This window comes from Apteryx mantelli, chromosome 16 (assembly GCF_036417845.1).
Source record: "Apteryx mantelli isolate bAptMan1 chromosome 16, bAptMan1.hap1, whole genome shotgun sequence".
In the NCBI taxonomy this organism is placed as follows: Eukaryota; Metazoa; Chordata; class Aves; order Apterygiformes; family Apterygidae; genus Apteryx; species Apteryx mantelli.
The window spans coordinates 2,785,843-3,058,077 of NC_089993.1; the positions used below are offsets into that span (position 1 = coordinate 2,785,843).

Here is a 272,235-nt window from a genome sequence, read left to right on the forward strand (position 1 = left end):
AGGCAGCTATTCAAGCCACAAAATATGCAGAGAACATTCGTATGAATGTTTATTACTAACATTATTTATTAATATTAGTACTAATTATTATGCATTTGTTTTGTGGCAGTGGCAAGCAGCAGGGGACAAGGTCTCTCCATTTGGAAGAGCCAGCGTTGCAACAGGCTCATGGCCTGTTAATAGCAGGAACAGGACAGGGGAAGTGTCATGCTGAGTCAGATCAATCACAAAAATGACAATGCCCCTTTGATTATTCGGGGTCTGCTTTTGTCAAAGACGGCACAGCACTTCAGAAGAGAGAGCGTCCTCTGCATTGCTCGACAAACTCACCACCTGCATTACTCCAGCAGAGGCAATGTGAGCAGAGCGTCATATTTAAACTCTTCACACAGAGGCTGTCCTGCACCAGCAGGACACTGGGACGTGTAATCAGAAGCTAGTTCTTACTGCTTATTTCAACTGGCATTTTGTTTCTTGGAGGCCTTGCCAGCTGGCCTCACTTAGAAATGCTCCAAGGCTATTCTAACTTGAACCAAACAGTGTATAAACAATATTCACTGATCCTCAGATACCATTTTCTTTTTTTGTCCTTCCATAAGGACATAACAGAGCATCTGGTCCTTACTAAAAGACAAGGATTTTTAGGGAGTGCCACTGTAGAGCAAAATACTACAACCTTTCAATAGGAGAAAAAAAGAAAAGTGCTAAGAAATGATATAAGACAGCAAGTACTCACCATATGAGTCATTTTAGAAGAGAGAAGATTACAGGATTGAGAACAGCACAGGAGCAGTGGTCAGGCCAGAGCGCAGGGAGCACTAAGGGCCTTATGCCAAGCCAGGACCAGGATGGGATCTCAGGTTCCTCTGCTAGTGAGAACTGGCTACGTCTAGAGAAAGCCCACAATGTGCTATCAAGAGTCTTGGCGCTGAAACTTATCTTAGTGGTCTGGCTTGAAGGGCCTGGTTAACTCCAAAAAAAGCAGGCTGTAGTCTGGACCCTCACGTCCTTCTTGTCCCATACAAGATATAAACAGTACCTGCATGCTGTAAAATGCTGGAGAGGAGCCACAATGCGAAGAAGTCTATGATGAAATGCATTCAAGTTTCAGTATCACTAAGGTAATTAGATAAAATGAATCATACATTAAACAATATCTTTTCTAAACCTCTACAAAATTTCCTTTAAAACTTGACCATGTTTTTGGTGAAATGTATCAGTGACTTCTATGGATAATTTCTGCCAGAAAAATCAATATGATTAAGCTATCAGTTTCAAAAAAGTGGCCTCAAAATGTAAATCTCATCAGAAACTGATTCCAGAGGAGTCTTGATCAGGGTAATGCAATAGTCAGTCTTGATAATTCTACACTAAACCCTGTGATGCTCATCTCTAAAATGTAATACTCCTTTAACAGGGTTTAAACATGTCTGGGCTGGGAGCATCAAAGACCTCTAGATATAAACTGTCATTCTCTGTTCCCCAGAACTGGCTTCCATGTGTTGCTTCCTATTCAAACATATAGAGCTGGTCCTTACACACCAATATTCCCAGTCATGTTTCATTCATGCCAAACTTACCTTATCACAAATCTCTAAACATTCTTAATAGCCTATTTTCTGTCTTTTTTGACCTTGCAGGTCTTGACTTTCTCTTTCAGATGTGCAGGGCTGGGAGATCTCAGTGCACCGGTATTCTGGTTATGCAGAGCTGTTGTTCAGACATGATAGAAGGAGTAGTTTCACATTAGGATTTTGTTGTTATGCATTTGTTTGTTACCAAGAAACACTCGCTGCTATTGGACTCCAGACAGCAATTGTACCTGATTTCAGACATCTGTATGTCCATGCTACTTCCACCCTCTCCTCCAATCCTCTCCCACCACTTGGCATTAATATTGATCTAAGCAGCAGGCACATCATGTGCTTGGGACCTGCAGGGCAGATGAGAGAGGTACAGATGATGGTTATAGAACAAGGGGAAAGGGAGAAGCAGGAGAAACGTGACATGGGAGGGAAGGGTATGGTGAAAAAGCTAAAGAAGAGAAAGGGATAGCTCAAAAGGGGCAAGAGTAGAGCAGGAAACAGCGTATTGAACATCATTCTGCATGCTTTCTGTGGCTAAAAGCATTGCCTGTTATTTGAGGCAGATCAATCCAGGGTCCAGGACATTAACTTTTCTCTTAGAAAACTGAAGGAACATTGAAAATGAATTCACTTTTAAGAAAATAGGAGAGTCACTGTTTTGACAGTGTGGGCACTTTTGGAGGGTCATCTGACAGGGAGTAGGCCTTGAAAAAATCCTTTTCTCCTCATTATCACCCCGCAGGAATTTCTCTTGCATCCATCCCACAGCTTCTCTACCATCCTCCCACCCCTGCCTGTCTACAGTAAGATTTATGCAACAAGCCCCCTGTGCTTCACTGTAAGGCAAGTTGTTCTTTTTTCTGCTTGAACAAGATAATCAGAAGATCTGTAGATTTTAAACATGGTAGAAATGATTCAGAAGAAAGAAAATCCACTGTGTTTTCTTGATTGCAAGAGCCACAGAAAGAAGGTGGTGCTGGGTTTGCAGGCAACTTTTGTATATCTCCAAAATCACTGCTACAAAAAGTCTGCAAAAGCTCAGCAGGAGAGGGCGAGGCACAGACGGCAGACAAGGTCACTCTGACAACGGGGAACATGCTTTATATGCTGAGCAGCACAGGGCTGGAAGAAGGCAGACAACAAGGACTTGATGCATTTGAAGTGTCGCTCAAAGTTGAGTCAAGGATTCTCCTTGTGGAGGTACATGACAGCTGCAATCACCTTTCTATTTCATGTCAGCATTGATTTCAACTCCAGGTTTTGCAATTCTTCCTGTAATTTATTCAGTTCATAGTGATTCGTTACGTAAAACCAGGGGAAAAAAATCCCCTCTGATGAAGCAGTAAGGTTACAGATCTAAAATCCAGCCTTGCTTTATTGAAACCAATGGGAATTTTGTCTTCAAGTAAGCCCTTGCTCACTATGAAACTCCAGATTTAAAGGTCTCAGTTCTGCCCTCCTTTTCCTCTGTTTAAATCTGAACTGACATTTTGCTTCAACAAACTTCAGATTTCCTCTTAATCAACCAGTTCCTGCATTTGAGGCAGACATGATGACAAATGTAAATTGAATCCCATGTATAACACTGGGGCCAGTGAAAAATAAAAAGTGTAAAAGCAAAGCAAAAAAAAAAAAGTTTAGATTACTTTTTCTTTCCTCTGGCGGGCAGGTGAATTGGTGAAGTATCTTGTAGACATTTTAATAAGATCAGTTATGTAAATGATTTTTTCCTCAATCTTTTAAACAACATCTTTCCATAAAGGTGCTATCTCCTACAGCTCATTCTGGAGTTATGTTATAAAAAGCCCTGTCCAACACTGCTAAAGATGCAAAGTGAAGCATTTCAGATTGTATATGCACTCAAATAGCCTTTCAGTTACTGGCTATATTGTATGTCTTCCAGAATATAGAAAAGGACTGTTGCTCACAAGTTTAGATCATTTTATGCTACAGGATATTTGAGGACAAATATGTGTACTTAGTTGTCCTCAAAGCAGTATTCCTCCTGTCAGAATAAACTTCCTCCACCTTTCCACAGCAAAAAGCACTTACTGAATGCGGGGTTTTGTAGGGAGAATCAAGGAATGCCTGAGATTCAGCTCTGTCTTACATAAACCAGTCATTTTGATGTGTGTTCCCCGTACCAGACAATCATCCTGTTGCAATCTTCCTCTTGGTCCCAGAGCAGCCCATGAGCCCACAGACAACTCACTCTCCATCTGCCGAATCTCTGGGGAGAGGGGATGCAGTCCTTCAGCCAGGAGCTCTTGCTCTAGATCCCTAACAAGTTTACCAGGTTTCTGAGTCACTCTGGAGAGAGATGAAGAACAATCACCTTCAACCACATTCACCTGTTGTGAACACAGGCATGGCCTGACCAAACACACACCAATACAGCATTCCTCACTTTCAAGAGAGACTGAGAAAGAGTAACTCACATTCCAGAGGAGAAGCAGCAGCCAAAAATGCCCAGCCCCAGGTTATCTTTGCTCCCACAGCCCACTTTTTCAAAGGCCTGAGCTATTGACTGACTTCTGTGAAGAAGGGGGAGCAATCAGTCTAGGCCAGAGGGCTGCAAGTAACAATCCCCTCCCTTTGAGAAGCTTTTTTTTTTGAAAGCGTCTCTTGCAACAGGCATTGTAATGTCAGTAAGGAAAGGCTGGTGGAATGGAAGAGAAGGATGGTGAGATGGGAGTCACAGGAGAGAAAAGGGAAGGGATAAAGGGAAATTGTGGGAGAAAAAACGGTGTATTTTCATGGGGGACACTAGTGCCTTGCTCCTGGGTGAGTCAGGTAGAATCACTGAATTGCAGAACAATGTAAGGGTGGAAGGGACCTCTAGAGGTCTCCAGTCCAACCCACTGCTCAAAGCATGTCCATTAAATCAAGCGTCTCAGTTCCTTGTCCAGTTGAGTTTTGAGTATCTCCAAGGATAGATATCCCAAAACCTCTCTATGCCCCTGTTCCAGTGTTTGACCAGCCTCGTGGTGAAAAAGCATTTCCTTAGTTGGAAATTTGTGTGTCCCACCTTGGATCTGTTGCCTCTTATCCTGTCCCTGTGCATCTCTGAGAAGAGTCTGGCTCCATCCTCTCTGCGCTCTCCCATTAGCTGTAGAGAGCAAGATCTCCCCTTTGCCTTCTCTTCTCCTAGGATGAACCACAGCCACTGTCTCAGCCTTTCCTTGTATGTCATGTGCTCCAGTCCCCAATGATTCCGGTGTTCCTCCCCTGGACTCGCTCCAGTAAGTCAATGTCTTTCTTGACCTGGAGAGCCCCAAACTAGACACAGTACCCCAAATGCAGCCTCACAATTTCCAAATAGAGACAATGCCTTCCCTCACCTAGATGGCTGCACTCTTGCTTATACAGCACAGCATGTGGTTGGTCTTCTCTGCTGCAAGGGCACGTTGCTGACTCCTGTTTTTTCTGCAAAGCTGCTTTCTAGCCAGCCAGCCTCAAGTCTACATTGAAACAAGAGAGTTGGGTCAGAGGAAAACAAAAGTGAGGAGCAGTAACAAGAGAAGAGAAAGGTCACCACAACAGCAATGAAGAAGTGAGCACCATTATTATGAAAGCTGACATGACTGGAGTCTGAGTAAGGCAGCAATAGGAGAAGTCTGTGAGAGTGGCAGCCAAGGTGCTGATGTAGTTCCTGCCATGAGGATGGGAATGATATTTCCAGCAATATCCTGGGAACTAAGTATTCCCCTTTCTGTCATTTTTATCAGGGATCTCAGCACCTAACTCCCTTAGACATCTTTAAGAATCCCAGCTTAAGTTTTCAAGAGCACTTACTGGGGTGATGAGACCAGAGCATGGTCCAGTGTTTCTACCAAGTTCCTACTGTCTGACATTAAAGCAAGTCATGACTAGCCTGCTTTTGCCCACAGCAAACACATTTTGCCCACATTGTCTGGGTAACAACTACATGCTAAATGGGTATTGGATTCTGCTCTGCAGTTAACCAGGTGCACTATGGATCAGTCCTTCCTTCCTCTCTTACAGGAACAGCAAGTCCTGTGCTATGAACCCTCCTCCTTGCCAGAGGCTGCTGCAAAGTCTGCACATGATGCTTTGATGAGGGCCATAGTGTGCAGTGTGTGACCAATGGCACAGAAAACTAGAGGTCCTTGAAGCACTCTCAGCATCATCCAAGACACCTCAGGCTTGATCTGCTAAAGGCCTTCTTCACAAAGTTACTGGGAACTGTGGGTTCATTTTCCTTCTGCACATGTTACACAGAGATTTAAATATTTAGGACTGGATTTTTCTGGAGCACTAGAGTAAAGCATCTTCAGTGACCTAAAATAGAGACATGATTCAACACATTTGAAAAATCTGGCCTGGAGTTTATTCTGCAAAATGACTGGAATTATCCTTTGAAACATTTCCTTGTCAGAGGTGCCATGTATCATATAGCATTTCAGCAATATATATGTTTTCAGTCAAATAAAGAATGAAAATATTAATTCCAGAGCTAGAAGATCATAAGAGGTGGCTTTCTAAGCCCCCCTACAAAATGAACAGTGGACTAATTGTATAGAAAAAGTCAATCTTCTTTGAAAACATCAGGTTATGGTTTTGGTTTGTTTTTTTGAGCTTCTGTATAAAAGCTTTTTTAAGACTTTTCAGATCCCTGGATAGCTGTTTAAGAACTGAGCCTTAAATTCTGTCAGAGTACCTTAATACTGAAGGCCAAAATTAAAATATTCTCTGTAACACTACCCTTAAGAGAAACTGTTCAATTAAGTATGCTTTTCTACTAGCAATGTCTTAGTTTAACTGGAAAATAAGTCCCAACTTAGCAATCGGTAAAAGATGGCAAACTTTAGGAATTATATTCATTTGCTACAGCAGTTCTATAAACCTGTTTACATATTAGGAAGGAATGTATAGTGATACACTGGGCTGTTTCAGAAAATGGATGCTTATGACAAGTAGAAAAGAGGATGAAGTGCTGAAACCCGCCTCTGTAGCTGGAAAGTTTTCCATTTCATTTCAAATTTTGTTTGGAGAAGACTGCATTTTGAAGCTGTTTCAAGTTTCCAGTCATTTACAACAGGCTATATTATTCACAAGAAGGTAGTAAAAGAGGGAAGGAATATGATTTCTCCATTTTACTAAAGGAATAATTTTAACAATATCTTTGTTGATGATGCCTAAGTGATGGCAAGATCCCAGGGCTCATCACAATCCTAGGCCACGGGTCCAAGATATCTCCACTTATTTCTGATATGTGTTCTAGCCCATTTAAGCTACACACAAACAGGCAGGAGTTAACCCCAGGAAAAAAAAAGCTGCGCTAAACAACCAAAGAACATTTTTCATGAGCAAACAGAAGCCTTTTGTCAAAGAAGGAGGAAGAGGAAAAAAAGCAGGGAACCTGCAAAAGCATCTGTATTCCCCCAAATTTGTCTTTTTTTCCAGCTACAACAATGCTTTACCTTTCCTGACAAACTGTGACTCAGTTAGTTAAGAGCTTTCCAAAGTCCCGACAAGTACATACAGCTCCATCCCTAGTGCCTTGGCCCTGAACATGTCACATTCTGCATTTGGCAGCTGAGTTGACAGTGAAGAGCAGCAGGAGTTCAGACTGCTCTCTCCTGAATTCTGCTGCATTGGCTGATATCTGTCCCCCTTGCAGGTAGGGAGCCTGCTGCTCTACCAAGCTGTTCTCTCCCTTTTGCATCCTAGATCCTGCTCTATAGCATCTCTAATTAGTACGACGGGAATGTCTTCCCAATTCCTGTTCACTCAGTTTATGAAAGCAAGGCATTTCTGGGGAAGGACTGCATTCTTGCTTTCTTTCCTGCCTTTTATATAACCCATTCCATGTCTCTCTTTTAAAGAGCTCTGTTTTTTATTCAGTAGAATTGTGACTTTTTTTGTTCTTCCAATTATAAGAACCCTACATTTGATTTAAACTTGATAATTAAACTGTGATATAGCAAAGGCCTTAACTGTGTGACCCCTCTCCCCCCTTCCCCCAACTGAAGGCAATAAGTATGAGGCATGCTGTTTTGGGCCTTAAAAATTTGTGCCTTACTTGTGTCCAACACTGAGAAACGTACAGGGAGGTGGAGAAGTCGATAAGTAGCTAATTCATCCTTTGGTACTAACAGAACAGGATTGTGCTTTCCCTCATGCACCAGATTGCCTATAACACATCCAGGTCTGGCTTCTCTGCTGTCTTCAACCATAAGAGGAACATGAACATACCAGATGCCCAAGAAGACTGAACTGGTCACTGATGCTGCTATGAAAGTGTATTGTATCCTTTGGCTGTTAGAAATTCTGGATCATGAATGTTCATGTATGCTCATGTTCCTTTTCAAGGTCAAGATATTTTTCACTGTTCTTACTATCCTTGAGAACAGTTCCAGGTTACACGGGTCCGTTTTCCTCTCTTGCCATCAGTGTCTTTTCAAACTAAGTATAATTTAACCATAGAACAAAAACTGGTGGGATCTCTCCTGCCTGGCAGCAGCCAGGAGACAAATACAGGGAACAATATTCAGGGGAGGCAGTTTGGATCCATCCAATTCACATTTCCAACCACCTGGAAGATCTGGTCAGCCTCGTACAAGTCTACAGCTTTGGCAGGGGGGAAAAGACGACCTTAACTCACTTCCTTTGAGCTGTATAAAAGAAGTGACCTATAATATCACCACAGGACTGACGATGTGATTCTGTGTTGCCCCTTCTACTTTTACCTTGTCTGTTTATTTCTCCCCTGATTCATTGGGCAACAAAAATACTGTGCAGAGCTAAAGCAGTGGGTCCAAGGTGAATGCAGGTCTTCACACTTGGCAGGGATGATCAAGGGCCAGTGCTGTGGGAAAGCCCAAGCTGACTTGCAAGCCAGTCTCATCCTTTTTCATTCATGTTGGAATTTGTCGCTCTCAACGTGCCAGTAACTTTCTGCCCTTTCTGTCCCCACCCCCAGCATCAAGTGCTTGGTTCTGACAGAGCCTCTGTGACTTCGAGAAGGAAAACACTGATGTGCCAGCAATTACACTGATGATATAGATAAGTTGACACCATGGAGGACCTGGTCTTGAATTCATGTGCCTTATTCTCTAACACTTTGTTCTTGGCTGCCAGGAACAGAGGGTGTTATAGAGATATGAGTAGCAAGTCAAACAATGGGAGAACCTGGTGATGGGGAAAAGGCTCAAAAGTGGCCTAAAAGTGCTTTATAAGCCATTAATCCAGTCCAGGGGAAAAAGTATTTGTTTATCTTTCCTCAGGGCTTCACAACACCCAGCTCTAAATGTCACTAACACGCAGAGGAACAGGAGAGACCATAACGCTCAGAAAATATCCCCATTCACTACGTCAAGCTCTTCCAGCAACACATCAAAAAGCTCTTCACTTTCATCAAAACCAGCCAGCCAGATCTCCACGGTTCAGGATCAAGCCCTGCTGGACTTTGTCTCCATCACTAGATTGGCCCCAGGAGAGTCATCAAGTCCTCAACCATTGGAGCAAAGAAATAAAAATTTAGCAACATCAGGTTCCAGCCCACTCAGTGCAAGAACAACTCCAGCATCTTGCCCAGCCAGCCCCAGGCTCAGTCTAACACCCAGCTCAGCCAATCCACAGCAATACTCTAACTCCTCTCCAGTCAGTCCAGGGATCAATGCAACTTCCTTCTATTCCTTTTGTCCTCACACAGCACAAAACTTACAAGCTTCAACATCAGACCACACACTGACCCCAACCAGGAAAAGCACAAGGCCTCCAACAACAATGACTCCTGAAGATAGTTCCCAGTCTCCTGACTGTTCTAATACTGAATTAAAGACTACAGGAAAGGGTTTTGAATCAGACCTGGAAGATACTGATCATGAAAGGTATGTATTGAGATCATACCCATGTTTAAATCACCACATAACTCAACGTGGTACAGGGTCATCTAACAACCTCTCATCAAATGTTTTAAATACATTTAGTGATTTAAAAGTTCCCAGTGTTTGTTTTCTAGTAATGATTGTATGTTCCCAATAAAACCTGTTCTCTGAGAAGCAAAATATCATATTTTCCATACATTCCTTTGGCTATCCAGACCTGATTATAGACCATATCTAGAGCAGATTGTCAGTCTCAGCTCCTTAAACAGGGCACAGTTTTAAGGTGGTCTCATATCCTTTCAAATGAGAAAATGCACCCCTCATTACACTAGTCACAGCCATGTGGGAAGCAGAATTGTCATAGTACAGCTCACCCCCCAACATCATTCCTCCTTTATCCTCTAATGGGCTGATATTGTTGTCATTCAGTGTTGGGCTTCCAGGTGAGTCTTAGGGAACAATGCTCCCCATTCAAGTGACACCAGTACCCCAAATCCAAATGTCACAACAAAACTGCTGTGTTTGGCTGTAGTCAGAATAGAAAGGTGTAGCCTCCCTCTATGGAGGGAAAGGAGTTTAAACTAAATGCCAATATTGACATAAAGGCAAAAAAGCCCATAAACGCAGTCTGGCCATTGGAAAAAGCCTCTCGATTAACAGCATGATCAGGCTCTGGAAGAACCTCCTAATCACAGTAGTAGCAGAGAAAACCTGCTGTTACTGTAAAGTCTGACAAAGAAGATGCGGAGATGGTATTCAGTGACATGGCAGGTTCTAAACCTCAGATTCTGGGATCTGGCCCCAGCAAGCTGGACTGATTTCACCCCAGTGAGCCTGTGAATTCCACACTACATCTGCCACTTCTTTTCTTGGCAGGAGGTTTGTAACTGCAAAGGAATTCCAAGCCATGGAGAAAGAACTAGAAGATGTAAGAGAAGAACTGAAATGCTTGAAGTGGAAAGTGACACATTGGTGAGACTGTGCAGCCCCTGGCAGAAGATAGCAAGCGTTACAACGGCTATACCCTGACTGAGCTCAAGGCAATGGTGCAGTTTGAAGATGATCCTTACAAAGCTGCACACAAAATCCTAACTGTGCTCTTCAGTGATGTATACTTGCTACAGCACTCAGTCTCTGAACAGGCCTGCAAATCAAGATCTCTGCCCAAGCCCAAAATAGACCCCGAGTTGTACACAGTGTACCGTGACATTCTGAAAAGCATATTCCCTGGAATTAGCAGTCAGACCTTGAAGGAAGAGACACAACACGTGCAGAAAAGGACCCAGAAAGAAGTGCAATAACAGCAGAGTCCACAAAATCTTCTGCAAAAAGAGAAGTCTCTGATGATTTCTGAGCACTGAACTGTGGCATGTAAAGTTAGCTGGGTCTATCCCTTCTAGGTAGGAATTTTCTGTAAACACATTGGTGAGCTCCGAGCCCTTCATGTCACTCTTACCTGATGAGACAGGGTGGGCAGATGTTTTGCATACTTTCTACATTTTTGAAAAAATTTGCCCCCTTAGTGTCTCTTTCAATATATGGATGCACCCTTGTTTCCAGTAACTACAGTTGCTGCCAAAAGAAGCCAAAGGCATTGTGTATGCAGGCAAGGGCCTTCCCCCACCCCAAACAGACCTACCAACCAGCATCTGGCTAGTTTCTATTTTCTAGAGTGTATCATTCATTAAAAGACATTACTTGTTAGAAAATTTTGCCTGTCTTTTTTTTTTTTTTCTGTCTAAAAATACCTTGCACATCAAATCAAACAACAATTGTAACTTGGACACACAATAGGATGAGACCTGGCCATGCAGCAAACCACCCTCCCCTGCCCTCCTGCATCATGGACTGCATGGGAAGAAAAGCAGGGCACACAGGCTGGTCAAGAGCTGCAGTGCACTCATACAGGTCTCCATTCTAAGTAACTGAGGGGCCAAGGGTACAAGGGTGTACAATATGCCCCTAAGTCAGTTCAGATATGATGGACATAACAATGCACCACTAGAACAGGTAAAGGTAGGAGTCTGTGACTTCCATCTTTCCCAGCCTCTGGTAACTGAGCAGACAGAACAGCTCACATAGGCTGACAACCATGCTCTGTCTTCGTGTGACAATGGTGCTCCTCTGGTGCGTGTCTTCCCTGCTCAGTGCTGGTTATCCATGCCACCTGTTTCACATAACAATCCAGCATCTGGGATATGTATGACAGAGGCCCAGGTTCTTGTGTTTTATGTATGTTAGTGCATATCTGTGTGAGATCATGCACTTTTAGTGGGCAGTGACATTCACGGACAAATACTGCTCGATTGCAGTCAAGCTCCTCTACCTTCATAATGCCAAACGTGCAGTATAACAACACTGTCACTCATTGCTGTGCTTGAACAGCAATTTATGTATTGAAAAAGCTGTCTCAGACCTGAGTTGCACAGCCTTAATTGAGGGAGAGCACACATGCATGTTCTTTATCCAGAAATCCTTGATACAGCAAACAAGGAATGACGAGGTTTGGTCTTTCCACTTACTATTAGTATTTCTGTGTTCTTCCCTACCGTCCAGGGTGTGGCTTCACAGGCCTCCGTTAGAGTCCTGTCTCACAAATAAATAACTCCACACTCTCTTGACAGAACAGATAATACAGCTGCTGCTATCAGACTGCCTCTCTACATGATCATGCCATGGCTATGGGGTACGCTTTCCATGCTCAGCACTGCAGCCATTTAGAAACAGTCTTCCATAGTAAGAGGAATCTCAGTCCCTGGTTCTGTGCTGCTACCTTGCAATCAGCAGCCCAAAGCATGGCAAGCACCTCCTGCGACCAGGCCTCTGCCTCACAGTAGAACAGTTGGAGTGCTAGAGTATTTACTAGCCTGGCTGTTGATTCATGGGCAAAAGCACAGTGTGCGTCCATGAAATGCAAATATTCCTCCTAATGGATACAGACTGGATGGACATGATTCTGGCATTCCTTTACTGAGACGTTCCTCTATTGTCACACCACCCTTCATTCCTTTTGCTTAGCCTGTACTCTTCACGTCCCTCCGTTCAGGACCTCATACACTCCAGAAACTCATGATGAACCTGCTCCTAACACTGGCCTTATTGACTAAGTACCGCTTGGCTGGGGGAAAGCCCTAACCATCCCTATGCCATTTTTCCTGCCTTTGACTGTCCCTTAAACCAGATCAAGTTTTGCTGGGCACCATCCACCAACTGCTGCGTGAGCACTCGCTCTCTCCTTCTGCTCACCTTCGTTAGCCCTGGCCCTACACACATCTGCTTTGCTGTATTTGACTATGAGAACCCCACCAATCCCCCAGACCATAAACTAAGTTGGAAGTTGTTACCTACCCAGAAGCAAATCCTATTTCCACATGTTAGCATGGTCACTTGTAAGAGGTGTCACAAAAGGCACTGCTTGGATATTGGAATGCTCACCCTCCAACAAGCACTTGGGAAGTTCATGGGAATGAGGACTTGTTAAAAGATGGTTGAGTGTGGTAGCAGAAAGCTTCTTCCCTAAAATAAAATTGACAAGCTTGTGTAGCAGCCATATTCTACCTGTTAACGCCTGAAATAGGTCTGACCACAAACTAGAGAACAAGCAAGCAGCTTTTAACTCTGTGGCGATGTAATGCCTACGCACAACTGCTGCCAGTGGCTCAGGGCTCCCTGCTGCTGTGGACACCATTTGGAAGCCAGGGGCTGAGCCACAGGAACAGAGAGAGAATTGATTTTAGGGCAGGATTATACCAAAATTGGCTCTTTGACTCCCTGAGTCAAGGAATCCATTTTCAAGGGGGAAAGGTTTCTCTGCAGGATCACCTACATTAGACTCATTCCCTGACTGAGCTGCAAAGAGCTAACAGTCCCCACTCACTGCGAAGCCGCTGCCGAGGGGGAGGACACAGCTGGGAAATTTCAGACAGGCCTGGACACTAACAGGGCCTGGATCATGAAAAGCACAGACAGTCAGTGTCAGTGTCTAGGACCCACCAGCAGACATACATGTGCATCAGGGGCTCATGTTCCTTGGTGATCATGCTACAGAGCTGAAAGATTGGCTCCTTGCAAAGGCCCCTCAAGGCGATCATTGCTGTAGAGTCTTCCCTGAGGAAAGAAGGCCACTAGTTATGGAGGGAACAGAGGAAAATGGCTCTGGAGGTCCTCTGTCCCCAGCTGGGATGCAGCAAAGAGCAACAGATGAACAACAGTTTGTCCATCAGGTTCTGCTCATGGAGCAGGAGATGTATGCACGGCTCCAGGCTACCTCTGACTGCACTTGACAGGACTGGAGTTGTAGGCAGTTTTGTAAAGAACTGGTGAGGTGGAGGGATGTCCTTGTGTTATTTTGCTCAGTACCGATGGAAGATACTGCTTCCCTGCCCTCCTGGTTCAGTCCTCCCCTTTCACAGTGTCATTGACACTTCCTAGAAGCAGTCACTCCCCTGATCCCAACTGGCAAATACTTCAAAAACCACAGCACATCTCTCCTGCACATTGCTGCTGTTTTCCTTGCCAGGCTACTGAGTATGGCAGGACAGGCAAAAAGCCACCTTTGGGTTCAGCCTGCCCTTCCCTGCACTGGATCACAGGATATGATCTCCTTCTTAATAATAATGGGGAGAAGGAGAAAACACTTGACTTAAAAAAAATAAATAAAAACAGATCATTCCCAGTGTCGCCATGGCTCAAGAACTCACAGGAGGATGGGAAGGGGCAGTACACTCCAAGGACTTGCTCTGCATTTCTGGGCTCTCCTACCCCAAGGGATTCTCGGATTGTTCTGACATTTGTATAAGAGATGCTATTTGTCTTTCAGCCTGCTGTCTCTGTATTGGTCTCTGCTGGGCTCATGGAACAGATTAAGCTCCTTCTTTCTAGCAATTCATTTTCCTTATGAGCTGATCTATGGAGCCTGGCGCAACACTTGGCTCATTCAGGTTCTCTGTACCCCACTACAGCTAGAATCTACACTGCCACGTGGCAAATTACCAGGTAGCTACAAGAATACACAAGGGTTGTACACAGTGCAATCCCTGGGGGCAGTCACAACACTGAGGCAAGGGCCCGGTGAAATAATGCGATGAAATAGCCTCCACAGGTCAGCACAGAGGTGAGCGTAGGATGGATGCAGCCTCTGGAAATGCAGGGCCCTGTCGGAGCAAATCACACACCCCAGTGAGCCCTACAGGGGATTATGACAAATTTTCTGGAAGGCTGTGTGCACAGTGGAGAGGATGTTGGTGTCTCACACAAACACACACTTCTACAAGCATTTACGTCTGTTTTCATGGCCTTTTAGGGTAATAAAATGCAGCACTCTTGTTCAGATAGGATAGAAATGGGCTGGCCCTCCTCTGACAGCGCTCACATACACACTGCTCCAGACACATTTTTCTATGACAGACCAGACCCTGTCTCTTTCAGAGGTTTCTTTTCAGAGCTTTCCACACTTTTAAGTGGACGTGGAACTGGACAAAATATAAACAATGTATGTATTAGCAATATCAATCTTCATAAGCTGTAGTTGCCTACCCTCTCTGCCCATAAAATCTTAATACAGCTGATCCTATAAGAACAGCCTCTGTTCATGAGACCAGACAATATGGTCAGACCCTCTTATTGCCTTGTATTCCTCATGTCTTCTAGTAGTAAGTTCTAGCACAGGTCTATGAATTACTTATATTAGCTTTGTGTCATCATGGACAATCCTATCAGACATTGGCCATTCTGGGGCCCTTTCAGGTTTCAGTGTCATCCTTCTTCTGGATATGGTTTGGTATGAATCACTCCCACTTATTTTAGAGATCTGCAGTATGTCTTTTACCTTGACATTGATAGTTTTTAGCAATTCCAGTGGAGCTTCCAGATTAACCAGATTCAACTAGAGCTGGCCAGTCTCGCCAGATGATCTTCCGTATGTTATTTTCCTACCGGTTTTTCCTGTCACCACCTTCCAACTAGAATTTATCAAATTTCATATTTCCTTGAGCAACTTACATTGAAGAGCCATGAAGATGATTAAGAGACTGGAGCATCTGTCATATGAGAAGAGGCTGAGAGAGCTAGGACTCTTTAGCATGCAGAAGAAAAGGGGATAGAGGGGATCTTATCAATGTGTATAAATATCTGATAGGATAGCGTAAAGAAGATGGAACCAGACTCTTCACAGTGGTATCCAGTGAACAAACAAGAAGCAGTTGGCACAGACTGAAATACACACTTTTTTTTTTGTGCATTTCAAATACACAAAAAACTTTTTTACAGTGAAGGTGGTTGAACACTGGAACAGATTGCCCAGAGAGATCAGAGAGTTTCCATCCTTGGAGAAATTCAAAATCCAAATGGACAAGGTCCTGAGCAACCTGCTCTAGTTGACCCTGCTGTAAGCAGGGGGTTGGACTAGGTGATCACCAGAGGTCCTTTCCAACCTCAATTATTCTGTGATTCTGTGATCTCCACATTCCCCTATGATAGTGGTAGGTGCTCCATTTTCTCAATGAAATAGAGCCAGAAGCTCTCATTTCCCCAAACTCACATTCTCCTGCTGTGCAAAATTGTTGTCTGCTCCATTATTTGCTCTTTTGCTGATGATGAAAGTCTCCTGGCATCTGCAACTTCTGAGCCCTAGCATCCGTCCCCTGTGGCTTACCTGCAGTAGCAGCCCAAACGACCAACTTTAGGGAACATTTGAAAAGGGCAACAGGACACACCACCTACATTTGTGCTTTACAGACTCCTTGCTTGATTCTTTTTCCTCCACTGCATTTGTACCTTTAAGACAGCTCTGCCTCTGTAAGGATGGTCTCTTCTTGCACTGCAGCACTTGAGCTACCTCACCTGCTTTTTCTCAGGTGGCTCATTGTCAGGGAGCTCATTTTGCTGGTTACTTCCTGTGGTTTGTATCCCTGTGCTTTACGATGTTCTCTCATCCTTTCCTAAGCCTTTACCTAGGTTTGCTTGGAGAGAGAACCACAGCCCTCTTCCCACACATCCGAAAGACACTTCCTGTGTCCAGTTTATTTTCTCTCTAGCTGGCCATTCCTAACACAATAACAGGGTGAGGGCTTGAATGCTTACATCCGTAGAAAGATCCATTCTGTTTGGAGAGTAACAAAATTGAGTCAGCATACCTATTAATAAAGTCGCAGCATCTTAAATATGTGGCTGTGAAAGCAATTGTTTGGCTTTCAAGTTTAGCATCCTGCTCTTGCCAGAAATATGTCCTGTTACAAGCACACCCTGTCTTAAGACTTTAGGTCTTTCTGCCTGGTATTCAGACAGAAAGGCAGTTACTCAGTCCTATTACTCTGACAAGCAAAAAGATTCAGCCATCATTCTTCTTGGACAATTCATACCGATTTGCTCTGTGCCTACACTGCTCCTTAGTCTAAATAATCCTTCTCCCAAAATGTTGCCACCTTCACCTATATAGAGGCAGACAGAGAAAGCAATCAGACACAGTGAAAAACACCAAAATAGTCCATAAATCCATGTTGCATTTTATCCTATTCTACATTTAACTATATCACATTTTTTTTCTTGAACATGTACTTTCAAGTCTGAAGAGCCAATACTAGACCAAATCATTTTTCTTTCAACTATAGATATTACATTCATTATTCTCCAGTCATACCCAGTTGTAGAGATTCATTAGTATAACACTCATTCAAGTAACATGCACTGTTCTGTATTCATCCCTAAATATAACTTGAGGACCTAAGAGCCACTGCACAGGTTAGACCAAAAGTCTATCTTCCCCAGTGTCATCTTCTAGGAGCAGATGCCTAGTCAGAAGTGTAAGGACAAGAACACTTTTCCCAGCTTCAGGCAATCTGTAGCTTGTACTGATTGATTGAGTTATTTAAGCAGCCTATTAATATTCACCATGCTGTGGCTTAGTAGGGTTCAGCCGGCTGAATAGATTCTACAGCAGATAAGTTATGTTAAACAGAGGGTCCTGATCCATGTTGTTCATAGAAACACAGAATAATTTATGTTGGAAAGGGCCTCTGGAGGTCATCTGGTCAAATCCCTTTTATCAGACAGTCTTCTAGTAAGACAAACTAATTAATAAAATTTGTGTTGCAGAAACTAAACCATGTAATACTATAAAAATCTGACCAAAAAAAAAAAAAAGAGAGAGAGAGAGAAGTCATGCAAATAACCTGCACTGGAGTTACTTGCAGATCCACTCTAGAAAACCTGAGGAGTTTTCTTCTCCCAGAAGTGCTATGTGGGGGATCATCTATGAATAGGCTAAATATGCTGTAGGAGGTTGATTTAAATCTGCATCATTGGATAAAGAAGATAAATGGCATAGTTTCTATAATGCTATTATGGAGGGTCCTTTACTGTGTATGCTTAGATCTACATACATTGCCAATTCATTTTTCAGACTTTTCATGAATATTTATCATGTGTAATTACAGTCAAAAATGGTCATTTAATCATACATTTTATGACCTTATGGTTACCCCTTCATAGTGTCAATAATAATACTCTTTCATTAGGCGAAAACTTTATGCAAAACAAGTCCACTGGCCCTTCTGGTTTATGACTTAAAACATAACAGAACTATAGTTTTAGGCAACTGTCAACATTGGTTTTATCTTTATATTCATTACTAGCATCATCTTTACTGAAATCTCAGTCACAACAGTTTGGGCCATATCCTAGATTACAATTAATCCCTTCCCTGTTCTTCCTACATGAACGTCTGCTTCCCCGCACTTGTTCTCTATTCATTTATATACCTAATTCCCTTTGCACAGTTCAATTCAACTTGACTTTGGTAATTTTCACACTAAATTTACAATCTTTGACTCCCAAGGAGAAATTGCCCTTGGAGCCCCTTTTCCTTTTCTTATATTTATATGCTTCTACAGGTGATTACTTATTCACCATGATTTGGAACCCTCCTGGGCATCTCCTCCCCCATGGAGTTTTGACAGGCAAACAAGTGTCCAGCAAGTAGAAAGGCTATAGAAAAGAAGTGGACAATTTGGAAAGCAAGTGAACTTAAGACAGAATACTGGAGAGAACTGCTGGATTTTGCATTTGAATTTGCAGCTCAATGAGACAAGCAGGTTTCTCTCTGTGATCCAAACCTCAAACTCCTAGGAAGAGACAACTTGAACACCTACTGCAAGCTTCATGTAGCAAGAGCCCTGATACCGAGGCACCAGTCCGTGCCACAATTAGGCCAGAAGAGGAACTGAAGCTTGTGCTCCCACTCTTACCTTGCAGCAAGTGGAAAACACAGTCTTGCCAAGCTGGAACTCCATTTTATGTCCCGTTTGAATAACCATTGCTGAGCTTAGACTGAGCATAGCATGTGAGTAGACAAAAAAGACCCCTTTTATTCCCATACCATTAGCAGATCACCAAGCTGCAGATCTCCCTAGGGCCCTACTGCTCCTCCCACAGGAGAAGACTGACACTGGGAGATCCTGAAGGACTCCAGATCTGGATATACGAGGACAGAATGTGCATTGATGCAAACTAGATCTTAGCTTCTTGCAGATTTACTGTGAAGAGTACATTTTCTCAACGTCCCAAAGAGTGTGATTAAAATACATATCAAAGCCTTGCTGGGTCAGTGGGTTTTGATCAGATCCCAGTGTTTTGTGTTAATATTCAGAGATACATTACCATCCCAGGGAGATGAATAATAGGAGCTATTTTATTTCTCTGACAATATTAAACATAATGAATAGTCTTGCTATCATCCCACATTCTTCTCCATGAATTCTGACCACAGACAGATCTCCTGTTGGTAATGGAAATGTCAGTTTGATTCATCTGCTCACCAACAAACCTTACCAAATAATTTCCAGCATAAAGCAAGCCATCCAAAAACATTCACTTGGAAACAAGCCAGAATCAACATTCATTGCAGAAAAGTTGTTTTCATTGTTTAGGTTTATACTATTTCAGTGAGCTTTTCTACTTACTTCCTTTTTAGTAATGCCTCCAGCAGACCAGGAGAGTAAATCAGATCATAAGACTTCTGCTAATCTGCAAATATGAAATTATAATTGGCAGACTCAATTTTTTATTATACAACTAGATGACAACAGCAAAGGTACCCTTTCTGCAGTGCCAGATCCATGCTGATCTAGGCCTTTAATCAGTGAGAGAGAATACAGATTATAATGTAGCAAAGGAAAAACTTTCACTATTAGGACAGTCAAGTACTGGAACAGGTTGCCCAGAGACATTGTGCAGTTTCCATCTTTGGAGGTTTTCAAGACCAATCTAGATGAAGCCCTGAGCAACCTCATGTGGTCTCCTAGCTGCTCCTGCTTTGAGCAGTAGATTGGACTAGAGACCTCCTGAGGTCACCTCCAACCTCAGTAACTCTTATTTTGTGATTCTATCATATGCTGTGCTGACTTGAGCTTGGTTAGCTTTTCCAAAAGGTCATTTTTATGCCAGTTCTAGCATCGTGTATAGCTTCTTATGAGTTTAAGTGCTGAATGTATTAATGTTGATATATTTTGCATTATTTCTTCGTCTGAATTCTTTATACCATCAAAAAAAAATTGTCAGTCTGAAATATTCTGGATAACAAAGATACTCTGTTGCTCCTATGCAACAAGCTAAAAGGACTGATATTCAACCTGACATACATTAAATGAATCAAAACTGAATACCTGGTAAATTTTAAAAGTATATGTATTTGTGGTTCACACACAGATAAGATTTTGCCTACACTACTTAACAGTGTGATAAAAAATATACAAAATAATCAAAGAAGTTTATGCAGATCTTGGGGGACAGGTAAATAAATAACAGAAAATAAAAAGCAATCTGGATTGCACAGAAAGTTTTGCACCAACAAACAGGGAATCTCAAGACTAGTACATATAAAGTAAGATTTCTAAGAGCCAAAAATGCAGGATGGGAAAAATGGACTTTATCTTGGAAAGGAGTGGCTCTGAGAAAGTTTTAATGATGCAGCAGTAGACTGCTGGCTGAACATGAGCTCCCTGTTCAGCATTGTCTCATTTCAGACATTCACCAAATGACATTTTCCTTTTAAAGAACTATAGGGAGATCCATGGAGATCTATAAACAAGATAACTCTGCTAAGAGGACAGAGATATACTGTTTCGGCAGGCAGCAGTGTCCACAACTAGACCATGTTCAGTTCTGACATCCACAAATCAGGAATAGAAGATTCAGAGAAGAGTCGTGCAAATCACCAAAGGATTGGCAAGAGCACACCGCAACTGAGCCTACACTATCGGACAGGGATGCCTCACAGTGTTCCCTGGTGCTGGTCTCTGAGCACTGTGGCCACACCTGGAGAAGCACCACAAGCTCAACTTTTCTAAGAGCGCACAAAGTCAGGGAAGTCCAGGCACTATCAGGTGATGTGTTTTCCTCCTGTCAAGTAGTAATGCTCATAAACCAAAGGAATGAGACAACATAGCAATAACATTAGAAATTATTTCAGCATCCTTCCCTCCCTGCATTGACTTAATGTTTGCTAACACTTAGCATGAAAATCCTCTTTGGCATCCTAAGTGTACCAAGCACAACTATACGCGTGTTCATGGAGCGCCTTCTGTCCAAGACACCAGATATACACACACAGGGGAACTCCTACCCAGTAGCTTAACAATAAGAACATAACAATAGTTGCACTGGGTCAGATAAGGTCCACCTAGCCCAGTATCCTGCCTCTAGGTGGTTATTCCTCCCTAGGTGCAGGACTCTGCACTTGTCTTTGTTGAACTTCAGGAGATTCCTCTCCGCCCACCTCTCCAGCCTGTCCACGTCTCTCTGAATGGCAGCACAGCCCTCTGGTGTATCAGCCACTCCTCCCAGTTTGGTATCATTAGCAAACTTGCTGAGGGTGCAGTCTGTCCCTTCATCCAGGTCATTGGTGAAGTTGAACAGGGCTGGACCCAGTACTGACCCCTGGGGGACACTGCTAGCTACAGGCCTCCAACTAGACTGCACCGCTGATCACAATCCTCCGAGCTCTGCCATTCAGCCAGTTCTCAAGCCACCTCACTGCCCACTCATCTAACCCACACTTCCTGAGCTTACCTATGAGGATGTTATGGGAGACAGTGTCAAAAGCCTTGCTGAAGTCAAGGGAGACAACATCCACTGCTCTCCCCTCATCTACCCAGCCAGTCATTCCATCAGAGAAGGCTATCAGATTGGTTAAGCATGATTTCCCCTTGGGGAAGCCATGCTGACTACTCCTGATCACCTTCTTGTCCTCCACATGCTTGGAGATGGCCTCCAGCATGAGCTGCTCCATCACCTTTGCAGGGATGGAGGTGAGGCTGACTGGCCTGTAGTTCCCTGGGTCCTCCTTCTTGCCCTTTGTGAAGACTGGGGTGACATTGGCTTTCTTCCAGTCTTCAGGCACCTCTCCTGTTCTCCATGACCTTTCAAAGATGATGGAGAGTGGCCTAGCATTAACATCCACCAGCTCCCTCAGCACTCGTGGGTGCATCCCATCAGGGCCCATGGATTTGTGGGTGTCAGGTTTGCTTAAATGGTCTCTAACCCCATCCTCCTCGACCAAGGGAAAGTCTTCCTTTCTCCAGACTTTCTCGCTTGTCTCCAGGGTCTGGGATTCCTGAGGGCTGGCCTGAGCAGTAAAGACTGAAGCAAAGAAGGCATTCAAAAACTCTGCCTTCTCTGCATCCTTTGTCACCAGGGCACCCACCCCATTCAGCAATGGGCCCACATTTTCCCTAGTCTTCCTTTTGCTACTGCTGTATTTGAAGAAGCCCTCCTTGTTGTCCTTGACATCCCTGGCCAGATTTAATTCCAAGTGGGCCTTAGCCTTCCTCATCGCATCCCTGCATACTCTGACAGCGTTCCTATATTCCTCCCAAGAGGCCTGTTCCTTCTTCCACATTCTGTATGCTTCCTTCTTCTGTCTGAGTTTTGCCAGGAGCTCCTGGCTCATCCATGCAGGTCTCCTGCCCCCTTGGCTTGACTCCTTACTCATAGGGATGCTCCGATCTTGAGCTTGGAGGAAGTGATGCTTGAATATTAAGCAGCTCTCTTGAACGTCCCTTCCTTCTAGGGCCCTAACCCATGCGATTCCTCCAAATAGGTCCCTGAAGAGGCCAAAGTTTGCTCTCCTAAACTCCAGGGTTGCGATCCTACTTAGTGCCCTGCCTCCTCCTTGCAGGATCCTGAACTCCACCATCTCATGGTTGCTGTAGCCAAGGCTGCTCCCGATCTTCACATCTCCAACCAGTCCTTCTTTGTTTGTTTAGTACGAGGTCCAGCAGCACACCTCTCCTCGTTGGCTCCTCCACCACCTGTGTCAAGAATTTATCACCAATGTTCTGCAGGAACCTCCGGGACTGTTTGTGCCTAGCTGTGTTGTCTCTCTCCAGCAGATATCAGTGTGGTTGAAGTCCCCCATGAGAACCAGGGCCTGGGATCGTGAGGCTACTTCCAGTTGTCTGTAGAAGGCCTCATCAACTTCCTCTTCCTGATCAGCTGGCCTGTAGTAAACACCCACCACAGTGTCACCCATGCTAGCCTGCCCTTTAATCCTTACCCATAAACTCTCAACTCGCTCTTCATCCACCCCTAGGCAGAGCTCGATACATTCCAGGTGCTCTCTCACATAAAGAACAACTCCACCACCTCACTTTCCTGGCCTGTCTTTCCTAAAAAAGCATGTAGCCATCCATGACAGCACTCCAGTCATACAAGCTATCCCACCATGTCTTTGTAATTGCATTGAGATCATGGCCCTGCGACCACACACAGATCTCTAGTTCTTCCTGTTTATTCCCCATGCTGCGTGCATTGGTGTACAGGCATTTCAGGGAGGTGATCGAGCATGCAGGTTTCCCAGGAGGGATACAAGAGGATCCTCCATAGCCACATCCCATGCGCACTTCTCCGGCTGCATTCACCCGCTGGAGGCATCCTGAGTTGAGCCACATTTTGCCGACTACCCTGTCTCTATAACTCTCTCCTTCCCCCATCTTCCCTGGTTTAAAGCCCTCCTTACCAGGTTGGCCAACCTGTTGGCAAAGACATGCATGCCCCTCTTAGTGAGGTGCATCCCATCTCTCCCCAGCAGTTGTCAATCTTCAAACAGGGTCCCATGGTTGTAGAAACCAAAACCCTGTTGCCAACACCAGTGGCGCAGCCAGCTGTTGACTTGGAAAATCCATCTCTTCCTCCTCCCATCCTTCCCCCTCACTGGCAGGATTGAGGAGAAAATGACCTGGGCTCCCAGACCCTTGATCACCATCCCCAGAGCTCTGAAATCCTGTTTGATGGTTTCCAATTTGCCCTTAGTATCATTAGTACCCACACGAAAGAGCAAAAAAGATAAAAATAAACAAGCTTCCCTGAATTTGGGGAAATCGCAGGGGTCAGCACACCCAGAGTGCAAAGGATGAGCCTCACCCTGGGAAAACCACCTGCCTGATCATAGTGTCTCCCCTGCCAGGTAAGTAAGTATTCTGGCTGCTGTTTAATGAACATCTCTGCTATCAGGCAGAAAAGGAGAAGTCTTAGTGACAAGAATAAAAGGGCCCAAATGCTCCCACTCCATTGTCTTTACTGCAGTGGTCAGCTCTTCTCCCAGGTACAGCGCATGCCTTGGACAGAATATCAGTATCCTGAGAAACTTTCAGCAGTCAGAGCAGCTCTTGTCTTCCTCTACCCCTTATTTCTACCACACTTGCTTTCCATAGGAGCCTGTAACCAACTCCTGTTTCAGCTCCACCTATACTGACTGGGATACACTTTGGAGATAAATCCAAGCCATAGGGCTCAGCTGGCCTCACATGCTCAGGAGGCAGCAGCTGAGCACTGGGCTCCTCCTGGCCCTTACAACGGCTCTGAAATGCAGTCTCAAAATCTAAAACTTGAAACCAAGAAGTCCTGTTTAGCACTGTATCTGCCTGCCTCCTCCAGGACCAGGAGACTTTAAAATAGCAACTGGCTTCTTTGCTGAGCAGAGACCTCACTATTTCTGAGTTTCTTTAACATTTTCTGACATTCAACTCCTAAACATGCTTACTTCAGCATGCTGGACTTTCAAAAAACCACCAAGAAACTCCTTTTCCAGTAAGATAAAAATCAGCTAAGGAATACAGGCAACCAAGCTCTGAAACAACAGATCAGATCTGAGTATGAGGAAACAATTGAATACAAGTCAATTTTATCTATTTAAGGTCTTGCCTTAGGTTTATGGTTCCCCAGAATGCCCTTCCTCTTGGCAAAACTGCACAGAATCTATGCACACTGACGTTTTTGGAAGTCCAAAGAGCAATAGAGCAGCAACACACTAAGAATTTATGAGACAAGTTGATTTTAGTCACACAATGCAAAAACAGACCTTGAGGGAGTGAGAAGCTAAAGGCAGGACCTTACTGTGGTCTTGTTATGTAATCGGGATCTTCCCCCCCCCCAAAAAAGGAAACAGCATAGTTGGGGAAAGCTGCCAGCAGATCACAAGGTGGTGATTTTCCTCTCTTAATAAGAGCCAAAGCAGTGAGCTGTGGGTGGACAACTGTGCAGTGTTGGAAATTATAGCCCAGGATGGGAAGCTCCTATCTCATGGATCATTGGGATGGACAGTCCTTTCCTTAAACATGAAGCTAAGAAAGGGAATAGCTAGATCAAACAAAGGGTCTGTATCCTTGGTTTCCCCTTTTCCAGTAACTTCTAGGTCAATAAGAAAGAAGTTGCAATTTTCAAATTATTCCTTCTATTCCTAGATCTCAACACTCCAGCACTTCATAGGATCCTGAACCAGGGTGACTGGAGCTGATGCTGTTAGACAAAGAAGGAAAATTGATCTCTTCCCAGCAAGATTTAGAGGCCAGTGAGACAGGAAATTACTCCAGCTGGGCACTCAGTCCCCATCTCTCAGCTCTTCCTGCAGCTAGGAGATTCACTGTATAATTGCTTTCTTAGTCCACATTTTATCCTCAGCTGACAGAATTCCATTAGGGTGATACAAGCTGTGTGATAAAGGGATGTTTGTGTCTCACATGGGCTGTAAGTCATTTCTCGGTGAACAAGAATCCAGCAGATAGTCACAAAAATGGGCAAAGACACCCCCAAGCCATGAGCCCTCCTTCTCTTTCTCTGAACGGAATTAACCTCCATTTCTGCAGCATTTTTGAATGCATGTTAATCAAATGGACAGATGTGCAGCACCAGCATCCCTAGAAATGAGGGCCCAGTGCAAAAAGGAGCCACTGTGTTGTGATCACAGCTGAGGAGCTGGTGAACAGTGACAGCACAGGTCAAACAGCAAGTAGAGTAGGTATGGGTAACATGATGAAATGAATCTTGTGTTTTAATACATCTAAACACATATACCTAAAGAGCAAAACAGGTTGGTCACACCTGAAAGACAAAGGATGATGAGTCTGAACAGGACTCAGGACCATTTTGGAAGACAAGAGAAGCAGCCTTCTAAGCAGAATGATGCAGCTAAAAGAGACATGATGAAAAAGCTAAAAGAGTTTAAAAGAAAGGCACATCAAACACAGTAGTGTGCATATTAACAGTATGTATAGCACTAGTGAAGCCATTTCTAGGCAGTGTGTTAAGCTCTCGAGTCCATATTTTTTAAAGAATATTGGAAAGGATTCAGTCACTTCAGTATCTCTTATCAAGAGAGTGGCTCCTGCTAGAACTCAGCCTCCTGTATCAGCAGCCAAGAACATGGAGGCCAGCCCAAGGCACCCATATACAGTGTGTCTGCTCACACCAGAGCTGGTTTGGATTCGAACCACCCGCTGTATTCCCCAGGCCAGCACAGAGCCGCACCCAACAGTGATGTTAACTCTCTAGGCAAAAAACAGTTGGCAGGTTAAGAGCAATGAAAAGCTACTTCCTCACCTCATCAGTCAGGTGTCATCTCCAGGTGGAGTGGCCCCCCGGTTTCAAGCCATGCTTTGGGATCAGTTTGGGCCAGAAAAAGCAGACTAGCAACATATTTAGAAGTAGCAGTGGGAAGGAATTTTGGACAGGGACTTCTCCATTCCTGGGCTGCTCAGACTGATGGGCTACACCTGTCTCACAATAACCTCTAAAGTTGCAGATGCTCTTGCCACAGCTTAAGTTTCTCCTTGTTCCCAGGTTCAAAATGCAAGAGCAGAGAAATTAACAACATAAATGGAGCAGATGTGTTCCCACCACCCATTCCTACAGAGAGAAGATCAAAGAACGAAAAGTTGGAAGCTGAACAAAACACAGACTGTTACTGATGGTAAATCCACCTCATTTCACCACAAAATTTTTCACGGAGTATAACCACTCGTCTTCTTTCTCAGTTGGTCTACACCCCAGAGCAGGAAGACAAATGTTTCTGGATTCCCTAAGATGCTTCTCTCTTGCAGAGGTAGAAGCAACTGTCTGAATCAAAAGGAAAGTAGATTTCCTCCCCTGCATGAGCCAGAACTGAGATGTCAATACAGCACTTTGTATTTGCTCCTACCTGACTTAGCAGTGAGCTTTTCCTGGCACTGTAAGAGAGTTTAAAGACTCAGCATTCAATCTCCCTCACCCATTACTCTCATCCTCATAGCATCGCTGGCAGTGACCACCATCTCCGGTCATTCCGGTGTGGACACAGCAGGTGGTGTTCAGAACGCACTGTTACCTGGTACTCCAAGACTGTGTCTGATCTCACAAGGCCCAAGCATCCATTCGCACTGCCAGGCTCCTGCAGGTGTTACAAATTTGGCACGCATCCCTGAACTGACAGGATTGAACACCACCGTGGGGAATGACTAACACCCCAGGATCCTGGCAAAAGCCCAGTAGGACTAGGAAATTTTATAGAAAATAGCATCAGCTAAGCAGCATGCTGAGGTGCAATTTAATGTCCAAGTCCTGACAGCCTGAGAACAGGTGAAAACTGAGTCAGTTTGACTTAGCTACCTTATGCAGCTCCTCAGCAAAACAGCTCGTACAGGCTCATCCTCAAAGAGCAGCAGGGTACAGCCTTCGGATCTTCCCTAAGGAGAAAGCAGCACAGATGAAGGACAGAAGCATGCGACACACGATCTAATTGACATCACAGACCTTAGAGCTCTGCAAATCCTCTCTGGGCTCATTAATAGAGGAATTTCCATGCTTTCTATGCTGCGCTGTTACACTGTCTTCATCACTTTCTTCGTCCACAAAGCGGTGCTTCTCACCAGGAACTGCTATTTAAATCCTACTGGATTAAGCCACAGAAAGGCAGAAATTGAAAACTGAAGTTTTAGGCTGTCCCACACACCCTGGCTCTCCGATTCCACTGTGAAGATTATGAAAGTATTTTTATTTAAAATCTTTTTAAAATCAAAAGTATGCAGCATGAGATGTGATCCTTCGCAGATTATTTCTTTATCCTCTGCCCTTCTCACTATCATAGTGGAATAAACAAACTCACTTCTGTTATCTTGATGTAACCCCTTTAAAGCAAGGCACTAGAGGTAAAGGTGAGCAACTACAATGAATGTTGTTGAGTGGCCCAGAAATTGAACTGGGCTAAACCTAACACTTAATCATTTACTTTAATGGCTTAAGCAAGAAGTCATATTAATCCTTCTTTTTTCTCTGTCATGCTTTTGGCAATGTCAAATGACATGTGACTGCTGCCTGAGGATTATTCTTACTGAAACAGTGCCCGACATCGACTGGACTGCTCTGTGGGAATTCTTCTTGATTGCATGTTTACTTTTTCTCTATTTCCTCCTGTAAGTACTAGTCTGACATGAATTTACTTGTGACTAAGTATTGATAAGTAGGATAAAGTGAAAAATGGAACAGAACTTGATTTTTCCCCTGAATCACTAGGGAAATAAGTCTAGTATCCAGAGTAGTATGTCTGAGTGTATAGGGATGAGTAGGACACTTAATTATCTGTAGTTAAAGAGTCATTACATTTCAGATCTGATTAGGAAGGCAGAAGCTGACATCTCCTACCCTACAGAGATTAACGAAGCATTATCTAAACATCATGCTACTCTCAGTGTATGACTGACTAGAGTCAAGAACTTCATTAGGCCTTGCCTTAGTGACATGTCATCCCAGAGCATACTGAAGGCTGGCAAACCCTTCTTTCAGACAGAGACACTGCAGGGGAGAATGTTCCACAACTTAACCATTTTTGACAGTATTTTAAAAAGACTTACATGGTCCCTTCACAGTATGGCAATTGTGGGGAGTTTCTTAAATGGGTAGAAGGAGCTGCTGTTCCTCTGAGCCCCCAGAGGTTATGAGAAGGCACAAGCCAGCACACTTCATGCCAGGCCAGCTGCACTACCTGTGGATTGCTGGAGGCAGAAGGCATGAAGCTGGCTGCAGTTACCAACTGACAAGAGAAGAAACATCAGTGGTAGAGAAGCAGACATGAAGAGTTGTGCCTTGCGCGCTGGATGGTGCAGTGCACAGAAGGAATGAAGTGACCAGCCACCTCCCTCCGACCGTCAGTTCAGAGCTCCTGAGTGAATTAGCCCTGGGCAGTAAAAGCTGCCCCAGTCTCTACTCCTGCCAGGTCTTCCAGCCACAGGTTATGAGGGCTGGACCATGAACATACCTTGACAAGGCCACTTGTTAATTCAGTTCCTGAAGACCATCCTCTTTATCCGCTATTGGAGACAGGGCTTGATGGTGATGCAGCATGGTGAGGTGGCATGCAGCCTTAAAATTCTTTTCATTTGAAGGTTACAGCCTTGTTCAGGACCCATTCGAGAACAACCATGTATTTTGCATCAGTTTACAAAACCTGGAGATATCTTACAGCACTAGGGCTGGAAAAACATTAGGAGTCTATCCCATAGGATGTGAGATGGTCTGGAATCAATCGGACGCAGAGAGCAGGGAAAGTCCTCTCTTCTCCTCATACCTTTTCTGGATCCATAAGAAGGGTGCTGTTCTGTACTGGGATGGACACGATGAGTTTCCCCAGATCCATTTCTCTCCAGGTTCAATGCAATTTTCTCAGAAAAAGAGACAATACAACCAGCCTCCTCTCATCTACAGACAGTGTATAGGGCAAATTTGTGATCGTGCCTTAAGTCTTAAAAGCCTTTCTATAGCCCCTCTTCTTCCAAGCACACACTTTTATATCTGTTGTTAGCCCTCTCAATAGCTTTTCATTCAGCTCCTCCTCCTTTCCTGTTTGGAGCTGCATCTAACAGCTATCTGGTTCAGAGCAAAAATTAAAGCTTGGTTCTTGGTAGAGTTATGCTGGTAACTGCACAGAGGGAGACAGTCCTTAGAACAGCAGAAGGGGTCTTTTTGTCAGTGCTGTTTGGGAAGAAGCTTTAAACAGAGTAAGATATACTCACATACACTTGAGGTTTCTTGCTGGTTGTTGGGTAAACCTCAGAAGAAGATTTACTTTTTTGCCTACCTGGAATATGACAATCCTTGTTTTGATTCATCCAAACTCTGCCAATGTTCTTCAGAGAAGTCTTGCACGTGCATTATTCAAATTCCACCTTATCATGATGGGTTGCACTTCCTATTCTAGAAAGCCTGGCAATGAAAGGAAGTACTAGCAGTTGAAGAGGTTCCACGTATTTAATAATTAGTATAAATGCCCCCTATGGCCAAGAGGCACTTTCATTCAGCTAGCAATTTATAGAAAATCAAGCTCTTAACCAAGCTTTGTAAAAGTGTACTTTATTTATATCTTTCAGTTTAACAGGAGAGCGTTTGTCATGCTAATAACTAGAATACTCAATAATTCAATTCCATAACTTTTATTGATTTTATAAAGAAATGTACATCTACTTAACATTTAGAAGTAAAAAGTGTTCTGTATTTAGTAAAAATATATATTTTGCTGCTTCATCAATGCACAGGAATCTGGGAAATGCATTGCTATTTTGGGTCTTTACAGCTTAAAAAGCAATAGCTACAAAGCACACTTTTTTATAAGCAAATATACAAAATATGCACTCCTGGTGTAGTACAGAAAGGCAACCAATAGTTTTGACTGCTCTGTCAGGAGTTGCAATAGTGTATCTCTTTCACATCTAAAAGCATTCACTGATTTCAGTGTTTTCACTTCTGTCTGAAAACAGGGAGCTCCAAATGAGAAAGGAAGAATTTTTTCTATGGAAGAGATTTATAGGTTGTTATCACCAACAAGTTTTCAGTGAAAAGGACATTTGCATAGCTACAAATCCTGCAACATGATTATTTGGTAAGAGTTTTCAGTTATCTGACTACACATTCAGGTTATTTTGCGTTTTTAAAATGCAGTTAACCCTTTACCACCTACTAGTTAAAATACATTTAATGTTTCTCAAAGGGGATGATCTGTTGCTGGCAATAGATCTTGGTGGTGCAGCACAGTGGTATGCCCTTCTTGTTCACATAACTAAGTGCAGGTAAAATAGGAAAGGAGAGCATTGCTCTATAGCAGGATGACTCTGAAGGATGTGTAGAGTGCCAGTGGATAGGACTTCAGACAGAGCACATTTCTGTTTTTTTCAGGATAGTGAAATAATGAAAGAAATCATTATTTCACTGTAAAAAGTAAAAAAAAAAAAAAAAAAAAAGCGACAGACAAAACTTCCTTATCAAACCTTGATAAACCCACTTTCTGTTCTCCATTTTCTAAAGGCAATCACCATACTTCTGCTTGCCCAGCAAAAACTCTTCAAATGTCAGATATAATGTCAGTTCCTGGAGGAGCCAGGGCGTGAAAAGGTAGAGTGGCAGCCCAGACAGAGACATAAAGAATATTTCTCCTATAAGTGCATTTTCCAAATAACTGTTTATAGTCTACTTGAACAGAAACACAGCAGACGCATCCTTCTGGTGGGGAGCTTTGTGATCAACCAGCTAGCACTTAGGAATTAAAACTTGAGAAATACTCTGAAAGACATCTTGCTACGACCATCCTGCTTCACCCAAATTCTTGGTGCTTGGCAGGAACAGGCGCCAGCTAGCAATAAGGTTTGTATTCATTTGCATTCCTTCCTCCCTGGATTTTCAATTGAGAGAGGGGAAAAAAATTCAGGCAGTGGAGATGATGACAATAAAAAACAAAACAAAAACAAAACCAGAAAAGTTCATGCTTTAAAATTCATTACTGAAGAAGATTTCCTGTAGTGAATAAAACTTCCTCCCATAAGACAGGAGGAGGCTCTGCAGTAGCAAGCAGGAAATATCTTCCATTCAGATGATACATATCTTGGAGAACTAGATGGCAAGTATCTAGGGCTGGATATATTCAGGACTATCCGATCACAATCCCTTGTTATCTTTTCCTCTTCAGTAGTCCTTTATCACAATCCCTTGTTATCTTTTCCTCCTCAGCAGTCCTTTATCGCATATGCAGGTTTTTGGACGTAATGCTGTTAAGGAAAATTAAGTTCCATTTTAAGACTGTATCTGTATTAAATAGTGAAGTCGCAGACTAAAAAGAGGAAGAAACATGCCCATTTCTCTTTCCACCCCAGAGAGAAAGCTAAGCTACTCTTCTCAGTAATGTGTCTCAGTGAAAGTGAGTGGTACCAAATTCTCCCTTATAGATGGAGGAATCAGAGAGCCAGGATATGAAACAGCATCCGGTTGAATCAGGATAATGATGTAATTGCATAATCTGTTATTCCATTTCTAATTAGAGACTGAAAAGTATTTGTGGACATTACATACCAGTTTCTGTCCCTGCCACAGACAGCACATAGGCTCAGAAAGGCAGCAGAAGCCAAATCAGACAGGTCACATGGAAAGCAACTGTGGCAGAATGACACCGTGGTTCCCTTTTAAATCAGAGTGCACTATCACTCGCTGTTTCTTGTGGACCACCTTCTTAGCAACATTTTGATGAAATATTTTACATTAGTGATTTCAAAGACCAGATCTGGCTAGTTTATCATGGGTTCGGGATTATTTTTTAGGGAATAGGATGGATATGGAAAAAAATAATAAAGGAAGATAAAGGATGTGACAACAGGGTGAGGAGAAAACCAATATTTGAACTCAATGCTGGCAAAATACTGCCCTTTTTCAAAAAAGAGGATGACCAGGCTGAGAAGAAAAATAAAGAAAATCTTTTTCCCTATGAGAACAGTCCCATGGAATCTTTCCTATGGAGCCTGGTCTGAATTCCATGTTGACCCTGCTCTGAGCAGGAGGTTGGACCAGAAACCTCCTGAGGTTCCCTTCAATCCAAATCATTCTATGATTCTATATCAGCCACTCTAGCAGTGGTATCAGTAAGTGCTACAGAGGAGACGTTGGACAGATGAAAACAGATAATCCTCATCTGCTTACTTCAAAGTGACAAATGAGGCCTGACCCACTTTTAAGTGAGGAAAAAGGTATCCTGTCTCCTTAACGCTTGGACAAGAGATGCGACAGCAATGACAGCTGTTCTTTGCTGGATGTCTGCAGGGTATGTCTACGCTGCAACTCAAGATGTTATTACAGCATGCACAGAGCTGCTTTTAGGAGAGTTTTAACAGAGCTAGTGCTAATGTACTAATAACTTTGAAGCTATATTTGCACAGGCAATGGCATTTCAAATCCTTCTCCTACAGCACTTTTATTAAAAGCCATCGAATAATTTCTCTAACACTTCCTAGAGAAACTAATTGGAGAAAGTGTCACACTCAAGGGAGAAAACCAATCATGAATGTACTGGCTTGGCTGAGAATTCATAATGTAAATTACTCAGAATAGCTCCCTAAATACAATGAATGACTGGGATTCTTCAAACATATAAATAAAACCTAGTATTTCCCCCCCTGGGGTGTGTGTGGGGGAAGCACTTTCTTCTAAATTATCCCGTTGCAAGAGAAAAGATCAATGAGAAAAATAGTTGTAGAGATAATGTCAATGTTTTGTTTTCCCCAGTTTCACTTATTGTGATTTTGGGTTTGCTTGAGGAGGAGCAACCATCTAATTAGTGACGCACTGAGTTTATTAACTGGAAAGCTATCTTTGGGCCCGTACAATTATACCAGTTTTCAGTTTCCTTTAAGTCAGTTTTATCCCAAGGACAACTTTGTATGTGCCAATATAAGCTACAGTTACATCCCATAGGGGTCCTTGATTTGTATCATCCACTTTCAGATTTAGATATGGGGGAGGAAAAAAAAAATCCAAGTATGATATTCCAGGTTTGCCCTCCTATGACAGAAAAAGTATAGCTGAAAATATAAGAGAGGTACCAGTCTCCCCACTTTTCACAGTTCAGGTCCATAACAATGCCCGTTATCCACACTGACTCTGGAGAAAATGAGCAAAAGAAAATTGTAAAAAGCAGAACTAACCTGGATCAGCTGTAACCTGCTTCTTTTTGGTGTTTGTGACAATTTGATTTTCATTCATCATTCGTACATCCTGATCCTCCACACGATTGCTGAAAAGATCAGAATCAGTTCAATGGCCAAAACTCAGTATCATGAAAAATCATGAGAGTCATGGAAAAGGATACCAAATATGTTATTTAGGTCCATGAGGCTAAACAAATTTACAAAGCACAACCACATTACATGAGACTTTCTAAAAAGCTGGGGCATTCTATCCACACCTACTTGAAGTATTTCTTCAGTCTTAGTGTCACAGGCACACATTCAAATATAAATATTGCATTCACTCCACAATCTTCTGGCCTGCACACACAGCTTGAGCCACATTAACCTAAGTGAGATTTTAAATCAATGCTGTACAATGAGAGAGCAAATCCCTGTGTGGAACTTAATGCTGCTTTGTAATGTTGATATAGCATTATTTCAGAATTTTCTGAATGAAACAAAATTAATTTACCATGACTAGTTTTGTTTGCAAGCTGCTGCAGAATCTTAATTTCTTTATGGAAAGGAAGCACTAACTTCAAAATTCAATTAAAAAAATTACAGAAAAAAATGAGAGCTGAATTGAAAGCTAAAGAAATCACTAATAACATCTACCTTTTACACAGACAAAAACAAAACAGACATGCCTTTGGAAAATAAAAAGTATATTTTTCTTTTCTCTATAAATACTGCACGCCCTAGCTTTCTTTTCTTAGAGAAAAATGTAACATGTCTCAAAATGTCAAACTGAAGCAGGAGAATTGATAATGAAGTAAATCAGAATTTATTCCACTGATAATATCAGACTCAAGTTCAGGGTTCATTAAATATTGCATAGCGACATGCTAAAGAGAATATGCCAAAATCAGAAGTAATAATGTATAAAAAAAGCAAGAACATCCCTTAAAAAGCAAGAACATCCCTTAAAAAGCAAGAACATCCCTTAAAAAGCAAGAACATCCCTTAAAAAGCAAGAACATCCCTTAAAAAGCAAGAACATCCCTTAAAAAGCAAGAACATCCCTTAAAAAGCAAGAACATCCCTTAAAAAGCAAGAACATCCCTTAAAAAGCAAGAACATCCCTTAAAAAGCAAGAACATCCCTTAAAAAGCAAGAACATCCCTTAAAAAGCAAGAACATCCCTTAAAAAGCAAGAACATCCCTTAAAAAGCAAGAACATCCCTTAAAAAGCAAGAACATCCCTTAAAAAGCAAGAACATCCCTTAAAAAGCAAGAACATCCCTTAAAAAGCAAGAACATCCTCCAGCAAGTAGCAAGAGATTTGCCTTCTACTGCCAAACTACTCTATACCTTAGTTGGGTACCATATGAAGAAAAGGAATAGAAGACTAAAAAGCAGGCTAAGAAGACAGACCAAGAAAACTCCTGCACAGGAGGTCTAGAAGGGAAGAGACTCAGCATATTCTTGACTGGAAAACAGATCGTGCAACATGGGTGATACAGAAAGGATACACTTCTTAAAACTAAATGCAAGGATAATTGTCTTATGAATATGTCCAAAGTTGTGACTGCTTTGCATTTATACAAAAGAGGAAGATCTACAATTACAGCTGGAGCTTCTCTCCTTCCAACAGAACAGCTTCAACTCATACAAAGGTGTTAAGCTGAAGAAATAAACATTTATTTCCCCTCATCACTGTTGTCTCCCAATGAAAAATTTCCTAAAAAACTGATTTCCTCAAGACATTTTCATTTCAGTAACTTTTTCATTTGAAAATTTGTTTACTTGCAAAATTTACCAGGACAACACAGCCATTTGTACAAAAACATGAGTCTAACACAATACGTCCAAGCAATAATCATTTATTCCAACTTCTGACAGTACCAGTGGCAAAAAGCCAATACTTTTGAAAAAACAAAGGAAACACTAGAGTAGGCAGATGCAAATTTCTGTTCTGAATCAGCTTACATTCCCTCCAGGATTCTTAACTTATTTCTAAATATCCTAATATGCCTGTGAATGAAACATATGCTGCTTTCGAATGCAAAGCTGTAACTTCTTTTCAAATGATGTATGTGCACAATGTTCTTGTTAACTGTTCTCTATATGAGAAAGTGTTTATTTTTATAAGCCTTCAATTTTTCAATTTTCAATCTCATTCAAAATAAATTCTTCTCTCAATTTTTATTTTCCTTCCTAACAGTCCTGACTTTCTAGATGTTTTGTAAGTGCATTTTTCACTGTATTTCATTGTATTTTCTATGAATGTATGAGATTGCCAACTTAGTTGTTTGAAAGGGTCCTTCCACAGAACTGAACTCATTTCTCAATCAAAATGTTCATTATTTTAGAATGTTTCTAAACTACCAGAATTTTGACTCCTTAAGTAGCACCTATTACAAATCAGAGGACTACTTTTGATGTTTCGTTCCTTTTCATTAGCTTCCTAATTTTTTATAATGTAGAATCATTGGGGTTTATTCTTTCTTCTCTAAGACAGCTTAACCTCTTTATTTTGTATTTATTATCATAGGCTGCCAGGAAAGCATATGTAAATGTGAATCAAGAATCCTACTAAACACTAAAAAATACCTACAAATAAAGCTGTTTATTTGGTCCCAGCAATTCAAAATGACTGACCATTTGCCATTAAGTGAGGTGGAGTATAGTTCAGAAGAGAATTTTCTATAGCAACACACATATTGCTGATTTTAGTCACAGGAAAACATTTTTTTGAAAACAAGAATGTTTATTCCAATAAAGATCCACTCACATACCTAATAACGGTCCTCTTCTCCTGATGGCAAATCTTCTCATCATCTGTAAAGAGAATGGTATGATACGGGACCACTGGATCACAGGTGGGTAGGATGCCTGATACTACATGGTTCACCATATCCAGGATTCCATTGTACACAAGCAAGTCATCCACAAGAAGCTAAAGATAATAAACAGATTAAAAAAAAAAATCTAGGAATCAACTTGCTCAAGGAAATAAAACAAACAAAAAACCCCAAACAGTATCTAAATGAGCAAGCATTGCTTTCAGCAGTCTTCCCAATCACTTAACTAGAAATCATTTTGCCCAACTTGTTTTACAAGTTCAGTCATTAGTTTAGCCTTTTTCCTCTAAAATTGACATCTCTCTCCATTAGCCAGTGGTGCTTTTTCTCTTTTTCTCCAGTTTTTGTCTCCTTACTGACTGTTTCAAATGAAGTATCCAAGTAGGGAATTAAAATATATTTCATTTTTTTACATAAATGACATTTTATTGACTGAAATGAAATCACTTAAACCTTGGAATGAATGAATCTCACCTTACTTCAGCTGTCTAAAAGCTGGGTATGTAGTTTAAACTAGTCTTCTAGGCCTGTTCTATAGCCAATGGAGAAAGGAAAGCGTCATCCCAGGACAATTATCTAAGGAAGATCAGATAAACTGTTCTTTCCTTGGACACAAAAGGCAGCACAGAAGATCAGCACAGAGTAGTCATTTTAGTATTAAAACGCAGAGTTGGGTGAGATGAAACCCATCCTTAGAGATTATATAGAATCACATTTTAGTAATCTGTGAAAATAAATACAGAACTCACAGCAAGCTCAGTCACCAAAACCACACACAAAAGCCACTTACACCAAATTCCTTCACACCTCTCTGAGGTGTTTTGGCATAATTCCACAACTTGATCATTGACACAGTAGTAGGCACATCAAAAATAACATACACCCTATTCACCTGTAAAAGAGAAGAATTCATTTATATTTAAGATCACAAATCCCCCAAAGAAATGAAATTCTAACATATGATCCATCAAAACTGGATTGTATTTAAATAGATATAGCTAGAGAACAGCTGATGCTAAGGATTTAAGTTCAGTTATTATATCTGTTGATAATTCTCAGATGTTGTTTCTAACCCAGACCTGTCCTCTCAAAAGTACATATAGCCCATCAAAGGTAGACATCTACATCTGAGCTTGTCATCCTGGACTCCTACTCAGCTGGGGAAACAGTTGCTTTTAATGAGCATTTCATCAACCAAATACAGAGCTGTGCATCAGGATGAGAAACTGGTATGTGCATGTGTGTATATATCTATATACATATATACACACACAGACACACAGAATCCATCTTTGTATATCCCCTGAGTTTTAAAGCTCTTAAGAGAACTTCTGCAACTTTGGTCTGAGGTGCACAAACAGCAATATAGAGACAATTCTCAGGATGCTTGCCAAACAATTATGGCTTGAGATACTGTTTGTTTCACTTTCAGGGAAATTATTGAGGACAAAGATTAAGATATAGGAAACCAATCTCAGATGTTACTGTTAATTCTATGATTTAATCCCTTGGTTCTCCAAAGACGACACTGTATTTGTATTAAATCATGATGCATTTTCTGCACTGAAGAAAGAGAACTAGATGGGATCAATAGAACTGTTTGTATCTGTGACTCTCCAAAAGAAAATATGGGTTCAGGTCTCAGTAGCAATTGTTTTTAGTCTCATGGAAAATGCTGATGGAAAATACATTCAAACAAATAAATAAAAAGACAATCAGAAACAGGGTAACAAAGTATTCAAAACATATAACAAACATACATTTGCAAAAGACAAAAACACGGAAGATTGGAAAGGAATAGAAAGGCTATTATATAAAATTTTCTTAAAGCTTTTTTTAGCTTTCCAAAATAGAGAATGCTAACCTTGTTTTCTAGGCCACTGGAATGTTTCAAAGCAGCCTAGTAATGAGGACTTAAGTACGCACAAGATTTTGCCCAGCATCCTAACTACAGAGGATAATGGTTAATACGCTGCTTGCTTCAGCCATTTGTACTTCCTGGCTTTACAATCGAGCCTTGAAAGATGGTATAGAGAAAACCATTATGTGGATCTACAAAAGGTATCACTTGCTAGAGTTTAAAGACAGAAAGGACCATTTCATTGTTTACTCTTCCCTCCTGCATATCACATTTTAATCCATTTACCCTTTTAACACTAATGTTTTGTGTTCATCTCTCTGTTAGACATAATACCACCTTCTACAAAACGGTATGTGCCTGTGCTAGAACTCCAGTTACTGTTATTTTCCTTTTGCCAAAATGAAATAGCCTCTGCAAGCATGTATTTTATACAGAGATTAGCACACAGCAGATGTACAAACTCAGATGGTTGTCAAGTCAATCATTCACAATGTTATAATAGACACCTGAGCATCCTATCAAGTTGTTTACCAGCATTCAAGATGCAGGATTCAGACACTAGGAGCCTCAAGCATTACAAAGACTATTACCTTCTACTTCCCTAAGAAATGTATGTGGTCAGTAGTCTCAAGTATGCATAAAAGGTTTCTCTTATCTATATCTACTGTATTGCAGCATCTAATGGTATTTGAATTAATTTTCAAATTTGAATTAATTAATTATCAAAAGCAAAGAATTAAGAACTGTAACTTCTGAAGTAGAGATATTCCCACCACAGTAAGTTATAATATATCACACCTTAGATTTGTATTTTGTTACCTTTGAAATCCATCTTCTTCTAGGAAATAAATACTTGTTAATAATGTCGAACAAAGGTCAGCACAGGAGTGTCCTCTCCCAAAACTTAAAGTCAGAACTTATCCAAGTTTATCTACTTTTCTTTATTCGATGTTTGGTGCCCTGTATTTTAAACATGCTGCTTCTAAAAGGGCTGAATTGCTTGGGGCCTTAGGATATGAAATACTGTCATCTCTCATTTATGAATTAGAATTCAAGCCAGATAATGAGATAAAAAAAAATCTCACTGTTGGAACATTTGTTGCTTTTTTTAAAAGCAATTGAAGATCTCAGCCCACTCCCATTTAAACAGGCATCTATTGCACAACACACCCATATTAAACTCCTTTGCCAGTAACTATGAAAGCAACTGAAAAAACACTGACTATCGCTAGAAATTCTTCCGCTGTGGCAATATGGAGACTCAAGGAGGGTATAAAGCTCAGAGTCCAAACAGCTGCTCTCTGTGCCATGGAGAGAAACTGGAACAGAGAATTTCTGAAAGGCATTCAGCATTGTTTACTAATATCAAATTTAATTAAAAATTATAAAGGCCTTCCTTTACCTTTATATTTCTAGCTACCTCTATGCACATCACTAAAATGAAATGAAAAAGGAAAAAGTAGGTAGACATGCATACCACACCAGGAAGAACTGGTGCAAGCCACATATGTCTGCCATCAGTTGTGTCATTTACTCCATCAATGAGTTTGTCTGGAGTACGGATGTCTCCAGACACATCCTCTAAAATGTTGACACTATCTGGAAAAGCAGCAATATCTGAAACAAAACTTTAAGCTTAAATAACTGCAAAGAACATTTCAGAAATATCATATTTAAAAGTTCGTGTTTGCTCTTCTACATTCCATGAGCAAGTATTCTCCACTACAGTAGTGCAAATTGTAAAAGACTCTAAACTACTTTACTTTGGCAGTCAAGGAATTTGGGGATCCATTTCTATAAGCAGGACAATTCTTACAGATTCTGGCACTCAATGTTATTTTTAAAATGCTAAGAAATTAAGCAGATTCATTTCATTTATTTTAAAGTAGGTATCTATGACTTCATTAATAAAGTTCCCTTATCAAGAATGAGAACTTCCTACTTTTTTTTCCTGTGACAAAGGCCCTTTTTTAGCACGAACTAGCAAAAACTCCTCCTATGAAATACATCTCAAGGAGAATATCCCTGTAGGAAATAGGCAGTCTGACTAGGTTTTGCTGAGTTCCTTGAGATTTGTGATATATATTTAAAAAAAAAAGTCACAATAACTGTCTATCTAGTAAGTCCTTCAATCAGTTCTTTGAGAGGGAAAGAATAAACCTTCTACTGAACAGGCTTTCTAGATAACTAGACTTTCTCCTGACGAGACACATCTGTGTTAAAAACATATCTGTGTTAAAGATGCACAGGGGAATGTGGATGGATGGCAATGTCTTCAGAATTATAAACCACTAGCAATCCCGTTTGAGGGACATTAATTTCCTCTTGTCCTGCTTTCTAAAAGGCCTGAGCCTGGAAGCATTTCTAAAGTATTTAAGGAATAATGCAGCAATGCCTCAACTGCTTACGAAAAGCATGCTCCAAACTCAGTAGCTGAACCATCACGTTTAGCGCTGCATTAATACAGATGTGCTCTTTCTGGGACCCTAAAACATCCAAGCACTGTTACTGTAGATACAGAAACAAGATCATTCAAAACCAGCTGAGATAGCTTTACTTGGTAATTGCATTATACTGTAAAGATGCACCATTTAAGTTAAAGATCTCCTGCTCCTAAAGACAATCTATTGCCACTTTTCAATTTCAAAATACTTCTTCTCCATCACAGCTCTATTTTTTTCCAAGTTCATAATGCATCAAGGAACATATAAATAAAAACACTGCTCAGAAAAGAGTCTACCTTTTTCATTTTTCATTGCAACTTCTATATATTAGGCAATGAAGATCTTTAGAGATACACAGTTTATGCAGCACCCACACTTTTTAATCCTTTCTAGCTGGCTAAGAAACTGTTTCTTCCATGTGATTGAACTACCTAATTATATACTTGGATATGAAGCTTTCAGCGCTTAAGAGACTTTAGCTGGTACAGAGCACTGAAGTATAACTCTTTAGTAACCCTGATTATTATGAGTCTTTCAGATACGTCCTTCATTCCCTCTATTGGTTTCCCAGGGAACCTTGAATCAAATTCAAAGTCTCAGCCCTTATCTTCATGACTTGAGCCGGGTTCCTAGAATAGCCTAAAGCTCCAGAAAAAGAGTTATGAAAAATCTGTTTCCTGTGGTACAATGGAAGATTCCAAGAGAGAGAGAAATCTTATTTCTGTTGAAAATAATGTTTTCTCAGGTGACTGTGAGACTCCCATAGGGAGTCAAGGACCACAGACCCATCATCGCCTGCTCTAAATATAAGGCAAAAATTTTCTTTTTGCCTGGCACAAGACAAATACATAGGAATACATATTAGCACATATGAATTCCAAAATAAAAATACCTTCCTATATACACTTTCCTTTCTGGAATGAAGGAAAAGACATGCAACAATTATTAGTGCTGTTTAACAATCAACTGGAAGACATCATGTAATGCCTGTATAAAAATCTAAAAAGAAGAGATGGTGGAAATTCAGCAGTTTTTCTTGATTCAAATGTATAGAGAGATGTGTCTCAGCTGGTTTCTTATAGTGGATTCTCTATTACAAACTGGTAGTAGAAGGTGCAATGTGCCATGAGGCAGAGGGATGCACCTTCCTTAAGGGTACTAATCTGGTAAAGTTGCTTTGGTGAAAGACTAACTTTTTGCTAGTCAGTGCCAAACGGTCATCTTGAGCCAAGCACATAGGCCAGTCTACTTGGTTGAAAGCATGAGGCTCATCAGCTTATAGGTTCAGCAGAAAAGACCAGAACTAGAGATGACTGAACCCCCTTGAAGCAGTTGGCATCAACACTCATTTCTTCGTACTCATGGATCTTTTGCGGTCAGAAGCAGAGGCCTTAGCAACAGCAGCAAAGTCTGAGCTTTGGCTCAGGGGTGAAGCTGCTGCAATGTAAGCACTGGAATAGTAAGGGCCTTTTCACAAGCAGAACAGGCAATACAGCTAGACAAATGAGGCAGTAAACACTGAAAGTAAAAGACATCTCTCAGATGCTCATTTCTCTCCATTTGGTGCTGCCACTTTGAATTTTGGATCAATGCCAAGGCATGGGATCAAATAAAAACGAAAACCACAATCAACTGAAATTCTCCACAGCCAAAAAAACAAACAAAAAAAACACCAAAAAAACCCAAACACACAAACAACAAAGCCCCCAGATCCAAAGAAGTGAGCTCAACCTTTTCTTATGAATCTGGAGCTCATCAAAATTTCTGGTCCTTTTACATCGTGGAAGAAAAGGATGGTGATAGCAGAGGAGATCATACCCTTCTTTAGCCTTTCCTTCTCTAACCTTGCCCTCAGAACAACCCATAGCTGGAAAAGAAATAGCAGATCAAAAGGGTCTAGAAAAACTGCTTTGTTGATGCATCCCATTCCAATAAGAAATGTTATGGACTATATAGAATACATTGAAATGCATGAAAATAAATATCACCCCTGAAATATAGAGAATCCAAGCAAAGTAATCACATAGGGTTTCACTGGCAATTTTGAGTATGTAGCAAGTGATATCATGACAGTCTGCCAGAGAGCAAACTGCGTATCTGAAAGGGATTGAGGCTCTTGGTCTGTAGAAGGATACTGTTTTCAGTTAGCAAGATTTGGTCTCCGTGTTCATTAAACAACTCTAGTCCATTCAAACCAATGTAGTATGGATCACCCCAACTCGTCAGAAGCTGAAACTGGAAAATAACTAACAACAAGCAGCTATTAAGGAAAATTTTGATTCTGATATTTTGTCCTAACAGAATATTTAATTTGCAGTTTCCAAAATTATTCTGCAGCCCATTTTATGTATACACTGTGATTAATGGATTTAGCTGGCTGCAAGCTCACATACTAGAACATCATACATATTTCTAAACTCTGGATTAATGGATAGAGTCTTGTCGTATTCTTTTAATAATCCCACCTCTCAATATCTGGTTATCTTCTCAATGACTTAGCGACCTAAGTACATACCTTGGAGAAAAAAAGAATTTACCAGATAAACTCTCTCCAATCACATAGTCTACAATTTCATTTCCTCAATCAGTGAGACATTCTTTTGCTGCAGATCACACAAGGCAGTTAGCTATGTCACTAAATTCATTATTCAGAAACGCACAGCACAGACATTTGCATTTGCAGTTTAGGAGAGGATTCTGACACTAGAAGGACTAGTTAGCTAAACGCCTAGGTAGGCTACATATATTTGTAACAGAGATTCACAGTTTAAGAGGCCAGAGGAGTTTGAATGTGGTCACTCCGTTTTGCAGAATAAAGGAGTTCAGCTGAATGGGTCCAAGCTGTGCCATGCATTTTGGCCTCGAGGTTAGAGGATGGCTGCTTGCCCATTTTCTTTACGACTGCAGATACAGCCTGAGAGATTAGTCAGATCTCCTTGACAGCCACAGAATTTCATCCAGTATTTCCTATTCGAATCCAAAAATTTGTGATTGAACTGGAAAAAAAAAAACATTTAGGAAAAAAATCCAATTAGTCTTCATTTCCAGCAGTAGCCACTACCTAATGTTTTCTTAAAAATATATAAAAGAAACATTAGTATGGGTAGATATGGTAGAGTATGTACCCATCAGGAGTATTTTTAGCCCTAAAAAAAGCAACTTAATCCCTGAAGGGGGGAAGTTTCCTTCCAACACTCACAGTATTTAGTATTACCATTCTGAATGTTCTTAATGTCCAATCAGTCTCAATCCTTCCTTGTTTGAAGTGACATCTTGTGGCAAAAAGCTCCATTATCTAATTATGCTGTGCTTGGAAAAAATAAAATGTTGTTCACTTCTGACCTCGCTGTTTCTTAAACTTCATTGAATAAATTTTCTTTTAAGATGAGAAGTCTGCCATTTCTATCACTGAAAATACACACACAAACACACCCTTGCAGTTGATACAGCTAGATAAGAACATACATATGTTCTTCTGTCAGATGAAGAACAAATTAATTTTATAGTTTTGTATCCTACCTCCTTATATACTACACTTACTAACGCCACAGTCCCTACACTGCCTTCCTATGTTTCCTGAATATGCATTTGCCTGATATTGAGTTATCTAACTGGCCAGCTAATATGCCTAACTGAATGGCAGAAAACATAATGATGCAATTTGTACTGCAGACTTCTCTCTAATGGGAGCATTCATTTATACGTCCTCTACCCAGCCACCAATTTTCATGAAACTGGCAGAAACCTAGTATTGCCGAGACCTCGCTGTCTCCATCAAACTAATGGATTTAAAAGGGCTGTCAAATAGACAGATGGCATGACAGTAAGTGTGATCAAAAAAGGCTGTGATTATTTAGGAAAATGTAAGTTTAAAAAGCCACAAGCAAAATGGCAAAGATATTGCACAGTTCCACTCCACCCAACCTTAAAGATATTAAATGAGACAGATTTCAAAGAAGGGCAACGCAGAATTTTTAAAGGCATGCAAAAATGCAGAGACCACTTCTGGCTTAGACAGTCTCTGAACAGCACACTGCTGGGGACTAGCAAGGTATTCTGAGTGTTAAAACATGTTTTTCATATTCTTATGTTCTTCCATATGCATTAATTGCTAGGCACTGCTAGATACTGTGCTAATGTGCTAGCTCCACCCTGGATGGACTATAAAAGACAAAAAAAAGCTACTAGAGTATCTAAAGACATGTCATACATTTATATTATATAATTCATTTATTTCTTCTTAATTTGTATTTAATGATATCATTCTCATACTCTTGATGTCTTGTTCACTTTCCTGAAACACCAGAAACTGTTGGATTCAAAAGGCTCAGAATTCATAACTGCAGTACCTAATTCCAAGGTATTATATATATAATAAAACAAAGAAGAAAATATCAGAGAAGGATACAACCACATGGCATTAAAGGTGCTTCATAGTCCATACTAGCTCGTTCCATTCTCTTTGAACCAGTCCTGCAAAAATAACCAAGACAAATTCCAGTTTCTTCACGCACTCTTGGCTCGTTCAGAAAAGAACAGAATAAAATCAGAGAAAAAACAAAACCAATCCACAATAATCCCCAGATTAGGGAACAGACTGTCCTCTGATCTCAGGAAACCTTGGAAACAGTATGCAATTTAAAAAATGCAATGAAACATTTTGCTTTGGGTACTTCGTATTTTCATCCAGGTGCTTCATATGGATTTGCTTCAATGGAGAATACAAAAGAATATTAAACAGTTAAGAGAAATTGTGTGGTTTTGATAGTAAAACATCCTTCTTTACCTCCTGTGTGCTCTAGTAATCAGCTGGGGCTGCAGGTAGTCAACAAAGAGAATTTCTTGAGCAAAATCAAAGTGGCAGTTGCCCGGTCCCTTACGGATAAGAAAGCCCTCCGGAGGGGAGATGCTGCGACCATCCAGCGAAACATGGACTACCTTAGCCTTATTAAAAAGAAAAAAATGCAGCAAAATAAAATAGATCCAATGCAAGCACATTCACTTCATAAGTTGAAAGAATTGTTTCAGTAATTTTGTTGTATTTATTTCATTCTTCTGTTACACAGCATCATTTGCAAAAGAAAGCATAAACCAACAGATACTGGTTGCAGCCCACAGGGTGCAATTCGGAGCATCATAACTGACACTGACTGAACTGCTAAGATTAATGAGGATAGGAGAGGTTGGGATTGGGGGAGGGAAGTGAGGGAAGGATTTGGAGAGCTCCTTCAATTATTGGATCTTTCCTAGGTCCCAACAAACTGAAGCTCCCTGAGCCTGTAGCAGCATGCACATCAACAGAATGGAGGGATTCGGCTTTAAATTCAGCACGTGTCCCCAGGGTGTATTTGAGGAGATTGTTAGAGCTACTTTATCATGTACCTGAATGCATTGCTAGATCGGGTCATGTTGCTCAGCACTTTAAGAAATCACATAACCTGCTGGTCTCTTTTGTGAGAGACTCTTTTGTGTCTCCATTGCCTTTGTAGAAAGTCTGCTCTCAGTCAGTTCCACTTGTCTTTGTGGCAGGTGGCACCTGGACTTCTGCAGGATCTCGCAATCTCATCTACCAAGCAGCAGTGGTATGTTACATAAGGGCATATAACTAAAGGAGAGGTACCCACTCCAGGCAAAAAGGTTGAGCCTTGTCCATACCATAGATGCATGCGTGTCTGAAGAATAAACTAAATAGTTCAGGCACACTTACTCAGAAGGTGGTGTCTTGGTGCCCCTCCACCCTCCCCCATTAGCACCAGCTGGTGCTAGATGCATGATTCCAGTCACAGAACAGTTGCAATCATGCAGCAACAGTTATCATTGCATCTTGCCCTGGAATATGTTAAATGGGACTTAGTTGATCACAAGCAGCATGTATTGCACTGAGTCCTTCAGTAACTACTGGTTAAGGGAAGAATATTACCTGTAAAATAAAAAAGATGCTATCATAATTATGATTAAAGCTTGCTGATTAATGGACTGAATCAGAATGGATTCACTTAGTTAACAAAAGACTTGGTCTAAAAGTAATTGAGTCAGTTTTCTAATCTTTTGATTACTGGTTCTAATCTTTTTGATATTGGTATGTATATATGATAATTTGAGGCCCATTTAGTTTTGTATGCAAATATTTTACTTTCATCATCAATTTTTAGGATTTCTATTAACAAAATATAAGCAATATATACAGTTGAGTTAAAATTTCCATTTCAAGATGTCAGTCTGAGAAGAACTTAAACTTCAGGGTTTTCTGTAAAGCCCACATATTATCAGTTACCTGATAGTCACAACAGTTTTCATATTTTTGCCATTTTTAAACCATTTTTTTGTTCAATTATAATTAAGTTACATAAGCAATATCCTAAAATCAAATCTTTTTAAGAAAGGGTTGTTGTTGTTTTTTTCCCCCCCTCCTTTTAAACAGACATTTCTTGATTTGAAAAAAAGCAGGTACTGGGCTAGAAGCAGCATCCATTCCAGTTCCATAAGGGAAAATAACTATTTCTGGTTTCATCTTTAATAAGCTTGGAAGCAAAGAAAGGAAACATTTTTACATTAGAAACTGTTCTGCATGCTGCTTTCCAGTTGAATCAGGCTGCCAAGTTGGGACAGGAAGTGCAAATCCACTGAAATATGCTTTAGTTTAGGGAACAGGCATTAAATGGGAGGTCTAGAGACTTAAAGATGAAATCTTACCTATTATACCACAGCTGCTTACATTTATGTCTGCCTTACAGCCCTCATTTCTAAGTAATTTTCATCAGCTGAGAAGGCGCTCAACCATCAAACACAGCATTTTACTCATCACATGAGAAAGCTTTCACAAGGTAATTTTTCATACAGCTGGAAATAGCATATAAGCCTTCATTCTGAGAGTTCCTTGCCATTACCCTCTCACACTAAACCTATAAAGAGAATCCACCAGTCTACAGCGGCCTAGCAAATCAGTATACTCTTACATCCGGGGACTGCAGCTTAGAAGGAACAACTCTTCAAGAAACAGCTGTCCTGACACCCGACGGTTTAGTCTCAGGCATCTTCACTGTGACCCAGCAGAAATCTTGCCTCTTCCCTTTTGCAGAAAATGTTTTTCATTCATGCTTTTACCGGGTTGCAGGTAAGAAGTCTTCATTTAGGCTGTACCCGCTAACTGCTATGTGACTTACAGGTGTGCCACCTGCATACATACTTTAAACAACTCACCTTTTTATTTAGCAAAGTAAAACTGTGAAAATATACCTTTTTTCTTCTTGGTTTGGCCTCCAAAAGCCAAATTCTGCTTTAGATATTAGGGACCTGGTTATTTCTTTTCCTTCTCTAATAATAGTTGAGCCATGTACAGGGAATTGATTTGATTTGAATCATGCCATCCTTTAAAATTCATTTTCAAGCTTTTCTCCCCTGCCCTGCCTCAGAGAAGCTTTGGCTCATAATGGTAGTGAAAACATTCTACATTGCCACTCAAAAATGGTGCTTTATATGGCATTTTTTTCACAGAATCACAGAGAGATTTAGGTTGGAAGGAACTTCTGCAGGTCTCTGGTCTCACCACCTGCTCAGCATAGGGCAGACTGCAAAGCCAAATCAGGTTGCTCTGGGCCTTGTGCGGTTGAGTTTTGAAAGTCTGCAAGGATAGAGATGTGACCACCTCTCTGGGCACCATCCCAGGGTTGCACCACTCTCACAGGGAAGAGTCCTTTCTTTATGTCCAACCATATTAATTATGTAACAGATTTAGGTAAAAAAAAAAACCCAACCCTTGTTGTCATACTGAGGCTATGTTCAAAAGGTGAATCAACATGCTCCTGAACCCTCTCGTATGTCAAAAACATTGGGTTAATGCAATGTATTATGAAATCTGGAAATCTATCCTAGCCTTCTGGGAGTCTTTGGCCAGTACTGTCACTCTACAACACACCACGGTGATATTAAAAGATGCCAGGGCTCAGTTTTGAAGAGGGAATACTTCCCATCAGCATTCATATGAAAGCAATTTTGGAAGGGAAACTCGCACAGAGAAGCAGTTCTACAGCCTCTGCCATTATCTGGCCCAATCCTATGAGGGATCCAAGGCTCCAGCTTCAGTTCTAGAGATTTTTTTCAGAGTTCTACTGATTCTTTTTGTCTTGTGTTTCTCTATCTTCATATGTATTAACATTTTTCTTGTTAACTACTGACTCAGTTTGAAAGTCAAGAATGCACAGGTTATGTTTCCAAATCTTTCCCTTCATATATGGATTTATAAGCTTTCTGTGCAGTGAACAGCAACTATTTTATCATTTTCATTACAACCGCACGTATATATTCTGAGAACAAAACCAGGGAAACGGGTAAGGGTCAAACTCAGGGCACTAGCTGGATGTAGCACATGCTCACAAACAGGTGTCAGCTGGCAGTTAACTCCAAGAATTCAGTTAAAATAAAAATAAAAAAATATATATATATATATAAAATAAAAAATTTGACGCAAGCAGTAAGAAAGAAGAAGGGAGGAAGCATGTTACACTATTTTAGCCAAACAATTTTAGCCAACTTGTTTGACGTCAACTTTTCCAAACAAGTATTAGAGTTCTAGACACTCTTCCTGCTTCTTGAAGGAGGCAGTATTGATTGACTGGGCCCAATACAATCCACATACATCAGCCAAGTATAATATTGCTAGCAGGAGCTATTTTCTGTTGAACTGGCTAGCAAGTACATCAGTTCAACATACCATAAACTCCATGCTGGAGTGTACTTAAAAACAGAGACTAAGTCTAAAAATTGCATGGCATGGCCATATAAATAGAGCCTTAGATTTCATGATGCAAGTTTAGAGAAATTGCATTATACTCCTTGTTTTAAAAAGACAGACCAAATCTCTGTTTAACATCTTACAGTTAACTGAACAGCTTTACAACATTTATAGTCAGTGTCCTAAATAGGACACTATAGTCCTAAACGTTCTAAATAGGACCTAAATAGGACAGTGTCCAAAATAAATTAAAGACATTATTCGTCCTTGCGCAATAGATGAGAGTTGTAAGACTCGTTTGGTCTACTTTAGGCTGAACGTCTATATGAAGCAATGACCCAACATACTTGAGGCTTTCTTGAAAGGTAATGCTCATTGTCATTTTGTAAAATGACAGAGTTAAGAAAAGCAAGGTGCCCAGAAACGATTAAAAACTCCCAGGTCAGAAAAAAGTTTGCACACAGATTCTGCTTTCTGTAACTTTCCTCCCGCAGAAGTCTGTTTAGATGTGTCCCCTGTTCTATCATGCCTTGTGCTGCAGGAAATAAAGAATCCACACTGTAGGCCTAAATACTAGATACTGAATGGATACCACTTTAGCACCATATATCTTGAAAATAGTATGTGCTACTGTATGCGTCTCTTGGAAAAATCAGCTGTGAAAATGTCTTTAAACTATCTCCGGCTTTTTTTTTTCCCTATATTTGCTGTTTGTGGAGACAGAAATGCATTACACCTGCCACAAAACTCAGAGTCAGACAATCTAGAAAGATTTATGGTGTTCCATTAAGATAGCTATATTCATTTATCACAGCACCAATTTTCCAATGCACTGCTGTATATTTTTGCTGGCTCCTTTTCTTTTACTTACCCCTCTATAGGTATCCTCTGGAGATTTATTATAGTTCCAAAAGCGAAGCCCTGCAATACTTTCAATTTTATCAAAACGGATTGTGAACAGATGATCTTCTCCAAAAGAGAAGGGAATAAGCCACATATGGTCATCCTCGACTGTGATATTAGTCCCATCTATTAACCTGCAAAGAGAAAAATCCATTAGCTGCAAAAAGGAAAAGCTTGTTTTTCTTCATGAAAAACAGGTGCTTCACTAGGTGCTAAAATTTTTCTAATTTTCACTTGTAGCAACAGAGCTGTATCATGTCTCTGTGCATGCAATTAAAAAGCACAGTAAACATCAAAAATAATGTGTGATCATCTAATTAAAGATGAGGAGGGAGGAAAGACACAACATTTCCTTGAGTTGGATATGCTTGAGCTAAAAAACAGAAAAATGCTCAAGTTTTGCTTACATGAAGAAGAGCAGGCAGAGGAAAGCCCTGCCACATTCTCATGACAGCTGAAGGTAAAAGGCTCAGAAGCCATACAACTTATCACTACAGTTCCTCACCTAAGCTAATGCACCTGCCACTCCGCAGCATATTACTACACTAACACAACAAACCTGATTCCAACAAGGAGCTGGATGGTAGCTGGATAGCTCAGAGAAGAAGCAGAGTTTGTTCACATCCTTTTGCATGTGCATAGTTAGGCATATTTCCCCCCCCTTTTTTTTCTCTTTTAACAATAGTATCACAATAATGTAAAGGACACAGATTTTGGGCTGACTAGAGAAATTTAATTACATTATTCCCTCATTTTGGAATTCTGACCTTGTATCTCCTACCACAAACTATGGACACACAAACACAAGGTAAAGGAGAATATGAACTCATTGCCTCACCATACTTAATTTTGTACACTGCCCTGTGTATGCAGAAGCAAGAGTGCCAGGCTTAGCAGTTCCTTAAAAAAGTAGATTTGATTAATGACCCTTTCACAGAGGAATTGATTAGGGAGCCCATGAGAGAAGACATAATCCTTGATTTGGTCCTGAAGAGCATCCAGGATTTATTCAAAATGCTACAGTTAAAGAGCACTGTAGAGTACTCAAACTCAACATGCTTGCAGGAACAGCAAAAGCCAGAAAAGCCCCCACTGCTTCTGTTCAAAAAAGGGTCCTAAGCAAAAATAATGAAGCATGTTAAAAAAAAAAAAGTTACAGGAGCAACAAAATAAACTTATTACACACAGCAAATAGAATATTAAGGGACATCATATTGCAAGCACAGAACAAATGTATACCACTTACTAAGACAGACTTTGGAAAGAGGGAGGACTTGAAAAACAAAGAAGCCAGCCTAGCTTAGTGCCAGGATGAAGAAAATTCTTGGAAGTCATCTTTCAACAGAAGTCATGACCAAACAAAGAAAATAAAAAGGATCATAAAATCTGGGAGGCTAAACGCATACATAAATGCAAACCTTAAAACTGACTTCATAACAGAGGATGGGGAAGGTGGCAAGTGTGATGATAATTTTTAGTGAGAGTTCTTCAGAGGAACTGGGGAACTCCAGACAAGTAAGCTTGACATCTGCATTGGTCAAATTAGCAGAAATTGTAATAAGGAACAGAGTTAGTGTATATGTGGATAAATACAGTATTTTAAGGAAGACACAAAGACTGAAAAGACAAGGCTTACGTCACAAGCCTATTAGCAGACCATAAACATGCTGGAAGGCAGGATTAGAATTGAAAATGCACTTGCAAATGGAGATATGACCTGGAAACAACAGGATGCAGCTTCAATAGCAATAAATGCCAAGTCCTCCCCAAAGCTATATCCTATGTTTTCTATACTGTTACCATTTAGTAACTACAAGATAGTTTGAGGAAACATATGTCAATGAATAAAGCTTCAATGAAAATAGGAAAAAAAAACAAAAGCTGCAGAATTGTCAAAAGTGAGAATGGCACCATGTAATTCCCTAAGAAGTTGTTGCTTTTTTCTAACTTGAAATTTTTCCTTGAAATTTTCCAAAAATCCTGGATAAGTTTCACTGCATATGCATAGATAGATGCTACAGGGGAGACACATTTCTGCTTGGAAAGTCCTGAGTAGGGATACCAATCAGGCATGTTATCATCTCCTAATACAAATATCATCTTTTGGAAACATCTCCTTCATGTTTCTACAACAAGCTGCTCCTGGGTAGCTTCTGAAGTCTAAGAGTGAGCAGCAATGGTGTTAAAATCATGTTTGCCTTAACATGTGTTGACCATAATATAAAGCTTATATAATCTTATCCTTATAAAATTTGATGTAAAACAAAATCTAAAAATTGATAAAGTCTAAAACTGTTGGTTGATAAGAATATCTAGCAGACTGTCACTGAAACAGCAGGCACAAGGCAAAAAATAGCAGGAAATGCTTAGACATTTCAACTCTTGCTACTTACTTTTCTAATGTTCTGGAATCTCCCATATACTCTGGAAGATCATTTAAGTCTTGGGGTGAAGCAGAAATCTGTTCTGTAGTTAATTTTAAAGCTTGACCATTCTTTCCTATCACTTCAAGTCCAGTCAGTCCAAGGTAATGAGTGTCTCCCCAGGTCATGGTAAAATTCAGCTGTAGGCCTACATAAAAGAATATACATACATACTTATCAGCTTGAAGTAAGGGGCCAAGACTCCAAACCTGAACAAGTGTGAAGCAGAAGACATTTCCATAGTTACAGAGCAGTCAAAAAACTCAAAGCCTGAACATGAAAGGTCTGAAGTTTGTTAAAAATAATCTAAGATGGCAGGAAATCTGGACTCCTCAAAGACTTGAGTGCAAACGTTTTGCAAAACAGAATAGCAATATGAAATTGCTACTTACAAGTCCATGTCCCCATCAAAACCACTTGGAACGCTGCTCCGCACATCATAGGTCAAGAGTTCCATACTCTCATGAATTGTTCTAAGTAGCTATTTTACTATTTTAGTGATTACAGAGACTTTTTTTTTTTTGAAAAACTAATCGCTTTGTTTGCCTTCTCCCAAGACACAGCAGTTTCCAGAAGTCTCCCTATTCATAGATGCTACAAACTCTTCCTCTAAAAGGAGCAGATATCTGGTTTAGACTCCCCCTTCATTCTCTTCCCTCACTGACACAGCCAGCTGATCACCTTGCTCCTGGCTGACTGAGCGCTTCCTTCCATCTAATCCTTTCCCAGTGCCTCCAGACTTCCCTACTCACAGATGGCTCTGCTAAGCACCTGCTGCTTCGCTTATCCACTTCCATTGCCACAGGTCTGATTTTCTTCATCTCTAGTGAATTCTTGCCCCCTTCCCTCCTCTTTCATACCTACTGCCCTTGCAGCCTTTGCCACTTTTCTGTGAGTCACCTGATACTCACACTCCTCTACCCTCATACCTAGCTTCCTGCTGCTTCCTCATCTCCTCTGCTTTTGTCAAGGATTGTGCAGAAGTACAACTCTAACCCAAACTATCCCTTACAGGCCAAGTTGATTCTGTCCCCTCCTTCATTATGTGCATCATTTTAGGAGATTATTAAATGGTTTAATCATGCCTTTATGCTGCAACATCCTTGGCGTGACTGCTTAGTTTGCATCTCCATCCTCTTTCTGTAGGGAGCTACTGTATCCCCACTCAATGAAGTTGCTATTGTCACTGCAGGATGCTCCCTTTCTCATCCCCAGAGCTAGCCAGAGCAAAGTAAGTGGGGTGAGCTGCAGCCATCCGACACTGGCTTTAAAGGGAGATAGTTACCAATTTCCTGCAATAGTGTTTTGAGGAAAAGTTACAAGCTGAGAAAGGAAAGAGAATTTTTCAGTGACAAGAACAAGCCCCAACTCCAGCACAAGAAATGAAATTCTTTCCACTTATTTGGGCATGAGAACACCTGACATTAAAGTTTTTCCCTCTTTCCCTAGTATACCTTGTATTAAAGGCAAAGGATCTAGCATTCAGTTTATTTTCTTGGTGCACAGAAATTCACTACAGGGCACTTCTTTCTATCCAGAAGTAGATTTGTGGAAAAGCACCTCAAGCCCTTCCATCTTCTTTACACATCTACAACAGAGGAGACTGGTACAGCGAAGTTTTGTAAAAAACATCTTTGCAATGCATGCATTCTACTCCCCTGCAGTCAGCAAGTGCTTAGAGCTATCTGTGGCAGGTCTTGCAGCACTCATTCTCCATCCTCTCTATGGAGTTTCTCTTCCTGTCAGGGAGAGGACCATCATTTATGGTAAATAGGATATGGGGCAAGAGTGAAGGAGCACATGAAAGACAGATGCTTGCTGGCTTTGTTTCCCCTCAAGGGTCCACATCTCTCATCCATCACATTGTGACAGAAAACAAGCCAGAGAAGATCACATAATGATTCCAATGATCTAACAGCAGTCAACAATGACTTGAAGGGCAGCTACAAACATGATGGTACCCAACTTTCTTGGTAGAGTCAAGCGGTAAACAAGGGCAACAGCCACAAATTGCAGGGTGGGATGTTCAGGGTAGTTGTTAGGAAAAAAAAAAAAAATCCTTTTTTTCCCCCTCAGGAAGTTAGTGCAACTCTACAGCAGCTCACCAAAGAGATGGGGGATCTCAATCATTGAGGATTTTCAAGGCATGGCTATACAAAGCCACAGCCTCCCTGATCTTGTGCTGGCAACAGCCCTGCTCTGAGCCCACGGCTAGACTAGAGACCTGCAGTGTCCCTTCCACCAGCGTCTCCATGATTCCGTGACAATATGACAAGAAAGAACTGAACAGACTCTAGCAGTTAGGGGATCAGGTAGCAAGAAACCATGAGTGTCATAGAACAGAGCCTAATTCACAAGTCTTCTAAATTGCACAATGGGAAGTGTCTTGTCACAATAAATATACAAAATCTAGCTAGAATCTGTTTCCCAAGCACAAGGGTACGACAAGTCCAGCAGTCAAGAGACTGAAAGCTACATTTTACTTTTTTTTTTTCTTTCTAATTTCTCATTTGATAGGTCCATCTTGACTTTGGAAGCACATCTCATCATGTTTTATTCTTAGGGTTGATGCTACCCTCACACAGTCTTTCCCATTTCCTTCCCTTCAGATACCAAATGCATTAATTTGCATATTTGTAACTAATTTGCACTAGAAGTCACATTACAGCTACAGCTCTGACTTCAAAAAGAATCGCCAGAGCACAGTGAAATACTGTAGTATTTACCTGGCCTGTCACAGGAGGATGATTCCTCTCTTCTCACTCCAAACTTGTGAGGAACCTAAGGTTGTTGCTGTTGGGGGGGTTTCTACTGCCACTAGCAGCACTTTTGGAACTGCTCACCCTACGGCCACTCCCCAGGCTTTGACCTACTAGTGCACATATTGTCCAACTGATTACCTTTTTCTATCATGCATTTTTTAACCAGCTAAATAATTTTTCTACATATAAGCATGTATGCAAGCCCCAACAATTAGCAATATATGTATTTTGTTTAAACTAAACTTAAACTAAAATATAAACTTAAACTAAAATATATGTATTTTGTTTAAACTTTATATTTTGTACTTGAATACTTCCTGGTCCACATGTCTTCCTCCATATAATACCACAGTATCTTCTGTAAATCTCTGTTAGACCTTTAGTGGGCTACCAACATCCTATTCATTTGTCACTATACAACTCTGGATCAAGCATATTATCAAATGTCTCATTACTTAGTTTGTGCAATAACAGTAATTAAACAATATATTTGAGCAGTTACATGACAGATTTTAGGATTATGCAGAAACAGAGAAGACCTGTTATATCTTAATTATTATCTTTTGTGAGCTAAGTCACTATACAGCCTCATCTAAATCTAGCCTCTCGTAAATCCTAAATGACTAGATCTCTTAAAGAACACCAACTTGTAGGTAAGCCAAAAAAAATGTGGGTTAGTAATGCATTTAACTTACTATCCTCATGTCAAAACTGGACACATGGAAGCATTTTAATGGGACAGTATTGCTTACACTAGTGAAAAGCAGTGATGATGATTAGCCTGCATTCCCAGAAAATAAATAGGAAAGAAAAATCGTGCAGACAAAAGACTACAAGTGTATCTTCAGGTCCAGCTATTTCACGTCTTACTGAAAAAAATACAATTAACATTTATAGCTATGACAAGCAATATTACAGTCCGATCAGCTTTGATAAAAATCCATCATTGTAAATGAAAAATATCTTTCACTTCATACATCACAAAAAAACAGAAATAACCAGGTCTGAAAATGCCTAAAGAAGCACCAGTAGTCAGGATGTACTGGAAAAGAGAAAAATAAATAAAATTAAAAAATCTAGCATTAAAGCTACTAAAGCCATACAAGCCAATTACCTGTAAATACTGGTAGCAGTTTACACAAGACTAAGTGTCAACGTACACATAAATTCAGTTGAGCTTTAAGATCTCTTTAGCATTTAGAAGGACACTAAGAAATATATAGTTCATTTAGCTGACAAGCTTGGAGCTAGGGCTATACTGGTATTAGATGCAATTTCCAAGGCCATTGCTAAGTCTGAACTTGCTTACTATACAAATTGCAATGATGCAAGAGAGAGCTCATTCGAAACTAGAGTATATTTTCAAACAGACTAAGAGAAAAGACAGGGTCCAGCAGTTATCTGTGCAAGGTTTAGTGCTCGTATTGTCATGCCAAAGCCTTCATAGAATCACAGAATGATGTAGGGTGGAAGGGCCCTCTGGAGCTCTCTAGTCCAATCCCCTGCTCAGAGAGCCTCCATTAGATCAGGTCACTTGGGAGCTTGCCCAGTGCAGGATAACATCTCCAAGGATGGAGATCCCAAAACCCCTCTGGGCCCCTCTTCCAGTGTTTGACAACCCTCATGGTGAAAAAGCTTTTCCTTGTATCTAGTTGAAAAGTCTTGTGTTCCACCTTGTTGGGTCTATTGCCTCTTATCCTGTTCCTGTGCACCTCCGAGAGGAGTCTGGCTCCATCTTCTCTACACCTTCATCTTAGGTAGCTGTAGACAGCAAGATCTCCCCCTTCCTCTTTCCTTCTCCAGGATGAGCAAACCCAACTCTCTCAAGCACTTCTCACACATAAGGCACTCCGGCTGTCTGACCATCTTGGTGACCCTCCACTGAATCACTCCAGTATGTCGATGCCTTTCTTGTCCTGTGGCAGCCCCAAACTGGACACAGTATCCCAGACAGAGACTCATGAATGCCAAATATAAGAGAAGAATTCCTCCCCTTGTCCTGTTAGCTATGCTCTTGCTCATACAGCCCAGGAGGCAACTAGCCTTCTTTACTGCAATGCCATACAGCTGACTCCTCTTCAACTTGTGGTCCACCAGAACCTCAGGCCCTTATCATCCGCTTATCCCATCCACCTTTCACCAGTTCGACTATAAGGAGACTATGGGAGATTGTGTCAAGGGCCTTGCTAAAGTCAAGGTAAACTGTTGGTAAAGTCGGGCTGGTCAGGCATGATTTCCCCTTGGCATCACGGCTGGCAGTAGGGTTCAAGATGAAAAGTACCTACAACAGGTCAAGGATACAAATCCTCAGTGAACCCACAAACAATTTACCTGTGGTATAAAATCTCTGGAGGTGCTGTGAACACCAACACTCATGTGGCTCTAACACCCATAGCTGTTGAGATTAAAGAGCATCATTTAGCTACCTCAGATCTTTTAGAAAAGCATCTCCACATCAGAAGTCCCAGATGAAAGAGGCAGTACTGATCCTAGATCTTCCACAGTTCTCAGTCATATTCCAAAAGAAGCAGCAGCAAGAGGACTCTCACTTCAAGTCTGTGTGTCCCCTCCCTTCCCCCCAGCATAATGAGAACAACAAACAATATACGCAGGCAGGACAGGGTAAGTAGAAGTCAAAGGGTTTCCCACAAAGACAAACTGTAGATAATGGATGGCTTCTTGTTTTTGTGCAAGGTAATTTACAAAGATAAGTGTCTTGCAGGCAATTAATGGCATTATTTTCCTGTGTAAGAAACTAAATTGACGTTCCTATTGCATTTCATAAGACACAGAAAGCTTCCCCTATTTCTAGCTAGCTTCTTATACAGCTCTTCCTCAGCAAGAACTCAGTAGGAATCAGGACCTTTTTGTCTAGTAGAGACAATATAGTCCAATCAGCTGATTAACAGTATCTTGTCAGTATGTAAGACTGATCTGCTGAGCTCTGAATAATATTCTTACTTTCTTTTTCATTCACTTTAAGAAGTGGGAGGAGGGAGAGGCATCTTAGCAAGTTCATAGATATGCTGAATAAATCACAGCATTTGTGTGCATTTTCAGGGGGCACATCACAGGTTGCTGAAGGCTTTATGCCAGGCCCATGAACCCATTTTCTCCTGCACTAGCCAAAGGACCAAGAACTGGTACTGAAAGTATTGGGCCATCCAGACCTTGATTGAAGCTTTCACTGGGGAAAGTCATGAAGAGTAATTTGAAGGCACATAGAGAGTTGTTTTGGTATAGGATACATCAATATTGAGAGTACCTGATTAGTGTAACACTCTGGTCTATGTTTACCAGAGTGTGTCTAGTGTCAACCTGACTTGAGAAATTCAATCAGTCTACATGAACACATAGAACATAGGATTGGGAAGCCATTACTGGGTAATGGACACAGCTACCACCTGACACCTGTCACTAAGTTGTGTAGAACTCTGACAAATCAGATAGTCCTTGATAACATATCAGGGGTAGGGTGGGTGAGGGGAATCAAAGAACTTACACTTTCCAGTAAATATCCCCGGTTCCTTGGGTGTAAATTCAGAGAAAGGGTCTGACACAATTACCTGCTCTTGAACCTAAGAAGTAAACCAACAGGTGCAATGAATATACATATCTTGTATAAATATACATTGCAGACATAAACTGCTTATAAAGTGCTATTAATACACAGAAGGCTAGACATGAAAAAAATCCCCCACCCTGCCCCAGATTATTCATGATTTCAATTTGATAGATTAAATAACGGAACAGGACTAGTGCAGCAGAGAAAGGCTCTCCTGGGAACAATGGAAAATACCCCCAAAATGTAGAAGACCATGTGAATCCACAGAGAGTCAAGGCTATTTGTTTGTTTTTGTTTGTTTTTGCTAGTGCATGTAGGAGGATGCACTAACATACAGGGAGCCAACTCCTGGCTGCAGTGACCATGAGACAGCAGAAATCATGATCCTGAGAAGAGGGAGCAGAGCAAAAAGCAGGATCACAACCCTGGACTTTAAGAGAGCAGACTTGGGCCTCTTCAGGGATCTGCTTAAAAGAATCACATGGAATACAGCTCTAGAAGAAAGAACGGTCCAAGAAGGCTGGTTCATATTCAAGAATCACCTCCTCCAAGCTCAAGAATGGTCCACCCCAATGAGCAGGAAGTTGAGTAAAGGCAGTAGGAGGCCTGCATGGATGAACAAGGGGCTCCTCTCAAAACTCAGACATAAAAATGAAGTATACAGAAAGTAGAAGCAGGGACAGGTAACTTGGGAAGAATAGAGAGACATTGCCTGAACATGTGGGGACAGGGCTAGGGTAGCCAAAGCTCATGCAGAGTTTAATCTGGTGAGGGATGTCAAGGACAAGAAGGGCTACATCAGTAGCAAAACTAATACTAGGGGAAATGTGGGCCCTCTGCTGAATGGAGCAGGGCTGAAGTACTCGATGCCTTCTTTGCCTCAGTCTTTACTGGTAAGACTGGCCTTGTGGAAACCCAGGTCCTGGAGACCAGGGAGAAATTTCTGGAGAAAGGAACTTTCCCTTGGTCGAGAAGGAACAGGTTAGGGAATACTTAAGCAAACTGAACACAAATCCATGGGCCCTGATGGGACACACCCATGAGTGCTGAGGGAGCTGGTGGATGTCATTGCGAGGCCACTCTCAATCATCTTTGAAAGGTCATGGAGAACAGGTGAGGTGCTGGAGGACTGGAAGAAAGCAAATTTCACTCCAGTCTTCAAAAAAGGCAAGGAGGACCCAGGGAACTACAGGCCAGGCAGTCTTACCTTGATCCCTGAACAAATCTGTGCAAGAGCTTGCATTTGTTTTTCACAATACTAACTGATAATTAACTATGAAAATTAAGGCTGCCAAGGAACCTGTTTTTTCCCCTCATGGATGAAAAAAAACTGATGATCTTCATCTTTGCCCAAATTGAAATGGTGATTCCTTTGAGAAGTAACCACCGTAATGACTGATGACAGCATGGGACAAAAAATTAAAGCCTTCTGCCTCCAGCAGCACTCCATATCTAATTCATGTCTATTTTATGTTTCTGAACAGAGCTGGATCTAAAATAATGTCTCAAAGATATTGTAAAATTATCTAAATCGTGAAATACGCAAGACAAGATCCCTGCATTTCCAAAGACAAAAACTTCCTCAAAGCTCTTAAACAAGCTAACCTGCTATGGGATAAGAGAAAAGCTCCTTACTTGACTAAACTGCATAACAAATAGGAATAAACTGTTGGTTTTGACAGGTATCTGGTCTGGGGCCTATGCTATTCAACACAATGATCCAGTAAGGAGATAACTAGAAGACAAAATCTGCTGATCATACCAAGGTAATTAGGGTAGTAAAGACAAAGGTCAACTGCAAAGGTTTGCCTGAGGACTTCATTTCACTGAATGAGGGTGATAAAACAGCAAATTAAGTTCATTGTAGATTAAAAAAAATGCTGCACATGAGGAAAACAACAATTCTCATTTTACATATACAGTAAAAGGCTACAAAGTAATAGAAGATTAGAATGTAATCTCAGCATTATTACAGGTGGCTCTACAAAAGCATGAGCTCAATCTTCATTAGTAGCCAAAAAAACCCCTAACAAATAGAAATTTAGTAGTCTAGACCCATTCTCTATAGTTTCATTCATCATTAGAGGTGAACTCCCTGTGATTCAGAGTACACCAAATGGATCTATGTTGTGCCTATGGAATATAAAACTTGTTAACACTTTTCTTCTACCACCATATTAAGTCTCTACAGTAGAACCACTGACATCCCTGGATCTTGCATGTTTATTTCCCAGGCTGCAACATACTTCCTGCAGCAGAACAAATGTCCTTGTGATAATTAAGTAGGTGAAACTGAACAAAAACCATACACTGCAATAAACTCAGAGGTAACACACAAAAGATGGAGAAACCCAACTGCTGTTGAGGGTAGCCTTCTAACAGAACAGTGACTCCATCTTTGATCTCTCATTCCTTTTTTCTCAATAAGAAATTAAAGAACAACTTTCAAAGACCAGCCTAGGAATGAAAAATTGTAACTCTGCTGAGCACCAAAACCCATGGATATAACAAAGCTACTGGTTTTACAGAGCACGGTATAATGCCCTCCCTTGCAGGCCATAAGGTAGCTTGATACAGGTGGTTTATCACCTCTTTTCTCTTTCTTCCTTTCTTGGCCACTGAAATCCCTCCATTCCCCTGGTACCTACCATCTTATTTCAGAAGTGGTCTCATTTGCAGCTATACCAAGTAAGAGTTACTACTTCTGTTTGTGAACATTGTTCTCCTTATGTTCTTAGATCCTTTTGGCTAGGACAGAATACCCCCAGAGGACAGGAGTTATTAAAGAGCAGAAAGTATTACTATGGCTCTACATGTGGCTGGCCGTAGCACCTTCCATATGAGGAATGACTAAAAAGTAAAATTGATCTTTCTGGAAAAAGAGAGATTTGGAGGAGGTTGTAACAGAGGTGTGTAAACCTCAAGTGGCTTGAAGAAGGGAATAGGGAATAATTGTTCAGGCCCTTCCAACACAAAACCTGGAGGCTATTAAATGAACCTAGAGATATTAGATTCAAAACAAACAGAAATATGTGCTTCTTCACACTATGCAACTTAAGTTAGGAAACTTAGACCAATTAACAAAAAAAAAAAAAACTATCAAAGAATACTAAAACACAAAGGCCAAGTCAAAAAGTCTTGAGACACAAATTCCTAGTGGCTGGGAGAGTATTCCAGAGAAACACCACTGCACGTTTTGCTTGGCTTATTCTTACTTTCCCCCTAAGCACACAGTTGGCCACAGTCAGAGCTGTAAGAAGTGGATTAGCTATGGGTCTGGCCTGGTATAAAAGTTGACACATTAAGGATTACTGAAGTCATGGGAAGGGAGATCAGAGAGAGATGAGCAGTGATAATACTGAGAAGGATGCGAGATGCTTCTTTAAGAAATTTTGAAAAGTTCTGTAGTAACACACTATCTTATCCAGTGAGCATGCTATGGGGAGAAAGGGCAAATGAACAACAGGCAGAGATTGTTTTACCCAGACCCAAGACCAGTGGTCTGAATGACAACGGGGAAGGCAAACCATCTAGTACATTTATATCATTCTCATGGCATAAGCATCCAACTACAAAATCCTGATGGTACTAGCAAATACAGAACGACAGGAAAATCAGTGGCTCAATCACAGTAACACTTGGTTATTCCATTCATGACACAGCACGTTTCAGAGTTAAGAAAGAAGTAAAAGCATCACAGATGAACAACAAAATAAAAGGCAGAGTCTCTGAGTAAGGACCGAACATTCCAGGTCCAGGCTTCTGCAATGGATGAAGTACGGGTGAATTCTCACAACTAACAACTGATCAAAAACAGACAGGTGAACTTCAATATGTGTTCATGAAATCCTAAACTGCACAGGGTGTCTGACCAGTCTAGGATACTGTGAGCAAAGGTGTCACCAGAATTGTTGGTGCCAAAGTGTTAATTAGCAGTGGAAAAATCAAAGGGTTGGAGTTACTGATTCACGATCTTAATAGTGATATCAAATTTCAATGTCACAACGTTTCTCTTTGTCCTATAAGCCACCAGGAGTAGAGGACAAGGCAGAACGGGCAAGCTTGATAGCAGCACAAGGCTCATTAGGAACTACATATGGCTGGGAACTCCTGAGCTGAACCACCTAGAATTTGTATTGATTCAGCTTTCAGTCTCCTCACAGATTTGCAGGTATGACTGCATCCCCTGGAAAAAGATGTCACCATTGAAGTAAGATTCTGAGAAGGTAAAAACTTTGATGGAAACTGGACCAAGGACTGCCCCATAGCTTTCCTGAGCAGAAAGTCTTGCAGGATCTTTGCTATGATGCCGGACTGGCTCAGCTGGTATGATGCAACACTGTGGTTGCTAGAAATACGGCCTTCCTCTAGGTAGTAAAATACCTACTGTAGAGGTTAGTAAGGAGGATTTTTATGCTGCAAAATGGACACAGACCTGTGGGAAGGCTAGTCAAAAAGGGAAAGAGAAAAAAATAAATGAGGTGGGCAGGAAACAGAAATGTACTACATCCCAATGGACGTTGAGAAGCAAGATAATGCCTGATCCTTCTTACCTCAGATACTTAACTAGTGGGGGAAGGAATAAGCAAGATTATACCCTCCCTGTGGAAAATATGGAAAAATATTTGGTCTCGAGTGATAGAGAGCACAGCTACTCATTACATGAATTGCTGTATGGCAGAAAGTAAAAGTTTTGGTAAAATCACTGACAGCGGCATAAACTTTCAGGTGCATCTGAATCAAAAAGAAACCCCTCTATCTCTGTCCAAGTATGTAAAGAAAAAATACATACATGTATATACATATATATACACGTATATATATGTGTAAATATATGTGTGTATATATATATTTAAAATTCAGTATAGTCTTCCATGTACTCTTATTAATTAACCAGAGAAAACAAGACTTGGAGAACCATTCGAGCTTAAAAATATTCACTTAATTATTAATTTAGTGAAAGAAATCTTCTAAATGGACAGACAGCTGTATCAGTTTCAGCTTTACTCCATCATGGGAATTAGTGCCTCCTACTTTCATGATGTTTCAGAAATGCATTATAGAGATTTCTGAACACAGAGATCCTACCTTTTGATCTGCTGTTCTTAACCCTGCCTGTGTAAAAGGCCTTTCATCTCCCTCCCCATCAGCAGTTGTTGGCCTCTTTAGCTCTTCTTCGTATCTCAAGGAACAGGCACTTTCCATCTCTCCATCATATGTCTCATCATAGCAGTATATAGCTTCAAGAATATCATCATCAGTAGTGAACAATATAGTATCCCCAAAGTGCTCTGGAGCTGAAAGCAACATACAAGATGAAATGTAGAAACTACATAAAGATTATATATATGTTACAGAAATCCAATCTGGTTGCTAAGACAGTGTTAACAATAAAAATTAGCTCTATATGCTACTTAATTTCACAACGTCTTTAGAGAATGCATTAGTGGATTTTGCATTACATTTTGAAATTAAAAGGATTAAATACTGTAACAAGCACCAGCTTGGTTTGAAGTGGAAGATGATAACAAACAAGCTAAAGGTATTTGCTTATATTGTGCTGCTGTTTCCACAAAGAAAATGAGGAATGATATCATACCTCCAGACAAGGTTCCTGAAGCTTTTGCAATTTCTCCTTTAAAGATGCATTGTTCGTCTAACCCCATTACAATGTCTTTCACACCTCTGAAAGAGTGTATGCGAGATTTATTATAATTCCAAATCCTAATCATAGCGACTTGACAGGGATTCACAAAGTCAATAAAGATAAAGTGACGTTTTCCAGGGGTAAATGGTGCTAGCCAGAGATGCATATCATCCTGCGTCCGATTTACCCCATCAATTAGGTTGGTTATTACTCTGGGATCTTTGCCATAAGCTGGTAAAATATTTATATCAGGTGGTTCAGCTGTTATTTTTGAAATCTGAACAGGCTCTCCTTTAGAACTGAAAACTTCAATTCCATTAAGACCAACATAATGCCTGTCTCCCCACGTTGTCTGAATGTCTATCACTAAGTGCTGCCCGTAAGGCAAAACGGGGATTTTGAAATCACTTCCATCATCTGTCTCCATACAATTTTCTTCCTCTTGCCTTTTTGGTAGTGTTTGTAGTCCATCTTTTCTCATTAGCTGATATTCTCCAAGCCGGTTGATTTTCTGCTGATGGAGAAACTCATCGAAGATATCCCCTTGAAAATCCATATTAGAGATTCGGCCACGATGGGAATAATTAAACTTTACCAAGGAGTTCCAGGACTCCTGGAGAGTATGTTCTTGTTCACTGTGCCATCTTGCTCTAGAGCTTGCTATGCCCTTGATAGGGAAGTCTTCATCTGAAAACATCACATAAATATTTAATGCATAGACAGGACTGGAAACAAACCACTATAATGCAAACTTTCTAAAGTTATGTTTGTCATATTCATGTTCTATTACTACTAAATTCTGTTATCACTTTTATATTGCTTCCCAATCATAAAGGCTACATGTCTTTTTGAAGACAGAAGAATTTGCATCTTCCATTTAGACTTAAAGAAAACCATCACTCTCAAATACTGAAGAGTACATGCCAATATAAAAAAATACAACCAAGTTTAAGACTGAGAATTCTTGACTGCAAAAATTCATCATTAGCAACTTTCAAAATTTAAGGTCTTGGGCAAAACCCTTTAAAAAAAATCTAAAGCTTCTGCAGGAAATGCTCATTGATAAGTACACCTTACCTGCCTCTACAATCTGCATTCCACATTAGATTTGAAAGATGACAATCTACTATTTTGCTTTTATGTCCACTTCTATCAGAAGTTTCTTGAATATATGTTATGTATTAAATACAGATCAAAAAAAGTAAGAATTAAAATTCATTCTTCCCCACTGCTTTTATACATCTTTCTAGCTGTGGTAAATGTAGTCTTTTCTTCTTAAAATAGGTATTATCTTTTTCAGTATAAACATACAAAAAACAGCAGAGGATACAAGCAAACACTGTAATTGTGCAGACTGACAGAAGGCATAATTCTTCAATAAGACAGAAGCTTTTAGACAGCTTCACCTCATTATCTCAGCAAGCAGAACTTCCATTCAACCTTTGTTGGGTAGTAGTGTCTAGATGCCTGTTTTTAAGAGATTAGATGGCTAGCAAAAAGTAAATCCATGCTAATTAACAGACTGTACTTGCATCAAGCAGTGGTCTACTAGTTGATCCAAGGATTTTGTCCAAACTACAGTTACTGAGTGGGTGTCACATTAGTTCAAACCTCCTGTTTGCATTTCTGCAGAAATCTCAAAGTTCAAGATCTGCAGAAGATCTCAAGTACTAACGGCTACAGAGACACAGTCAGAAAGAGCTGAACTGGTTAGGTTTCTAAAGCATTATGGAGAAAAGGTAGTTTTTCTTGTCAAAATAGGCTGAAATCAGATGATGAGAAATTCCAATGGAAGGGGTTGGACAGGTTTGGCATAAGCAGAAAGAAACAGACTTATTTGCACAGCTAGCGGCCAAAGACATAACAAGACATAACTCCTCTGCAGGGTGCACGTAGATGGAAACTGGAACTCTATACATGTAACATTTTAAGATAACCTCAAAATACTTCAGGTATTTTATGCTTGGCAGTATCAATCAGGTATTTCTTGTATAGCAGGTTAGCTTTTATTTTATGGTTAGTGTCTCTAAATTTCAAATACGTTTGTTTTCGAGTTAAAAAAAAATAATGGAAGTTTAAACTGTCATTAGTGTAATTAGTATTTATAGATGAAAATAATTGACTTCTGACCCCAAGGAAGTCTTAAGCTTTACATCAATGTTACAAACCCAATAGTTACCTCCCTCCAAAAATATCCTGCCTAAATGCCGCCTTATTGCATATGAGCATGTAGGATACTGCTGAGTAACCCTGAAGAAACCACTTGACTGTTCATTTCCTCTTCCTACCCTGTATCTGTCTTGTCTGTGCGTGCTGTCCTGCCCATATTGTTGAAGCACCCATTGCCTTTCACTACCGTCAGTGAACGTTCATGGCTAGGGCAAGGGGAAGAAGGATATCTAGATAAGACTATGCAACAAGTAATATCAATGAATGAAAACAGTTATTTTTTGTTTTCGTTGTATCCGTAAGGATTTCACACTGTTTTCCTCCTCTGAATGCATGATTTCTGTGAGTGTACTTTCTCACACATTTATAAAGCCCTATACATAAATACAGCATAGAAAGTGATAGTCTTAGTGAAAATCTTCAGTCAGTTGAAGTTAAAGATTGTACCAACTTATCAGAAACTGTTTCTTTTTCCCTTCAGTGAGTTTTTTTTTGTTTTGGGTTTTGGGGGGTTTTTTTTGTTTGTTTGTTTTTTTAAAACAACCTTATTCAAAGCTAGAAGTGCAACTGAAAACCCCTCAGAATGATGGCTGGAAAGATACTAACTATGAAGCACACAGTGGGCTTGAGGGAAAGAAAAAACAAACAAAAAAACCCCCAAAACACTGCTGCTAAAGAGGACCTTGAGCTTGGCAAGGTCATTTCCATAATTTCAGCATCAGATCCACCTAAGTGCAGGTCCTCTTCCCTTCAGCTGTTGCCACTGCCTTTGGCAGGCATGGGACCCTGCACAAGGTGCTACTGTCCATGTCACTGAAGGGTAAGTGCTCTGAACTCCTCCTCTTTACTTCGCTGCCACTAGCGCTACCAACTCACCACTCTTTTCCTACCATTAACTACAATTTGCGTTGTCATCATCCTCCTGCATAAGATCTCCATTTTTCATACAGGCTCCCTCAATCACAGCAGCCTAAGCCACTGCATTTGTCTTAGCAATCCTCTTAACCGCTGAGCGCTACTCAAGTAAAATTGGAGGACTGCAATGTAGAAGAAAAGGAGGCAAGGAAAGACATTCATGAAAGAAAGGGAACAGAAGGAATGAAAAAGGAGAGATGAGGAAGAACTGTGCAGGAGAGAGGGACCTCAAAGAGACAGAAGGGAGGAAAAAATTATTAGAAATTATTCCCTTTGCTTCTGTCACTTGCAGTAAGATACTTCAGCTCTGTATCCTGAACGCAGGAGTCCAGACTACCAAAATCCTGGCTTCCTGCTGATAAGTAGAGGGACTGTGGGAGGGACAGGATGATTTGGTCTGATTCTTATGAAATACATAAAATTAGTTTTCATTCTGTGCATGCAAAAATTAGTGTGTTACTCTAATCCTACTAATAGGTAGGACATGAATATGAATATTAATAGATACAATTTAACAACCTACCTAAAGGTTTTGCCTCCATAATTCAGACTCAAGTATACTGAAAGCATTGGCCTGGGACTAATCTGATTGCTTATGTTGATTTTTTTTAAAAAAAACTTAAATTAGTGAAGAAGTTCCATAAAAATCTATATCATCCTAATATTACACTAATCTGGAAAAGAACCAAATAGAATAATTTTGCCGACTTTTGACACTAATCTCATGCAAAAAAAAAAAAAAAAAATGAATTGCTCAAGTAATAAGGGATATAATCATTACTAGCAAACATAATTTTACGGGAAATAGGTCTTGTCAAATACTTTATTAGCTGTATTTTTTAGTCAAATGAGGCTTGTTGATTGTGCCATCTGTCAATCCTGAAGGCTAGGTAAAAGAGAGACCTAAATCAGAACACCTAGAGAAGGGAAGTCACAACTAGGAAGAAAATACTAGGTCACCGCTGAGCGAAGTTTGTAGATGAGGCAGACCGGTGGCATAAGAACAACAGTAAGTACTGGCCAATTCTACAGACCAATCTGGATCATTTTGTAAACTGGCTCATGCAAATAGGATCTGGTTCTTTCATTTCAGTAAAGCAGGAACAATGGTTTGAAGGCTACAGGCTTCCATGGATTAATAAATCTCTCAGGGGTAATTCAGAGTAAAGGCAGAACCTACAAGGACTAAGAAAAAGAACCAACTTTGATGCCCAAGGCAACTAAAAATAGTTAAATGGGAAAAGGGAAAAGGCTCTTAAAGTGGTGAGAGGCCTAAATATTGTCCTCGCTTTTCAGTAAGAGTGGTGATGCACAAGGAAGATAACAGTAAAGTATCTAATGGGAATGCAGTGGGGGTAATACCTTAGAGGAGCACAGCGGGAGCAAAGTATGCTCTCCTTGAGACCACCCTGGGGAGGCTGCTTAATTTCCATCCCAAAACAATTAGGGAGCAGATAATAGCAAAGATTTTCAACAAAACTGTCAATGATGCATTTTAATATAAATGAAGAAAAGCAAATGTAGCACTGAACAATTACAAACTCATTGGCCAGATTTTATTTCCGTACAATGTCCCTGAGTGGATATTAAAGCAAATGGTTATCAAGAATAGAAACACATGTCTATTACAGTAAAATGCAAAATAATATTGTCCCCATAGACCGCTTTAAGATTAGCTTTTAACTTTGTTTTTGGAATCATTTGGAAAGATGCATTGTTCCTAATCTATGACTAATAGTCATTTAAAATGAAGGACAACCGAGATCAGAATACAAATTTTAAAGCAGATGGGTGACTACATAAAAGAGGGATATGATCTGTATGCATAGGCTGGAGATTAAAACCTGGCCATTCCCCACCCCTTCTCTGGGAAATACAGACTGGCAGAAAACATGCCCATTTCAGAGAATTTCAGTCATTTGTAAGTGACTTTCTTATTCAAATCACTGTCCACACATATACTCACAGGGAATACTCGCAGTACTTCCCAGATCCTCACAAATCCGCACAATTTACCTGGAGAAGATGCTAAATAAGTAATTACCATTTTAGAATATCAAAACTTGAAAACTTGAGGATGAGCAAGTGAAGGAAAGTATTTGACATCCATTGGCATTCTACCGCTCCAAAGCACTGCAGCAGGACTGATTTTCAATAGGAGGCTGACAGGGCTGTAACTTAGAGGCTACACTACACTAAGGAGCAACAACAGGAGAAAGGGAGCTCTGAAAGGAAAGCAGAGGGTATCTTGGCAGTAGAGGTCAATGGCAGAAATTTGGCGTTCCTTTCAGTGCCTAAAGTTTATTGTTTGTATTACAGCCATGGGAAGGAACAGGGATATTTCGGCAATAAACTCTACATGTATATCAAGACTATCCCACCTGCAGACATTACAGACACATTCCTAGCCTTCCACATGCCCGAAGGGATTGTACGATGGACGCTGCTCAGAGAGCCCAGAACTAACGTCACCTCAAACATGCACTCCCTGCGGGCCGTGGAGGGGTGTCTTGAACCACCATCTCCAAGTCCTGCAAGCAACACACATTGTACAATCTCTTTTGTAACTATACCAAACTACATCTTGGGACAGTACTAGCAAAACACATATATGCAAAATACACCTCACCACAAATCCTTTCTTCCATCTCTGTTGTGTTAAACCCAGTTCTAATTGTTCTAATTAGAAACAGCAGTCATGTTTCCTTGCTGCAACCATGCACTTCATTTCCTAGGTCATTCTTGGTCTCCCAGATCTCTTCCGTATCTGTTCCACTTTGTAATCAGCTTTCCTGAATACGGATGATCAGAACCACAAAGTTTTTCAACTGAAGTCTCACGAGCGCCTGTCTGGAGATGTTAACATTTCCGTAACTCTTGCAGAAATACCTCTGCTGATACAGCCTTGAAGTGCATTGCTATATTCATGTCTGCATGTCACTAGCATTTCATAGTCAGTCTGTGATCAGCTAATCACCTAAGATCCTTTTCTTCCTCAGTCATTTGCAATTGATTATTCAGCTTACAATTTAATTTTCTGTTATTAGTCCCCAAATGACCTTGCAACCAGGACTGAATTGCATTCTATTTCTATTACTGCAGTTCTCAAGTACATCTTTCTGTGCAATTTTTCAATCCTCCTAACTCATAATATGCCAATTTATGCTATTTGCAAATTTTAATCAGCATACTTCCATCAGCATTTTCTTTGCACATTGAAGCAGTTATTGAATAAGTGTATGGTTTTTATAGCAACATTAACTCAAGCCAAGCAAGCATGTACATGGTATTTCTAATTTCCGTTTTTCTTGTTAGTCTTCATTTAGAGACCAAACACACGCTGTGAAGCTGTACCAGGGCCGGCGCAGCCTCCCCTTTGTCACATATTGCTGTTGGGAAACCGCAGTTCCCTTAGCCCCATACCAATTAAAATCCACCATTCTTAGGGAAACACTTAAACCTGTTTCCCTGTTGTTAATGCTCACTCAGCTCCACTTTGGAGATAGCTTTACCCTGCACAGTGCAGTACAAATAGAAGAAAAGTAGCTAGGTGGCATGCTATTTTGCCAGGAACAAACACGTGTTGGGAATTTTATTTTCAATTTTTCCATAAGAGTCTTAAGCACCAGAAGACTAAACTTGCTCTGAGCAAGAGTAGAGGAAGGACATCACAATCAGAACCCCAATAACCCTCAGGTGATAGTTTAATACCCCAAAATCTTTACCATTTTAACACTGAACGGAAATTATTACAGTGGGACTTGGTCACAGTTTCCATAATGTTGAAAAGTTTTTGAACAGAGGTAGTGTAAAACGTGTGAAACCGCAAACACGGGCTTTAGTGAACAGATGGGTGAAGGCAAGATGGTATTTATCCTATTTAAGCAATTTCTTTTGTTCTTTGAGGCCTGATTTCTGATATCCTTATAAAATGCTGTTTTCCCAACACAGAGCAGCAAGAGAAGGAAATTCAAATATTTTAAGTTTAGAAAGAACTATTCTCCTCACCTTTGTCCAATAACCTTATACAGTACATGCCGTGGAATACCAATTGGCATTCCTGCCTCTAAGCATCCTTCCTGTTTCTTCAGACCGTATTTTTAATGAAAACATCCAAATACAATCTACAACATGCTACCCTTTCATGGATATTGTTCTGATGGTTAATTATACTACATCTACACCCAAAACTTGTGTGTATTTTTGCAACTTCTTCTTCCAATTCTCTGGGCCTTGTTTTGCCTTTTTCTGCCAGATGCTGTTCGTTTTGAGACAAGTCATCCAATGCTGAAGAACTACAAAATGACGAAGACTACCTTAAATAGCCCCCAAAAGAGAGTGACATATGGCTTGAAACTGAAAAATGGAGATTAAAAATATACTCTGATCAACAGAAATCCAAAAAAAGGTTTGGTTAAAGGCTACAGAAGGTTCAACTTGTGGGTAACAAATCCTATTTTAGTGTTGTTTAGAATTATTGAACAGAGATATATCACCCACGCCCAGAAATTTCTTAGCCACGGATTGCTGGAGGTTGGTAGAAAGCAGCAAGTACCACCAGAACTTGCCCAGTTCTCCTGCTCTTCCCTAGGAACACTGTTGAACACTGCCAGAGGCAGAACATGGCTACACAGATCTAGGTCCCCCACCTCCAGCAGGATACAGCTGAACTTGAGCAGGTTTGGAGAGGGATGACAAAAATGATTAAAAGCAGGGAGCAGCTTCCACATGAATAATAATTACATTGACTAGAACTCTTCATAGACAAGCAGAGATGTCTGAGGGAGAGATATGAAAAAGGTATGTAAAGTCACGAGTGGAAAAGGAAAAAACAAGGCCAATTTTCCAATCATTACGAGTAAGCGTTAGGGCTACAGAATAAATCTCACAGGTGACAGGGCCAGCACAAACAAAGGACAGTTCATCACCCAACAGGTGGTTAAACTGGGGAATTCTTTGGGTTCAAAAACTGACTGCGCTGTTTTGTGAAAGAAAAAAATAATAATAAACTGTTGAGGCCTACTGAATGGAAAGACCCCACCTCTGTTTCAGGAAGTCCCTAAGCTGCACACAGTGGTAGGCTGGGACAGTATGAGGAAAGTACTACTTGCTTGCCCTGTTCTTATCCTGTTTCCCAGTCATCCCTTACCGACTACTTTCTGAGAAAGGATGCTGAGCTAATGGTATTTTAGCACTGGCTCACGACTGACACCGATGGATCCTTGCTCTCTCCCAGGAGGGCCATCTATATGCATATCATAAGAAAAAGAATTACATAAAATACACAGCATATGCAGCGAAGTTTGTGTTGCTGTAAGATCTCTTACTGTTTTGTTTCTAGTCTTTTATTTAATTTTAGCACACATCAAAACAAAAGCTAAAAGAAAACATAATCCAGTAAGAGAAGCTTTACATGCTGTATTGTGATTCAGTCAAGTCTTCTGCTTTGAATGTAGGGAAATCACTTACGCTGCTTGTCACAGACCCTCAGTTAAATTCTATATTCTATGTGCTCCAATTACAAGTAGGCTTCAATTCCTTAACATAAGGCAAAACCTGATTAAAGGATTTATAAAATAAAATATATCCCACAATGGGATGAACAGCATTGAAACAAAGAAATGAGAGATTTAGGCCTACCAAATATAGAGCTGCATGACAGGGCTCAGGCATTGGCCTGCAAACTTGCACAAGCCACCTCTGTCACAGACAGAAGGCTGAGAATAAGATAAGCTTGGTTAAAATATTGAGATCAATGGCAAAAAATAACATCTTATTTGTTCTCTTCTGTAAAGTATACACCAGAGCAAAATTGCGAACACCTGAGAAACTAGAGCTCTTTCACCTAGGCAGTCAAATTTTAAAAAAGAAAAACAAAAAATCCCACCTGTTTCTGCTTATAAAGCAAAACAAGGGATTAAAACCAGCAATTTCAAAAGTCAGATTTGAGAGTATACAACCTTTAATTGCTTACATTATTCCCTCTTTTCTAGATTTTACACCACGGAGAAGAAAACCACCACATTATTCCCTCTTTTCTAGATTTTACACCACGGAGAAGAAAACCACCACATTGTAAGAAACTTTCTGATGAAGTGAAAATGTTGCATGCTTTTGCCTTGCATAGCTAGGGCCAGGGTCACAGTTGGACAAATCACTCCTCAATAGAGTTGCCCTCTTAGTCTTGTCTTTAAATACTATTAAACAAAACCCAAACCTGTGGGGTTAAGTCTCTTGCTTCTGCCAAGCTGCTTAGCCTGACATGCAGTCATTCAAGTAAGGAAAAGCATGCACTGTTACAGGCTTGTTTTTTAAAGTACATGTGGTGTTCACCACCAGGGATAAAGCAACACTCATCAGGATCGCCAAGAGAGGCAATCTTCTAAGGCAGTATTAAAAACAGGAGCACTGTGCTCAGACTCCATGAGCAAGACAGTTCGAGGTAGCTTAGTCCTCAATGAAAAAAACAGCCCAACAGGTAAGGGCTGCCCTTAGCAGTTATGCTACAACTGATCCACTTGTAAAAAAACAATCCACTTTTGCTTATATTTAGTATAACGCTTCTCTGCCTCTAGCCTAAAATGTCTTTGCCCAGAATTTCTTATTCTAGAGTCCCTATAATGAGAGAGCACGTTGTACTGCTTCCTAAACAAAGCTTGTAAATTTGTGGCGTGCTAGGCCACAAAATTTTCAGATTAAGGAATTCATCAGCTTGGATATCTGTTCCTTATTCCCCTGCACTGTGTAGACAAAAGTAAGAGAGAGATGCACAAAGATGATGAAAGAAAAGAAGGAAGAGTAGAAATTGCAGTAGGTGGCCAATATTCCCATTGCAAAAGACACAAACCTACTACAGAAGGAAAAACTGTAAATTTACTCACTACCTCAAGGCCATATTCTTCCTCAATCTTTCTGCAGATTTTCATCGATATTAGCAAGTATTTTGCTGTCTGCAGGACTGTCACTTTATAGAACATAATTAAAGACTGAAATTCAGTCTTCAATCTTCTCCAAATAAATTTAAAAATACTAATTCAGAATGTAAATTCTTCAGGAAAAAAAAAAGTGTGCTTCACATCACGTGTAGGACATATACTACAATACTCAGAGTCTTTCTCTAAATGAGAACCACATAATCTTACTCTCTATACTTCCAGAAATGGAAAACATGCAAAAAGTGCTTGCAGTGAGGTTGCTATTGTGAGCTCTCACCTTTGAGTGCTGAATCACGTTCTACAACACTTGTAGTGCTTAACCCCTCCTTTCTTCCATATCTGACACTTCTCCTTCCACTCGCAGGATACTCTAGGTTGCAGCACTGTTTGTTAGAAAGCTGCTCCAAAACGTCAAAGCCACCACTGCCATCTTTTCTGGTTAGCATTTGTGACCTCTCATCTTTGTTTGTGTTTCTACAGCCAGATCTTCCCAATTCGTTTCTCTGACATTTGACATCCTCCTTAGTCAGACCTGAGAAGTTTTTCATGATTCCATCTGGCTGTGTTTGAAATCTCAAACCTAAACAATGTTCTGTAGCAAGCCAGGAAGGCTTCTGCTTACTGGAAATACCTCGATCATTCTCTGTTACATGGGATGGTGACTGTAACCAAGAAGGAAGTGCACCTGCAGATTCAGACAGTTTTCTTCCCGTTAGTTTTTCTATTTCCTCACTCAAAGTAAGTTCTTCATCAGATGGAATATGCTCCGTAACTGTTGTTACTGTTGCATCCTCTTTGGTATCTTTCATACGAACATGAGATGGTAACACTTTTAGATCATCCTCTAACCCAGTCAACTTTTCCTTCATAAAATTGATTGAGTTCATCTTAACCTCAAGGTGATCTTCCTCTGGCAGAGGCTTCCAGTATAGCGAAGTATTGTTTGGCTGCAGATATTTTAAATATAGGTCCTCCTTATCATCTGTGAATGCAGCTGTATTTACTTCTTTCCTTTCATTTGAAGAATGTGCAGTGACACTTTGTCTGTGATGTGTAAGGTCAATTGTAATGCTACAATCAGTGATGAGATCTCCAGAGCCTCTCTCTAATTCACCATCAAATATCAGATTTTCATCAACATATAGCTTCACTTTCTTTGCTCCTACATCAAGGTCCTGCAGAAACAAGAGTATGAAGTTTTCCATTATGCTGTTCAAACATTAGATATCACTGTTCTGAAATTCTGACATCTGAATATTTAATCAATATATAGACAAAAACCATTAAAATCTCATATCAATAACATGCTTTTATCTGCTTACTACCGAAAAGTTCAAAGAAGTTGAAAATACTATGGAATATTTAAGATTTTATTAAAAGACCCTCCTAGACACTAGTGTGAACCATCCTGGCAGCCACCTAGAAAATAAAGGTTTAAATACTTAGAAAAGTCTGAGCAAAGAAGCCAGGCTTAAGTATAAAGGTATTTCATCCAGAAGTATATTCCAGAGGCATAGTTGGTACAGCATCTTTAAGACTTACCACTGTTATGATACATAAGGTATACAGCAAGCAGCCACCCAGATCAAAGCCAGTAAAGTTAAAGAGTTAAAGAAATACAGGCCTAGAAAGGACATCAAAAAAAAAAAAACAGTCCATCTCCTTGCTCTGAAGAAAATACACTATACCACTGCAAAGAAATGCCTGAACAATCTGTTTTTCCACAGTTTTTGAATAAGATTCTGCCATCTGCCTCAATAGGCTATTCCAATGCTTAACTAGCCTTTAAGTTGAAGGCCTTTATCTCAAACACAACTCTACCATTCACAACTTAATCTCTTATGTTCTCTGTTTCTGTGGCACCCATTGAAACCTGATTTTTTCATTCCATTAAAGTTGGAATTTATTCTCTTTCTATTCTCTTTACCATCTAACTTTCCCTCCCTCTTAAAGAAAAAAAATGGTATCTCCAAAGAAAAATATAAAAGATAGATGAAATCCATCTCCTTTCTGCTCTCTCAATTTCTGTAATGTGCTCATCACATGGAGTCTTTAAAAAATTTCTTCTTTCCATATTTTCATGGAAACTGAGGTTTCTTGTACTGATTAAGCTTCAGTTTCATCCTTCATGGTCATCTCCTGGAAGTCAGTCCTCCTTGAATACTGATTTAGTTTCCTCCACTCTCAGCCTTCCAAATCATTTTCTCCTTCACTTTCAAGTACAAGTGTGTTCATGTGCCTCTAGTTATTCATTCCTACATGCACTCTGAGCCAGTCTTTACAGCTTCCATTCTACTACTTTCCAAATAGTAACATGTATGAGAGGTATTAAGATAAACCAGCCAAACCTAAGGATATTTCTGAAACAACAGAGACAGACTGAACTGGAGCAGGCATTAAAAACAGATGATTGCTCAGAACCACCACCTATTCACAAACTGTCAGTAGAACAGCTAATGAAAGTCTCTCACGCCAAAATTCTGAGCACACAGAGGCTCAAGGAGGAAAAATATGAATAGATCCCAAGGACTCCAAGAACAAAGAATGTGCAGAACTCCACTTTTTATACTCCCCTACTCCATTCTAAGCTTGCAGTTGCTTAGCAGTAGGTGGTAATGAGGAAAGGTTGACAGAATAGCCTCTTGCAGCACTTCTACTCTTCCAGCACAGGGAGGCTGGAAAAAGCCCCTTCTTTGTAGGGCAGCTTCTTGACGAAACTACTCAGAAAAACTGCTCTGAGAGTTCTTCCATCAACTACTCACGAGAGTAGTTCCACCAAGAAGCTTACTCTCATGAGTAGCTTCATCAAAAAGCCACCCTACAAACAAGCATTCGAGACTTATCCAAGACAGTTATTTTCCTCCCAGAACAATAATTAGAATGACACAATTTCTCAGAAGAGCAAGCAGATATATCAATGTCAGTGAACACTGAAATATTTTGTGAAAGTAATTCTACAGTTTCTCTTGGCATTCCTTCTTGGCTTGTACCTTCAGCCCTCAAAGAGGGCCTGCTGGGAAAGGGCTTTCCTATCAAGTGGCAGAGATAGCATTCCTTGTCACCCAACAGTGCTATTTACTTTTGTGAATGAGGGGCAAAGCTTGAAACCAGATGCACTCTTCCAAGAACTACACTTGGACAGAGGACTTGAAGTTTCCTCTGCCTCACTTCTCCTCACGGGAGAGGGGAAAAAGAAGGAACAGAAAAATAAGTCAAGAGATAGAAAAAAGTTCTTGTACAAACTTATCTCTGCTGGAAATATGCTAGTGTGAACAAAGCTCCAGCTTAGCCAGGAACTGATAAACTGCACCCCTATGGACAGTGCACCATAGTGGTAGTCTAAGGCTGAAAAAAAATCTCCAACTCTAGTGAACGAACATGAACGTACACACAGGATAAACAAGCAGAAAGGCATCCCAGAAAATATAACATTCATGCATTGAACTATTAATTCCATTCACAAATTTATGAAAATATACAGCAGGCACTATACTGGACCTTATGAAAAGGCCTTTAACAGATTCAAGTAACGATGAAACTTCGAGCATGTAGCAAGTTTTTACAGAAAGCCTATTTCAGACAAACTTAAAGAAAAGAACTGGGTATCCATTCTTAGTCTTGATCTGTTCGCGCACACTAAAGATGACCTCCTTTTTCACAAACTTCATCTGACGCAAATAAAGACGACAAAATGAAGCATTCTATGAGACCTTCCTTGTAATGCACTGAATCAATACATCTACGATAATGAGGTGATCTGACTTCAATAGTTCCTTTCAGACATCGTTTTTCTGATCTGAGGCTCAAGTTCTGAAACTCAAATATGTTCAACAATCCAGAAGTACTGGCCTGAATTTTTTTTGCATGTTTTCTGCAAAAAAAAATCCTTAAGAATTACCTGGGCACCTCCCACTTGCATTGCTTTGGAGGGAGAGGAGGAGGCTGCAATAATTAGAATGGTTAAAAAAAAATCTCAAAGTAATATGGGTCTGGACTTACATTAGCAGGGAGAGATAATTATATTTTGGTGGGGTTTTTTTTGTTTTTTTTTTTTGTTTTTTTGTTTTTTTTGTTTTTTTTTGTTTTTTTCACTTCTCAGGTAAAAATTCCTCATGACAAATTATAGAATTAGGCAGAACTGCTTTGTACTACTTTTTCACAGTAAGGATAATGAATGATTTATTTAATCAGTGTAGACTGCTGCACTACTACTGAAATCCATGGGATTATACTCCTAATAGATTTTACAGCTTGTCTCACAGTAGTTCATTAAAGGGGGGGGGGGGAAGTGTCTTGAAAAACAGAAATACTTTTACCCATATTTCCTACATTGCATTCAATATGTTTGTCAACAAATCATAACATTACCTCCAAAAACAGCAGTCCCTTTCACATCCTCTAAGAGGATCTGTTCTAATAGAACATTCTGTAGCCCACATTTTAACAGAAAAATGTTATTCAGCTTCCAGAAAATAAATGTAAATCATGTTATAGTATATTTGCTTAAGCTGTTGCTTCCATATGTATGAATTAACATACGTGCTTATATATAAACATGGCTAAGAGCAAAATCAGGAGGACAAACATCTTATCTGTAATCCAGAATAGAAAATCCTCTCTGATCCAGTACCTGGGATTTTTTTTCTTAACACCACAAATGATTGTACAAACGAGAATAATTTCCACAGTGAAATTCAAATACACAAATGAGTGACCATCTGCCATGAGATGTCTCTCTTGTAATACTAGACTATTTGATTTATTATGCATTTGTAATGAGTATACTTTGGAATTAAAGCAACAAAACCAAAACTGAGCGACAGTCAGCCTATTTATACATATATATATGAGAAATCAAACAAATATTTCTTTATATTCTGATAAAATGTCCCAAAGAGGGTCCTGAACTTTAAGATGCACTTACCTTCGTATCTTTATTTCTCACCACAGTAAAGGATTAACTGACACAATATGCAAAGCCTTTTGTTATCTCTTTTGAGAACTGTAATAGCTCTGAAAGAGAACACTATCTGTGCCTGTGAAAACATTAACACTTACACTGCTACCACTTTTAATCAATATAAAAGCAAAATTCCATAGTAGACAAGGAAACTTCCTACCTCCCCTTTTATTAGAGAAACGGTACCTGTTTTTATTTCATACTTTTGGAAATAAGATCAAGCTAGGTTTCCCTAGACAAGGCAGGGCATACATACACAGGAGTTGAGAATAGACTACTTACACTAAGAGTTGTTGTGTTGTAATTCCAAATCTTGATCTTGGATATACCAAAGTCGCGTGACCGGGTGGGATTGCGGATAACAAAGTAAAGCTGAACGGGCGGATAGAAAGGGCACATCCAAAGAAAGCTTTCCTTCGCGGTCTAAAAACACATACAAGCAGACTCACTTAATACTCTTTCTCCTAAAGCAGAATATTTTGATTAATTTGCCCTCCCCCCCCCAAGTAAACCAATCAGAAAAGTAACCACTTGATAAAGCCTACTGAGTTAAAAGCAAAACCTTAACCTCATTTTCAAATGATAAATCCAACTCTCTTGCCTGCTGGTAAGACAGCCCACAACAGCCGGACAATTAGATAAAGGTCAGCTGCTTGCTGTCCCAGTGAGATATCTGCATGTTTACCAATGACACACAGTCTGCCATGCTTTGTAACTGCAGGGTCAAAGTAAGCCCAGTTTATTTTAATCATATTAATCAGCTTTGCAGGCTCTGATGGGGATCACTGAGCACAATGGACATTGTATAATCATTTTTCAATTTATAAAAGTGCTTACACTTCTGTTTTACCTGCTACAGAATATGAGAATCTGTAGAATTTTATTTCACTGTCTCTATTTTAATTAGGCTTTACACACAACTAATTTCAATTACAGACCCAATCCTTACAGATATACAGAAGTCTAAGCTAGAAATTTTCTAAGACATGACACAAACTCCAGATACGAGTTTTACAGACAACTGACAATCAAGACAGTTTAAAGTACAAACACGTGCCTAATTCTTGGTGTTGCTCTTAAGTGCTATCTTTATATGTTCAGAAACTGAGGAAAAGGATGTTTTCACAACCACGAACTAAAAAACATCTCAAATATTGAAAGAGTATCCTTCTGGCAGCTGGGAAGAAACAACTTGTTTCAAAATTAAAAAGGAAAAGAGTGAAAGTTCTTTTGGGAAACAGAAAGGTTGGGATTTGTGTAGATATATGTACAGATAAGTGATTGAAAGGGACAAGAATAGAAGTGACAGAAAAACGTTTCATGAACGAGTATGAAGCTCCTCAAAAACCCCAAAGGTTATTTTACCAGTAATTGCAGTACTCTGGGATTTGAAGACCACATACATACAGTTGTGGGGCTGTCCTATGACTAAAGGCTGTTTGTGTGCCTATGTGTGTGCAAGCGTTGCAACATCTACAGATGCACAATCATAGATTACTATCCCTCATGTTTGATGGAGCATATTGGCATATGGTGGACACTCAGAGTTCCCTCTCAAATGCTGAATATTAAAACTCTTGATGTCAAATGCTACCTCAAAACAGAGGTAAAGAAGGGCACAAAGTGTACACGCAGACATCTTGAAGATCTGAGACTAGCAGATAAGTTACCTCCCTTTTTATTTTCAAGGGCAGACAATATATATATATTTGTACAGTGGGTATACAAAGTCAACATTTTTTCCACATCATTTTGCTTGGAAGTGGGTTTTTCAGTTCTTCCTGAAAACAGCAACTGCAGAACTTTCTTATCAAATACTTTAGATGTGTGCTTGATGACAGCAAGGACAAAGCTCCACCTGTCTGCTTCAAAGATACCAGGAACAGAACAGTTTCTCAGAAGGTAATTTATCTAGACCAAGCTCCTGACGGCTGAGGAAGTCTCTGCCCTAGAGGCCTCTCAAAAAGCTCTGGGAGATGGATGTTGCTTTGAATGTCAGTTTTGGGCATAAAAAGCCATAGAAGTACCCAGAGGGTTTAGTCCTTTCAATATTTAAAAGAAAAAAAAAAAAGAAAAAAAAAGAGAGAGACAGACAGACAGAAACTTCTTAACATCAAAAGAAATGACAGACAGCCCTCAAACCAGTGCGAACTCAACTTCCCGCTCAAAGGAGGGTCTACTTCAAAGCCAGATCTTGTTTCTCAAGTCATATTATGAACAAGGATGTTAAAAAAAATAATAATAATTTGCCAACAGCAGAAGACCACCTACTGAGTGATCCATCTCCAGACTTCTCAAGTCAGGACCTGATGCCCTAGAAAAGGACATGGAGGTTCTTGTTTGTCTGGAATCCAATCTCTCCAGATTATCTGAGACAGAGCCAGAGGTGCCTTCACAGAAGGGCATCAGAGTCAGTACCAAAATGGAGTCTGCAGCTCATGCTTCTGTCCAGTATCTCTGTAAAGCTGCATATCCTCTTCCAAACAACAGAAGATGTATCAGTCCCAAGCTAATTCTTATGATGAGAGCACCTACAGAAACGGTCTTGTTTTATCAGTGAAAATAAGTGCTCAGGACTTAAGGTAATCAAACTCACAGGTTTTAAAGTCTCAGGCACCACGTCAAAGATCTGACACCAGAAATTCAAATCACTGTCTACAAGGGAGGAAGCAAACTTCTTAAGAGTCTGCAAGGATGGGGGGAAAAAAAAAAATCCCTGATCTTCAAAAAGAGTATGTCTATACTCAAGTACAAACATACACCTAAATGATCAAAGGTGTGTTTTATCAATGGCAGAGTGGGTTTTCCACAAAGCAAATTTTTATGTTAATGGTGTTGCTTTTGCCAAAAAATATTATTTGCTTGGAGATTCATTTATTCGCTGTTTCATCTCCTGCACTTGAAAACTTTCCTCTATAATCTGAAATGTATACAATCTGGAGACATTAACTTCTGAAGAGAACTGTAGTACACTTAACCCATATCCATGCTCTTTTCTAAGACCACACTCCCTGTCCAAATTACATCTTCTCCGATGCAATACCTTTCTAGCTTCAAGATAAGAGACTACATCGCAGCAAATCAAAGGAATATATTAATCAATGAAATATAAAACCTCATTACTTTAAGAATAATGGGATATATGAATATATGAGAAATACTGTGGATAACGGTTTTATAATGGATTTATAATTATATTGCTATATAATTTATAGTTATCTAGAAAGTCTGTGAATCATTACTAGTTCTCAGTAAAAATGTCACCCATCAGAGAGCATGGCCTATAAATAAGAATGGATATTTACGATACCCAAACTACAATTTCCAGGAGACAATAAGATGTTTCAAGTCAAAAATATTTGTCTGGAAACAATAATCCATACTGAGTTTTAACTGAATCTCAAAATATTCCGTACATGCCCTCTATTTTCACTCCTCCTACAGGTAGGAAATTATCACCAGTGCAAAGTGAGTTGCAATTTATATTTTCAAAAGACCAAGTCATTTAGTATCCTCACCCACCAGGATTATACCCATTTTTACTAGGATGCAAGCTCTGAAATAGGGAGACTTTTGAATACTCTGCGTTATTGACTGATCAAAGGACACACAGTGAATCTGTGGCACAGATAAAGACCTGGATGAAATCCTGGCTGTATGAAGGGCTATAGAAATTTACTGATGTCTTCAGTAGCATCAGGATTTCATCCCAGCTCTCCCAAGTCCAGGGTCTTTAGTATGCAAGCACCTTACGTCTCCTCATCATACTATCTCACAGAGAAGCCGCACAGCCTTTTTCTTTTGTCATGCTACACATTTGGCTTAGCCCCTTGTTCAAGAATATCCACACACCCACTCATCCTTATCTCTCCAGGGTCCTTCCCAAGGTAAAAGGGTAACAAGGGGACAAGGGAAGAGAAACATAGTTCCCTCCTAAACATAGTTAAATTCATATTAAACAACTGGAACAACAAGTGAAAGTGAGACTCCTGTACCTTCAGGTCACAAGAATTAGAGTTAATCAGCAGACATACTATAAAAAGTGAAATTCTCTGTCCTTAGCATTCCGTGATCTTGTTCTACAGATATATTACAATTATACTCCAAAACTTTAAAAACTGAATGTGCTCCTTCAAAGATCATATCACAATGCATATATATAAAGGAGGCAGAGTTAAAGCTGCATCCTTCCAGCTGCCCAGTTACATAAATCAGACCAGTCACTCAAATTAATCCAGTTCTGCTCTAAAATAGAATAACAACTGAATACAGTCATCTTGTCCAGGAAGCTCCGTTTGTGTGAATAATAAATATTTGTAATTTTAAAATTATCAGATAGCTGTCATGGAATCCATGCTAAAAATGCAATCATGTTTATAAAAAAATAGAGTATTAAATAAATATTATAAAGAGAAGGGTTTTTTACATGCAGGAATAAACTAGCTTACATTTAGTTTCTTATTGACCAAGCGGCACAAATCCCCTGGGTAGTTGGTATTTCGAATGTCCACATCATGAGGAGAGACAAATATCTTATCATTGCATAAATCGAAGAACTCCACCTCTCTCAAGCCCACATGTACTGGATTTCCCCAGTTAGAAAGAAGTTCCATAGTCACATAGATGGCATCCTGAATTTCCACGCTGGTTGTTGTCTGGACCTAACGAAATATTATAGTAATATAATATAACATAGAAATGACAAAACAAAACCCACAATGACTGTAATATTGAACAATCAGAAGCAAAAAGCTTGCAGACTCAAGGATATCCTGATAATATTCACTTTGACTCATTCTGCACTCCACTAGTTCTGCCCCATATCAACTAGGAAGCCTACAGCAGAGTAAGAGAACCGAAATTTTCACCCTCTTAGATTCCAGCCCACTCCAAAGCCTAAAGAAAGAACAGCTCTCTGTTCTTTGTCTTCTGCTATACAAATGATGTGTGAACTGTGATTACAAACTGTATCATAAAACTTCATGGTATGAGTCAAAATAAGGAGGCAGAAGCAACCTAAATTCTGGCATTTTCCAGCTTTTAAGTAATTGACTTCTCAAACAGTGTTTACTAAGTAAACATTTTTCTTGGCAATTCATGCATTTGCATATCTAAGATACAACAGCCAAACAGTTTTGACTCTTAAATTCATGTAAAGATTCAAACAATGGGTTTTTAAGCCAGCACAGCTAACTGCATTTGATGTTTTGCCTCCCATAGCATCCGAGAACATGAAGGGCAGAGACAGCCAGCCATCTTTTATGTCTCTTGCAAATATGCACTCTGACAGGACCAGACTACGAGGACAGCACAGTAGGAGAAGGAATTTGAGTAGACAAGATATCTCAGAGTAACTGCTGCTGATCTGTGCTTCCCTTTTCCTCTTCAGATTACCCTGAAGAGGGTGATCTGAATCTAACGAAGGACCTCACTCTTGCTGACTAACAAATAGTAATCTGTTTGCTTAAAAATGCAACTAGGAGGTTTTACTGAAAGCATGAATTAACTAAGAGCCCTACACCAAAACAGATTTTAGAAACAGGTATAAGAGATGTTTATGGCCAAGTCATCCAAAACACATTAGAGCTCAGGTAATCTGGTAAACAGCAGTATGTTCTTATTTAAAATAGAAACAAATTTCTGAGATTGCTTTCTTAGTAGAGAGAGTCAAAGCCATTGGTAAAGAGCTCGGATGCATTTCTGAGTAGTTTTTAAGTTACAAATACAAACTGCTTTTGTATTGTAACAGATGTGCAAAAATTTAGCTTCCTTGACTCTTAAGAATGAAAGTTAGGAAATTAAAACATTTCAACAGAATACAGAATAAATGGGATACGTGAATTTCCACAATAACTGTATGGAATAAAGCCTGAAAGTGACCCTCTTAAAAATTTGTGTAACTGGGGTCCGCATCAATCTGAATTTGTCATGACTTTCACCATGCCCATAAGAGAAACAGAGAAATCACGTTGTGAAAGCATCAAAGGAGGGAGCCATCTGACACTGAACTGCAATCCTCAAAAGGAGGAAGAGCAACCTAAACGAGATGAAAACATGAGTGAGGTCTTCAAGATGCCCCATTATGACAGGGGAGAAAAATATTTATTCTATCAAAGAGGTTGTTATGAAGATACAGTTGACACAGTAATTGTGGACTAGAGATGTCCTTTATGTTCCCTTCGACCTCGAAAAGGCACTTTAGTTAAATAGCCCAAGGAGGTCCCTATTCATAAGGGAAAAGATCACTCAATATTATCAAAAGAAAAATACATTGAGAAATATCAGTTATCGTGCTCATTCACACAAACCCTCTCTCTCGCTGTGGAACCTGCTTCAGATTTTTCATCAGGTAGAAATACATCCTTGTCACAGGCAGAACGGCTCTCAATCTCCTGAAGAACTTTCAGAAGTTTCTTCTGTTGCCTGAAACACACACATTCTTTTCAGTTTTATTTCTTCATAATTCATTTATATTTAAGAAACAGTTTTGTCAGTGTGAAAGTAAAGAGAAGATAGGATGAACCCCCACACACCAGGCACCCCCAAGCAGAATGGCAACCATCTCAGCATCCCATCTTAGATACATAGAGTCTGCTTAAGAGGTTGGGCTCCAGTTCTCTGCTACACCTGAGATGGTCTGAGAAGGTAATGCAAAGGCATACATAGAGGGAGATGATGGCAGTTCCCAAATTCACAACCACTGGCACAAGGCTGGAGCCTTCTCCATATTTTTGCCACTGCTTGTCCGAAGTCTCCTACATCTGAAGACAATCAGGTGTAGTGGAGGTCAATACTGAGAAGTCTCCCCCACGAAAGGAAGCTAACCTTAAAAATGTATACCTGCTTCCAAAAAGACTTATCCTTTCAACAGCTTTTGTGACTGCAGTCGTTGTCTGACTTTTTTCTGAAGGTTCAGCCATTGCAGAAACAAAAACAGATGAAGCAGGAAGTGTCTACATAAGAAAAATGAACATTGTTCATTCACGTTTTTCTCTACATACACAAAATGAGTATTAGCCTGCATCTCTGGAATACATGAGAGTTTGGGCCCAGCTCTGGCATCAGCTAACCTTAGCTAACCTGTAACTCTGTACTGACTTAAGCACTTTCCATAGAATTTGTCTTCATTTGTAATGAGAGCCAAGACTGAAGTTTGAACTCCTACATGTAAGAAAAGTAACATAAAAGAATTCCCAAATGACTGTTAAAAGTATATACATATGTCTGTCGTCTTATTTTGTACATGTGGTGGGACTCCAAGTTGGTCAAAGCCTTAGCAAGGGTCCGCCTAGGCTTTCTCCTTCCCCAGAAAACACCATAAGGGCTTTTAAATCCCCCCGCCCCAAAGCTGTTTTATCTAATAAAAATCTAGATTTATTGACTTTAAATAGAGAAGTGGCATAGTGACCAGGTCAGACAAAACATTAAAGAGAAATATAAACAAATGTTCCCTTGCCTACCACACCCTTGCTGGAAAATCCCTGCCTTCCAGTTTGGACTCAGTTTTATGAACTGCAGTAAATTGTTTACAGTCCCCTGCAGCCCTTAAAAAGGTTTACTTTCCATCCTCAGAGAAGCCCAGCTCTTGCATTGTGCCTGCTCCTCTTATTAATCTTGTGGCTCTTACAATGCTACATGCTCTTTCTCTGCCTACACCCCACCTTTTAGGTATCCCCACTCCCTTTGTTATTTTTCCTAAACAAGACAGGAAGCTTAATGCAGCAAACAACTGGTCAGACAAGGAATGGCAGACCTTCTGTTCCCTACAGCATTTCCATTTCTATAGTTTTTGAAAATTAAGAGAATTTCACAATGCTTAGAAATGAATTACTTCTTAAACATTCATAATTCTGCGTTGTTATACATTTAAATATCAAAGGCCAGGTTTTCAACAGGCCCTTAATTGTTAGTAAGCAGAACTAAATTACTTCTGGCAGATCAGTTAGGTCAGCTTTATGCCTGAGAGTTCACTGTGGACTTTTGAAACTCCATCTCCAGCATCAGCGTAACAAAAGTCTCTTTTAAATACTACTTAATTACTTTTCATTTAAGCACAACAATATTAGTCACAATGTTAGCAGGAAATGTTGAGTTACTTGAGAACATTGCGTGGAAATTGTTCTCTCTCAATCATGAAACTATGGATATCTCAAAAGTAAAAGGAACAGATGAAAAAGTCGACCCAAAAGAAGGTGACAACAGCCTATGCAAAGTATTACCTACAGTAAATAAACTTTTTACGCTTCGTTCCTAACCAAAACTCACTAGAAACTTAGTATCACCTCAGAGACAAAAGTAGATACATACTCATAAAGCATTATCTCACAGCCTCAGGGAACATCGTCTTAGGTTAAAAAAGTCAGTCATTTTGGAGACTCTCAGAATTCAAATGAGAAACTCCAACAATGTCCTATAAAAATGAGGCTCACAAACATCAAATTGGAAACAGACTTTGAATCCATGAACACTACCCAAAACAGAGAATCCAAAGCAGATTAGACCAAAGAAGCTTCATAAGCTTCAAATTATGCTCAAATTCCTTTATGTCCTTTCTTTCTGTTAAAATAACTGAACTATTGGTTACGCGCATGAAGTTTAGCCAGGATTGTCAGTACAAACCTCCTGATTATTTGACTTAACAGGTAAGAATGGTCTGCTCTAAATCCGAAGGGAATGAAGAGGTTTTTGCTGATTCTGTTGTTTGCTGGAGAAATTCCTAATTGCTTTTAAACATGGGTACTGGAGATAAGAGATGTACACGCAGAGTTAGATGCAGACAACCTACGCTAGCTCCCCCTCACTAAAAGCCAGAAGTGTACATGACAGCTCTGCTCCAGAAGCAGAACATGTATTAACAGGGAACCGTGCCCATGTTAATGAGTTCAGTAGGAAAGTAGAATTTATTGGCATGGGAATCACACATCATCTTAAGAAGCTTCCAGAATAAAAAAAGCTAAAAGCACAGATAAGACTGGGTTTGCAGCTGTGCACTTGACTGCACAGACCTATCATGTGACTGGTCTGTCAGTTGTTCACTGATCCCTGAAATCAAGAGAGCTGAGGGATGATATCTTGAGGAAGCAGGTTAAAAAAAAAAAAAAAAAAAAAAACACCCTATGGAAGAATAATTCAAATTCAGAGTTAAGAGACATCACCGTTCATTCTTACATAGTCCTAATATACAAAAAGACTGTAATTCATGTTTAAGGAAAAAGCCTTTTTTGCTACATGAACAAATGCCCCTTCTCTGTATTTTGCCATACCTTTTCATGGCCTGCGGAAACTGACTGCCTTTGCAAGTCTTTCTGCAATATTTCGTTTTCAATTTGCATAGCTTTAATAACAGCAGAAACGGAGAGCTCGGGATCCTTCTCGCACTCGTTCTTCCGAGTGGCTGACAGTGGTCTTTCTGGTCGACTTAATGGTCCTGCCACCAAAAGAAGCAAGGAATATCCGTTAGTCCCACTGTACGAGCACAGCATGTTACAACAGCGTACATTTGAAACGTACAGTTCAGCTACTAAAAGAGGGCTTAGCTAGTAGCCTGTAAACAGCCCAAGCAAGACTGAATTGCTTCAATTTGTTTTTACATTAGAATTCCAAGTCACATCTACCCTAGACAACAGCTGAAACAGCATCATAAGAAAAGGAAAACTAGCAACTGAGAAACATGGGATTTTTATACTTTAAAATGCTTATGTATTTGTTTTGTTCAGGTATTTAATGGAAATGCCTTGTAAAAAAATTCGTTGAAAAGAAGTATATACACAGTTTCAGCACACCAGACTTTCACTTAAATTATGGATATTCAGCTACTTTGGAGAAATCCCAAGAATAGCAAAACCAGGGGAGTCAGAAGTTGTTATGCATAAGGCAAAATAGATGAACTTTGTCACCTAAGCAGCCATCAAAATGTCCATATACATCCCAGTCTTCCCACACACATCCCAGAGAAATAGAAACATCACAGGCTGGAAACATAGTTAAAAAAATAATAAAATTGAACAATAGAGGATCTAAGACTTAATTAAAAGAGAAGTGCAGTTGTATTCAAGGACTTCAAAGTCAAGTGAATAAAAGAGACTCATTGTACAGACATTAAACTCAAGAGCAGTGAGATCAAGTAAGCAAGACAGTAAACTGCTGGTGGATACAAATAACAGGAAATCAGTTAAAACTGAATTGAGATTTGGGTGCATTCACCCTCAGCCTGATGTCATCTTCAACCATAAACAGACACTTCCAACAAGCATTAGTCATCTTTGCAAATCCAGGGACAGGACAAAGTCCCTTTTAATTTTTCTGTACTACACTACCCCCTGTGAAAGAAAATTAATTTAAGGATTTAAAATGATAGTTGGACAGAAACAGGTCTAACAAGCACTGTTACAACCTGAAAAAAAAGCTATGTCCATCTTTGGAAAGTGGTCAAAGCAAACACCTGCTCAGACAGTGGTGAGAGCCAGCCCCAGGAGCTAGAAAGTGATTTTTTTCTGAAGGCAAAGAGAATTAGCTTCTTTTCCTTAGTTTGGTTGAAGTTTTCTTTCAATTAACAAGCTGTTATTTTGATCCTTCAAAAACAATAACATCTTGCTTTCTTGGGACACATCTGGGTTTTATTTTCTTGAAAACCATTTGTAAGTCGTCAGGGTTACCATACTCCATGGTTATCTCAGCCCTATCGTAACTGAAGTTCATCATACCTGTTCAATTAAAGGCTATGCTAAATTAAAAACTGCAATCCTGATTCCAGCCCCTAAATTTGAAGGGTTTTTTTGTTTTTAAACCCAGGTAAAGCCCACACCTTAGCAGCAAGTTTCTAGAATAAGCAGCAGTGCCTTCAAAATGGTGTTCTCCAGCTCAGAAAAAAAACTAACATTTTTCAGTATGATACCAGATACTGGCATATCTACCCAGCACTGGAGATCAATCTGCAGTGTTCAAGGTGTAATTTAAGCATAGTCCCAGCCTGACGCTCAGCCAACCTTAGCAGGGCCACAGGCAAATACAGCAAGCAGATCACCTTTCCAACCGAAGCAAAAAGATGTCCATGCCGAGCCAGCCTAGAGCACAGGCAAGTTTGTGGGAAACAGCTGAGCCCAAAGAATTGGACAGTCCAGCAGAGTCACAGCATAGTATCTTCTAGATGTGGATGATGCTAAATTTTGACTGCATGTAACCACTACTTCTGTATATATAAAAGATGACACTAGCACCATTCGCTGCTCTGACCAAGTTTGCTTCGCAGTGTCTGTCTTTGCACTCATCTGTCATCCATCTCCTTAGAGTAGAAACAGAGCTAGTTTTTATGTGCTGTGGGAAAACTGTATTCCTTTCTTGCTATAAATGTTTTGTGTTCAAATCTTCCACCTACACGCCAATTGTTAATTTTGAGAAGAGAGACCTCTGTTAGTACCAAAGAGAATAGGTCTTTAATAGGGAAGCAGAAAACAGAGCAAGCGTAAGACTGAAAGGGAGAAGAAAAAGTCTTATGCTGTGGGTGCAAATGGAGAAGGAAGGTTAAGAGGTAGGAAGATTAAAACATACAGGCTCTGGACTTTTGCACTGTGCTACTGACTCAGAACTCCTGAGGTGGTACAGGAAAAAAAAAAGTAGACAACAAATAAGAAAAATCTCATGATGACAAATGCATGCAGAAATTACACCTGAGCCAGAGGGGGGGGGGGGGAAAAAAGCATGAAAACTCTCCTTATTGACATTATATATTTTTATTTCTTACTCAAGCAATTTTTTTCCTGTCCTTCCTGCTGCAAGGCCTCAGCAGAGAGTGGCCGAGTGATTTCATTTTTTACCGTGATCGGTCTGACGGGTATGTACATTTCAGCATTATCTTTTCTTTTTGCAGAGAAAACTCGTACTGGTTTCACATCTGCAAGGATAATAAAGGAACAGAAATAATCAAATACAGAGATATTTAGGAGCAGTCAACCAGGGAAAACATATTGGACCTTAAAAACTAAAGTTTTCCCCCTTTAATTATACAGGCATAGTTAAAATGACAACCTCCACCTTCCTTTCCTTTTATTGACACTTTTATTAATGTAAAAGTACACATGCATGGCTTGCACTGACTCAGTGAAACAAAATATATCATTATAAAATACATTACACCAATACATCTCTGTCTGCAGGAGATATTTACCTGCATTACTGTCAATAAACGTAGAAACAGAACAAGGAGCCCCGAGTCACTTGTTAACAAGTTAGGCCAAAATAAATTCTTAAAGCATAGACTAAAATTTAATCTCACTTAAAAGTGTCAAAGGATAGAGGGTTGCCTAGCAGAGTTTGTAATAGAGTACTCTTATTTGAGAACATTAAGGCCTCCATTGCTTGCAATCACAACTTTGAAACTTCTCTCTGGAGAAAAATCACTTACTGTCTAAAGATCTTGGCCCAAACTGCTGAAGCGCTAGCAGCGGACAAGGCACTGGGAACATCTGGGAGCTGCCAGAATAGACATGGGGCACTGAATGAGAGCTGGCCACGTGAGGTTCCCCTAACATCCTCCTCTTCACCGTTGTCTGGTTCTATAGCTCTTATCCTGTTACTTGAATAGAAGCCCTCTAGCACGGAAGGGGACATGGAAAGGCTGAGCCAAACTTCGCTCAGATCACCTTAGACTGAGCATCTAGTCCAAGCAGCCTGATACCCTTCTCAGGACAGTGACAGAAGAGGAAGAAAAATCAAACTTCTCCAACGTCTCCCAGAACTAAGGATCTCCTCCCATTCTATGCCAACAGATTGCAGCTGCTAGTTTATACATACCAAAGTGAAGATTTGTCCCTCTCTCCCCCCCAAGGGCATAAAACACACCCTGGGGCAGGCTCAGGACTCACAGGACCCACTGCTACTAAAGACTCACTGGCAAGGCAACAGGATGTGGCTGCAGCAGAGCTGTGAATCAAGTCATGCTGAAAAAGCTCCCTCTGCTCTCCCCTTCTGCTGTCCTCAGCTGAGGTAGGGCATGCTCACTGCTGCTCCATCCCTTGTTCCTACCTCTGCTCCTGCGACCCCTCCTCATTCACACCCCACATCTCCATGGTAATGAGAACACTCCTCCACTCAATTCATTCAGAGACCGTTTCCTCTTGAGTTATTAACTATGATGGATTTAAAAAAAAAAAAAGTACCTAAAAGGAGATGGGGAGGGAATTCTGAGAAGTACTCAATGTAGGGCAAGTCTCAGATCCGTCCTCTGATTGAGCTCTCTACCTTTAATGAGCTAAACACCTTTGAGATCCAGTGACTGATTCAGGGCTTGGACATTGATGTCTCCAAAGGAGAACGCAGGACCTAACTAAAAGTCTGGCTCATATAGCCAGATAGATAAGCTTTCTCAAATTATATCCTTAAACAGGGATGAATAGTACATGCCACGATAACAGGCAATCAGCATCCAGGATGTGAAATGGAGGAAGCTGAGACTGGGATGGTTCAGCTTCCTGGATTACTAATAAATAAATAGAAGTAATCTAAAAAGAAATATTAAGAACACCACTGCTGAAAAATTTCGTAGACTGCCTGAGAAGATCCTGGTTCAAGAGTATCTAGGTCTGATGACACAAGCAGGTTAAACAGGTTACTTTACAAAAAAAAAAACCAAACCCTTAAGATACTGCTGAAAGGACATTAGTCTCCCAAATCAGTAGATCGGAACAACAGATTTGCTGAAGAGTACGAAAACCTCAGGAGAGTACAGAGCAACCAGCACGAACAGTGAATTCCCTAGCCTATCTTCAGAAAAAAGGAAAACAAAGGGGTTGACACAAGGGGAAAACAAAGTGGTCAGTGAGTGATACTCAATATACTTCTCTTTGCATCTCCCCACACAGGCCAGAGCCAGCAGAGAGACTCTACTAGAGAATGATCAAGACTGCACGAAAAAAATTTTAACAGCTATAATGGATAGCAAGGGCAAGACCTAACAAGGTCAGATCAAAAGATCAGCCCAAAAATCCTGTGTCTGACAGTGGTCAGAAGAGGATGCACAGAAGGCATACAGGAACAGAGCAACACTTCCAGTCACAAACACTGCCCAGCAGTGCTTTAGGGACTTCTTCAGCAGAAGGATGCAAGTAAACCACTGTTTACTAAACAACAGCACCCCTGTCTTCCATGAAGTCATGTAAAGCCTTTCTGAATGCATTTAAAATTTAGCTTTCATATCATCCTCTAGCAATGGGAACAACTTAATTATACATTACATAGAAAGTACTACCTTTGGTTTGCTTTAGACCTACTGCTTGAAAACATCATTGGTGTCCTTAGTTCTTGCATTACAAGTGAAAGTGATTAAAAGTCTAGCACCACATGCTATTTTGTGGAGCTCTATCTAATCCCCTCTGTACTTTTACTTTCAAACATCTTTTTTCACACTAAAAAAGTCCTTGCCTATTTTGTCACTCTTCGCCAGATTGGAAGTGTAGCCTATGCTGTTCTCCATTAGGAAGGAAAAAACAGACTAAGATATTTTTGGAGGCATCATACTTCAATACCTTAGAGATACACTCATCTGAAACTTGAGTCTTGTTTTGAGACTGTACAAGCACCTGATGTTTGGCTGTCACAACAGAATAGATTTTAAAAGGCCAGCAGTTTTTGTAACCCCATCTTGATACAACACATCTGGAAAACCTAGAAGCTTGTTTTGAAGTGGATCCAGACAATCCAAAAGAGTTTCAGAAGGAAAGACAATCTGAGAAAAGGATAACAAATGAAGAGAGTTTGAAAAGAAATATAGGTGGGAATGGAGGAGCTGAAATGTCAGCAGAAGTTTTAGCTAGCATTGCTAGAGAGTGCTATTTTTTCTGTTGCAGTAGAAAACCATTTGTGCTAAGAAAAAAAAACTCTAAGAGAAACAACAGAAACTAATGAGGTTGCTATAGAAGAGATGACAAAAAAAGACTTTTAGTGGAAAACCATGATTTTGAATCACTGCAAGAGGCAGCTGAGGAGAACTGAGGTACATATAGTGTGTGCTCACTCTTATATAGTCCTACAAGTAGTACACAAGGAGACAAAGTAGGAGCTTGACATACAGGTTCTACTAAAGCAAAAATTCTCTTATCCACAAGGACACACTCATTTCATTGTATGTGCTAACACTTGAAAAAGAGCTGAAGTTCTAAAAATATCCACAATTAATTCATGGAAGTGCCATGTCTTGTGTTGTACAAGGTAGCCTGTTCAGACTGAATGATACAGCCATTTCTTCTGGCTAATGTGACTGTACGAGAACTGGAGATAAAGCCTGGGTGCCAGAAAGGTAGTCCACTCTAACGTGCTTCTGCCTTCTGCATTCAGAGGCAGCATTCACAGAATCACAGAACGGTTGAGGTTGGAAGGGACCTCTGGAGATCGTCTAAGTCCAAGTCCCCTGCTCAAGCAGGATCACCTAGAGCACGTTGTACAGGATTGCGTCCAAGCAGGTTTTGAATATCTCCAGAGAAGGAGATTCCACAGCCTCTCTGGGCAAAAGTGTTTATTTATCAAAACACTAAAGTATCTTCCTGTGTGTTACTTTCAATACTATATAATATTGATACCAGTTTCAACCCCCCTGAAGGGCCCTGGGAACGCAGGTTTCAGGTCCAACACAGAAAGAAGCACGAAACTGGTGTTACCGTAACCTTGACACAAAGGCTAGTCTTCCTAGCCCTAACTGAAAAGCTGAACTAGCCGTCAGCACTGAGAAGCCACACATCCCTACAGCCTCAATGGTCTTTCCTTCAGCAAACAGCATAGCAAAACCCAGGGTGCAGCCCTCGCAAGGCAAAAGAGCCTCCCTACCAGATCAGGCCAAGTAGTCATCTATGCCAAGATTTCATCTCTGAAAGCAACCAGCAGTGGATGCACAGGGAGGAATATGGCATGTATGGTGCAATTCTTCACCAGGTATAATCTGATTCTGGCAGTCTGTAGTTAAGGAACATCTGAACTGAAGTAGAAATTTAACCCATAATGTAAAATGAACCTGCTCCCTATTAATTTGTTTAATCTGTTAGTGAGCCCATTGACCTCCATTAACCTCCTCCAGAATATTCCACAGCAGTGATTTTCACATTTATTTACACATTACTTAAAAACAAATTATATGATGTCTACCCATATATGTACACACTTAAAGTGGTACCTGTGATTATAATTATATACAGGCCTGACACAGGCCCTGAGACTATGAGAGACAGGTGGATCCTGATAATATATTAACTTATAAATATATTTCAAAAAGAATTATTTCAGTAAGGATACACAACAAAAGAACCCACACACACATCCAAAAGCCTAGTCTGAGACATAACATGGACTCTGCTGGTTCTCTACACTATCTGGGAAGGAATGGAGGCAACTAGGGGTATGCATCCCTCAGAAAGAAGCAAGAGTATTACCCCTGTGTGAGATCTTTCCAGCACCAGATTGTGGACATTGCTTTTAAAGGAACTGCTACAGGTCTGTACCATAATTCAAAACAGCATTCTCAAAAAATTATTACAATACTGTAGAAGAAATTGCCTAATACACAGAGACTTACTACTTTGATCCTGCTTGAACTCCAACACAATAAGTGCACCAGAATCAAGGCCAGAGCATCTCCCTGCCTCCTGATGTTCAAAAGCTTCTTTCTGCAACGATTTACTGCTACGCAATTGAAGATCTCCAAAGCTTGCAATTGTTTCCTCAGTAGGAGATGGTTCTGAAAACACGTCCTCTTCAACAGAGTCGTAATCATCACTAAAAGAGTTCTCATTCACCCTTTTCTCTTCTATACTCAGTTGCAAGCTTCTTCGCAGATCCTGGTACAATTCAAACAGATTTGTCATGAAAGCTCAAACATGTCTTTTAAAATACAACAACACAGCTGCCTCTTCCTCCCCCAGGAGGAACAGGTATCTTCTCAAACTCAGAGCCATGATCCAGCTAAAAATATTTATATTCCTATGCCATGTCTTCACCCTTCTGGTGAGGAGCTGTAAAGGAAAGTCATCCTACATCTCCTTTGTTCCTTCTCAGAGTGCTTGCAGGAAAAAAAAAAAAAAGGAGGTCAAGAAATTTGTATGCGCAAAACCAATTTCTGGAATAAGTTACAAACAGGAGGTAAGTAATGGAGAGAGTGAGGATATATATATATCTTCCACCTTTACACAGTCATCAAGCCAAAGAATTTGGTACTCTATCTGAAGACTAACTGCAATCCAGATTTTCCAAACACCTTCCTCAGACAATAAAGCTAATGTAACAGCAGCTTTTTAACAAGTAATTGAATAGATGATCATACTTCTGTCTTGCACACACCTGTAGTTGAAAAGGCAGTAGAACAGATTGTGGTCTAATGAACTACCAGTTTCCATAAAGTTTTTTAATTTGATGCATTGTAACAGGTTTTTATGCAAAAGTTGATCTATTTTGAAATTTTGAAAAAACTGCCCTGCCTCTCTAAGCATATGCCACAAACAACATAAATGATGCCGGAGAGCCTTTTGGTTTTATGAACATAAAACAAAAAGACCATATACATGTTAAATGCATTTTATTTTTTCTAACTTTTACTGGTATTAGGGTAAGCAAACTCTATGAGTAAGATGAAAGCTTGAAACTATCTTAGGTACAAACAAACTGTGATAGTGTATGTTCAGTTCACAATGAGAGCTTCAAACTGCTCTCCTGGTACAGATTACACTGATTCAGGAAGCCTCATTGACAGAAACATATTACAAAGGGTAGGCAAACTTAGGTTCAAAAGAAGGTCTATAAGCCACCTGAGTCTTTGTATTGAGCATGTCTTCCCATCAAGCAAGACTAGTATTGCTGGGTATTTGACACAGAATTGGACTTTCTCTTGCCTTGTCTTGCTTTAGTTTGAAACCTGATGACATCTGTGCTGTAACACGACATTCAAGAAAACACCTCAGAGCTTCAGGAAAACTGAAAGTATTTATCTGGGATACAAAGAAAAGTTTTGGTGGCTTAAAATTATTAGCTTACTGCTTACACATAATTATAAAAGTCAGTGTAAACAAGTTACTGTTTTGTAGAGAAAAAAAATAAGCTCAAAAGCAACATAGGAAAGGTAGAAAGAAGAAGCAAGAATAGACAGAGTCTGATTTTTTTACACCCTAGATGAAAATACAAAGACATGTAGCAAATATACACTCCAACAATGCACTAAAATTGTATACACCTGTGTAATTGGAAGAGACAGGTGTAAAGACACTGAGAAAACCCTTAAGTCATGTTTACCAAGAGATTCGAAAGCTTTCATAATATGACTTGTTTACTCAAATCTTCTGTTATAGGAGATTTGAAGCCAAAATTCATAATATTAATTCTCATATCTTAAACACTGTGTCACATTATCTCCTGCTGTGAACATAGTCAGCCTGGTAATAGCTGTACTGAAAACAGGGGAGGACACAAAAGAGCCAAATCATCATAGGTCTGCTTGGTTGCTGATTTAAGCAACAGTTGATTTAGTAGCTAATACAAGTGTCTTTTAGATGTACCACTTCAAAAACATTCCTTCAGGCTCACAGAACCCTGACAGGTGAAAATTGTTTCAAGATTTAAAGTGTAAATCACTCTCAGACAGCTGGGTGGATGTTCCAAAATAATGAAGTAAAAATTATATAAAGATACATGCAAACAAAGACATTGCAAGTCACAGGATTCAAGGACAGGATAGGCTGTAGGAGAAATTAGCCAAATCCATAGTTAGCTATGCTTATAAAAACTTCATTTTCTCAAAAACCTTTCCTCAAAGGAACAATATTCACAGTGTAATACATTCACTCATATCCCTAGAGCTTTATATCAAAATCAGGGACAAAACTGACAAAACAAAGTCACAAGCTGTGCTCAGCCTTTCGATCCGAAAGTATCTATGACTCCTTGCAGCATGCAGGGGACTACACTGTCGATACTAGTTTTATGCAGAAGATGCTCAGACAGACAACAACAACATAAAACACCTGCTTAAGAGCATACACAAACAAACGCAGCTTTTAGTATGGCTGCCTAATACATTATAATCCCATTTTTAGTTGTTTTTTTGAGGCAGTCATACTTCAGCACTTTGGTCTGAGATTTTTCAGACATCCTGTCTATTTCAAACTGATATTTTGAGGGAGCATAAAGAAAAGTACAGCAAACTAAATCAAGCGATTAAAATTGGTAGCAAAGCTAATACTGACAATTTTTGGTCTTGGTGGTTTAGAGCAGAAGCTTGAAATTCAGCAGAGAAATAACCCTGAAATCCAAAAGATATCTTTTGTTGTCACATTGAAAAGCATTTAAGTCCCTTCAAATTTCAAGCACTGGAAAGAAAAGAAAAAAAAAAAGAAAAGAAAAAAATACATATATATATATAGTATTTCCTTCTGCCTAAAGCTATGTTTGACTCCATGCAATTTAAATGATGTAGCTTGGTTTACTTTGACAAAACCATCTGTTGTCTCCAGCAAATGAAGCTTGCTGATCTCCCCACTTCTGGGAGTAGAGCTAGGGAGCAAGCAGAGATGACAGGAGTCATCTCTGTGATCAGGGAATGAGAACAAGAGAAGGGTTTCAGATTAGTTTTCATTGGGAAGCCTTGAAAAGCAAAGGACAGGATTTGCCTGAAACGGCGCACAGAATCTGGAACCTTCATAAGCCTGAAAAATGAATGTTTTGTTTGAAATCACCATGCCAAGCTTCTACAAAGTTTGATCATCAAATTATGCAGTGGAAAGAAAAAAAATATATATATATATACACACACACACACACAGTCCCATACCTTTATGTCCTCAATACTTAATACTATTTTTTCCTTTTTACCATCACTGCAAAGTTGTGTAACGGAGTTCAGGGTGGAGTCTTTAAAGTTATTGGATGGACTGCAACTGGAAGACATGAAGTTCTGGAACAAAAAGATTAAGAGGTTTACTGTAATTTTAATTGAAGATGATTTCCCAAGATCACCAACTGTAGAACTGAAAGGGAAAACAAAACAATACGGAAATTACTTTTACAGCTTCTAAAATACTATGTGGGCATTACTTCCAAGAGAAAAAAGACATCTCAGGAAGTGATTAGAGAAAATTCCAGTTAAACGTGAAACACAACAAAACCCAAATTAAAAGAAAGCCAAGTTTCAGATTATTTTCAGGTCATATATTCTACAAGCAATTGATTTTATGTAAAGACCACATTGTACAAGTAATTCGAAACCCTTTAATCCCCGGTAGTGCCTTAAGAGCCTTCATATCCCCATTTTCTTCTCTAACAAAGCAAGTACATACATGCATGTACATACACTACAATGTATGTGGGGTAGTGACTATTCCAAACCCAACAGTATCTGTTATTCACCATACATAAGGGCCAGCTAGAGCTAGAACCATTTCATTGATAATAAAGAACACTCCATGATACTATGTTATTAGGTCCTGGAAGTTTGTGTTTTCTATGGAAATAAAACTTGTATAGTCACACTGGCTGTCCCTTTGTAAACCCATCCCTTCCTCATAACCTGCAAAACTGTTTCAGCTATATCTGACAAAGTGTAAAGTTTGCAAAATTAAGGACACAAATAGCTAAAAATCATGTGCATGTATCCCTTGGATTAAGGCTGATGATGAACCTCTGAGGTTTTATTAGCTTTACAGAAGCACAAACTAGGAAAATATGCTTGGCAAGTTTGCCTGACATAAGTGGCGGTTTGTTTGTTTTTTTTAAGGACAGGACATTTGTGAAGTATGCTAGAACCAACTGCAAATAGCAACCAAATGGAAGGCTAAACTGTCAAACAGTATGGTCATATCAATACAATAACAACCTTTGATGGAAAGCAACTTTTTTCCTTATAGTATTTAAAGCTTTACGCTGACTTCTGTTAGGTAAAACCATGACATGCAGCAATTTCAGCCTACCTATTCAAAAAAATAACCTAAGAATAGTAACAAGTGTTACTTAAGCTTTCTCTAACCTGAGAGTCGAGTGATGTCCATGTGAATCTAAACGAACTGAAAGACTCTCCTTTAAAGAGATACCTTGGTTCTGTCTGAGAAAATATTCTACTGCTATGAACTAAAACTTAAGATGTTTTAGTGTTGCTGACTGAGATTAGATTTTTTTAAACATTTACTTTCTTTTCATTTTGCTCCTCCTTTATGACATCTCATCAGTGCCATTCCTCTAGTGAGAGCGCTATTACATACGGGGTTTGCATGCACTAGCCAAGACTGATAACTGGGCCCATTCAACACTTCCATTGCCATTACTATGAACTACAGAAGGCAAGAGCGAGTTGTACCTGGGAGTAACAGAGAGGATCATCATTTGTCTCCATGTTCACGCTTTCATAAGGTTCAAAATCCTCAGAGTATTCAGGAGGAGGTTTAATGCAGAGTTTAGATCCAGTTTCTGTTTTAATCTCCACAGCTTTCTGTAAAAAGAAACATTTAAAGAAATTAGGCTTTGTTCTGTTAACAGTACACAAAAGATAATCTGTTTTACAGAACAATGTCCGTGCACTATAAAGGAACCAGAAAACCTACTTAAAGTAATTGCAATTTTTGGAAGATGTGTTACTCATGTGTAATGTATTGGGGGCACAGGGAAATGTTGTGCCACAAATATTCAAACTCAAAGACTGATTTGCCCTTGAGACTGTCGTAGACATGGCTATGAAGGTGGTTCAAATTACTGTTTTACTTCATAACTAGGATGCAGGCAAAGCATATGCACCACCAGTTCCTGAAGCATGGCTAATGAGGGAAAACCCATGAAGATCTGAGAAATCTCACCTTTCTGTGCCACACTATTTCAGCTTTCCAAAAGAGAAACAGAAAGCAGGAAGTCCATATGCACCTCCCAGGGAGCAAACTTATCTGTAAGTAACCCTTTGGCCACTTTTGAGTTCTTGTGGAAAGGTATGCATTCCATTCTAGGCAACCCCTCTACAGGGATCGCTTACAGGAAAGTCTCAGAACTGAAGGGGAATGTGGTTTTATGAAGGGTGACTTATGATCTGGAAACGTCCACAATGACATCAAACTTAGTTATAGGCTGTTCACACATTCCTCTATCATTCTGTAACTGCCAGGAACAGAGATGTCCCAGAGAGGAGATGCTAAGGCAACTTGGTAGTAGAACGCGTTCTGCCAATAACTCTACCTTCTGGCCTTGTAGCACAGCCTGAAATTAAGTTAGATAGTTTCAAACAAACTGCTGGGTCCTTCGGCTATCCAAAAAAAGCCATTGGGAAATTCCTGGGAAAGTTTTGTTTGTTACAGGGACAACAATCAAGTCAAATGGATGTAAGAACAGGGCTCTCCTCATTTGAAGCATATACAGCAGTACCTTTCATTTCAAGACAGGGGAAAAAACAGAACAGAACAAAACAAGACACCAATAAGTCTGGTTAGGTCGTTGCTGGTCAAGACGAATCCCATGGCAAACTCAAGCAGCGGTTTGAGGGTGAGTTTACAGGGTGACCATGTCTGGGTAAAGGCTGTCACGGGGGCACCACTATCAAGTTCTGGATCTCTTCTACCCTTGTTAGAACACCAGGAAGAGCCTGCTCATGGGTAACTAGAATAGCAAGCTACTGGCTCAGATAGTGCACCTAGGAAGGCAGTGAACACTAAGTTCAGGTCCCAGCAAGAGGCAAAACCTCTAACTGAAAAGCCATCAGTACTGCTGGATAGAAACAGAAGGACTTTCCATAGGATGAATATTAAATTACAGCTGGACATACCTCACTTGGACATTAAGGTTTACCATTAATCCATATAGTTAAAAGTTAGCTGTCTCTGTGTTATCTCCAGTGGCAATCCAGGATACTTAGAATAGAAGCCCCACAGGAGCAGTAACATGTTGCAGAATACCACACTGACAGTCTAGTCTATTTAGGCAGGTAAATTTAGGTAGTTGAATTTCTCTAGCTGTGGATGAAAAAAACCTTCTGACAGGGAACTAGTAAGCTCAGTCTGCTATCAAGAACCATTCTGAATCTATTCTGTGAAATGGAGGGTTTGAAGATCCAGAGGGAGGAAAACATCCAGAAACAGCAAAGCATTCTATAGCACTCTGAGAAGAACATAGATCTTACACCATGCTGAATACTTCTTGCACCCGTAGGAGAACTAGCAAATACTGCATGAAAGCTACATTTAGAAAACAAAAAAACCCACAAACCACAGACAAACAAACAAGAAAAATGCAACCTGCTGTGTAGCACCACCTGCAGCTTACTCAGTGGTTGCACATTTCCTTAGCTAAATAATTCTAGCTGTACATCAAGCTACTGTAACTCCACTTTACTCCCATACAATCGGATTCAAGACTTAAGATATCACCCTAAGCTAGTTTCAAGTAGTACAGGTACCCACAGCTGGCCAGCTTTCCAGTGCAGTCAGAGGAGGCACCTTCTTCTTTGTTTGACTCTTGTGATTAGAATGACACAGCTTATGACTAGCAAACAAGGTCTGACAGGCCAGTACATAAGCAGAAATCTACCGAGAGAAATGACAGCCTGGAAAATGAACCCAAATAAGTAGTAATGGTTATAAATAAAGGAACACAGCCGAAAAACTTGAATTTGTAGTATTTGCTGAAAGAAAAGAAAACCTGCATGAGATGAACCCTTGATCTTCAGTCATCTGAGCACAGACTCGCCATCCAGCCAAGACAATTGCTAATCAAGTAGGTTAATTGTTTGGGTGACAGGTGTCCCAGTTGTTCAAAATACACGCTTGTTCTGTTAAATGAATCATCTTCCTTGACTTGTCAGATCAGATCCTTCCTTAAGCCAAAAGACAAGATGACAGATTTCTCCACTGATCCAAGAACTATGAAGCTAACGGCCTCAAATTTCTTATAGACAGGGAATTTTTACTTGTATGTGTTTACCTCTGTTCTGATCTATAATAATTTCTCACCAATTAAAACTCAAGCTATGCAAATCACACCTATGTGTCCCTTTAACAGTATTGCAGGGCAGAAAACTGCAGTGACAAGCAGGGATGGATCTCCAAGATGAGGTTTTCCATCCTTGAGCTGGAGAGGTTAAGCGTGCCAGCAGAGATGTCAAGCAGCAGCTATTCTGCTGGAGAACAGTGAGCCAATCAATCACCTCAAGGCTACAGAAGTTTCTGTAATGGATGCCACTGAATCTGGACCTTTTCAAGGAAATTTTCTGCCTCTTTGGGCTTTAAAGTACGCAAAAAATTGGTTAGGATATTTATTCTTGTTGCCACTCAGTACCTAAGACCAGATCAACATGAGGCCTCCATGAGAAATCAGCCCAAGGCATATGAACTGCCTGTTATTTACCAGTTGTAACCATTTCCCCACAAAATTATTTCTAACCTAAGCCTTACCTGAAGCCATCCTTTGCGCTTTGTTTTGCTTGGTGCAGTCTGTATGCTCCATTCTCGCAACTCCCTCTCTTCTAGCTGGGTTGCTGGTCCAGAATTTCAAGAAAAGAATTAGAAGACAGAAAACAGAAATAGAATATTTGACAAGATACACCCTACTTCGAGTGGGTGTTTGTATATTTATACACACACACATATGTGTGTGTGTATATATATATATATACACACACACACACACACACACACACACACATAATTTCTTTTTAAATGATCCTCAGTTCCCCAGCTGAGGAGAGAAATGTCCATCATTCATATCTGAATAGCATTAACAACTGAAAAGACTCTCTGCTTCAGTCACCAGCTAGTACCGTGTTAGCAGCAAGAGTTCTGAAACTCTTTGGGAATAGTCACCACCATGTATGTTCAGGAAAATCAACTGCTTAAAGCTACGTTTGCATGAACAACATGGGAAGCCCCACATTCACTGATATGAAAATACAGAAAGATGTACACACCTATTCTAGAACATCATTCTAATTCCCAGCTGGGTAGAATTTAAGCTGTCTTAGAAAACTCTTAGAGCCCAGAATCCATACTACCGAAGGCAGACTGATAGAGTGAGCCCAAGACCATCCTAATGAACAACAGATGTTGTAGGTTTACAGAGGATTTTTGCATACTTACTCTTGAATTAGGAAAACATATTAGGGAATCAGCAGATCAAACAGAATGTATTAGATATTTAACATACTGCGCAGAGAAGTGTTCTTCATGAAAAAGTCATGAACGAAGGACAAACAGTCATTTTCCTCCTTTTCTAAGTCAAGGAACAGTTGGTGGCAGAACTTCTGTGAAAATTCTCTGCGTATTGTTAAGCAGAACAGATGGTCCTTGTGCTGGGAATGGTCCCAACTTACAGTGGAGCAATGGATTTCTCAGACAACACTTTGAGACACAGATAAGTATCCTGCAGGTCACAGGGCATGTACTTTTTTTTTTTTTTTTTTCCTCTCTCCTATAGAGCGAAGACATCAGCAAAACTCTCAGTACCATCCTAAATAAAGGTATCATTTCCCATGTCCAAGACAGTTTTACAGCTTCAATTTCTTTTCAGTGGAGAAAAACACCTGATGCAAAACCTTTTTTTCTTTAAGCCATAATTTAATGGTCACATTAAGCCAGCAGAAACTGGCACTACCAATAAAGGGAGCAGTCTTCCTACCAAGGTCATAGAATCACGGAAAGATTTAACCTGGAAGGGACCTCTGGAGGTCACATAGTCCAACATCCCATTCAAAGCAGGGCTTAGTTCAAAATTAGATCAGGTTGCTCATTTGAGCTCCCAGTGCCATATTTTCTTTGTTGTTGTGGACAAGCATACTTGCACCTGTGCAGTGAACAGTTCAGAGAATTGATACAGGCAAGTTTTAACTGAGGAAAAAATAAAAAGAAAGATTACTTTTAATCACAATCAGCTGTCCAATCTGGTTCACCATGTGAATGCACAAATGCTGGTACAAGGACTTGGGAGAGAGCAGGCAGAGGGTAGGACCACTTCTTATGGCAACAGTGCTGGCTTAACGCCAATTTAGAATGATCATGAAGCTACAGAGCAGATGAACAACAGCTTGTTCTATTGCTTCAGCACAAAGTATCTTCTTCTTGCCTGAAGAAGTCTATAATGGGACAAAGAAAAGAGAGGAAAGGGAATGGACTGCGCCAGGGAAGAAAACGTCTGGTGTCTTGCTTGATAAAACAGCCTCCTCCAACTACAGCTCCTACTGCTCCATAGGCTACTCCAAATTAACTCCAAAATATTTTGCAGTCATCATCATTGGTGTTGAATGCGATGAGGCTCTTCTGGCACTGAGGGTGAACTGTCCTGAGATTACAGTGCTGTCAAAACATGGTCTGATTCAGTTGGTGCTTTGGGGCAGAACTGGAAATGTCTTTAAGTTTCGCTTCCTAAGCAACTCCTCTCTTTAAACAACTGCCCAGAAGACCACTCGTGGATGGTGTGAATATAAATAGAAGGGGGCAGGGTAGGACTCAAAAACTGTTGAGTATTTGGTTCTCAGAATTACTTGAATATTTTGTTATGGATTCATGTCACTCTGAGCCAATAAGGACAGTAGTTCAAACTCCAAGCAAAGTAGATACAACTGAGCTAACTGCCTGTGCTGTAAACTTTACTTCAGAACAACATCTTTTTCGTAGGATGGAAGGGCTATGAATACCAACCATCTCCTGTTTTGCTGCACAAACTAGGTCAACTGGTGCTATTCCCTTCCAGTCTGTAGAAGGTTTGAGCTGACAGTGTCCATTTCATTAGTGAAGAACTAAGTTATCAAAATATTTGTCATAATCAAGGAGACCCCATGCTACCCTTAAGCCACACCTTTGCAACCACACAAACATTCACTAGGAGTGCATAGTTGTTTGTGAAATTATGTCTGGGTTAGGCACCCAAAGAAATCACTGTATACCCAGAGACCAGTATCGCCACCTTACGCATTATAAGCCCATCATTCAATTTAATTTGTTTATTAGGCCTAAGCATACTTTAACTATCGTGGATTATTCCAAGAAGTTTGTCCGTCACTTCAGTATATCCCTCATGAATTACTCCAACAACAGATCTGATAGGCAACACAGACAAAATAGCATGGACAAAGATATTTATGACAATACATTCAGGAACCACAAAGAAGAATCTGTGTCCATCCTGCTTTATAAAGTATGACACATTCCTAATTTTTCAGAGAAGACTAATCCTATAGATGGATGCTTTAGAAGTAATAAAATGATGCAATAACTCTCATAGGAGATAGGTAGGGAAGAAAATTCAGTGCTGCAACTCAACCAGAAATCATTTCTGTAAGTAGAAGCATGTTCTATCATTGAGAGATGCCTAGAAATGAAGTGGACTACAAAACCGCTAAGGTACTACACCTAGGCAAGACATTTGTACAAATCACCAATGACTCCCACTCTAGGCTCTAGCAATAAAATAAAATGAAAGAAACAAAACAGAATGACGATTTGGCTGATATCCTTCACTGCAGCTATACATGTTTAAAATAACACTATCAGCTAGCTAAGATGCACCAAAACACTGAGTTCCTCTCCAGTGGAAATAATGCTACCGTCTAACTCAACGGAAGTAGAGATGGGATCACAGACTCCCACTGAAGTCATTAAAGGAACAGTAGCGCAGGTCTCAAACAGAAACTAGGTATTCTACCTGAATTGAATCAAGTAGCAACAAGCGACCATAAAAATCTGGTCAAGCTTAGAGCTGGCAGCTGCACAGCAGAACTTGGAGAGGAAGGTACTCTGGACAAGAGTTCTATTACAACTCCTGCCACAATACTCTTCCAAACTGTTTGGATCACAAAAGTCAAAAATGTTGTTTTACACTCTCTTTAGCTACCTGAAGGTCTAGCATCCCCGTATGACAGAGGCACACAATTTCCTTCTTTTTCAATACTCAAGAACACCATCTTTTCTGCATCATTACACAAAAAAGATGATTGCTGTGTAGTGACAGCTGCAAGTATGTGGAAGACTGGAGAGAAACTACCCCCCCCCCCCAAAAAAAAAAGACATGGAGAAAGTAAGACCAATTTCAGAGTGCCCAATATAACATGTCTAAGCCTAAACATGCTTAAACTTGAAAACAAATAGCATGAGTCTAATGCAGCAGCGGGGGTTGTGGGAGAGATATAGAGGTTGCAGTCATGGTCGCAACATTGGCTGAAAGAAGTTAGTATTGTTAAAATTAACTTCCAATATTGTTGAGATTAATATACTTCCAATCATATTAAACACTCATTTATAAGAATTTTAACTCTTTGTCTTCATTTTTAAGTGAAGATAAAGCTCAAGCAGGTACTGTTCCTACATAGATGGTGTCTGCTAAGAGGGTATAGCAAGCCTGCAGCAAGGTTGGTAAACTGCTTTACACAGAGATTTAACGAAATAAACTTTTTGATAAGCTAAATGATTAAAACATCACTAAGATCATATTTTATAACTTCACACAAGCAAAAATATTCCTGATATTACACTGCTCTCTATTGTGAGAGACAGACTTAAACTAGAAATAAGATACACATTTTAAAGAAAACCAGCTAATCACCAGAACAATATACAAGAGAAAAAGGTAGATTTTCCCTACTTCAAATATTTAAATAAAGATTACATGTCTTTTTAAGAGGACTATTATAGTTTAAACAAAACTTATGAGCCTAATGAAGCCGTTACTGAATACAAATTGGATATAATTTAGTTACAGTCTACGCTGTACAGGAGACCAGACTAGATAACACTGTAGTCCTCCAGATCTTAAAAACCTATCAACAGTGTTATGGTCCAGACAAAGCTATACAATTATTTTATACTGGCAACACGTAAAGATTTCTGATCTTCTAGTTTCAGGTATAATGGTTTAACAAATGGAAGAGTGGAGAATTTAAACTTTGGAATTAGTTAGGGATCAACCGAGCAATAAGCAGCATGTCGCAGAGACTACTTGTCACACACAAGCAGCTTAAGTCCTTTGACGAATGGGTCCCATGGAGTCTTATTCCACCAGCCTCAGGTGCTGCTGTCTCACTATCACAGCCTGACTCACTAGGCCTAACCAGCAGCCTCACCAACCAGATTACAGCTCTGCGGAGAAATAGTTTAAAACAGCTCTAGACTACAACCACTGTAAAACTCTCATGAAACTCACCATTTGTCCTGGCAGTCCTCGCTTCAGTTCTAAGGTAGCCTTGTGAGTTGAATTTTTTGGGATAATTTCTCAGCTCTGAATTAGCTCCATTCATATACAGACAAAATCCTTGTTCTAACTGCTCCAGTTTGATTTGTATAGGGTCTTTTCTCTTTAATTGTCTCAGTATCCTAGCACAGAAAGGATAACAACTCATCCATATGCATTCTTTATACAGGTGGTCATATCAGCAATTATTACACAAGCACAGTGTCAAAAAGCAGAAAAATATGTTCATAGTTTGAATAAAGTGGTTCAGAATATAGCTTCCAGGACCTGTTCTTCCAGGACCTGTTCCTCATTTTAGAGCTTTTTTAACGTGTCACACAATGTCAGTATTTAAATTTGACCAAGCCTTTCCCGTCTATAAAGACTGTTTCTGTGCTGCTTCTAATTTCACATTACTTTTTCCCACTTGAAATTTAGTACACAAATGTTCTGCCTGGGAACTGCTGAGAGTTTTGTTTAAAATAAATAATAATAATAAAAAAAGCTTAAAAATGGTTGAGCTTCTCTCAAGAATAAAGTGTAAAATAAAAATATTGCTATTTGTGTTTTGAAACTTACGGGGAAAAACTCCCAATCAATAGTAGTGTTAGAAATAATAGAAAAGTCTGGTAAAAAATAAAATGAACAAGGATTTTTTTTTGAACAGCGCAGAAGAGATCAACCAATATTAAGCTATTGTGATAGAAACCCATAAAAACCATGAACATAACACAAGTTACAGATATTTTTAACTGTGCACAAACTGACACTGCTACTGAGCAGTTTTCAGTTTTTCCAACAACTTTTTGGCACTGGAAAGGCACTATATTTCAAACTACCAATTCTTAAAATAATTCAATTCTTAATTCTGTGTTATAAAGTAGACACTGCAATGAGGAAGTCAGCAATACCTAAGATTTAGTGAATGCTCTAAAACTGGCTTGTTCCAGGGGCTGTGGCTGGATTTTTTTCTTGTTTTTATTTTTGGTGAAATAGATAAGTAACTACAAGACTGTAACATACAACTCCAGCTTAAAAGAAAAGAGGTAAAAAGGTCAGAAAAATCTGCAGAAGACACATGGGATTGGAATTTCATCTCTAAACTTTCTGATTAACACTACTCTAGCAGAGGAGGAAGCAACAGAATTGTACAATTCATCAACTTTAGCGCAGAGGAAGGACAGGCAGTTTCCACAAAAGATTCTTACTACCCTTTCGGATAAATCCACAGTCATTATCATAACATCTTATGTGGGCCAGGAACATGTTTTCTTCTGTTACCATTCATTATAAGCTGTAATTATTTTCCTTCTGTGAACTGCTTTGCTATTGTCAGTCACTGAACATTACAAGGCCAGATCTGCCCATGAAGATGTTTAGCTAGAGGAATCAGCTGAGAGAACAGGCTTTTTCAGGTTCTCTCTCAGAAAAAACAAGGCTGAAGTTCCTGCAACAACAGTCTTTACCCAAGGCCTAACACACTGTCCTAACCAGGAAAATATTAATTGAATTCTCCTAACTCATATTAGTAGTCCTTGGCCATTTATCATTCTTATTCAAAATTATCTCGCAACTCAAACATTTGCAAATGCTAAAAAATAAAAACTAGCTTCCTGATAGGGAAGAGCCACTTCTCCTCCTGTATCACATTGTTACAGGGAATGAGGTTTCACTGGTTAACATTAGCAGAGCCTGAACTTTTATCTATTACAAATTCCATCCCTAGCCCCAGTGGACCAGATTATCAGGGTTAACATTGATTCAATCTCAACATGTAATCTCAATATTATAGTTCAACCCCACACCCCTGACAACCAGACTATATTAGCTCTGTTAACACTGTAACAGTCTTAACACATACTTACTACAAACATCACACTGTGTTCCTGAAAAACACATAACCAAGAGGGTCACCACAGTTCTAACACACACACATATATATATATATAATATTTATATATATATATAAAATTTTTTTTTAATCACAAACTTCATCTTTGCTTCCGTGAATTAGATTATCAGGGTTATCATCCTCATAAACTGACTGCTTATTACAAAGTTCAAGCGTTGTCCTTACAAAACACAAACCCAGTAGTGTAGCAGTCTGAATATTTACAAATTCCACATTCTGTCCCTCCATGAAGGTACCTCATTTGCGGGATCGATAGGGTCGGTCCACTGCTTAACAGATCCTTCCATCAGCTATCTGAAAACCCTTCTCTGCCGCACTGACCAGTGCTCACAAGTGGCCCAGGCCCCAAGCTCCCCGGAGCTCTGCTCTCCTAGGACAAAAGCTGCATCCTGCTTGCTCGGGGACTCCAAGAGTTCCGCGTTTCTTTAATTTCCCTCTGAGAAAAGGGCCACCGAGTGCTCACACTCTGCGGAGCAGCGCTCACCATCTTTGCAGGTCTGCTTAGTTAGTGTAACTGGTGCTGCATGGAGGGAGTTTCTGGTTCACAAGAGTCCTCAGTTTTCCCACTCCAGGTGTTGGGATCCCACTTGGAGCAGTCACTTTAAGCTCACCCACTACTTCCGCAGCCTCCGGGCCGACTTGGTGCACAGGCTTCAATTTGGATAGTTAAGCACTACCAGCTGCTCGCTTTTGACCAGAGCCTCCCTTTCGTGCCGTGCACTCCTTAACATCCCTGCTAGCAGCCCATTACTCCAACAAAGCCCACCGGCTCGGCTCTCCAGCTCTGTTAAGCTGCCTGGTCTCTCTGGAGCATTACTGGGAGCACATGGTGAGCCCCGGCACAGCAGCACCCGCTCCCGGGCTGCGACAGCCGCCGCAGCCCCCAGGCTGCTGCTCTCGGATCCTGCACATGAAGGCAGCCAAACCTCCAGGCCACCAGGGCAGGAGCTCAAAGCAGGCACTGTCCCCTCTCTTCCCCATCACCTTCCCACTCCACAAGAGCTCCCTCGGGCCCCCCCCGGCTCTCCGCTTCCCACCTTGTTCGCACCTGCCCCTCTCCCCCATACATAACGGGTGCACCACTTGCACTGCAACACCACACCACAAACTCCCAAATTGCCAATACCAGAATCATCAAGGCTTCTTCTGGAGTCTCAAATACATTCCAATTACTCCAGTTCCAGACCATGCCAGGTCCAGCTGCATTTTTCACCAGTTACTGTCACAGGCAAACCAGTCCTGACTGTTTGTTTTTTTTTTTTTTTACTCAATTTAAATTTACTGCCAATTAACACCAGCTTCCAATCACTGATTTGAGTACTGGGAAACACAGTCAAACACTTAAGTAAACACCTTTCCTCCTTCTTTTCCAGGCTCAGCTTCAGCCCAATACCTACTCTCCCCATTCCAAGTCTCAGCTTCCCTTGTTTTCACCACAGGTGACATTCAGTCTGTCCTAATTTCTTCAGAGAGGTGACAGGCAGCCCAAGAGGTTGGGGTCACATGGGTAATGATTTCTGCCTGCACCTTCTCGCTTCTTGGTTCTCCCCCACCACTCTTCTGAAAGTTCACAAAAATTGTCTGCTCTTTTAATACAACCGTGGCTGTTGTAGTATTTGGGGGCTTTTGACCAAAATCATTAAGTTTGTTGCAGGATTTGACAGAAAATGTTATGGCTTGTGGTACAGGAGGGAATGCAGAGAGGAAGTTCTGTAGACCTTTCTGAAATAATCTATGAGACCTTACCTAAGATACAAAGGTTCCCGTTTCCTCAAGCAGGAAAGTTGATACAAACATATACAGAAGTCAGTAAAAGTTGACTCAAAGATTTGAGCAACCTAGATGTTGTTATCTCCAATCTTAGTAGAACTTGGCTTTAGAAATTTTACAGCTTTTGGATGCAATTTTCTGTATTTTTGAAAGCATGAAAACCTTGCCTCATAACAATATTCTCATGCACTGTGAGGTGCCAGTTATTTCTGACCCCAAAACCTCATGCTCTATAAACAAAAGCCTTCTGAGTAAGTAATGGGAGTAAGTAATTTTGTGTAATTTTTTTAAGGTACACTGAAGAAATACTGTGGTCTTTAAAAATAAAAACTTTGTTTTGTACTTTAGCAAATACAAGAAAGTTAAAAAAAAACCACCTGAATGTTTTAAGACAAATCAAACTAGACCTTGCATCACAACCAAGTTTTTAAACTAATAATTCACAACAGCTGATATTAGACACTATATTGCATAGTATACAACAGATATTATACACTCACTGATAGCAGTTCTGTATCTTACCGGTTTCTCTGCTGGAGGAATATTAAATACTCATCATGTTTTTCATCAAAATCAGTCACCATGTCCTTAATATAAAGCTGAAATAAGAGAATATAACTGGTACACTTAAGTACAAAAACAATTTACTAAAGAATATTAGTGTGTTTCCACCCAAATAAGGAAGAATGCTATAAAACTGATAAGAGCAACTCCTTCAACAGAGTGTAAAACAGCGTAATGAACAGTTTTCTTGAAGAATTGAGGAAGCGTTACTTATTTTTCAGAACCCTTCACAATGCAATAATAATCTCAAAATGATAGAAGAGGAAGGCATATGCTATGAGGAATTTATAATCCAAGAACTAACAAGAAATTTAGTTCTGGGGCACAACTTGAAAGGGTCAGTTAGGTGCTAAAGCATTAACATACTTCTGGAGAACACAATTTCAAATTACAGGCTGTGTCTAAAGCCCAACTACAGGATGATTTTCCTGAACTACTACTGCCCGCGTGGTCAGTCAAATGTAGAGCTCACATACGACCAAAGCATTTAGTTAAAAGAGTGCTTGCCTTTCAGGAGACGTGTGCTCTTCCCAGCAATTCCCACCACGTATTCTCGAGCTGTTGCTGAAAGTTGCTGAAAGTTGCGGTTAACTAGGTCCCATCTTATAAACTGTGGAGTTTAAACTTGTCCCAAAACATTTCATTTAGTTCCGTAGCAAAAAACAAACAAACAAAACACCCTTCTACTACCAGTTGCACAGCATCTCTACGAAAATATCCCCCCCTCTCTTTTTCTTCTTCTTCTTGTTCCCCCACCGAGCTAGCGCAGCGGCGGGGCCGAATCCCCGCACGGCCGCGGGCTCGGACTCGAGTCCCGCCGCTCCCTCGGCAGTTACCGGACTCTGGAGAAACTCCCGCAGGAGCCCTCGCCGCGGGCCCCGCCGGGCGGAGGCCCCCACAGCGGCTCGGCGGGGGACCGCGGCGAGAGGAGAGGAGGGGAGAGGAGGGGAGAGGAAAACAGGCCAGGCCAGGCTAGGCCGGGCCGCGCCACCGAAACCCCCCGCCCGGCCCGGGCCCCTCGGTCGCTGCCGCCCTGTTTGTGCGTTTCCTTGGTTACTGTCGCAGGTGAAGCGTCACTTCCGGCGCGCCCGGCCCCTGCCCGGAAGCGGCGGCCGGGATGGAGGCTCTGTGGGCGCTGCTGGACGAGGTGGCCCTGGAGGGCCTGGACGGCATCACGCCGGGCGCGCTGTGGCACCGCCTGGGCGCCCGCGCGCCGCCCTTCCCGCTGCCCCTGGAGGCCGCCACGCGGCAGCTCCTGTGGGCCGCGCTCAGCGCCCAGCCCGCCGTCAGCTTCTACCTGCTGCCGCGGGCGCGCCCGCCGCTCCGCCTGCACGACCGGTGAGGGCCGCGGCCGCGTCCCGGGCCCGGCGGCCGCCCCCGCCCCGGCCAGGCCCGGCCACCGACCTGGGGGCGGGGGGGAGGTAGTGCACAACGGACCCGCGATAGTCCAAGCGCGGCCTGCAGCCTCCCCGGAGGCCGCCCGGGGCGTCTGCGACAGCTCCTCCGGTGGAGCTCTTCGGGGTTCCCTGGGTGAGAGGAGGCGAGACTGAGGGCAGTTTTCTAGTCTGTCACTTGGGAGACCTGGGTGAGAGTCCTGGCTAGGTTTCTGTTCCAAACACTGTTCATTTGCCGGAGACCTTTAGCCACTCAGGTGCAAGCGGAACGTATCTGTCCAAATTTGCCAGGACAAATGTGCCTCTTGTTTTCCTTTCCTATAAACTATTTTTTATATATATTTCTTTTGCTCCAACCACTTCAATATTCTTGAAGTTTAGAAGAGCAAGTAATGTACTTTCTGCTTCCTCCCCACCTTGTATGCTCTGCATGCTGATAAGGTCCGGTCTTATTTGAAGGGTGTAACTCTAAGTTCATGGCTCACCAATTTTGAGGTTTCGAAAGATTTTAATTTCATTTTTTCCAAGGTACTTGATGGTGGCACTAAATTCCTGTTGCTTGGTTAAATATTGGCTCTGTTCTTATTTCAGATATGAAGAAATAGACCTCGAAACAGGAATACTGGAAACAAAAAGAGATCCTGTTCCTTTAGATGATATTTATCCAGTCCACATGATTTTGGATAATAAAGATGGCATACAAGGTTCCTGCCAGTATTTTAAAGAGAGAATAAATATTACTGATCAAATAAGAACGAAGGATTTGCAGCCTTGCTATACTTACACAGAAGCTGTTGAAAAGTGAGTAAAATTTTGATAGGCATTTAATGACTTTCAATTAAATTTTAAAAATTCAGTCCTTTCACTCTTTTTAAATAACTGTCTTAGAGTCATCCTTCAGTCAGCTTTTAAATTACTGTGAACTTTTTCTGGCTACTTTCTTCCTAACTGTCACATTAGATAATTTTTCTTTCTCTATCTGTGCTGCCCTAGTGCTTTCCCTCAAGATGTAATCTATTCGCCTCTAATATTTTGTCAGAGGAGTGCAGAGACTGAATGTTTCTCATTGTTATAATGCTGCTAAAATGTAACTGCGGTCACATTTCACAGTTACATGAACTATTGGATGTTCGCTTCAGAAGGGAGAAGTTTTTCAGTAAAAAAAATTACATATTGGCAGAAAAACAAAAAGTAAACAGGTTAAGGCAGTTAAACATTCATACACCTCTGTTGCTGGGAGTAGACACGCCTGATGTTTGACAAAGAAATAACTGCAGGGATCTGAAAGATGATTGATGGTCTCTGAATACATTAATTCAGTTGGTGAAGATGCCAGTTTTGGAAAATCGTTATGAACTTGAACTGCTAGTTATTTAAATAGTCTGTGTCTGCATTAAACCAACTGCATGGACTGAAGCAAATACTTAGTCTGGCTTAGCATCTCTGTGGCTATTTTTCATTTTAACAACTGAAAACTCTAACTGTAGATTTTTAAATTTCAGCATTTCTCAAATTACGTTGAAGCTTGTTTGGAGTAAAATACTATTAAACAAGCTGCTTAGGAACCTATCAACATTTGCTACAAACGTGTCACTGTTACAGTATTTGGGGAGTTTGTAGGCTGAATTTTATGCAGTAGCTAAATGTATTCCTTTGCTTTCAGTTTTGTGTCACAAAGCAGCTTATTTATTTATTTTTTACTCGGTCTGCTCAATGCTTTAAAGCAAAGTGTTGTGCTGATGGAGATAAATGGAATGAGAAATCAGAGCAGCTTTCATAATACAAGTAGTAAACCTTTTATCCTTAGTAGCAACTGATGTTTGCTCTTTATTGAGACTTCATTAAGATGTGGTTGAAAACGGGAAGAAATCAGGAAAATTTTAGTTGGAGGTGAGTAGGCAATTTAACAAATAATGTCTTGATGTTCTAGTTCAGCATTAGTAATGTATTTGCCTAGGTTGCAGTTAAACATTTTGGGCATTAGTGGATACTGTGGGTAGTCACTGAAAGAGAATACTTCTGATCTTTAGCTCAGTTTGTGCCGATTAAATCAAGAATGGCCTTGGGTGGGGGGAGGAAGAAGTTAATATCCCTGCGTTTATGGGTTTAAATTTATTTTCTTACTTTTCATTCTGTTTCATAGATGGGGAGAGAAACTAGTCATCGTTGCTTCCCAAGACCAGCGTTACAGAGCTTTAATAGGCTGGGAGGGTGATCCTGACTTAAAACTCCCTGACTTCTCCTACTGCATACTGGAGCGTTTAGGTCGTGCTAGGTGGCAAGGAGAGCTTCAGAGGGACCTTCACAGCGGAGCTTTCAAGTAAGTTCAGGTTTTATTATGTAAACTAAATTGACGCTAATACATTCCATTGGTTACCTATAAAGTTCTGTCCAGTTAAGAATTCCCGTGTATTGAGTGAAACTCATATCTGTATCAGGAGTGTCTCATCCTTACTGACAGGAGCACTTTGGTTCTTGGAGCCTATGTCACTAGAGGTGTTGGTCTCTTCCTTGAGGTCCTAAAATTCCCTGATACTTTCTCACGAAACCACGGGTGGTCTATCAGGTCAATACACAGGTTTCTAATTTGGGGAAGTTCTCCTCTCTAAATCACTTTCTTTAAATTTTGGCTGAAAGGGGATTTTCGTTTCCTTTTTTAAACTGCTGAGTAAGCAAGTTATCCTGCCCAAGTCGTGAAGAGATGCCTAGCTTTTGTCCCCTCTGTTTGGTTGCAAGCCAAAGGTATTCTGGCTAACGGTTGCCCTGTGGGACACGTTTCCCTGCATCGCTTGAATGGGAGCCTGGGTTACCAGCTCCCAAACCAGACATTGAGTTTTGTTGTGGAGGAGCATGACACAACCTCTTAGGGAACTTTTGGTTTTGTATGGCAGCGCTGCAGTGCGTCGGCTTTGCTGTTAAGGATTCCCTGCTTCTGGGGATGAAATATATGTGGCTTTTAAACTACACTGGCATTATTGTTGACTGTGGCCCGGCTCCTCTGGCCAAGGAGCTCAGCCTCCAGAACCACTAAGAAGCTCTCGCAGCCAAGTTCTTCTGGGCCCCTGCACTGGCCCTGGCATGCCTATTCCAGCCCCAAACCAACTGCACCTCTGCACTTCCTCTCTCTACCCAAACGGGCACCATTGGAAGGTGTCTTAGCTAAATAAGTTGACAGGAAAAAAAAAAACTTTTTGTGGATGTTTTTCTGCCAGTTCAGTGGCCTGAGTCAGCTCACCAAGGAGTGAGATGAATATCGGAGCTGACACAAGGGGGACAGTGATTGTGGTGTAGCCAGGAGCTAGAAAGAGAGGAGGAGGAAGGAGGGCCTGGAGGGACAATATTGGTTTAGTTGTCTCATCAAACCATATCATTAGACTGTGGTTTTGTGTGGAGACCACAGATTAAGATCAGAGGCATATCTCTCTGTTTAACTGGATTAAACAAATCTGAAAATTGCAATTAGGACATAACTTCTGAAGATTCTGAAGAAGAACCTAGACCAGATAACACACTACAGTTGTTCTCCTGTCAGTCATGAGCTGTGGAGTATATGTAGCATAAGAACTGAGAGCAAACCAGTAATATTTTCCTCTTACTAGAATCCAGATTATGTGGAGACAGAGGAGAAAATAGCTTGTCTGGAAAACAAAAGAGCGAAAGAATGGAGGAAGTTAAAAACAGAAGACTAATCACGAGTGTTCTTCAGAATAGGAGTTTAATCCAAGATCTCCAAGTCCCAGCATTCATGTATATCAACTAGTCTCTTGAAATTGGGTATTAGCTGCCTCTCAGCACTGGTTCCAAGAGGATAACTGGTTGCTACTGTTGTTCACTGAAGTGGTAAAAGGCTTTTCTGTTCATGTACAAGTTCTTATCCTACTAATAAAAAATGCTAGACTGCTTATTTCACTTGCTCTTTCCCTCTTTATTTTTCAAATATAGGGTTAGAATATGAGAATAGAAATACATATATAAAAAGCAAGCAACAAGAAAACTGCAGAAGCTAGAAAATGTCAGAACAAATGTCACCCATGCAACTATATTTTTTCCCTCTTTACCTGTGTATTTTTATATATTATTTAATAACACAATCACTTTTATTTTCTACAGGATCCCTGCTATATTCATAGAATCATAGAGGTTGGAAGGGACCTTTGGAGATTGTCTAGTCCAACCTTCCTGCTCAAAGCAGGGTCAACTAGAGCAGGTAGCTCAGGACCTTGTCCAGTTGCATTTTGAGTATCTCCAAGGATGGAGACTCCAGAACCACTCTGGACAGCTTCTTCTCGTGTTCACCCACCTTTGCAGTAAAAAAGTTCTCTTTAAAAAAAATGGAATATCCTGTATCTCAATTTGTGTGCATCACCTCTCTTCCTTTCACTAGATATCACGGAGAAGAGTCTGGCTCTGTCTTCTTTACCCCCTCTCATCGGATGTTTATTCCTGTTGATAAGATCCCCTCTGAGCCTTCTCTTCTCCATGCAAAACAATCTGCCTCTCAGCTTCTTCTTGTATGCCAGTGGTCTCATCCCTCAATCATCTTAGTGGCCCTTTGCTGGACGTTCAGTACACGTGCAAAATGCTTGCCAAATCGGCAGTTATTCAACACAAGTTGTTCTCATTTTTGCACGTTTGATTTGGGGTTTATTATCTGCTACCAGAACACTTTACTGAAAACAAAATTGTTAAGACTTGCAGGGTCTTGTTTACTTATTTTTCTAAAGCCAATTTGTTAAGAACAGCCTTCTGTTTTGTTTTTTTCATAGAACTTAAGATAAAAAGTTACTGGTCCTGCCTGACTTTCTGAGTACCATGCAATTGTTCATTCAGCTTAAGAAGGGAAGGCTAAGAGGAGGTCTTGTATCCAACTACCTAATGGGAGGGTGTGGAGGGGACAGAGCCAGACTTTTCTTGGAGGTGCGTAGGGACAGAATGAGAGACAACAGATAGAAATTGGAACACAAGAAACTCTTAAATAGATATAGTGATTTTTTTTTCCCCCAGGAGGGTGGTCAAATATTGGAACAGGGACCCAGAGAGGTTGTGACATTTCCATCCTTGGGGATATTCAGACCTCAGCTAAACAAGACCCTGATCTTGCTCTACCTGGACCTGCTTTGAGCAGGGGATTGGACTAGAGACCCCCAAAGATCTATTTTAACCAACATAATTCTGTGATTCTAAGTCCAAGTGCATTACAGAAGGCTAGAGGCTTTAAAGGATTTCAGTGCTCAGACAACTGAATACAATGCAGAGAATAGAAGGAATTAAGCTACTACTTGTGCTCAATGTTGCTTGAATCGGAGGCAATTTATTATGCAAGTGATGCCCAGGTCATCACAGCCAGTGTCCTGTGTTTTCTGTTTCAAAGGACAAGAGGCAAAATACCCAGATCATACAGTAAATTCTCTGTAGAAATAGGCACTTCCTTAATGCTATGGGAAAATCAGAAATTGAGAGGCACTCACTTCTGTGCATTGATTATCCATAAGCAGTGATTAAAATCACCGCCAAATCTCCTGTGTTATAAAAGGAATAAATTTTTTCATACACTGTATACTAAAGCTTGTTTTCCAGAACATAGTTCAGAGGAAAGCTGTAAAAATGTCTTTCTCTAGTATTTTCCAGAGCATTATATTGGGTTCTATATTCTATTTGCAGTCTTATCAATATTGTATGTACAGAGGTAAATGATTTCCCTACTGTTGCTATGGCAGAAATCTAGGTCGTAACGCCTTAAATTATGTGCCTAAAAATAGAGTTCCTACTTAATAGCTGCTCTGAAAAGCTTGTTTTTAAATGACTTGTTTATCATTGTATAAAAACTTATTTTGAAAGAAAGAATAGCTTCAAGTTTACAAGGCTGTGTCCAACTCTCTTACCTAGAAGACTGTTTATTGTTGTGTAATTCTCATCCTCCATTCTGAAACGAAGCTAAATTCAAGAATGAATTTACTCTCTCTATATAAAGGCATTTGTCTTGTTCAATGAGCAGGAAATTAATGAAAGTAATAGAGTGAATAAAGTTCACAGGCTATCTCAATTGTGGCACTTCCTAATTTTGAGAATGTCACTTTGAAAGTTAAAAGAACATGTGTCACTAAGACCGTAGATAATTTAGATAAAGGGTGTGTTGGAATACCAGGAAATTAGAATATTTTTGCAAAATCTCCTGTTACTATAGATATCTTGCCATCTTTCCTTTAGAGTGGATGCTGGAAAAATTCATTATCACAGAAGAGTACTGGACAGAAATGGTCTCATAACAATGCAGTCCCATGTCATAAGACTACCAAGTGGAGCACAGCAACACTCCATTCTTTTGCTTCTGACTCGCTTTCATGTTGATAGGTATGTGCCACTCAGATGTTTAAAATATCTTCAGCGTAGACTGTGACCTTTTAGTATGATGAAAGGCTGCCCTCATGTCACAGAACCATCAAATTCCCTGGTATTGACTTTGTTTTCTGTATTAACTCCTCTTCCAGATGCTGGACAATAAAAACTTCCCTTGCTTTTAGCTGTAAATAATAGGGTATCGCAGTGCCTGTCACCTGGCTACATAAGCCTTACTCTTTTCATTGTAGCTTTAATCGTTCTGTTACTTTTGAGTGTTCTTACTTCAAACACATTTCTAATACATTTTGTTTTCTTTTCATGTACATGATTAGAACCTGTGCTACCCTGGCTTGCCAATGAAGTAACTGCATGGGCCTTGTCACTGTTCCCTCAGTCTGGTTCTCTTAGTGACAAATTCTCCCATCTTCTATTGAACTCATTCTTAGATCATGTTTGAAGCCTATTCACAGCAAGAAAAAATAAGTGTAATTCCTGAAACAATTTAATACCACTTCTCAGGTTACATCCTCTAGTGACTAATATTTTGTGATGGTATACACCTCATGCTTTTAAAGTTATACCCATGCTTATGTGTCAAATAATTTTATTTTCTTGGTTAGGAGGAGTAAATATGATATTCTGATGGAGAAGCTCTCAAGTATGCTAAGCACTCGTTCAAACCAGATGGAAACATTAGGAAACTTGAGGGAAGAATTGGTAAGACTCATGATTCTTTTTCAAATTCTCGCTCATATTTTTATGTAATCTAGATGACTACTATCAAAGTCAGTCATTCTTACTGCCTGTTTCTAACCTTACACCATACTTTGGGGTAGGGTATCAAAAGAAAGATCTTAAGAACCTGCTAGCTTACTGAATCTTAAAAAAAAAAAAAAAAAAAAAACACCTCTCTTGGGAGACTGGTCTGTTGCTCTAGATCAAGTTACTCTCCCTGCCTGTTATAAGGAAGGCTTTCTATTCTGTTCACAGCTTCAGAAAAAGGTCTGTCACAGAACCAGATTTTTTTTTTTTTCTCCATATCCAGGCAACAATATCCTTGTGCTGTTCTTGTATTTGATTGCTGTTGCTTCCTTGGAGGGCAGAGCTAGGAAGTCTCAGACATTACAGCCTGCAGAAGCACCTCTACCTCTGCCTGGTATCTGCACTAGCAGGTTTTTAAGATCCTTCTTTTGACACACTATCCCAAAATACTGTATTTAAAAACTGGCAGTATGAATGTCTCTGATATTAATCACATAAAGAATAGAGGCTGGTTGTAGAAAAAGATCATGGAGTTAGAGAGCCCCTCGGTCCTGTGATGTTTATGTTTGCTTCTTTGTGAGGATCAAAGTATAAGTCTATGGATTTCCTGAAATACAGTGTTTTGGGCTACAGTAGTGACTTTTGTCATTGCTCTTTGCATTAGGGTCTTTGTGAAAGAACTTTCAAACGGCTATATCAATATATGATGAATGCTGGCCTAGCCAAGGTAATATCTATCCCATTGCAAGATATACACCCTGATGGAGGACCCTACAAGACAAAGAAAGGTAACTAGAACCACATTCCTGCTTTTTGTGTAATTCTGTTTATTCCATTTAATTTATAAACTTCAAATCTTGAATTATAACATGCTTAAGTGAAAGCCTGTCTTTGCAGTTATTTAGAGAAATGTATTAATAAACCTATAACACTGCAGCCCACTTGAATTAAGTAGGTGTTCCAGGTTTTGGAGAAAGTAGTACTTTACGCGTGTTGGATGCAGGCAGGTTTGTTGTATTTTAATGGAAGCTGTTTCAGTAGATTGTGAGTCCTGGTAAGACTGCTGAAGCCAATTCAGAGATTAGGGACAAGGAGCAGTCTGCTGACCTTTCAGGTGGGAAGTTGAAGGTTAAATCAAAAAACTATTCTTACAAAAGGTTATATAAATAAAAGAAGGCCACCATCAGTAAATACCAAGCTAAAGAGATAGGCCATTTTAGCAGTAATTGACTTGCGCTGAAAGTCATCAGAAAACAGAGTTTCTCTGGAAATTTCCATGTCAGACTATGAAAGTAAGCTTTGGCAACATTAGCATAATGGCTGTAGCGACAAAAGCCACAACTGATACCTCTGAATTCTTTAAAGTAGCCAAAATAGCCAAGAACTGCTATTCAAAAAAGCCATAGTCTCCTGAGGGAGACAAGAAGTTCTTCGCTGAGCTGGAGGGGGAGACATTAACTATGACCTTAAGTAATCAAATAACCAACAGGCAATAGAATCTGGTTACAGCTGTTAGCAGTTTGAAACTGCAGTGAGGAAGGAGTATGGGCCATGGGAGCATCCCCCTTCTTGGAGGTTTGGCTGCCTGGGCTCAGGCCCTTAAACAAGGTTCAAATGCTTTAGGATTTAGATTCGTCATGGAAGGACAATGTCTATGCATAACTACTTTTGCATTCAAAGTTATAGGTTTACAGAAACTGTTGAGAATTTAGAGACATGTAATGGAAAGACAAAGAAGAGTAGATCTGCATTGAAGATAGGGAACAAACAAAAGCAACTGCTTTTCGAAGAAGACGCAGATGAAATTTGTGTGGAAAAATGCAGGAAGCAATTATAGAAAGTATGAGGAGGACAGTATCAGCAAAGGAGTTAATAAAATTGCTGAAAGAAATCTAAGTCAAATTTTATTTAATCTCAGAAAATCCTGAACTGGCAGATTTGTCAGCGTAAAAAAAGAAAATAGTTCTAAAAGATGAACAGGGTGTTTTTCAGAAATGCAGTGAACTGTTTGTGCAAAAAATATATTATTTCTCATCACAAATGAGATAGTTCTCAGCAGTAAAATGATCATAAAGGAAGATTATTTGCATCATAAAGGAAGAAGTGAAAGAGTCAAAACGTGGGAATTTTGAAAAGAAGAAAGTGAATGTCATTACAGGGAGCATAGATTAAGGCTCTTGATAAGACAATTACTTCAAATTACTTCTCTTAAGTATGGGCAAAGGAAATGTCTGAGCAGGGAAATTGTATTGTGAACAAAGAAAGCAATGGCCTAAAGTAGCTACAACATCGAGCATCTAGAGGGTGATGTACAGAGCAAAATTCAGTTAAGAAGTTCAGCTTCAAGAAGGCATTGCAGGTCCTCAAAGATATTCCAGAATGGATCAGGATATGATAAAATTGTCATCAAACTGTTATAAAATATGTATTGTGCATAGTTAATGTATTTCTGGTTTAGGCAAATGTCTCAACATACAGCAGCTTGTCGTACAAGGATATCTTTAGCCACTTAGACGCTATTTATCATTGTCATTGACAAAAATCTAGATATTCTGGTCCGTTGTCCTAGTACTATTATACCAGGTTATGTTTGTTTATACTTCCTCTCACTGAAGTCAGTGTCAGAGCTGCTCTAATGAGCTCAAGACATTTGCAGATAAAACCCAGAAGGCTAGACCATATTGTAAAAAAATAGGGTTTATAATCGGTAACAAAAACAAATCTAGCTTCCAATTTAAGTATCTACTTAGAAGACAAGGAAATACAAGAAATCTATTTTTAAGCTTCGTGGCAACACACAAGGCACTAGACTTTATATGTTGGCACAATCGCAGCTGCATTTACTGCTTAAAATTTTGCCATAAAAATACGAACTAATGAATCTTTAACTTGAGTGATGATTCCATCTTAACTTATGGATGCAAAAGCTGAAAATCCACCAAATGCCTTAAAAACTCTAGGTATTGAACTAGGATGAATTAATAATGGCTGAGTTTCATCGGAGTGCAAGATTCTTTAATCTCTGGAATTATATAGGAAAGCAGATAGAAATATATGGGACCCACTGAGGATGAAGCCAGAGCGTCTGCCGTGGGAAGCACATTATTGGGCAGAAGGAGCTATAGTAAAAAGACATGCTTTTTCAAATACTGCTTGAAGTGAAAACTAATGGGCTGTAGAAACACAGAGGACCTTGTAACAGTGCCTACAGCTCCTGCCAGAATGTCAGAGCTTTATTACTGCTCTAAACAGTATCTGGCAGCAAAAGGATTCAAACTGGGGAAAAAATAATAGGAGCATCTGGCCTGGAGTTTAGTCACATGATTAAGTTGCTGTGGATTAACTTCATGTCAGCTAAGCTTCAGTAACTGATCATATACAAACATAAGGTAAAATTCATTAACTGAAACCTCAATGAAAAAGATTCGTAACTAAAGCCTTTTGCCTGGTATTTATCACGGAGGAGAACTCTGCCAGAGGAACAGAGATGGCTCTAGAGGTTCACATCCGCTGCTGCAGGGTGATGCAGGCTGCTTCTGCAGTAGCTGCTGAATTACTGCACTTTACAAGCTGGCGTTGTAGAGTAGCCTCGTATTAGTTTACCTTAAACACTGGTCTTTAAGTTGTTCAGCAGCTGCTGAATGGCACTGATGATACCGACTCATTCTTGTATCAGCGAGGAGGGTCACTACAGCTATCCCAAAGTCATCTGTCCCCTCTTCTGCAAGATCCCAGAAGGGCAAAGCAGGTTACTACAGCGCAGCTAGTGCGTGGTAACTTGTTAAGGTGTGTACCCGAATCACGTTTATGAGTCTTGTGGCTGGTGAGCAGCAGTGTTGTCTTTCTTTGTATATAACAGCCTTAGATTTGGGGTAGAAAGCTTTCTCTGTTTTCATTGCATATAGTTATAGTACATCATGTGTTAACAAACGTAGCCATTCCATAGGGGCAGAAAGTAGTTCAGGATTTGGAGCAAGAAATCTGTACGTTTAGCTCCTCATACATTATTGCACAGAGAGCTTCATTAATATAGCTGATATCATGTGTTGTGGAGTCTGCAGACAAAGGCTGAAACAAACTTGTTCTCCTGGCGATGCTGGAACTGTGCAAATAACTGTGCATTTTCGTCATGCTGTCCGAGCCTCCTGGGTGGGGTAGGACTGTTCTGTCTGACCCTCTTCAGGAGGCAGGTGATAGCTAGTTGCTCTGTGCGTGCTTCCTTCTATGTTTGTATACATGTTAGAGAAGGCGCTAGGATGTAAGGTAAAGGGAGAGTTCTCTTAGGAGCCAGGACTTTTAAATGTTGGTGACTGGGGGCGGCACCCAACAGGGCCCACCAGCTAGTGTCTGCTTTGATCAGCTGCTGAGGAACGGCAATCCTGCATTAAGGAACAGTGTGGCAACCGCATAGCTTATTCAGTTTATTATCTTCAGAAGCATGACTGCCTTTCATTATGTGATTTGTGTTTATTGAAAACCAAAAATGCTTTGAATCTGTAGAATAAAAGGAGGTTTTATACCCACATGAGTGATCTCACAGTTGGATCGGTGTTCTGAAGATGTAACTCTGTGGATCAGCATTTGCTCATTTCACTGATTTATTTTTACTATTGATATTTCTCTTGTTACAGCAGCGTTTTCCATTCCACTCATAGATCTTTGCATTGGGCACTCCAAGTATGGATACAGACATAAAGGTCTGGAGCATCTCAAAAATTCTACTAGTTAGTATTTTGACAGACTCATGTATACAGAAAAACTGTTGCAGTCCTTTCCTAGAAATCAGCGGTTGCCTTTTGTTCCCCTTTGCACTACTTCTGTTTAGTGTGCTTCTTTTTAGTCCTGCTGAAAGAAATGAAATGGTTTGGAGTTTCTCCCCCCACCAGTTTTATTCAGGGTTGTTGCTAACGTTAGTGTTCATATTTACAGGGACCGATGTCATGGTCCGTTGCCTTAAACTGCTAAAGGAGTTTCGAAAGAAAATGGAAGATTATCATGACGATGATGAAGAGGAGATAATGACAAAAGCTGTTCAGCCTGTGGATATTGTTTGTGAAAGGGATATGCTCACCCAAGCTTATGAGTTAAGTAGGTGATGCAATAAGATTGTGTGTGTGTGTGTGTGTGTGTGTGTTTATGTACAGGATGGTGTCATTTTTTCAGCAAAAAGATGAGTTTTATGTTCAGATTAGACTGGAACTATTGGCTTCCTGTAGGTGGTTGGGGCAGTCATTTAATCACTTTGTACCTCAGTCGTCTATGTGTAAGAAGGGGAAAATACTTTTCCCTTACCTTTTGGGGCAACTGTTGGGATAGTCACAATCTTTGAGGTATAGCATGCCGGTGTCGATCAGAGCTGGGCCTCCCTCGTCGCCATTTTGGCTTGACACTGTGGCTCTGCTATAAAAGAGCTCAGTCACGGTTGTTAGGCTCTCCAGCATCTCCTGTGAGAAGAACATGATGCTAAATCTTTAGCAAGGTTTCCTTGATTCAAAATGTCAATTTGTTATTGGAATTCAGAAAACATGCAGGTGTTAAAAACTTTCAGCTTGAGGTATTTCCCCTACTAGTTCATCTTTTCACATCTTGCTCCTTTATATGCAGGAAAGAACTAATACTTTAAAGACAAATTAGCTTGCAAAGTATTTAAAAAGGGAATTAAACACAGTTCATGCTGCTGTTTTTTTTGTTTTTGTTTTTAATTTGGGCTATTGTGCTTTTCATTGGGGCTTTTTTCACAGTTTAAGCAAGAACTCAGAATCTATTTTTCCATAATTGTGTGTAGGGGAGGATTTCAGGCTTTTTCCCCCGCTGTTTGACAGTGGTGGCTGCTGCCTTGTGCCTGGGCTTCCTTTCCAGTGCTGCCACTTGTTACCCTTCCCTGTAGTCTTACCAACTATTCAGGATCCCCAAAATAAGATAGTTGGGAGGGGTAGAAACAGAAGGACCTTGTGCTGGAGATGAGAAAAGGTGAAGAAGAAAACAGTGTTTCCTCTTCTTTTCCTACCCTTTTTCCTTTCATAATGGAAAAACAGTTATCTGACAGTAGAAGGCTGTCAGGGAAAAAGTCCCCTCCAGCCTTTAATCTGAAACTCTCACCTTCAAACCTTGTTCTATCAGGGCATCCTTTTGGCTGCCCCTCATGGTCCACCAAAACAGCAAAGGCTCTTAAATTAGCATCTACCACTTTTTAAAATACAGTGTGATAGATTTTTTTTTTTCCTGCAAAATAATCCTAAACAGGTTCTCTGTGACAGTATTTGACTGTATATTGTGGGTGCCTGGGAAAATTCTTTAGTTGCCTTTTTTTAGTGGTGAACGTTAAGGTTCATATATTCTGGAATATGTTTCCAAATTACATTGGTTTTAAGGCAAGTTTAACTTAATGACAGATACTCAGAGTAAAGTGAATGTATATACAAATGTATGCATATGTAGTTCAATCACATTATTTCTCTGACATGTTTTCTGGTTTTCCTTTCTAAAATAGTTGAAAGCAGAGGAACCAAAGGTATTTCTCAGGCAGAAATTCGACTGGCTATGAATGTGGGAAAGCTAGAAGCACGAATGCTCTGTCGTCTTCTGGAGAGATACAAAGTTGTCAAGGTAATATCAAAATAAAATAATTCAGACACTTTTTAAAACTGGAGTTACAATTGTGATTACTGTGATAATAAGTTAAAACATTACTAACATCATAAAACAGAAATGGAAGGGATTTGACACTTGACAGTGGAAGAGTTTTGGTGCAATAGAAAAGTTTATGACTTCAGTTGAGGAAAAGGGATGCAAGAGAAGTGTTCAAAAAGCATTCAGTTAAAATACACACAATTTTAATCTACTATAAGTAGCCTGAGGACTAAGCTTAGTGGGTAGAATGTAGCGTATCTGGTCTCCTACCTTATGCTTTCTATGTTGTTTTCTGGTTAGATGTCCTGACATTTAATAGTTCAATGACCCAGATGTACAAGTTTTTCTCATTGGTTTTTTTTTTTTTTTGCTGTCTGTGATTGGGTGCTGAAGTAATTAAGATTGGGGGAAAAATGCACATTGTCTCATATCTGCTGACTGTATAGAGTAAATGTTCTGGTGATCCAACCCAGCTGGTGGGATTCTACTAGGCACAGCTTCACAGTGTTCTGCAGTAGCATCGTCCTCAGCACTATGAAGCAGGTTTATCCTCCAAAACAAGCCAGGGCAGAGAAATAGGCCTCAACACTGCTTCAGCTGGCCTCAACCACTTCCCACTGACAGCAGGAACTGACTTAGGTAACCCAAGTGACGCAGGGGGTCTGCACTTCCTGTGGGCTGGTACTTTATGGAGATGAGCCTAAGTGTGTCTCAACTCAAAATATCCATTTTGATTCCTCTTTGACTATGAAACAACTTTTATTTTGCAACACTAGTTATTCTCCTTGATGTCTCTACTGAAGGAGGCCCTCTGTAGGTCTAAATTTGTGGATCTACTTGCCTTTTGAAAGTATCAGTAAATTCTGAAAAATCAGATACTTCTGCAGAGGTTATGGTGATTAAACTCTTTATTTCCAGGTGTCTAATTATTTATTTCATTTTCATTTCAACAAGTTTGACTTACAGATGAACAAACTTTAACTGTCCTTTCTAACACAAACCCCCTCTCCACAAAGGTTCACTAATTGCCATCTTCCTTCAGTAGAGCATTGTTTTAATAAGATCTTGTTATTTGGTAAAAAGTTTTGTAAATAAAAAAAAAATGTATAAACCATTTGAGTATTTAAACATACTTTAAGTTAAGTGTGAAGAAGAAATGTTCCTTCATTGATAGGCTAAGCATTCAGGTTTCCAAATACTTAAAAGCACCTGATGTAGTAGACCGGGTAACAGCAGTTTCACACAAGTCTGATTCAGTCTGGTAGCCTTTATGTTGCAGTTATTTTGTAGAAAGATTTTCTGGAAAAAAAAAAAAGACTTCCAATCTAAATACATATGGTTTGTTGTTGCTTAGATGTTTCTATATCCCACATACTGTGAGCATTTCGTTTTAATATGCATGTAATACCAATTTATTTATTTTTCAAACAGAATATTCTTTTGTTTTTCATATACTGAGTTTGGTTAACATTTTTGTCATTTAGAAAAAAAGATAATGATATTTTGATATGAGCTGAGAACAGTTGGAAAATTTTCCCACTGCTGACACTGGAGGACAGACAGCAAGGATGAGAAGTAAGGTAGTAAAATAATGTTCCTACTATTTTTTAGGGTTTTATGGAGGATGAAGGTCGGCAGAGGACAACAAAGTATATTTCATACATTTTTGCAGAAGAAAGCGATTTGAACCGTCAGTTTGAGAGAGAGAAGGCTCGGAGTGAGCAGTTAGCTACAGTTACTTTGGGTCTAGTGCCAGAAGATTCCCCGCCTGTGGAAGATATGTCTCCTGGAGAAGAAGACACCTTTCTCTCAGAGTCTGACAATGAAGAAGAAGTAAAATACAGCAAGAAGAAAGGAAAAGGTCAGAAGGCCAACTCAAGTTCTGTGTTGAAATTAAGTTTCCGAGGTGGTTCCCATCAGTCAACACCAGCTAAAGGTAGATCATAGAGAGTTGGAGAGACTCCTGCATTTTTCTGATGGATCTTTTTATAAATTTCATATGCTATTAGCTTCCGTTAAGTTTTGGTTTGGTCTTATATTTGTTTTTACATCTATTCCAGTATTTCCTTGCTTTTTTGATGTTTTGTTTTCCCAAACCTTGCTATGTTTTGGAATACTGTAGGCGTGATAATCTCTGGGGATTCTCAGGGCTGAAGTGTGTTCCAGTGTCTCCGTGTGCCAGAGTGACCTTCTGGTTATCATTAATCACTGGGAAAACACATCTGCCTCTCCTTAACCATAAGTCAGTTCTCCCCTTTGCCCTGTGCAAATGAAACGGGCTCACACACCTTGCTTGTTCCTTGGATATGCAGAAATTTTGCAGGTGGCTTGAAGAGCTGAGATGATTCAGCAGAGGGTCTTGCAAGGAAGAAGGCAGGACCATGTGGCTAAGAATGATCACAACAGGGAGATCGTGGCAGCTGGCAGTCATGTTGGCTTAAGCTACTGGCAGGAGCCTCAGTCTTGGATAAATTTTTTTATCTCCCTTAGTTGTTCTAGGAGGAACTGACAAGGTGTCTGTCATGGGTCTTGTTTTTCAGAATATCTTACAGCTCAGGTTATGTCCATTAGAGAGCACCATCTTGGTAGAGCTTTAACTTTTAAAGTCCTTGAAGACTGCAGAGACGGTTTGGACAGACTTTATTGTTCTTGAAACATGTTTTATTTCTTCCTCACTAAGGAGATAGGCGAGCTGTGCCTCTCATTAAAATGCATTGTTTTATTCCATTGGAAATGCAAATGTCTTAGGTGCAGGAGATAACACAGGAGCCGACAAGACTTTTTTTCTCAAAACAGGTCTAAAATTTTCCCCCCTTCAGCTGTATTTTTTTTCCGTTGGAAATGTATGGTATTGCGCTTTCTATTCTGCATCTGTACATAGGCAAGTGTATTTGACACAAACCTTTAAGTGGAACGAATACATGTAGCCTTATACCGATGCCTTGACTGAGACCAGATAAGATGGTAATTAACCACCTGAGAAGTAGGTTTGGGATGACTTGACCCTCAACCTCATTCATCTAAGCATATTGTAACACAATATGTCTCACAAAGCAGACTGCTTCATCTTTCTCTTGAGAGATTTAGAGCCTCTTTATGTAAAAGCTGCCGACCTCTTGAGGACAGAGCTTGGAAGCGATATGATGATTTATTGTAACCCTTTGCACGTTCCTACCACTTCTTTAATGAACTCCAGGGAAGAGAGGAGAACAGATCTGCATATCTGATGCAGATTTTTTTGGAGTAATACAAAATCCTTGTTCTCATTCTGCTTTGAGTAAGAACCTTTTCTGTCAGGTTTCTGGCAGAACTTAAGAATCTGTGAGACAGAAACTCCCCTTTCTTCAGACAGCAGTTCCTGGATAAGCTAATCTGGCCCCTCGTGGCCATATAAGAGTCTGCCTCTGGAAGAGGCTTCTGCCTGGAGAGGAGCATGATTTGAAGACTGCACATTCAGAATTCACTCTTTTTTTTTTTTCTTTCTTTCTTTTTTTTTTAACTTTTGGAGACCGAGTGCAATCATTTATGATCAAATCACTGCTTCCAGCAGGGAAGAAGGATATGTGAAAAATGTAGCAGAATGCTTTCAAGTGCACTACCCTGGGTGGTCAAGGGAAAGCCTTTAACGTAGAGAGGAGCTGAACATTTGCAGGAATTTGTGAGAGCAGAACAATTACAAGGCCCATTTTCTGGCTTTTTACTCTTAAACCAGGCTCAAAGCCAGCAGCTGTGAAGTCTGTAGGGAAGAAGCTGCCTTCGCCTCGTGTTCTTGAAGAGTATGAGCCATCAGACAACTTTTCAGGGGAGAATTCTACTTTGGAAGCTCTGAAGCAGGAGTCCAGTCTTTCCACCTATGCTCATTCCACTGATGAAGATGGGGATGTGGCTGTGGTTGAGGAGGTCAGACTTGAAGACCCCAGGGTAAGATCACACGTCTTAATGTTTTATTGTTCATCTGACTGTCTGAGCTAACAGTTATGTACGTCTATAGCAAGTCTTCAAGCTATTGTTTTTGTGTTCATCTGTGGGACTGATTTTTCTTTTTAATTTCATTTTTCTCATCTTTCCATATTTCTGTGCACTCGTGTGGTTCTATGAATATTCATTGTTCGAATCTGTAATGATTCCATTTTTCTTGTAGGCATGGAGATTTCTTTCTGATGCATGTAGTTTGTTAAAACTGGCTTTTTCTGCTACAAATCTTGAACGTGCCGCACTGAGTCTTGTGCTGCCTGAACTGTATTGCTAGCAGTGCTGCAACTATTAAAGTTAAAATAGGAATTGCTCAAGGAAACCACATCCATATTTTGGGTGCAGTGTAATTATAACCTAAAATCGAAAATATTTCAGTAGTTAGGAAGGTAGGTATCCAAAATGCAGTGCTGGGATTAGTTCCTTGGCGCTCTACATAGTCCTCGTGTTGACTTAATGCATGTCCTAGCTTTATGTTTGTCTGTGCACACAAGTGCTGCCTTTCATCTGGTGTGCCTACCCTAAACCAGGGGATGCAAATGGGCTTGGACATTTAAACTGTGTTAGCCTCACTGCCACAGGACTGAGCCTGAGATAAGAAGCCTTTCTGAGAGGCAGGATATGTTGGGTTGGACTCGGTGCTATGTTAATGCAGTTGGCTTTTTATGCCAAAACTCTCTCAAGTTCAACTGTCTAGGAACATGGGCAGACAGTGCCTAAATCTCTGCATCTACCTGTGTGGAAGTCTTAGTTTCTGCCTTGATTCCCTGCCTGTGAAGGGCAGATAAATAATAATTCCCAGTTGACTAGGGTATGTTATAAATAAGTACATCAAAACACTGGATTGCTCAGGCACTACTGTACGAGGAGCTAACATTAGGCTGCTGACATTGAATAATTTGTGTAAAATTTTTGTTTTCTCCATGCTGTGCGTGAAAAGACCTGTGGCCAAAAGAAGAAGGAAAAGCGATCCAGAGCAACAGCAGTGGAGCGATCTCATGAAACATACAGGCTGCTGAAGCGTCGAAATCTCATTGTGGAAGCTGTCCGAAACCTCCGGCTAATCGAAAGCTTGTTCACGTGAGTCTGTCTGAAAATCGTCTGAAAGGGGCCTCATGGTAGTGTTTTGCCTTCTGTAATGATGGAGAGGATGGCAAGTGGAAGGGGGAGGGGCTGTAATGCAGGTATACATATGCATATATATGAATCAGCTGTTTGGAAGCAATAATAGTGTCTCTGCAGATGATTGTACATATTAATTTTTATACGTCCTATGCCCAATCAATAGAGATCAGAGAACTTTTTTTTTTTTCTCCTCACAGTATGCCAGTGCCTGGGGTTACGTAGTAGGATGCAGCACTTCCCTGCATTCATATGCATAGGTTTTGTTTTATTTCTGCTTTGTTTCAAAATTTATTCTTTTGTTATTCTGTCACTGATTGTAGAGATTCTTATCTTCCTGTCAGTCAGTCATCATTGGCTACCAGAGTCTAGCGGTGGCCCAAAAGATTACTTTTTTTTCCATTTTACATGGGATGGTTATATGTCTTCTCATGATTTGTCTTGTCTGGACTAGAGATATTTCCCTGAGTGTTATAACATCTTTCAGCCTTTTATGATCCTCCTTAAAGGAGAAATGAAAATTCTGGTGCTCTCCTGGAGTCCCAACTTCCAGATTAACCAGACACTGTTGTGGCAAATCTGATTGCACCATCCCATTTTCCATGTCAGCACGTGAAATCCTGGCGCACAAATACACACAGGGTTGCTTTCCAAAGGAATTTAGTAAGAAATCATGGCCTTATTCTCATCCGGTTTGATAATTTTGAGACTTCTGTCATGTAGTCCACTTGTAAGGTGTTGTGAAACTATAGCCTGGTCTTATGGCATGGCATCATCACAGGTCATCTAGCCAAGTCCAAGAACAGGCTTAGAAGACATTTCAAGTCTTTGCTTGTCTCCTTCAGTGCTGCCAACAGGTTCAAAACTCTTTTTTTCAATATTGAAAGAGTCAGAAATAGGGCCTGGGGCACTCGTGCAAAAGTATGTGAAGACAAGCATTAGCGATAGTTGGATGTGAGCGTGCTCCTGCAGACTACTACAGGGGAAGAACTGGTTGGGCAGTTTGGAGCATTGCTGGGCTTAAAGTGCAAGATGCTGTTTGCTTCTTCTAGGCTTCAGAAAATGGTCATGGATCAAGAGAAGCAAGAAGGTGTCTCCACCAAATGCTGCAAAAAGTCTATCATCCGATTGGTGCAGAAGCTTTCACGAGAAGGACTCCTCAGACTCTATCGTACTACAGTCATTCAAGATGGCATTAGTAAAAAGGTGACTGCTCCAACTCTGGCAATAGAAACAGCTTTTCTTGTCCTTTTGCTTTAGCAAAGTGTTTTGGGCCTTTTTACTGAAATATTTGGAGGACTTCACTTTTTGTAGCAGAACCCACATTTGAGCTGCCCACAAACTATGTGTCCCAAACCAAGCTACATGAAAACCAGATCAGTACTTTCGATTATTGTGCTCTAGATAATTCCCAGACCCAGAAATAGTCTAGAGATAAAAATCTCTGAATCTTCCTTTTAAGAGGTTCTACTGTTTGTCAAACACACAATTCATGGTTCTTTCTGCACTGTTCAAGCTGCAACACAATTGTGTTTAATCCACTTTTGAAATCTAGGGGTATATGAGAAATCATTAGTTAACCTCTGGGTTGAAATTTATAGCATGTGATTTGTTTTTTTTTGTTTGTTTGTTTTTTAACAAAATCCATTGTTTGCCTTTGGTGGAAGTTTTATGGAAGTAAAATGTCTGTAGTTTAATTTTGTTTTATAAAACTGACACTTGTCAGGTAACTCGTTACTGTGATATGTTCATAAGCAGGGATAGAAACAATCTATTGAAAATTACCTGCTGCACAATTACTGCAGAGCACATATGAAAATTTACTAATCTGAACTGTGTGTATACATTTCCAGAGGTAATGAACTAGTTTGTTGTTATGAAGTACAGGATTTCATTTGTGCTTTTCAGCCTAATACTTGCAAGTTTAAATTTTTGATCCTAAAATATTTCAGATTAAAAAAAAAAAAAAGAGGCTTGAACATATGAGCTGTTCATTCGTACAGAGACCATATGACCCGACTTCTTCGTAGTACAAGCTAAACGATGGGATTTTTGATCCAAAGGCATTAGTATTCTGTGAATTATTAAAACTTTACAGGATGCATAGGGCATCCATTGTGGCTACCCTTAATTAACTGGCTCTTAACCTCTGATAAATTATGCAGCGGATTAAGAGCCAATATCACCATAACTACCTTTTGTTTTCTGCTTCTCTAAACAGGTAGAGTTTGTTGTTCATCCTTCTGTGAGTCCTAATGATCCCCTTGTAAAAAGTGCCATTGAGCAGGTGCGTTTCCGAATCTCCAATTCAAGCACAGCAAACAGGCAAGTTGCAGCGGTCTGTAGGGTTTGTGTGGAACTTGGTTTATTACATCTAATACATGCAAAATTACATGGAGGAAATAAAGTAAACAAAAGAAAAATTAGCCTCTTCTTTAGCAATAGAGAAACCAAAGCACAAAGATAAAGCAACATCCTGAATGTCTCCCAGAATCATGAAAGGAGACCAACTGAACTCTGATCCCTTGAACTTTGAGCCTTAACCTCAAGGTTTAGTTTTCCCCATGCTCCTTTTGCCATATGCATTTCAGAGAGGCTGTCTTCTTTTGGTGTCACCAGCCCAGCTAGTCATCTAGAACAGCCCTCTTTAAAGAGTCTTGCCCATGCACAGAGAATGGGGCTTATCTATGGGACAAACTAAGCTGCTTAATTTTTGGTCCTTTGGTTAGTAGCCTGAGTTAGTCCTGTAAACTTGGTGTGGTGTTTGGAGAAAGTGTGGGATTCACTGTAGCTGCAGACAGAAATAAGAGAATGCTGGGATGAATTAGGAAGAAAATTCAGCTGTATTTCTTTTGATATTTAGACATTTTTTTGCCTATGTGAAGTGTGGGCAGATAAACAAATCCTCATAGGGAGACCAGTAATTACAGTATAGGCATTAACTTATTAATTTGCTAAAGATATGAACTTCAATTTTTGGCTCACTTGCAAGCCTTAGGTGACTTTTAGAGAAGACTGGTTCACTCTTTTCCTTTAAAACATTCACCAAAGGAAGATGAGCTGGAGCTGATATCTGGTAGTTTGAGCACTTTCTTAAGAGGAGGAGGATCTGAGGGGGTTCCAGTTTGCATCTTCTACTACTCAGCACCTTAGTCATAAGTGTAGGCTGAGATCATTGTCCAAGCAGCAGTCCCCTGAGCAGCAGGGAGTATAAGATCCATGAGTTTGGAGACAAAGCATAAACAAGGAACATGATCATGTAGCCTCATAAGGAGGCCACTTCCCTAAGATGAGATTTCGATCCCTTCTTCAAGGACTGTTTGTGCATTCTCAAATGAAAATCACAAGCTTGTAGTTGCCCCTTATGTCTAGAAAGATTAATATAGGACAAGGAATCTTCTGTCAAGCTGTTTTCATGTCTTTGAGAACAGGGTTGTGCATGATAAATTCCATTGCTTGGCTTATCTTTCCAAATAAACCCATAAAAGGACCTCTTCTTCAAAATATTCCTGTTCAGTATAATTTCATGGAAGCAAGTTCAAAGCCATCCTCCTTTTGCGAAAAGGAGATTTGCATTTCTTTTAGTCGCCAGCCTCAGTGATGCCATCTCTGTTCAACTTAGATAAGGCATGAGTGTCTGCTTTAGTTCTACCGAAATGCTGTGTGGTTTTAATTCAGGATTAAAGTTCCCCAGACACCAACATCCCAGGAGCATGCTGAGGAAGAAAACTTGGGGCAAGAGGCCATTCCTGATTCAGGAGAAACAGAAGACAGCTCTTGTAAAGCTGAAAATAGTAATCGGGCAAGGAAAACTGATGAAAAAATGGGCATAACACAGTTAAAAAATTACCACCCTGTTACAGGTACATTTAACTTTGTTTTTTCTGGCATCTTTCACTTCCCCATCTATTATTAATAATCACTTTCAGATGTGGAGCTCTTGTAAGATATATGTATTTTTTGTTTTCGTTCCTCTTTTGTAGAGCTGTCTTACATTAGAGGCAGCCTCAGCTAGGGACCACTATCCAATGTCCTTTAACTTTTTCTTTTCTTTACAACTGTGAAATGGAGCATTTTCATTTACTACTACTTCACTACCATTTGTAACTTATATTTACCTTCATTTGCCAGCCTTTCCTTCCAGTTTTCTTCACATCAATTTTGCAGAGTTAGCTATTTTACCTTTTCTAATCCATTTTTTATTTCTGTTTGATACTTAATCTTTCCTCCCAGTTCCAGGACTTGGGCGTTCTCTTGGCTTTCTTCCCAAAATGCCCCGTTTAAGAATGGTCCACATGTTCCTCTGGTACCTAATTTATGGTCACCCTTTAAATGGAACACGACAAAAAGCAGGTAGTGATGGTGAGAAAAAAGGCAACAAGCAAGGGCTGGACGTGAATGCTGCAGCACTTCAAGCCCAACCAGAGGCAACAGTTGGGACTACGCAAAGTATGACAGCTGTGGTGAATCTTGAAATCACTGCGCAAGAGACTGAAGTAGAATTGTCTAATGAAACAGGTGAGAGGTGGCACATCCTTGCTTTACTGCAGATTTTGCTGTGCTTCAGTGTAATATTTCCATAACAGAATATGATGTTAGTGAAAATGCTTTAAGGTGGGAAGACAAATGCTTGATGCTTGGAAAAAAGTATTCAGAGATTATTAGTGGCTTGTTCTCAGATTGAATGTCATGCAGGGGCTTTGTTCTGGGTCCAATCCTAATTAATATTTTTCCTAATTACTTGGATAATGAAATAAAGTAGGTTCAAATTGTGGGTGATAACAAGCTGGAGGTTTGCTTGTCATTTGGAGAGCGGGATTTGAATTCAGAATGATCTTGAATTATTGGAGAGAGAGTCTAGAGTGAAATTTAATTTCAGTAGGGATAGATCCACACTGAAACCCTAGTTACATTAACTACTATTAAACTAATCCAGAAAATGTTGCCACATTCTATTTCTTATACAAAAAGAACATGTAGTAAGAGGGAGAGGATACATGTCTTTCCAGGTGAAAAAGGATGTTAGAAGTAGTTGATAGATTATTCTCTGTGCTATTGTGGGTAGAAAAAGAAATAATGGCATTGGGTATCCAAAAGATTTTTTCATACTGTAAGGGCTAGTTAAGCCTTGGAACAGATTATCTTGGGGGAAAAATAAGTTTGATGGGGGTAGTGTAAGTATCCTTTTCATATTTCAGAACATGAGAATAGATTATAGTGGTGGTTTTCAGCCATGCTCTAAAATGTCTGTGTAAGTTAAGAAAGGAGAGCAAACTTATTGTCAGTAGGCTTAAATGTGCTTTTCAAGAGTCCTCACTAACACTGAAAAAACTGCAAAAATCCACTACAAAAAAAGATTGAAAATCTGTAAGTTAGATTATTTTTAGGTCATTTTCAATTTTCAGATTTCCAGTCTATGAACTGCCAAAGGTGTTCTGCTTCAACGATCACAGTAAAATCGATTAGAAGGTAGACCTCGTTTCAGACTTATGTGTTTCCTTGTGTCCGGGGTCCAAACGAAGTATTAGGTTTGCCCCGTCTGAGTCTAAGCCAGTCTTCTTGTTCCTAGTGTATGTGGATGATGCATCGTGGATGCGCTATGTCCCTCCTCTCCCAGTTCATAGAGAGTTTGGATTTGGATGGGCTCTTGTTAGTGACATTCTTCTCTGCTTGCCTCTCTCCGTCTTTGTTCAGATAGTGCAAGTCAGCTACAAGGTATAGTGCTTTTTCTTTGTTTCACATTTGGTTCAATTTAAAATCCGATAGTATCAACTGTACCTATAAACAGTAACAGATATTCTGTTAGTCTATTTTAACAAAATTAGCCAGTAGCGAGCAGAAACTTTAGTTATTGATAGTTTCTTTTATTTAAAAGTTAGTTGCTTTTACAGTCACACTGTAAAAAATGTGTAGCCCTGTAATGCAGCAAATCCTTCAGGTAATATTTTGCAAAGAGCTTTCTGTAATCTGCCTGGTTGATTAACATGAATATCACAGAACCACAGAATGGTTGAGGTTGGAAGGGACCTCTGGAGATCATCTAGTCCAAACCCCTGCTCAAGCAGGGTCACCTAGAGCACATTGCACAGGATCGCGTCCAGGTGGGTTTTGAATATCTCCAGAGAAGGAGACTCCACCACCTCTCTGGGCAACCTGTTCCAGTGCTCTGTCACCCTCACAGTGAAAAAGTATTTCCTCATGTTCAGATGGAATTGCCTGTGTTTCAGTTTGTGCCCGTTGCCTCGTGTCCTGTCGCTCGGCACCACTGAAAAGAGTCTGGTCCCATCCTCTTGACACCCTCCCTTCAGATACTTGTACACGTTGATAAGATCTCCTCTCAGCCTTCTCTTCTCTAGGCTGAACAGTCCCAGCTCTCTCAGCCTTTCCTCATTTGAGATAAGCCCTAGTCCCTTAATCATCTTAGTACTCTTTCGCTGGACTTGAATAATGTTTAACCATTTTACAAAAACAGTTAATATTTGCTCAAAAATACTTCTGTAGACAGTTCTGATAAAAAAGCTTGATACTTTAAAGGATAATTATCTTTCACATTTTGATTAACTTATAAAATAATTTTAGGTGGATGGCCTCGAGGATTTTTTAAACGATCCACAGAAAAAGCACACACTGATCAGATTTCTTCCAAGGTCAGTCCGACAACAGCTTCTCTATAAAAGGTAAGCGATGAGTCAAAGGAAATGGCTCTAGGGGGGGAACAGTTGACTGTTTTTTTCTGTTATTTCTGTTTGTGTCAAAGAGAACTTTGTAACCTAAAACAAGGTTCATCAATCTTCTAAGGACAGTGTGCGAAATTGTATTTTTCTCTCCCAAATAGAAGGTAATAAGAAATTAATGAACAATATTCATGCATGCTGTCAGGCAGTCTTTGAGAGCTGGGAGACTCTGTCCTTCACAACTCATCAACAGGATGTTGCTTCTGTTCAAAACACACTCCTGCTGCTAAATTCAGAATTTAATAGAGTCTAAATGTTGCTGTCCTTCATAAATCTCTCGGAAGATGCCACATATCCCAGTTCCAGCCTCTCATACGTACCATTTAGATTCTACCCACGTGCTCTCGGTGGCATGTCTGCCATTGTTTGTCATTCCTCATCTAGAAGGTTTAAAAATTGAGATTGGGTTGAGGAAAGAGAAGGAAAGCAACATTATAGTGAAGTGATTTGAATACGTGGAATTGGCAGCACTATTACAGGCTCCATTACTGTTTTAGTAATGCTGTTAGTTCCCCCAGGAAGCCATTGCCACAGGTGTGGATTTGGTTGGTTGGGGGCTTTTACCACATTTTGCAAATCTGCAAACATGTCTTTGGCAAGTGAGTAGTGCTAGACAGAACCAGCTGCCAGAACCAGACAGAACTTGTGGTCAAGCTGGTCTCTCTTATGGCAGTGGTTTCTCTTCAGAAAAATCTGGTCTAGTTGTCTCGGGTTACTCAGGTTTGCAATTCTGAATGTATTACTTTCTAAATCTTAGTAACAAGCATACTGGATTTCTGAAGTGTTCTGAAATCTGCAGACTTCATCTGATAGCTTTGTGCAAATCAGTGTGGTACATAATCAAATTGCCTCTTTGCCCCTCCGTTCATCAAAACTTCTACCATTACCAAGTTGGGTCATTATTTGTGGGATTGTCAAATGATCTTTCTGAACCTTACGGAACACTCCTGCCAAAATACAAGTCCTATTTAACTTAGATCTTAGTGAAGTTAAATGTGGGCAAAATTGAATTTTTCCTAAACTCTGTCTCAGAAACTAGATCTTGCAAAAGCTTCCTGAGACTTCCAGAATTTTACAGTTTTCCTTTCAAATAAATAAATAAATAAATAAATAACAATAGGTAGATACACAGCATGGAAAATGTCATATTTTTTTGCTTTGCTGCAGCTTATAAGCAACTGAAAGCAGTGTCTTAGAGCAGGTAGCTCTAAACAACTTTAACTACAAATCTCAAAGAATTGTTGCCCATTTCTTTATATGGACATATGTGAAGTTCTGTCAGCTCATATTTACCAGTCATTTCCTCTAACTTATTCTCTCTTCGTAATACAGAATTGTCTGCAGATCTGCCTGTGTTCTGACCTTCTTTAACTCATTGGTACATTCAGTATTTCTGGCAAATTTTGTTCTTTGAAAGCAAAATTTTGTTATTAATTGGCTAAAATAATAGTGTTTCTGATTTGAGGAAAGGAAATGTGGGCTTTGGGGTTTCATACGTTTTCCACAGGCTGATGATTCAAAGAAAATATCACTTTAGAAATTCTAAAACCCAGTGTTTTTAAAAAAGCAGCGAGTTTCCTGAAACTTGAGGCTGCTCCATAATATGTTTTCTGGTATCATTGTAATTACTGTTTTCATGAGTGCTAATTGTAATGCTTCTAACACTGTTGCAGGAGGTACATCTTTTCGGTGGTAGAAAATCTTCAAAGATTATGTTATATGGGACTAGTACAGTTTGGTCCAACAGAGAAGTTTCAAGACAAAGATCAGGTAATTTTTTGAGAACTTAACTGTTACTCTGCACGGTATTTGTTCAGTGAGACAAATGAGTTTTCGGGCTTCTGATTACCTTAAATAATCAAGTAAAATGTTGATGGTGGAGATGTTTATGCAAACCTCAAATTCCTAGTGACATACTGCAAGTTGTGCAGGTAACTTTTGCCTCTTTCTCTGGAAAGAGATGTCTCCAACATACAATGCTGAAAGTTGCCCACAGCAATGACTTGAAAGTTTCCAGACTGGTAGCCCCCTATGAAGCATGTGTGTGTCATGTTCTCTTCCATCACACCGAACTGGGGTGCCATTTGAATCCTTGGGTGAAGAAAGCCTTGAAAGGGCCTCCAGGGACCCTAACTGTGAAATGCAACCTTTTCATTTGAACATGTGTGCTACATTCTCCTACAGTCTTAGCTTATAGAGAAACTGAGGGGAATAGTTTTGTTATACACTTTAATTAGGCTATGTAATGGCAGCATAAGGAACCTACTTGCAGGGATACCACAGACAAGTTGTTAGAAATTCTCATTTAATTCAAGGAAACGAACAGTACATATTAACTTAGCACAGGTGAGAATGGTTTTTTTAAAATGATGTTAGGTCTTGGGTGTCTAACACAGAATAAAATCAGAGTAAAATAGATGATGCTGTTGCACATCTTTTTGTAGATACAGAGAACATGCAAGGGAGACCCGTCCCAGCATATGCTTTGTAAGAATAAGAAAGCTAATTAGGCCCCAGATCAGATCTAATTATTCATCAAATTCTGAATGAAAGCTTGTAGAAAATAATCACTCTCTGTGGAAACTTGGAATAGTCCTGGTGCACAAGGGGGAAAAGAAACTGTCATTATCAATCTAGAAATGAAATTTCTGGATCGTTAGCAAAGTAAGTTTAGGAATGCATTGCAATGTGTGTATGTGTGTGTGTCTGTCTGTCTCTCATCAGAGTATTGACTCCAAATAGCAAAGACTCAGCAAGTTCTAACCACTCCTGAACTAGATTAAATTGCTCATTCTGTAAATTAGGCAATTCCAGTGATTTTTACCTACCAGCCTGAAACATGCTCTATTTGACAGGTATTTGTGTATATGAAGAGAAATGCAGTGATTGTTGATACCACTATCTGCGACCCTCACTATAACCTGGCTCAAAGCAGCCGCCCGTTTGAGAGACGCTTATATGTTCTGAGTACCATGCAAGATGTGGAAAACTTCTGGTTTGATTTGCAATGTGTCTGCCTTAATACACCATTGGGTATGGTATAACTGTACATTCTTACCACCTTTACCTTTTATTCCGTGTATACCACAATTCCTCTTCCTTTCCCACAACATGAGGCAGGTTCTTTTTTGTCACTTCTGCTGTTGTGCTCCCTTGACTGGTCTCCTTGTGGACCAAAAAATGCAAGAACTTGGAGTTCTGCCCATGTAATTCTATGAAGCTGAGATCCAAGAATCAGAATTGCACACTTCATATCTTCAAAGCAGTGTTGAAAGGAAAATGTTGCTATCCTGTTAGAAGTATCAAATTTGATCATAGCCGTGTTAAACTTCAACCCAACCATGAAAAAGCCTTTTCAAAAATAGTTACCAGTAGTAACTATTTTCCAGTAGTTTTTGCCATAGTTCTCTTTATCAGTTGAAGTGGAGATTCCTTTTTCTTAGAATCATGTTGCTAAACCTTCTAATAAATAGCCTGAGTTAGATCAGAAGTAGAAGTTAAGGGAGTTTATGAAACCCAGTATTTTGGAGTTTGTGTTTGGTCCTTTTACATTTTTAAATAGGATAGACAGCTACAAAATGTATACCTTAAAAAAAAAAAAGGGGGGGGGGGAGAGGGAGCACCTGAAATACCAGACAACACTTTCTATGTTTCTGTAATGTAGTCACCCAAGGGAAAGAATCTATTCATAATTTTAACTTACTTTTGCATCAAAGCAGTTATCTGCAAAAAGCTCTTTATACTTTTGTCAAATGGTAGCATGTTTTGTGATTGTTGCAGCTTTCACTGGCTGATCAAACCTTGAATACTTTTGGCATCCAAAATATGGGAATGATACTGTTTCACCAGCTCACATATTTATAGAAGCTTTCTTGTGTTGCAGTATTTTCTGTGAACCTTCACGTGACTCCTGTGCTATGTCCCAAATATATCCCCAACATAAAGGGCTTGCATCTCATCTTAAGGGCTGTGATTCATGCCTAGAATGTCACTGAACTGCTGCAATTTTCTACTTATAAACAGTACCAGCCTCCCTATACTTCTGTCCTGAGTAGAGTTTGGGCAAGTTAGCACCTTGTACAGGTAATTAACTGAAAGGCCATCTGTAACACAGTAGCATCTTTTATGGAGAGGTGGTAAAAATGTTAACATTCTTCCCTGAGGAGAGGGTGCAGCAGTTTTCCATAGCAACGTGGATCTGTTAAAATCTTGCTTCTCATCCTGATAGTCAAAACTATTTGTATGCCTAGGCGTTGTCCGCTTTCCTCGCTCAAAGAGAAGTAATCTTCAAGGAGAGGAGACTGGCACTGCGCTAGATGTAGAGATGGAACAAGAGTCAGCAGTGGATAAACACAATCTGGAACGAAAGTGTGCAATGTTGGAATATACCACGTAAGTCTTTTTCCTGTTTTGTTGCTTAAATAGAGTGGGTAAAAAAAGCCATTCTAGTTTTGAGAATGTTACTTGACAGCAAAGGTGGTTAAGATTCTGGCATTTCAGCTGGTGGGGTTTTTGCAATACAGAGGCTGTCTAATGGAAAGGATAGGTAGTTATGTATCGTATTTACAGGTAAGTTATCTACCAAGCAGGTTTTTATGCTAGCTGAGTGGGAAAACCAGATTCAGATTTCCTTCCAAAGTAGCACAGACATGGGTTGCAAGAATCTTTTGGGAAAGCAAAGTGGAGAGAAAAAGAATGATAAGTACAGTTAATGCAAGGGAAAATTTTGAAGATTCTCTGTTCCAAGGCTTTATAGATCCCAAGGAATGTGTAGCTTCAGAAGCTCCCTAGAGTCCCATTCTAAATTCTGCTTTGCAATTTGCTACATATTGTTTACAGATTAATTCCTATTATGGTATCAGTGTAAACTGCTGATATCTGGAAGGATCCTCTGCAACACTTCATCTTCTGCCTAATCACAACCAGAAACTTGGGAAGACTGCAGATTTATGACCTGTGCTAACCATGCAGAACGCCAGTTACACTTTTTATGTTGAGTGTTGTGTGGTGTGGTTTGGTTTTGTTGTCAATATTCTCTTCTGTGTTAATAAGCTATAAACAGTCTGTTTAAAGGTATTTTCAATTAGTTCACTGTTACAGGCAGATATATCAAGTTACCTTAAAAAAATTGAGGGACCGTAGTTCCACTGGTCCATACTGGTAGATCAAATTGTGTTCAGTCCACTTGTCAGCTTTTTCATATGGTCTCCATTATATGCTACGAAATCTTTTAAATTGTTATGACTTGTAGTTAGGCTGGAGATGACTGTAACTTCTCTAAGATCAAGAAACAGTTTTTTAATTGAATTGGTGATGTAATGTTTTTATCAAACAGTTGTTAGCTAAAAGCTTGACTGAAATCCTTTTTTCATGGTAGCTCTCAATAAATCTTTCATAAGGCGAAACAGGATTTCCAAAATACCTTTTCGTGTTCATACTAAACTGTCAGACCTATGCTACCTACTAGACATGTAAAGCTCATTCATATTTCCATTTATTTGAAGAAGCAGGTGTTGTCTCCATGAATTTTTTTCTTTATAAATAGGACACTTTTTTTTTTATCCTGCACTATAATACCACATTAATAATTGAACTACTTGCAGTCATGCAGGAAGGGCTCTGATTCATCTGTTACATGCCATTTGTTCTCAGTTTAATTATCTTTCCAGGGAATTAGATGCACATTGTGGTTTGGGGCATTTTTTTGGCTTGTACATGCATTTAAACAAAGCTTTAATGTATTTCTAGAAAACTGGAGAGAACTGTACTTAACAGTATGTTTGAATGATCTATGGCATGTGATAGCCTACAGTTTTCTTGTGAAAATTTTCCCCACAGTTGCCCTGAGAAAGTTTTTCCTCTGGGCGGGTATTTTCTTTAGTTTTGTGGCAGGAATAGTACTGAGAGCAGTGTTTAACATGGCAGTTGGAATTTAGTTAACAATAATGAAGTTGCTTTGGTTGTAATTTCAAAACTGGAAGCTCAGTGGTTACACATTGGCTATAAAAACATCATGGAAAAACCTGGTTGCCACTCTACTTCTGGAGCAGAGTTAAGGGAGCGAGGATCTCTTTCTCCTGTTGTTTTCCAACCCTATCTAAATTGTGAGAGCAGGGAGAGAGTTCTGCACATTGTACGCATCTTTTAGGTGTGCACAATGTCTTTTAAGTGTCTTCTCAGCTGCTCTTGCAATATAATTATTTTTTGTTACTCTTTCTGTTAGAGGCAGTCGAGAAGTGGTTGATGATGGAACTATCCCTGGGGATGGGTTAGGAGCTGCAGGTCTAGATTCCAGCTTTTATGGGCATTTAAAACGCAATTGGATTTGGACAAGCTACATCATCAATAAGACTAGGAAGGTAAGTATTTTTAAATGAATTGTGCAGTGCCTTTCCATGTTTTAATATCCTTTCCTTCCCTAAGAATTCTTAGCATTTGCTTTGCTTATTGACCATTACCGTGCATTAAACAAACACTTTCACAGAACTGGCTAACATAACCCTAAGATCCCATTCCCAACAGCAATGGTCAAATTAGAGCCTATGAGTGTATATGTAAAATTAGAATTGCCTGTTTTCCACTCGGGCAGTATCATTTCACTTTGAATTTCATTTACCATTTTGTCACCCAGTTTTTCAGCACCAACAGGGCCTCCTGCGATTCTTTGCTCTTGGCCCTCCTCTTTACTCCTTTGATAACTTCTATCACCAGTGAACATCACACAAGGGAAATGGGTTTTGCTGTGAATGGCAAAAGTTCTGGTATCTTGCAGTCAGTTTGGGCTCAGAGTTATACTGAACAGAATATGGTATAGGAGGCATTTGCTTATGTCTGCGTTTGCATTTTGGTTGTGTGCTTTTTGAAGGTCATGTGAAATGTAAACTGCTTTGAAAAAAAACAATTTTTTTTACAGAGAGTTCTATTCAGCCTGCTTAACAAGAAGGAAGTCAAGCATTTCTTTTCCAGTGATTTTTTTTTTTTTAACTTGAACGGATTTGTTGAAATTCTAACCTTCGTAATCAAGTGATGATTTTAGTAAGATTTAAGAAACGCTCTAGAATCATTCAAATATGTAGTAGTAATAAGAAAAATAAATCAATACTTCATCATAACTGGGAATCTTTCTAACATTTATGCTAAAAAACATCTTTCTAAATTGATCATAACACTACCTAAAAGATAATTGTTTATAGTAATGTTAAAACCTGTGCACTCTTTGGCTTTTTGCATATCACCTTGGTGAAAGTTCTGCTGTTTTAGGAAAATACAGTTTCTGAAAATGGACTGACAGTGAGACTCCAGACCTTCTTAACAAAACACCCCCTTCCACTCAGTACTGGAGGTAAGGTGATGATACCTGTTGTCTGTAACTGCATTGTAGCTGTTGCCCTCTTTGTCAGATCCAGTAGTGATGACTTGGGTTATTCCTGTTTTCTTACGATAAGTTAGGATGCTCCTGGGGCAATAAAATAAATAAAAACTAATTTCCTTTCCAATTTCTAGATATATGGAACAATAATTTTTATCCTTGGTTATTTCTCCTCTGCAGTTTGCAGAAAGCCCAGAGGAACCAATATTATCTATGACTGGCATGTTAGGTGCCATAGCTTTCTGATAAGGCCTTAATCATATCAGAGGTCTGGTTTGTACCCATGTAGTGTAGAACCTTATTTTCTAAAGCAATTTGTGAGTGGTTTTTTTTTTCATCTTTTGGGTGGTTTGCCACTGGCTTAATTGGATGAGAATTTCACATTTTGCTCTTTCCCAAAAGTGGAAAACTTTTTGCTTCCTTGGTTTTGGAGCTTTCCTCAGTAACTAGGAGATGAGAAAAGAAAAATATTTTTCCTGTAAGAGAGTTCCAACACTTCGGACAATTCTACATTTAAATGAACTGAAATTTGGCCTGTGCATACTTCTGTATTGAGATGACTGTTTTGAAAACAGCTGTATCATCTTTTAACTGAAGTTAAGAGTGTTCACACTCTTGTACTCATTACATGTTAGGCTCTGGTTGCTCTACAAACAAGCTGTTGGGTGTACACTATATGTAGGTATGACTAGACAACGGCATCTGTTTTGAAACAGGCTTATTGCATTTTAAAACCTCTAATTTTCTTCATCCCTAGCTTGTTTTGTAGTAGCTAGTTTAAGTTACAATCAAAGGCCTTCTTGCAAAGGATTCTTGTCACGTTTTTATAAATTCCACTTGACAAATTAAAAGGATTAAAGGATTAAATTAAAAACCTTTTACTTTAATATTAAATTGAGAAGAGTATGCAACATTAAACACTCATAACTGAAACTGCTAAGCCATTTTCGTCAAGTCTGCCTTGATTTAAATTTCCAGTAAGTTTTTAAGTTTACTGTATTGAATCTTCATTAAGGCATTGCTAAAATTGCATAGCCTAACATCTAAGCTAAGAAGGAGGAAGAGCTTCAGGTTGAATAATAAAACTCAACTTGGCTCCCTTAAGGTAGTGCACCTTACTCTAGACTTAGTAATTACCTGACCATTCTTCATTTATGTGAGATGTTATTCTGTATAAGCTGCTGAGAAGTGACATGAAATTACATGATTAACAAAAGGCAAGTTTGAGAGGGCGTCTTTGAAACTTTGGCATTTGCTCTTGATATTATAGAATGTAATTGCTATAGAATTCCACTAATGTAAACACATGTCTTCTTAGGTAGCAAAATTAACATTCTGGGAGAAGCAAAAGTAGGATCTGAGTCACCTCTCCAGAAAGAAGAATGTGTTGAAATAAGTAAAGAAGCAACTCAGGATCGAACCAAACGAGTGAGAGGTGGAAAAGGCCAAAAGAGGAAGAGGCTTAAGAAAGACACTGGGAAGAAGATGAAGAAGAAAAAGAAAGGTAAGTAACTAGCATGCATGTCATGAAAAGAAGCCTTCTTTTCAGTGCATCTGCCTGCTGTAAGCTGCTTCAGAAAAGCTGTGGCGACTGACACGTGGTATGGGAATTGGGACTGGCCGTCTCTTTGGGCTGCTTTTCTAGTGAAGGGACTCAAATGTCACAGGGCTCTGTACTAGCTCTAGAGAAAAACAGGAGCATGTTGTAACTATTACTGTGTTTGAGTCATGGTTGTACTGCTGTACCGTGCAAACCAAAGAAGTCCCAATTGTGTCTGGGCCAGATCAGCTCATTACAATGTCACAGTCATTTTTTGTTTGCTGGCTCAGAGCATCCTCCCATGGAGGATGTTTTGTAGTCAGTTTGCTTGCTAACATGGTTATTTCCTCATTCCTAGGCAAGGTATTAATGCATTTTACTTTCTCAGCTGCTGTTGCCTACTTCCTTCTCTGCTTTTGTTCTTTCATTCTTACAAACTCAACTTTGAGTACTGCTCCAAGCCTTGTACTCTTCCTCATCCTCCTTTTAGGGGTTCACATCCAGACAGATAAACTTTCTTTGATCCACTGCATGTCTGTGCATATCTGGACTGCTCCTCTTTCTGTCCAAGGTGGTGTGCAACAGAATTCTCTTACACAATCAGCTATTTGCATTTGAATGACAGAACCAAGGGTAGAAAAGCAGCACAAAAGGAAAGAAACAAAAAATTTAGACTGTAGTTAACAAACTTTCTTCCTGGCAGACTTTATCTCTTACTATAGTCTTTATGATATTGAGGTGATAAATCATACAGCAGCAGTAAAAAGGAGACTGTTATATTCTGAATTGGCTGGAAGTTAGCGGTGGGAACTAAAACCCTAGTCCCCTCATGTCCCTAATTGCTTGTTTTTCCACTCTTGCACTAGTCAAGGTAAACATCTTTCTCTTTTGTAATTTGAAATGTTTTGCTTCTTTGTGCTTTTATTCACAAGAAACATCGCTTTGACTTCATTGTGTGTAAAATACAGTTGTGATGATTCAAGCTTGCCCTTCAGCTATCTTTTCAAGGCAAGCTATTCCCTTTCCTGTTCTGATGCACCTAGCCCTAAGGACAATTCAGTGTAAATTAAAACATAAAAGGATTTTGGGAGAGAAGATAGTAATTTGAAAGCACTTTCTAATGTAGTACAGTATTCTCCAAAACATAAGTCGTAAGCTTTCATAGTGCATGCACCTTGTTGAATGCGTAGTCTGTAGCAAGTTTTCAGTTTTTCCTACAGAGGAGGTTTAACCTCATTAAAATACATTTGACCTATCTGGTATTTCAGAGTTTTTTTCATTGCACCTCCCTTATTGTGTGTCATAATAAATAGTCTGACTGTATTACAGAAACGTAACAGTGGAAAGAGCTTGGGTTTTGTGCAGTCACCCTCTGCTTGTGGCTTCCTTTAACCCACTTCTTCTCTATTTAGGCCATGTTTCCAAAGCAAGGACTGTGTATTTAGCCCAGTAAGTCTCCAGTTCTAGTTTTTGCTCCTTGGAGTTGCCTTAGCACAATTAGCTCTGATAATACCTGTGATAGGAGTTGGTATTCATCAGAATATATACTGCTGAGATTAACTGTCTTCTTCTGGATTTGTTAGAAGACAACTCTGTAGAGAAAAGCAAAAGGCTCCGCTACCATGATGAAGCTGACCAAAGTGCCCTGCAGAGAATGACACGTCTGCGTGTCACTTGGACAGTGCAAGAAGACAGCTTGCTCATGCTGTGCCGAATTGCTAGTCACGTACTAAATGCAAAGGTATTTGAAAAGACCTCTATTTAATGGGTTTACATATTCAGCACACTTAACATTGGTCCTAGGAATTCATCCCAGTTCTAACCATCATTTGTGTACATAAAAGCTGAAGTTTAACTAGGAATGTTTTTGTTCTTCACACAGGTAAAAGGGCCCTTTGTTCCATGGCAAGTAGTTCGAGATATCATGCATGCCAGCTTTGAAGAGTCCCTAGATAAAACTTCTCATTCTGTTGGACGAAGAGCTCGTTACATTGTCAGAAATCCCCAGACCTATCTTAATTATAAGTAAGAAAGTTTCTCTCTATGTTCTAGGCATAAGCTAAAGTCTTCTGAAATGAAATTAAGGGATTTGCTCTTCCCAGGTTTTTGTCTTCTTTCATGTGAATATAAATTTCTACTTCTCTGCCTCCGTAGTGCTACCAAATCTGTCTTCCAATGGGAAAGGCAGGATCAGCAATAATACAGCTGACATGTATTTGGAATCCCCAAAGGTGTTAGGCAAGTCCCTCATGTAAGGTTCAGGCAAATCAAGCTGCCATAGGATAAAATGGAAGGGCCTCACGTACTCAAACTAACTGGATTAAAGGTGAGAAACAAATAACAGGAGTAAATAATCAGTTTTCTCGATTTGAGGGAAGTCACTGGTGGAGTCATACAGGCATATGTGGTGAGACACATGCCATTCAACATACTAGTTGGGCTGGCAAAAGGGATGAACACTAGGTGATGATCCATCTGTGATATTTAGTTAGGTCAATGAAGATGAAGGCTGACTCTGGGCAGCGCAGAAAGACCTCGTGATGTTACTGTGTGACTACACAATAAAATGGCAGATGAAATTTCATATAAAATGATTCAACTGAAAGGGGAACAAGTGTAATTTTACATATACAATGGCTGATTTTGACAGATATGGTCTTGGGGCTCTACTATGCCATGAAAATGGCAAAAAAAAAAAAAAAGCTTTAAAAAAAGGAAACTATGGAGAATTATTATTAAAGGAATAAAGAGCAAAACAAAAAATATGCCAGAATATAAATTCATGGTACATCTGCATCTTGAAGGTGCTATAGTGTTCTGGTCCTAGTTGATATTCTGTCCGCATATTCTTCCCTCCCCTAAAACTTCATAAAAAGATACAGTACATTTTGTAAAGGTACAGAGATTAGTGGCAAGGATAATCAGAGGTGTAAAAACAGATTCTATACAAGGACAGGCTAAATAGACTTAAACTTTGCTGCCTGGAAAACAGAACTGAGAGGAGATGTTAGAGAACTGTAAAATCATTCATCATATTCATACTATTAAGAAGGAACAATTAATCATTGTCTCTACCAGCACAAGAAGCAGGGGCATCACATGAAGATCAAAGCTGGCCGTTTCAAAGGGAACAGCAATGGTTCTTCATACAGCCCACACTAGGGCTGTAGAATTCCTTGGCCCAGGATACTCTAGATACCAAAGTTTATATGGGTTCAGAAAGTAACCAGATAAATTAATGGAAGAAAAATCCATGGAGGGCTGTTAAATATAAATACATTATCTTTGAATCAGAAAATTCCTGTTTCAACTCCCTGAAGCAGGGAGATTACACCAAGAAAGTGTCACTGTATGCACAGTCTCTTCTTAAGTCTTTCCAATCCATATCCTTTTGGCATCTGTCGTAAGAGGATACTGATTGAAATGGAACTTTGGTCTGCTCCATTATGATTAATCTTTTGTTCCTAAAATAAATGTTCTGCAAAACCATGAGGGGAAAGATCACATCATCAGTTATATATGCCTTCTTAGATCATTAGTTATAAATGTCTATAACTGCCTCTTTTTCAAACCGGGAAGCAAGTGTTGAGGTACTTAAAAGTTACTAGCGCTACTTGTTTATCTCCTCTTCAGCTAGAGAGAGGAGATAAACATATACAGATGAACTAATCCAAGTTGGATTATTAATGACAGAATTTAATTGTCAAATAGTTCTTAAAAGCCTAGAGATACAGGGATGTTCAAGAAAGACAGGCATGAGAACTTGATCCCTACTGCCCTGATCTTCCGACTAAAACAAGGACGTATCAACAGGAAAATACCAGTGACTGGTAACTCCCTTACAAACTATTTCTTGGCATCCTATGTTTCAGAGGAACCAAAATGCCCCTCTCTGAGTTTTTTCAACTCCTCCCCCCTCCCTTTCAGAAGACATCTGCTTCCCGTCCCCATCCACTTTCTCTCTTTCCTTATAAAACCTTGAGATGGTGCTACACTGGCTGGCTTACATGGCGACTCCTCTTGCAATGTGTTTGTGCTGTGGAGCGGCAGTTTTTCTGAAAGGAAGAGGCTTTATCATTTATTAGCTCGCATTTTCTTGAGAACAAATACAATAGCAGGAGAATTTACATTTGGTTCTCAGTTCTGTCACAGCTCATATGAAGTGATGAGATGGTGATGAGTTGGCTTGGTTGCACTGAAGACGTTGGTATGTGCGTGATAAGTTAGGCAGAATTTTTCCTTGAATCCTTCTTGATTAATGCTGTTCTTTGGAAGGTACAGAAATGATATTTCAGCTGAAATAAGTGCATTAATTCCTCTGAGCAGCATTGAACTGAGAAAACTTCAACTAGTTACAACACCTTCAACTGTATCTGTTGCAGAGTTTGCCTTGCTGAGGTTTACCAAGATAAAGCCCTCACTGAGGATTTCATGAATAGAGAAAATAACTATGAAGATCCACAGGTAAGAAGAGAAATATTCTCAAAGGTCATTGAGTATTTACACTGTTTGGATTAGTGAATACTTGCTCTGTTTGGATTACTGTGATTTCATTTCTTATCTCTCCCTTGTACTCTTAGCTATGTTAAAAATAGCATCATTGTAAAAATGCTACATCATTGCTATTTTTGGAGCAAGATAAGAATAGGCAGCCTTCCAGAAGGACATAAACAGCTCTGCTGTGCAGCAAAATTTTGTTTTTTCATTGTTTCTAAGCATCTGTGACCAGGCATGCATATGCACTGCTTCTTTTTTTCCAGTCCTGTCAGCCACCTTGTTATCTGAGCAAGAAAACAATTTTGCTCTGTAATTTCTCATTTTTTTATTCCAGTTTCATATTGAAATATTGCCTCAAATCTTGAGGGTGAGTGAGGGAATGTAAACAAATCACCTGAGAGAAGCCTTCATTTGGTCAATCAAAAGATTTCATTTAAGTTTTGAGTTTTTTATCACTTCAGTTAACCACAATTTCAAAGTGGAAAGTTGGTTTGCACTGAAAATGTAAACCTTCCATTTTGAATTTCAAAACTTCAGAACTGGGACCTTGTCATGGCAAGTTTGCCTTTGTTTTTATCCAGGAATGACTACATTCATTATATTGTCAGAAAATCCCAACCAGGTCTGTTGTTAGATTCATGTTTGTTGAAATAAAGAATAGTTGCTCCCTGGTGAGACACTACTGGAACAATTGCATGTGTCTCTGCATTACCTTGCGACTGATATTTCTGATGCCTTTTGCCTTTCTTCATGTTAATCTTCCTAAAGCTCTGCATCTTTAGTGATTTGCAGCTACAATTTTCATTCTCTGACCACTAGGAACTTTGTGAAAAGAGAGAGCAGAAATCCCTAGAAGACTGGCTGAGGTAGTAGTAACTGCTGTTCCTCAGTGCTTTGTCATGCTTGAATTTGAGATACTCAATGTATATGAAGCGCAGGTGGTGTAGTCTTTGGGTTGTTTTGGACTGGTTTCACCAAATGGCCTGACTTTCTAGTTGGAATATGGCCATAAACAGCATCCAAAGGACTGACTTTGGTTCTGCTGGGCTGCTTCTGGGAATAAACTGCGTACAGTGTGTAATATGCATGCTGCAGAGAACAGATTGGATGTTTTCTGCTTGGGTCTTCTGCCACACTTCCTTACTTTATAGGGAATTCAGAAATAATACCAAATGCATCTTCTCTTCTTGTTCACCTACTCTGCCCTGAGAGCTAAGGAAAGGAGGTCGAAATGAGGTCTTACACTTCTGAGAAGAGGGCCTCAATGGAAAGAAGCTGCAAAGAAAGCAGCTCTTGCACAGTTTTTATGTATTTCTTCTCCAGTTAGTTTTACAGTATAGGGGAGAAATGTTTTATTTGGTTTATCTTATCTTACCTTGTTGGTCTTTTTTCTCCCTCGTTTGTCCCCATCCCCAAAAACTGTCTTTGGAGGCAAGCAAAAACTTGTTTGCAGAGAGATACAGGACCATTATTCTCATGTAACAGGTCTCTTCCAAGCAGTGCTTGTACAAACAGACTTAAAGAATACGATGCAGACTATGAAGGGTATGAGAGGAGGAAGAAAGACTTAAGGAGAAGCTTAAACAGAGCTCTCACAAGAGATTTTGTGCAGTTAATCCAGTGTAATTGTTTTTTAAAAAAAAAAAATGTTCCTGGTTGGTTACTTGTAACTATGAGACAGCCTAATAACAAATAGAACCAGCAACTGTTAAGCAAATCAGCAAATATAACATTTACAGGGCTTTTTTATGCATTCTGCAGGTTTGTCTGTTGGGCTGTTTCTCCAATTTGATGATTCACCTAGCCACTTCTAGTGGAACTTTTTGTGAACACTTTGAAAGTACAGCGTCTTTTCCCACTCTAAGAAATTGAGCTTGATAACTTTTCTATCTCTTGTTTTCAAAGGTTTGTTCAAAAGAGTTTAAAGAGTTTGTGGAAAGACTGAAAGAGAAATTCAGTTCAACCCTGGGGAATCCCAAACTTGAGATTCCTGATACTTTGCAGGAACTATATTCCAGGTATTTTATTTATGATTTAGTTATGATTTAGTTATTTTTGAGTCTGTATGGGTGCTGGGAGAGGGTGGGAGGAAGGCAGTTCAGATTTACCTGTTCTCTGCTTGTGTGATTTACACCTTCTGTTATCTGTTCTTGTATCAGAAGACATTTCAGTTAATAGAACAGGCAACATTTCTTTCAAATCCATACTCCCTAAATACATATCACTAATTTTTTGTTATTTGCATAAGCATTTTGCTAAATAATATTTTTTAAAACCCCAAATTCACAATATCAAATATTCATACATGGTCAATTCCTCAGCTTTGCTATTAGAGATGTGGATACTCAGATGTAACATTTTAATGTCATAAAAGACTTCCCTTTACTATTTTCCAGATTATCTGGCCTCATTTTGTATCATAATTTGTAGCTGGTTACTCAGATAAATCATCTCAGTACTGTGTCTAAAGCTGTTGATACAGAAGAGTGCTTAGCTTTGTATAGCATTCTCCAGCCACAGATTGTCAAGCTCTTCAATGATGAATAACTCTTGGAGATAAGTGCAGAAACTCGGGCCTCAATCATTCTCTGATAACAAATTTAGCGCCTTTGTAAATTTTTTTTACTTTGGGAAGAGCTGTACATTACAGCAGAAGTGTTGGGGTTGGTAACTGGAAGTCCAAAAACTCAATAAAATAGCAAATCCTTTTTGTCATGGAACAGGGGAAGGAAAATTATGAGTTTCCTTGCATGAATCCTGCTGTCAAAGATGGTCTTACCTGTGTTTGTGCTGATTCTGTACTGTCTTCTGTCCATGCGTGTCTCCCCTTGTGGACAGATATCTTAGTAGAGTGAGGGAGATTGATCTGGACAGTTCATCTAATTTTTGACACTTCTGCTGAGAGCTGCTGGAGCAGATAGTACCCTGGCGCTGTTTCAACAGATACCTTATTAGCAGTGGCATTTGTCAGCCTCTGGGTTTCACAGTTGACTATAAAATCAAGGTCTCTGTATGGCACAGATCCAGCATAAGGCATGTTATTTTTGTTTCAATGTTTTCTTATCTCTTCCTTTAACTAGATTCCGAGTTTTGGCAATTGGAGATGACACAAATCAAAACACTAAAGAGGATAGTCTCACCAGGTGAGTAGCAGTAATATCTTCTTCTTTTTTTTTTTTTTTTTTTTTTCCTATTAGGACTCCCCAAGATCATGTCAACCCTCGCATCAGTGAAAGTCTGAGCACTCTGATTCTCTGACTAGTGAGGTGGTGCTTGCTACTTGTGTTGGCAAGAAAAAGGGAGTCCTCAAACTAAACTTCATCAATCAGAGAATTGCATGACTTCTTGGAAGCTTATCATAAGATATGAGTAGAAGCTGCTAGATAAAATAGTCACAGGAGAAAAAAATTAATTGTAGGTAGCTCTCACTGGCAACCAGTGGGTCCTCTGCATTTGGGACCCTGTTACGTTAGGTACTTTACATAGGCAACACTGAAGTCCCAAAGTACTTTACTTCACAACTGCTTAAACAACTTCAGTGTTGATTAAGACTGTGTTCGGGAAGCCTCAGTTGCTCTAGGAAAACTGGTTCCATCAGGGGTCATGTGCAGAGAAGAGAAAGTATCTTGAATGCAAGACTGCCAGCCAAACCCAGGTCTCATGTTTGCAGAAAACAGAGAGAATTTGGAATGTGGTCTTTGGCAGAAGGCTTCTGCACTTGGGAAGCACCTCCTCTGTGTTGTTAGCCTATAAATATCATGGGGAGTCTCATGCTGTGGACAGGTAGAGATTGAAGTGGAAGTTTTACCTGCCAGTGAGGTGTTCTCCAAAACTTGTAATAAGAACAGGCTCTCCTATTTGAATATTCTTAACTAAAACTAGGCAATAATCACTCATTCTGGTGGTCTGTTATCATTATGACAATGGTGTATGTTTCCTATATGGGTGCTATACCTTAAGAGGAGGAGATGTTATCAAAGAGAATGTAATTTTATGTCAAATTATCTGGACTGATCCAGAAGTTTAGGGTGGAGAGACAAAAAAAAGGAACAAGCTCCTTGATATCAACAGTTCTCAGCTGCAGGGATCTCATATCTTTATACATCTATTTTAGAAGTAGTTGATTGAGTTAGAAAATTTTTATGCTAGGTTAATAGTTAGGTACCTCCTGCTCAAAAATCATCATGAATAACACCCCCCCCCTTTTTTTTTCTTTCAGCATCTCTGATATTCATTTTCTAGTGCTACAGAATCTGATTCAGAGCACTTTGGCGCTCTCAGATAACCAGATGAAATCTTGCCAGTCATTTCAGGTACAGTATCTGGACCAAACTTTACTGGATATACAACCCTGAAGAGCTTCTCCTTCCTACTTTGACATAATGGGAGATAAATGGGAGATAAAAAACTCAGAAGCTTAGATCTGTGTCCATTCTGTGGGGATTGTTTTCTTCTACTTGAAGGAAATTATATGTTCCAAGTAGACTTTCAGTATGTTGCTTTTCTCTGTGAGGATAAGATTGCAAGATGGGAGGTTGGAGCAGTCCCTGAGAATCATATGAAATGAACTCCACATCACTTCTAATGGACCAAACTATATCATGATTCAGTGCCTACTCGAGCAGTTGGAATTATGCTCTGGAGGAGATATCACAAAGACAGTCCTAGGGTCTGGCTGACAATGGTGTTAAAGTTGGCTTCTCCTGCAGCATTGGGGACCATAAAAAAAATAGATCATCTATGAGTGTCAAGTACTAAAAAAAAAAAAAAAAAAAAAAAGTTATAAGTTGAAAGGGAGATTAATATCTTATCAGACAAGCTCATGGAAGCAGGTGTTCCTGGTAAAATGATGGGAAGAGTCCACCCAGATGTGGTGCAGATGAGTGTTTTTTTACATATATAATTCTAGCAGGAGCCTGATCCCATTTTGAATATGAAGTGTTCTCTAGTATTTAGTTAATTTAATTGGTGTTTGCTGTGGAAAGCCTGGAAGCCTATAAAAGCAATAGAATACTGTAATAAGTGAATTTATATGTATCGTTTAAGTTCTGGCTTGTAGTTCTATATTTGTTTAGTTAAAGGAAATTTCAAGTAGGCAGGTATAAGAGTGGATTTGGATCTAACACTTCTTTGTGGAAATTAGTGTCTGGTTGAGGTTATAATGTCAACTACCAGTTAAGTGTTTACACTGAGTGGGGTTTTTTTTTTTTTTCTTTCCAGACTTTTCGTTTGTACCGCGAGTACCGGGATGACATTCTCGTGAAGGCTTTCGTAGAGTGTCAGAAGAGAAGTTTGGTCAATCGCCGTCGAGTAAACCACACGCTGGGTCCAAAGAAAAGCCGAGCTTTGCCCTTCGTGCCCATGTCATATCAGCTGTCTCAGAGTTACTACAGGTAGGTGTCAAAAAGTTCACCGTTTAAGCGTGACCCAGTAAAAGAATGTACCCAGGTGTGCTTGGCATGGAGGAGAGAATATGCATGAAGTGTCTAGAGCAAAGAACCTGACCATCACAGCTGAATTTGAAGAGGTGAAGGTAACATCAAGGTATGTTAGCCCTTTATTCAGTTAGCAATTAGGGCTAGCCAAGTTCACTGAGCAAGCCTTTACGAAGGCATACAGAGAGGGGAGGTAGCACTGAAGTTCTTGATATGGTGGAAAGATCTCTTTAGTACTCTTGTCATTCTGATGGTTGCTTGCTTTCCTCTCATTATTTTGTGCTGTTTTGTGCTGCACTGTACCTGGATATTTGGTGGTGGTGAGGAGGGCATTAGCTGTAAATGTATTTAATGCCAAAGCAGCAGGTGAGATCTTTACTTTACATTTTCCATATAGCTATTTGGGCACCACATAGCTGTGCAAGTAGGTGTAGAAGGTACACAAGTTCCATGCTAAAGCTGGTAACTAAACTATTGCATTCTTTTTGTGCTACCAGTGGACTGAAATTCATAAACAGTAAGAACAGAATATCGATGTTGTGTGCTTATTTGAATTTGTTCTTTTGTGCAGAGTTTTTACATGGCGGTTTCCCAGTACAATCTGTACAGAATCCTTTCGGTTCCTCGAGAAGCTGAAGGATAATGAAAAGTCAGACCAGCCAGATAACTTCTCATTTAAAGATCAAGAAACTAAAACATCAGAAGGCATGATTGCATTTCCTATGGATGGACCTGGAGGCCACTGTGTGGCGATGCTTTCCCTATTCGCCTTGGGGCTTGTATCTGTGAATGTGAGAATCCCAGAGCAGATAGTTGTAGTGGACAGCACTATGGTTGAGAATGAAGTGATCAAAAGGTAAGCACCGTTATTTCTATTAGTGAATAAAATTTGAAGGTTGAATGAAATCTGACAGGCATTAGCACTTTCTGCTCTGGGTCTTAGCATGTTTTGCTGTGACGTTGTTTGGATTTTTATTTTTCAGGGAACATTTTGAGGATTTAATGGCACTTTAGTTGGTGCTTGTCCTTATAGCCTTGGACTACACTTGTCTTCGCATACGTGACACTTAAATTGCCAGGCACTTCACTGCCACCAGAGCTAATGTGATAAGGAGAGCAGTGTGTGTTATATGATCATTTTCATCACCGTCCCTTTTCAAGGACAACAAGGGTTCAGCTTTCAGAGAAAACTCTCTACACAGTATTTGTTCTATGCATTGTCTATTCTTTGTTTTGGGTTTTTTTTTTTTTTAAACATCCAGTAATTGAAATTCCATGCTCTCCCTAGGTAGTCCAATCTTATGAATAGTTATGCTTATGATCATTATGTTTTCTTAGTGTGCAGCTAAAATCTCTTGCTGCAGTTTAACCTGTTGCTTCCTGCCAGTATACATGAAAAACAGTATAATCTCTTCCCCTTTAGAGCAGCTTATTACATATTTGAAGACTGTTATCATAGTCTTTCTTCCCTAATCTGCTGTTCTTTAAAATAGGCAGTCTCCGTTGCTTTAGTTGTTTGGGGTTTTTTTGTATGTTATCCAAATCTCTGTCTTTCTCATTACTCTTCTCTGCACTGAACTGTGATGTCAAAAACCAAATACCGTGTTCTTGCTGGCAGATATATGCCAGTTACATCTCGTATTATATAGATATGTCTGCTCATACAGCCCAAGATGTTGAATGGCCATACTGTTAGGGATTGAAAAAAAAAAAGGTGTGGTGATTGATGTCCAGCTTGTGATTCACTGTAACAAGATTCTCTTCTTTTACATAGTCGCTTGTTTGCCCTCCAGTATGGGGACAGGTGCATAGTATATGAGATACATAGTATGCAGTTGTCCATATTAAATTGTTTCCTGTTCTTTTCCAGGCCATTTCTCCAGTTTTCTGGAAACGTTCTGAACTTAAATACTGTCCTCCCACACGCTTGCAGCCTCTCCAGTTTGGTATCCCCTGCAAACTTAATAAGCAAAGTCCCTCTTTTATCATCCAGATCATTAGCGAAAATACAGACAAGGCTGAACCCTAGACAAGTCCCAGTTGTGAGTACAGGCATCTGAGTCCAGTTTTAAAACAGGTTGTGGATTTGCACTAGTTCTTCTAACTGTTTGTTTCTTTTGGTTATAAAGATGTTAGAAGAGAAGGTACTTAAGGTCTAAATAATCTTAGAAAAGGTTGGAAGGGGACCTCTGGCTGTCTCTGGCCTAATCTTCTGCTTAAAGCGGAGGCAGCTTCAGAGTTAGATCAGGTTGCTTGGAGCCTTATCTGCTTATCCATCAGGGCTCGTGTCCTGTCCTGGAAGGAAATAGTGTTGGTTTGACTAAATCTGTTCCTGGGAAATCCATCCAGGCTGCTACTACTATTCCCATGTTACTTGGAGGTTGTCTACAAACAGTTTGTTTTGTTTTTTAAGTAACTGAAGTGTGTGGTCTGTAAATCTTACTTTTTTTCTCCCTCCTTAAAAATAAACACTGTTTGCTCTATGCTGCAATATCCTTTATGGTCTCAGCCTCTGTGCTCTGACAGGTGTGCCCTCATGACGAAGTGCCTCCTGAACCAGAGTCCCAGCAGTGTGAGCTGAAACGTTTTGGGTTCCTTTCAAAATGTTCACAGAAAGGAGTGTTTCATTTTCCAGGGACCTTCATTGTATCATCCTTTCTGTAGCTGCTTGTTCTCAGCACTTTAACTCAGCCTGCCTTCGACATATCCACAGCTGTTTATGACTAAATTCTGGAATGCAGAAAAGCATGTGTTTTTGCTCTGCTCTGTGTAATAAGTCACTTAAGATGATATTTTGGGGGAAAAAAAAAAAGCAAAAAAAAAGCCAAACAAAACATTTCTGTTTGCTGTAGTTTGGGAAAAGAAGGACTGGAGGAGGAGGAGGAGGAGGATGACGACTTAGATGACAGTTCTGGAGGCAAACGGAGAATAGAAGTAAAAGCTCGTCAAGCATCTCATACCAATTACTTACTGATGAGAGGCTACTATGCGCCTGGAATTGTCAGCACACGCAATCTGAGTCCCAGTGACAATATTGTGGTTAATTCCTGCCAAGTGAAGGTTAAGCTGCGATGTACACCAGTTCCAGGAAGACTCAGCTCTCCAGGTTAGTTTCTGTTTGGCCTAACTTGCACAGAAGTAGTTTGGAACAGGCAAGATGGAAAACTTGTGAGCTGAGGAACTGATTTGAACAAACCTCCTAATAGGAACATTCTTCTTCATACTCATTAGAACATGTGGTTTGCCTTGTAACGCTTCCTCTCCTGATTTAGCTCTAACAGGTGGTTGGCTTATAGAGGGACATTTTGTTCGTAATAAGTCCTTGGCTGCCTTTCATGTTTTGTGAAACCATTAATCCAAAGAGGAAGTTAGTCCTCTACTTTGTTATCCCTTTACCAAGAAGTTTTTCAGTCCCTTTTACAACTTAAAATCCCATATTATGTCATACTAAGACCTTCCCTTCTGTAAAGAGAAAAGAAAATCTTTTCAGAGCTCCTTGGACAGAAAATCACATTTACTTTGTCTCCTAGAAGTGTCTGGAATCGTGGTGTTTAATCTCTGGCATTTTAGGTACAGTAATTTAAACATTTTGATAATATTTACAGCTTGCATAATTTGCAATTTTTTGTCAGCACTCTCCCCTCTTGAAGAGTGTCTTCCTTTCTGCTGTAATGCAAATGTAGCCAGGAAAGCCTTTATTTGTAATGGAAGGGCTAGCGCTGTCCCTGCTCATTCCCCTTGCTGTTGTGATAGAGGTAAAATAGAAGTTCTTTCTCAGGTCTCTGCTACCACATGTGCCCTCCAGGTCTGCTGAGTTGACAGCTCATTACAATGGCTCTCATCTTTTCTTGGCTGTCAAAGAAGCACAGCTGTCATGAGTGTCCCACAAGGCACAATATAATAAAGGCAGCCTGCAGATGAAAGGGTGGGAAGCAAATAAGAACACTGCCAAAACTACTCTCTAGTCATCCAGGACTGCAAAAAGTTGTTATATTGATTCAGCTTTGTATAGTTGGGGTGGGTTTTGGTGCAGTGATAGACCTGTCCCCAAACACACTATGCTCAGATGCTTTATTATATTGATGGTACTAAGGCATTGGAAACTTGTGGGTTTTACCATGTTTGGCCAATAGCTTTCTACCCTGGATCAGCTTCTTTAGATATTTTGATTAATAAGGTCCTCCGCAGCCTTTTCATGCCATAGGCTCTTCACTTGACCTTCTTCAAGGAAAAAGATGATTTCCTCATCAACTTAAGAGTTTAACTGAGTGTTAGAGACAATACCAGTAAGTCTACACTGTCTTTCACTGATACTTCACTTTGATATGAGGGTCGGCCCTTGTAAACCACCTTGCTCTTCTTCTACAGGTCTTTTCAGAGACAGATATGTAGGGCAGAATGAGAAGCTGCAGTAATGAACATGAAAAGCTCAGCTGTATTTTTAATTGAAATAGTCTAGAACACCTCTAACCTGTCTGTTTCAGATTTTTTATCTTTCCATAGTGCATAGCATAGTAACAGCTGCTTCATATCATATACGCTTGTTTTTTATTTACTTTGCAGTTTCTTCTGTGCTTGACAAGATGGTTGTGGGAGTCTCTTGCCTCCCTAAAACTTTCACCAGACTGATAAAAGTCCAAGAAGAAAATTATGAAGTCGATCGGTTTCTTCATGAGTGTACGGAATGTTATGGCTATAATCCCAGAGATGTAGCTGCTGTTTTGGAGATCCGTAATGCAATAGAGGCAACTTCCCACTTTGGGATTGGCAAAGCTGAGCTGGGCAGACACTTCTGCAGCTATGAAGAAATGGAACCTGCACGCACCAGGAATTTGCAGCAGTACATTCAGGTGGTTTTATAGCCAGCTGCTTTCCATACATACATGTGTTCATGTTTAGTATTCCCTTTGAGCAGGACAATCTCCTAGGCTGTATGAAGCAAATATAAACTGAAAAAAAGATAGAGAGATAACATACCAATAGCCTGATGGCAGTTTTGCCTCATAGTTAGGAGCAATACTTTGTCAAAGCTAGGAATGAACTGTTTCAGAAACCTAGAGGTACCAGAGTTCACCTTTGGAAGAAAAAGACTTTCCCAGTTACTTTTTCATTTAATTTAAGGTCAACAAAAATGTCTTGTGCTGTAATTTCAGAAAAGTATAAGGGGCAGAACATTTTTCCAACTTCAACACAAAGGGACAGAAAACTGAATGCCCCACTAAGCTCTTCCTCTTTTCTTGCTGCCAGTTAAGGATAAGAATTCCATATTGGGGTATACTGATATTTTCCAGTGCAAGCTAATGAAACTTCTTCCTTTCTTTATAGGACCTTATTGAAATGCAACAGGTTTTAGAAGTAGGAGGCCATACCCTAAGACTGGTTGCAATAGTATTTGCCAAGCCATGGCTATTACATTCAGTATGTCTGAAGAATAAACCGGATGATTCTGGTCAGCAAGGCACAGACACCACTCTCTCAGATGTGCAACAGGATTGCCTGCAGTCAGGACCAAAGAAGGGGGAGGAGTGCTCAACAGAGGAGGAACAGCCAGCAAAAGACTTAAAATCTGTCAGTGATGAAGAACCCCCAAGGAAGAGATGTAAGACTCAAAACGATGAGCTTCAAGATGGCAGCGAGCTCTGCCAGGGTCCACAGAGTGGTTTGAAAAGTGCAAGTGAAATTAACTCTGATGCAGATGTTACTGATCCTGTTAAAACGAAGGAAGCTTTAGTCACTGATGAAGAAACAGGCCCCTTGGGAGGGCAGACAGAACACCTAGCTCAAGACTCAGCATGTGCTTCAGATGCTGTGAATGTGGACGCTCACGAGGAACAAGATAAACCTTGTTCTGAGGACAAAGAGCTTCAAGCAGAGAATAATGATCTCACCACTGAGCAGGACAAGCAGATCCCTAGCTTCGAACACTCAGCCAAGGAGCAGCATGATGAGGTTTCCCATTTACAGGAGAACCCAGAAGTCTCTACAGGTATGTAGGAGCTCTGCACATAAGGAATAGAGACTAGCTCACCATCAGCTGATCCCAAACAGGTAGCTACATTTTTATAGGCAAATACAAGATCTTCTGTGAAGACATATACTGCTGAGAGGGGTTTTAATTTCTCACAGACAAAGTGGTGTTGCACTAGTTGATCTGGAAGGTTATGGAAGCTTCGAGTACATCAAAGATTCCTCCCCAGACCTATTGCTGGAATGTTCATGACTAGTCCAGAAATATGCTCTTCTTAGAAACATGTTTTCACGTCTTAATCTTCTCCAAAAAACATCTCTGGATTTTGAGTTTCTCTTCTCTGGATTCAGTAGAAAGGCTAGACATCTTTAAAACTGGAAAATCCAGTGCTACTGATGTACATTTGACTAGAATGTCAATGACGGAAAGCTGCAAAGTCTTTAAACCATTCACCAACAAGTGGCATATGCCAGCGAGATTAATAGCCTCTTTTATGACCCAGTTTGACTTCACTTTTATTACATTTTTACTGCTAGTGTTCTTTTTTTTATTAGCTAATAGTCCATGCCAAGCACTACCTTAAATTTGTTGTTGGGGGGTTTATTTTGTTCTTGTTTCTATCAGCCCTGATTTCAGATTGAATTACAAGCTAGCTGCTTGTGTAGTCTTTTGCCAATATCTGCCATTACTCAGTTGCAGGCTGTCATATGAATCGGTGCAGATCGATCGATAGAGCTTAGTATTGTTTAATGGAGCCTTCCTGCAGGGTATAGGCTCAGGGCTGTCTAAACAGCATAGGCTTCAGCAGCTCTTCACGTGAAACTACTAATGTATTCTTGATTTAATTTCCTCTTTGTTTTTAGGAGGGGAAAAAATCCTAATTAGTTGTGATACCAAGCTTACAGTTCTTACCAGTCTTATTTATGAAGTCCAGCTGGCACTTACCAAGAGATACGTGTTTGTGCAACACTTCTGTGGTCTTAAAACATTATCACATGTTCTAAATAAGCAATTGTCAAGTGATACATCCTGTGTACTGAATTAAAGTAGGAGACATTTAAACATGCGGTATGGCTACGGTTACACAATTTGAACTCCAAGTTTTTAGCTCAGTCATGATGTGTCTGCCAAAAGACAAAGTTTGCATCCATGTTGAATCTTAGTTCCCAAGTTCCCAGGTTTTTAAATAAGGTTTCAGGTGCATCTGACCAGCATTTGTAGTTGCTCTGTTTCCATTTGCCTTGAAATGTTAAGTGCTCAAGCTGTCAAGTGTGGTAAAGAAAACCTTTTGGAAAGCTCCTGTTAGGGCTCTTTTGATTTCCAGATCCCTGGTCTAGAATTCTGGTCTGTTGTCCTCACACAACACATGTCATGAGTTGGACTTGGTCCAACTGGAGTTTTAGTCTATTCCCTTTGCTTAGCTGCTTTACTCAGAAGGGTTTACATAGGAAGGCAAGATATGTGCTTATGCCAAAGCTATTAGCCTCTGGGTGTGGTAGAATTATCCAAAGTTAATTAATTGTGTAATTAAAGCCCATGTCATAATGCATTATGGAAGCTGCACAGACTGCCCTCTCATCAAAACTGAACCCTGCTGAAATCTTGAGTTTGCATTCTCAAATCTACAGCTCCTCAGACTTCTGCTCAACTTCAGTATGACTGCTGGTAGCAGTAAAGTTAAACCTACGTGAGTGCTTGCAAGCAGAGACCCTGCATCGCTCTTTGTGCGAAACTTGGTTCTTTTTCAATCCATATAATTATCTGTCGTTCAGCCATGTAGCAAGACTTATAGGAATAAAACTTCTTGCTATGATTTGGGACTGGACCACAAAAAGTGTAGCTGGAGTAGACAGACATTGTTAAGAGAATAGCTGCAGGAAGAGAGAAGATCCTGCAGACAGATCAAATGCAGAGTGGAAGCTTAGAACTCCCCATGCAACTGACAACAACACGCAGCTCAGCTTGTTGTGTTATTTTCTAGTATAAACCGTTGCCTTTTACAGCTTAGCCACCTTTTATTTTCCTTGCACTGGATATAGTTTGGGCTACTTAAAGTCTACCTGTCCTTTTCTTTCCAGGAAGTTCCATGACAGACCTATCTCAGGCAGCCCAGGACAGGTGAGTAGCAGAGATGTCTGCAGAATAACTAACAGTTAGCATTACCAAAATAACTTCTGAAAGCAAATGCTTTGGTGACCTTAGTTTTATCTGCTGATGGTCAGAGAGTATTGAAGATGGAGAACCCCCATGTTTTCTCCATTGTCCTTGTTAATGTCTTTGTATGCATTCTGAGAAGATCTCTCTGGTACATGTTCGTTTTCAAAAATGAACAAATTCCAAATATCAAAGGAGCAAAAATAATCTTATTCCACAAATAAGTCTAGTGCCACTAGGTTTCTGCTTACAATTCCCCAGGAAGGGCCTGGAGAAACTGCAATATGGGAAGTTACGGATTTCCCTGCAGGGTCTGTCCTTGGATCCCAAAATGCTAAAAATGAGGAATTCCATTTCCTGTCTGAGCACTGCCACTGCATGTTGCAGCTTGAAGCATGTCTTAGATGGCCTTTGGAGGATATTAGAGCCTAGTGCAAAGAATGCTTTCCTGGTCAATAAGACACAAGGTGGTTGTTGGGTGGTATAATGGTGCTAATAGTGCTTCTCAGATGGTGACCAGCTAGTATGAAATGCTTCAGGTCTATAGACCTGCTTAGTAGATTAGCACCAGTCTCTGCCCATTCTCAGAGCAGCTGCAGAATTTTATACCTAGTATGTGAGCAAGCACCGGCAATGGATGCAGTAAGACCCTCTAGTAAGCAATAACTCTGATGATGAGAAATCTAGCTAGAAGAATCATTCCTGTCAGGAAAACCCAGTAGGGACTAAGGACAGGGTAAGTACATTTGCATAAAATCACAAGACAAGGATACGCTTGCAAGTGTTTTTTCTTGACTGCTAGTACAGGGAGTCTGAAGAGGCGTCCCAATGCAGTTTGCATTTCTCACCATCAAAGTAGCAACTGACAGAGCTGAACTTAAACCATCTTTTGCAGGGCCTGCGAGAACGTCTGCTTCATTGGGAGGCCGTGGAGGATTGTGGATGGGAATCTGAATAAACCTGTGTGTAAGGGAATGATGGAAGCTGTGCTCTATCACATCATGACAAAACCAGGCATAACGGAAGGCATGCTGTTGCAGCATTACATGGGAGTACTGCAGCCCGTCGCTGTCTTAGAGATACTGCAGGTATGTGAGTCATCAGATGTTTGAACTTTAATCTGGTTCAGCTTCCACGCTCGGTCTGTACTGAGCAGTCGGCAACTCCTTTGCTGGGAGTCAATGGGTGACAATTGTCAATGGACCATGAAGAAAACAGCCTTCTCCCTTGAGTGCAAATTAATCAAAGCCAGAGTAAGGTACTATGAGCAGTGAGGATGGAGGCCTGCTTTACCACTGTTCACTGAATTACTGTATTGTTGATTCAAAATTTTGAGTTTTCTTCTAAAGCGGATATAAATGCTGCTGAAATTCTAGTTGTTTACTAAAGAGTGGCTTGTCACCATGAAATACTAACTTGGGTTGTTTAATAGGGTGTTAATCACTACGGAGTTTATCTTGAATTTTCCTTCTATGTATTTCACATTGGTAGTCTTTCGACATGAGCAGCAGATTGAAATGTGTCTGTGCTAGACAACGGTGTAAATAATACCTTCTGTTTTCACAAATGTGCTTAAAGGCATACATCCTTAATTGTAGAACAATACATGGTGAGAAAACCTGAGTTTCTCAGTCTTTTTTTTGCATCTGGAAGTTTATGCCTGCCACCATAGCTCACTTTGCAAGTGAAATCTGCTTGTTTTCTTTTCTACAATGATTCAAAACTCAAGGAATTACCAGTACGTTTCAGAGATTAGAGAACTTGAATCTAACTTCTTCCCTACCGATAAATTTGATAACTGGTTGTGAAACCATGTACACAGCTTCTATCTGCAATATACCAAGTATTAATAAATCTAGGTGCCTGTCTAGGTAAGATCACCAAACACATGCTAGATATTTACAGCACCTACATTGTCTCGCTGGGTTTGGTTGTGAGAACGACTGCCAATCCTTCAAGCGAGAAGCAACCTAGAAATCTGGAATGTCCATATACAGCAGCACTAAAATGATTTGTAACTGGTCCTAAACCTTGCAAATCTGTTGTTGAACACATTCTGTATTAGTTTCCAGATGCCAACCACTGTGCTGGAAGGTTTTATCTTGAATAGATACTATAATTGACAAGCAAAGTGATAAATGAGCACATATCCAGCTATGTGAACTTGCTTTGTTCTGCTGTAATCTTTGCTGTACCCAGTGCTCTCTGGGGGCAGGAGGGATGAGCCACTCAGTATAAATTTTGTCTAAAGTTTCTGAAAACACTATGGGTAGAATAGCACTTAATGTGTCTTTTTGTGCAACTGTTGTAGCTAAATCATGTGAATTTTTCTACAGGGTCTGGAAGCTCTTGGTTGCATCAAACGATTCTACATGAAAAAGCCATCAGTAGTGTCTCTCTTTTCTCGTCCAGTTATGGAAGAACAGCTCAACAATCCCAAACTGAGTGAAACCCCAACAATATACTATGAGCCTACCATAGACTGTACTCTCAGGCTGGGAAGAGTGTTCCCCTGTGAAGTTAACTGGAATAAATGGGTGCAGATGATCCATGTATAAAAGATGTAAAGCTGAGTCATGTTAACTTGGTTTAGCCTGTAGGAGTGACTGTTAATGCATTTGTGCTCCATGTTTTGTTTTGTTTTTTTTTTAGTAAGAAAAGTTATTTATCCTTTTTACTTTTGAATGTATATACTGAGAATAAAACCTCACATTAAGATACAGGTCATATTTCATCATATTTTAAGTATATGCTCTTCTTACCTCTAATTGCTTGTACAGCATATAATTCACAGTTTCTGCCTTATCTTTTGCGGTTTTGTGCAAACTCAGCTACGCTCTTCATGCAGACTACTCAACTTTACCTGGTTACTCCAGACCTCGCACCTCCTGTCCAGATGAAATTCAGTCTGATGCGTCTTCATAATTTAGCTGCCTTTTTAAGCTTCTTTCTGGGTCTTCCTCTTGGAATATTACCATCATCTTGATCATCATTCAGAGCTGTGACCTGAGTTTTGTCTTTGACTCAGGCCTCTGTAGCTCTTCATGTCCATACTATGGTAAAATCTTAAGACAATTAGCTATGAAGGACCTATCTGGACCCACCTTAGTAACTGCAAGATACTGTCAACTGCAATATGCCCTTTCAATCGCATCCACCTAGAACTTTGCTGCATGCCTGTTTCCCTAGTTCATCACCTCTCCCTGCATTCTGCTGGCTCCTAAATTACTTGCTTTTACGTCCTACCTGTTTGTTTTAATTCACTGATATGTCAATTCCTGCTTCCAGTCAGTTCATGATGCCCTGCTAGTTCCCAGAGAGAAAGGAGAGAAGCCATCTGATTTGAATGCAAAGGACAAAAGCTGATGAGAAACAACCAATGTAGGTCAGACCATACTTGTCATAGATATTTTGGCATGCATCCCAGCTGGACTGACCAGAGGAGTGCATGCTGTCAAATTCCCTCATGCAAGAATACAATCCATGGTAGTGCTACCCCCATCTTCCCTGCTATGTAGGCACACTGGTAACAGTAGCATTTTGTGTAATGCCCTTTTTCACTCTTTCTAGTTGCTATACTTGTTCATCAGCAGGCATCTGTGTAGGTCCTTTAATAGTGTAGTATTGTAGCACACTGTCTCAAAGACAGTACTGTTACACCTGTTAATGGACAAATTACAGATTTATTTTGGCTGGGAGTGAACCATATAATTAGGGTGTTTATAAAAAGCTGTACTTCTTTTTTTTCCCAAAGATGCTCATGTTGTTTTAGTTGGAGCTGGGGATGAAGTAGTGAGTCTGACTCTGCCTCTTCTTCAAAAGAAATCTCTGTACCGCTAAGCCCCTACTCTAGCTGCCCAAAGGTTTACGTGTACTTCCAGCTTTCCAGCTTTTGCAAGATTTTAAACAGAATATGTGATTGTGTTTGCCCACATACAACTTCTTCCACACAGAGGCTGGTTTCTGGTGGTGGCACAGCCAGGGGAAGTTCTCCTTTTTTTCCCCTCCCCTTAAGCCTGCAGAGGTAACACTTGCCCGTTGCTCTGTACACTGTTCCATCACCCACCATACAGACCTGGGCTGCAGTTTGATGACTATTTTGTAAGACTACTGGTTTTAGCCTTTAGCTGCAGTTCTCCATTAAGTACTTTAAGCCACGATTTCTTGGTGTGTTGCATGCTGAGCACAAGCCAGGCACAGCAATAACTTCAGTGAGCGTGTTTCCAGCAGAACCAGTGCAATTCATAGAAACACGGGCTTCATCAGCCCGGCCCATCCCATCCCCCCTCCCCACCCCCAACACCAAAACACGGAGAACGTCATTTCAGGGCCTCTGAAGGTCCTTTTCAGTTACACGCGGCAGTCTCATCCCACGGCAGCACGGGAGCTTCTACACCAGCACACAGCGAGAGGGTTATTCCCATCCACGGGCACGTTTATTGCAGCAGAGCCGGCTGCCCTGCGCGGGTCTCAGCCCCGCGGGGCTCCCCGTGCGGCCGGGCTCAGTCCCTCCAGCGGTGCCCGCACTGCGCGTTGCAGCACTTGTAGAAGGTGGTCATGGGCTCGTCGGCCGAGCGCGTCTGGATCTGCATGAAGTAGGCGCGGGGGTGCTCGCACTTGGGGCACGGCTCTGCGGGCGAGGCGGGCGGCGCGTGAGCTCCGAGCGGGCCCGGCCCGGCCCGGCCCGAACCCCCTTCCCCACCCCCCCCCCGGGCCACGACGTCCCGGCCCGAACCGCCCTGCCAGGCCCGGCCCGAACCCCCTTCCCCCCCCCCCCCCACCTCGGGCCACGACGGCCCGGCCCGAACCGCCCCTGTCAGGCCCGGCCCGAACCCCCCCCCCCCCCCCACCTCGGGCCACGACGGCCCGGCCCGAACCGCCCCTGTCAGGCCCGGCCCGGCCCGGCTCGAGCCAACCCTCCCCTCCGGCCCCGGCCCGTCCCCCTCCCCTCCGGCCCTGGCCCTGGCCCCGGCCCCGGCCCCGGCCCCGGCCCCGGCCCCAACCCGGCCCTACCCGCCGTGGAGTCCACGTTCTCCCAGGCCGCCGCGCCGCCCAGCACGTCGTCCACCTCCTTCAGCTGCGGGTACTTCCTGCTCGTCACCTGCGCGCCAAGGCCGGTCAGCGGGGCGCCGGGCTCCCGCCGCCCCCCCCCCCCGGCCCGGCCGCCCCGGCCCCCCCCTCCCGCCGCCCGCCCGGCCCGGCCGCCCCGGCCCCCCCCCGGCACCTTGCGCGTCACGTTGCGCACGTAGGGGCAGGTGGTGCAGGCGAAGCGGTGGCAGCGCGGCCCCTCCTCGGCCACCAGGACGTTGCCGCAGGCCGGGCAGAAGAGCAACATCGCCGCTTCCTCCGGCCGCCCGCCCCTTCCGGCGCGGCGATGGCGGCGGCGGCGGCGGAGCCCGAGGAGGAGCTGGCGCACGCCGAGGTGCTGGAGCTCTTCCAGGCGGCGCTGGCGCGGCTGGTGCAGGACCCGCTGCTCTGCGACCTGCCGGCGCAGGTGGGGCCGGCGGCGGGGGGGCGGGAGGTGGGAGGCCCGGGGGGGGGGGGGGCGGCGCGGCGCACGGCCCGTGTCGCTCCCGTGTCGCGGCGGTGCCGCCCGCAGGTGACGCCGGAGGAGATCGGCTCGCAGGTGGCGCTCGAGTACGGGCAGGCCATGACCGTGCGCGTCTGCAAGGCGGACGGCGAAACCATGCGTGGGTGCCGGGTCAGCGGGCGGGGCGGGTGCCGGGCCGGGGGGGGGGGGGGGTGTCCTGGGCCCGGGGGTACCGGGCCAGGGGTGCGGGGGGGGCGGGGAAGAGGGGATGTTACCGGGCCGGTGGGGGGGCACCGGGCCAGGGGAGTACCGGGGGGGGGGGGGGGTCAGTACCGGCCCCAGGCAGGGTGGTACTGGGCCAGGGGAGTACTGGGCTGGGGGGGGGGGGGGAGTACCGGGCTAGGGAAGTACCGGGCCCGGGGTAGGGGGTGAGTGAGTACCAGGCCCGGTGGGGGGTGTTACTGGGCTGGTGGGGGGGTACCAGGCCGGGGGGCGCTGGGGAGGGCAGAGAGGCTGGGCAGGGGGTGCCGGGCGGAGGGCGGCAGGGCGGTGCGGGCAGGGGGAGCGGGGAGCGGGTGCCGGGCGGAGGGTGGCAGGGCGGTGTGGGCAGGAGGTGCGGAGGGCGGCAGGGAGGTGCGGGCAGGGGAGCGGGGAGCGGGTGCCGGGCAGAGGGCGGCAGGGCGGTGCGGGCAGGGGCGCGGGGAGCGGGTGCCGGGCAGAGGGCGGCAGGGCGGTGCGGGCAGGGGGTGCGGAGAGCGGGTGCTGGGCGGAGGGCAGCGTGGGCAGGAGGTGCGGAGAGCGGGTGCCGGGCGGAGGGTGGCAGGGTGGTGCGGGCAGGGGGCGCGGGGAGCAGGTGCCGGGCGGAGGGCGGCAAGGCGGTGCGGGCAGGGGGTGCCGGGTGGGCAGGGGGGGGTGCCGGGAGCAGGTGCCGGGGTGCAGGGCTGAGGGCTCTCCCCGCAGCCGTGGTGGTGGTGCAGAACGCCTCGGTGCTGGAGCTGAAGAAGGCGCTGCGGCGGCACGTGCAGCTGCGGCAGGCGCGGCAGGGCGGCGTCCAGCACCTCAGCTGGTGAGCGGGGGGCTGCGGGCTGGGCCGGGCCCTGCCGGGAGGGAGGGGGGGGCGAGACACCCTCTGCCTGCTCACCTGAGCGTTTCCCCCCCAGGAAGTACATATGGAGGACGTACCACTTAACCTACGCTGGAGAAAAACTGGCAGACGACAGAAAGAAGCTGAGAGAGTGAGTGGGCAAGTGTTTCCTGGCATCTGCGAGTCAGCGGGGAGGGAAGAGGCCGCTCTGGAGTCAGGCTGTCCGTCCAGCCTGCGCACAGGCCAGGATTAATCTGGGCCGCTGTGCTCGGGCTCAGCTAGGTTCTCCACTTGAAAAATCATTGCAAGCTGGGTCTAGCACTTCAACAGCGGTGCGACCGCTCCCTCGCTGAGAGGCCATCTGCAGGACAGGGAAGCCTTGGGTAGTTGCCCAGCCGCGGCTATCCTGCGCTGAGAGCGTCTGTCCAGTCCAAACCACACCCAGGCCCCGCGTTATCACCCCTTGGGTGTCCACACCAAAACTAAGGCACAATATGTTATGCTTGCTCAGTTCACACTTTAGATACCCCGCAGAAACCAGATTAGCCCCTGAAAAGCAAGGTTGAGCGGTAAGGCAAGGGATGGTGTCATGCACGTGGCGCGCATCAGTTCAGAGGGCCACATTAGTTCACATCCGGGGGAACTAGTGTGTGTGTATATATATATATATATATATTAATGGAAGCGCATGGAGAGCAGCTACCAACGGGAAGATGGGGCAGGTCATATTATGTGGTGGAGGGCTCCAAGGTGGTCTGAAGGAGGAAATCAGATGGAGTGTTTGGAGTCAGAGAATGACGGAATGTGTTGCCAGGGGCAGGGACCTCTGGAGATCATCTAGTCCAACCCCCCTGCTCAGGCAGGGTCACCTAGAGCATGTCACTCACTCGTCACCCCCCTTTTGGGAGTGGGGGAGAGTTGTCCCAAGTATTATTAACAGATTTAGCAAGAGCAGGAAAAATCCCTAGAAAGACAGCTCTACCTAAGGAAAGTTCTCCTTGAAAGATCGATCCATGGGTATGCGTGGGGTGTGTTGCAGTTTAAAAGGCAGATGATCACATCCTGGCGTGCTGGCAGGATGTTCTACCGGGCAGGTGAGAATTTTATTTTGTCTTGCATTGGAGCACAGCACTTGAAAGTATGAGTCCATCTCCCCAGGGGAAAGAGAAGGCTAACAGGATGTCAGTCAAAGGTGGTGGTTCCTGGGGAATTTGATGTAACAGCATAATTCCCTGTTCAGGTATGGCATTAGAAACCGCGATGAGGTCAGCTTCATAAAGAAACTTCGAAAGTAACCTGTCAGGTAAGTCCTGAAAAATTCATTAAGAACTACCAGATCATATTCCTTTTCCCAGGGCTTTAGGGCAAATGCTTGTAGCAGCTGGTGTTGCTGCTCTTCACTGCTTAGCAGAGCATTCCTAAATGCCCGTGTCTGCATGACGCTCGCACCCTGGCTCTAGTCCATTTCCACATTTTGGTTTTGTAGCCTGTGCTGCTCTCAAGGCCATGGATGCTAATGCAGCATCTTGTTAACATTGCTGCTGCTCCTGAAATGGTGTATCTGAGTGCTGGCAATAGCTTATCTCTGATCTTGTTTTACATTTGGACTCTGACTCTGCTCCCACAACGTCCTGAGACTCAGTAAGTAAGTAAGTAAGTGCAGCATTCCTTTGTTTGCCCTTACAACTGCTTCTAGGATGTTGCTTTATTTTAGGCTTCATCTGTAGAGCTCAGTCAGGAATGTGGCAGGCTGCTAACTAATCCGTAGGATGAAGAAGGTCTCTTTGTGCCTACAGGTGATTGATTGCCATCACCCAGCTCATTTGATCCTTCTTTGTGTCTCAGACTATCTCCAGACAAAGCAGAGCAACTGTTCTCCCACTGTGCTCCTTGCTCCTTCCTGTACCATGCAGAGCACCTGCAGTTAACAGAAATGTCCAGTGGGTGCACATAAGTAAATGCAACAGCAAACACAGCATGTTCTCCACTGTTCCACAGAGGGTGTATTTTGAGCCATCTTCCTGCAAGCTAGAGAAAAGAGACCTCAGCTTACGTCCTGTATTTTCTGTTCTCAGTTTCTCTATCTTCTGGTTGATGGAGACTTGAATTCAGCTGATGCATTGTTCTGGGAAGATAGGACATACTGCTAGACATACTGCTAGACAACTTTTGTTCATGGTATTTTTGTGCAACTGATGCATTTAAGAATGCTTCCAGCACAGGAAGCACAATATGTGTACATTTACCTGCATGTAACCCACGTGGGCATCATAATTCCAGTATCAGACTGTCATTTTAAAAAAAAAAGTTATGTACACATGTAAACGCATGGTGCAGCCAAGATTCTCAAGTTTAATAAGTTTAAAATTGTGCCAACTTCCCTATCCCCCCCATCTAAAAATGCATCTAAAACTCTGAAAAGCAGTGGTAATATCAGCTTTTCCAAATGTCTGTTTGCTCATTTTGTTTTGCAGCTCCAACTGTCTGGGTTAGAAAATGTCATTTTGCGATAACGGTGGCTTTTTTCCTTTTTCAATGCTGCCATATTCACAGCATCACCATAAGAAAACGTGCACTGACAGAGGAGCTCCATCTGCCTGGTGGTGCCTATGACCACTGGTCACCTAAGGCAGTGAGTGATCCCCATGGACACTCTAGACCTAATACTGTGGTAATACGAGAGCCCAGCATGCAGTGACTATTGTCCCTGCCAAATCTGTTCTTTCTTTAACAGAGAAAGCAGAGAATCCAGCTGTACCAAGACCAGTCTGTGGATCCAACGCCTTCCTAGAGGAAAAGGTTGTAGCATTTCAAAGGGAAACAGAGTTGAATGGAAGCTCCCACATGCCACAGCTTTTGTAGTTGCTGTTTGAAATGTCTGCCTCGGAGCTGTATGCTGTGTCCATTTTCAGGGATTAAAGAGACCCTGCAGTTTTCTAACGCTTTATGGCCCTTACTTCATTTCCAGCTGCAAACCCATGTCTGGCTTTGCTTTGGGTGCTAGAAAAGGACTTGGCCTACAGGTGCATGGAACAGCATAGATGAGATAAAGTAACAAACATAGCCACAGACGATGCAGAACAATTAACAGTAGCTAAAACGCTACCTTTCCATTTAATCACCACCTTAGCAGTAGTAAACAACTCTGGTTAAAAATGTAGTACTGAAACTAGTGTAATAAAAATAATGGCAGCAGAAAAGGTTCAATACAATTGAACAAGGCACAAACATTCTGTTTTCAGAGTCTTCTGAGATAAGGCAAACCATGCCTGCCAAGTGCTAAGGAGACAGTTTAAATTAACCACGGGCAGGGTTAGAAGTGTCATTTGGATTAGAGGCTCTGTCCATAAGGAACTGGCACAGCAAATGCAAAGACAGTCCATCTCCAGTGCCTGCTCGAGAAGCCAGTCTTTGCCTTTCAGTGGAGCTGTGCATCCAGGTCGTACTTCTCGCAGAATTTGTCTGTGAATGGTATACACGTAAGGAACTCGCACCACTCACACTTGATGGGGTAGAAATAGAACAGAATCACAAGTCCTGAGAAGAGTGCAATGAAGATGAGCTGGAAAACTATAATTTGGCATCGCTTCCTATATAAGTCAAACTTCCCAAAGCTAATGTAGGGCAGGAAGGCAAAGGAGAGGAAGAAGCCACTGATAAATCCTGAAATGTGAGCAAAATTATCAATCCAAGGCAGGAGGCCAAAGGCAAAAAGAAAAAGCACCACAGCCAGCAGCTTGAAGAAGGCCCTCCATGGGCGTGCCAGGATTTGCCAACTCTGGAAGAGCTCCACAAAGAGACAGGCCAGAATCCCAAACTGGGATCCTGCAGGGCCAACCTGCAGAAGAAGAGCATTACGAGTAACATCAGCCACATGCCACATGCCTGGCTTCTGCAGCCAGCTCCAGGCATTACAGTTATCTGACACTCAGCTCCTTGTTCAGGAATACTTGGGAAGGAGATGCCACAGCCCAAGCCTTTGTCCTTATAATGGAGTTTAAGGAGTAAAGGGCCTGGTTTGATCCTGGGAATGAGGTAGGTATGAGGCCTGCAATTGCCAGAATGGATTTTATGTTTAAGGAAGGCAGATGTGGTCTGAGTCACCAGGGTGAAGACTCAAGCTCCTTTCTTCCCTCCCCACCCCACCCACCACATACTTCTCCTCAATGAAGGACCATTCCTGGAAGATGGTCCTCCAGGTCCTGCCACAGACCTTCCAGGTCTTCTGAAGTGAAGCTGGATGGTCATGGACTTCCCCAGCTGTGGAACATGGACAAGGACAGTCCTGGACAGTGTGTGGGGAAGGCAAGCTCTGCTTTTTGCCCTCATCCTCAGCTGCCTGCCAGTCCCACGTGGAGGGTCTCTGGCACTAGCTGCAGATCTCATCTCAATTCCCAGCCTGCTAGGAGCCTCTCATACTCTGGCTGGACAAAGAGCATTAGCCCATTCATCGCAAGAGGCAGCCTCCTTACTGCAGCCAGAACGGGCCGGTCACTTGGAAGGCCCAGCGTACTCTGGGGGATTTTATTGCTTAGCAGTTAGATGATGGTGTGGTGCTGCCTTTCTAGCTACAAATCTGCACAAGCCATGTGCTGCAGAGATGAGCCCAGCTCTGCTTTCTCTGCCTCTGCCAGCCAGCCTGCCGCAGGCACACAGAGCAGGCCTGTGTTCAGCGCAGCAGTCAGGGCAAGTTAGTGGGACCCTAGTCTGTAGGAGACCCACCTCTGCTCTGTAGGGTAGGAATATTGCACTGGCAAGGTTCCCAGTAATGCCACTGAGCAGGTAGATGATAGAAATGCGATGCCATCCTGCCAACTTCTCCAGGTCCCGCAGGATCGTCATTTGGAAACAGATTGAAACCAGACAGTGCAGGATCCTGCCAAGTTCAGAGTACAGGAGCTGAAGCAGCAGCCACTGAAGTCATCCCCTATCCTCACTTGTGTTTCTTGCCCAGCCTCGTGGAGGGCTGCGGGCCTGGCCCACCCCTCTAATCCCTACCAGCAAACAGTGCCTACAGAACCTCAGCCAGGACAACAGCTCAGCCCCCCAGTTCCCCAAGGAAGGGCCTGCCCAACAGCCCTCAACAATCCCAGTGCCAGGGACCAGGGCTCCCTCAGACTCCAGAAGCTTTACACCTACACTTACCCAGCATGGAGGAAAAGCGAGAGCCAGAGACGGTAGAACTGGTCAGGGACTTCTGGATTTAGGAAAGGCAGGAGTCCACAGACGTCATCCATGCAGTGCACCTAGGACAACAAAAGCAGGGTCGCGAGGTGTGCCAGCCAGCAGCACCCGGCATGGCCATTTACCAAGGCCAGCGTGCAGAGACTGCAGCTAGTTCTGAAGAAGGAGCTCTCCTCCCTCTTCTCCACTGCATCAAGTCCCAACATTGTCTCCAACACAAAATCACGTGTCCCCAGCCATATCCTAATGCAGCTTTACTCCATTATTCTTCACTCCAATGCACATACAAGTGAGTCATCACTGCTGGCTCACCCATGAAGCAAGCCAGTTGCACTCCTGGTGCTCCTACAGTGGCCAGGCGTTGGGTTCTTGTGGCTGCCAGCTCAGGTCCTGAACCAGTCTCCCCAGAGGGCCATCCCTCTACCACTTCCGTCTGGGTCAGCAACCTCCCCAGGGTTTGAGGTGGGACTCAGCAGTGGGGCTTGGCCTGGGGGCAGGATGCAGCACTCCCACCCACACTGCCTCACAGCCTCCCCCAGATCTTGCCACGCTGCTAAGGGGAGCAGGAGGGAGGAGCTCAGACATCCGAACCTCTGGCTCAGCAGTTACCTGAGAGCAGAGAGTTGCCTCCTCATGGAAATAGCCCCTCATGAATTCACAATATTCCCGGGAGGTTATTTCACACCTGGGGAAGGCAGAAGTAATTCAAATGAGAAATAGCAAGGCACATGCAGATGGCACAAAGGACCATCCTGTGCCCTCCCAGGCCACCTGATCCCACTCCCCTCATCCCAGGTCCAGCCGTAAGAACTGTTCCCGACATGCTATAGTGTCTCTACAATGCATACATTAATACATTCCCATTTGAGTTGGGTACCACTCTCCAATAATCCCCTCCTGCTTCCCTCCCAAACACGAGCCCAAGCCACCATACACGCTAATGCCATGCCTGCGGGGACTGCAAAACAAATGCGGAGGTGAGCTATTTGCAGCCGAGAAAGAAACAATGCAGCTTGGGAGCTTGGGGCATCTGGACCTCCGGGGCTGGGGGGCAGCTGGCAAAGCAGAAAGTAGGGGCTAGGCCAAGGGTGTCCTGTCATGACCTTCAGGGACAGAGGGACAGTTCTCAGGGCAGCACTGATTTTTCTCCCTAGCAGGAAAAAACAGGCCTAAGCACTGGTAACTACTCAAGCTGAGGAGCAACATGAAGAAGAATGTTTTCCTCCTCAGCAAGCCCAGAGCAGGTAGTCTCCTGATGTCTCCTTGAATGCTCAGCGATACCATGCTGGGACCAAAACAGCATGTCAGGAATGAGCTGGCCTTTCCCAAGGAAAAGTGCTGAACTCCCCAGGACAAGTATTTAATTCCCAGAGATAGGAGTCCTTCTGGACTGCAGGAACAGTTGAGCGAGATACCCTGACCCACACCAAGGACTCAGGCTGGCCGTTATCCCATGCTTGTCCCAGAGCTCTGCTCCATCTAGGAGACCTGTCACAGCTCCATGTCCAATTCCTCCTTCCTGGCAGGGCTCTGGGCTCTGCACAGGAAGGAAGAGAATGAGTGGCTGCACACACGACCGGAAAAGGACCCCTGTGTCTCACCCCAATGCTCAGCCCTTCTCCGCACAGGTAAAACTCATTACCTTCCTTTGGTCCCAATGCAGCAGGGCCGGCCTGTGATCGCGCAGTCCATGTGAAGGTGGTTGGTGTAGTTCCCAGCACTGCTTTTTGTGCAGATCTGGAAGATGACAACAGGTTGCACTCAGACAACCCTGGCTTTGCTTGCTGCCTGGATGAGGTCAAAGCAGCCCCTTGGGAAGAAGCCCAGGAGGAAACCACAGACAAAGGCCTCCCAAAGCCTTCTTCTGACAGCAAGATGGTGCCTTACACCCCCATCTACCTGGGCCTCCAGGGCCTGAATCACCACCACCTGGCTGCTGAGTGATGAAAACAGCCCCTTGACTGAGTCATTCTCCTGGCAGGGCCCACGAGAGGCCTGAGAAGGCTTCAAGCCTTAGCTAGATAAAGCCAAGGCCGCCCTGATCTGGTGTTTGCAACAGCCCTGCTGCAAGTGAGAGGCTGCACCAGAGAGCCTGGGGCCCTTCCACCAACGCTGCTGTGGCTCTACACAGCGGGATGCCCAGGGCTGCAAACACCATCACAGCTGCCAGCACAGGTCCCGTGCCACCGGCAATGCTCACCGGCCATTTGGTGATGTCGTCCGGCCACTCGTGAGGCTCTGTCGAGGCCGGCTGCTCACACACCCTGCAGCAACAGAAAGCCGAGAGATCACCCAGAGAAATGACTTTCCCCACCACCAGCAGCAGGTGGGATTACCCTGAGACTGCCCCGACCCCAGGCTGCTGTCCCACAGGTCTCCTCTGGCCCTGGGACAGGGCTGGCAACACGTTACACTGGATCAGCCAAAGATCTGCTGAAAGCCACTAGTGAGGGGGTCACAGTCTCCTTCCAGTGAGCAGAGATGGCACCGTCAGCAGAAGGCAGCCACCAGAGAGCGCACAGCTGCCCAACAACTTGCTGGAGTTGGCTCCTTTCCAGGTGGGCACGACCCCAGTAGTGGGGATTCAGCTGGTCCCAACCACGGCGACCAAGGGCAAAGGCACGCTGGGAACATGGCTGCTGACCACTGAGCAGGGCCAGCCTGCGCCCAAGTTCTGCCTCAAACTTCCCTGCAGCCGCAGCAAGCCTCAGCACCTGCCCTCCGTCGGGTACCCTGATCTCTACCAGCTGTCAGGGCGGGTAAGAACATCACCACCCACATGCCCCTTGGTCCTTACGGCAGCTGTTGCCTGCCCAGCAATGAACTGGCCTGGGTCCACCATGCCTCTCTCCACTGCCACAGCAACGTTGGTGGCCCCAGGACGGCAGCTGGGCTAGGCAGGACCTACCTGGGGTCCTGGTGACAAACGGACCCGAACTGCCTCTTGCTTCCCGCCAGCATTGGTGTGCTGGGGTGGTGGGGCCACTTCACCCACACGGCCAGGGTGGACTGCAGGAGAGGGGAGAGGAGAGGCATCACTGTGAAGGCCAGGGCAGGAGGGGCATCAACAGAAGCAGCCCTGAGCCCACGGGAACGGTGGGAAAGGGGCCCCTGCGCTCACCGAACACTCCTCCTCCGAGGTCTGCACACAGCCCGACTTGTCGTTGCGCACGCAGCAAGCTGAGTGCTTCTCCTTCTCTCGCTTGGCGCTGATGAAGCTGTGCACCTGCTGGTCCTGCCTCATGCACGGTGAGAACTTGGCCCCCAGGTGGATCAGGGCCTCCTGGAAGAGAGATGGAAACGCTCAGCTCAGCTGAGGGGCAGGTGAGGGCTGCCCAGGGCAGAGCAGGCTGGGGGACACTGCGAGGGGCATCCCTGCCAGGGCCCGAGGGACCAGGGACGAGTCCTGCACAAGGGATACCTGCACACAGACATATTCTCAACATTTGCCCTGAAGAAGCAATCCCAAAACAGAGTCCAGGGATTTACTTGACTGCGGCCTCAGCAACACCAGTACTGTGGATGGGAAAGGAGGCTTTGGGACATTACGGCTTTTACCAGTGGGAACCAGCCTCAGAAAAGCTGTCACAGGACTCATGTATTTTCTCTTGGCCCCGTGCTTGGCTTCGTAGAGACAGGGTGCAAAGCAGGAGCACCACGCTCCATCCCAGCCTCCCGCTAACCCATTCGGCAGGGCTGCTGGGGCAGGGCGCACGGCTGCACCTTCGCAGGAACAGCAGGGCCCCATGGAAAGCCCAGCCGAGGGGAGCTGCTGGCACCAGGCCCCGAGCAGCGGAGGGCTCCAGCCCGCAGGGCGGCCCAGCTGCGGCACGCAGCCCCCTCAACCCACCGACAGTCCCAGCCAACGGTGCTCACCGAGCTGGGGCCAATCCAGAAGTTTTCTTGCTGGACATATTTGACGTTTTCATAAACCCCACGGTTCCGTAAGACCTGAGAGGAGGGAAAGCAAGAGCACTGTGAGCTGCTGCCCGCAGGGGTGGCAGGGCAAGCAGAGGGGCCTGGTGAGAGCAGAGGGCACCCATGAGAGAAGCAGAAATCACATCAAATGACTGGGCACATGGTTCTCTCAAACTGGCCTTTCCAAGACGGCAGGCAAACCGCCATCAAGGCACATCACTCAGCTTGGGCACAGCAACCCTAAGACTTCATTTAAAATGTCTATCTCTGACTATTTTGACTGTCAGAAAATCCCAGGCCTGGAGACGTGGGTATGGCTGAAAGCTTGCAGAGAGCTTCACACAGGGCAGAGGTGTGCGCAGCATCTTTCATGCCAGTGGTGCAGGCACAGACACCCAGAGGCAGCAGGTGGTGAGACACCACAGAGCACCCACCACATGGAGCGGGGACGCGGCTGTAGGGACACATACCTTAGAGAGATTTTTGACAGCACATGGGGAGGTTACAAACAGCTTTGAGATCAGCTCTCAAAGCCGGACAGGTCAGTTTTGCTCTCAGCAGGAGCAGATTCCTACAGCTGCTGCAGAAAGTTAACTCAGATTTGAAACATTTCCCTGCTGTGAACATCCTCCCGGTCTCCACCAGGAGGGGAACAAGCTGCTCCAGGGGCTCCCAGCAAGGACACAACCAGAGCCTGTAAAGAGCCCGCCACGCTGCGTGCCAAGTGCTGAGGGGCCTGGACAAACCCCCTTTCAGTCCACCCCTGCACGACTGCCAGGAATCTGGGTTCCCATCTCCACTGCCCTGCAAACAGCTGAAAGAAGTCCCAGTGCTGCTGGCAAGTCTTCTACCCGCCCGGGATCACCTCTCCTCCAGCTAGAGCTAACTGCTAAAAGCCCTAACTCCCAGGCACGCACCCAAGCCCACCCAGAACGCAGTCCAGCTGCCACGGGATCCACGGGTGCAAGCAACGGCAAGAGCAGTGTGGCTGCAGGAGGGAGAGCGGACGGTGCACAGGCCGAGACTGGCTCACAGAGGTGCTGCAGGCAGCGCCCCGAGGCTGGATGACTGGTGTCCAGCTATCAAGGCTTGCGGGCAAGTAGCCGAAATGCTGGGGCTTACGACACGTCACGGCTGAGAGGCAACCACACCCCAGGCAGGTCATGGGGATTTACTTACCGAATCAACAGTCTCATGTTGTGAGAACCCCACAGGGGCGATGCCGTAGATGCACACAGCAAGGATGGTGATGAGTGAATGCACAAAGGTGACCCAGTATGTGAAGAAAGGCCTGGATGGAGGGAAAGGGAGAAGATCAAAGGCTGAAATCCAGGCACATTACATCTGTTCACAGAGCACAGGAAAAAACCTGCTGTTTCTCCCCAGGGGCCTGCCATACTCCAGGGAACAGGGCTAAGATCACCCGGGATGAACAAGACTGGAGGCAATGACCTAAGATCTTGCTGGCAGACAACCCTCTGTCTACTCTGACCCCCCACAGCACAGGGCAAGCCACCCTCTGCCAAGAAAAACAACTATGAACATACAAGCTTGACACCAGTGTGTGCCGCGTGTCTGAAATAATGACTTTAGGGGAACGATCAGAGACAGGGAAACCTGTGCCCTCCTGTTCATCTTCCCTCCCAGGACAGCACTGGCAGGGCAGAGACCCACCATCCCTCACCAACAGCAGGTATAATGGCACCCAAAGCAACACAAGGAGCGGGGCGAGTTCCCAGTGCCTGGTGATGCCAATGTGCTGCTCTCTGCTGCAGTTCAGTGATGCTGTGCTTCAGGGATACAGTCTCGAGCAGCATGTTTCACCCAACCATCCTCAGGCAGTGCCCCGAGTCCCCGAGGGGCAATGGCACTCATTCACTTGCTAGTTTTGTCAGGACACCTCCTGTGACCGCGACTCTCACCTGTGATCGTCCATGTCCTCGATCTGCCGCTTGACATAGCTGTCTATGCGCTTGCGGTAGGTGCGATTTGTCAGCTTCCCCACCATTCCCAGCCCGTATGGTCTCTTCTCCTTGGCGAAGAGCTTCCTGACAGGGACGGCGATGCGCTGGCCACGCTTCTGCGGGCTCACGCTCACCACCTCCTGCCGCAAGCGGACTTTGGGCTGTGCCAGGGCCCCGTCCTTCTGCTTCCTCCAGCCTCGCTCCAGTGGGCTGAAACACAAAGCCGGACAGAAATGGTTTCCTTCTCCATGGCACAGCAGGACGGATCAGCCCTTCTCCAGCAAAACAAGCCCCTCTATTCATTCTTCCCCCACAGCATGTCTCCATGTCTGGATTTTGTGCAGGCGTGTTAGGAACAAGCATGTCTCCTGCACAGGCTTCCAGTCACACGGAAGAGCCCTGGGGCTCCCTGCTTGTTTCCAGCACCCATCGGGTGTTCTCCGTGGCTCCTTCCACACCCAACCAGCAGGGCTGGGCCACAGCTGATAGCAGATGAGGGACCTTGAAGCGGCAGATGCACTTCCAAAGTTATGCAGCTCTGTGTGATGATGGTGTAGGACCACATGCAGAAAGTGGCTCAAGGAAGCTGTGCCAAACTAAGCCACATCAACAAGGAGCTCTCAAAGCTTTTCAGAATTCTCTCAGCAACAGGTTACAATGAGAAGGCCATGGCCAGGTGTCATGGGGCATTTTCATTTTGGGGAGATGAGGTTTCCACTCTCCCAGCATGGATTCTGCAACAGGGAGCAGCAGCAGCACCATGTGACCACTTCCCTCTCTCAGCTTTAGCCTTGACTGAGAGGTCTCTGATTCAAAAAAGATGGAGAGGAATAGAAGCCATATGACATATCCATGGCTGCGTCCTCACCATCTCCAGGGCCAGCAGCCCAAAGACTCTGCTCTAACCCTCATGTACATCTATTTCCTCCTCTACTTCATTCCTCTTACTGCTCTGCTATGAAATGGAAGTGCAGTTTTGCCCTGCAGGGGAAATCCACCCTTGAAGTATTTTACTGTAATCAGAATGGCAAGTCAAACCCAGTGCCCATCAAACTGGACAGAAGAGAAGAGCAGAAATCCAAGCACCTTTCCAGACCAAGACAGTGACACTGTCACATGCTGCAAGCTGTGCCAGTTACCTCTCAGGACCTGTCTTCCACCATTCCCTTTATTTGTCCTGATGCACGCAATTCTCAGGAAAAACAAAAAACAAAATCAGGCTTCAACAGCGTAATAAAAATCTGAAGCATCACTGCTCACCAGAGCATCTCGGAGAAGTCACCACAGCTTTGGGGCATGGACAAGCAACAGGATGAGGGAGAAACTGATACCTCATTAGCCAAAAACACTGCTGTGGAACTTCATCTCTTTGCAATATTGCACCTAGCAGAAGACACATTTTCACAAAGCTGAAAGCCCCAACTGGGACAACCCTTCCATGACATGTCTCTTGGGAAGCCTTTCTCCAATAAAAGGTGTAGAGTCCACTACAGCTTGCTTTTGCCCTGAGAGTTCAAGTTGTTTCTGTGCTAGGGACGTACTGTTTCCCAGTATCTCCTGTGCTGGTCTCTGCAATCAGCCTATGCCAAGATAAACCCTGGCTATCTGAAAGGACACCTGACTGGCATTCTGATAATATTTCTCTGAAGTGTGAAAGAAGTGTATTTTCCTCAGTAAATAAAAACCATTTGAGGAGATACAAATGGAGGCAAGAAGATTCAGACTGTCTGAGAGGAGAGACACCAAACTCCCACCATGTGCTACTTCCACCTACGTTAAGACTGAGTCAAGGTCTTGGAAACACTTGAAGGGAAAGCACCAGCAAGATGGGTTGTGAGTGGCAGAATCACAACAAGGACCTTCTCCCTGTCTGCTGCATGTTCACACCTAGCAAAGCTCTCTGCTGGGGTGAGCCGCCAGCCAGCCAGAGCCAACTCAGGAATGACACAGAGCAATTACTCAGTACCAGTTACTCAGGTGGAAAAAATCTAGGCACACAGCACAGTACCACCCACATATTTGCAGGGCTCTCAGCATCGGCGCCACACCTTTCTCTGGTTTCAAGTGAGGAATGCAGCATGGCTCGACACTCAGCAATGCTTCACACCGCTCCTTGGAGCAAGACAACAGTTCCTGGTGACTGTGGCAATGGCAACAGCCTTCTCATCTTTGCTATATTCTCATAACTGAAAGCTGGGCCCTGAGCATCTGCACAGCTGGTTTAAAGTGACTTTTGTTTCCTCAAGGCATGATACAGCCTCTGAAACGCATCATGTAAAGGTGGAAGTTGCTGGAGAGACTGCAGAGGTGCCCTCAGAGCCACCTTCCACATGCCTGGGTAGCTGGAGCAGGAGGTCTCTCACCCAAAGCATCAAGAGAAGCAAAGATGGACTTCAAGAGAACCAGTCACTGTACTGGTCACACACCGGATCCACTCCAAGTGCCCACAGCACTCGAACCCTCGCATACTCCACACAGGAGTGATGGTTTCACTCCACCAGCTGCCCAGCACAGAAGGTCCTGCTCTGACCAGGTTGGGGGCCCCACAACAGGCACTGACAGCTCTCAGGAAGATACTCACAGTAGCAAGTGGCTTCTCTCAAGTTCATTTTTGTCCAAGGCACCTCCTGTGAGATCCGTCTGATCCAGAGGTTTCACTTCAGCATCTTTGATTGCAGCTTCCGATGGTGACTCAAACACTTCGTCGGGGTAAGTAGAGAGTTCCTCATGGAGGACTCCTTCCTGGGCAAAGAAACAGAAGTCCCATCAGAAGGAGCTATCATCACATTTGAGACATCAGTCATGGGAGAGTCCTGCACTGCCTCTGGCACCCAGTGCCATGCCAGCGCCCTGCCCCTCACCCGAGCAAAGAAAGAAGTGTCAAGCTCATCTGGAAAATCCACCGTGTCCTCCTCCAGGAAACTTGCCGGGGTAAAGCTGCGTCGCTGAGCCCTCCTCAGGGTGCTGTCCTTCACAGAGCGACCCTGCAGCAGGAGAGAGTAGCATCAAGTCACTGTGAGAAACCTGACCCCCAGGCACAGGCAATGACACCCTGGCCAGCGCTTGGCTAGCCCCAGCGCTGAACCGGCTCACGTTCACCTGTGGAGCGCAGTGGTCCTGCTGGTATTTGACACCTTCCTTGCAAGACTCACAAATCCTATCCCACTTCTTGACCCGCAGCACCCATCTCCCATAGGGGCTGACAGGCAAGGCCTGCAACATGCTCCTCTATCACGTGTTGTACAATCACGTCTCTGAGCAAACAGCAGTGACATGTGGCATCAGACACAGCAAAAGGGATGCTGGCCCCCCTCGGGGCTGTGGCACAGCCCCGCGCTCCAGTAGCCACACAAGAAAAGAGAACTGAACCTGTGCAAGGTGGAAGAGCATTGCACAAGAGGCTCAGGTACTTCTGCTCTGCCATGACTGTTGACCAGGTGCAGACAGATACCCAGAGGTCCAGGCAGGGTGAACTGGACCTGCTAGGACTCTCTGAGGCTGCTGGTCATGGGAAATGAGGCCCCCAGGCTGATAAAGGGTGAACAAGGCATATACTGAAGCCCAACCAACTCCCCTCCTTCTCATAAATCCTCCCTCCTAGACAAGTGGCAGAGACAGGACAGCAGGATGACCTGGTTTCTTGTCCCCCACCACTGTTCTCCCCGTGATCAACCTCCCCACACACAGGTAGCTCCTTCCCTCTCACCCCTCTCCCAGAGCAGGGCCATGTCCTGCTGCCAGACTGGTCCCTGCCCTCCCACTGGCAGTACCTTCACCAAAGCTGCAGCTGCTCGAAAACTCATTTTGGCAACAGACTCCCGTTTCCGCCGTCGCGGGAGGCGATTGAACCCCGAGCGCGAACTGGTGAAGGAGCAGAGCGATGCAGCACCTGGCGTGATCGGTGTGTGTGGGATGCTGCAGCCATCGTTGTCATCAGCCATGCGGAAAGCTCGGCCACGGGCCAAGGGGTCTATGATCTGCCCAGAGAGGAGTCCTATCAGTCCTTGCACCCTCAACCCTTGCCCACCAAGCCCTCCTCCCTCCAAGAAAACTTCCCGAGACCACTACAGTGGCTGGGCTCCTGAGATGGAGCAGAAACCAGGCTTGAAAGGACAGCAATTCTACAGTAGGGAGATGACAAATAACATATCCCAAGCTCAACCCTGGCTCCAAGTCACAAATGCAAGTCCTCAAATCTCTCCCTTTTTTTTGTTGGTATTGACAGTTTTAACCCAGAATGTTCCTTATGTTCATAAGGGACTCCAAACCTTCTTCAGTCCTTCCTGCACTCTTGCTTTTATTCATCCTCTGTGCCAGTGAGCTCTACAGTAGGAGGATGTGCTACATGAACAGGAGTTTGACAAATCCTGAATGCAGCTGTGCTCTTTCTCTAGCTAGTTTCCTATCTGAGTCTGAACAGCCCAGGACTCAAACAGCAGCCAGGTTAACTGTGGATTTATATCTGTTTCTATTAATTACATTATAACAGCAGGAAAAAGCAGACAAGTTTCCAGGAGCTGCAAGCCCCTCTTTGGGGCTCTACCCACTGAAGCTCCCACTTCTTCCAAATATGCTAACCAATCTAATGAAAACATCACCTTCAGCTCCAAACCTTGCTTCTCTCCTTACATCATCATAGCTGCGGTTTCCATATGACTTCTGTACTTTATCCTAATGTTTTATGATCTTTTTTACCCACAGTTGCACACTCAACAGGAAGCTTTATGGGGTTACACCTACTGACAGCATGTTCTGATTTAATGCAGTTCACGTAGAGCCCCACAGCACACCTGAGTCTTCTGTGACCAAAGACTAAGTGCAAGACACTTCAGTTGGTGAGAAAGAGCACAACAAGGTGACACTCGTATCAAAAGATGCATAATATTCTCCTCTGCTTCAATGACGCAGCCAGGTTTCAAGTCACAGTCTAACTTGCTTTGGGGGGAATTCATTTTCCATTTGCCCACCTTGCAGTGGTTCTCACTGATGTCCTAATACCACATCCCTTAAGACCACAGAACGGAGCAAAGAGAAGAGCTAGTATATTGTGGGTTAGCTTTTAAGTGCTGGTGACTGAATGTGTTTGATGGGGTCCAGTCTCCTGGGGTCAGCGCTGAAGACAGGGAGTAGGGGGGTGCTGGATACACTTTGCAGGCACCCAAAAACATTTCTAAGGACCCGTGAGCAGAGCTGTAATGCAGCTGATGCCAGAGACACTTTGTGAAGTCCTACAACACAGCCAGATTTCTAGGAGGTCAATACTTGTGCTACTGCCCGCATTCAGCTTGGGGCAAGGATTCAATAGGCAAGTGTCCTGAGTGACAACTGGCTCCCTACCATACACCGGGGTCCAGGGTACAGTCCATTCTGTGAATTACAGGTTTTTGCCCTTGCAAAATGGCAGCAGTAAGCCTGAGTTGAGAACCCTCTGGCCATGCTGCCCATGAGTCTAATCACCTGCCATGGCACCAGCGTCATGATGTGACAGACACAGCTCTGAGCCTGTCACCAAAAGAGTCGTAGGATCTCAGCCAACCAGACTGGAGAGAGGCTGCTGAAGAAGGGAGTATGCCAAAATGTATCTGAGGCTTTATAAGTGTCTGAGCATGCAGACCAGAAGTATCTGGGCAGAACTAAGCCCACAGCTTCCAGGGAGGCAGGAAGCTCACGGCCTTGACTCTGTCCTAGGTGTCACTCACCTTTTGCATGCCCAGCTGGCAAGGCCCAACATAGAGCGGAGGGGGGGTCTCTGTGCTTGTTAGAGAAATATTGTCCTGGCTGGGCAAATCCATTTCCCGGATGACCTGAGGTTTCAGCTTCCCATACCGCAGGCTGCAGTGGCGGAGGCTCTTTCTCTGCCATTTCTGAGTAGCGTCACTGTCTTTGCTCACCCCAAACCAGTCTGCTGTACCTCTGAAAGATTGCAACACACAAGTGCACAGGAGCTTTATGTTTGCTTGGACTAGGCAAGTTAAAAGTCCTGGTGGCCATTTCCTGCCCACCCAGTCCAAAGGCAGGCAGAATTCTTCCCCATGAGCATCTCACAGCCTGTTCTCAGCCTGGTTTTTATATTTTGACAGATGCTGGCCAGAAATGTTCACCCACCAATGACATTCTGTCATTTAACACACGCACAAACAAACAAACAAACAAACGACAGAAGAGATTCACTGTGTGTAAAGGACAGTTAGTTCTGAGGTTTTCTAGAAGGAAAGAAAAAGAGATGGAACAGAAATTAAAAAAAAAAAAAGATGAAAGGGATTTTTCTTTAAAAACCATCCATGGAACACTTACCACCTTCTGGCCAGCTCTAGGCCCACCATGGTGGGACTGTGCTGTTTCATGACTCTGCAGCTTCTCCCAGAAGCCACCAGAATTCACCGTTGTTTCCCAGCCTTCTCCTACACTACCAATATATCTCCAACTTCTCCATGCCATGCTGCAGGATTTCCATCCCGCTCATAGGTAACTATAATGGCAGAGGTTTGCTGTGGTCCTGAGCTTTGCTATGACGGGCACACACCTCTGAGCTGCTGGTGGCAAGAAGTAGGAGCCCAAGGCTTCAGCCACGGGGAAGGTTTGTTGGGAACACACCAGCCTGCACAGCCAAGTGGCTGCTGTCACAGAAGAGCACTGGATCAGAAGCAAAACCCCAAGGAAGGCAGGGAGGGATAGGTGTAAATCAGACTAACAACCTGCATCAAATACTGAAGGACAGCTGGTACTGTAAACCTACAAAGACCATCTCAGGCCTGCCAAGCCTTCCCCACTGCGGCTAATCCTGCTTTAGAAGATGACTAGCTGTGTCAGCCCACAGTTGTCTGGCCCAAGTGCCGAAACCTGAAAGTCCTTCCAAGCCAAACCCAAAATCCTGGCCTCAAGCCCCCTGCTCAGGAGCAGGATTACCAGCTGCTGAGGAGGCAGCAAAATCTCACAGATCATAAAGGGAGCATTAAAACATACATTGGAGTAGGTGGTTGGTTAAACCTAGAGTTAGGTCACGCAAGTAAACCGAGCCAATGCACATGGATTCTGCCATCCATCTGAGATGGAGAACTAGCCCTATGTTCTGCTTATTTTGCTCTATAGAAGAACAAAAATGGCATCAATGAAAAGGTCAAGATGTCCTGCCAGTATGTAAAAACATGTACATTCAAAACCCTTCTTTCCATCCAGCACCTCCAGCTGCAAATGACCATGCACTACCCTCAGCCTGCCCCCATTCTCCCAGTGACCCACAACAAACCCTTTCAACAGGCACCAAGGTCAAGTGGGCCGATGCTAGATCTTACCTGATCTCACTGACCCAAATTTCTCCTAATGCCTACAGCATGTCAGTAAGGGCCAGAGCTCCAGAGAAGGGGCTACACGCATCTCGGAGCATTGCTCTGCTCCCACAGACCCACACCTTGTCAGAGCAACATTCATCTCTGAACTGGAAAGGCCTAGGGTCAGCACCCAGCCCAACACCCCCAAACCAAGTCCATAGCACAGAGGAAATGTTCTGTCTGGGCAGACACCAGGACAGAAGCAAGGACTCTGTCTTTCTCTCCCAATGCAGGTATAACACACAACACAAAAAACCTTTACAACACAACTCAGAAGGCTTGTCATAGACTTCTGCAACCAGTATTTCAACACCAAGGCAACCTTGGACAAGCCAGTATGTGGGTCACTCCTCAAAGGGAGAAGACAGAGTCATTTGCATCTGTATGAGCCTGCTGATGACTGGCCATTGGGCAAACAGTGGCACCCAAGAGCCCTCTAAAACTGTATTCCCACTACCTGGAAGCACAAGCACTACTGCAGGTGCTTTGCACAGTGAGTGCCACTCCTAAACTGCCAAAGATCACTGCTGGTTCAGGCCCAGGGTAAAGATCTGTCCTACTTTCTGACCATAGCTGAGATGGTCCAGGAGAGCTGCCTATGGAGTTCAGAGCATCCAGAGTGCCCCAGGAAGGTATTGAACACCCCCTCTGGCTGGGGAATCTCACCACCTCCTACAGAGACTTCCTAAAGCACTGCAGCCATCAATGAACCAACATTAGGGGCTGGCTCTCAAGCTCTTCTATCAGCCCGAGGGCCTGAGCCCAAACCCAAGCAGTTGTCAGAGGCAGATGTGGTGCCAGTGTGGGATTTGGCCAAGGGTAGCAGCGAGGAAGGCAAGGATGGAAAGGGACTCCAGGGCATTAGGTCCATTTCCTGCCAGACACACAGTCACATTGTCCATCTCATTCATAAGTTCACTGCGCTTCAGTTGGGGAAGGGAGGGGGATCATGGATGGGCCGTTGTGCTGGGTGTGCCCCGGACTCCAGGAATGGTTGATCTCCTTGATGTTAAGAAGACCTCCACCTCAAAAAGAAGACAGTCATTTGGATTAGCATGTGCTAATGATGTCCTATGATGTCAAGAGGGAAGGGTCAGATTCACCAGCTTCTGAGCCCCGTCTGGACCTCTTACAACTAACATCCGTTCAGCGTGGCTTCCTCTCTTTCCCCTTCTGCCCCAAGGAGGCTTTGGGGGCTGACATACATATATGCTATGTGTGGCGTGGATGCTAGCAAAGGCAGGCTGCACAACTGCTGCCCTGGGGAGATGCTCCAGCTACAACAAACACCAGGAGGTTGACAGCTTGTTAGGAAAGGCAAGAGGGAGTGAGGCTTGGCGGGTGGACAGCTCGTTAGTCACTTCCATGCTATTTATTGACAGCTGCCTACATACTTAGTAGGAGTGACCATCGTTTTGTGTTAGATGCACGCACAAACTCTCTCACTCTCAGCCCTGTTGCGGGCCTCCTGGCCGGCCCCTGGGAAGGCAATCTGGTCCCAGCAACAGCCACAATCTGTGCAGTTCAAAGCAGCCCTTGCGCACACATGCAGGGGTGGGTTTCACACTCAAGTGCTACCAGTACCTGAAAAACGATCGGGGCAGGGACTGCCGCTTTCTCAGGGACCTCCTGCCCACCCGGTGCCCATGAATGGGCATGGTTTGACTCCTTTGAAACCGTACCTGTCTGCTGCAAAAAAAAAAGAGCTGAAGGGAAGGAGCCCGCTGGGCTGGGGAGAGGGGCAGTGACCTGCATCCAGCACCTCCCCCTCTCCTCGTTTAGTCCCATCTGCAGCAGCTGTGCCATACTGCGCATGGCAGCAGGCTCTGGCCAACAGCGCGACCTAAAGGAAAGAACCAAACTCAAGCCACACACACCACCGTCTTCAAACCCAGTAGGCTGTTGAGTCCCTTTAGTGCATCTGCATCCCTGACTTATGTTTCCCACTGCTCTCGAGGACACCAAGGATGCTGCGTTCCCCCTCTGCCCCCAAACCTCTGAGTTCTGCCCAGAAATCCAGCTACAGATCCCACTGGCTGACTTTGGGCACTGAAGTGTGAATCCACAAAGGTAGCTGCGGGCTGAGACATGTTCTGCTCAGACACAGGTGACTGATGCCACTGGAAATGTCCTCCGGCAGGATCTCACCTGGGGCACGAGTCTATCTGTGCCACATCTGCTACCCCATGTGGACATCTCAGGCACCCTGGGAGTCTGGAAATGGTGTTAGATGCCTACACTGAGGTGTCCAAATCACTCCACTGCCATGTTCTGGATCACACAGGCTTGACCTTGGGCTCACACCTGATCTGTGTCCTCCAAGCCCCAGGCAAAGGGCTGTTGGGGAGTCCTGGTGCCAAGAGTTTCACGTTCTGTGCATCAGAGGGGCCAGGGGCTGCATTAAGCAGAAAACCTGGAAGTTAGCCTCCCTGGACACATAAAACAAATCATAAAGACACTATTATTGATGCATGGTCTGCAGCTCTCCATCACATCCCTGGCTCCGTATGGAGCACAGGATTTTAGGCCATTCTCTTTTCTGACCCAATTATTTCATGCTCTTATTGCTAGTTTCAGTGTCTCATGTGTATCTCCTGCAGTTCTGCCCCTTGGGCGGCCCTTGCCACCGCCACCTGCCATGCACACCTGCCCTCCCACCCACAACCACAGGACCCTGCAGAAAGCACCTGCAAGCTGTGAGTCCTCAGTGTCTCTGAGGACAGCAGCTCCAGGAGAAGAGAGCCTTGGCCACCCCTGTGTTGCACACAGCCTGCGTGTGACATGTCACACTGCAAAACAGCATCAATGCCACTGGAACAGAAGACTCGCAGCACTTCCAAAAACATTTGCCATGTGCACCTGCCCACGGCCCTGACGCTAGGCAGGACACTAGCAACCTCCCTCAGGGTGCGGGAGCTTCACTACCACCACCAACACCCAGGGCTCCTTCCTTGCTCACTTGTAGCTTCCTTTGCCCTGTCTCTCTCCTAGACGGATTTGTGCCCCTCAGAGCCGAAGTGGTTTGTGCCTCCCCCACCTCCAGAGCCTATACACAAGTTGCACACTGTGAGGATTTCTGGGGACAAGGCTGCTCTCGCCTTTCCACGCAGCACCTTTGGCCAAGGCCTCGGCAACACCCTCCCAGGTTATCCCCTCCTCTTTGAGATGCTTTTGCCTAATTCTCCTGGCACGGATGGCCATAGAGGCTTGGCCTGCTGCAAGGAGCAGGATGAGAGCCCAGTGGTGAGGCAACAGGCAATCCAGGCATGCAAGGTCAGCCTCAGGCAGGCCCAGAAGCAGCTTGAGCGGCCACCGTCCCACAGCTCAGCTCCAAGCCCCACTAGGAGCAGGACCACAGAGAGATGCTGTGGGAGGACTTCACCACCAAGGCAGCTGGGGATCATCTGAGGCGAAGGAAAACAGCGCGTGGGACTTCAGTCTCTCCCCATAGCTGAAAAGCTGCTCCACAGAGTGAGTGGGTGAAGGCTGGCTAGAAGGAAGTGCCCCAGACCTGTGGAGCCCCAGGGACATTCCCAGCATCGTGGCAGGCCTGGCATGCTGCCAGGAATACAAGCCAGGCATCTCAGGAAAGCAGCTGTGGGAGCCGCTCCCTTTGGACAAAGCAGGATAAGCCTTTGCGATGGGGAGAGAAGGAGCATCCAGCTGCATGGCTGCATGTCAGAGACCCCTGGGACATGGGGAGGACTGATAACCCTTCACACAGGCATGGGGGACAGGACAGGAATAGCCTCTCCCCACTCTCCATTGCTCCCTCAGCCATCTCACAGACCTGCCGAATGAGCCAGCACAAGGAGCCAAGCTGCTGCGAGCCCCAGGACTGCTCAGCACTGTGTCCCGGGCTTCTGCCTTCCCCAGCAATCACGTGCTCTCAGATATTGCACCAAAGCAAGCCCAGCACACCACACCGTAGAGTCTGAGCTACACATCAGGGCTTAATACAGCCATCCTGCATGCAAAGGCAGCTCCCTGGGGCACAGGGCAGTCAAAGACTTGTCTCTGACTGGCCAAGGACCACTCATCATCCTGACCTCTGCAATTTTCCTCCCAGGACTTGGCTCCTTGCTTACTGAAGAGATGCTCTATAGCCCTACTGGGCACACATATTGGGGACCAACCCACACCCACCCTCTGCCTCAACCTCACTAAAGAAAATGAGGGAAACGACTCAATCCTGCTGTGACAGAGTGCCACGTAAGTGGCAGGCAGTGGGACAAGCAGAAGACCATGAATAAAGGATGGCAACAGGTGGCAGAATCCACTAAAGCAGGCTCCATGTGCCCAGCATCTCACCTCCTGATGGTCTGGGTGATTGAGGTCTGTCGTTGTAGCACCGGTCTCCTCACTTCGTTAGGCAGCGAGGGCACGCGGGTGTTGTCAGCAGGCATGCTCACACTTCGCAGAAAGGCCTGACGTCTTGTTGGCTGCAAAGCAAAGCAGGTGGGGAGTTAGTGCTCTCCGAGCGATGCTTTACAGGGCCAGCCAGGGTGTGAAACGTGAAGTCTGCAGTTTGACGGTCCCCCTGACCACACGCTGGGTGCACGCAGTTGGGCAGCAAAGTCAGGCTAACAAGGACTATGTCCACATTAGCCAGTCATGAACCAACAGGAGTATATCTGCAGAACAGAGCAGACCACACCAAGGACTCGACACCTGCATGTGGCAGTGGGCTGCAGTTCAGAGTGGCTCTAGCCTGGCCCACAGACTGACGTCCAGTTTCAGAGAGCTGCGTTACATGAGCTCCTGCAACGGATCCTCCTGCTTTGTTCCAGCTAGAGGCAATTCAAATCACGTGCTCCGAGACTGCTCTGCAAGGTGAAGCCAAGTGCAGTAAGCGGGGACAAGAGAGATTTGCTTCCTAAGTGACTCCAGATCTGCACTAGAAGGTCAGCACAGATTCACCCAAAGCTTTCACATCAGCTGCCGCCCAGCACAGGCTAAGAGAGCTAGGAAAGCTGCATCAGCTTTGCTCACAAGCTAATTCTCTAGATACACTCAGGTCCCAGCCTCTCCTGGCTGAACGTCATCTATCAAATGCAGCTCACCAGGCAGTTTTCATCCTGTACAACTGCCCCTCTGCTTCGCTTGCCAGTGAAACTCTGATCAGTTGTTTCTCTGGTCAGACCCAGTCTCTGTGCCTCAAGATTGCTTGCCACTCCAGTCCTTCTAGCCAAAGAACTACTAATTTACTCTGATCTTAAACTTTTATTTGTTGTTTTATGCAAAAACAACGCATAGACACTTCGATCATAAGCCAAAGGAGCCCACTGCACACCCTCAGCCTGCCAGCCTACTATGCACATCAGACTTCCAGAGAACAGTCCCTCTGTCAGCTTCCATCCTACATGAAGAGCATCTCTCCAGAAGATGCCCAGCTGGATTTAGAGATTTCAAGTAAGAGAACATCCATCATAGCCTTATCTAAGCGATTTGGATGGTTTCAACATGCACTGTTCAAACCCTGCATTCCACTTACAACTCCTGCAGGTCGAACCTCAGTTTTTTTCCTTCCAAGGCACATCACAAAAAGCTCCCACCCAAGCTCCCTGTTAAGACAAGCTTGCACTCAACTCCCCTCCAGGGAACCTGTACAACCCTCCACTTCTCTGATGGCTAAACTGTTCTTTTACCTACGTAGGTGAACAAATATGTACCTCTCTGGGCTCTGCCTTTGGTGCAGGTAGTCACCGTTCCTGCAGCGAGGTCACACGAGTGGCCAGCAGTCATCCTACCCAGGTCTCACCCACATGTAAGAGTTTCTGCCAGCTTGTAGCAGTAATTCCTGTTATTCTTCCTATTCCCAGCACAAACATGAATGTTTTACTCTCATACTTTGTACCATTCCTATTAACCTATCATCCCTTCTCTATTCCACCAATCTTCAGTGTTATTTATTTCTCTTCCTGTGTCATTTTCTTACACTCCTCAAGCTGGTAACAGCTTTGGGCCACCAGTAACTGTTCCTTCTCCACTGTTACTGATGAGGCCCTCGAATTATCCTGCCTATTCTTAAGTCAGATTCATGCCCTGCTCATAGAGAACTCGCTTTCCCCAGCACTTGCGTCTCTCTCTAGGAGCCCTTCGCTCCCCCAGTCCCTTTGGGTAATGCTTGTTTGCACACCTCAAGCCCCTATCCCCTTAGCCAGGGCACTTTTTACAGTCCCCACAGGTGTCACTGAGTTCCCAGCAGTCACATCCAGGGATCTGAATACGTCTGCAACCCCCCCTCGCCCTCTGATTCAGCCCCTTCTCCCAAACTGCCCGCGAGGTGGGGGTTATTGCTATCATAAATTTACCCAATGGTTCTGCCCTTTCGCTCATGGCCTCGTGACCAGCCATCGCAGGCCGCCTTTCTCACGGCCAGGGTTGCCCGAGAGCACGGGTGCCCCCGCGCCCGCAGCCCAGCAGGGTCCGCGCATCCCCCCCACAGCCGGCAGACCTTCCCGCCCGCCCCCGGGCCTCCTGCCCGTACCTGCTCCTCCGGTGCCGACACGGGCACCGGCACCGGGATGTCCAGTTTTAACCATGGCGGCTTCTTCCGCTGTAAACTGCTGGTGCTGTTGCGCCGCACCTCCGACATCGTCCCGCGTCTGTCCTCAGGCCTAGGAGAGGGGAGAAATCGTGGCTGGGAGGGAGCCAGGCTCATCTCCGGCGCACAGCGGGGCCTGGCAGTCTGTCCTTCTCCAGGCTGCAACTCACGGGACCCAAGTACCACGCCGGACTGCTCGCCGAGCGCCTCGCCGGTGCTCAGAAATCGCAGCTGGTGTCGGCGCTGCTCGGCCGGGAGCAGACACCCCGAGCACAGCGCGTTTCTAAGGTCCAGAGGACCTTGAGCCAGCGACTGCAGTCACAGGTTTTAGAGTCACTTCCGTTAATATTTTCTGAGACTACTGTAAAATCCAGATTCCATACGAAGCAGTCACGGATTAATTCTTAATTAGATCTGGATCCAGTCCAACCAGCTAAGTAACGCCAGCAATAAAAGCCACTGATCTCCCTCTGAAAACCGACTGTGATTCACACGGGCTACGTCGCCCACCCGAAGCCGAGCACCGCACTTTCCTACCCAACGACTACTGTTTAGCAATTAGCCAGTGGCCATTTCTCATCGCTGGTTTTAATCTCCTTTAAATGTAATCATTTCCAGAGACATGACACAGCGCACAGAACAGTATAAGCACAGCATGAACGTTAGAAAACTGGCATCAATCCTGAACTAAGAGTGGTTTTCATACATTAATAATAATGATACGGTATTTAAATAAAAACCACTGTGTCACAGAAATACCAAAGTAACCAGAGTGACTCACTGCCATCTTGCCCACTCTGCTGCCTTGCAACTTTCTCCTGCCCTTTAGGCTGCATGCAGCGGGACAGGGACCATGCAGCTCTCACGCTGGGAGAGCACCTCATTTATTGTGCGTGCCAAGAGAAACAGTCAGGAATAATTAGAGCTCTCCTACAGGCGTTTTCCAGGGAGAGTGAAAAAACTACTTCTACGAGCTGGAACGAGGGCCCAGATATGCTGCAGAATCCCTATCCCTGGAGATATTCAAAGCTTGACAGGACAAGCCTCTGAGCAACCTGTCTTAAGCTGGCCCTGCTTTGGGCAGGGGGGTCAGATCAGAGACCTCAACCGGTCCCTTCTAACTTAAGTTATTCTACACACCTAAGTTTCCTTCCTTTTAAGCACACAGGCAATCCCAAGCTAGCAGGAGGAGGCATGTGTGATGCATGGGACAACAGATCCAATTCTCTTCCAGCTCCCTCCTTGTGTTCTCCTAGACCACAGATCCCATAGGAGACAAAAATCAACACAGAGCCCCAGCCTCTTCCCTCTCCATGGTGGACAGATGGAACGAGCATCCAGTTAACTTTGCAAGCCAAAATGACTCAAAAGGGAGCAGAAGAAAAGCTCTCTGTTCAAATTACTAAAAACACAGTGCACTTACAATGTTCACACAGTCAATTTATTTTGAAAGCACAACACAGTCAAAGGTTTGGACTGGAGGCTAAGATGCAAAGAAGGAATTTTTCCTTGGGAGTGGTCAAGCCCTGGGATAGGACCAGAGAGGTGGTGGGACCTCCATCCTGCAAGACATTCAGAATTCAACTAAACGAGGTCCTGAGCAGCCTGAATTAGCCCTGCTCTGAGCAGGGGGCTGGACCAGGCAACCTGTGAAGGTCCCACATTAGTCTCTAATTCTCTGAAGCACACACTGCCTTTCATGTCATTTTTATCATATTCTCATGGCTTGCTGAAGCTGTTCCTAGAAAGGGAGCCATACAAACAGCAAGGCTTACCATTACCAAAGAGATGAAGGGGGGAAGTAGGTCAACAAAAGGGATTGAGGGTGGGGGGTGACCTGGACTGGGTTAAGAGAAGTGAATCGCATCTAAGAGGAGGTGAAGACCAGCTGCTAGTTCAATTGGATATGCTGGGCTGGCTGCCAAAAGTGTTGCGCTCAGCTGAGCTGGAACGACAGAAAGGGAGGACTTGGCTGTAGGTGGATGAAGGTTGAGTTTCAGCAAATACCGCAGGCCCCCAAAAGTCTGGGAATTCATAATCTAGCCTGTACAGGCATGCCCTTTGTACATGCACCACGCTCTTGCGTACACAGATGCCTCCTCTTTTGCCGCACAGAAAAAGGGGCATGATTCCTTATGTCTGGGTGCCTGTACCTTCGGGGTGACTAAAAGCACCTGTTCCGACTTCCTACGAGATGCGAATAGAGAGGACATTAGGTGGGCTCCCACCCACCATTCTGTTTTACTTGCAAAGGGGCTTTTCCGGGTGCTCACACAACCCCCTCGCCCAGGCACAGTGCAACCTGTCACATAAGACAGCGACAAAGACAGCAAATTCCTCAATGTCAGGCAACAAGTGAGACTTGCAGCTCTGCTGAATCCCCTCTGTATCACTCATCTCAGTGCAAAGCATCAAAAAAAATGTCACAGTCTAAGGCCTCAGTATGGAGAGACACAGTAGCAGCTCCTCTTTGGTCGGAAGTCCAGGAGAAGGAACGGTTGCACACAAGCAGTTTGGGGTATGTACGCTGTCTGCAGCCACACCAGCTCCCCAAAGGTGCTCCACGCTGTGCACTAACTCACAGCGACACGGAGGGCAGGGAAGGCGCGCGAGAGAACTGACCCTTCACATGACCAAAACCTCGGCCAGAGATGCTTGAATGTCCTCTGCTTCAAGATGCTGCATGGTCTAAAGGGCAAATCCGCTACAGGACAGCTTTGAGCCTTGCATCCACAGCAGGCAAACTCACCATCACCAGGAGGACAGGGAACAAAGCAGAGTGCTCCCACCCGAAAAACTCCTGCAGTGCAACTCGGAGAGCTCCAGCATTTACCCTGCGAGAGTCGGGCACCCCGGGGCTCCCCAGGGTGCTCTACGGAAAGGCTGGCCAAGAGGAACAGAGCTGCCTCTCCGGGGTGACCCAAACACAACCCATTTCATACACAACACGGGGGCCAGGTGAGAGCCTCCTTTTGGCACCTTCAAGGACAAATTCAGCACCTCTGAAGTAGTAGCTCTTCATTTTCCAGCGTCTTTCAAGGAACAGACATCATGCAATGTTCCTCCTGTCCACCCATGGAGCTGCCTTGGAGAGCAGGTGCTTTTGACACAGCGCACACAAACATGTGTTAAGATCTAATAAAAAGCCGTCTAGAGCTTTATTGACCTGTGACGCCAAGCAGGGAAGGCAGCGTGAGAATCGCTCTCACGCTGCGTAAGAGCTGCCACGACGATGCCGAGCTCCACGGGGACCCGTGGGCGCAGGCCAGCCCCCGCGCAGGGAGGCTGCGCGATGCTCCCGGACCCTCCTGGCCTCTCAGACGCCTGCACTCCGTGATCCTCCAGTTACGCAAGGAAAGATCGAGGCTCTGGGAAGGTTACTACGCAAACACTACGGAGAAACAGGGGAGTGAGTCACAGATCGTATCCACCTGGATTTCCGCGGAGCACGCCCAGCAGTTCACAGGCTGGCTATTTACGGGGATTGGCATGGAGACACAGCTCAGACGGCCCGAGTGACACCAGCCATAAGGCCTCTCTTGCACTGGGCTCGGTCATCCTTTGGAGGAAAAGTCCTGCAGGCTCAGCTCAGGGACTCCTAGTGCTCAGGTGACTATGTCCTCCTTCGTTTGTCACGTACCCCAGCCCCCAGCACAGGCCAGAGGTGTGCAGTTCACTGGTGATGCCAGTTGCTCAGAGAGGTGATCCTGATGGAGAACAGCAGAAAGAAAGGGCCGTGCTGTGGTCCATGAGTACCAGGGAGGCCTTCACCAGGCCGCAAGGACTAGTGTGACAGGATGCACAAGTGCCCCCCCATCCCAGACACGGCACAGACAGGACACTGCCAGGCAACTCCCATGCAACAGGCACACTCGTTTGAGTCACACACAGTGACTTTCTGACAAAATCTGTCTTCAGTCCCCCTCCCCATTTGGGGGGAAATTTGGGATTTGTCCCAAATCGCCACAAACAAGGATATCAGCAAGCGCCTGGGCTGCGACACAGAAGTTAACTGTGCCTCATACCCATCACACCATCCTCAGAGTGACCCACACAGACAAGAGCTTTGGGATCTACAGCCAGCACACACCCAACCATCTGCAGAGAAGAGAGCAGAGGGTGCACACACATGGGGTCCAGCATGGGCAAGGAGAGAGCCTGGGTCTACACAAGCCCATGGCAGTTCCTCCTGTGCAAAGCTGGAGGCAGCAGAGCACGCTCATATTCACACCCACAAGAAGCTTCAAAGCTAAAGGAAAAGTCAAGGAGACAAAGTGGTCCTGAAAGCAACCAAACAAGTGCTCTGCACACAGCTACGCAGACCCAAAGCGTAGGTATGTAATAGTTCCCCAGGCCAGCTGTGACCAGCTGTAGGAGGCAGCAGCTCCGAGCAGCAAGGAGACCTGCGCGTGGACCCACTGCACAACCAGCTGAGCCTGCCTGGCTGCACCGTTCATGCAAATCCTCCCTAATGCTCTTAAACTGACTGGAAATGGCCTAACTTAGCACAAGTTGATAACTAGCTGAAGGTGCATTTAAGAGCTCCTGCACGAGGGCTCTGCATTTCCTTTAAGAAAACTGCTGCAAATCCAGGCAGTGATCTCAGCATTGAGGAAACGAACACTTCAGTTGCTTTCCAAATGAATCAGCTCACACCGGAGGACTTGCAGCTGGACACCAGATCCCCCACCTGGGAATGATTCAGAGCAGAGATGAGGGACATTTTGAGGACAAGGAGAGCCAGTAATCCTGCCTGGAGTGCAGGAGCAGTATTTTACCCTGGAATGATGTTAAACCGTAAGTGAAATGGACATTTACCATATAAGTTAAGCCTCCCTTGCTCTTGGAAAAATAGGAAAATGTGAATCAAAATGTGTAGGTAGCAATTGTGTGTGTGTGCATGCAGCATTTAAAAACCAGGCAAGTTTGACCTCTGATTGCATACAGAGAACTTGAACTCAGGAGCAAATTCTTTCAACAGTTTGACCCTTTTTACATACCAAAATAGCCATTTCCCAATAAAAGAGGGCGGTATAGGCAGAGCTGCTCAACATTCCCAGCTATACGTGTGCACTTGGAGTGGCCCAGTCTAAACCTTTCAAATACATGGGATGAGATTTGCAGTCCTTGCCCTAGCAGGGCTGGGCCCCCTGCACACTGCAAACAGGCAGCCACAGCACACGTCAGCCAAAGTCTCCAACACACGGCGTCGCAGGGCAGGGATGAGACCTGGGTACAGATGCAGCAAGCAGGTCCACAGGAGGTTAAAGGCAAGACTGAATGCAGATTCAGCTGTATCTGTAGTACTGCTGGATGGCTGAACGTTGTCCTCGCAAGGCAAAATGTCCCTTTTTACACCTGATCTTCATTCAAGTGCCATAGTCACCAAATTCTGTCTCAGCATTGTGCCAGAAGCACATTCTGAGTTTCACTCTAACCCCTAGATTATTTTTAGGAGTTAGCGTTTCAGGATGCAGAGCCCATGCTCCATGTTCAGGCCAACTTGCTTTGTTTCAAAGTTGACTGCATTGATATGTATTTCATCTGGATCCTCACAAAATCCCAATTTCTCAGCACTGTCCTGACCAGCGTTTTCAAGAAGTGACTCTGACAGCAGCAGGACAGGAACGTACACAGAACAGCCATGTGAGCTCAGGCCAAAGGTCCATCTAAATCCAGCATCTCATTTCCAACAGAGGATGCCTGGCAAAGGGTATAACACACAGGATCACTTGACAGTCATATCTCCCAGCATACAGTCAAGGCATGTGCTATGAATAACTCAGGGGCTTCTCCTAACAGTGATGATGCCTTTGCATTTAATGAATCTTGTGTTTTTTTTCTTCCAGAATTTATCCAAACCCCTCTTGAATTCATGCCAACCTTTAGTATCCGTAACTGCCTGTGGCAGAGCGCTCCACAGCTGACACGTGTTGTGTGGAGGGCTGTCTCCTTCGGTTTGCTTTCAAACCTGCCACTTACCAGGTTCTCTTGATGCTCCACAGCTCTTAGGCTAGAAGAGTGAACAGCTTTCCCTATCCCCCTTCTCCACATCACTCCTGCTTCTACAGATCTCTTCCATGTTCTTTCTACCATTTCTTCTTCCCACACAGTGTGATCGCCATCCAGCTGCTTATTCCTTGGACAGGAGTTGTTCCAGACCTCTTGCCTGTGCTTGTGGCTTGCAGCTCTCTCAAAGCCTAGGAAATGCTCTAACAATCCCAACAGCAGCTGCAGGTTCTCAGAATAATGCTAAACACATTCAACCAATCTGAGTAGCTGAAAATGTTCATGTTTTCAAGTTCTTCTCAACAGTCATTGGGGGTAGAAACTCAATCCTTCTAAGCTTGCAGGATATTGACTCCAACAAGTAGCATAAGAGAGAAGTCTCCACTGTTACTAAAAATGTGTAAGAGCCACCAGAGATGGGGGGTAAGGAGAGAACCCAGGGGGCTGTGTGAAGAGCCTGGGAAGAGGCGGAAGGGCTCAACTCCTCCCTGAAATCCTCCTCCCAGCAATGGCATGGTCTCATCACTGGTGCTACCATCTGCGCTGCCCATCCGCCAGGCTGTTCTCTCGGCATGCAAAGCTGAGGAACCGGGAAGTACCAACCCTATCCTCCAGCACAGAGGCTGAACATACAGCATTTGCAAATCTAGGATCTTCTAACCGACCAGCTGCATGTACAACCACAGCAACAGACAAAAAACATGAACAAAAGCCATTTCAATTAAAACAAATCTGTATGGCACAGATGCTCTGGGAAAGCTGCCTTCAAAAACTCGATGCCAAAGCAAGGTTGCTACAGTACCAGAATGAAATCCAAATCCTCTGTGCTGTGGCCCAAACCAGCAAAGAGGGAGAGGGTTAACCTCCCAAGCTGGCACATGATCAAGAAAAGCTGCTTAGTGAAATCCACGGACCCAAATAGAGAACAAAAAGCCTCATACAGAGTGTCTGAATATGCCCCTAAAACTGAAGGGCATCTCAAGTACATTGAGAGATCTGCACAACTACTTCAAACAAAGACTATCTTTCCATTTAAATCAACAACTCAAGCTAGTCCCATAGAAACCTTGTTGTTTTTTTCTTCCAAATTTTCCATTTTTTTGCTAGCATTTTCATTTAAAATAAACCTGTTTTTTTCCCCCACAAAAGGTTCTGAGTGAAAAAGACTTGATCCAACCTTACCGCATGAACACGCACTGTGCACTTTTCCCCAAAACACTGTGTTCCTCTCCAGCACAGTGAATGCGTGTTCTTCCGGACACCCCCCAGGAGGTAATAGACACCAGGGCTATTCCACTGCAATGCAGTCACCACGTCCCATGTTCAGCGGCTGACAAGCTTCCAACTGTTTTCCTACATTTTTCAACACTCCCCCCCCTCCCCCTCCCCCGGTCACTGTAACAGCTGTATTTGCAATGGCTGGTATGCACAGCCCCAGGCAAGACCAGCAGGTCTTGCTCCAAGTTAGGTGCACCTGAAGGGGTTTGCCCCTGCAGGTATTCTGGTGGAGGTAGGCTGGCAGGCTTCCAAGTGGAAAGACAGCAAAGAAACCAGGATCCTAAATGTCTTCTCCAGACAGACTGAGCCAGAGGACACAGCATGCTGCTGGCCACGGCTCTGTCTCCAGGAGGATTTCTGCTGGCACAGCTAGCAGGGAAAGGCGGGAAGTCCAAGAAAAGGAGCAATGGGGTTTCAGCCTGATGACTGCCAAAAAAAATATCTACCAGGGATCAGACCCAGCAAGTTACAAATAATATCCCAAATATTAGGCATAAGCCAGACCCTTAAAACAAGCCAGATGGAAGGGCCGAGGCAGGCAGGGACAGGGAAGGTGGAGCAGGCCTGCGACCCTGCGTTCCTGGGGAAAGCTCTCCAGGGCACAGCAACATCCAGGCCTCGGCAGAGACCACCACCACATCCCACCCCAAGAAACCACGTTGGCAACAAAACAAGGACATCAGTACTGGCCAAGCAGCAGTCCTCTGCAGTGCTCTCTCCCCCTGCCTTCCCGTTACAGGCAAACCAATCTGACAGTTAGCTGCTGCCCGAAGAGCAGCCTTGCCTTCCCCACTGAGCCGCTTCAAGGGGTTTTACCAGCACAAAACTAACCCTACCCAAAAGTAAATCATTTCCTGCTGATCTGGCATCCTGAAGAGGCTCAGACAATTTCAGATAAGCTCTGCGCAACCCCAGAGAGGAAGGGTAGGACAGGCCTATTCAGCAAGAGCTCACCACAACATCAGCTCGGCTGAAACATCAAAGCGCAGCCTGAGCCTCTGCCCTCTGCCAAAGCGAAACAGCTCACCGCCATCCCTGGCCTAGCAGATCTGTGTTCGGGAAACCGCATCTCTCCCTGCCAACGCATGCAGCACGCTGAGCCCCTGCAGCCTCCTCTGGAGACAGGCCAGACAAGAGGACTGAGGAACAGCCAGCCGAAGACGTACTCTTCTCGCAGTCCAGCGTGGCACATGGCAAAGGCTTGCCCGTACCCAAACTTTGACTTTGAAACAGAAGAAACGGATTTGGGGGACTGGAAGCCTCTGCATAGACTTTGATGGAACAACCTAAAGGGTTGCATTTCCCTTGTAGAAAGTGCATTACAAGGCACACAATCTCTCTTGTGGGAGCGTATGATATCCCTCGATATTGGCACTATGGTAGGGCTGAAAAAGGCCCCTTAGAGGGTTGGAAAACCACTCCAAGTTATCCTGACATATTGTTGGGACCAGCTAACAAAACAGCCTAAGCAACAACCAGAGACCTGGTAGCAGCTGTAATCGTGAAAAAAGGAGCAAGGGAGGATTCATGTTGATGTTAAACCTAGAGAGGCAGGAAAGGAGTAGCTGCCAGCAGAGAAGACAAGCTGCCCTGTCCAACTCCCATGCTCAGGGAAATATTTGGATGCAATGGTGGGGGGGGAGCTTTCTTTTCAACCAGTGCTCTGAAAAGAGCTAGAACAGAAGATACACACTTGAGCAGGAGGCTGTAAAACCAGCATTGAAGCAGATCGTGGAAAAGCAGCACATGAGTACTACCACAGAGTCGCTGCAGCAGGAATCAGGCCAAGCTGAGGTGAATGCAGAAGCTATGGAGAAGGTCTTTAACTTCTGTGGCTACCCAAGCAACCAAGGCAGCATTGAGGGATCATACCCTGAATGACTTCATTTAGTTAGCTGAGAAATACTAAAAGGAACTTTCTGCCTTAGAAGAGACCAGGCAGACCTCTAGACCAGAAATGGGAAGTTACATTAGAAAAAACAAGATTCTGGATTTCACACAAAGCCCTCTAGAATTACACTGGTATGCAAGATGCACTTTGAGAGTGCGCAGTGAGAGTGCAAGGCAAGAGCGCAGGGACCCATTGATCTTGGAGGAGGTTCAGCTATATATAAGAGCCAGAGGGTTTTAATAAAAACCATAATAAAAATATCTGACAGTGAGGTCTGAATCTCTGTGAGCCAACTGCAGATCAGGAAAGTAGATCTGAGATTCCTTTAAACCACTGATTTCCATGATTTTCAGAGAAGGATGCAGTATCATGATCAAAACCAACTAAAAATGAGCTCCTACTGGAACTCTAGCACTATGAGCTTTCAAAGCAGCTCCACACGGGACTTGAGAGGTGTCCAGGTCTGGTATCCTCCTGTCAAAGAGGCAGGAAAAAACAGAGAGCTCAAAAAATTCTTCCGTGGCCTTTTAGTTCTTGTATCTACGGTTGAACTTCTCCAAGAACAGGTTAAAAGATGACCCCAATTGCAACCTGCAAACACTCACACAGGCAATAGGCTCTGATCTTCCAGGTCCTTTTGTTCCAGCAGACAAAGGCAGAGCAGGAGCCAACACACAGAAGCTGTTAAAATTCAAGCAATAAAGATGTCACAGGCACTTGAAAAAGATGCAAGCCAATGCAGGAAGCAGTGCCCCCAGCCCTCTGTGCCGCCCCCCTCCTTGTGCTGGCACGAGCACCCCCACAGCTGTGATCCGCACTGGGAACTGACCCACATTAACTCAGCAAAGAAAACTGTTTGTTCCAGCCCGAGCTCCTTCCCTGATCCACATAGCTCCAAAAACACTTGCGCCAGCACAAGGAAAGGGGCCGAAGCAGGAACAACAACAGCAGCTGGAGCCAGAAGACAGAACTGCTTCTCGAGGCAGTACAGTTTAAATCAATCGTGAAACCGCGGCCAAAGACACCCATTTGCAGCACAGAGGGAAGCTAACAATTATCACGTAGGAGGTGGTGGGTTCTCCATCTCTCAAGGCTAAATAGTCTTCCAAAAACTGCTCTCAATGTAGGTGTTGAGTGGAGTAGGAGTAAAATACTACTTCATCACCAGAGGCAGAGTGAATTTTTGCTGGTGTCATTGGATGGAAAACAGAATCCCCAGACTTCTCCAGAGCTGGTGGCCAAGTCTCATCTGCGGGCAGGTTCTTTGGAAGGTTCCAAAGACGAGGGGTGAGTTTCCACCTGCCAGGACTGCTCAGGCCTTCAGCACCCACAAAGCAACTAGAGGGAAAGGAGCCAAGTACAGAAGACTGGGCAGAGGGGCTCCCTTTTCTATCTCCTAAGCCCGTGCGACCCACAGAAGTACGTTCACAGCACCAGCCAGCGTACCTGCACCCCAGAGTCCAGATAGGGCCCAGACAACGAGCAATCGGCATCCAACTCTATCTCCTAGAGTAAGCCTGATACAGAGCCATTCACAACCTACCCAGCAAGCAGCAAGGGGAACAGTCTGAGCATAAAATATAACCAACAAAGAAGGGAGCAGTGGGAAACTTTCTGGGCCGCTTTGGTGTCTTCATCGTGTTTCTCAGTGAACACACAACCTGCAGCCTTGCACAGAGAACACCAGCCCTGCACCACATGCAATAGCCACGTTTCCGCCCACCGTATCCTAATGCCCTGTTCATAGCATTCTCCCCATCGCAGCAGGGATATCAGTCCTGTGCTGCATCACTTACAGGATACATCCCGGCACGGACTGCTGCTGATACCTGCTAATAGCTCCAGCGACGGCACACCAAGCACAGAGGGTGAGAAGTCAGCACTGACCAGCACCTCCCTTCCTAAGGGAAGCTGGCAGAGTCAGCACTGCTTGATCCCCAAAGGGGGCTGGTTTCCAGCTAAATCCATTACCGGCTACCAGACGGTTGTTGCATCTCAGCACGTCCGCACCAGAAGCTAAGATACTACTGCTGGTCGGGTACCAAAGTGAACATAGCCAGAACGGATAACAGGTATAATTATGTTAACAACTCAAACATTAACAGTCCCAATTATAAACAACTGACTGCCAGCAGTGGAAGTGCATGCAGGGGAAGGATCATCCATACAAGCCTTTTCCGTACACCCATTTCACAGGTAATCACAACCGTCTCCTGAGCATGGGCTGAGCCAACAGAGCGCTTTGCTCCAGGGTCGCGGCAGCCTCAAAGCAATCAACAGTCACATACTCTCCTGTCTACATTCTTGCCAGCTTCCTCATTAACAAAGGAAAGGGTAATCACAGAAATTATTTTAGTACACATTTAACTTACTGCAACAACTTGCCAGGGCTCTGAAAGACACTGTACTGGCTTTTTTTCATTACCAGTAAAATAGGTGTACTGTAAAGTGCTGGTTGATCTACCAAGTACCATGGACACAGCCATTGCCTAAATTATACAGTAAGGTGAGATTCACAGAAGCACTTGCGTCAGAGCAGCCATGATCCCACCTTAGAAAACAAAATACAACAACACAATCCTAGACCTGTGTTTTAACAGAGGTATCATTTTTCACAGAAAAAAAAGTTTTAAATGCAAAACTTCAAATCAGCTCTCATATTTAGCACAAGCACTGTAAGGGTTCAGGACACAAGAAAAGCTAAGAACATGGCCCTGGTATGACTCTCAAGACAACCGTGAATTCTGGCTCTGGGAGTTTTTGGAATAGCTGCCAGCCACATATCCACCTTAAAAGCAATTCTCTCAGTAGATTAATGCCACTTAGCGTTTATAATGTATATGCAATTTAGAAAACATGACACCAATAAACAACTGATGAAGAGCAACTGCCAAACCTAGTAACCTCCCCTGAAAAGATCACAATACTTCAACCCAAAAATTAGGTTAGACCAGAAACCACCAAATGTCTACAGCAAAGACTTTCGATATTAAAAGCAACTAAGAATCACTGTTTATTGCGCTAACTAAAAATGTCTCACTGACAAATGAGATCAAAATTGCCACAAAATGACAACATTTCCTATGGAAAGTTACATAAAACCACGCTGAATAGCAATCTAAAAAAATCTTAGAGGAAATAACAATAACAAACACTGAAGCCACCAGAAGACAGACTCTATATTCAGGAAGGATGGAAGTAGCAGCATTTGAGCCGTTCCGGATAAGTTTCTCTGCATGTTCCTTTGAAATTCGGAGCATCCCCACTCACCCTCACACACCTGCTTTCTCCAACACAACCACGGTTATGTTCACCCAGACGCAAATGAGAGAACAGGTCTGCAGAACTGCGTCCATGCACAAAGCAACGAGAACCAGGCTGCCGCTCCGATGCTCCGATTGCTGCTCCTGCTGGTGCTCAGCAGCTGGCCACACCACCTTCTCCTAGCCTAACTGGAAAGCAGTTGCAGGAAGAGCGTGTCTTGCTCCGCAGGGGTGTGCACACACACAGGTACATTCACGTGTGCCCAGTGCCACAACTCATTGATAATGCAAACAGAAATGAGCATAATTCTAACTTTGTTTTAGCAAAAAAATCCCTAGATGTAGAGATGTGTCATCCAATGTATCATCTGCCCACTAAGCAAATGGCAGGTGCTTTCTCACTGTCCTCCCAGAAGTTACGGGCCCGTAGCAGCCAGAGAAAGGGAAGGTGCACTCATGCCTTTGCCAAAACGATTCATAGCCTGGTGTCTTCCGGGGTTCACTTTAAAGCACTGGGCTTTGAATTCAAGCAACAGAGAAACACACCTCCCATCTGCTGACTGCTGTGGGGCAACAGCACCTGGAACACAGAAACTGTGTTCACCAGGTCCCAGCTGTCTGAGCCCTCAAGATTTTAAAATTCAAGCTGCCATACCTTTCGCTAAGCCAAAGCTAAGCGTCAGACCCGTGGAACAGTAAAAGCAGCATCCTGTGCAGCTTCACGATAATCCCATGCAGATTACTCCTTAATAAAACAAAAACAAAACCAAAACAAAACAACCTTAAAGCAGGGAATGCTGCTGACCAGCAGAGCAAGGGGCTGTCTCTCAGCAAAGTGGAAACAGGAAGGGGAGGAGGCAGCCAAGGTAGGCTTTCCAGAAAAGGCAAGACCAGGCATGTCTTGATATCTCTCCTCTCCCTGGGAAGGCTGCACCATGCTACGGAAGTCTTTTGCAATGATACTTAGATAAAAATTCTTATGTCACCTCTTAGTTCACTGGGAAGAAATTCCATTTCCTTTAACAGTCACTGTGCTTTAGAGATGTCCTGACTATTAAAGCAAGGTCCATTTGTTGCTGAAGGCCCCAGAATTTCTTTGAAAACATACCTATTGCTCAGGTCTATACCGCAATAGGTCTAGCATTTCTATGGTATGCACAGAATAGCTTAAATGATGTTTGAAACAAGCAGTGTATCTACATAGTTGAAGAGCGAGCCCAAGCTTGAGCTTGAGAAAGCACAAGCTTTATGTCAATCTGACATCTGCAGTCCCTGCACAAGGGACCACAGTCCATAAGACTTGCACTGTGTAGCTCACAGGACACTTAACAGTTAAGGTTAACATGAAGAATAAACTCGCTGCCTTCAACAAGCAGCAAACAGCCACTGTTTGTTGTACAGATGGATTTCACCAGAGTTTGGATGATTTGTTCAAACACAGCTACTAATTTGCTCTTTGTGGCATCATCACAACACTCGTAAAAAAACCACTTCCTCATTCCTACAGCAGCATGGACCGAAATGACGAGTTTCAGAGACGCAAGTGCTGCTCTTAGGTAGGATTTAACCAGTCCTCGACAACAGCTAAATGAGAAGGACCAAAAAATAAAAATAAAATAAAATAAAAAAATAAAAAAGAGGAGCAAGCACTCGGCCCTAAGCAGTTCAGCTAACAGGGATACAAGAGGCCATCTCAACACAGTTTCCACCGCTCCGTCAACACCACAGGCTACAGCCTCACTCCGCCGGGGCCGACCCCAGTCCTTCGCAATGGCAGGGGCAAGCCCACCGGCGAAGAGCAGAGGTTTTTGGGCAAGCCTTGCCCTTCCCACACCGTGCTGGCGCGAGGCTCTGAACGCAGAGGCAGGGCGCTCTGCCTCGGGCAAGCGGGCCTGAGCAGCCAAGCTCACACCGTGCGCAGCACACGCTGAATCAGTCCGGGGTTCTCCGAGGACACTCAAACAGCGCTGCTAGCGTGACCATTGGGAAACGTCTAATAAACCTGTTTCCTCCCAGCATTAAATCTTGCCTGTTGCCTCCCCAGTCTCCGGGAACTGCTAGCTGCAGGGCTGGGATTGTCCCTTCCGAAGTGTTTCTCTGTTATTTGCATGGGAGCTGATCTCAGGGGTGACTTGCTGGACACTAACAGAGTAAGCGACAGGTCCTGATGCCTGTTCAGTTCAGCCAATTCATTTGCTAGTTCTGAACGAGGCCAAACAACTGACCGGGGTGAAGATAACCTTCATGACACTGGCCACCAGAGCTTCTCCTCCTGCGAGGATAGAGACCGTCTTCATTCTATTTTGCAGGAGCACTGGGACATTTTACCCGCAACGAGGACACGCTGCATCCCAATAAATTCACACTGCAGGTCCCACCATGCAAGTTTTGTAGCTATAGAGATGCTGTTACTATCTCAGCAGAGAGGATGCAAGACAAAGACACGTGAGCTTTCAGGCAGTGCAGACCTTCCACCTTAAAACTACAACAGGTACATACCCAGCAGCAAGGAGACAACCCTACAACAACTGTGCCAGATCCACACATTTCTTGTCTGCCTCATTCCAGCTGGATGATGATAAAGTTCGATTTTGGCCCAGCATCTCTCCAGCTGAAAAAAAAAGGTCTGCACTCAGGGAGAAAGTGCAGGAAGAAATCCATCCTTGAGTTTTAAGTACTTCTACTGAAATGGGTCATACACCAGTGCCAGGCAGGTGGCTGCAGGAACAGCAATTAATAGAAGTGTTGTGTGGGGTCACCATTAATGCTGGAACCTCCAAGAAGGGCACGCGGTCTCCACGGTATGCCACAGCCTCCAGAGATGACTAAGGAAGAAAGGCAGCGACCACAACGGGGGGAACCTTTTTGAAGACTGTCCTGCCAGATAAAAACTCTAGACAGAGAGAGACAGAGAAATGCCGGGACCTTCAGCCCGCAGCCAACCCCACTCAGCAGGCAGCATCCCTGGCAGCACGCAGGGTACTCCGCCAACCTCTCTGCTGGACACGCTCAATGAAAAAGGAAAACAAGCTGGGACTCCTGGTCATGTTGCCTGTCTCAGACCTCAGCACTAACTAGGCTGTGTTCACGCTGCAGAGAGACCCGACACACTGAACGGAATCAAATCTTTACTAATTATATCTGAGCATGCGGGCTCTGTGCCCGGAATAAACTGTCCTATCATGCTACGCTCAGCAGACCCTGCCTCTTTTGGGGGAACATGCTGCGACTTGCTGGCTACTCTCTGAGGCTGAATTCCAGAGGAACAGGACTGATGACCCCAAGAGGAATTTCTATTCTTGCCTTGCAATCTCGCTCAACCGCAGCGTCGTTACAGTGCCTGACACAAAAGTGAAATGAGCCAGCTGCCAAATCCAGCGACAAGACACCGGCCTTCTCCAAGGGGAGTAGCTTCTGACCGAGGCAACGCGTCAGGGCCAGGCACTCAAGCGCCAAGCCACGGGAAGGACGGGCTTGCCAGAGAACGGGCACCGCTCTGCAGGCGAGCGGCGCTCTGCATCTAGAGCTCGTGGCCCTGGCTGCGGCCTACCTAGCACAGAGCAAGACATTCCTGAAACCTGGGCCAGCCCATAGCTTTCCCCCAAACCTGAAAAGCCAGTTTGTAGGCAGATCTCTTGCAAGTGTATTGCTTAAAAAAAAAAAAGACCTGTCATGGGAAGTCCCGGAGCAGAACTAGTTTTGTGGGAGTTGCTTTCACACTGCGCAGCGTTAACCTCCGTTCACGGGAGCCCGCAGAAGCAGGCACGCCGCTGACACACGGCCGCACGCGAGAGTCGCTGTCTTCCGGGCGGCCCTGGGACTCCGGAGCACGGAGGGAACAACAAAGCTTGGTCCCCTCTTCCAAATCCAAAACACCTCTCCGGAGGCTGGAAGGGTCCCAGCTCAGGAACAGCGACGGGCGCCCCGCACACCCCATTTAGCCGACGTGGGCACGCAGACCTGAGCTGCCCAGTGGTTTCGTTGCGGTAGCCACGACAATTTAAGGATACAAGAGGGATGCAGGGAGGAGGGAGAGATGACAGCTGTTATTAGACCGACAGATTTGGGAGGAGGGTGAAAGCAGACAAGCTTTCAGGCACGCAGGGCCTTTCTTAATGTCCTATTAACAACCAAAACGTGGAGGGAGGAAGTACCTGAAAGCTCGTCTGTTTTTTCTATCAACTGATCCAACAAGCCTTATCACCTCGTCTTGCAACTCTGCACACCGAGACAGAAGTGCCACAGAGCAACATGCTTCCACACACTGGAGCGGAGACCCAATTCTCCTGCCAAGGGTCTGCACCGCGGCTAGCCCCAGAGGGACCCTCTTTTTCCTGTGTTCCTGGCACAAGGGGTGTTACTTGTTTTTGCCGCTCAATGTTTCTGCAGTTAATACATTGTGTTCTTTCCTTGTCCCATGCTTCATTCAGAAACAACTTCAGTTCTCTGCCGTCAGCTTCGTTCCCTTCTCCCTACCCATTACGTAGGGCTATTTTTTCCTTTACTGCAGAATGCATAGCTTTCTTCCCGGAGGAAATCAGCAGTCATGGGGACAAAAACAGGAAGAAAGGAAACAACTTCCCGCTTGCTCTGAGACCAGGCCTGGAGACATCTCTGATCAATGCTGCCCACCCTGCCACCAGCCAGCCCGCAAGGGAATCAGCGGCGGGACCAAGACTTGCAGGAGCAACGCTCCAGAGCGGGTCACTTCTGGGGAAGCCTGAGCGGACTCAGCACTGAGGGGTGCAGTCCCACGAAAGCTTACAGCAGCCCCGCTTACAGCTGCTGCGATCCCCCCTTCCAGCAAGACATGCCCATCTCCCTCTCTGCCCGCAGCATATGGCATCACAAGTCAGTTCAGGCACTAGATCCAGAAAACTAACCTTTATATACAAAAAAAAGATTCGTTTTCCACCAGATCAGATGCCCGATCAGCTCCCAGTGTGGCTGCCAGGACAGCAGTGCCAGCAGAAGGGGAGGAGCGGGTGGGAGCACAAGGCGAGAGATGGGGAGGAAGGGCCCTCCAGCTCCCACACAGCCCTGGATCAGCCTGAACAAGCCACGAACACGCACCGTCGCCTACAGCGAGGAGCGTCGGGGTCACCGAGGCCCCAGCGTCACCAGCCCAGGGAAGAACCGGACCGCGTCTTCTCCAGCGCTGGGGACCGCGGAGGCCGGACCCCGGCGGCCGGACGGGAGCGGGCGGCTCCCGGCCCCGCACGCTCCAGCCACGTCCCGTGCACGAGGGGACGCACGCCAGCCCCGCGCCAGCCCAGTCCCGCTCCTGCTCCGTGTCCAGGGCCCCGCAGGCGCGGGCAGGACGCGGGCTCCACGCGCAGCCGGGCGGGAGCGCGGCGCCCCCCCCCCGGCCCGGCCGCCACCCGCCCCGCGCCGGCAGGGCCCGCGGGGAGCCCCGGCCGGCGGCGAGGCTGCGCCCTGCCTCACCGCCGCCAGCCACCCCCGGCACGGCCCGGCGCCGGTGCGGAGCGGGCGGGCTCCTCCCCCCCGGGGCCGAGGGGCCGCTCCGCCGCCGGGGCGGGTCCCGCCGCTCGCCCGGGCACGTCCCGCGGCCGGAGGCCCGTCCGGGCGGGGGTCGGGCCGGCACCTGCGCCCAGGCCGTCCCGGCCCGCGGAGCCCCGCCGCGAGCGTCCCTGCCCCGCGGCGCCGGCTGCTCGGGGCCCCGCCGCGGCCCGGCCCGGCCCGGCGAGCCGCGGTGCGCGAGAGGCGGCGGGAGCCCCGCCGGGCCGGGCGGCGCCGCCAGCAGGGGGCTGCCGAGCCGCGGCGGAGGCGGCCGGGCCGCGGCGCGGGACGGGACGGGACGGGACGGAGCCCGCAGCTCACGTGCGCGCCGGGCCCGGGGCAGCGCCCGCCCGCCCGCCCGGCGCGGCCCCGCACGGCGCTGCCCGCCCGCCTCCCCGCGGGCCCCCGCGCCGCGGCCCAACTCACCGGGAAGGCGGGGGAAGCGCGGGCGCAGCGGCCGGGCGCGCAGCAGCGAGCCGCCGCTCGGGCCGCCCCAGTGCGGCTGAGGGGCCGCCGGCGGCGCGCTCGGCCGGCGCAGGGCGCGGAGCTCCTCCCCCGCGCCGTGCCAGGGGCCGGCCGGCCGGGCACGCCACTCAGTCACCGCCGCGCCATGCAAATGGGCGCCGGGCGCCGCGCCGCGCTGCGCCGCGCTCCGCTCCGCTCCGCTCGCCGGGGGGCTGCGAGCGCCCGGGGCCGCGGGGCGCATCCCGCCGCCGCCGCCGCCGCCTGGCTCAGGGCGCGGGAATGAGCCGCGCCGCGCGGAAGCGGCCGCCCCGCAGGCGCCCCCCGCCCGCTGCCCCCGGGGCCGGAGCGCGGAGCCCCCGCGTGTCGCCCCGCACCCCCGCCCTGGGGGCCCCGCAAGGCTCAAACCGAGCTGCGGCGACACCGTTGGGTCAGAAAAGGCGGACGCAGTAGCCCCAAGCCCTCAGGGTGCTCCGGCGGCCGCTAAAAGCCTTCCGACCCGCTTCCCCGGAGCAGTCGGGTCCAGCAGCACCCACGCGTGGCGGGAGCAGCCCCCAGCAGGTCCTGCAGAGCCCCGCGTCTGGCAGTGCTGCTCCCGGCATCGCCGGCAGCCCGGCTAACAGGCCTGCTGGGCGCAGAGGGTGGGCACGGCCCGGGCACGGCAGCCGTCGGCCCCCGGCCGGGCCCTGTGCCCCGCGCACGGGGAGCCCTCGCAGCTGTAGTCCATCACAGGGGCAGCTGCCCTCACACAGAGCCACCCACGCTTGCCTGGGTCGTTCCTGATCTCCTCTCTCATTCCTGCTCCTCTGCTGCCCTTTGCCTCTTCCCTGCCTCATTCGCATCATTTTCCCACTTTCTTGGCCCCCTCCAGTATTCCCGTGTTTCCCATCAAGCTCTTCACACCTCCCACTCTGGCCATGCAGTTGGTGTTTCAGCCGTTCCCCAAGCTGTTTCTTTCCTCCTCCCAGTCTAAACTGTCCCCCCTTCAGGATGGCAGCGGCCCATCTCGATTGCTCAGCGGTCCTCGCCTTTGTCCTAGGATTGTCGCTGAAGATTTTTCCATCCGGCCTCTCTGGAGCATTGGTCAGTGCGTATTGTTCATGCAGAGGTTTGCTAGAGCACCGACCAATGCTCCAGCAAGACCTGCAGCAAACACATCTCTCTTCTTTAGCCGGTCTCAAACCTGCAGCTGCAGATCTTTATTATATTAATAACAACCGGGGGCAGAGAACTATTTCTTTGCCATCGTATTGCTTCTTGCTTTTCGCCCTGCCGACCTGCGAGCGAGAGCGGTCGAGATGAGCAGGAGATCTGCCGTCACGGGGGCCGCCGCTTGTCGGGAAGGGTGAGCTCATCGGCACCACACCCACCGCGCGTCTGCCCACGCACGCACCACGCGTCGAAGGCAGCCCTCTAGAGAGCTGTGCTAACTACATTTCGTCTCGTTAGCTAATGAAGAAATACAGATAAGCCCCAGCTAGTCCTTGATGAGGTGGAGACCAAATTGCACGCAGAACACTGACCGTCCGCAGAGCTCTGTGAAGCTTAACGGACAAATTGTTTTCAGATGTTTCTACCACATAAACAAGCAACACAAATGTCAAGTAACAGAGAAAAGATGAACTTACAGGCCCCTCAGCATCTCCGAGAAGGAACGCTCTGGAGCCAGAGTGCGACTCTGACCCACCCCTGCTCTTTCTTAGCCTCCTGCCAACAGTACATGGGTTTTGCAAGAAAAACGAAGTTCTGAAGCGTGATTTCTTGCTCCCTTAAAATCCTATTGTAGACGGTGTTCCTAACCCAATCCCACAAGCTCAGAGAGTCTCACTGCTCCAGTACTCCCTCCCTCTCAGAGGAGGGGGCCATAGGGTGGGATCTCCTTACGCAACTTCAAGCATCTGAACTTAGTCCGATAAAATCTCGGTCGTGCTCCTTTCGCCAATCAGGGTGTTTCTCCTGTAGTGCACTGGGTCATATCTGCTTACAATATGTTGGAAAGATCACTTAAGGTCAGCTTCAGAAAAAATGACCACCTTGTGTTCATGGCGTTGGCCAGATAGTAGCAAGAAACAGGAGCCCTGCTGAGGAGCTAGCGGTAGCAAGGAAGGGTCACAAGGCAGGTGACATGGCTCAAAGCCTGCGTTCTCCACAAGCTCTCGGATGGTTCATCCCACAGGGAAGTAGACAGTGACTCCATCAGGTGCCAGCTACCAGCTGACCTCCCTGTATTCACCGCTGCCATCTGTCTGCAAGATGACCAAACAGGAATCACTGGGCAGCTCATCAGCCAGGCTGGACAAAGTCTCTAACAAGGTGCTCACCAGGCATCAGCTGACTTCCCAGCGCACTGCAGCAGTTTGGTATTGATGGAACTTCTGTGGGTTGTGAAGGGGGAAGTAGAGCCCAGTGTTACCTGCCAGTCCCAGGCATGAGCCAGTTGTCCAGCCTGACAGCTCCAGGAACACGCTGGGAAGGCTGAGGAAGAGCAGTAGTCTTGGTGGGACATCCGAAGGAGGACTTGAGAGGTAAAGCTGATGTCTTCATCACTATTCACTGAATGTAAACCATTTTTGCAAATTCCTTTCAGTGCCTGGCATGTCTCTCAGATAGGTCGGTGCTATCTTATGGGCAGCAGCGTCTCAGGCTTCAGAGGGATTGCAGGAGGGGAAGGGATGCCTGTCGTCCATCCCTCTCCAGCAGGTGACCATCCAGCAGCTATTAGGGTAGTTTCCCGTCCTAGCCTGTGTTTAGATTGTGCTAGGTCTTAGATATCAGATGTTTGACTCAACCTAGGTCCTCTGAAAGATTCTGCAGTGGTGTTTTGCGTGGGTATCATTGATAAAAGCCAATATGGGCCTAAGGCAGGTCATACCCAGCCTGACCAGAAGAGCTTCCCAGATGTGTACAGACTTCTCAATAGGATGACAAATATTTGCAGTGTTTCATATTTGGGTCTGATGAAGGCGCTCAGTTCCCAGGACTGAAAAATGCACTAGCTGGGATGAAGTGGGAGGTTTTCTTCGCACCCGTGCAAGGGGTGCTCACACAGAGGGAAACCTGTCTGACGAGGCAAAGCGAGATGCTGCCAGCTGGGATTACCAGGCTGCAGGTCTCAGCTAGGGAAGGAGGAAAACTGGAGATTATTTGCCTAACTCCTTCTCCCAAGGGCTGTTAAAAAAAGAACTCGGCCTTGTTTGTTTTCTCCCTCGTGAATGCTTACAGGAGAGAGTACTTCTGCATGAAATGTGGCCTCTGAGGACCAGCTGAAGGAGAGCTCTCTTCTGGTGCTTATGTTTCACATGAGCATGCAATTACATGAATTTGCTTCATTTTTCTCTGCTGGAAACTGGAATTTCCTCCCTTCTGCTGGAAACCCATGAGAAACTGTGATCCCACCACAAGACATGGTTGAGACACAGTGAAATAGATATCCATCAGCACGCGAGGTGCAGCGCTCCCGCTGCCGTGTGTCTCTCAGCCGGCTCCTTCAAAGCCGGACGAGCCGCATGCCTGCCCGCTTACAAGAGGAAGCCAGGCGCTAGTGGGGCTCGACGGGCCAGAAGTCTGTGCAGCACATAAAGGCCCGTGGCTAGTTAACACGCTTGTGCGTTACCTCTTCTTCATCAGCACGCCACGTTTCTCCCTCCTGTATGCACGTTCGTATGCAATACTCCTTGGAGCACTTATCCTGTGCAGCCAAGTATTAGATCTGTCCGCAGCGAGACAGTTGTAACAGCTTTTGCTGTCCGGGGCCAGCTTTTATAGCATGAACAAACACTACTGCCTGTCGTGAGAATGCACAGCGCCAATGCCAGGTTTTCCTTCAACGCCATGCCAACAACGGTGGTCCTTCCTTCTCTGCCTCCCAGTGCTGCTCCCACAGTCCTGACTGGTCCCACGTGTGCACACCAGTGAGTAGCACTGAGCACCTGGATGCTGCCTCTTACCAGCTTCCTCGTGCAACTGGCAAAGAATTGCTATTTTTATTTCATTCGGGATTTGTTTCAGCTGGGTCCACAAGCTGGTCTGACTCACCACATAACCACACTTTCTCTAGTTCCAACACAAAGTAATGTTCCTTCTTTTGGTTGGTAACACAGTGGAACTGTACCCAAAGCATAGGCTAGATCGCCTTTTCTGGGTTTTTTTTTGCTTCTAACTTTTCCCGACTTTGCACCTAATCCTGGCAGAGCCTTTGCCTGGAGCTTTGATAAAAAAAAAGCTGGGAATGCAGCCTGCCCAGCAGGACAACCACTCCAGGGATGCACCCACGCGAGCTGAGAGGTGTGTTGTGCCCATCTAGAGGGCTCAGCATGGGCACTTTATTGCTGACTTTGGAAAAGCAGTCTCTGGGAGGCACGGATGAGTGCCCCTTCCCAATGACTCACTCGCAGCTTTTCCTACATGACCCGGAGCTAGACCCAGCAGGTCAGCATGAACAGTGAGTATTTGACATAATTTGGCAAAAATGTCATTGCGTCAGCTCCACGACAGCCCAGTCAGCTTCCAGTCTGTCCCCAAACCTTTGCGAGAGCCTGGCAATAACTGTAAAATCTGTCTGTGTCCTGAGCTGTTGTGTTCCTCAGCAACGGGAACGGTTCCCCATGCCCTTGAGGACAAAACCGCAGTGAGAAATCTCTGTCTCTGCCCCCAGGCAGTGAGCCGCTGGACACAGCATGTCAGAGTGCTACCTGTGTTTTTCAGCCAGAGCAATGAAGTTGTTCACAACAGTTTATTTGGGATTTAAATATTGATTGCACATGCAAGTAGGCCAATGGCCCTGTTCCCTGGCCACTGCTGGGCAAAGGGCTTTGGGGAGCCGAGCATCGCTCTGAGCCCTTTTCCCTTACCTTCCTACGGCTTGTGCGCGCTGCCTAATGGTTATGTGAGGACAGCTGGGACACAGCACGAGCACAGAAGTCTATTTTTATCTAGATAGCTGATTATCTAGACAGCTGGTTTGATTTTGACCTGCTTTGTTCAGGATTTAAGCCAGAGGAGTATCCTAGTATCCAATAACCAGAGCAGAGAGCATCGGATTGCAGCATTCACAGGGAGAAGCAGAGCTTCTCTCGCCTGCTGGAAATACACTGGCTTTGCGGTGCCTCCTGCGCTGACGTGAAGCAGCAGCACAGCCTGGCAGCAATCCTAGAGAATGGGGAAGAGGTCCAGAAAGGCCTGGGATTTCTCCCCGGGAGGATTAATGAGCAGAAACCCAAGCAGAGTCCCAGGGAGTTTCAAGTGCAGGTGGCCTGGCCAGGAGCCAGAGAGGGAACTGCCAGGAGCGCGAGGACAGGGAGGCTGAGCTTGGGATTCCCCTCGGGGAACGCTTTTCCGTGCTGGCTCGGAGATCACCTGCATCCCCTCGTCAGGGAGCGAGCCAGGGCGCCTGGGTCGGGTTTTCATCTGAGCCAGGAACGGCGCTAGGCTCCTGTGCCCAATGTGCTGGGAGGATCCTGTGGACAGGAGAACTGCGGTTGCTACTGCGGGATCTGGTCGCCAGAGCTGCTACTGAAATTGCCTCCTGTTCTTCCTTGCTACACCGTAGCTTCTGCATCTACAGCTTGCGTTGCTGCCTTCTGCCGCAGCGTCCCACTCAGCCCTTCCTTCGCCCTAACACAGCCCAAGGTTTTACCCGGTGGCTCGACTCGAGATAAGAGCTTTTGTAAAGTCTCTCTTTCTTCGTTAGCCAAAGCCTCACTTCTGATACCTGTGGGTCGCAATGGCACAGGGCAGCTCTAATTCTAGGACCGGCTGCTCCGCATCCTTCATGCAGGCCTCAAGCGGCACACCTGCCCGAGCAGCCTCACGTTTGCAGAAGCTCTGGGTTTGGGGCTGAGGGCCAAGGCAATGATCACCTCCTGCAAGCTCAAACCAGGCCTGCTGCACACCGAGAAGGGCCAGCAGACGGGCTGGCATCTGGAAAGCGTTCCCGACAGGATGGTCATCACAGCGTGACGCCCCGTGGTGAACGAGAGCAGCTCCTCAAGGAAGAGCTGAAGGGGCGGCACATGTCTGGTAACAGCAGCCAAGAGGGCAACGCTGCTCCGAGCATCCAGCCCCAGCAGGGCCCTTTCCCCAGTGCCATGGCCACTAATGCCCCACGGAGCCGGAGCATCGCGCAAAATGGTTGGGTATGGACATCTCTCCAGGTCGAATGCCAAACAGAGACTCGTGCTGCTGACCTGCGAATTTAAGCTCTGGCCATTGCAGTGACCTGATGGCCAGGGCACGTTTGGCACTGAAAGGTGAAAGAGGTGGAAGCAGCACAAACAGGTGACGGCAGCCCCAGACGCGCACAGCACCTCTCTGCCCTGGCAGAGGCGGATACACATCAGGAGGGCTTTCGAATGGGAAGAAAAATACTGCCATTGAGTTTGGAGTGCAAGTGAAATACTTTTTGTTTTCCAAAGGACAAAAAAAAAAAAAAAGAGTCTCTACTGACAAGCATCTGTGTTGCAACCTGAATTTCTTATAATCTACTTAATTTACATTAAATTCAAAAACTCAACACAGCTGAAAGCCTTTTGAAGCCTCTGCCACCCTCAGGCGCAAGCAGACATCACAGACACGGTTTTGTGGGGTCCCGCTGCGGCAGCAGGGGACACACTGGTGACCCCAGCCTCACATTTTCACGCCCCTTGCGAGCCACGGGGTGCGCTCGGGGCTGAGTCCCTGAGTCGTAGCCACCAGCAGTCCTGCGGGGCCGTGCAAGGAGCAGTGGGCAGATGTTAAATTTGGTCATCGGGATGGAATAGCAGGAGACGAGGTCCAGGGAAGAGGTCCAAAAATAAAACCAAGCCTCTCTGTCCTAGCCTGTGGCTTATTCAGCCCAAAGCAGGGTGGATAATCCAGGTCACAGATGTGTTCAGTGAGTCCACATGGGGCATGGGTGGAGGACCAGGGATGAAAACCAAAGTTCACCCTAGAGGCAAAGCAGGAGAGGGGCCAAAAGGCTGATGGTCTGGGAAGGTGGTGGTGCACCAGCCTGCTTGCAACTGCGGGAGCTGCTGCCCAGCGGGAGCACAAGGAAATCACGTCACAACTCCACCCTTTCATTTCCTGCCCAAATTAACGGCAACCGATGGTTCTTAACTCTGACTGCGGGGAATGTGTGTGTTTGAGGGGGCAGAAGGAGGGGGAGGAGTGGAAATAGCGTAAAACTAGGATTTCACAGCCAGCCTCTACAGAAATGTTTATTTTAAATCTTTTTTCACCCAGAAAATCCCTTCCGATCAAAACAACAATTTTCATTTCCGTCAACCCTTTGGGGTGACTTGGCAGGAAAAAAAAAAAGAAAGAAAGAAAAAGAAGAAAGCACACACGAAGAAGGTTCTTATTTCCAAAATATTTAGGAAATGTCGCTTATCAGAACAGCTTTCTTCTCCCCAGTTTATTCCACCAAAAAAAAAAAAAGAGCTGGTAACATGTGTGTGTGTGTGTGTGTGTGTTTATATATCTTTTATATACATATATAAAATATATGTGTATATATATGTATGTTTAGTATGAAAGGAATAAAAATATCATGCAAGTAGTAAGATGAAACCCCCAGCATATCAGTTATGTAGCATGAAAGAGTACTAGCATTTTCCAAACCACCACTAGCAAGAGATGAAATAATCTTGCTTCAGAATTTCAGAACTAGGATTTATTTCCAAGAGGCACACACGGACCCTTAAAAAACACTCAAATATGGACCATAGCAACTGAGCACGTGATTAAACCTCGTTGCCAGCACGCAGGTATACCAGAGGCTGAACCAAATTGCACAAATTACCTTATAGCTGGTGATCTATAAGTCTGGGGCACCCAAGGTTTGGACGGCGCCTGCCTTTTAATTGCACAACTTCCGCTAAAGCAAAATGGGTGTTGGACCCTAAAACAGAAAGCTGATCCCCAGGGAAGGGTGTGAGCTCAGTCGCTGTTAGGTGAGCACCACGCTGGAGTTTCGGGGCTCCTGCGTGGCCCCGCGCTGGGGCTGGTTACTTGGAGTCGCTCACGTTGCTGAAGATGATGTGTGCGAGAGGCAGGAGTGCGGCACGTCAGCAGCCGGCAGCCAAAAATACCATTCCCCAAAGCACAGCGAGCACCAAGGCCAGGTGGAGGAGCAAGGGTTGGTAGCCTGCAGCCAGTAAGCGCGTTCCTCCAAGCCAGCCCAGGTGGCTCCTAGCCTGCCGCTGGGGACCAGCCTCAAAGGGAAACGTTCCAAGTTGGTCGGGAGGAGCGATTTATTTCCGTTCAGAAAGGAGAGCGTCCACTGAAAGGGATCCAAACCCTGCATTAGCTGTCTCGCTCTGTTCCGACGGCCACAGTGAAGTTCAGCACCTCATAGCCTTCCAAATAAATGAAAAGGGAATTTAATGAAAAAAAAAAAAAGAAGAAGAGAGATTATTCTGGTTCAGTTACTCATAAATGAACTGAAACAGTTTATAGAAGAGTACAGGAATTTTGTTTGGTCTATTGGAAATAATCTAAATTTTTGAAGAAAGAGCAGAGATATGCTATCTTGATGTAAAAATATGAAGGCAGTAATGGCCATCTTTTTAAGATTCTGCTCAGCTAAAATAACAGGGCTTTGTGTAAATCCACTAAATCTTTAAACAAATCTTTAAGAATAATTTTGGCATAGGCAAGTTAGAGACTAAGAGGCTGAAATTTCAAAGTAAAATCCACTCTCTCTCCGTTTCAGTTACATAGCTTAGATCCACTCTCCAGCAGCAAATAATTTAACCAGGTACGTGTGTAGCAAGAAATACTGTAGTTAGTTAGTCTTAAGGAACAATAATATTTAATGGAAAAACAAATACAAATAATCTCATTTATGGGTTCTGGTATAAACTTTGAGTCTCCCATGCCACCCATTCAGTGGGAAATGGTGCAGTTGGAAAGATGGCTCCTCTTCCCGGTCTGTCACTCCTTTCTTGGCTTGGTTCTTCTGCACTATTCCTGCTTGTAAGGATGATTTGCCAGGTTGAGACAGGAGACAAGGAAAAGGAGGTGTTCACCAGCTTCCAAAGCTTTTTGAGTTCTCTCTTTAGCATATCTATAGTGTGGCCTTGCCCAGCTGCGTTTTGAAAATCTCCAAGGATGGAGGTCCACCACCTCTCCGGACCTTGTCCCTGGCTGCACCGCTGCCCCCAGGAAGATTCTTTTCTTTATGTCCCTCTCTATCTCCCCTGTACCGTGGAGTCCAAAACTGGATGCAGCAACACTTGTACACTGGAACACCACCGCTATATAAATAGGAACAGAAGGATTATTAGTAATTAAACTCCATCAACAGTGAGCCTACAAACATCTGTCAAACTGTGTTGTGCTGCAGATAGCCCCCATTTTCCAGCAGACTTTTTGGTGCAGGAAATAAAGAAGGTGCTGCTGAGCTTAAATGAGGAAGAGCTAGTGGATCTGTCCGTGCTTTTCCAGACCTTCAGCAGAACTTGGTACAAAGAGGAAACTGCCAGCAAAGTTTTTAATCAATATTCTGCTTCTCATAAGATGCCAAACCAGAGGAAGGCAAGAGAAGAATGATAATTCTTAAATCCAAGAAGAAAGCAATAGAGCTGAGCATTAATACTGATTCCTACCCAAGATCAATAAATGCTTGGCATTTATTATAAGATGTCTGAACTTGGGGCAAATAATCCCAGTGGGGTGATATGTCTTAGTACTAACCAGCCTACATATATCTGTGTTGCTTATTCTTCCTTTTAAAATACTGACTCAGGAGGCATTTTGAAATCATCTGAAGCTTTCCTGTTGCTCCAGGACTTCCTAAGTCCCAAAATCAGTCATTCAAAAAACTCCTAAGTCACCGTTTGGAAAACTTCTGGTTACACGTGACCAAGCTGTCTTCTCCAAGCCTTGGCTAAGTCAGACTGTCTGCCCCAGAGACCTGTTCCCTCTTTCACTAGACATGAAAATTGCACCAGTAATCAAGGTCCAAGCTTCAAATGGACAGAAAACAGAAGGCCATCTTCCTGAAGGCTGTGAAAAAAAAGAAAAAACAAAACACAGACTATGTCTTCATTCTGGATTACTGTAAAGCCCCTGGATTTCAAGTTGTCCACAAAAGAAAGGGACAAAAATATTTAAGTCTTTCCAAAAAAAAAAACCCACAAATGTTTGGACACAGTCCATTTTTAATGTAACATACAGAAACATTTCAAAAACTGGGTGGGGAATTGTTTCAGAACAGGAAAAATCCATCCAAAGGGCTTGGCTCCAAATCCTTCTGAGCCCCGCGGATGAGATGGACGGATGTTTCGCTGGAGTCCCAGTGAAATCCCTGCAGGGCGAACATGGTCATCTGGGAAAGGTCAGATCTGGAGCCTCTCCGCCCCCGTCAGTCCAACCCCTCCTGGAGCAGAAGGGTGGCAGCGAGAGGGACCCGCTGGACAGGCTCATCCCCAGGCTGTGCAGCTTCCCTGTGATATGCTCTTTCCTGCACTCTGACATACACCATTTGGATCGCAGCCCTCAGTGGCAGCAAGAGAAAAAGGCTGCTCACTGTCTCCTTCCTATTCTCTCCTGAATAAAGCCTCGCAGGAAAGGGAAGGGATCATTTCATTTCTTAAAGGGCAGCTGATTCCCCTCTAAATGACCACATTCTTGTCCTGCCTGCGGAGCTCTGCCGGTGCCAAACTTGGTCACAAAGGCGTATTCACGGCTTTTTCCTTCCTACACATTCAGGAGTTGAAAGCCAGTTTGGTACAAACTCTCCAGAATGACTTATTCAGCAGCTGCTTGCCAGCTTCCTGTTCACGGAGAAGAAGGGCTGGAGCCAGGGCACGAGCTCATGCGCCGCGCACACCGCCGAGGGGAAACGCTGCTCCTCCAGCGCTCTCCCGAGCCTGGCGGAGCATCGGTTGTGACCGATGGGGCTCCATTTGGGAAAAGTCTCCATCACCAGGCTGGCCTTTTCACCTCTGCTTTTGGTTTCATAACCAATTTTGCTCTTACCTAAGGTCCTTGCTCCCTGGGACATGTTCCAGCTGTAATGAAGGATCTTTTCCCCAGTAAATAACTCCTGCTGTCTCTGAGGGAAGGGAGCAAATACTCGGTCTCAAGCTACTGAGCATTCAGGGCAGCCGCTCCTACCCTTGCCAACAGCCATGGAAGCTATTATCCTCCATGGGACCAAGATATTGAATGTCTGCAATCCTACAGGAAGACAGCAGGGGAACGGGGACAAAGCTGTCTTTCTGCTCTTAGGTTCATTTATAGCAATAGGGAAACTAGGCAAAGCAGACAAGCTCCATATGACATCCCTGCTCACCACAGCACTGCCTTCGCACCAGCTCCACCAGCTCCTTCCAGGTACGCTCTCAGCTCCATCACGCTCTGGGATAGCTGAAGGAAACACTAGGGCAAAGGATTGCCCAGTTGAGCTCTCAGGGGCAGTTTGGGATGACAGACTGTCCCTGTTGGGTGTCTGGCATCATGGTTTTACCAAACAGAAGAAACCCTTGGGCCTGTGCAAGGGGAGAGAACAGCTCAGGGGGAAAACCACTGTCTGCTGTGAGCTGTTCAGTGGTGGCTTCTGGTTGCAGGAGGAGGTGATCAGGATGTTTTCTCAAGAGCTTCCTTTGGTTATGTGGTTTCTTCACCATCTGTGGCTTCAGCATGACTGCCAGGAGCAATAGGGTTTCTCCTTTCTTCCTATTACATGGTCTTTTCCCGGAGAACACCTGCATGGAGTCTGCAATCCCTGCAGCCAGGCTTGCTGCTCAGGTTGAGGGGCAGGGGGCAACCAACAGCAACCTCGTATCCACTAGTCTCCAGTAAAACAACTCACCACATACAAGAGAGAGCTTCTCCAGGAGCATGCCACAGCGGAAGGACCCTCATGCTGCCAGATGTGAGTGTACTTCTTCCACAGGGTCACTGTTACTTCAACTCACGTGTCTTATAACAGAGGAAGCTGGCTCCTTGTCACCTTTCTGATCAGGTCTGTGATAGGAGACACCAGGATTTTGTTCCTGTGGCCCCACACTCTTTCACAGTTGCACAGTCCATACTGGCAGACTCAGATGGTCATCAGATGTAATTATTTAATTAGCAACACACCAATAAGCTGACCTATAAAGCTGGTCTAATGATTGCACAGATGATCGTTGGTTGCCGTTCAGCAGTAAATGAGCTCATGTGTGGTTTCCTGGCAGCAAGTGGACCCTTTCTGTTCATTAAGTGTTTGCTCTTTCAGCTGTGGTTGTTTGTATGCGAACAGAAGTGTTCATGCCTGACCTTGGCTGTGGGCCCACTGCTTCATTCCCCCCAAGAAATGCAATGTGGAGACCTCTCAATGTCAAGCATTTGCTAGAGATTTTGGTGGTGGAGAGTCAAGAGTTTGGCACCTTTCTGTATCTAGGGTAAATATCTGGGAGATTTCCCCCAGACTTTAGGGTGTGCAGTGACCACAGTACCATAAAAATGAGCATGGACCTGTTGTATCAACAGACATGTGATATGGGCTGGTTTATGGGGCAGGGTACACCGACATGAGAGAGATTCCCCTGAACGCCAGGCCAGAAACCTGCCACTAACATGGGGGCAAAAGTACCTGGGCACCACAAATGGTGGTGTGAAAGTCCCCCTGACCAATTAGCAGCTGCAAGGAGAAGGAGGCTGCACCCCTCATGATGATGGCTGAAGGATCCCCATTTGTAGCTGGCACCCAGAGGAAGCTGTGAGCTATACACCTGTGTGTACTCACTTGCGCATGTGTTAATGGTGACGTGGAGGAACACAGAGCTTCTTGAATACCATGGGGAGATCCCAGGGCGTCAGGTCATCAGTCAAGCAAGAGTGTTTAATGAATCTCCAACTCTGGCAAATGCATCCTGCCTCTGCACTGACTCTGACTTAGGGTCAGAAGGTCAGCAGAGCCATGAACAGAAAACTCAATCCTAGATTTAAAAGCTGGAGAGATCATAAGGTCTTCACACCTTAAGTCAAAGTAGTCAGTCAAATGTTATTTTCTGGATTCAAAATCTATGATTGCATTACAGAGCCTCTAGGTCAGCCCTTGGCTGTGCAGAATTGGTGAGGAGTTATGTCTGAAGAGGAGGGTCTGGGGAAACCGCTCCGTGAAACATGGGGAAGAAGGACCCTTGCAGGGGATTTTTGTACAGTCAGGGAGAACAGTGCTCAGCATCACCCCACAGCCGCTGCTCACACCTTTTCTTCCAGAGTTCCCACCCCGAGAACTTACCCCACCGGGCAGCCCTGTGCCTCAGGGACCTGTCCGCACAGGCTCTATGGGGCAGCGATGGCAGCAGACAAGCCCGGGGCCACCCCAACCGCACAGCTCCGTCACACTCTGCCATATTGCACCCGTGAGACAAAGGTCAGAAATGTCCCTGGCAGGAGCAGCCATTGCTGCCGAGGGTGGATTAGAGCAGGAATGTGGAAGGATTTGATGGCTTAGACACCAGGGTAAAGGAGATGGGCGCTGTAGGCAGGGCACAGAGGCATGTTGGTCCTCACGTCTCATGGGGCCAGCTGAGCACACGAGCAGCACTGGCGAGACCTGTGCTTCTCCCTGCCAGCCCACACAGTCTGCTTCCATGACCCATCTTTCTTCTCCCTGCATGTCACCACTCACACCAGCTTCTTGGGAACAAGCCTGTCTTTCCAGGCCCGTCTCCAGGAGAGACCAGAAAAGAGAAAAGGTGGATCTCTCATGGCTGAACTGCTTGTGCTCTCTCTTCTGGTCAGTCCCCTCTTGTCAGTCAGGAGACCCTCTGAACCATCTAGGCCTGGGCATCCCCGAGACCAGGCCTCTTGCACTGGGATGTGGGAGCCATCCTAGCCTTGTTAGGCTGGAAAATGTGTCTCTCTCCTTTCTGGAAGTGAGTCTTTGGTACAGCAGTTCCCACCATAATCCTGTGGTTGCTGTGGAGAACACAACACAAATGTTCTTTTGTTGTTAGTGACTCCAAGTTTGGATCTAGCTGCAACTGGAAGTGTTGATTTATCTAGCAAAAACCTATGATGTGATTTGACATTTTGCTTGGTTGATCTGTAGGGTACCCTGCTGAGTCCCAGGTCTGCACACATCCTCTGGGTTTGTTGCATCCACCTCTGTCTTGGTCAGGTAGCAACCAAATGGTGGCTTTGCTGGGACATGCAGGAGGGAACCTAGACTAGTGGGACAAAGCTTCTTGGCTGGACACATCTCCAGCCTGAGCCAGCTCTTCAGGACGTGTGCTGCGCTGAGATTCACCTCCAGCACATTATACACGCATCGCATGTAGCCCATAGACTCATATACAGTCTCCCTGGTAGCCACAGGGCTGTGCTACATGCAGGGACTGCTGGCGCTTGTCTGATGCTGGTCCTAAACAAACATTTCCAAGGAAAACTGCCCTTGTTTCCAAAGGGAATAATGTAAATTCTCAGCGATCCCCAGTAGGATCACAAACACTTGTTTAACTCCCCCCCTGCAGAAGAAGCGTTCTTAGGGCAGGGTGGTCTTTCTAAACCTTGGCTGCAGGCCCCCTGCCTTAGCCTCTCACAGCACTGGGGGTCTGCTCAAGGCAGGACACTTGGTCCAGGAGACCCACCATGCCGGGGGAACAGAGAAGGTAGAGGGAACGTGGCATCTGGTGCTGCTGACTCGGACCTAGTGATCACAAAGTCTAATATATTTTTAGTCCACGTAATCATGCCAAAGGAGCCATCTGGCCAGTACGGTAGGTAAGTTGTGTTGAAAATGAAGCCAGTTTTCCATGGTATGTGCTATACAGCCACTGATTCAGCTAAAAGGATGTTCCGCCCTGGGGCTTGGCAATTACAAATTTAGCAGCTAGAGTTATATGTCCATAAATATCTTTGTGGTAACTTTTTTCGTTGCAACTGGGAAGAGTCCAAACAGGAAATCTCAGGTAGAAATGGGAAACAAAACCTCATAATTTGAGTCATCAATCATAGGGTAAAGTTAGGAGAGGAGTTAGCCTGAGCACAGAGGAGCTTGTCTCTGGCAGGGCTTCTAAAAATAGAAGTAGCAATTTTGTCTAGTTTCCCGGAAATCTTGTATTTGAGTTTGTTCCTAATTATCCTGCTGTAAAAGGAATAAAATCTGACCTACTTTTGAGCAAAAGAGCCACTGGGATCAGATTACCAAAATAGGCCTGGGCATAGATGCTTCCTTGGTGCCCACTGAAGCTGGTTGTTTGATGCGCATGAGATAATGCTGCTGTGGAAGAGTTTCATACAAAGAGTTTCTATAACTGGAGCTTCAAAAAAATTATCTGCCTTGTGGTTTAGGGCTACCGAGTCCATCTTAATGTTGAAAAGCAGTTGTGTTTTCTGTATAGAGCTTGAGTTTTGTCACAAATTTTAAAAGAGCATGACCCCGATAATCAAACTGATAAGGAGCCACTGCTCAAAGTGAAGTCAGACTCTGAAATCAGCTCTCACAAACAGTTGTTTTTCTGGCCTTTTGAAAATAACTCTTTTCAGATGTGTAATTGAGAGTTTGCCAGGACACTCCAGATATTTCCCCAGAGGTCCAGATGGTACCAGAAGACAAGGAAAATAGGATATGTCAGTCTTAAATAAGATTACTGACACTCTGCCTTGCTGTAAAATGTTCTTATTGTATTAGCATAGTTTGGACGCATACCCTTTGGATTTACAGTCCTCTGAAAACAGACAGTGTTGTGCTAAGCGGGAGGGACTAGTGCAGGGTTGCGTGTGTCCATGGGGTTTTTGAGCACAGCCCAGCACGTCACGTCCGAAGTGGTCCAGTCCCTCTGGAGGAGATGAGAACCAACTTCCAAATTAGCACTTCAATTTTCTTTAACTATAACAGCTAAAGCAGTGTTATAATGAAAATCCAATCATCCACTTAGCAAACAGCCAGCCTTGGGAGAGTCCCTCAGAGCCCCTGCCTCCATCTCTCAGCAGAATAATACTGAGAGCCGTTCTGTAAATAGAAATGCTTGAAATCTGCCGTCCACTTTGGGTGAGGAATTCCAGAGAACAGATTTGAAAAAGTTGCAGCTCAGTTTTACAATGAGGACCAGATTTCCAAAAATTCCTGCTGAAAGGAAATTCCAAAACATTTGGATACTAATTTTGGAAAACAGAAATATTTCCATCTGGGGGCGGGGGGAACACATGTCCCACGCAGCACACTGTCCCCAGGATGGAGGTTCATGGCGACCCTGGAGGACAGCTGAGGACACCTCCCAGTGCTTGCAGAGTGCACAGAGGAGATGTCACATTCCTATCAACCCAGGGAAACTTTCAGATGAGTTAGTAGCATCTGCCTGACATTTTTGTCTGCTTGTCTCATGTCACAGTCTTGAACAAAAAAATGCAACAAGACCAAGCCCTGGAGAGCACTTTGCTTGCTCAGTCCATCTGGGAGAAGCCACAGTAAGCCCAGCTTGGCAGGCTGAAGAAAAGCTAAGCTGCTCTCAGACCCCTCCATCTTCTCCAGCAAATGTTCCCAGAGCCCCTCAGGACACCTACTCCAGGATTTTAGCAGGACTGCCCGAGCCAAGCATGGAGCAGAGGGTTGCCTGGCCATGCCAGCAGCACATCCAGGCCTCTCACCGCTCATCACCTGTAAAGGAGCTCAGCGTGCCAGGGAGGAGAACAACCCCGGCCGCCGTTTGGGCCAGCGTGGGAGGCCTGGCCGGCTCTCCAGCTGCCAGAGCAGCAGAGCCAAGGGCCGGAGTCAGCTACCTCCGCGGGAACAAGTGGAGCTGCTGGGCAGCCTCACCCCTCGCACCCCGCTGCAAACCCCAGGAATGCTTCCTACGATAATAATAACCCTGTGGAATCTCATTGCCCGTCTGATTGCTACGCGCTGCTGCTTGAAAAATACTATTTCTGGCACCATTGCTAAACCTAAAACCCAAACTGTGATGTTGCAGCCGGAGTCTGCCCTGCGGAGCACAATTCCCAGAAATTCCAGTGATTGATGAGGCAGGCGATTTTTCCCACACACCCACACAGGCACTAAGAAAAGGAAAAAGCTATATGTAAATGCAGCAGCTATTGGATGCCTGGAGAAGCTACTTTCTCTTGGGATATGAAATGGTCACAGGATGGGTTGTGTTTTCTTCTGTCCTCTCTGATTTCAGCCTCCCCCCAGCAATGACGCTGGAGGTCTAGTTTCACCCATAGCAGTGGAGAAGGATCCGCCACTGAGCTGGATCGTCCCTGCCATGTTTAGAGGAGAACAACTCATTGTGAAATTGAGGCATCGGAGTTTCTTCAGGGATTATTCTAATTAGATACTGGCTATTTTTATCCCATCTTATATGTTGGAAATACAACTTTAAAACTCTACTGGAGCAGCCAACTTAAATAGTGTAACAGCCTTGAAAATAGGGTTAGCTAATTTAATCGCTAACAATAACATTTCTAACAACAAAGCTAACCCAGGGGGACTAACTGCCATGCTTCTTGGCACCAGCTGAACACCAGGAAAGTCAGGAATGAATCTGCAACACTTGACAGAAGCACATGGTTATCTGAGCGTATTAGCAGAAGCGTTATCGTTAGCCACTGCAAATGATGGGTGGCTTAAGTCGCTCGGATACACACTGCCAATTCCTAGAAACAAATTACATTTACAATGGCTTCTGCATTCACGAATATCACTGCATTAGGTCTCATAAATTATCCAGCAAACCAGCAATTATGGCTAATGGGAAGGAGGCCTGTGGCTTCGTGCCCAGAGCAGCGTGGGAATCCTGGGCTCATTCCCGAATTGCTCTGGGACCTGGAACGAGTGGCACCAAGTCCTCCCTGACCGCGGTCCTGCAGTGCTACAGCGCCGGGCGACACGGCAAAGCCCAGGAGAGCCGCGGTCCTGCGGGGCATATGACACCAGCGGGCTTGCGTTTATTCTGCCTGGGCCATGTAGCAGATGCTGCACCAGGACCCTGCGGCTGAGCTACGGACTCACACGCCAAAGCTGAGCTTTTGCAAAAGCTCCGGGGAGAAAACTACCCTCTTGTGCCCAAAATAGCACACCTCTCTTCTACAGCAGCCTAATCTGACAGACCTTCAATTATGTGAGCTTGCTTTTGGAAGGAACAGGGGTTAAACTTCAGCTCCAAATGTCTGGGGAGTTTGGAGCTTATTTTATAGCTGTAGCATTCCTGCGAGGTTTGTAACTCTTACGTTATCCCCAGAGGCCCTTACACTTCACTCCACCCTGCCCCTTTTTGCTTGGAAAGAGTATTACAAATCCGGGTGCCTGATCCTCGCCGGAGTGCGCAGAGATGCTCTTTTACTGCAGTCAGCTGAGCAGTGAAATCACACCAGCTACAGGCCCGTATCCAGTTTGTGCCGTCAGACACATTCTGCTGGACAAAGCCGCAGGCACGTGCGCGTTTTGCTCCCCCCAGAGCACCCCAGGACTGCTTGGGCGACGGTTCCCAGCTCAGGAAGCTTTTGCTCCACGGTTTCCCACAGTGTCTGGGGAAAGGGGCTCCTTCCTGACGGCTGGTGTTGGCAGGAGGTGGCCAGCTCCGGGAGGCTTCTCTCCCACGCGCGTCCTCCCCCACCAGGGAGACGGGTTCAGGTCCTGGCTCCCTACGGCGCTGGTATCTCTGCGGTTCTTCCCAGTACTGTCATTCTCCAACATCCTGGCTTTATCAGCCCTTACTCACATGTGTCTTGCTCAGCAGTCCTTTAGCTGCCTTCCCACGGGGCAAGGACTGGACCTAGCTCAAGCCATCGGCTGGAGACTCACTCAGCTCCCAAACCCAACCGCAGGAGCATCTTTATTGCAACATATTTTGTAAGATTGTCCAGCTACTACTGAGCGGCCAAAACAACACAGCACACTCACGTCGCTGCCTTCCTGCACCTGGGTCTCCTGAGGACTTACTCACAGGGGACCGCAGAAAGCCCATAGTGATGCACAGCTGGATAAGCCCACAGCAAACAGCTTCCAGGAACCCGTGCATATCACCTGGGCAAAGACTGTACGTCTGCTTCGCCTTGAGCACAGCTCTCTGCAGGAAAACGGGGATTTTTTTTTTTTTTGTCCAGACAAGTAACTCCCATTTGTGCAGGGGAAAGTCCCTATTTACTGATCTTTCAAGGAGAGTGACAGGTTTTGATCTCAGAGCCATATGAGAGGTGATAGCACAGACATTTGGCCTGTGGTGCATGTTTTCCATGCACCTCTTAGAAAATACCTGTCAGCTAATCCAACAGGCAAACCTGGAAAGTCCCCTTCCCCAGCCTTGGCCTGCCGCGTGCATGGCTCTTAGAGGGTCTCTTATATGAAGGGATATTCGCATGCACATCACAGTGAGGGCCAAGCAATTCTGACAGCACTGGAACAGCTAAAGAAAAGGCTTGGGGCTCTTGATTGCTTTTTTTGCTTTCTTTGCTTTGGTCTGCAATTGCAGTGCTACTGCAGTATCTATCCTGAGCATCAGAAACACCAACCATGGGGGCATCTCCACCAAGCCAAGGAGAGCTGGGAAAAATGCTGCTCAGCAGCCAGTTTCTTTAATTCCCCTGGTTTTTGGCTACCATAGCCCACTATACCACTGCAGGCGGCTAATTTCTCTCTCACTGTAGAACATCTCCACACCCAAGGAGCGTGTGTGGGCTGTGACCCCCACATTGCAGGTCTCACTCCCCACCTCTGCCCATGTGCTGCTCCTTCCCCATTGCTCCTTGACCTTCCAGCACTCCCACAAATAATTTGTCTTTTTTCTGTTTTTAGAGGCTGGCCAGGCTTGAAATCTGTTGTGGAAGCAGTTTCTGCTGATCACGGGGACCGAAGCGCAGAAGTCAGAGGGTGCTGGAGTTGAAGGCAGCCCTGGGAGGAACTTGCCATGCCGCAGGAGGGCTGCAGCCCTGCATGGGCCGGCAGCAGAGATGATCCACCCCAGCACAGTGAGCAGGACCCCAGCACAGCGCTGACATGGGAGCTCTGCTTCTGCCTGGGCTCAGCTTTCATCCAGCTGAGCCATTCATGAGTATCCCGAGTCCTGTGTATATACGTTGTCCCAAAGTAGGGTGGGGGTGGCCGTGTGCACGGCCTTCTCCTGGGAAAGGGCAGACATACAGTGCACTGCAGGCTGACGGCATGACGGAGGAGCTACTCACAGAAGCATTTCCTTTCTCATGATCACTTAGTTTATCTTTGATTACAATACATTTTTTTAACTTACTTTAAGCAGTCAGCCTGGGAAATGGCAGTTTCTGTCCAGCTCACTGCTCTGTTGAAAGCATCTGCAAGGACTCATCTAACCCACAGAAGTTGCTCCAGATAGAAAGCACTGATTTAAAAAATGTCTTCCACAAAGTTTCATTTCAAATTTTCACAGTTGAAAAAAAGTTAAGATAATTCCAATAGAAATTCACTTGTAATGAATTCAGCGATGCCTGTGTGAGATGTGTAAATAGCATGTGCAAATAACACCATGGATCACTGTAGCAAGTACATCAAGCTTCCAGTCAACATTTCTGTGCTTTACAAGCCTAAATCCAGACGGGGCATAAGGAAAATTAGATTCTCAAAAGGGACATAGGTGTTGCAACATCTTCTTGAAGGCAGCTTGCCCCCCTGCTAGACACTCCTTAAGCCTCAAGTGTTGAGTAACCCAGCCAAGGTCCCAGTTCTGTACATGGGTTTAGATGGGTGCTTAAACAATGGCATCGATGGGAGGCAACACACTGAAGAGGATCGGCAGAGCATGCTTTGGGGAAGGGAGATTTGGGTCTCCCTTTTCAGAGGTGGGGGCACCCAGCTTTGGCTGACCCAGCATTCATAACTGTGACCATCTCCTGGATTTAGAGTCTAGGCAAAGGAAAGCCTTTCTTTGCAGAGAACAGCGTCCAAGAGAAGTCACCACTATGTATTCTGCCCAGTGCCACTGGCACACAGGTTGAGATACCAGCGTTTAATACTAGTAGTACAAAGTTTTCTTCTGCCTAATTCTCCACCAGCTGTTTGCAACCCGCCCATTTGCCCTGGCTCAGGTTTGTTCTGCCACACAGCCCAGCAGCAAATGTAGCTGCTCGCAAAGCCACATCCGTGGGACTGTGCTCTTCTGGCAGTATCAGGACCTACCTCCAAGTAGAGGCACAGGCTGAACCCCCCTGAGCCCTCAAAGTATATTAGGGCAGGAAGAGGACCACTGATTTCAAAGACACAGTTGTCTTGGCAGAAATGGCTACAAAGCATGAAAAGACAGGAGACAATTGGGGTTGCTTAGCAGCAATGATGGGCTGCTTGATCCTTAAATCCTGGAACAACAAAATTTCAGAAGGATTTTGGTGGGATGGCACCTCTGGAGGTCTCCAGTTCAACCTACTGCTCTGAGCAAGGCTGACTGCAAAGCTAGAGCAGGTTGCTCAGGGCCTTGCCCAGTCGAGTTTTGGAAATCTCCAAGGATGGAGGTCCCACCACCTCTCCAGACCCTGTACCTGGGCTGCACCACTCTCCCGGGGAGGAGTCCTTTCTTTATGTCCAACCAGAGTTTCCCTTGTTGCTGTCTGTGGCCTCCTGCCCTTCCCTCGGCTCCGGGGTCCTTGTTACCCAATAGGCAGTGCAAGATGTGATTCAATCCCCCTTCACCTCCTCTTCTGCAGGGTGACCCAACCTGTGCCTTCAGCCTCTCCTCCGCAGCCCCACACTCCAACCCCAACCATCGCAGCAGCCCTTTGCTGGGCTCTCCAGTTTGTCCGTCCCTCTCTTGTACTGGTGGGCAAAAAGATCAGAGCAACTGGTGTACTGCACAGAAACGTGGACAGAGAAGTGAACCAAACTGTTAGCAGCATTAAGGCAGTCTTCAAAGTTGTTTTTCTCTCTGTTGAGATGAGGAATTCTCCAGCAGCTCAGACCAAAAAGAAAACAAACAGAAAAAAACCCAAACCCCAACTCTGATCATTTTATTTACCCAGGGAGGAATGTAGGATTCTGACTTACACAAAAATATCTTTGGTTTCCCTGTATCCCTACAAATTTGTTAATACTAGAACTTGCTAACCCACAATACCACTGAGGACACAACTGCAAATTTTAATTGAAGTTATAACCACTGCAACCCACAAAATGTAGCAAGATGCAGTTCATGCCTCACATACAGAAATATGCTGGCAGACAGAAAACAGAAATAAATAAGAAAAAAGTCATGAGCTAAGCAAATGTGATAAACTTGCAGGAAGTAGGGACAAATAAATCGAGAACTTAGCTATTTTGAAAGTATTTTTTCAGTGAATATTTATATTGCCTGTGCTCCTGTCTTTCCAGTCAAAATTCTGATTCTCCCTGTATGATGATATATTTAATGTGTGGCCAAAAGGGATTCATATTCTGAATAAAGCAGCATTGACGTGCATATTGTACGTACACATGTTCTCCTCTGTATGGCTGCCTGGTGAAAGGTGAAAGATTTTGAGATCATTATAACCAGATGGGGTGTCTGTCTCAACCAACTTCTAGACTAAAGAGTGAAGCAAGTCTCTGACAGGCAGCAATCCACCCTGCAATCCTGAAAAATGAGTTTCTACTTGAAAAAGAGAGAATTTTGGAGCTGGATCAGGTCAGTTTGGGGGGGTTTTGTTTGTTTGTTTGTTTTCACAGACTTCATAAGACTGTGGAGCAAATTTGCCTGCATCACTGATCAATTCTGTTTGAGCGTCAAATCCATGGGGATCAGAAAATCTTTGCCTCTTTCAATCTTTTATTGCCAACGTGAATTCAAATCCCTCAACGTGATGGCTCCATTCAGTGTCACACTTAGCTGGAACTGCTGAAGAAGTTGTCATGTCCAGCCGTCTGCTCCCACCTGGCCGGAGGTTACTGTCTTCATAGAAGGTGTGGCTATACGGCACCGTTCACAGTCCACTGTGGGAATATAAACTGCTCCTAATTTCAGTTCATGCGTGGCCTCTTCAGCCACCCACAATAGCAGAAGGTTGAGCAGACGGGACAAAACGAGCTTCAGCAGTGCCAGTGAAATCTGCTGCTTCACGAGTGTCAAGACATTCAGTTGGGGTGGACGTGCACTCGACAATTGCTGATTTCTGTGTAATCACCCCAGAGCTAAACATTCTTCTCCCTAGGAGTGACAGGATGGCTTGCCTTGGCAATAACATCACTTCGTGAGGAAGGTGTGACCTTGGTTATTTAATCTCAGTTGTCTGGCCATGATCATTGAAAGTTGGTTGCAAAGAGGCTGGGAGACCCTAGAAGAGCAGGAACCCAGTCATCCTTTTCGCCCAATTTCTGGGGCCACGCTCAGCAGAGATGATTCCCTAAGCAACTAATTTAACAGAGGAAGTAGCCACTACTGGAAAATTAGCATACTCTTCAAAATATGTACAAAACCTTTATGTGGAAATCCAGCTTACACCACCAAAAAATGTTGCTTGTTAGTATAGGGGAATTACCAGCTCAAACAGTAAGATCCCTTAGCAAAAGGTCTTATTTTCTATTATTAGTTAAATCTACAGTGGGTTTTTCCCAACATAATTACATTGGTCAGGGTATGAGCCTTTTTTTTTTTTTTTTAGCATAGCATTCCTAAAGTGAAGGCCACAGCAGCACAGACGTGTCTTGACTGAAGCAGAGGGGAAGGATAAAGACATTAAAGACGAGTGAACACTGCAGAAAGCATTAGTGATTTAAATTCAAAAGCGATCTTTACCTAAGCTGTCGTTATGCCCCCAGACTGTTTTTTCCTGGGAATATCTGAGTTCCCAACTCTTCAAAAAAGGAGTTTGTTTTCAGTGGCGGCACTTGGAACTGGAACACGAAGTCCGATGCCAACTGAAAAAATTGATATGCAGAGGGTGCACCCTGCTGCTTTCCAGTTCCTTGAATTCTCACCCCGGAGCTTAGGCTGCCTGCGTTCCTCTGGGAAACCCTGCGGCAGCAAATAATCACATCAAACCTAACGAATTTGTTTGGAGATGGATTTTAGGGTTCAAGAGCCTCCTTTTTCAAAGGGCCTTCAAACACAGACAAGTGGTGTTAAGTTGTTCTTTGAGCAGCGGAACAAAGCACAGTTTCCTAAGCTCTTGGGTCCGATTTCCCTTCCTTTCCACAATAACCTCCATCTCCTCTAGTCCTCTTGAAGACCTCGTGATGCTGCCAGCCCTGCTATTCCCCACCCCTATACTCCACCCGCTTCCCGTATCCCGCAGGTGGCACACGCTGGCTGCCCAGTGCCTGTGTGCCAACTCCCTAGCGCACCTCAAACTGTGTAGGGCATTGCTGAGCTCCTTCTGGTTCCTTTTCCTAAGGAGAGACACGATTCCAGATCTTTTTACTTCACCTAGAAACCAGATTTCATAAAACCTGCAGGAACTCAGCCTGCAGATTCAAAAGTTGGCAGGGAAGGAGATGGCTAGATAGACAATATGAGTGCATGTTTTCTTTCCTTGGGAATGAAGGTTAAAAGGCAAATGTAACAGCAATTTTAGCTATAAGAGAAACTTGAAACACAAAACCCCAAGAGAGGGAGGGGGGGGTCTCCATCTCTTGTTCTGGCTTGTGAGCACCAAGATGAGCTCTCTCATGCTGTGTTTATAATCACTCTTTTAATTTATTAGGACATACAGCTGGAATTACAAATCCCTAGGAATATAATTAACTTACAGTGAAGTCAGAGCTAATTTTTTTTGTTGCTAGCACTGCTACACAGGCAGCAGAGCCTTTCTCAGAGCAGGGCTTACATGCCAACAGTTCTGGTCAATGATTATCCCTTGCAAAAGCCTCTGACATACTCCCTTCAGTCACCTGTTTACATCCCAAATGTTCTCAAGTTCTGCTATTTCAAGCTTAACTCTTGTGACCTTAGTCAATGATACTCAGTCCAAGCCTCCTTACCATATCCTGCAAGACAAACAACCTCAGGTCAGTTTTAGTAACCAGTGCTATGTCATGCGTGTGGTCAATGACTCTAAATATGCCCACGCCCATATGCTTCCTAAATTTGGATGTCTGTAATAGCAAACAACAGGGTCTGGGTGGATAGTTCTGTTTCACAAAAGCAAGATTGGGGGCATTTTTGCTCTTTGAGCATTTTCTTTCACCTTCTGAACATTGCCTGGATGAATTGAGATTTATTAGCAGAGACCAGCTAAGTAGGATAAGCAAAGCCGTTGTGATTTCTGCAGAATGTCTCCAAGAGCTAAAGGAGCCAGATAAAAGATCCATCAAGCAGTAAAGATAACTACCTCCAACTGCAGCCAATTGCAAAAGCTTACAGACAGTATAAAAACAGGCCAAGTATACAGTCATTCTTCTCCTAAATACTCCACCAGACCAGTGGTTTGTGGCTCAGAGACTTCCTGAGCTAGAGATGGTGTGTCCGTGTTTAATAGCCCTGGATGGGCTTTTCTTCCTTGAATTTGTCCAATCGGTTCTTAAGCCCCTGCAACTTTTTAGTACCCACAATATCCTACGGAAACAAGCTCCTCAGTTTGTGTGTGCGTTGTCTCTTTCTTTTTGATGCTGCCACTTTCTAGGCCACTCTCTTTCTTTTCTATCCTTGTTCACCTTCTCCACGCCAAGTGTTGTGATGAGCCCCTAGGACACTAAGTGACTGTCCCATCCAGGACTTAAGCTTCTGGCCTCATTTGGAAGATGCTCTATTGTTTTCTCAGGAAAGCTAGTAAATAGGTGACCAGTCTTCATCCCAGCATGCTCACATATAGCAAGCAGCCCCTTTGCAAAGTTTCCTTTGGTGGTTACCGGTATACAGTGAAGCGATGTCCTGCAGTCCTTCCGTATTTGCAAGGGATACAGGATTACCCTGTGAAAAGAAAGGATCATCATCAGCTCCACTGCACCCTAATTTGAATGTTTTTCAGCTGTTATGAGACAGTGGGGGAGCTTATGTGAACTACTCCGAGTAGCTGGAGCGCTGATACTGCACAAGCTGCGGAAAAATTGTTATGCCTAAGCCTGTTACCCTGACCTTCGTTACGAGCTCCTTTGGCTTCTTCACTGCAACTGGTATATTCTGTGTATCCTCAGCAAAGGGGCAGTGGAGGAGGAGGCTAATAGCTCTTAGGCTTGCAATGCTCTGACTATACATGCATACACACATAAATATATATATATATATATGTATTTGTATTTGTATATGCACAACCCCCACACACACTCACACACACAGTTTTGTCTCTTTTGGGTTATGCTTGCAGTACAGCTCCTCCTGACTTTGGAAATACTGAATAAACGGTTGTTAACACTGTGCTCGAGGAAGTATGGCTGATGGCTTAAGGCTGCTCCGTCTCACACCTGCCCACCTCCTGCCGGTTCAGCTGGACCTTTGCTCTCTGCCGCCAGCTCCCCACAGTTCCTGCCCTGTGCTGCAGGGAGAGGCCCCAAGCACAGTGGTTCTTGGGGCACCACCAAGAACTTGGTCTCACTGGGGACCCCAGGTGAGCTATCGGTCCTGCAGCCATGGTGAGCAGAGCCCATCAGCCCAGCAGACTGCCCTGCTCACCCGGTTTTCGTATTGGTTTCTCTGCACTGAGCGATCCCATAAAGCCAAACATTCCTGGCTCGTAAGTGAAGCGGGACTCAGATGAACAAAAAAATCCTGCATATAAAACAGAAAAGGGGCTCAGCAGAGTCCATTAACACATCACTAAACAGGACTTGCCTGCCCTCTCCAGCCCAGAACCAAGGCTCCCAGGAGGTCTGTTAATATACCCTGCTTTCCTGTTACATGCCATGCACTTGCTAGGATTCTTTGCGCCGTGGGTGCAGTCAGTGGAACGGCATCCATCATGGATGTCGCCAAATTTAGAATAAAACATACGCATCTGCTAACACAGCGAGTTGAATGGGCTTGCTCTGCAGAACTAGATATCTGATTCATGGCTCAGCTTGGGTGTCAGGAGAGGCCAGGAGTGGATGTCATAAAAACCCTGCATTGTCTGGAGCGTTTTTGTCCATGGGAATCCTTCAATAGCTGGCTCAAGAAATTTTGCAGCTGTCCTGCAAATGCGGGTGAGAGCAGGGTGGCCGTGCAAAGTGCCCAGTAAATGGCTACTGGGGGGGAACTGACTCCACGTCTCTCTCTGACTGGACAAAGGAGGCTTTCAGCAAATATCACGAAAGCTTGATTTGGGATCTTACGAGGAGAAAACTTGAAAAGCTATTCCTTATGTTCTCCTCTGCTTCCATGCTGATCTGCTGTCCTCACTGTAAAAGAAAGGATGGTAAATGAGCGGTCACAAGGTCTTCATATCCTGGAAGCTGTAGGACCTGGAAGCTGGAACCGCTTTGCACACACAGTTTTTGCTCCAAGAAAAGCCAAACGCATTGTATGCATACAGGGTGCCGCAGACGCCAGTTCGCAGAAAGAGAAACATGTTTTTGTCCAGCAGGGAGGGAAACTTTAATCCTCCCAAACAGATCTGCTCTTACAAGAGGCTATTCTAGGTGTTGATGCTGTAATAGTGAAGTTATTGCACAAATGAAGAACATGGCATATGCTGTAGCTTGGAGCAATTCACATTCCTCAGGTGCTAAAAGCTTTAAATACTTCCTTTGGGCATTAAATAGATCTGCTTCCAAAGAAGCCAGCATTCCTGACAGTGCCTGTCCCACAGACTCCTGCAGGAGAAAGTCTGCAGCGCTGAACTAGTCTGACCCCCGGAAATGCTTCCCACATCTCTCATTCTTGCTTAGGTTCTCCTTTAATTTTCCAAATTTGCTGAAAGACTGGTTTGGCATTTAGTTATCTTTCTTTTCATGTGAGTTCTTGGCCTTCCTTTCTTATATTAAAACCATATTAAAGTTGGGAAATGAACCATGCAAGTCAGGAAGTCCAAGATGTTAGGCTCTTTTGGAGACATTCACTCAGTCAACATTGCTTATGATTTTTTTTTTAATTTTATTTTTCCTGAGGTCTTTCTTTGCTAATAACACAGGCGACTGATTTCAGCCTGGAGCTAAATGCATCTATGGAGCTGGCAGGCAATATCTCTCCAGGGCATCCTAACTATTTGGGGCTTAACTTGGTCAATTTTAACATCAAATTCACACAGAAATTTGTTAAAATATTAACAACTTTAGGTTGTGTGTATGCTTCCGTTCCCTTTCTTTTTTACAGCAATACAGTAGCAGTGCTATCATGCTTTACACCAATGATTCAAGGGTCTTTCAGTGCATTCTTTGTATCCTTTCGGGTTCAAAAGTACATTAGCTCTTTCTTCTGGGTCAGAAAGAATGAATATTGCGCAACAGACTGTGACACTTCATTTATTCCTGGAAAGAGAAAGAAAAAAGTAATTTGATCCTTACTGTTGTGCTGATGCCATGCCAAAAGACATGAGTTCTTGAGACAAGGACTGTCTCTAACTATTTATTGCTGCGGCACATGGGACGTCACGGGACAACAGCATCCTGCTTTAGGTTCTGATCTGCAGAGACCGGCCCGGATCTCTTAATGCCTTCAGATCCGAAGTGAGTTGCCTTCCGAAAGACATAATTCAGCCAAAAACAGGTTATGCCCATCTCAGTGCAGATGTAAGGAGGTGAAACTTAGTGTCCTGTTTTGTACAGGGCAGCAATCCATGGAGCACTGATAGTCTGCAAATCATAAGAAGGTATTTCAGGAAAACTGCAAAAAAGTAAAACAAACACACATAGGGTTGCATGGAGAGCTTTAAATATATGAACCTCCTGATATTTTAATGTTAACTACACTCATAATTTAGGGAGGAGGAAGACTAGTTGATTGATTTTGACTTGGTTTGCATATAGCTTCCTTAGTTGAAAAAAAAAACAAAACAGAAACAGAAAAACTGAAGTGCAATCACCTGGAACCAGGACAAAGAAAGAGGACCATAAAACTCTGGGTTCAATTCAACCTTATACAGGAGCCTCCAAGCTTTTTATCTGGCTTTCTCACATTGCAGGTCACTGTGGGCCTTTCAGTCCCCATTTCCCGCCTTCGTAGCGCCATCCTTATCCACTCACACACCGGGCTGCGCTCCCAAAGCTGTTGCTGTCCCCTAAGAGCGGAGCGAGGGCAGCAAGTTCTCCTTCTTCCCTGCAAATTTACGAACGGGGCAGAGACTGAGCGACACCGCGCTCCTTCTCCTGACCGCCTGCCCCCCAGCCATCGCCAAACGGCTGGCGCTCTCCTTGCGCCTCTTGCTTTGAAACCCAGCAAGACGCTCAGTATTTTGAGACTGGAAATAAATACATTTTGATCCATCAGACCTTCCCTGCTTCCCCTCGCGTGAACATTTGTTTACGAATCGACAGCCCTAGGTTACCTTCAGAAAGCGGTGAGCAGAATCGTATTTTGACCCCGCTTTCACTGTACGCTCCATCTGGATCAAAGATTTTCTCTTTTTCTGCAGGAAAAGCGCTTGTTGCTCCGGGAACCGTGGGAATAATTCATGTAGCTGTCTATAAAGCCAGCTCGGGACCGTTCGCACGCATCGGCACACGCATCCACCCTTCATTTTATTTTTCTGAGCATTATTCATAGGAAATGGCAAAGCGCCTGCGAGCGGATGTTGAAAACCCAGGCAAAGTTCAAAGCCGGGCTGCAAAGAGCTTTGGGACCTAGAGAACAGGCCTGAGGAGAGTTTAAGCGAGCTCGGCGGAGGGGTTGTAGTTCAGTCGGACCGGGGAGCACCGGCACCACGTCCCACAGGAGAGGGTTTCTCGGTGCAGCGCTCGCAGCCCGGTGGCAGCCCGGGGCCCGGGCAGGGGGACAGCAGGGCACGAGCAGGAATCGCCACCGCGATTTTGGGGGGGGGGGGGGGGATAAGCGCGGTGCCGGGCGCAGCCGAAGCGCGGCCGCTGCAGCCTGGAAACGCGCCAGGCCGCGCTCAACGCAACGCGGCGCCGTGTCGAGGCGGAGCGGCCCAGCCGCCTGCGCCAGGCCGCCGCCGCCGCCGCCGCCGCCGCGCTCGGGCCCGCGGCTCGGCCGCCTCCCTGCGCCCGCTGCCGGCCGCGCGGGGCGGGGCGGAGCGCGGAGGCGGCAGCCGCGGCCCGAGCGTCTCCCGGCGCGGCCCAGCGAGGCGGCGGGAGGCGGCGCCGCCCCGGCCCGGCCCGGCGGCGCCGCGGGACAGCGGCCGGCAGGTGCGTGCGCGGCGGGACCGGGCCGGGCCGGGCCTCGCCTCGGGGCGGCCGTGCGGGGTGCCGGCGGCTGTCGCCGGGGCCGGGCGTGCGCCTAGGCCGCGGCTCCCTCCCCGCGGCCTGCTGCGAGGCCCCGGGCCCGCGGCCGGCCTTGCCCGGCCCCGCCGAGCCGTCCCGGGCCTGCTGCGAGGCGAGCGCGGCCCGGCGGCGGCGCGGCTGCAGCCGGGCCCGGCGCTGCCGCCCTCCCGCCCCGCGGCGCGGCCGGCGGCTCCGCGGGGGAGCTGAAACTCGAGTGGTTAGGTCCTGCTTTTAGCAAGCGATGTCCCCGCGGGCTCGGTTTGCTGTCGTGCAACTGTTGTTGGCACAAGAGGGTTTTCCCGGCCTAAGCCAGGAGTGCTTCAGGGCGTTTCTAGTAGAAAAAACGGTCTTGCACGGTCTTCACGATCATCAGTACTGCCGACCTCCGTGTGGTGGGTCTGTGTACCGAGACACCCCTTTCTAATGCTATAAAGCTTTATTTTCTACACGTTGTGGATCAGATACCATGTGCAGTAAATATGCCAAGACCACGTAGTGAACACTGAAGGAAAAATAATGTGCTGTCCCCACTTTCTGCATACCGTTCGGGCTGGGGAAAAGGAGCCCGTGCTCTGGCGCTTAAACAGCGCGTTTTAAGGTGTGCAGATGCTTTTGGAATGCAAAGTTGCGCTGCTGTTTCCTAGCTTTCGTGTCGCTTTTGTTCTGCAGAGAACTTCCGTTGTCGTTTTTGTACCGCATTAAGTAAATGGATTATTATGGAATTAATAATGGCTGTTGGAAAGTTCTGGGGAAAAGAGTGAGTGATTTCATAGCTAGAGGCTGGAAAAGCAACTGCTGTACAGATGTATATGATGTGTCACAAAAATGCTATGGTTCGGGCCTGTAAGGAGGGGAAAGACTCAGTTGACGGAAACGTCCTGCCAGCTTGTTTTGAAAAACGGAGTCTTTCCTAAATAGGATGAAGTATCATGCAAGAGACAAGGCCACCGTGATGCCAAAGGGAGCAGCTGTTTGCTCTGCTCGTTCAGATCTGTGCTTGACTCAGATTTTCACAGGCTCTGCAAGAAGCAGTGAATTGCCAGCTTCCTGGAAGCATCCTGTTTCTAGGAGAGAGTTTTGCATTTTGCCCCATATTATATCAGCAGAAGTTTTTTGGTCTCACTTGCCAGTAGCAGGCTAGTTTTGTTGCATGCAGCATATTTTCCGAAGTTGTGCGGGAAATTGTCCTCCCTGCTCAGATCCTTCTTTGTCTGCGCGGGGCCTGGAGGCTTTGTTCGAGGGTTTTGCAAACACTCGCTATCACGGTGGACATTACATCAGCTATTTATCTTAGCCTGCATTTACAATCCTATCTCTGCAGATCATCACGCATTAAGGGTTTGACCCAGCATTCTGTTTTCTTACTCTGTTAACAGTGGCTGGTAATGCAATGCACGGCGCACATAAACATTTTCTCCATAACAAGGATATACAGTACAGAAATGCTGTATACTGATATACTGTACTGAATTGCCAAATGTCGGATAAGTCTTTCCTCTGGTTGCAAATAGAAAGGGACTCTATCAATAAGGAAAGAGGCTGATAGCGTGTGCGTTGAATCAGTCCCAATTTAATCTCCTCGAGCAGCATCCTAGCTGTTGTTGAGCCTGTCTCGCGAGTGATTGCAAAGTGCGGCTGTGATTCCCTGCGCGTGGTTTTGTGGGAGAGTTGAGGTGCCTTGTGCGGAGTTTGAATGCCGAGGCCTTTCTTTCACTCTGAGGAGCTGGCCTGAGCTCTGGAGAAGATCATCTGGCCTCTTTCTCCCTAAGTCAAAGACTTCTCTTAGGGGGGAACACACACATCGGCTCTGCAAAATTGGACGTGGAGCAGGACCTTTCTCTGAGCCTGAGCCTAGGCTGACTTCTTGGGAGGAACCGGGAGAGCTCTCGGCCTCCATGCTGATGCAGCAAGCCACTGCAGGGTCCTTTTGTGGTAAATCTTTGTGCCTTTGTTGCTTTATGTTTCTTTTCACATCCTTTAAGTTGTTGTATTCAATAGGAACTCTTAAGTGTCTGTGGACAGGCCACAGTGGAGAAGGGAGGTCAAAAACGAACCCATTAGGTACTTCTGCAAGGTAGGCTGCAAAAAAAAAATCCACCCAAAATCCTAAAACCAAACCAGAAAGTTTCTTAAACAGACCTGGGGCAGTTGGTTGTTCAGATATTTGAGCCATGCATTTTCTCTTTTATCAATGCTTTAGTGAAGGCTTTGGTGAAACATTTTTGGTCATTGAGTCAAACGCCATGCCTGCGCCAGATTGTTCCTCATGTAATATTAAGTTTTGAGGAAGGAATGCATTTTCTAGCATAAAGGTCATTTCACAAGGTACCAAAGAGTGAAGTATTATCAGTTCTGTATGCCCTTATATAGCTCTTTCAATATCCTTTACAAATGAGGAGGAGTGCTCCCACTGCCATCATACAGGTGAAAAAACTAAGACTCATAGCTCGTGGATGATTAACCCAGTATACCTAAAGTGCATTTGCAACAAATAATGTAGATGTAAGGATAAAAGCTAGAACTGCAGATGATGCCGAATCCTTGTCTCCGTTTCCTGATCAGCGTTTGTGGCCTTTCTAAATTCTATCTGGTATTGGCTTGGTGAGCTCAAATCCCAGGAGGCTGAGCTAGCTAACATCTGTTGTCAGTATTATATTTAACTTGTTTGCTTTCAGTTAGTATGTAAGTTTGACTCTCAGTTAAAAATAGTTGCAAAAAACCCAAACAAGACAAAAAGGCTTAAAGGAGTCAGCCAAAATTGAGCATAGTTTTGCTGAAGGCTTTTGGGGTTCTTTGTGACTTTTCATCACTTTCCTTCATTTTCGTCTTCCCTGTTCTTTGCAGAAGGATGAGTAAAATTCATTCTGAAAACTTCAGCATGTCTGGCAGGCAGTAGGAAGGTGGACTGGGGTTTTCAAGGAGTCCTTGCAGGAAATGACATCCCTGGCACGCAGTAAGGTGAATAAAATCATCATTTATTTTGCCGTACTCTTGAGATATTAGTAGGATTGCACATAAAGTCAAGGTCTGTCTATGGGGAGACTGACTTAATAATTTGTAGTTATAGACCGTCAGCCCCTGCCTGCGTTCTTCTTTCAAGAAAATGAGTTCTGTTTGCCTCTTATGCTGTTGTCCAGACAGCTGGACGTAGACCTCTGGTCCAGTGTGGGAAGATACATTGTGGATGGATTCCTCTCCCGAGGGAGAGTTTTATGTTACAAATGGTGCCATTTTTCTGATAGACTTGCCAGTGGCTTCTGGGGAGCCACCTTAGAAAGACAGACCCATCTTGCTGTCCTCTTACCTGCCCTCCCTCAGAGGAGCTGTTTCTCTTCATTTTGATTTCTTGTAGAGGACTTCAGAGAGGGTTGGAGGGAAGAATTTATCCTAACCTAAAACTCTGTATAGGACCTGGCTCACGGTATCCCACTGTCTCTGATACCGTCTGTATCAGGAATCATTAGAGACTGACTCAGCCCCTCCTTTGGTCTAGCTCAGACCTCTGCTTGCTTGCAGGAACTTCTTCACTTTAAGTTTCTGTCTCGCCTGGTTGCTGCAGAAGGAGGAAGGATCTTCGCAGAGGCATTGGCAGCCCTCCACCTCATCCTGCTTTAGGCGTGTGTGATGCTGTTGTGGCTCAGCTGGTAGAAAAGCCTTAGCAGCAGTGTTTTCTGTCTTTAGGAATTGGGGCAGAGGCAGGTTTCGCTGTGGCACCATTAAGTCAGGATACTGTCTGAACCTCTAGGTAATGTGGGGCAGAGGTGAAAGACAGATCTGGCTTTTGAGTATTTGATAGGCAAAGGAAAATAGATTTTTCTGGAGGAGGCGATTCCATGTTGAATCAAGACTGGGAACGAAGAGAAGTTATGTAATAGGTGGCTTTGCTTTTGGAAAAGACACTCACAAGGTCTTTTCTTTTTCCTAGAAGAAGGCACTGTGGGGCTTTGGCGTAAGAATAGAGGAGTTAAGAACAAATATAGCATGCAATATGCGCAGTATTAACTTACCTCTGGTTACTAATAGGTTAGACTAGACAAGAAAGGTAGATGGAAATCCTTCTTGCTGGCGACTCGTTGAAGGATCTGGTTTAAAGTGAAGTGTCTGTGTAAGGGGTTGTGGAACAAATAGACAACAGGCAGGAAGAAGTTGCAGGCCAGATGGAAGCCCGGGGGACGGCACTGCTAATGATGGTCTCTCCCTTCTCACTGAACACTAATGCCTGTGAACTGGAGAGCAGCAAATGTCTCCCTAGTTCCTAAACAGGGTTCTAGGGAAAATCTGCGCAATGCAGACCGGGAAATTTGACAGCTGTACCAAGTGAATAAGTAGAAAATATAACAAATAGAAATACTGGACACCTGAATAAATATTACATAATGGGGAAGAGCCAATGCAGCTTTTGTAATGGAAAGTCATGCCTTATAAAATTGTTGGAATTATCTGGAGGTCTAAATAAGCATGCAGATAAGAGAGGTCTGGCTTGTGGGGTGTACTCAGATTACAAGATGCTTTCAAACAAGAATCCCCACCTGAGCAGCCCCTGGCATCATAAAAATAAATAAATAACGGTGCATAGATAGGAAAGAGGGTGTGAGGAAATGGGCAGCCCTTATGGTGAGTGGAAGTCACCAGTGGAGTGCTGCAGGGATGAGCACTGAAGTGACAATGTTGTCCGCTGGCTTTACATTAGACAAGGTGGTAAATATGAGGGCTGACTGTGAAGAACTGCAAATGTAAACTGATGCATGTGGGAGGGGGAGCAGTCCTAATTGCACACATCAAATGAGTGAGATTTTGGAGCCAACAGCTAATTCTGTGCTGTCATCTTCCACAGTCAAGAAGGCAGTTCAAATTTTGGCGATGGTTAGGAAAAGAGTAGAGAACAAAATACAAAACATGCTAAGGTCACTCTCTGCATATGTGGCATGCCAGCATCTTGGATACCACGTGCGCTGGTCCTCTTATCTCTGAAAGAACAGAATAGAAGTGGAAAATGTCAAAGAGGGACAGCGAGGATGCTTGGAGATTTGGAATGAATTGCATAACAGAAATGGGTGAGCGGGTCAGGACGCCTGTGTTGCCCTGCCATGTTGTCCCCCAGTTATCTCTTTTCCAGGAGTGAGTGGCATGGAGTGGCTGGACAAGGATCAAGTACTCACTGTCTCTTACAAACACAAGAATTAGGGACCATCAAATGACACTTCCAAGAGGCAGGTTCAGAATGGATTAAGGGAGGCAAGTCTTCAGGCAATATGTAGTTAAGCGGTGGTTGCCACAGGAGAATACAGATGCTCAGAGTTTACACAGGTTCAGGGGAAGGCTGGGTAAGATCACAGTTACTAAATACACAGGACCCATGCCTGGTGCAGTAGGTCCCTGGGCTGCAGATGGCTGGAGACCTGGAGGATGCTTGGAGAGGCACCCCGTGTGCTTGTCCTGTTCTTCCCTAGGCTTCTGCTTTTGACCCGTGCTGGAGAGCAGGATACAGGGAGAGATGTCCTGTGGTCTGACCCGATATGACCATTCATATATTCCCATATAAAATCTGTGCAACTGGGAACTTGGATGAGGAACTGTTTCCCCAGAAGTGGCAGTGTGTTCTTATGTACCCTCCTTCATCATGCTGTCAAAAAGACAGACGTGAACCAAGCGCATTTTGCAGCTGCAGGTATCCGGACCTGTGAGCGAAGACGATATGAAAATTACTGATGGGATTATTTTGCCTATTCTTAAAAGTGGAGACGGATAGCTTTGTACAGGCTTTAGGTGCATTCAGAGGCGCACAGTATAGAAGTAGGATTTGTTTACTATACGAGCAAGAAAATCTAGATAGAACTGAGAAGTTTTCCAGTTGTGAGAGTTGCAGGGGTTGGCTGTAGACTTGCATGTGAGGAGATGGTGCCTCTTACTTCCCAAATAAATAGGGCTTGGGTACCTGATACGCACTCTCTTCTACAGCGTGCTCTTTCGTAGGCAAAAAGAGATTTGTATATAAAAGTAATAGCCTTTATAGGAAAAGTAGATAAGCTTTGAGGCATGTAGGGTTTTTTTTAATCTCTTTTCTTAGTATGAACAAGCAGGGAACAAAAAGGGTTTGGGGGGGCTTTTGTGGATTTGTGGGGCGTTTCTGGATTTCGAAGATGGGATTGTATTCCCTTAGATCTGTGGCTTTGTTTTTAAAGCAATTACATTTTTGTAGGCTCTGCACATTTCTCATGACTATCAGGCAGTCTCTTACTGCTGTTTCTAATGAGAGCCGAAGGTGCTGAGGTCTGGAGAGGGTCAGCCCACAGCAATGCGAGTACGAGTGCCCTAGGGCTGCCAGGGTAACATTCACATGAAAACCCTCGCAGCTTTTAAGAATTACTCAATTGGAAAGGCGATAGGTGCCAGGCAGCTCAGATCCTGTTTCTGATGTCGCATTCCATAAAAGCACAAACTACCAAATGAGTTAATGCCCCATAAAAATTGGCCGTATTTCCTGCATGTCTTTATGTATCGCTGATGAGCTAGAAATTCCAGTTAATGCTGTCGGAGAAGGCTGGAGGTACTGCCTTCAGTGGGAAGCGCTCCCTTGATTGACTCCAGAGAGGTCGGTTTGATATGCGGAAGCGTGCCTCTTCTGTCCCTTCCTTCCTGCAACCCTTTTTCCCCATTCACGTGCTCTCTGCTAGACGAGGTTTCTCATCTGTGAAGGGCACCAGGCAATTTTGTCTGAGGCAGGCGGTGGCCTCCGATGAGGTTTGTAAACCTCCCCCCAAAACGCAACTGAAAGCTGCAGTTCAGAAGAGAGTCCTTGGCCCGGAGTTGGCCATTCTGCATCTCTAACATCACTGAATTACTGCGATAAGGAATTAGATGTGTAGAAAAAAAATCAGACCACCTCTCTGCAAGCCATGCCCATGAGATTTTCCGCTGCGTATGTTTATGTATATGTGTCTCGATGGTTCTTCTGAAGCAGAAAGTAATCGTATTGGGAAGTGGCACTGTGGATTCAGAATCTGTTGCTGAATCAGATTGCTGAATCTATTCCAGCGTAGTTCAAGGAAAGTGTTACTGATGGGGTTTTTTTCTTTATGAGAAACATCAGATTGAGATACAGAATGTTTTTGATGATGAAGGTTGTTGGGGTCATTTTTAAAAGCTGGTGATCTGCTGAAAAGTGAGCGACAGCCGTTACTTTAGTTATGAACATACTACCCTTGCAGGTTCCGCTGGATGTAGGATTCTTTTTCCACTTCTTCTTATGTACGATGTTGAACACTTGCGTTTCTCCATGATATCTAGATGTGGTTGAGTTTCAGAACTGGTGAGGTATCTTCTGAAAACTGGTGTCTTTGCATTCTCTTATAAGAGTCCTTTTTGAGGCTGACACTTTCCAAATTTGGTGCCAGGAGGGAAATTTTTTTAAAGTTTGGTTTCAGCTTTTCATGTATTCTTATTCTTGAGTCTGTGGGCTACTGAAGTGCTGTTGGTATCATGCCCTCCAGATCCACAACCTCTTAGCCGGTCCTGGGAGGTTCTGAGAATCTAGTAAAAACCCAGTGTGGCACATGCAACCCTCCAAAAACACAGCTCGCTTTTGCAGATGCTTTTGCAGTAAAATAGCTCCAACCAAAGCTAGTTGCAGCAGCAGTGCTAATCCATTGCTCCCCTGCTCCCGCATCATGCTGTCAGCCAGCATAGATTTCAAAATGCTTTATACCGTGAATAAATAAGGCTGTTCCTGTTTGACAGGTATAAGGACCGAGGCACAGAAAACAACTTTTTGAAGCTTGCATATTAAATTGGTGACAAACCTAGAAGAACCATCTCAGGTTACCTCGTTGCCACAAATACGTACTGTAGACTGGAACAGACTGCTCTTCATCTCTTTGGTAGGTGAATTTAAAGCTTACTTTGTGGAGATCCTTACGCAAACTTTTCTACAGCATGATAGAATAAACGAGTTTGTTGCTGTGAACGTAAGCAGGGCATCGTCCCACTCAAATGTTCTGTGTCCTGGGCAGATTTAGATTCCTATCCGGTTAGATTACTGTTTAAAATGATTAATTATATATCACTTCTGTGAACCTGCTGAGCCAGCACAGTTGTTAAGGTAGGTGTTTCATATTCTCTTCTAGCTGCTTAACAGATTACCTGAGTTCGAGGTCAAAAGTATGTGTTAGTGGTTCATTGTTTTCAAATTCCAGATTTCCTAGCAGTTAGCAAACTTTGGTTTTACTCCTAAGTGGAGCAGAGTTGCTTTTCCATGAAAGAGTCCATGAAAGATGAAACCACAAACTGCAGTTTTGCATTTTCTTCTTAGGAGAGCCCAATATTCGCATAGCCTGATGTAGACAGAGCTAAATATGTCCCCTGCTTCGGTAGTTTGCCGAGTTTGTCCAATTAGGTATGGCTTTCAGGTTCATTGTTATGAAGAGATGTATCCAAATACAGGTTTGTGGAAATGAGTTACTTTGAAATAAGCTTTGTATTTCTGATTATGTTTATATCAATTTTCCAGAACTATGCCAAGAAAGAGAAAGCTGTTGGCTCAATTAAGTGCTCTCCAAAGCAAGTCCAGCTTCCCTCCCTTTGATGCCTTGGAGAACCTGAATGTCGCTCCTGACAGGGATTCTTCTCCAAAAAGCAGCAAGTATTTTGCGGTAGAGAAGAAAAATTCTTCCCAACTAGAATCAGATTTTTTTAACCAACCCTGTATTAGTCTGGCCAAGTCTCTTCTGGGACAGGTAAGACACGAACACTCAGATTATTTTACTGGAGCATGTGCTAGCTGTAACTTAGCGTAAACAGATGAAATTCTCGTTCTACAGTTTGATGCTAGAGCTTTGCTATTTTAGGAATACAGTGCTCATTCATTTTTGTGTTAAATTCAGTGGAATTTAGACTAATAGCCACATCTATTTTGGATGAAGTCACAGGAGTAATTTTTCAAGTTGAACTTACTGTCACATTTCAGAATTAGTTTTCCTGCAGTTATTCCTCCCTTTTTTCTGATTTTCTGAAATGCACTTTGCTGTTTGTGGTTTGAAGGTTGTTTCAGGCCCGTTATCTTCCTTTTAGGTTTTCCTTTTTTTTTTTTTTTTTGACTTTCGCTTTGCCCAGAGAAAATTAATGCTCTGCAGTCAGCATCATCTCCTTCTCTACCTCCAGTTGAATATCTTGTGATGCTAATAGCATGGCAGGTATTTGACCCTCAGTTGACCAGTATCCACTGTCATAGTGTACTGGAATATTTCATTCTTATCTGGAAGTTCAGCAAACTGCTTCGTCCTTCCTTTCATGCTGCCCTGTATACTTTTGAATGTTGTATCTTGCACTGCCTTCTTTTATTTTTACTACCCTGAATAACTTAGTATGTCAGCAGACATGCTGAGCTCACTAATGATCACTTTTTCAGGGGAGGTAGTTCCTCCAGGGTTGTCCCCAGAAAAAGAGAGTTCCAGCCTGGGACATCCCAAACACAACTGCAAAGTGTGCTTTTGGTTTTTCTGCTGTGACCTTATCTTTTCCGAGTCCTTTTTTATACCTTTATTGTCTGTAGGGCCGACAGACTCTCTGGCTTCTCGTTGGTTTAGATAACTTTAGGAATTTGTTCCACTAACTGTTGGTTTTGGCCAGTCTTGCTGTGTCTAGCTTTGTTTTTTTGATGGATGTTGTCCTACTTGTGACTGACTTTGCTCCGCTTTTTAACCCTGATCAGGTTTTTTTTGCTCTTCCTAAACCTCCCTCTGATACGTCATACACATTTGCTCTGTTTATAGACACCCTGCTAGCGGCTTGCTTTTCCTGCTTTAACCTTTGGCTGCCTCTTTTAAGTTCTTCCTAACAAGCTCCTCGTTTCGCATAGTTTCCCCTTTTTGCTGGTGAGCACTACTGTAGCAGATTATTTTTGGTCTTTATTGCCTGTGCAAGGAGACTGAACTTTGTACTTCATGGTCATGGCACAAAGTCATTTTTCAAGGATGAGGCTTTGAATGAGACTCTGCTTTCTGCTCAGGATCACTTTGAGAGTTTGGTCTTCTCTTGTGGGATCCCCAATTGCCCACTCTGCGAAGCATTTGATGGTATCTAAAAATACAGCCCGTGTCCTGTCCACTGTCATATTTACCCAGTCTACATGGGGATAACCTGAAATTTCCCAGTACCAATGTGTTTGCTGTTGTCTTAATGACTCAGATGTTCTTATGCATTCAGTCGCTCTGGGCAGATGACATTTAGTCTTAATACTTTTCCTATTTTACAAGCCAGGAGAGTTCTGTAGTAACTTTAGATTTTCTATAATGTATAACCCCCTGGTGTCCCCTGACCCAATCTCTTCTTTCATTTTCCTATAACCACAACGGTAATTTAGTGTTTCAGTCTTTATCTTCATTCTACCAGATTTTGGAGGTGCCCGTTATATTAATATTAGTTACCTGAAACGAGATACTCAAGTTCTCCTCTACTGAAAACAAAAAAATACCCAAAGTCATACAGGCCATAAACAGCCTCTCAAAATGAACCTTCGTAATACCAAGATAGATCCTTAAAGAGACATAAAAACCTCTATAAAACAGAGTTGAGTACAAGGTGTTGTGCATACTCCCTGTTTTTAAGTGTTTTAAATGTGAATATTTGACATGCCTGAAGAGTCAGGGAAATGTCTGCTGGTTCTTAAAATCATAACATTATCATTGCATTTCATCATCTTGAAAGAGAAATTTGGCCACGTAGGTGTGTACTGGGATGTTCATGAGACAGTGACTAAACATCAGAGCTTTTCTGAAGTCACTGCATTTTTCATGAAAACAATAAACCAATGTTTTCAATGATTTGGAAAGTGCTTCAGGGCACCTGCGATATATAGGAATTGCAGTATTTGATACAGACGGGATCAGATCAACAACTGCATTAGCTATCCGGTGCAAGGATCTGACGGGAGTTAAGCTGTTTCTAGAAGGTCATTTCAGAACCGCTTGTTTTCAAATATGGAAGCACCTAAAATAGTATAATTAAACTGATAGCTGTTACCCAAATGAGACTATACTGTCGTATTTTATAAACACACATTAAGCAAAATAAGATGCTTAGAAATTGGGTCAAAACACAGAAAACTTTGTGTGGAGTTTAGTGATTTTTTTTTTAATTTTTAAAGAGAATCTTTTCAGGGTCATGTTTTTCCTCCCATCTACTTTGTATTATTTAAGGAGGCACCAGCAGCTGGGAACACACTGTAATAACAAAGATCTGTTGTTGTCTGCTTGAACCTTGTTCCCAGCTCTCCTATACTGCCTCTCGCTGTGGTGTGGAAAATACAGAAATAGCATTGATGTGCTGGTCATGATTATGTGTATGGTTAGGGACTAGGACTTTTTTTTTTTTAATCCTCTCTCTGGAGAGGGACTATCCAGTCAGAATGGTTATTTAATTATGTCATTGACGTATTTCTTCTGATCTAAAGAAGATACATTTCATGATGCTCCAGAGTTGGTGTTGGTGGTGCTCTTTGTCTTAGACCATTAGATCTCCTGGTGGAGTAGGGTGGAAAATACAGAAAATAAGCACAGAAACAGCTCTGGGGTCTGGGAAGATTGCTGTTTTATTGCATATAAGATCAGAAATTTATTCTGCGTGATACCGTCACATCTAAACGCTCTAGACATTTTGTTGGGTAAATGACAAGTAAAAAGTTCTTGTACTGGGATGTGGCCCAGACAGTAGAAGCTGGAAGAGTTCATGTTAGCTCAGAGACTGGACTGCTAGAGGGAAAGGAGGAGTACGCAGTACCATCATGTCATTATTTTCCCTCACTTCTTTGTTTCCACAACTTTTGCTGCGGTTATTTTGTGTGGCAGGTTGCTAACTGATGCACTCTGACCTGTATTTCAGATTTTAGTTCGCAAACTTCCTGATGGCAGAGAACTCCGGGGGAGGATTGTTGAAACAGAAGCTTATCTGGGTGGGGAAGATGAGGCTTCCCACTCCAAAGGTGGGAAGCAAACTCAACGAAACACGGCAATGTTCATGAAACCAGGAACTTTGTATGTGTATCAGATCTACGGGATTCATTTCTGCATGAATATTTCCAGCCAAGGTAAGTTGAGACTGGAAGAGGTTTAATTCCTGCAGCACGGGGCTGGTATTTCTAGCTACGCTCACCCTGTTACAGCCACTCGTGAGTTCCTAACGGACTCTGTGAAGTCAGTGACTTGCTGCCATAATCTTTCCCTTGGGACTTGAGTTAAGCAGGAAGCTGTGGACAACATGCGAGCTTTAAATATTACAAGTAGGTCCCATCTCTGGCTTCACAATGACTAGCCAGAGGGGGTTTTGGTCCCAGCTGGGAGCTGTATGAGCCATTTAGACACAAAAATACAGATCCAGAACTGGAATTTAAAGGGGGAACAGGATGGAGGTCTTGGATTTGATGACCTGAGCTGCTGCCTTATTCATGTGATTCAGTGAACTTTGCTCCTTGAAGATTATCGTTTAGAAATAAATTTGCAGTCTAGTAAGAGTTGCCTGTCGCTTACCTTTATCCTCAGAGGCTGTAAATGTGGTGGAAAACAAAAAGGTCTGAGATGTCCTAAGCTTAGGCAAGGAGTTACTACAGGAACACTTTAGGTGCTTTGCTGTATCTTAAACAAACTCACTGCTGCAGAATCTTCAATCTTGTTTTATTATTCTCAAGATAATGTAATCCACCCCTCCTCAAGAAGGGAGCTGGGATCGGCGCTGGTGGGGAAGATCTCAAATGATTCTGGCATTTACTGAGACTCTCCTTCCACAGCTCCTCTTACCAAGCAGGTGTTACTTTTAAACCTGTTTTTTCTGCTTTCCTCTAAGAACGACAGTTTGCCTTGTAATAAAGTTATTGGTTACATAGACATTGTGAAACGGCAGGAGGTATTTCTTGCAACAAATATTCATTTAGCTTGAAAAATCTCAAAAAAGATTCTCTTCTTTTTCACCAGTTCAAAGATGCAGCTTGGAAAAAAAGAATTGCTTGTGTATTCCTAAGTGGAAAGCAAATGTTGTAACAGTGACCATGAATCCTCAGGTTTTGGCCTTTGGACAACAGCCAAGCAGAAAAACGGTGCCAGGTTATGCTGTGGGGGAAGAGCCTGTCTTCCTAAATGGAAGTCTGGTGTCTGATGGATGAACACATGTGGATTTCATTACTACGTCCCTGCCAAATCTGTTCAGATAACAAAAGCAGAGCGGGTCGTTATTCAGGACGCAATTTTTAGTGTTTAAAATATTAGGAGTAATAATTTTTATTAAAAAAAAGACGCTTAGCGTTTGAATTGTAAAAAGATTTCTGTGCACATTATACTCTGGGAAATTTCCCCTTACGCCCCTGTGTTTAGCTTTGTAAGAAATGAGCCAGAGCTCACTGTTGTGATGGAATTAGTTTGATTTTTGTTAGAAGCTTATTCTCCATTAGCCTGTCATTGCTACAGCTATGCTGACACAAAGTACAGCTTTCACTACCAGCTTTGTCAGGAACACACTGAAGTAAATAGCATAGTTGTGCATGTTGTATATCACTGGATGCATCTACCTAAGCAGGAGTTATTCCTTCAGCTTAGTTGCCCATGTGCCAATTTGTTGAAAGAAAGAAAGAATTTGAGGAAGCATCTTCTCTCTGAGATGCTTTGCCCATCTTAGCCTAGATAGAGAAGAAGCTTGTCCTGTTGTTCAGTGTGAAAGAAGATTGAGGAAGTCATCTTTTGTGGTTGCATTTGCCCACCTTGGGAGAAGGCAGAAGCGTTTGTTTTTCTGGATATGTGACAGATCTTGGGTATTTTGTTCTGACTTGCTGTGGCCATGCAGAAAACACAAGGTAATTTTCACTGAAAAAAACATGAGTATAGTCCTTCATGAAATCTGCCACATCAGAGAGTCTTGTTAAAATATAATGTCTGTTGTAGCTTTGCTTGGTCCCTTAGCTTGGTCCCTTATAGCATGATTTTCTGATGCGGCTGTTTTCGTCATCTTTGTGCACAGAATTTAACTGATGCAAAATATCTAGGTACTTCAGGGTCTCTCTGGAAATGCCATTAAAACCTGAAAGGCTGAGTGACTGACCAGGAGGTTATAAATATGAACAACATAATTCATGAGGGTGTCACTCAGCAAGACAGAAGCACAAATTACTGAGAGAACACTAAATCCTTTTGCTTTTCAAAGGACACATTCCCGGTGATGTCCCAGAGCCAGACTGCACTTCGCTTGGATTTAGGCAGCGTATAGCTGCAGAGCACCAGGAGTTAAACAGCAGAGACTGGGGGATGATGACATCCATTCCCATACATCATCTGCTGCCTCCTGTGATCTCCCTGGATCTTTCATATCTCCCTCTCAGCTGCCTTCCAGGCTGAAGGTTTCGAGTCTACTTAGTTATTCCTTCCTTAGGCTTCCCCTCCAAAACCAGTCCAGAACTTTGATCATCCTGGTTGCCTGTTGCTGAATTACTTCCAGTTCTGTTGTATCTTTCTATAGATGGAGAGGAGGAGCAGAACAGACTAGGCATGCACACAGATTTCAAGACAGCAGTGCAACTTGCTTTATATAAGAGTTGGGGTTTGCATCTGGGAATACCATATGGTATTGGTGGGGTGGCAAATTGGAGGAGCCGAGAAGGGAAGAGCGTAAAGGTCTCTTGTGGGTTCCCTGATGGTCTTCAAACAAACACAGAATGACCCTGTCTCTAGCCTTGAGCCATTCTGACTTTGACCTGTGCGTTAGCAAAGTTCGGACTGAATGATGTGAGAATTAGGGGAAAACCTGAGGTTGATTTCAGCAGATGGGTGTGTGTATAATGTCTTCTCCAACAGGGGCATCCCTGACAGTCAGTTCTCAGAGATTCTCCAAATGACTCTTTCTTGAAAGACCATGTTTCTGTTTGGCCATTGGGTAGATTGCCTCAAAATACTCTTGCAATCATATATTGTTTTTAACGAAGCTTTTGTCTCTGGAGATTCTGTTGGAGCGAGCACCTAGGTTTAACTGAGATCTGTTGCGGTTTGAGGTGGTTTATTAAAGCTAGCACAAACTAAAAATCACAAATGAATTCTCAGAAAGATGGACAGGAGCACAAAAATCAGGAAAATCAGGACAAAATCCCAGACTGTTTGTCTGGGACCCAGATTTTAGGAGATTTGTGTGTGTGTGTGAAGATAGTTAAGGGTGGAAGGAGTTTGAGAACTGCAGTTAAGTTAAACTATCCTGGCATAGTGCTTTTTTTTTCCATCACCAGTCAAATTACCAAGAAGAAATGACAAATGCCCCCATTCTCCTCCCCTCCTTTTTAAGATAGAAAGTTTCTGGAGCACAGATGTGCTGCACTCGCCTTGTTCTTGATTAGAATAATGATGAAGAACTAAAATCTTTGATCTCCGCTAAAAGATTAGCAGTGGAAACAAAGGTTGGGCTCTGCTTTTCCAAACACTTCTGTATAGCGTAGCAAATATTTTACTCGTAGGTAATGGTTGAGAATTCCTCAGAAACTCCCCCCAAAAACAACAAGAGTTGCTGTTAGATCTGAGAAATTCTAAGACCAGCATTTACTGAGCAAGTTCTCTTCCCTGACTGCTGCCTTACTCCAAAGCAAAGCACAGATCAGTTCCCATATCAGGGTGCTCCTGGCTGTTTCCACATAAATAGCTTTTTTTTTTTCTCTCTCTCTCCAAAGGGGGGGCTAAGTTTCCAGTACAGAGAAATCCCTAAATAGGCCCAGGATAGGGAGAATACTAAGTAACTTTCTTTCGTAGTGCTTCAGGCAGTGCCTCTGGGATCTCTTTGCTTTCTCCGTGATTGCAGCCAACAAAAATACTTTATATCCCTCTTTTTAAATAGCTACAAGCCAAACCTGTGAAGGTATGGCTGTTTGGGAATTTGAGGAAGTTTAACAGAGCTCTTAGCTCCATTTTTAGTCTCTTACATCCTTCTTGTCTTAGAAAAACAGGCTCCCTGAATGCTATCAGCCTCCCTGTTCCCTAAGGAACGCCCAAGACAGGGGGTCTCGACGTACTAAAGCAGAGAGAAAACATTCTGTAAAAACAGAACTAATTTATTGCTACTAATTTACTACCTGTCTTACCAGGACCTTCCCGTGCTTTAAAAAGAGGTGAACGCAGCCCCTTGATCCTCCCTGCGGTCCTGATACGATGACATGGGGACAGAGGCTGAGACAGTGAGTGGTAAGGCAGGGCCTGGAAGTATTTGTGCTCTGGCTGGTGTTGGGCACCAAGACTATCCGACGCCGAGCTCTAAAAATGATTTCTCTCGCTTTGCACAGCTGACTTTTAGGTAACTAATTACTTGCTTAGGCCAGTGAGTGGTCAGAAGGGAAGCTTTGATTCTGGGGTCTTGGTATGAGTTTTCTGCACTCTGCAGGGTTGGGGTGGAGGAGGAAACGCCCAGCAGATATTCTGCTTCACAGCCTTAGTTCTGCCCCCACCATAATACCCTGCCTTGGTGTTTCGGATCCGGTGGTTGTGTTTGCCGGTCGCAAAAGTGTGATCTGTACCCTTGGGTTGGAAATGCCCTTTCTGTGTTGAAATAGTCATACTATGTTAAGCACTGGTTTTCCCCAGCGTATCTGTGTCCCTGCTGGAGAGCTTGTACCCCTGTAACTGTGCTGGCTTAGGTGAAGCTACCTAGTTTTGTAGGGTAGGCCAGCCCTTGTGCCGCTTGAATTACAGGACCCTTGTGGGAGGAGGGGAGGCAGTTCAGAGAACCAGGACATCCTCTTCAGTACCAGCAGGGACGGCTGCCCCGCTGCTTCCCCGGCTCTTGAGCTGAGTGACCGGAGTGCTGATGTGGAGCTGCTAGCTTAATAAAAGCAGCAGCCTTTTCACTGGAGAGAGATCAAAGTGCAGTGCTGTCCCTGCGCTGCCTCTCGTTCCCTACCTTCTTGGCATAACTGCTGCACAGGGCATGTCCCAGACGCTCACGCCGTTGGAACCTGGCAAGCAGCATGGATTGGACCATTGCAGCAGACTTCATTTTAGAAAGCAGCCGAACACTGACTTGAATCATGCTGGGGCCTTCTTGGTACTTATTCAGCTCAGGATATGAGGTCTGCAAGAGAAGTGTAAAGCTTTATTTGCTTCTCCCACTTGCTCCACTTGGCTTAGCTTTGTCAAGAAGGGGATATTTGGCACATGGGACTCTGGCCCTTTACAGCTCCCTCGTTTTGGTATGTAACTTTGCAGCATTGTCTGTTTTAATAGCAAGTGGAAAAAATGTTCTGCAGTGTCACTCAGGTGTGGGAAAAGGTACATCACCAGCAAAGCTGTGCTGGCAGAGGCGCTTGGTAGAGCAGCTACAACAACAACATTTTAACCTTGAGAGACACCACAGTGGTAACTCGGGTCAGCTCATAGGCAATATGTCCTCAGCCCCGTATGTCCTCAGCCCAGATCAATGCTGCCAGCAGACACCAGAAGCACTTTAGCTGTAGCCTGTTGCTTTGCCACTTTGTTGGAGCAAGAAGTTGAGATATTGGCTGCTAAGAGTGTTCAGTGGATTTCAGATTTCTGCACTTCCATTTCTCTTAACTGTATCTTTGCATTCATAAAACCATAATGAGATGAAGGGTGGTCTCAAATATTCTGTCACTGAGGAAGTGGAAATCTGTGTGCACATCACCAAGCTAAAGCAGCACCGTGTGGGATTTTACCTGTGAGAGGCCATCCCATCGCTGGGTCCAACTCTACTGCATGCATAGAGTGCATCAGCATATTGTTTTGGAAGTATACAACTGCTGTTGGAGAAATCATAGGTGATAGAGGAAGAAAAGTTTATAGAAAAATATTACAGACGTCTTTCAGTGTGCATGAGTCCTACAGTGTAGCTTGGCAACAGCAAAATAAGCTGAGCACAAACAGCCTTCCCAAGGGTTGAGGGACTTTGGGCTTCCCTCACTTCAGGAAGACAGTAAATGCCATGTCAAGCCTCTCTTTGGCTTTGCTGTGATTTGCTCATCCGGAGTTTGCCAATCTGAGTGTTTTGTTGACAAATCTGGAGTAATGACTATTAAAATCAGGATCCCGGTGATTCTCTACCCAGACCCAGTGTCACACAGCATGGACTTCCCCATAACTCTCAGTTCCTGGGCTAGGACTCTGAAGGAAGTGTTCTGGGAGTAGTGAGTCAGATGGGTGGAGAGAGGAGAGAATTTTCTTCTCTCTGGCAGCCAAGAGCTGTTTCCAAGAATGAGAGCTGGAGCCATTCCAGGGAAGGAGCAGCAAGCTGCACAATGGCGCTGTGGGACTTCCCTATCATGTTATGATTTCTAGCTGCACTGGGAGAGAACTAGCTTCTGCCTTGTTGTTAGACCCCAGTTTTCAGCTCTGAACTCTACTCATTATACGAAGTGGCTCTGTTAGGCATGAGGGGTAAATATCCAGCACCTCTGGACGGGAACACGGGGCTCACGCTGCACTGCTGCTGATGGCATGTCAGTGGCCACATCCATGTCAGGCAGCTCCTGAAGCCAGCTAACCCCGGAGAGCTGTCTCCTGCAGGCTGCGGAGAGGGAGGAAGGATGGTCAAGCACTCTGGCAGGCAGGAGTGAGCTGGAAGGATTCAACTACTCTTTAGGAATTAAGTAAAACTTCCAAGGTGCGAGTGCATAGGTGGCAGACAGGCCCAAGAAGGCAGAGGCTCATCGTGGCATCCCCGTACTCGTGGCCACGTGTTCTGCCTGCTGTCTTCACCTCTTCCCAAAGTTCTGTGCTGGTGCTCACATATTCAGAGGCTGCTGGCACAGAGCAGCAGAGGCATCTGTGTTGCACACAGCCAGAAACATCGTGCAAACCTTCTGTTGGAAACACACAAAGAGCAGCGGGAGGCAGAAGTGCCAGGTACGTGCCTCCTGCCTCTGCTGTGCAGGTGCGCTGGGAGCACGTGTAGTTTGTCTGAGTGGTTGTATCGCTTCACATGAACTCCCAAGGACTCGCTTTAGTTCAAGCGTAACTACGGTTTCCACTTGCCTTCGTGAGGGATGAAGGCAAGTAGTGTAACTAGCAATTGCTCAGCATCCCACAGTTGTTACTGGCAAGCGAGACATCATCCCTAAGCAAAGGATGTTTCTCTGTGCATGGATGAAAAGCAGAATTAGGACATGCAGTATGTTCTTAAAAATCTCAAATGACCTTTGAGCTCTAAATCAGTGTAGTGCAGGGGAGCTGCTTTTGGCAGCCAAATTAGCATCAATCCCCTTCATTAGAGAAGGGAGTGCCTGGACACAGATTGCTGACAGCTGTTGGAAATGAGTCTGTTGACTTCACCGAGTGTATTGAGGGTGGCGGGGGCTCTGTACAGGTTCAAGGCAATAGACACACCTTAAAAGCAAGAAATCATGCTCTCCCTTGATATGCTCAGCTGGGAGCCCAGGAGGGTAATTTAGTGTGGGACTGGTACAAAATAAATACAAGATAGATTGTATTTTTAGAAACTGCAGGCCCTGGAGGATCTATCTAAGAAAAAGATTTTGCCAGGCTTGAACATGGCTCCAGATGTTTGAGGCTGGAGAGGTAGAGGAGATTCTTGCGGCGTGGCATCACCGCGCACGCAGATGCTGGAAAGGAGGAATGCCGTGGGCGGCCCCAGCACAAGGGGTGCTGTGTAGGGCAGCACACAGACCGCTTTACCAAGCTCCCTGCTCGCCCACGCAGGGTCACGAGAAGACCTCCCCTGTTCTCTAGTGGAAAACCCCAAGGAAGTGCTTATGTCCCACTTAGGCTGGCGTTTCTTGTCGAGGGACAATTTCTGTATTCAGAGCTGCACCTTTGCTTCCCTGTCACTGGAGTCGGGGGGAGCAGCTGGTCACAGTGACTGTGGGGAGCTGGCGTTTCCTAAGGCACTCGGCAGGGCGATAAATCGCCTTGGAGAGAAGAACGTGGCAGTGATCTTCATCTTTTGGCACAGAAAGGTCCTTTCTGCTGACATGGCGCTCACTGGCCTTGCATCTCATGGCCAGAGATGGTAAAGCCACTGCCTGTCCCAGGACCCTGTCTTGCAAGAGCTTCCCTGGCACAAGGTCCTGAGCTCTTTGCTTTGTAACTATGTAATTACACAAAGCCATGTTCATCCCCCCTACTGTTAGACCTAGAATTGGGTGTTTAAATTAGTAACCTGTTTCCTGTTTGAATTAGAACAGGCTTCTTAAGCTACAGGGATAATGTGTTCTCAAGGAGAACTCACCAAAGCCCGTGACAGATTGTTCCCGTGGTCATTTGCCATCACTGTGAAAAATCTCCTTTCCCTTTGGTCCTTTCCCTTCAGGCACTGGGTTGTATCACTTTATTTGCTCAGTGGAGCCCTCTGCCATAGCTCTGTCTGGTGCATCAGGGAGAGTCCTCCCAAATTGACTTCTCAGAGCAGTTAAACAGGCTGGCCTCCTGGGTGCCTGCTGTGCAAGATGATCTGGTGGCCATGGCTAGGAGGTGATGTGCACAAATGAAAAAGACTTCAGTGAGTTTGTAAGAATGGCCACACTGAGTTAAGCTAAGGGTCCCTTTACCCCAGTGCCCTGTCTCACAGCAGATGCCAAAGGGAGAGAGAGGATGCAAGCATGTGGTGAAAGTTACTGTTTGTGATTTAGGGATTTCCTGAGCCGGAGATTGTGCTGGTGTACGTAATGGCCCTCAGTGGACCTTTCTTCCACACGGTGACCTCACTGCTTTTGAACAGACAAAGATCTAGTATCCACAGCATCTGAGCAGCTTGACCCCCGAGCTGATCCTGCTTTGTGCAGGAGGTTGGACTAGAGACCTCCTGAGGTTTCTGCCAGCCTGAACATGATTTGTGGCCATATGTGCTGCAGCTTCATTCATATGTATGGGAAACACCTACTTTTGCTTGTCCTGAACCTGCCTGCTGCTGGTTTCACTTAGTAACCATTAGTTCTTATGTTGGAGAGACAGTGAACCACTGTTTCTTATTCACTTTAAACTATGATTTCATAGATATTTGCCATATTCTCCATTGTTTTTCTCCTTTCTAGTGTGAAGAGTCCTGGTCTATTTAGTTTTCCCTGTGCAAAAGCCGTCCCATGCCTTTGATGATGCTTGTTTTCACCCTCTCTACTGTCCCTGCCCTACCATACTCTTTACTGGGAGGGAGACAGAACAGTACACTGTATTAAAGATGAAGGTCCACTGTGAATTCATATGGGGGGTCCTGTAATGTTCTCTGTTCCTTTCTTAATGCCTGTTAACATTGAATTTGCTTTTGGAGACACTGCTAGGCAGCAAGTAGATGATTTTGGTTTCTTTTTCTTTCCCATTTATAACCTTGTTGTCTCACTCCTGGGTGGTAGGAGGGAGCATCAGCATTCATCATTTGTGTGGGAAGTTAATGTGTTGGGGTTTTTTTTCATCTGCGCTTTTGCATGAATGTAAAAGAGCCATTTTTAGAGCCACCCCATTTCTTAAGGCCCTTCAGCAGTTCTTTGCAGCTGATCCTTACCTTTGCTTATCTGAGCAACTTGACCTCAAAGCAAAGTTTGTCATCCTTTTACTTGGCTCCTCTTCCACATCCTCGATCAGTGAGTTGAGTAAGATAGTCCTGGAGCGGCGTCTGGGCCTCTGCTGGTGATCAGGGGACGGTGAAAAGTGACTCCACTCACATTTTTTTTTTGTTTCTTGGATTTTCTTTCCTATTCTTGCTGGCAGCTTAGCTTTAAGATCTTTTGGCAAGGGCCCATATCCCATGCCTTTTGCAAATTAAGAAAGGCTCTACTGGCTGGATCACCCTTTTCTATGTGCTTGTCAGCTCTTTCGGAGACCACTGGCACGTTTGTGAGACATGATTCTTCTTTACAGCTAGAGTGGGATGTCTGATTGATAGCCTTACTGACCAGCAAGGGATTGGCGGGGAAGCGGATGGACTAGCGCCTGAGTTTGAGCTACAGAAGTATCATGGGGATTTAGTGCCTGGTCCTGGCTTCACAATACAGGCTCCTTTTGGGAGCCTGTAGCTACTTCCCACATTTCTCTTTGTCCAGTCTAACGCTGCAAGCCGCCTCTTTCTGCTGGCAGCATCCTCACTCATTCCTCTTCTCCTGTGTTAGCTGGAGATCTGATAATCAAGAGTTTATTATAAATCCACTGGGTTTGGGAGCAGCTTTGGATAGTTATGCCAAAACTGAACCATATGTGTATTTATTCCTGAGCATTGTGCTGACATAAGGAAACCTCTTGCCTTCTGGCAAGCCCTGGAGCGTCAGCTAGCCCCGGTAACACTGAGAAGTGGGGTTTGGGAAGGGCAAGTCGGCACTGATGAGCAAAGGGCACAGAGCTCCAGGACACTGCTATTCAGAATAGGGCAGGGAGTGCACTGACCAGGGGGTTAGCAGCTGATGCCAGAGCCTGCTGCTCGAAGCTAAGCGGAGCCACAGGCTCAGAGCTGAAGTGCTTCGACTGCAATTGGGGCTAAAAACCGAGAGGTTTTTGACCCCTGTCCCAGCCTTAATTTCCATGTGTTTAAAGAGTGCGTCACTCCAGAGGGATGCTGGTGCTTACAGAGAGGTGTGTGAGCTGGCTGCCACTGCAGCCCTGAGTCCTACAGATGGTCACCAGCACCGCAGTTGCACTGGGGACCCCCCCCCCCCACCTTGTCCCCAACTGCCAGACAACCCTGTACTAACACATGGTTCTTGTTCTGCACAGGGGAAGGGGCTGCAGTCTTACTTCGCTCTTTGGAGCCTCTTGAGGGTCTAGATGTGATGAGAGAGCTGCGCAGTGCTTCAAGGAAAGGACCCACAAAGCCGCTGAAGGACTGGCAGCTGTGTAATGGGCCCTCCAAGCTCTGCCAAGCGCTTGGTATTGATAAGGATTTTGACCAAAGGGATCTGGCTCAAGATGCAGCTATTTGGATGGTGCCTGGGCCTGAACTGCCAGGAGAGCAGGACGTGGTAGCTACAGCCAGGATTGGTATTGGCAACAGGGGAGAGTGGGCACAGAAACCTCTGAGGTTTTATTTAAGAGGGAACAAATTTGTGAGTGTTGTCGACAAGAAGATGGAGAAAGAGATGGCAGCACTGGGCTCTTCCTCTTGCAGCTGACTAGTCTTGCAGGAGTGCCAAAGCAGGACTTGAGCTGCACTCCACATGACAGCCTCAAGCTATATCCTGGCAGCAGTGAGCACAGGATGATGGCTTGGAAGTTTTTAACAATAAATGTACTTTATCACAATGAACAAAGTGTGGTGGGATTTTTATGTGTGGGGCACACTGGTGTGGGTCTTCCAATTAGAAATGGGGTCAGTTTGGGGCACCAAAGGTTGGTCCCTTCCTTGTGAATGGACCCGGGCTCAGTTGAGGTGGACAAATGGCAAGTGGGGGGAGCTTTGGGCAAGGGGGTTGTGCACCATCAGTGACCTGCATGGCAATTACCTTTATCTAGGATTCTGTATCAGCATTATCCCTGTGACCAGAAATGAAGGGTTACAGGGACTCCCTTCCCCTTCTGGGGTTCATGTGCAAGAAAAACCTCAAGTTTTCAAGACTCTTGACCCTTATCACATAAGAAAATAAAAAATCTTGTCCAGCCCCTCCTGAACGGTCCTTGTTCTTATGTCCATCTTGTTAGCTCACCTTGAGAACTACTTAATGTGGGCTGCATTGGACTGGGAGCTCTACACCAACATTGATCTGATTCTAGTTCTGGCATCGCTTCTGCTCTTCAGTAACATCCTTGCTTGCAGCAGCAGGAGAAGCTTTGCAGAAGGGACTGTGATTAAGTAGTGCCACCAGGTATCCCATGCACGACAGCTACTGTGCTCCCCCAGTTCATCTGTGTCAAGGCTGGTGGAAGAGAAGTTGTATAATGTGCCCCCCCCAAGGTGTGGGCCAAGTGAAGCTGTTCTCACAGGCTTGCAACTCTGGGAGAAGCGCCAGCTTGTGCGTGGGGTGGTGGTGGGGTGGTATATGGGAACGTCATAATGAGGAGGCTGACAGCCTTTTAAGCCAACACGATGGAGGTAAGGTCTCCCTCTAACCCCGCTTCCTTAGGTACACAGCACAGAGCCGTCAGGGCAGCCTGGGCTCCTCAGCTCTCCCAGCCCCGCAGAGGCAGCACTGCTCAAGGCACAAGACCTGCTCCACCAGTCAGAGCCATGGAGCACCCTCACTCACCCATGGGGTAGCAGAAGCTCAGTGTTACTCCTATAGGAAGAAGCAAGACGGACCACTTTGCTGCTGGCCAAGCTCAACCTGCAGTTGAAGGTGCAAAATCCCTACCTTGCTACTAGTTGGGACCCTGCCGCAGTGGGCAGCTGTGGGGAGACGTAGCCTCACCCAGTGCAGGGGTGCTGCGGAGGCCTCCACCTTGTGGGGGGACTGGTAGGTAGCTGCGTTTCCAAACACTGCTGGGCTTCCCACACTTCTCAAGCAAGGAAACACTGCCAGGGCTGCAGGAGCTTGCTGCATGGTCCCAGAGGCAGCCAGCTCAACTCTCCCTTAGAGAGGGACACAGCTGAGCTCTGTTCTTTCCTTCCTGAATGGAAGCGCTTGAGCAGCAAAGACAGTAGCAGCCAGTTCTGCTGAACGCTCAGTGTGGGCCTGACCCTGCTGCATCGGGGTGAGCTGGCATAAGTTGAGGGGGCAGATCCTGAAGCAGATCAGGAAGCCCATCTCTTTAAAGAGCTGCATCTTGTGTTTGGCTGGACGGCTTTATCTCAGGCCAGATCCCCAACCTGGTTCACTGCAGCCGCAGCAGTGGTTGCAGAGAGGGGAATGGTGAAAAAAATCAGCCCTGGAGGGCAAGTGTGACTGCCCTTAGCTCCAGCCCATGGCAAATTAAAAGCTGTTTGTGAAACTACTGTGTCAATGCACCCACAGCACAGCCAGCCAATTCCAGTCCTGCTCAACAACTAAGCTCCTTCCACCACATGCAAAAAAGCAGCCCTGCAAACCAGGAACACATAGGATGCTTGGTGACAACAGTGCCCCTACAGACACGTAGCAATAAGGAT

General features: G+C 43.9%; 6 protein-coding genes, 2 long non-coding RNA genes and 1 pseudogene across 21 annotated transcripts; 4 read left to right on the top strand and 5 right to left on the bottom strand.

The window, feature by feature from the left end:
• The first annotated feature begins 9,365 nt into the window (after positions 1-9,365).
• On the top strand, positions 9,366-11,148 carry LOC136993511 (uncharacterized). Its single transcript, XR_010885848.1, has 2 exons — positions 9,366-9,442; positions 10,316-11,148. It is a non-coding gene; the product is annotated as an uncharacterized lncRNA (long non-coding RNA).
• Positions 11,149-23,753: 12,605 nt separating this feature from the next.
• LOC136993519 (U1 spliceosomal RNA) lies at positions 23,754-23,905 on the bottom strand (annotated as a pseudogene).
• Positions 23,906-30,152: 6,247 nt separating this feature from the next.
• Positions 30,153-113,258, bottom strand: KATNIP (katanin interacting protein). Of its 4 annotated transcripts, XM_013939909.2 has the most exons (26): positions 113,189-113,258; positions 108,958-109,127; positions 104,223-104,305; positions 101,153-101,284; positions 99,635-99,757; positions 96,395-96,656; positions 91,580-91,729; positions 89,103-89,266; positions 86,680-86,792; positions 86,148-86,262; positions 84,288-84,500; positions 80,122-80,262; positions 75,157-76,054; positions 64,813-65,547; positions 64,302-64,510; positions 59,151-59,226; positions 52,857-53,034; positions 50,432-50,597; positions 45,616-45,773; positions 45,238-45,302; positions 42,965-43,075; positions 39,863-40,002; positions 37,315-37,416; positions 36,459-36,619; positions 33,697-33,785; positions 30,153-31,773 (listed from the first exon to the last, which is right to left on the bottom strand). In XM_013939909.2, exons 1-26 carry the CDS (start codon positions 113,248-113,250, stop codon positions 31,718-31,720), a joined length of 4,872 nt encoding a protein of 1,623 aa, XP_013795363.2. In that variant the 5' UTR covers positions 113,251-113,258; the 3' UTR covers positions 30,153-31,717. The 4 variants fall into 4 exon arrangements, with proteins under 4 accessions (XP_013795363.2, XP_067162255.1, XP_067162257.1 ...); XM_067306154.1 differs by lacking the exons at positions 104,223-104,305; positions 108,958-109,127; positions 113,189-113,258 and adding an exon at positions 103,471-103,486; XM_067306153.1 differs by lacking the exons at positions 30,153-31,773; positions 33,697-33,785; positions 36,459-36,619 and adding an exon at positions 37,050-37,100.
• Positions 113,259-114,347: 1,089 nt separating this feature from the next.
• Positions 114,348-169,885, top strand: GTF3C1 (general transcription factor IIIC subunit 1). Of its 3 annotated transcripts, none has more exons than XM_067306057.1 (37): positions 114,348-114,568; positions 115,216-115,425; positions 116,768-116,944; positions 120,832-120,975; positions 121,584-121,680; positions 122,390-122,513; positions 126,655-126,813; positions 128,216-128,331; positions 129,967-130,291; positions 132,068-132,276; positions 133,268-133,407; positions 134,502-134,655; positions 135,671-135,774; positions 137,128-137,312; positions 137,683-137,967; positions 139,019-139,164; positions 140,029-140,126; positions 141,857-141,953; positions 143,039-143,216; positions 144,434-144,575; positions 146,407-146,542; positions 147,444-147,525; positions 148,871-149,056; positions 150,676-150,833; positions 150,975-151,117; positions 153,475-153,556; positions 155,495-155,607; positions 156,670-156,732; positions 157,809-157,902; positions 158,810-158,982; positions 159,596-159,880; positions 161,877-162,130; positions 163,588-163,874; positions 164,350-165,010; positions 167,071-167,110; positions 168,042-168,234; positions 169,483-169,885. In XM_067306057.1, the coding sequence occupies exons 1-37, from the start codon at positions 114,348-114,350 to the stop codon at positions 169,702-169,704; spliced, it is 6,483 nt and encodes a 2,160-aa protein (XP_067162158.1). In that variant the 3' UTR covers positions 169,705-169,885. The 3 variants fall into 3 exon arrangements, with proteins under 3 accessions (XP_067162158.1, XP_067162159.1, XP_067162160.1); XM_067306058.1 differs by having other exon boundaries at positions 129,967-130,216; XM_067306059.1 differs by lacking the exons at positions 114,348-114,568; positions 115,216-115,425; positions 116,768-116,944; ... (3 more) ...; positions 126,655-126,813; positions 128,216-128,331 and adding an exon at positions 128,978-128,994.
• Positions 169,886-171,555: 1,670 nt separating this feature from the next.
• On the bottom strand, positions 171,556-172,481 carry POLR3K (RNA polymerase III subunit K). The gene is made up of 3 exons (XM_067306065.1): positions 172,371-172,481; positions 172,160-172,247; positions 171,556-171,776 (listed from the first exon to the last, which is right to left on the bottom strand). Exons 1-3 carry the CDS (start codon positions 172,479-172,481, stop codon positions 171,649-171,651), a joined length of 327 nt encoding a protein of 108 aa, XP_067162166.1. The 3' UTR covers positions 171,556-171,648.
• Positions 172,482-172,520: 39 nt separating this feature from the next.
• Positions 172,521-176,700, top strand: SNRNP25 (small nuclear ribonucleoprotein U11/U12 subunit 25). 3 transcript variants are annotated; one of them, XR_010885784.1, is made up of 7 exons: positions 172,521-172,640; positions 172,746-172,836; positions 173,637-173,742; positions 173,837-173,911; positions 175,001-175,063; positions 175,247-175,405; positions 175,557-176,075. XR_010885784.1 is itself a non-coding variant. In XM_067306064.1 (6 exons), exons 1-5 carry the CDS (start codon positions 172,521-172,523, stop codon positions 175,053-175,055), a joined length of 447 nt encoding a protein of 148 aa, XP_067162165.1. In that variant the 3' UTR covers positions 175,056-175,063; positions 176,495-176,700. The 3 variants fall into 3 exon arrangements, 1 of the variants encoding a protein (XP_067162165.1); XR_010885785.1 differs by having other exon boundaries at positions 175,247-175,401; positions 175,836-176,075; XM_067306064.1 differs by lacking the exons at positions 175,247-175,405; positions 175,557-176,075 and adding an exon at positions 176,495-176,700.
• A 139-nt stretch (positions 176,701-176,839) lies between these two features.
• RHBDF1 (rhomboid 5 homolog 1) lies at positions 176,840-217,163 on the bottom strand. Of its 4 annotated transcripts, XM_067306061.1 has the most exons (19): positions 217,089-217,163; positions 198,645-198,774; positions 196,466-196,596; positions 193,739-193,840; positions 190,526-190,739; positions 188,597-188,803; positions 187,688-187,810; positions 187,408-187,568; positions 184,785-185,036; positions 184,042-184,153; positions 182,821-182,895; positions 182,066-182,227; positions 181,853-181,953; positions 181,145-181,208; positions 180,587-180,681; positions 179,554-179,629; positions 178,906-179,006; positions 178,483-178,636; positions 176,840-177,598 (listed from the first exon to the last, which is right to left on the bottom strand). In XM_067306061.1, the coding sequence occupies exons 2-19, from the start codon at positions 198,750-198,752 to the stop codon at positions 177,179-177,181; spliced, it is 2,658 nt and encodes an 885-aa protein (XP_067162162.1). In that variant the 5' UTR covers positions 198,753-198,774; positions 217,089-217,163; the 3' UTR covers positions 176,840-177,178. The 4 variants fall into 4 exon arrangements, with proteins under 4 accessions (XP_067162162.1, XP_067162161.1, XP_067162163.1 ...); XM_067306060.1 differs by lacking the exon at positions 217,089-217,163 and having other exon boundaries at positions 198,645-199,090; XM_067306062.1 differs by lacking the exons at positions 193,739-193,840; positions 217,089-217,163 and having other exon boundaries at positions 198,645-199,089.
• A 25,639-nt stretch (positions 217,164-242,802) lies between these two features.
• On the bottom strand, positions 242,803-245,591 carry LOC136993510 (uncharacterized). Its single transcript, XR_010885847.1, has 2 exons — positions 245,389-245,591; positions 242,803-242,881 (listed from the first exon to the last, which is right to left on the bottom strand). It is a non-coding gene; the product is annotated as an uncharacterized lncRNA (long non-coding RNA).
• Positions 245,592-247,088: 1,497 nt separating this feature from the next.
• On the top strand, positions 247,089-270,463 carry MPG (N-methylpurine DNA glycosylase). 4 transcript variants are annotated; one of them, XM_067306723.1, is made up of 7 exons: positions 248,357-249,192; positions 250,105-250,218; positions 250,777-250,875; positions 254,998-255,137; positions 255,767-255,992; positions 259,135-259,339; positions 269,931-270,463. In XM_067306723.1, exons 5-7 carry the CDS (start codon positions 255,771-255,773, stop codon positions 270,323-270,325), a joined length of 822 nt encoding a protein of 273 aa, XP_067162824.1. In that variant the 5' UTR covers positions 248,357-249,192; positions 250,105-250,218; positions 250,777-250,875; positions 254,998-255,137; positions 255,767-255,770; the 3' UTR covers positions 270,326-270,463. The 4 variants fall into 4 exon arrangements, with proteins under 4 accessions (XP_067162823.1, XP_067162826.1, XP_067162824.1 ...); XM_067306725.1 differs by lacking the exons at positions 248,357-249,192; positions 250,777-250,875 and adding an exon at positions 247,135-247,185; XM_013939906.2 differs by lacking the exon at positions 250,777-250,875.
• Positions 270,464-272,235: the final 1,772 nt, after the last annotated feature.

Excerpts from the sequence above, each read along its gene's own strand:
- POLR3K (XM_067306065.1), bottom strand. The coding sequence starts at position 172,481 with ATGTTGCTCTTCTGCCCGGCCTGCGGCAACGTCCTGGTGGCCGAGGAG. Across the intron at positions 172,248-172,370 it reads TGCGCAACGTGACGCGCAAG|GTGACGAGCAGGAAGTACCC; the intron begins GTGCCGGGGGGG and ends CTTGGCGCGCAG. Across the intron at positions 171,777-172,159 it reads GAACGTGGACTCCACGGCGG|AGCCGTGCCCCAAGTGCGAG; the intron begins GTAGGGCCGGGT and ends CCTCGCCCGCAG.
- RHBDF1 (XM_067306060.1), bottom strand. The coding sequence starts at position 198,818 with ATGAGCCTGGCTCCCTCCCAGCCACGATTTCTCCCCTCTCCTAGGCCT. Across the intron at positions 182,228-182,820 it reads TCTGGATTGGCCCCAGCTCG|GAGGCCCTGATCCACCTGGG; the intron begins GTGAGCACCGTT and ends TCTCTCTTCCAG. Across the intron at positions 179,007-179,553 it reads AGGCAACTCTCTGCTCTCAG|GTGCACTGCATGGATGACGT; the intron begins GTAACTGCTGAG and ends TTGTTGTCCTAG.
- SNRNP25 (XM_067306064.1), top strand. The coding sequence starts at position 172,521 with ATGGCGGCGGCGGCGGCGGAGCCCGAGGAGGAGCTGGCGCACGCCGAG. Across the intron at positions 172,837-173,636 it reads GGCGGACGGCGAAACCATGC|CCGTGGTGGTGGTGCAGAAC; the intron begins GTGGGTGCCGGG and ends CTCTCCCCGCAG. Across the intron at positions 173,743-173,836 it reads GGCGTCCAGCACCTCAGCTG|GAAGTACATATGGAGGACGT; the intron begins GTGAGCGGGGGG and ends TTTCCCCCCCAG.
- MPG (XM_067306722.1), top strand. The coding sequence starts at position 255,771 with ATGCCAAGAAAGAGAAAGCTGTTGGCTCAATTAAGTGCTCTCCAAAGC. Across the intron at positions 255,993-259,134 it reads CCAAGTCTCTTCTGGGACAG|ATTTTAGTTCGCAAACTTCC; the intron begins GTAAGACACGAA and ends CCTGTATTTCAG. Across the intron at positions 259,340-269,930 it reads CATGAATATTTCCAGCCAAG|GGGAAGGGGCTGCAGTCTTA; the intron begins GTAAGTTGAGAC and ends TGTTCTGCACAG.
- GTF3C1 (XM_067306057.1), top strand. The coding sequence starts at position 114,348 with ATGGAGGCTCTGTGGGCGCTGCTGGACGAGGTGGCCCTGGAGGGCCTG. Across the intron at positions 116,945-120,831 it reads CTTCACAGCGGAGCTTTCAA|AGTGGATGCTGGAAAAATTC; the intron begins GTAAGTTCAGGT and ends TCTTTCCTTTAG. Across the intron at positions 157,903-158,809 it reads AATCTTGCCAGTCATTTCAG|ACTTTTCGTTTGTACCGCGA; the intron begins GTACAGTATCTG and ends TTTTCTTTCCAG.
- KATNIP (XM_013939909.2), bottom strand. The coding sequence starts at position 113,250 with ATGGTGACTGATTTTGATGAAAAACATGATGAGTATTTAATATTCCTC. Across the intron at positions 45,774-50,431 it reads CAGAGGATACCTATAGAGGG|GCTAAGGTAGTCCATGTTTC; the intron begins GTAAGTAAAAGA and ends CTTTTTAATAAG. Across the intron at positions 37,417-39,862 it reads CACCAGTTCTTCCTGGTGTG|GTGAATAGGGTGTATGTTAT; the intron begins GTATGCATGTCT and ends TCTCTTTTACAG.